Source organism: Pseudopodoces humilis, chromosome 8 (genome assembly GCF_049639895.1).
Source record: "Pseudopodoces humilis isolate 2021_Gansu_Grassland_sample_001 chromosome 8, ASM4963989v1, whole genome shotgun sequence".
NCBI classification, from domain to species: Eukaryota; Metazoa; Chordata; class Aves; order Passeriformes; family Paridae; genus Pseudopodoces; species Pseudopodoces humilis.
This window is the reverse complement of record NC_142207.1, coordinates 29,636,062-29,903,353: the sequence shown is the minus strand read 5'-3', so window position 1 is coordinate 29,903,353 and position 267,292 is coordinate 29,636,062. Positions and strand designations below refer to the sequence as shown.

The window sequence follows — 267,292 nt, the reverse complement described above, 5'->3', positions numbered from 1 at the left end:
TAAATAATTTTACATGTATTGTAATTATAGATGCTTGCACAGGAAATTTTAGAATCAATTTGTGATGCAAAATTATGGTACTTGAAAGAAATTATTCCATTGCCTTAAGAAGACAGCACATAACAATGACAGTGTGGCATTTAAAACTCCTAAATCTTGTATTAGAATTTCTGCTTGGGGAAGATTGGAGAGTTCATAAAACTGTTCACTCTCTTGGAAACCTTACAGTAAGAACCACACAGGGAAAATTTTGAAAATTAATAAAAAAATAAGGAAAGCAAACATTTGAAATCTGATATAATTCTGTAGTTGCTTGCAGGTAAGAAATTGGAGAGTTTGGATTAAGAACATCTGGATATTTGGCCCATGAAACTAGGGTATCACAGGCTAATATTAGGATATTTGTCCCATCCCAGCCAGTTCCAGGACACATCCCTCCTATTTTTTTGACCTTTGCAGCAAGTCATAAGAGTCATACCTGCAAAAGCCTGGAAGAGGGACAAACTCCTGACCTTGGTTTCTCTTGTTTCCTTTCTTTTTCTGTACTTCTACAATTTCTACCTTGCACATTAGCTGGTACTTTGTGACAGTTATCTTTTGACTCTTGAATACTTTCTCAGTGTACAGAGCAAGTTTTGCTGAACGTGAATTACTAGATATTACTAGGAGAGCCATGGTATGTTGATGTTAAGTATCTTGGATGTTGAAAATAAAAATGCAAGGCCACCTAGCCATCTAGATTTCTTTTTTCTTTTTCTCTGTTCTCGTTTATCACTATCAAATGGAGTTGTAAAGAGAAGAGTTACTTCTATGGTGCTAACCTTACTTTTGCGTCCTTTTACTTTGTAAATGCCATTCTTTCATCTCAAAGCTGGGTGCAAGGATCATTAAGAAAAAAAATTAATGCATGATGCTTTCTAGAATCAAATAAAATTCTGTTCCTAGACCTATAATTTCTCTATATCTGTATCTTTCTTACTGCAAAACGAGCCGGTGACTGGTTTTTAATTATACACAACACCGGTGTGTGACTTGAAGAAAGGAGAAATTTTTATTTTGTATGTGATTCTTTAAGAGGCATCCTCAGTGATCCATGGTAACATTTTTCAGTCCTTTCCTCATCATAATTTGTGCTGAAAACTCTACAACCTAAACTTTTCTAACATTAGGTTTTAGACCAATTACCTGAGAACAATGTTATAACCAGTTAAACCTGATTTTTGAAAAAGGCTTTGTGCCCCAAAGCTATCATATCCCACATGTTGTCCTCTGATCTGTTTCTCTCTTTCTGTGCTTAACAATTATATCCTGATTTTTTTTAATATATTTTTGTTCACCATACAAATTATGCAAGAAAAGAAACTAAAATGTAAAATCAGGAAAAGCATATTCAGTTTTAATTCATGTTTCTTTTCCTTGCCAAAATAAAAGCCTTTTTTTTTTTATACATTTCTGTGAGGAAAAAAATGAAGACTAAATTCAAAATTTTTGTTTGAAATGAGAAAATTTTTCCCAGTCTGTGCAAATGTCACTGTTAATTCTTAAGCTTTTAGATGCTTAATGTTGAAGAACAGCATATTTTCCTTATTCTATATGAAATGGTTGTGGTTATTTTTAAAAGATTGCTCTGTAGTGTGATGGTGATGGGAGATGCACACACCTCTGCTGCTTTGGACACTAGAACTTCCCAACAAACATGTTCCAAGGACAGAACTGGAGGGGGCTCTGGGGATGCTGACAACTTACACCAGTACAGAGCAGTGTGAATTTGAGGGAATCTCTACTATGACCAACAAACAAGTTCTGACTCTCCTCCTGTCTAACTTCCCTCCTTATTGTACAATTTTATAGCTTACACAAACATATGACTATTAGTGGGAGGGACAATTATTTGCCAATTTTTGCAAAACCCCTCAAAGTGATCAAAATTTTCTGGATATACTGCTTTTTATCAAGTGGTTTAAAGTATGTGCTTGGTGTGTCACTGTCCCACGACCTTCCAGTTGAAATGTAGCTAAAGGTTGTTGTCACATAGTGTGATTTTGCAGCCATTTCAGCACAAGTTCTGGGGATTTGCACTGCAGACCTGTCTGTCTGCAGTCCTGTGATCTGCTCAGGAGTTTCAGGAGATTTAACTGAGGCAGTGGCATCCTCCTGAAAGAGAACACCATTCATGTGCCAGTCCCACTTAAAGTGAGACTTTCCATGTTCTCACTCACTGGAGTGTTTCCTCCTGGATTTGGAGGTAAAGGGAGGTTTAGTGCACGGAAAAAAAAAGTTAATTGGCAGAGCAGAACTTGCTTCTGCTGAAATATTGAGCAGTAGGTGTGAGCAGGGGCTGCTTTAAGCACAGACTGTCCAGACCTGCCCAGAAGTGCCACGTTGTGTCTCACAGGGTGGCTCTGCCCACTGTACTCCCTCAGCAGTGCCAGATCTCTCCCTTTCCCTGTGCTTCTGAGGCAGAGTGCAGAGAGGATTGTGGTGAATTTGCAGTTGCTGCTAGGAATTGTGGAAATGTGTGTTCACGTAGGTTGGGGCAGATTTGCGTTGGGCAGTCTCGAAAAATTAGCTGGAATGCAAAGAGGAAAAAAGTACTCCTATGAGTCCTATGTTGGTTTTAAGTAAGTGCATCGCTGTTTTATGTCTGGCTGTGTTTGTCTACAGTAAACTAGTGCTATTTAAAGAATTGGGATTCTGATATCAACTTCTTGTCAGCTAGAATCCACTCTGTTTCTGTTCCCTTCCCTTGAGATGAGTATTCAGACTTCAACTCAAAATGAGAGTTAGGACACTGTGGCACCGTGGAGTTAACTTTGCTTATAAGCAATTGATGAAACTGAGTGCTAAAACTGTTAAGAAACAGATTGACTCTCTCCTTCATTCTAAACCTTTAAACCACTGACATCTGGCTGTGAAGTGATTAGGCAAAATTATGAAGGGTGAGGCACAAAACGCTTTGTATGTGAAAAAAGAAAACTCCAAAGGATCTGAATCTCTTAATAATTCAGTTGTTTTTCAAGGCTGCACCCTGCACTTAGCCCAATGAAATGATCTCTTTGCTGTGTCACGTTTTCCTGTTTGTTGTATCCAATTATTAAAACAAAACAAAAACCCAAAACCAAAAAACAAACAAAAAACCAACAAAACAAAAATGAAAAAAGTCAAACAAAACCAAAACCCCCAAACAACTCAGTATTCTTGTGGCCAGGGAATCTTCTTCCTTGGAAACATGGCAAAGTGCTGGGGATCTGCAGTGAGTCCTGTAGGAGCCTGGGACTTCACTGCCCACTTTCACATTTACCCTCTGAAACATCAAATGCCTTTAGGCTGCCCTTGCAAAGTGGGACATGGTGGGTTTTGCCACAATGAATGGGATTTTTACTGGCCTGGCAATGTCCCTTCTGAACATTATGAATTCTTTCTCCACCAGTATCTTGATATTGGGTGGTCTTAGAAATGCTGGATGACGTTTCCTGCTCTGGCTCACATCACATTCTGATTTCCTCCTGCCCCTGTTCCCTCCTGTCTTTGACGTTCCCTGCAGTGATAAAGGGAGGCAAGTATCTCCAGGATACAGCAACAATGTATTCTTTCAGATTGTTCCATTATCTACCGCTGCATCTTGGCACCTTGGTTGCAGTTGAACATACAGGAAATGTTTTATTTCCTTTCTAACCAAGAGCTGTTTTTAATGAAAGATGCTTTGTTCCCTTTCAAGTTACCTTGTTAGCTGTATGGTATCGCCAATGTTCCCCAAAGCTCTTGACAAAAAGCAAACCTGAAGCCTGAAACATGAAAAGCTGCTGTTGCTATGTGCTCTGTCTCTTCCTGTTAGAGGAGAGATCTCCTCGAAGTGAGGCTGTGATGAGTCTCTGCTGGTTTGATTCACTGCACGAAGCCTTCAAGGTTGCTGTGCGTGCTTCTCACAGCCAGGAAAAATTAATCCATCAGAATATCAAACAGGCAGTTTCAAACTGTGATGCCAAAAGGAGGGAACTCATTTTTAACTGATGCAAAGGAGCATTAAATAGCTGTGAATACACTCAGGTATATCTTCACTTGCCAATATGCTGTATAGCTGTGGGAAGGGATCTTGGCATAAGTTTAAACATGAAGACTCAGACTGGAGGTCTGATTCTGTCTGATTTAATTCCCCATAAGCTATTGATGGGTATTAAAAATTAAAAATAGAGTCCAAAAGTTGTGGCTGAGCTTTCAGCGGAAGAACCTAAATTTTCATTACATCACAAACTTCTTAATATCATATAGGGATTGTGGCCTTGTGATGGCAGGTTCCTGAATTTTCATGAACTATTCTGGGGATGATTTTAAAAAGACAAAACAGCTATTTTTGATAAAGAAAAAGGGCATTTGTTCTAAACAAACAGCACACCTATAGCAACATAAGTGTAGGAATGTTTCTAGCTCATAGCCAGCCCATTACTGGTACAGAGATGTTCTCCTTGACCCTTTATTTGGACACCATTTATTTGGACAGCTGTTGTGTTGATATGACCTGCTCTCCTGCATGTGATTGCCTCCAGGGATGTGGGGCTTGATCCTACCTGGGTGCTTTTCTTCCTGCTGGTGAGGAGGCAGGATTTCTCAGGGTAAAACAAACCAACCAACAAGAGAACAAACTGGAAAAGAAAAATGTGAGCCATTCTATGCTTCAAGTTTCAGTCCCACAGAGTCATGGAGCAGTCTGATTTGGATGGACCATTAAACATCTCTACTCCAATTCCCCTTTGATAAGCAGGACTTGAACTACATGAGATTGCTCAGAGCCCTGTCCAGTGTGACCATCTTCAGGTTTTTCTGCACAGAGAGGGCAAGGAAAACCTTTTCAAAGAGAGGAGAGCATCCTTTCCAGCTGTCAGACCCTGGGATGCCATGGCTGGGGTTTACATCCAGCCAGGGTGGAACAAAACCAGATTTGACCTATCTTTGGCTGCTGTGCTAGTCCTGATTCATGGTGCTATTTGAAGGCTTCCCTTGTCTTTGTGGCTTTCTCCTCACATTGTGCACTCTCAGATACTCCCTTCCCTCACGTTGCCCCAGTGTGCCCTACAGCTCCCTTTTGCTCGAGATGTCTGCCTGTCTCTCCAGGGTCCTGGTCATACTTACATGGAATTTTCCGGAATCTGATGTAAGGAGGGTCATGAAATTCTGTCAGAAAGAAAAGCAAATCCAAAGCAGGGTATGGGTAAGAGGCACTTGGAAAAGGTGCCTGAGCTGCCAGGCATCAGGAGCTTTCAGTGACTGCTGAACTGCAGCCACCAGGGTTTAGCTGCTTTGGCTTTGAAGACCTGGGCTCCAAAACCCATGTATCAGGACAGCAGCCATCCTAGTGGTGCCTCACAGGGAGTTCATGAGCTCTGACAGGCAGCTTTTGGAGTGTGTCACTGCTCAGCTCAATGCAAACAGCATCCTGAGTCAGTGGGAAAGGTGTTTGATGGCAGGGCAGCACTGAGGAAACACTGTCCCTGCTGTTCCTGGGAAACTGCTTTTTTGGTCCTCAGCTGGAGTGTGTGAACATACGTGCTTCAAAGAAATGAAAGTGTGCAGGGAATGAGGACATCTTCCACCTGGTACATCCACTGGATGCAACTTATCATCATCTAAGGGATATTGTCACCTTGTTCCTTGAAGATTGTGCCTTGTGGAATTCTTGTGGAAACCATATTTTGAGTTTCTTTGTTCTTTTTCTCTTGGTTTGTTGCACTTGCAATATAGAATAAAGGTCACTGTGGCTTTAAGGATGCATCTTTCTTGTGAAGAAAAGGTAATTTTACACATTTTTGTTTCTTTTTGAGCTAGCTACTAATGGAATTGAAAACCATTCTCAGTCTTGGGGAAAAAGAAGAAACAAAATGGATCCCAGCAACTAGAAATAAGACTTGTATTAACAGCTATTTCCTTCCTAGAAATGGCTGGAAAAGTAAGAGTGAGGCTGCGGTTTCACATTTCAGCACCAGCTGAACTGCCACGTTCCCTGTCACTGCAGCACCGTGGTCTGGTCCTTCCTGGACCCTTCAGTGAGCCAGGACCATGGGCTGCAAGGGCTGAGAAGTCACCCTGTGACAGGAGCTCCCTGGGGGACACAGGTCCTTGCGCAGCCCCGTAGGGTGGGACAGGACATGGGGATCTGTGACTCTGGCTTGGGCATGATGCACAGCCACGCACTGGGATAGCAGCTGTGCTTTCTGCAGCCATGGCAGGTGTCAGGGGCTTCATAAGCTCTCTTAGGAGACACTGCGTGTCAAAATCCCAGGTCTTCTAACTTAAGTCAGACACACGTCCCTGAATTTTTCCAGCCATTCTTTGGAAACACGGAAAGGAGAGGAAGCAGCAGATACAGATCCTGCTGCAGTGTCACCATCTTCAAAGTCTCTCTGTGCCCTGGTGCTGCCTGTGTTACAAACCAGAGCTGGGTTTGTAGAGCGCTGGGCTGGAGCAGCACAGCACATGTGCTAATGAGCCCAGCACTTGGCAGCCACGCAGGGAAACCAGACGTGCAGGGCAGCAGGCAGTGTGAACACAGCCTACTGTGTCACTGGTCACTCAGGGAAATTAGGGATGAATGCAAAATTATTGACTGCATGAAACCTTCCCCCTCCCAGATGATGACAAAATTCTCATCGGCTTTGTGGGGGCCAGAACCTCTCCCCGTTCTCATGTAGGTTTTCTGTGCAGACACCAAGCAGTTCATTACAGAGCTTCCAGCTGGGATCATAATGTCATTTCCTCTGCTATTTGCCTGGATTCGTTTTTCATATGTTCCCATTCCCTCTTCAGGCTTGCTGAAGAGCTGCTTTGCTAATTTACAATTTACCTGCCAGACAGCTCTGGTGGAAAGGTTGCTCTGGGTTTCCGAGGAAATTACTGTGCTAATCAGAGAGCTGGTGCGTACGGCTGGCACGGAGCAAAGCACGCACCTCCTTTTTGGCTCCCTGGATGCAATATCCAGTGTGCAAGCTTTGGCACAGGCTCAGGCTGGCCCGCCTCCAGGCCAAGGATCGCATCTCCTGTCCCCAGGGAATGCGAGTTTAAATCACTGCGGCTCAGCAATGCGGGGAATGTGCCACCAGCAGTCCCTGACCGTGCCCTTCTTCAAAGCAGGCGGTGCCCGCTCTCCCCAGGTGCTCATGGCAAACACAAGCAATGATGCACCGTCAGGGCTCCAAACTTGGCTTCTCCAGCCTGTCAGGCACAGCCTGACAATGGTGTGAAGATGGAAGGACGGAGAAGAAATGTGGAGAGTCAGCGCAGTGCTGGCATGCTTTGAAAGCTGACTCCTTCGTTCCAGATGTTCTAAATCACATGTGGAGAAGTGTTTGTGGTCAGATGCTGCTTGAAACTGATTGCTGATAGTCTCCTGAGACAGCCTGTGACAAATTGAATAATAAAAATGCTGAAAATAGCATAGTTATTCCCTGGAAAAGCAAAGTTCCCACAATCCAATGAGCTGGGAAAGTTGTTGAACTTTCTTTGGACACAATGTGCTCTTTTTCTGTGTGTGTATGTTCTTCAACCTTCCGTGGGTCTCTGGGCTTTTTCCTTATGACCCTTCCTCTTCTTACAAGCTTGAGGCAGCCACACTTCCAGCCTCCCCAGCAGCAGCTGAACTCATCACCAGCCTCCACCATGAAGAGCAGTCTCCTGCTCTCCACAAACCTTGTAGTTTGCTCCCTGGTGTTGTAGGTTGTTGTGGGTTTGTCTTTGTAGGACATCTTTCTTAAACTGCTGGGAAAGCTGGCTCATAGGACACCAGTTGCTGAAATCTTCACCACAACAGCCCATCCTGGCCAGCAGCAGTCCTCTCCTGGCCATGCCTGGCCTATGCCATCGTTGATTCCTTTCCTGTTGGTCCACTTGTGGCACCGCGAGGCGCAATCCTGACCGTCCATCCTCAGTGCAGCCAGGGATTTGGTGCACCATGCTGGGGTTTGGTGCTCTGTGTGTTCCCCCTGAAGCAGAAGGCTTGAGGTCAGCCCCAGGAGTGCTTGCTGAGGGCAGGTCCCTGCTGAGAACTTTGTAGTTTAATTAGTGGAAGCGGGGTTTTTGGTGGTGAGAGGAGATTGGCTACAGGCTGGTTATGCTGCAGTAGTGAATTCCATTTCTGGTGGCAGAGGTGGTAAAAGCCATGGGTAATGACAAGATGTGGAAAAGTTTGGAGTGCCCAGGTTGTGCTTTGCTAGCCAACAGCAGTCCTTATCATTTGATGGATGCTAAATACATACAAGTGACCCAAGTCTGTCTACTACTGGAAAAATGTCACTATCAAAAAAACCTACCCTTCTGTGTGCTGATTTCTCCATTTCTCTGATACTGGAGTTAGCTATAGATCCTGTCCTGTTCTGGCATGAATTGCAGATCTGCAGGCACGTACAGTTAAAATTTTTGTGCCAATAGATTTAGGGGAAGGTCTTGCAAATACGGGCTCACCAAAGTGATGCATTGTGATGATCCTTTGGGTGATGATTTTGACCACAGCTCAACATAATGATTTATCTGACCATTCATTCTGAAGACTGGCAATGTTTGGACTTCCAGCAGAGCTCGTAACTGAGGTCATCCACGTTTTAACACATGCACTCTAAGAAGTCCTGACCCTACGTGCCAAAGTCTTCTCTGACACTTTTTGCTCAAAGGAATATTCCACTCACCCACCAACCTGCTCACCCAGACCTCTGCTGCTCCCCTGCTGTCAGGCAGGTCACCAGCTGATGCCCATTTTTGTGTCCTCCCTGACTGCTGTGGGGCTGTGGAGCTTTGTAAGCGAAGCAGTGCAACTATTCCTCCCCCACATAAAAATATGAGCCGTGCAGAAAATTCAGGGGTAGGGTAAAACCAAAGGAATGGAGCAGGGTGCAATGAAAAACACAAATGTTTTAGGAATGTTATAGCCAAAATGTGAAAGGCTCCAGTTTTGTAATGAAATTAAGTTTGTGCTGAGCTGTTGGTCTGAAGTTTAGATCCTGCATGATGTGTTGAGAACAGCATTTGCAAAAGATTTAATCTGCTGACAGACTGGTGCTCTGTCCCAAAACCACCAGCACAGCTCTCTCCATGACTGTCTCCCACCAGGCACTGCCTGAAATAGTCTAACAAAAGACAGAAAACTGGCTGTGCTTTTCATGCTGTGAAGATGAAATGCAGAAGATGATGGCTGCAGGAAAGGCTACAGTCTCCACTGCAGTTTCCTCCTAGATAGTTACCTGCCCTAAGTTTTGTACTCACATCTTCATAGTTAACCGTGCTGCCAAGTCAGAAACTATGGTGTGATCAGCTCAAGAAGTGCCTAAGTGACTGTGCTGCTTACCCAGGCTGGCTGAGCCCTGCATGCCCACTGCTGTCCCACCATCATTCCCCACCCTCCCTTCTTGGGCCTGGGTCTGGGCCATCCCTGGGTGTTCCTTCACCAGCAGTAGTTTTCTTCCACATGGACATAGTGGTTTGTGGATCTGTTGTTCGTTGGGACTCACTTTTGACATTTCTCCCCCTATTTATCCAAACTCCTCTGTGCTTATTTGAAGACGGGTGTGGTTTTATGTGAAGCTTGCTAGTAGGTGCAACCCTCCTGTGGGTCCTTCTTCCAGCAATTCCCTGGCTCCACCACTAGTAAATAAATAGAGGTCTCGACATTGGAAAAGATAATTGCCTGTGTAATGCACAGAAAGCAAAATTGTTTTCCTCCAGATTTATTCATCAATTACAGCTTGCCCCAGATGGTGCAGCTTGGACCATTTTCTGGACAGGGAGAAATATGTCAAATAGAAGGGAAGCTATTATTGTTGTAATAAATGACTGGGTGCATATGTGCATGACTGCGTGGTTTAGCTCTTCCATAGCAGGTATCCTATTAACATGCTAATGAACATGCAAACAAGAAGCCAGGGATTATCATTATTTTTGAGACAATAACGTGTATTTTGGGGTTTTTTTGCTTGTAATTAATGAGAATGTTGTCCAGTCTATTGGTGTCCCCTGGGCTGTTGCTCTGCCAGGAGGAGGTAGCACAAATCCTGCCTCTCCTCCTGGCAAACTCCAGTTTGCCTCCACCCACCAAATCCTGCCATGTACTTGTGGAGGAACTCCAACATCTTACCAGCCTTCAGGCTGGGCATGCCGAGGTCCCAGGCAGCACTAAAGCCAAGCCAGCTGCAGTGAATGCTCCACGAGTATTGCTAATGAAGGTTTCAGTGGAAATGTTTCTCTAGAGAATGGAATGACATGACAGAGCTGTGCAGAGTTCTATTCTGACGAAATGATTCCAGCGGCTTGCTGCAGTACAGGGAGGGTAAGCAAAGTGACTGTATGAAGAAGGAATGGTCAGGGATTTCTGAAGGGCTTGTCTGGAGGTGCTCTGTTCCCTCAGCTACTATTTACTTTAAAATAGTTTAGTGGAACTTGAGAACTCTCAGCGTTTGGTGAGGTCTGGCTTCTCTGTAAATATATTCCTGTGAGGGTACAAGGTGGTCTGTGACCCTGCTGCTGGCCAGGTGACTGCTGACGCTGTGGCCACTGACCTTGTCACATTGTTGGTGTTAAATGGCTCTGCTAAGAGGCATTTAATTTGTTTCCTTTTATTTTTTTTCCTTTTTCCCCCCAAGAATCACTTGTATTGTAAAGCACACTGAGCTGTGCTGCTGAGAAATGCTTCTCTGATTCTTGGTAATGCATGAGGCAAACATTCCTGTGGTGCCTCACTCTGCTCTTTGTGAGGACACCAGACACCTACAGATTGCACAGTCCAAGAGAAGGTTCCCTCCTGTGACCAAGGTGCCTCTCATTTATGAAGTGAGATCTTCTGAGGAAGAGATGAGCAATAAAAAGCATGACACCTGTACTCAGGATCTGTCCCAATAGGGTACCTGTGACATTTAGGTGCCACCTGAATATAATGAACATCTGCCAGCTGAGAGGAAGAAGTAACACCACGAATGTCTTTCAGGGAATATGCTGATTGCTGCTGTGGCTGATAAAAATGTGAAAAGGAATGAAGGAGCACAGACACCCCACCCAGCCTTGCATGGCTGTTTAACTTCAAAGAGAAACACCTGACAGCCATGCTCAGGCCCCTATATCATGCTGCCTCCTGTAAGCAATAATATCCAAAATGTAATTGGCAGATGGAGGCACTGCTTGCTGTCACACTTTTTAATGGGTCTAGAAAATACAGGTATTTATCAGCCTTGCAGTCAAACTCATGGAGAAGTCTGTGTCTCTCTCTTTGTCACCTTCTAGCACAAAAAAATTGTGTTTGTGGGTAATTCATGCAGGAGGGCAGGCTGGAGATCCCCAGCCCAACGTGCTGCTCAAGGCAGGGCCAACCCTGAGATCAGACCAGGGACACATCCTGTGCTGTGAGTGCCACCTTGGCTCTTAAAAAGAGTTGTTAAATGCAGTTAGGAAATTTGGATCCCTTATTCAGAATGTGGAAAAGAAGCTCCACTCATCTGTGTTTGTAGTCTATTTCCTTTCATTCATTTACAAGGTAAAATGAAGTTGATCTGGAAGCAGTTTTGGAGAAGAAAATCATATGTCTTTCCAGAACATCAAATATCATTGAATTTATTATTGCTTGAAGACAGAGCCATGATCTGGCCAGAGGACGAGTGGCCAGGTGAGTTTTGGACTGTAATGTAAAATGAAATCCCTTTGGCCAGAGGTAAGCCCCTTAGCCTGTGCACTTTAACACAGGGAGAATAATATTTACCACTTGGTGCCAACAGCAAGGTGCTGTGAAAATGAAAATATTATTCATAGAAAGCTTGCAAGGAAAGTTAGGTGTGGATCCTGTTTTTTGGTGAGAACCTCTTGTTAGCTTTTTTTAATTATGCGCAATATAACCAAAAGGTTCAAGACAGGAAAATGTTTGTCCCCATTCTTCCTCCATATCTCTTCAGGCAGACAATTAAGTGTAGAGACCTGTAGAGACGATGAAGAGAGGATGAGGAGATTTTCAGCTGAAGAAGGGTTGACACAAAGTCAAGGAGACCCTTAATGTGGTGCAGTGGGGTCTAGAAAAGAGCCAGGAGGATTCCAGGTCACTGGAGAAAAGGCTGCTGGCACCGAAGGCAGCAATTATGGAAAGGTTGATGTACTCAGGCAGGGCTGAACTGGCTCAGTTGCCTGTTGGAAGCGTTGCCTCTGCAGCGAGGTCACGCAGGTACAGCTCCCGCCCGACCTGCGGCTGCTGCCTGGGCCCGGGGCAACTGGGGCAGGTCACCCCGAGCCTGGCTTGGCTGCAGGCAGAGATGGAGAGCCCTGGCAGAGCCAGCCCTGAGTCAGAGCAGGAATACACCAGTGTTTGATTACCTGGCAGTGCTTTCCCACAATTCATGCATGTACTTATCTCCGGAGTCTGGTAACGCGCGGACTTTTAAGTAGCTGAGTCCTGAAGCTTATCAGACACATCAGCCATAGCCTAAAATCTTGAAAGCAAATTTTGCATAGCTGAAAAGGGAGCTTTAATGTCAGTGTGCAGTGAATTACCTCCCTTCCTTTCATTTGACTGAAATAAAGGCTGTATTTCAGGAAAAGTGAGGCAGAATATGGACAAAAGAGCAGTGGGAGGAGAGCTATACTAAAGGTCTGGAAGATGTCTTTGACATTTATAATGCTCTTTTAAGATTAAATGGGGTAAAATTGCTTCAAGATGATCTTAAGAAAATGCTAAACACTATTCTGCTGGATGTCCTGTCAAGAGTCCCTCTAACTGATTCCAAGACACACATCTAAAAATCTGAGAGATCTTCCAGTGAGCCCGTCGGTGACACAGGGCACCGTGACAGCCAGCAGGAGGGCTGGGGATGGGGCTGTGCTCACACCATGCAATGAGCCAGCAGGAGCCAGGGGCTGGCACAGCACTCAGCTGCCTCATACAGGCCCTGAACACTTACCTTCTTGCCCCTGGAGAAGGATTAAATAGCACATAGTTGTTTGTGTAGATTGCTTGGTGGTCAGGTCCCCCATGGAAAGTGATTTATTTGGTGCTGGTATGACACAGGACCTTTCATTTCCAGATTGCACTGCACCAGTACGTTCCACACAGCCTGGGGAGGACAGAGTCACACTGCAGGATGAGTCTGGTGGGACTGATCAGGATATTGGTAACCCAGTGTGCCTCCAACACATACAGGGCACTGTGCTCCGTGGCCAGGACAGGGGGGCTCGTCTGCCAGCAGTCAGGGAAGGGGCACTTCCAGCCACGGTGCCCCTCCCAGGAAGGTTAAAGAAGTTAAATGTTAAAAATTTCTACCCTCCTGAGGAGGAAATAAGCTTAGGGAAGCAGCAGGCTTAGCACACCAGAGGCCTCTGGAGGGGAGGGGTGCTGGCAGAGCCGTGAGCCTCTGCCTCATCCTGCTCAAAGCCTCTGCTCCTGCCCTCCTTCAAAACTGATATCCCACTGGTGCAAATTAGATAAGAATTGGCTCAGGGTCTTTAATTGTGATTTTTATTTTTAATTTGCATAATTAGACGTGTAATGGACTATTTTTTGCAGCCTGGGGATTGCTCTGAGGTCGTTAGTGCTGGCCCTGGGAGATCACCATCTGTCTGCAGAGGGCGAGGGCCGCGGGCAGCCTGACGAGCCTCCTGTGGCTCGCTCAAACCTCTCCCCACTTGAACCCCAGCTGCTTTCCCAAGCCACCCAAGGGGGTACAGCCTCACAAAACATTAGTCATCCCTCCCAGCTCGCATCCTCAACAGATGCAACCGTTTAGGAGAATGTGGTGCTGAGGGGAGGTTAATAAGGGTCTGGTTTTAGAACGACCCCCACTGTGTTAGCTTTGTCTTTAAGGGAAGAAGATTAAGACAGAGCAAAAGGAGAGGCAATACAGCAGCACCAGGTTTGTGCTTCCCAGGTTGTGGGGAGGTACCTGGGGTCAAACAAGGGCTGGAGGGAGGCAATAGATGGAGATGGACAGGTACTTGGATGTCCTGGGGCATGGATTGGGATGAGACCGACAAGAAGGCTCAGGGAGGCTGGAGTAGAAAAAGAAGAATTGAGCTTTGCTGAAAATTTCGCTACCTGGAAGTCCACCTCCTTACATCCCACGTCCTTATGACTTCTCCCCTTCTTTCCCATCCCCTTCCTGACCCTTCCCAAGCCTGTTTCCACAGCTCTGGATGGCCACAAGACACCCTTTGTATACCATTACTCTGTCCACTTTGGACTTTGCTGCTGCAAGTTTTATTTTGCAGCTGCGAGAAGAACAAAATAAATCATTCTGGGGGTGGAAAAATTCCCTGTAGCCTGCATGCTGAAAAGCCTTGGGCTGGCTCTGCTGCCACATCCTGTTCTACTTAAACCACTGCTTTTAATAGACCCAAAATGTTTGCTTTGGGAAAGGTGTATCCAGCTCCTCCAGCAGAGCCACGTGCACTGGTTTGCAATGTCAGACACGGTCTGGCCATGGGCCGTGCTGCTGGGGCTGTGCTGCGTCAGCTCACGAGGCACCATCACCATCAAACCACACAACTGGACATTCCCTCTTAGACTTCAGTTCCAGTGGAAGCTGGAGGTTGTTTAGAGTGGGTTGAAATGTCTCATGAAAGTACATTTCAGATGCCAGCTCCTATCTTTAATTAAACCAATGGATTTGCCCATAAGGACCCACAGAAGATTTTGGGGGTTGCATTAAGAGTAATTGGTAATTTTCCACACTGAAGCTGGTCAGCAGGAGTTAGCAAAGCTATTATCTTTTATACCTTTATCACTTTTCCCTTTCAGGTTCTCCTTGGCCAGTGGCATTTCTCAAGTGTCTTTTGGCAGACATTTCATATATTGCTGAGAATAACTATCTGAAAGATGTTCCATGTAAGGTGTGGATCTCAAAGCCACACCAAAGCTTTTGGCTGGGTAATGCTGTCCAGCTGCCTGCAGAAAGCCTAGTGTGATTTTGGGCTGTATCACTGTGAGCCTGAAACACAAAAAAGTGTGATATTTTCTGTGCAGCAATGATTTGTAGGACCACTGATTCACCCCTGCCACCTGCTCAAATAGAGCTTGGTGAGGAACAAGGCTGAGGGGAAACCAAGACCCCTGTGAGAGCAGCTCTCCTCCCACAGTCCCTGTGCATGCAGCAGCAGCAGAGGGTGGGGAGGAGCAGATTGGGTGTCTGTGCCAGAGTTTTGGTGTTCTAGAGAGCAGGCACCGTGATGGGCTGTGCTGCTGCACCTCACCACCCTGCCCTGGCAGCTCTGCATGGCTGTTGTGTCTCCAAACGTGGCCTTTGGCAGGCTCCCGCTGCTGTTTTGGGATCTGACCACCTCCCGAGAGCACACGGCCTTGCTGGTGCCTCAAGTTCAACCAGCTCCACACACAGGCACCCCTGGGCCTCAAAATGATCAACAAACCACAGAAGCGCTTTTTCATGACAGTGTTTATTGCACCAAAGTGCTCTTCCAGAATCTTCAGGGAGGGCTGTCTCCTTCAGATGTCCCCATTCAGCCAGCGGTTCTTGGCTATCTGCCCTGCGCCGGGCCGGGAGGCTGGGGTGTACTGCAGCAGCTGGGTGATGAGGGCTTGGCAGGGCTCCGGCAGTGGGGGCAGCCCCTCTGGGTACATCACGCCCTTCTTCTGCAGCTGGGGCATGCTCTGGACGTTGGTATCATCGAAGGGAACGTTGCCGACCACCATCATGTAGAGCATCACCCCCAAGCTCCATATGTCGTACTTCTTGGCGTCATAGGGGATGCCCATGAGCACCTCTGGGGAAGCGAAGGCCGCGGTCCCGCAGTAGGTGGTGCTCAGGTCCGGGTACCCCTTGAGCTCCTTGCTGAAGCCGAAGTCGCTGATCTTGGCGCGGCGGCCGTCGGCAGAGAGCAGCACGTTCTCGCACTTGAGGTCCCGGTGCACCAGGTTGCGGTCGTGCAGGTAGCGCACGGCCCTCACCACCTGCACAAAGATGTCCCGGGCGTTGGGGGCACAGGGCAGCTTTCCCAGGTTCTCCAGCATCTGCAGCAGGGTAGTGTCCATGGCCTCCATCACGATGTAGAGCTTCCTGTTGCAGACCTCGATGAGCTCGAAGACGCGCACGATGTTGGGGTGCTGGATCCTGCGCACGATGGAGAGCTCCCGAGGCAGAAACTTGAACACCACGGCTCGGGACGCTCGCTGCCGGTCCACCACCTTGACGGCCAGGGGCCCCTTGTGCTTGCTGGAGGTGGCTGCTTTCACCTTGGAGAAGCTGCCCTCCCCCAGCGTCTGACCCAGCCTGTATCCCAGCTCATTAAGTAACTTCTCTCCTCCATCAGATTTTGGCATGATCTGTGATTCCGATGGGCTTGGTTGGAGCTGATGTTCCGCTCCAGAATTGGGAAGCTGTAATGTCTGGTGCATGGCTGCTGCTGCTCTCCTTCATCTATGGCAACCCTTCGCTTCTACGCCCCACCCGGGCATTGTGATGGGTGGAATGTTGTGTGTGACGGCTCCTTCGGGACGTGACATGGGCACCTGGGGGGCCCCCTCTGCTCAGGGGTGCCCCTGGCATGCCTGCACACACAGAGGGAACAACTCTGCTGGGGCTGGATAGCTTGGAGTTTTTTCACCCTTTCAGCCTCTTCACTTGAGTTCTCAACGTAGCGCTGTGTGGATGAAAGTTTAAATGTCGGCTTTCTGGGGCCAGGGAAATTTGGGGACCATTTGGGGATCTATACCAGTTTTCTGCAGGGTATTAGTTACATTAAAATCCAAACTACACAGGAGTGACTTCTACTGGCACTGTGAACCACCCTGGCTGGCCATAAATATTGACTCCTTTGGTGATGGTGCACAGAGCTATTATATTACTAGGGAGGCTTTCTGACCTTTTGTGGGGTGGATGGGGAACTTTAAATGCATCTTTCAGAAAAAAACCCCAGCTTTTTGGTTTCTGGAGCTTGGGATTGCTCTTTATCCATTTTTATCACAATGATATTTTTGAGACTTACAGAGAAGTGAGGTCTGAGATCCTTCAGAGACCTTCTGAAACTTGGCTTTTAAAAGGTTTTAGTCAGTTTTAGTTGCCATAATGTGGCAGTCAGACTGAGCAGAGGGCAGCTGGGCTGGGCCACAACACCCACTCTAGAGCAAGGCATCCTTTCTATGACACACTGTGTCCCAGGTCAGTGTTAGCTCCTTCTTCCAGGTGCTGCATCCTTGGCTTTCACAAACAGTTGTTTCTGATTTGTGCTGGGTTTTTTAAGCTGCTCGAGTATCCTGTCCTCCCTGTGGAGCCCACATTCCCTTTCCAGCTGTACAAAGAAGCCTAGGACCACAAAACCCCATCTTCCAAAACACCAACCCAAATGCTATTTTTAATTTTTGAGTACATGTTTAATTTTGCAAGTCAGTTATAAAGAAAAATGGTGATCAGCTGAAGATGAAAAAAAAAATGATTGTAAGTCCATCTTGTCAGTTTTCTGAAGTCCCTTTGAGGAAATTAAAATAGCTCAAAGCTGCAAACGTAGGTCTGTATGCGCTGCAGGGGAGATTTACTCTGAGCTAAGAGCAAGTAAAGCAGTCACCACGTTGAGTTTTATCTGCTTAGAGGTTGTGGGTCCAAACCAAACCACTTTCCCACTTCAGAAGTTATTTCTACAGGCCATTTGGAAGTGTGGGAATTCAGCATGCCACGGAAAAGTGGTTGCCAGGCATATACCACCTGGAGTACCATGGGGCATGTCTGGGCCTTCAAATAAATGCCCCCAGGTTTCTTATTTCTGAAGTGGATCAGCAAGAAGCCGTTTCCAGAAGTCCCTGTTCCGAAACTGGTGTTACTAAACACAAAAAATTCCCACCTAGCAGTCAGCAGGCCAGATGCAGACACCCATTTTGCTGGATATGCACGATTTCCTGACAAGTTTAGCCCTTGAGTCATAACCACAGTGACTTCAGCAGAGGTCTGAGCTGGCCTTTTCAGAGGAGCTGGGAACTTTGAGATGGCTAAACACAACTGAACCAACGTGGGCATTTTTTATGAGGGGAAAGTGCTTAGGCCAGGCTTCCCTTCCTCACTTAATACCAGAGCAGCTCTGGAAAACACCACTGCTGCTCCTGGGAATAGAAGGACATGTGCAGACATCTACAGGGGCTTGGCTGATGCTCAGAATGTATTTTAAAACAGGAATGGACAGTCACATCACAGGCACCTTCCCAAAGCCCACAGGTAAATCCTCACTAATGGGAAGCCCCTTTGAAGCCCCTACAACAGCATAACCAGAAGAGGGAGCGTCCACTCTGATGTGGAAAAGCCGAAGTGGCAGCTCCAAATCAGACTGCAGTGGTAAGGAGCAATGTGGAGGAGTCCTGTGCTGCTGATAATTCTTCATCTGCTTGAGGAAGCAGGCTGCTTTGGGAAAGTTTTCTGCAGATTTGGGTGAAATGGGCAGTTTCAGTCTCAGTAAGCCCTCCTGGGAGCCCAGAAAAAGCCTTGTGCAGTCAGATGGTGCTGGAGCATCCTGGGGGTGGGAGGGCTGGAAGGAGCTAGGGAAGCAAGCCCTGGTTTCCCAGGGAGGAAGCAGCTATCTATCAGCTGTCGAAGCAAACACTCCCCCTCCTGTACGCTCCAGGCTGCAGCTCTTGGAGCTGCCTTGGCTGCAGGCATCGCTGCTGTGCATCCCTGAGCTCCTGCCCCACAGCCAGCAGCATGGCCTGCGACTGCTGCTAACAGCTCCAAAGGCAGGCAGCAAGAGGCTGGGATGAGAGGGTGTGGTTTGGCAGGGCACTGCCAGGCAGAGGAGGAGGAATGACAGCTGAGCTCAGCTTTCTGTGCTGTCCTTAGATCTCAGAGAAACAGATTTTTGCTCGGCTGTACGCTGGCTCAACATTTATTGGTATAAAAATGCACCCAAAAATCTCCTTTGCTTTCAATCCCTGCACCTCAAGTACTGCTACTTGTGGTATAAATATTTAGGTCACACTGATATACTTTAGTAGTTTACTCACTACCAACATATACAAAAAAACCCTCACCTTCTGTGCTCTCTAGAGCGTTTTTTGCATCAAAGCTGTGTTTGTAGAACTGATGTGTTCCATTGCTCTTGTTAATGAGAGCAATGAGAAATCAGGCAGCAATTACTGTTTTGTTAAGTGTGGCATGTGAGCAGAAAGAGCTGGTCTGCAGAGGTATAAATTACTGGACCTCGCTGTCAGGGATTTTGTTATGGCATGTTTCTAACTCTGGTGGCACATTTGTGCATCAGTCTGGCATGTAGTTAGTCCCTCTGACAAGGGGCTGATCAGCTCCTGAAGGACCATCCCTCTTCCAAAGGGTTAATCAGCTCCTGAAGGACCATCCCTCTTCCAAAGCATTAATCAGCTCCTGAAGGACCACTGGGTCAGTCAGCCTTGCTGGGAAGCTAAAGCAGCTGAAGGTCTCTGGCCTCATGCACTGTGTACAGCCACTTTTGACTGCAGAAGAACACACAGGCCATGACATCTAACAGAGGAGGGACTTTTTTCTTTCTGCATCACCCATAGATTTTTTTTCACTGATAAGCACCTGTGTGGGGGGCTGCTCTCTTGCTGAATCTCACGGAGGCAGCACTGCCTCAGTGCAATTACTGAGATCCCAGCTGAGATGCAGAGGGCAAGCCAGGGAGCTAAGGAGGGCCATTCCATCATGCATGCTTTGGGAACTTCCCCCTCTCCCTGTAAACCCATTGCCCCCTGCGGGCAGGGGTGTGAGAGTCTCAGATGCCTGCCATTGATCTGATGACAGACTGACACCTCTGGGGCAGGGATTTCACACTGTTGAGCATAACATGAGTCCTGCTGGCACAAGTGTAGCAAAATACAACTCCTGTGAATGCAGATGTCCAAGAAGCCATAACACACCATATTTTTTATACCTTAAGTCGTGAGGCTGTAAGTTACAACGTGTAGCATGACCTCTGTGTTTGCACAAAACCCTTGAGATTTCTTTAAATACCTCTATTTCCATACAAGCAGAAATATTTTGCCCAAGGGCTGCAATATTCAAGACTGTTCAAGGAATTCCTAGGTGTCCAATTTGTGGCAAGTCCATGAGCAGGCATTGTTTCTTGGCACCCTGTGAATATGGGAACAGGCAAACTTCTGCACAAGACGTAAAAACGATGTTAACAGTTTTGCTTTTCTAAATCATTATAGATAGCACAAAGGGTAATCACAGTTCCTCCCAGCAGATGCTGAAGTTACCAAGATCTTCTTACTAGCAATGGTGTGAGAAACAACGCTCGCTTTTTAAAATTTCAAAGGTTTATTAGACCTTAACAAAATACAACAAAAGACTGAATAAAGAGGAAAAAGCAGGCCTGAGAGTCTCTGTGACCAGCAGCCACGTGCTGCATTTACAAAATGGATGTTCTGCCTTTTATTCCCCTAGCTCCTGCCTAAGTCTTGTCAGTCAACTCCTTCTTTGCCTTCCATCGGTGGAGATCACTTTCTTATAGCTTGACTGGAGGTCAGGTGTTGCCATGCTGCACCCCCTAGCAACAAGCCTGCCCTCCCCCAAAAGCCCTGGCTACCAAGGCTGCCCAGTGGCCACCACACAAGGGGGAGGGGAAAGAGGACCACGGGAGGACATCTCACAATAACATCACTGTACATCTACAAAACTTCTCTTAACATACACATAATATTCGTCCTTTAATTGTGAGAGCCAACCATCATCTATAGCAATGGACAAACAAAAGTTTTCTATGTTTTAGCCTTTATTTGATTTTATTACTTTTAAAAGTATGTTGGTTGTACTTTCACTGCTGGCCTGAAAAGAAGCATGCTGCTCACAGCACTATTTTCCATCTATCTGGGTGCTTGAGGTGCAGAAGGCTGGTGAAAATTCTGCACATGATCCCTCTGCAGTCCCACAGAGCCATGCTACAACCTCTAGGTATGAGTACCAAAGGGAACGAGCCAGGCTGAGGCCATCTTGTAAGAGGTGCAGCCACTCATCAGCTAAGGCACAGCCAGTGAAGAACATGACACTTGGCAAATACTCTCATTTCAATGGTGATGTTATTTGCCCCTTTACTGCCAAGAACCCTTCAGCGTGGTGACTGAGAACTGGTGTGTGTGATGTCTGAGCAGCTGAAAAGTGGGGCAGATCCCATGAAAAGCACACCGAATCCAAGCCGCCTCAGGAACTGAATTGCTGTTGTTGCCCTAGATCCTTTCCTGCGAAACCAAGATGTCTGGGTGGTTATTTTAGGCACTGGTGTCGAACAGACCTGGGAAGTCAAAGGTACATCCATGTCTCTGAACATTTGATGTTGTGTGCCTGCACAATGGCACCCTAAATTTGGCCATGGTGCTGTGGCTCCTCCCTGGCAGCAGCAGCACAGACAAGGGAGAAAACCAGAGTCACAGGTAGTCAGAAAGCTATTATGACTACTGCTGTTCTTCTGCCTCTTTCTTCCCTCTCACATCTCAAAGACTGGTGTCTGTTTCAGGTACTCAGGCTATGTTGGGGTTTTTGTCCCTTTGGCAGATAAGGAGTTTTGGGACCTCCCGTTCCTGGTGTTCAGACCCTCACAGCTGTTTGCCATCACATCTTGGCCGTACCCTCTTTTCAAAAAGAATAAACTAGTGAAGCTGGGTGTGGGACAAAGTCTCCCAGAAATTCAGCAGGATAAGAGGAATAACACCAAACAGAAAACTGTGGATATCCACTTGATTAATCAAGGTTGTTCAGACACCAAAGAGAAACCTGAGGCCGCACTCTTGTGCCAGAAACATCTCTTCATGGAAATTAGAATTTAAACTGTGTGAGGGACATTAAATAGGTTTGTAAGCCATCAGAGGGAATAGATTCATGGCAATAGGCCATACTACCACCACCTGGAGCAGCTTGTGAGTGCCTCAGTAGGTGCCAAAGGTGATGAAAGGTAGAAGGACTAATGGGCTGCTCTGCAAAGAGGATTTTGCAGCTGGCATGATCAGGCTGCACCTGCCAGGAGTCTCAAACCTAAAGGCAAAACACTTGAGTGGAGAGGGAGACACAATGGGTTAAGCAGGCAGTGACAAGTGAGTTGCTGGAGGAGCAGGAAGACTCTCTTGGCAAGTCTGTCTCTGGGAGGCTTTGAACCAAAATTCTTATGGAAAGAGGAAGCACAGTGAGATCATATGCCTCCATCCTTGCAGTAAGTGGAAAGTCATGCCTGGCTTGTCAGAGCAAAGGAAAACCAGCTGCACGGGGAAGCAAGCTTTCCTTGTTAGTGCTGGAATGCCTGCAGGAGGGGCGGGCATGGCTGCAGAGAGAGGGGAGCAGATGGGGTACTCAGCCTCGGAGCTCCCCACACCCTTTCCTGGCTGAGGTGTTGATCCCCCTGTGTCTCTGGTCCCAGTGCCTCCTTTCCAAAAGCTGGGAAGCTGCTGCTCTCTTGGCCCTTGCTGCAGACACTTGGCTCGGCCTTCAAGTGGCCGATTCCTGAGCGCTTACCAGGAGATCCTGCAAACACAGGCCAAGGGAAGGGCTGTGCAGCACCGACAGCCTGCTGGGTCAAGGGAAGCGCTAAGCCTGCTTTTCCTGCCCCTCCTCAAGGCCAGGGGGAGAGCCCAGTCAGCCTGCTGGGGTCCCCTTTGGTGCTGGCAGCTGGTGACAAAGCCATGGGCAGCAACCGGGGCTCCACACTGCACACACCTGAAGGCAAGGAACATGTCTCTGCTCTCCTTCTTGCTTCAGGATCCACAAAAAACCTCTTTCATAGCTGAAAGATTAAATATCTCCCACAGCTGGTGACTTGCTTATCTGTGTTTGTGTGCTGCTGTCTGTCCCCAGGCAGAGTCAGCCCGTGCTCCCTCATGGCTGGCTGTCCAACAGGAGGGAGAGGGCTTCAGGTGAGGATTTAAGCAAGGCACAGCTTTCAAAAGCCACAGCTTTCAAAAGCCACAGCAAGGGCCTCTTGGGTTAGTGGAAATGGAGTTGGAAGTGGGTGGCAATGAGGGTCAAGAGGAAAACTTCTCAGCTCCCAACTTTTCTCACCACATCAAGTTTATGTCTCTTAAATCCAAATATAATCTAGAAAAACAGATAATAATTTTGTGTTTAACTATCCCAAGAGAACAACACTTTCCTCCTTACACTGATTTACTTACCTGCCTGTGGAGAGCATGATGTGTTCAGAAAGAGATTTAGTTGTCTGGCACCTATTGTAAGTAATTTGTGGCCAATTAGGGATTGCAGAATTTGGCTACAGCAGCCATGGTGCACAGGGTTGGAAAGTCGATGGCAAAGTTTTAGAGCTCTGAAGCAGATGTTTAAATGTTTTTAAGTGGTATGAATGTTATCAGCGGCTGATTTAATGAGATACTGTGGAGTCCTGTGGTAAAACCTTTCCAGAAGGTGCTCCACAAATCCCTGAAGTGGCTTCTCCCACAGGTCTGGTTAGCCCTGGATGAGCCAGTCAGGGAGGAATGAAGGAGGGGACAGACTAGACATGCAAACCTTCACCATGAAGAGAGCTTCAGAGCTGTCAAGAGTGATGAGAGAGTTCAGACTGAGATCTGAAGATAGCAAGGCCAGATTCTAAAGGCCCACTTAAGTGGCAGAAGGAGGTGATCTTGGACCAGGTGGTTGGTGTGCGCATATCAAAGAGGGAGGGAGACAAGCAGGCACTTTGGGAACAAGGCTGGTGGCAGCTGACAGGGTCTGGAGGTCTGTTTGCTGAGCAGACACCATCTGTTTACTCCATCCAGCATCTCACTGCACAGGCCTTTCTGGTATTTGAAGCTGAAACTGCCTGAGAAATCAAGCAAGAAACTATCCATAACCCTGGGAGGAAAACTGCCAAGGAAACCGAGGCTTATCACACCCAGCTGCCAAGGGATGGGTGGTTTGGGTGGGGAGAGAGCACAGCCCTGCTCACACCAGCAGAGCTCGCATTACACTGGCTGCTTCGCTTTCCAGCACACTGGGACTTTTTGCTGCTTTCCTGCCTGTGGATTTCCCTCAAAGGGAAGCAAATCCATCGAAGGAAGAAGCCAGGTGTTCCCCCTGGCTGTGGGCAGTGGCTGTGGGGCTGGGCTGGAGGGATGGCATTCCTTCACCCCACTGTTTGCTCCCATGACATGACATATATATTTGTAATCTCCCAGTGCCCAAGCCAGGAGGAATACACAATATCACAGTGCCCTCTTGGGGGCAGGTGTTCCTTGGAAATAGACCTTTGTGATTACTATGCTGGAGATCTCACTGATTGCCACTGTTGTTGATTCTAGCAGCTCCTGCTGCTTGGCTATATCATGGAATTTCCCACTGAACTCCTGCATACTCCCACATACTCCTCCTGGAGAAGAGTTCAGAGTTTGGCCTTGGGTTTTTATTTTATTGCTATTTCTCTGTGGCTGATCAGCACTTTGAATCTAAAGTGACTGGGGTGAGGAGTTCCTGAGTGAAGATGGCAGTCTGCCCTCAGAAATGAAACCTGTCTTGTTTAAACACCGGCAGATCACTCGGCCCCAGCAAGAATCAAATTGTTTCAACAATAGATTTAATTAGCTGGTGTTTGTATTCTTTCACAGAGCACTCCAGTCCTGCTGCTAGACCCGTCTGCAAGCCCTTGCATCTCGTGGACAGGAGTGTGAAGAACGAGTGAAGCGTTAAATAAGGACGTGGGTAAGTGTGGCAATTCCCTGCTGGCTGCCGGAACAGCCTGGAGAGGGGAGACTGCAGCCAGTCTCTCTTCCTCTTCAGATTTTGCAGTGCCATCTCTTGTCAAACATGAAAAAGAAATAAAATGTGAATAAAAACACAACTTCCAGTATTTGGGATTATCCTAAGGAGCTGTAGCTATACCACAGCTGGCTCTCGATGCCCTACTGTTGTCCTTAATGCTCTCAATGTAAGATTCTTAAGTCCAAATACTTTGCCTGTATAGTGGCCACTCTTGACTTAGTTCAGTTCAGGCTGGATGTTAGCAAGAATTTCTTCACTGCGAGAGTGGTTAGGTATTGGAACAGGCTCCCTTGGGAAGTGGTGGAGCCACCATCCCTGGGAGTGTTCAAACACTGAGCAGACGTGGCACTTCACAATGCGGCTTAGTGGGCATGGTGGTATTTGGTCAAAGGTTGAGCCTGATGCTCTTGGAGGTCTTTTCCAACCTTAATGATTCTATGGAACAAAGTGACTTGTTTTTTGGAATATAGACCTATAATTTCTCTTATTCCTTATGTTTGTGGGGTTATGAAAGGACCTCTGTTTTAAGAAAGATATGAAATGACAAGTCTTTGCATTTGTGACAGGTTTTCCTGCATGAGTGGTTTTGGGGGTTGGTTTTGGTTTGTTTTGTTTGACTTTTTGCAAACAAATTTGGCTAAAAGCCTGTCTGTGGTGAGGATTCAGCTGAAAAAGATGTGCCACCTGGCAGATGAGTCCATGACCCTAAAAGCTGATTTTTCTGCAAAGCCAGACTCCAAGATTGATGCTGAGGGCTCCCTTAGCTTTTGTTTTTTTTTCTTTCTAGATCTAGGTTGCTTCACATCAGAAACAGTGTTTTCCTAAATGCCAGGCCTAAAATCTTGTTCTGGGCTCTGCCAGTCAGTCTTTCATGTTGCTGCTTTTCTCATGCCATTATGTCCCTAAAGACAAGGCTTCCCAGGGCAGCCCTTGGACATCATCCAGCTACACCAGACAGCACAGGCAGCTGGGAAGATGGAGCAGGGGGCAAAACCATCATGGTGCGAGCAATGTTTGCCCACTAGGTGCAGTTGGGAAATGCTGGGACAGATCTTCTGTTTTCCTGGGTCTACACTCTTTGTTATCTGGGATGGGGGAGAAAACCTTGTGTTTCTGAGCACACCTTGCTGTGTGTGCTGAAACCTTTTAGCTTGCAAAAACAACTGGTTTCCCCAAATCCCCACTTTTTTCCTAAGTTCTGACACAGCACCTCTCCTGTGCTGCCTTTGTTTCCTTGACTCTTGCTTGGCCTCAGCCTGTATAAAGGCTTTGCCTGCTTTCGTTTTGCTGCTCAGTGTCTGTTTTAAGGGGACAAATTGTTTGAATGCCAGTTACTGGCTCCTGCTCTCAGATTGTTGTAAATTCAGCAAGATTGAACTGTGTGGCCTGAGCTGCCTTGTGCCAGGCAGGACTACAGCTGAGTATTTTAGAAAAGCATCTGTATTTTAGAAAAGAAGCAACGCTTTTGTGGACAAGAGGAGAGAAAACCTATTTTTTGAGAGGCTGTGGTGGTCTGTCAGGGCAAGGTCTTGGCACCTGGAGGAAGGATAGCTGCTGCTAGGGACATGGCTTAAATCTGCTCGCTTCTGGCCAGCCTGTGAGCCTGGAGAGTGTGTGGGGAGCAAAGCTGAGCCATGCCCTGCAGGCAGTGGGTCTGGGCACGGGCACTGGGGTGAGCGTGGCAGGGTCTCCTCCTGCAGCTGCTGCCTGGGCACTTGGAGAGAAAAGCAGCATTGCCTCTGCCTCCAGCATGCAGGCTCTGCCTCAGGAGCAGGCTTTGAATTCTGAGCAGAGAAAAACCTCTCTTGTGGGTTTCTTAATATAGATTTCAGAGAAAACAACTGGTTTGTTTTTTTTTTTTCAATTTCTTTTTGAGAAGAAAATGTATTCAACACCTTCCCTCATTTGCCCCCTCCTCTGCTGTCCCACCAAGCCTGTATCACCAGGTTGTATTGGTAGCAAGCTAAGCAGAAGTGCAAAGATGACACCTCTGGGCTCTTAGGCACTGCTGGAATTCTGGCAGTGGTGGGAATCAGGCACAGCCTGTTTGTCAAGACAGAAAATATTTTGTTTCTCCCAGATATCTGTCTGGCAGGTAGGTGTGATAGAGGCAGCTGAGTGATCATTAAGCTGGCATTGTCTCCTGTGCTCTTCCTTCTCCCAGCCACTCCAGTGTCCGGAATGCACAGCAGGAGTGATGAGGCAGGGTTTCATCAGTAACTGTCAGAGGCAGAAATAAATAACTTCCAGTCACATAACTTCACTCAATTTCTATCTGCTTGTGTTGGCCATACCTTGTATTTACATGGTACCACCAGAAACTATTTTTAAATGTTAAAATTTAAATGAGCACACGGTCCTGCAGGCTAAATCTGTTACCAGTGATAACATTTCCACTGTAGTTTGTTTTGTAGCGCCTCAAGAAAAGCAACTGATTGGAGTGATTTCCAATCCTAAGGAAAAAAAAATATCCTTGGAGCTTTTGTCAGCACCAGAGGAAAAGCAACCACAGCCCTGGGCAGGCAGTGTCTGCAGCCACAGAAGCGACTGATAACAACTTTCTCATCTTATCACTTCACAGATTTTTTTTAATTTTTTTTTTGCTATAGGATGCAGACATGAAAGGGTCTCTAGGGTCCTCCTGCCCTACATGGGAACTGCAGCAACTGGCCTGGCACAGCTTGAGAAACTGCTTGTCTTACTCACTGTGTAAGATGTGGCTGATGGATGAGGCTGTATGGGGGAAGGAGGGGTGGAGTGAGAACTGTCTGGGGTCTGTCAGGGCTGGCATGTGGGGTAACTTCCCCCCACTGCAGGAGGGGTCCCCAGGTACCCCTGTTTCATTTCACCCAGGTAACTGAGGAATTACTATTACCCTACGCACATGTGGGCACAGCCTGTCACTTGTGGGGCACCTCTGGGTCTGACTGTGCTCCCACAGGCTGCCTGGTCCCAAGGGAGATATGGCTGCAGTCATCCAGAGATGCTTCAGGTCTTTGTCATTTACCAGTTCCTCGAGTGGCTTCCCATGCATGTTGCACAGCAGCAATGACAAAATTGGAGTGCTGTCACAGACAGATTACTTTCCTGTGTGAGATGTGTGAGAAATTGGTGTGGCACCGGCTGAGAAAGCCCCTGAGGGCCACTGAGCAAGGAAGCACCACCACTGACTAAAACCTCCCCAAAGGATGTGGCCAGGCTGGGATTATGTGCACCAGGCACCTGGTGGTGGCTCTCTTTCCTTCTAGCATCCCTTGTGGTTGGTTTTTTGCATTCCTCAGTGAAACACAGCATCCCTTTGCAGATTTTACAGGCTCAGTTTCTGATGAGGAATATTTGAAGGGTCTGAATTGCTGAAGGGAAAAAAAGTCTTTTTAGGAGACGAGGACTTTTTGTATCTCTTTTCCTGAGTTTTCCCACTAGGAAAACACTCTTAATACTTATAATGAGGGGAATTTCCCACCTAGCTGCCTTGTTTTCAGTTTGTATGTTCTTTTGTCCCTTACTGGCAGACACAGCCTCTGGCAAGGGAGAAACTGCTGTTTCTCCAGCCCCTCTGAAATTCCTTCTCACCTCTCAGAATACCAAACATATCTGATAACTCAGGCTTGGCTGCAAGGTGCTGATCAAGCAGTTTGTCCTCAGGCATGGGAAAAGGCCCTGGATTATGAAATCTTCAATTATTCTGCTGACAGAGTTTGTTGATTCTCCCTGTGCTGCTGTGACCCTCAGATGGGAGATGTTCTCCTGGCAGTGGTCAGGAGAGCGCAGCAAGCCGCTGCTGGTGCTTTCCAGGCAGGGCATTTGCTTTCTGTAGCCCCTTTCCCCACTCTCTTTGAGGAGCATCTGATTTTTAGGCACTGTTGCTGTATCTTCCTAACTCCAAAAAGAGGTGTCTCTGTTTAATTAATTATGCTTACTTCTTCTGGGTGCATAATTGCAGGAGCCAGGTGAGAGTGCAGCGTCTTGCTTCCTCATCTCTCAGGACTTCATTAGCGACAGCTGATTGTCCTGTCCCCATGTCCCTTGCATGCATGATTTACAGCCTCTTTCATCACAAACTGAGCAGCTTTTTCCTGCTTCTTTCGAGCCTTTTTGTGTTCACCGTGGGCAGATGATGGTGGCTGATGGATCCTGAGGCAGATGTGGGAACGGGAGCAGTGCGTCCTGCAGCTCCCGCTCCTGTGCCTGCCTGAGACACCCTCTCATCTGCATCTGCTGAGCCAGGAGATTTGCAGGGCAGGGCGCTGGGTGGGCAGATTACCCTTATCCTGGTGCCTGCCTCTCCTGCACACCTCCCAAAGGCACTTCTTGTCACAGGGCCATTTCACAAGGCTTCCTTGTAGCTGCAAACCCCAGATTTTCTTCTTGGAGCAGCCTCAAAGGGCATTTCACTTCCATGCTTCCTAGCACAGGACTTGCGTGGGCACATTGGCATTTCCAGCCCTCTGCCGTAAGTGCTGGAGGGAGGCTTCAGTTCCTCAAACCCTCAGATAAAATGTTCAGGGGAAACTTTGCTGCGTGCTCTCCCAGTCTGTGAGACGCATGATGTGATTTTTGGAGTTGTCTCTCTGTGGAGAACCAGGAGTTGGACTTAATGAATCCTGTGGGTCCCTTCCAGCTCAGGATATTCTGTGATTCCATGAAGCTACTGGGAAGGGCTACTTCCCATGAGGACAGGGAAGGGCACTGGAAAAATCTCTTTCCCAGCCTGTTTATTCTCGTGTTCATGTTGTGCTGAAAAAAATCAGCCGCTGGGTGTTGTCATGGTGTTGCCTCCTGCTTCGCATTTCACGTTGCTCTGCGTGGGCAGATGTCACCTGTTTAATTTCTGTTTAATTTCTAAGGTGACTGCTGCCAGTGCTATGATCTCAGCTAATGCCCGAGACCCCAACAAGTGACACTTACTGTAAAAGCAATCCCCTGTAGCGCTGCCCCTGCCTGGGAAACTGCACCTTAGGCAGCCTCTGCTCTGCTCTCTCTACCCATCACAAACCTGAGCATCAAAAGTTAGAGCCTTTGATTGAAACCTGCCAGAAATGATGTCTGCTCCCAGCCTGAGCCCTCCCTGGAGACCCGCATGCAGCGTGGGTGGGAGTGTGCAGAGGGGCTCTGCAGAGGTCAGGGCGCCCACCCGCCTCCTGTGCCGCATTTCTCCCTGCACAGGGTCACCTGTGGGCAAAACAGCTGCTGCTGCTGCTGCAGGTTTCCATTAGATTGCCTACCCAGGGACTCGGGAGCAGCTTTTCTCTAGTTAGCAAAGAGCAGCTTTCCAATGGAGGACATCCCAGCTGCTGCAGGATGGGCAAAGGGAGGACCCCTCCTCCTTGGCCACAGAGAGAAAAGCTGGCTGGGCTGGGGTGGCAGCGAGGGCAGGGGAAGGTCTGTTGAGAAAGGATGATTGTGGCCATGTTTCATGCTGGCAGCCTGTGTGGAGGGTTATCATTTATCATCTGTCTTTAAGAGCCTGCTCTACACCCTTCCTTTGGGGAATCAGAGCCACTTAGTAATTCACAGCGTTTGGCATTTATAAGCTTTATTTTTCTATCAAATTCTTGTAGGAAGGGGAAATCTGGGGCAGGTAGGTAGCTTTAGGGAGCATCAACCTCTTGAACTGAAAACCAGTTCTCTTTATCTCCTGTTCAAAATCTCTGTAACTTCTCCTGTGACTTCTCTGACATATGCCCAGGAAGCAAAATAAACACGGGTTTGGACTGGTTTATTCTGCAGAACAACTACTTGCAGAATCAATGCTGGGTTGTTTTAATTCTCCTTTGCTGAAGCCAGAAATAGGTCAAGCAGCAAACCAGCGTTTCTGAGGCAGCCAGGAGGACTGGTGTATGTAGGTGTTTCAGAGGTGGCCTCTCTCTGGGGTTACTGCTCTGCCTGAAATCCCCACATCTCCCCTGTGCTAGAAGGAGGAGGAAGTGAATTGTTTGCAGCAGAGAAATGAAACCACTTAAGATTTCCTCGAACAAAGAGGGCAGGTTTTTCAATAGAAAATGCATCCCCTACGTCCTCCTACAAGGCTCTGTGCCTGTGACACCCAGCTCTGCCCCTTCTCTCCTGATGTTTGTGCTCAGGAGCTGCTGCCCTTCACTCAAGCCCCCCTCTAGTTAACACTGTACCTTGCCTGAGGTCAGGCTGTGTGAGGCAGGAAATCTTCTTAATGGAAGGGAACAAAAGCGTCTTGCATTGTACGAAGCTATTCTGGATCACATATGGGGTTGTCAGGTCTGTTCTAAGTCACATTTAAGTTAATATGGTCACAGCAAGGCAGCAATATTCACAGTATTTTAGGTCCACTCTTCAGTACGGTTGTCCCACTTAATCTCCCTTGGAAAATCCTAGCCCTGGAGATTGCCTTTATTTTCTGCAGATCTTTCAGATGTTTGCTTGTCTCTTTTGGATGTCTGGCGGCATTGTCACTGACAGAGGCTGTAACAAACTGCTGCATAGGCTTTCACAGGCAGTCAGTCACTGCCTTGGAAAAAAATAGGGGTCTTTGTTTCTTCCTGTGCCATGTGCCCCCCTGAGTGTGAAATCAACCCTTTAGAACACACAGTCAGGGCATGAGGGTGACAGCCCAGGGATTGTTTAGCATTGCTCCTAATTGTTGGGGCAGCAGAGGAATGGTAATTAGACACATGCACTGTTCTATTTCCTATCTATACTGTGGGTTTTTTTATATCAAACTGGCTTGCTTGAAAGGCTGAGTTCCTGGACCTGAAATCCGGGAGCCATGGGGTATCTGCCACTGACTTGCAAGGGCTGAGAACTGCCAAAATGTCCTCTTAAGAGTGCTCACGTCATACGGCAGAAGTAGTTTGAGAGATCTCTCCAGCCAAGGTCATAGGAAAGAATTTTATAAAAGCAAACAAACCATCAGACTGTTTTGGAAAATGCAAATGAGAAACCTGCTTTATCACAGCATCTGAATGGGAGCTGCTTGCAGAGGAAAGGGAAGAAAGCCAGGGATGGGAAACGACCTTCCAGAGCTTTGCACGTGGCTCTGTCACCCAGGACTATTCAGTAGCACAGCCACTGTGACAGCCCCTCAGAGTCCCTTCCTTGCCAGCTTCCTCACCACATCTTCAGAAGAAATTAGAATAGCCCTGCTCAGATGACACCCAGTGTGTTTGTACTTCCTTCCACATGCAGGTCGCTTTTAACATCTTCTGTGTTGGCTGCCGCAGCCTCTTGCACCCGAGTATGCAAATAGCTCCCTCCAGCCCAGGAAATACACAGCAAGGCTGGGTTTTCTCCAGTGTGACCTTGTAATTTCTCCCCTCTTTTGAACTGATGCATGGCCCAGGTCATGATCAGATACAATGTGAGAGAGAAGCTCATTTCTTAGCTGCATTCATGTTTGGTAGGGTCAGTGTAACACCACTTCCTTTCTATGGAATACGTAGGCTGACTACATGCAAAGAAAAGGCTTTTACCCACTCTTGTTGTTAATGATGGTCATTATGGGAGGCAGAAGGAACAGGCAACAAGACTGAGATCCCATTGTGATGCGCAGTGCATGAACACCAAGTGTTGAACTGGCCCTGCTTTGTATTAGAGTCTAATTGCAGCCTGTCACAGTCAACAAACCATTTTTTCCATAATGGAAACCACACGCACTCTGTATTACACAGTATGCTAAAAGATACTGCAAGAGCTGGAGAAAAGAGCCCCTCACTTTTCAGTTATGATGAATTTTTGTTAGTAGGTATAATTTATCTGTTCAATAAAGGGTAGTTATTCCCCTATTGACCTGCAGGATTTTAATAAAGAGTAACTGTGTGGCCTGACAACCTTCTTTAAGCACCTACTTAAAAAGTAACAGATGTTAGGCTAATATGAATAATATTCTGTGAACAGGGTTGTTTTTCATTTTGTGTACCTCCTTAGCCCACCCCATCAGTGGAGGAGAGCCTCCACTTACATAATTATTAAAATTTGGATAATGGAAGTCCTTGCCCTGCCCAGCCTGTGTCTCGATGCTATGTGATCTGCTTTGCTGTTCTCTGCCCTCGATGTACAACTGAGAGTCAGAGTGCTCATGGCCTGGTTCTTCAGTCAGGGACTGGAAAAACAGGGACTGCTAACAAAGCCTGGGGAGCTGTGTGTGGTGAGAAACACACGGTGCTGTTTTGTCCCTGGGCCTTCCCATGGAAACTTCTATATGAAGGGTTTTGCTCCTGTTTGTTGTTGCTAATTTGATATTTGTATCGGCACTGCAGTTTGTCCTTTATGTCTTGGTATTCTGTAGGGGCAGCAAGAAAGGATGCTGCTTGTTTGTGAGCCTAAAGCCTAAGGAAAGAATGTGATGAGAAAGCTTTGATAGCAGTGAAATGGCTGGGGACAGAGGGAAAGAAATGGGCAAATATTAGCAAGGATACAGATGAGCATGGGAATGCTCTGAAATGCCAAGAGTTTGTGTGAGTTTGGAATTTGTTTTTTAACTGAATTAAGTGACTCTGAAGCACAAACACTTGGGCAAAAGCAGATCAGCAAAGAAGTCTCTGTGTAACATCAGCTTCCAGCAAAACCCAAACAACAGAAAACCCTGGGAGACCCAGACTTCACATGCACCTTTCCTGTAGCGTCTGCAGCATCAGGGGACTCACCTGTAACTTGATGCACCAAAGAGATTTATGCAACAGCTCCCTTTCTCAGCCTGTGCTGCACAGCAAGCAGGTCAGTGATCAACCTGCTCTTCCCTTGGGACTTCATCTCCCTGGAGTCAGGGAGAGTCTCTGCATTGCCATCAGCTTCACAGACTTTGGGTCAGGCACTGAGGCTTGTCCTCAGCCAGTTGAACCTTATTCAGGTTCTGAGGCATAGTATTTCATTTAGGTTTCTTGTTTCCTGAGGCTGTGGACAGTCTTATGTGAAAGAAAGCTCTCAGGGACTTGAGGCTGAGTCTGCTCCCTGGAGAGTGTGGAGGCTCAGAGCAGAGTGGGGCTGCAGGAATGGCAGTGCTGGCTCCAGACATTCCTGCCTGCCCCTCAGCCTGTGCTGGACCCCTGTGGGGAGCTGGTAAATGAGATCATGTGAAGCCAAGTGGCTTGGCAGCAGTAGTAGGAGCTGATCATCACTGTTTCCTCAGGTGTCAGCCCCTAGAACAGGAGTGGGTGAGGGGATGACGCTGTTGGGCTGGAGTGGGTAAAATGCGGAAGGCACAGTGAGGGTGTGTAAGTGGTGCTCTGCTCCAGCCCCACAACTGCCCCTGTCCTCCCCTAGTTCCGGGTGAGCATTCCCTCCTCCCCCTGCTGGGGAATTGGGGTTAGCCTTTTACCTGTGCCTGAACTGGCTTTTAATTCATGTCTTGCAGGAGGGAAGAGAGGATGATGGTGTATCGCTCCTAAGCGCTGGCTGCTGCTGCTTTTTGTACAATTATTTTTAAAGCAATAATCATTTTTATATAGTGCTAAATCCAGCTGAGCAACGTTAAAAGGAAGACATTTCTTCCTTTTTATTTGTGCAAAAGCACAGCCTCTGCAGAAAAGGGAGTAGGTTTAACTTAGATATAAGAAAGAAATTCTTCCCTGTGAGGGTGAGGCCCTGGCACAAGTTGCCCAGAGAAGCTGTGGTTGCCCCATCCCTGGAAGTGTTCAAGGTCAGGTTGGATGGGGCTTTGAGAAACCTGGTCTAGTGGAAGGTGTCCTGCCCATAACAGGGAGGTTGGAACCAGGTGATGTTTAGGGCCCTCTCAACCCAAGCCATGCCATCAAAACAAAGACTGTACAATGCAAAAGATAGACAAGGGTTGTTCTATATCAGCTTCTTTTTGCTCTGGCCTTAGTGTCAGAGTTAGGATGCACAGGCTGACAATAGCCATGTGAAGTCAAACTGATGAGGGTGATATGTGAATTCAAGCATGTAGTGAGAATGATTTCATCTCTTTGGATAGGCAGTGTGAAATGGAAGCTGAGGAGTACGTGGCTCTCAGAACCACTGCATTGCTCTCAGCCTACGCCTTGGTGGTTTGGGTGCTAATTAGTCTTCCACCTAGGCAAAGAAAAGGAGATGATTGTTCTGGGTGGCCTTTAAAAGGGATGGCAGGACTGTTAGGAAGCTAATAGTCATCTCTCTAAGTCACATCTGATTCAGCTTTGCTGTCACTTGGAAGGAATGCTAGAGAACAGCATTTCCTTTCCAAGGAAAGCTTGAAAGCTAGAGAGAGACACTTAGGGAGTCTGAAGTATGGAGCACCTCTCCAATGAGGACAGGGTAAGAGAGCTGGGATTGTTCAGCATGGAGAAGATAATACTCTGGGGAGACCTTGTTGCAGCTTTCCAGTATATAAAGAGGGCCTGCAACAAGAATGAGAACAAAAATTTTAGCAGAGCCTGTTGTGACAAGATAAGGGGTTATGGCTCAAAACTAAAAGAGGGCAGATTGAGGCCCCACACACCCCATGACCTTGCCCCAGGTTTTGATGGTGGTGAGATCTTTCTTCCATCTGCAGCTTCTTTTTTTCAGCTTGCTCTGGTGCCTGCTCCTCATGTCAGACAGGTGAAGACATGCTCAGTGTGTTTAGCCCTAGCTTAATGTTTTCTTTGTAGCTGCCTGGGGAGCACATTTACCTCTGGTGGCTGTATTTGACTTGGTGTATTTACATCAGTGGTACAGCTGTTCTGGAAATAGATGTGTTATTTGCTGTTGGATGTAAAGTACAAGAGCTACTGACCAGAAAAGCCCCTCTCCCTTTGCTCTGATTCCACCTTTCTGTGCTTTACAGCTGCTGTAATATTTATGTTATTTCAGGTACATTTGAAAGCGCAGTATTCTGGTACAGTTCACATCATGAGATTAATCCATCTCTGGAAAACTCCAGCACGCAGTCAGCCTGTGACAACCTTTGTGTGGATCTGCTTTGGGTCCCTGGCTCTGCAGGAAACCGGCTCCCAATGGGCAAGTCCCTTCTCTGCAGCCCCAGGCTGCCAGGAGAGGGCAGGCAGATGCCAGCAGCCCGCTGGAAGATGAGAAACCCTTCACACTGAGCTAAGAAACACACAGATAAAAGCAGAAAAGCAGAATATCAAGCGACATTTAACACCTGTTCATTGAAATTACAGGAGCAGAAAAGTGTTAGAAATTTGCTGCATTTCCAGGTGTGGACATGAACTAACAATCAATACTCAAATAGCTGCCATGCTTGAGGATTGTTTAAAAAATGAATGCAGCATCATAGCCTAAATCTCTCTTTAATTGTTTCTAAGTAATATTTCTTTTCTGGCTCCTGGAGATGACCTGCAGGCTCTCTAGGCTCACAGGCATCCAAAGACTAATCAGATAAATTTTTTCCTGACTTCCCAGATGAACACAGGCAGGTGAGCTGGTACTTCTTGCAGGTGGCTGAGCAGACACAGGGGTCAGGTTCTGCAGCCCTGGTACTGCTCCCTACAGTCAGTCATGTTTCCCTTGCCCAGGTGCAGCCTGCCAGGAAGTCTGCTACAGCAGAGATTTATAAAATGGCCAGGGAGCTCTTAATTTTCCTTCTTGAGTTAAGGCTGTGGGGAGCAGTAGGCTCAGTCAGCCCAGCATGAGTTTTAAGGGGTTTTCCAGATTTTCTGCATTCAGACTTGAGACATGTTCTTATCAGGCTGATTTTTAACCTGCCTGAAGGTGCTCTCAAAGTCTCGGATGAGCACACAGCTGTTTGTGTGTGGCACGTGGAGACTGGGAGCCCCAAACCCAGCCCAGAGGTGCTGCAGGTTCCTTTGCTGTGCCTCTGCAGTGAACCTCAGCAGATGTCTGCCTGCCCCCGTACGTCTGCGCTAGCAGGGGCCTGCTGACTGCAGCCTGACATTTATATTCAGGGGAAGACAGCTTTTGTCAAAACCTATCAGTGAATCTCTTTCTGAGGAACTAATACAGCAAATCCTACAAATCCCGTGTTTTCTGCCATTTCTGACATTCCGTAGTTCAGTGGCTTATAATTACAGACAATATGCTGCTACAGGGTCTTCTGCTTCACAGAGGAGCTGTGAAGCTGCTAATAGGGCTTCAGTGCTTCCCCTTGCATGCCTGGGTATTCAACTAGAAATAAAGCTATACACTATGTTAGGATAAGCTTGCTGTCTTGGTTTGAAAGACAGGTGCCTGCTAAGAAAGGCAGGAGCCTCCTTTGAAATGGAAAAATGTAAATCCCTCCCCCCCAAATTATTATAATTTTGAAATCAATGGGCTCTCAGGCAAAGATATGGGAATGGGAATAACAGTTCTTTACTAGGAAAATTAAAATAAAATTGCAGTAGTACAAAAAAAAAAACACTAAGAGAGTCAGAATACAATCTGACACCCTGTTGGTAGCAGTCTAATTAAATGGTGGCTGCAGTCCTCCTGGAGTGACAGATGTGGTTCTGTTGAAGCAATGATCCTGTAGCAGGGTGTAGTTTTCCTCTGAAGGTCCAGTGGTGATGTAGATGGATCCAGTCTTCCTCTGGGAATCCAGTGGAGAAAGGCCCCTGTGGTGTTCCAAACCTCAGATTCTATCCAGGTGGGAATGCTTGGCTCCTCCCCCTGCGTGGAGCATCTCACACTGGGATGACGGATTTTATCAGTCATGCAGTGAGACTCAATGGCCCATCCATCCCCTGGAGCTATGAGGGATGGGTCATGGAAGAGATAAATAACACTACCACACCTGGTTTTAACAGCTGGTAATAGAATACATACCTTTGGTTACATCTTGCATTGCAACCCAAGACGCTTGCCTAAGAAGGCAGCCCCCCTAGCTGCTGCAAGGCAATGACAGTCACCTGGGTGACTGATGTCTTGCTGTGCCTGTGGGCAGGATGAGAGTCAGAGCTCCCAGTGGGCTTGAAGTGACCTCACATTGGTCCTTCACATCCGAGCTGTGTGTGCTGTGCTGCAGTCTGCTGTCTCAGGACTGGTGTCACATCGTGGGACCGCAGGGTGTCCGGCTGGCAGAGCAGAGCGAGTTCCCCTGGGTCTGCCTGCCAAAGATAGTATGGAAGTAGTGCTAAAGGCAGACATGTCACATGGGATTGGGCTCCTTGCTCTTACATCTCCCTTCTTGTGGGAATTTGTGGACCTGAAAGGAAAGGGTGTAGCCTGCCACAAGCTGGGAAGGACAGCTGATGTAGGTTATTGGCCACAGGGCACGGAAAGGCCTTTGAGAGTTCCCTGAGCTGTGGTTGTACTGAACTGTTCTGCTGCCCTACAGGTGGGCATAGCAAGCTCAAACCTAAATGAGACAGCAAATACCCTGCTAATGGGCACAGGGCAGGAGGCAGAGGAAAATAGATGGGGTTTAGGATGTAGCAGGCCATTTTAGGATGTACCATTAGATGGTGGGTTTTTAGGAGCAGCGCTGGAAACAGAGGATCTAGTGGAATGAGTGAGCAGGAGTGTAGTGCAAATCAATAATAAAAAATAATAATACTAAGACATCGTTTCAGTGCTTTGTGATAGAAAAAAACAATTATCTTACTGCACAAACAAATGGAAGATCACGGATGATTAAAATTATAATTAAAGCAAGAGAATGACACTGGCACCACAGACATCTCTGCAGACTATTTGAACAGTGTGTTAAACAAAGTCAATCATTTCTTCATAATAATGGTATTTACAGTAACACAATGGGAATGCTAGGTATTTCACTGCAGGCAGCCTGGTGTTTAAAAATATACTTACAGCAATAATATCCAGAAAGAATAGGTATGGTCTGTGCTGAAAAAATAGTTAATGCTACTGTTCAGTTTTCAGATGCCAGGCTTTAGCATAATAAGCAGCAGCAAAGGAAATTAAAATGAGGGAGAACGTTGAACAAGGGCTTTAGAAAGAGGATTTGCTATAGAGAGTTTAGAGCAGGATGATTTTGATTATGTTACTGTACTAGATAAAATGAAGCTGGGGGGATTCATAATTATTAGCATCTCTAATCCACAAAAAAGAATTTAAAGATAAGATGATAGAATATTATTAGCAACTTCAGGCAAATCTTTCTTATTTGTGGTCATTATTAGTTGCATTCTTTGGATATAATTAAAAAAAAATCCAACAAGACATGGTTCTGGTTGATTTTTTTAAATTTTTTTTTTTTAAGGAGGCTTCAAAATTTGTCTGCAAATGTGTTAGTAGTCCTGGGAAACTTTAACAGATACTAGAAAAGAATAAGGAGTGCCATCATGTGCCATGCCATACACTGTGATATTGTGAGGAGATAATCAGGCGCTCCATGGCCCTTCTCTCTTTTGCAGATAAACAGAAGACAGTGAAAGATCGAACAACCTAGAAGGGTTAAACCAATCAAAGGAATGCCTAGAATTAATTTGTGTAAATCCTTGCCAATAAATTCTACTTTATGTAAGAGGCTGGTGTGGCGCAGGAGAGACCATAAAATGAAGTCCTTAGTCATTGCCCTTGAGTTGTACCAGCCCCAAGTGTGTCTGCCTCTAATACATTTAAGAATTGCCTTTTCTGTTTGGTATTTTTCTGGAAGAACCTGTTCCTCTTCTGTTTTGCTTTTTGCTACTGCTTACTTACACTCTTGGGTTGTTAGCGTGCTCTGTGATGCGAGATCCCATACTCCAGTTACCTGACTGAAAAAACAAACACCAGCCAACAGATTAAATTTGTACATCTTCTCATCTGCTTTTCATTCACAGGTACAGATCCAGCTGATAGCGGGGCTGAGCTAGTAAAACCTCATTGTTTTTCTGGAAAAACCTCATTTCTGCTGTCCCAGTCTGTGGGGGCTCCTCCTGCTTTCCAAGCTAGGCTCTGTGAGAGCTGAGACCCTGCAGGGCAGAGGTCTGGAATTCAAATTCTTCTGCCTTGAATGCCAAGTTATCAGAAAAATACTGGGCAAGAACAAGGCAAGGACAAGGCATCTTAAGGAGGTTCCTTACTGCCTATAAATGTTTGCTTGTCCCTTCAAAAGGCAGGCCTTCCTTGTGGAAAAGGAAAAATGCATCATAGAACCCAGCTGGTTTTGGTACCCTTGAAATCTTTTGCTTGGAGTTTTTTTACAAGGCTAAAGTGATGAGAAAAAAGTAGGAATGGTGGTGTACACAGAAGATGGGGAAGACAGCATAAACGTGCTGTTTGGAGAGTGTTGCCCTCTGTAGAATAGCAGTGAAAGGAAATATAGGCAGGAGGAATCTTCAATTAAGATAGTACAAGGAAGCAAATATTTGAGGAACCAGTAAATCAACTAGATAAGGGTAGAATAAATGTAATTCAAAGACCAATTTCTTGTTGTAGGATGTTGCAAACATCAGAGCGCAGCACTGCATTTGATGATGGACTATACAGCACAAAGTTGGAAAAGAGGCTGTAGCTCTCTCTAAAGCTCACTGAAAGATAAATAAATCACAAAGGTTATTGTATCATACTGTCAGTGAGGTTTTTAATAAGTAGGTACAATTATTTTAGACATGATGAAAATATAAGAACTATCTGCCCCCAAGGGCTGTTATTCTCACAACAAATGTGCTGGCAGAGAAAGTCAAGAAAAGACATAAATATAATAGGATGAGAAACTATGTGCTGGGGAAAAGGGGACTGTGTTCCTTTTAGATGTGCCCAGCACTAAGAAGCACATTCCTGTGGAAGACTTTCACAGAGGGGGCAAGGGGGAAAATCCCCAAGTTTTACATATAGCATTAAAAATGGGATATAAGGCATAAAACCAGGCATCAATAAATTCATAAAAAATTCAGATTTGGCAATAGAAATGTCCTTGGGATGATCTCTGCAGCTGATCAGCACTGGGATGGGAAGTGTGAAGTCCCGCTTGCATAGTAAGGGCCAGTTTACAAAGCCTTTGCTCTTACTGGTGAGCATTTAATGCTCATCTGGGGTGAATAAATCCTCCATCAGTTCAATTCATCAAGTCTGATGATTCAAAATTAATTTTTCCCAAGTAATGACTCCCCACATAAGGACTGGAGGATTAGGAGCATTAGAGACTATCCCAGTTGACAACATGAGTACCAATGGAGGGCTCATAGGTTACCAAAGGAAAAATTACATTTATTTCTCTGTTACAGAAAGTAAATGTAAAGCAAGGGAGAAATGTTTAAAGAAAATAAGGATAAATGTGTCAGATCAAGCTCTCACACTTAGATTCACAGTGGGAGGGTTAGTTACACGTGCAGCTTGAATTGCAAAGCAGCCCCAGTGACTTAGGAACGTGTCACCCACGCACAGCCCAACGCACACTGCAGAGGGCAGTCCACAAGTCTGATTTACAGAGTGCACAGCAAGTCCCAGTCTCACACCAAGTTTGTTCCCAGCCTGCCAAGGAAAACCCTTTATGCCCTTGGTTATTCTGATTGTCTCTGTACCTATTTCACTTAGGTGTTGATTTGCCATTTTTGAAACCTGGAGGCTTAAAATCTGGAGGGAGGAGATTTGTGGGGGCATTTTTTAAAAATATTTTCCCCCCAAAGCTCTTGTGAGAGCAGTGCTCAGCTCTGTACTGAGGATGCCACCAGTGCCCACACAAGGACCAAACTTTGCTGTTACTGTCTGGTTTAGGGCTAGTCTGCAGAGCCTGGCAGCAGCAGGCTTGCCAACATATGAGTTGAGCATACTTACAGTTTGGGGAAAAAAACCCTCCTCTGTCTCTCCCTTAGAAAAGAAAACCACTGTGGTTACTGCAGTAACTGTGATCTCATCTGCCAGCAGACGTGGACTGCTGGGCAGTCAGTACTGAAGTGGGGAAGTGCTGCACATGCATGACTGTAGCAAGCAGGGCTTGGATAACATTTTCTAAGTCATTCAGGCTACCCTTTTGCCCCAGGGCACAACTGGCTTTGCCTTCACCAGGCAGGTTCTTGTCTAACTCTGTGTTTTAAATCTCCAGTGAAGAGGAAGGGAATGTTTTTCCTTGTCACAGCTGTTGCCTGTTTCATAGCCCACGGTGTGAAAAGGATGGCATTTCCATAGTTTTTATATTCACTGCTGTAATTGTAGTTCTTGTCTCTGGTTGTTTGATAGATTGAACTAATGACCAGCTATTCATGTAGTGGTCTTTGCTGCCTCCCTTTTAATATTCTGGGAGTTGGAATGTGATCTGGGAATCCTTAGGAGGTGGTGAAGAGCAGAGGTGTCCTGTGACTTTTCATGGCCAGAGAGCAGCTGGGCAGACTCAGAATCAGCCTTTTCCTCTATATTCTTTTGCACTGTATTCCTGATTTATAGAATTGACTCTCTCCCAAGCCTGAAGGTAGTACCAAATTGCTCTTCTTTGTGACCCAGTTCCTTCTTTTTGGATTTTAAATATGCTGTTACCAGTAAATAGTAAATCTATGATAACACTGGGTTGTGAGAACTTCTAGGTCTTGAGGAAGAAAGAAATGGCCATATAAGTAATTGATGTCTAGAAGGTGTAATGTGTTGGTCAGATGAAACATGTCAGAGGCCATAATGTATGAAGGAGAAAAGAAAATGTTTTGTTTTTTTTTTAATGGAGTTGATACTAGCAGCATGAGCAGCAGAAACATAATTTCACTGTCCTGTGGGAAGTTTTTTTCTGTTGTATTTATCAGTTTGAGCTTCTGTGTCCTCCTTTGACAATCCCTCTGGACAGTGCCTCAGCCCATTCCTCCAAGGAGGCTGGATGCAGATTCCACCCTATTGCATCCTGCAGCAGTACAGAGACAAGGAGATTATTTAGCAGCCTCACAGTACATTTCTGTCTCATACTTTTCTCCTTCCAGGTGGTTACAAATGGCTTTGCAGACTTTGAACTTGTAATATATTAATAAAAAGTACAAAGAGTTTACTTTTAAATTTCTTTAGCACTTAAAGTGTTTTGGTTTTGCCAATTTCCAGTTGGGTAAGCTCTGTTATGTTTATTTTGCCTGGGCTCTGCTTTCATTTCTTGAAGCACAGCTTTAGAATTCAAAGTGATGAGTGAACTTTGATACTTGGTCATAAGGTTTGACTCTTCCCTGTCTCCTGCTCCTCTTCCTCTGCTCTAGGTTCTGGATAGAAGTGAGATCTGCTTCAAGGCTTGGTATACCTTCTTATGTAGTCCCCATGCAGAGTTTAAGGACTTTAATGGTTGCATGGGTTTTACTAAGAGCCCTCATCTCCAGAAATGCTGCTTCTTCTCCCACCCTGCCTATTTCTCCAGTCCTTATTGAAATTTTGTGTCAGAAACTAAGCTAATTCCGTCTTGAAGATATAGAAATTTAACAACTGCTCTGTGAGGGGTAACTGGGTTTCTCCACGGATCAACTTCCATCAGCCAAACCAGAACCAAGAGGTAAGGCCCAGGTCAGGTCCCAAAGTCCAAAACCAGAAGCCTGGCCAAGGAGATCCAGAAGCAGTAAAGACATTTATGAGTCCAAAGCCCTTCAGCCTCTAATGGAGCCACTGCTCCCACAAACAACCCAGCAGGGTAGCCCTGTTGTGCCTCTGCCCAGCTGGGAAGGTGGCCAGGGAAACAGAAGCCTTGGGCAGCTGCAGCCTCTGCTCATGCTGTGTGGGCCCTTTGCAAGGAGAGATCCCACCTGTGGATCTGACTGCCTCGGTTGTTTGGCTACAGAACACAATTGCCAAGCTTAATTTAATTTTTGACTGGTCAAGATTTGGCTGATTTGATCAGTACAATTCTCCAGAGACAAAAAAGAAAAAGCCATTATTCCCACTTCCTGCTATATTTGACTTTGATAAAAGAGCAGATTAGTTATCACTAAGGTAAAGGCATCAGCTGACCACAGTTTTCAGCTGGAGCATTGTGTATTTAAATGATAACCGGGCTATGTGAGCACAAACACCTTTTTGTTAAACGTGCCTTCTACTTAATGAAGTGTTACATAAAAACTAAATCGTCCCCAGGTAGTTTTAGTCTGGAGTATTTGGGTAATACACAGAGCAACAGCTTATTAAAATGGAAGAAGCAAACAAAAATAACAGTGATGAAAGGGATCCTTGATTCAAAATGATATTGTGTATCTTAGAGCATTGACATTTGTGTCAATATCATATTAGTGGTAATCAGATTTCTCATTGTCTGCTGCAATGTAACCAACTCCTTGAGTGTAAAAGTCCATTAATCATGGAGGTGTGCTCTCTGTGCCTGTGTCTGTGGGAAGATAAATTAGGTGGCACTTTGCAGATCTGCTGAAAGAGAGGAGGACATGCATTGAGTATAGATGGAGCAGGATAAGCAAAACCTACTCCTAGATCTTCTTCCTTGACATCTTCCCTGTGCCAAGCCAAATAATGGTTCAGGTTGTACTTTTACTAACTATTCTGCATACTTCTGTATCACAGTTTTCATTTTAGACCAAATGAAGGTTCATTTCTGTGCTTATGCCAAGGAGTTGTAGGGGGTGAGTTTCTGTGACTGCAGACTACACAGGCATTTTCACCCTCTTAAAATGGGGGAAACTACATTTCATAGTTATCTTGGTCCTGGAAGAAGGTGCAATGCTGTCAGCAGGCTCTGGAGACCCAGGTCTGCCATAGCTCTGCCACAGACCTCCTGCATGATGTTGACAGATCATTTTGCTCTACCTTGTTTCCCCTACTCTTACTGCAGGCAACAGCAGCCCTGCATCCAGAAGGCACAGCCTTAATAACACCAAGTTAATGTTCATGAGATAGATCCAAAGAAAAAACATCAGGGTGTGTTTTCTTCATTCCTGAAACCGTGTGAGGACGGGCTGCACATGGTGGATGCCAGCTGCATGGCTGGGGGGTCTTAGAGGCTCTGCATCCTGTCCCTGGCTTCCTTGTCACGGCTCTGTGAACAGCCCTTGCTGTGTGTGCTGTGTTATGACTCTGTTCAGCTGGGAAGGACGCTCCTCTTCCCAAGGGAACGGTGGCCAGGGAACACAAGCCTCGGGACATGCTGTGGCAGGCCCTCTGCAAAGGAGAGATCCCACCTGCAGGTCTGCTGTGCAGTGCTGTGTGTGCAGTCAGCTCAGACATGCAATTTCTGCAGCCAGGATTACATACTTGGGGAAACTTGAGTCCACGGACCTTTCCCCGCATTAACTCCCCTGTCATTCTCTAGAATATGCTCCTCTCCCAGTGACTTGCTTCCACACAGTTTGCCCCTGCCTGAAGGGGCATGTTTGAGGAGGTGGTTTCAGGTGTTAGAGCATTTAAATGGCTGGGGGCTACCTGAGGGATCACTCTCACCTCGTAGTGATCAGACCTTCCGCATCTTCAGTTGAAAAGTGATGAGAGTGTTCCTTCCTTTCCACCATGGAGCTCTTGGTAACAGAAATGCCAAGTGCTACTGCAGTGTACAGAGAGTCGGGGCTCTGCAGTTTAGAAATCTTTGGTTGTCCATAGCAACCTGCAGGCATTGAAATATCGGCTTGCACATACGTGGGGGTTAGAAACGCTGCTGCTGCTGCTGGAGGCTCCTAGGAAAAGGGTCTCAGTTTTGTCCCTGTGTGGACCTTCTCCCCAGTGCCTCTCCCCATCCCACACAGGTTGTGGCTCCTGCCAGCACAGCAGTTTTTAGCAGGCTGCAGGTCCTCCCTAGGAGCATTGTGCACGGCCAGAGAGAAACCAGGACTGAGGTAATGTGTGCAGGACAGTCCTACCCAGAGGTGGCCCCCATCCAGCACAGACATCAGGGCTCTGGTGTCCACCACTACACAGAAGACCAGAGTTCACTGGTGACTGATGCACTGTAAAAGACAGACTTGCTTGTAGTTGAAACTACGTAAGAAAGAAACAAAGAAAGAAGTCAGAACCACTCTATCTCACACTCCCAGGCTGTGATCTGGGCAAAACTCCCTGTGCCCCAGCTAGCAAGCAGGAGGCAGGGCAGCATCCCACACTGTAGCCAAGTCATTGGGTCAAAGCAGTTGCTGTGTGACATGACTCAACATTGCAGTGTTCCCCCTCTGCTGCAAATGTCTCAGATTAACATCCTGGGTCACCCTGCACCTGTAAGTGACCTTGTCCCCCGGGTGTTTTGGAGGACCCTTGTGTCAGCCAGCACACTCTATCCTGCTGCAGGTGTTGTGACAGCCCTGAAAGGGTCACTGCCATGTGTGCTTTGTCACCGCCTGTCACTGCCTCACTCCTTAATACTCCACTCTGCAGGGAGCCAGAGCCTGGACCAACTGCTCAGCTTCAGCGGGCCACTTTTGCAATATTACAGTATGAAGACATTTTGAGCAGCTTCTGTGCTTTTGGCAGCACCCAGTCCCTACTCTAATTAGGCTTGGGTGTCCTCCAAAATGACAAAAACTTTAAAAGCCCCAAGTGTAACCCTGGGTGAATGTAGATGGGGCTGTGATCATCCTGGGAGTCTTTCAGCTCCAGTGGCCAGTTTACATAATCAAGATCTGACACAGCAAAAGAGAGACTTACAGTCCGACGGCTTCAGTCTTTTAATCCCTATTTCTACCAGTAATCCTTTCTCTGCAAGTAGGCCCTACTTGTCCAAGTAGTGCTCTTGGCTTCAGCAGTGTCTTTGACCTGCCTGTACATAATGTAAACTAAGATTACTTTTGGCATCTGTGGAATCCTAAAAAACTAAAGCAGCAGAATACAGTTGAGGGCAACAGGCTTTACAGACCCAGGAGGTCACACTGGAGTTTACATTTGCTGCTGGAAATTCTGAGGGTTTGCTAGAACAGCCATAGCAGATGAATTTCCTTTCTAACTGCAGAATAAACACTGCATGTGGGGTAAATATTAAAGGAATTACAGGGAGAGGAGAGGAGAGGAGAGGAGAGGAGAGGAGAGGAGAGGAGAGGAGAGGAGAGGAGAGGAGAGGAGAGGAGAGGAGAGGAGAGGAGAGGAGAGGAGAGGAGAGGAGAGGAGAGGAGAGGAGAGGAGAGGAGAGGAGAGGAGAGGAGAGGAGAGGAGAGGAGAGGAGAGGAGAGGAGAGGAGAGGAGAGGAGAGGAGAGGAGAGGAGGGGAGAAGAGAGGAGAGGGGAGGGGGGGAGAGGAGGGGAGAGGAGAGGAGAGGAGAGGAGAGGAGAGGAGAGGAGAGGAGAGGAGAGGAGAGGAGAGGAGAGGGCTCCTTTGTCAAACATAAAGGATGTCTGTTTACCTGCAGCAGACACTGCTTATTGGAGTGTTTTGCAAGTCAAGATATAAAGCCTTAAATGAGGACAGCCAATGCACAAAGATGAGCGCTCTTCCAGCTTTTCAAGTTTTGTGTAATTGTGGCCGTGGCTAATTTTCATACCATGATGGCTTAACAGTTCTGTGCCTGTGATTGTGTAGCCCAACTCGCATGGGAAATGCTTCTTGGAGCCTAATAATCACTGAGGTGCACATCCTGTGTGCTGCCATGGCAACAGCAGGATGCAGGAGAGCTGGGAGGGCTGGCTGCCAGGAGCTGCTGCACTTTGGCAAGAGAACTGCCCTTTGGATGTCCAAATCAGTTTAATTACCAGCTGTGGAAACTACCTGGTGTCTAGTGACTGATTCTTCAAACAAGTGATACCCCTGTGAGCAGAATGAACCCTTTGGTTGCTGGGCCAGCAGAGCTGTAGTGGGGGACAGGCAGTCCTGGGGACACTGTCATGCAGTGCACAGGCTGGCAGCGCTTGTGCAAAACTGTCAGGCCTGATCAGGAAGGCCAGGAAAGCTCCACTGATGGTGTAATGGCATTCAATGTCAGACTGTGTTTAGGGGTCTTGTTTTTACCTTGCTTTCCTGGTCACTGCTGATGCCTGACCTGTTTGCTGCTGACAGGGCACGTGTAGGGCAGCCTTCATTCCCTGCTGACCTTCTCTGAGTGGGCTTTTGGCAGGAGAGCTGCTAACAACAAATTTTGTCCCACGGAGAACTATGGTAGTCTTATTTTCCCCCAGGTGAGGTGTTTTCCTTGCTGAAAAAGATCATGGCTCTGCAATGCTGAGACTGTGTTTGCCAGGTCAGCCAGGAAGAGAAGTCCCCTGCCTGAGCAGTGGCAGTGTCCATGGGAACTGGTGGCTTGGATACCTTGTGTTCTCAATTTTCCTCTGTGGCTGAGACTTCCAGCAGGGCAGCGACTCCTGTGCTGTGTCACAGCCCAGGAAACCACGTGAGGCCCTGTAGCTGGTGAGGGAGGACAGTGGGATGGAAAATTAAATGGGGGAACACAGTACATGTAGGAGAACAGGGACAGGAAATAATTTAAATGTAGTTCCTATGAAGTATTCTGGCAGCTTGGGTAGGTACCTGCTAATTCCAGGCTGAACCAAAATCAACTGTTTTGAGGAGTTTTTTTATTCCATTTGACAAACTGAAGGAATATGATTAAATTACCATGGACCTGAAACAGCTTTGTTTTGACATATCTCTGCCCAAGCTGTGGTAAAAGTTAGTATTTCCTAGTCTTGACATGAAAGAAAGCAAGTGTTTTGTATCAGCCACCACTGCTGATTTCAGCTGCAGGATGAACCCTTAGCAATGGGTTTCTTGCCAATGTTATGAGTGTTGCTACTGAGCTCAGGGGGGTGATGGTTGATAAAAAGCCTGAGTGTTCTGATATGGCCCTTCACCTGGTCTGTGATTTGCAGCCCAGGTACCTCTGTGCCAGATCCAGCCCATGAAATTAGAGGGTGGCTCTGAGTGTCTTACACCTCTCTGCTGAGGTGTTGGGTAACCTGGTGGGCTCTCCCAGGAAGAGCCTGCATGGTCGTAATACCAGCATGGAGTGGCTTGTGTGACATATGCTCCACGTGAATTCCCTGCACCCTCCACAGGTGCATCATTTGGCTGAAAACAGACAACACTCATGGCTAATTATGTGTTGCTCTGCTACCTGCTAATTAAGGGAAGCTGCAAAGCTGAGATGAGTTCTCTGGGGTAGTGACCACCAGAATCAGTGACTGCAGAGGTGAAGGATAAAAAATTGGGAGAGAAACCTGGAATAGGTAATACAGTAGTGGTTGGTTGGATTTTTTAACCTTCTTCAGGATTTACTGACATTCCTGTTCAGAAATACAGCAACATGGCTGGGATAAATAAATGTATGTAAAGATCACAATTCCTAACTCAAGAGAAGCGAACACATTGGAAAAGCCAGTGCTTACCTGGCTGGAAAAGAAACCCAGTTGTGTTGGCACAGACACATTTTGGAAAACTAAATAGCAGGAAGGGAAATGACGCTGTGGTTCCACAGGCGTGCAGGGAGGCCATCAGAAGGGAGCTCCCTTGCCCTGCAGGCTTCAGAGAAGGCTGAGGGGAACTGCAGGGGTGGCTCCCACTGCTGGGAATTCAGCTGGGTTTCCTGGGGCTGAGCATCCATGGCAAAGGCTGTGCTGAGAAGGTCTCTGACAGAATAAACAAACAAACTCCAGTCAGCAATGGGATCTTGGTACTGCTCCATGGTCCCTGTGCATTGCAGATGTACAGGGATGGTCAGATACACACCTCTGGCCATGACTTCACCTTGGTACCTGGGCAAGTGCCATGGGGAGGTTTCTTAATGTAACATATACACTGAAGAGTTTCATCTTAGTTCCAATATAGGGCTGGATTTCAAAACCAGAATGGTGCCATCAAACTTCTGAAATTAACATCTGGTTAAAAAGCCTGGCTTACAGAAACTTTTTAAAAACTCTTGATATAACATAAGATAAAAATGAACCTGAATATGGAAAATCTGTACAAAAATATTCATGATATGTGTCACTATGTATCTTTTACATGGCATCTGACATGAATCAGGATGTAACTTAGGGGGTTACTGAACTGTGTTATCAAAGTGTTGATGTCTCTCAATTCTGCATCACAGCAGCTGAAGCTTTGTCGTAAGAGATGGATGACTAAATGACAACACACAGATGATGTGCCTCCTGTGGAAGCATCTATGGAAGATGCTAAATGGGTATAAGATACTATTCATTTTACCAGTAATGAAATATCTGCAATACAGAATAACTTTCTTGTGTGCTAAGATTTCAGTATTTTAGTCTGGCTCGGCTGGAGAACATAATGAAACTATGGCACCAACAGTGCAAGTGAATTAACTGGAGTTTTTGGTCCTCTGGCTATAGAAGACTTCAATTGTGTTTGCTTATTAAGCTAAATTGCAATCATTAATCATTCTTTTTCAGAAAATATATTCTATATTCTAATACCACTCTGCAGCAAAGATGAGACCCTTAGAAAAGCTTTAAATTTAATCTCATCAAGAAGTATTCTAGGTAGCACCAGTATCTTAATGGTTAAAACCACAAAAAATTAGTCCATACAAGAACCAAATCTTTAGCTCTCCTTTGTACATGTCTAATAGTAACTGGAAGGGAATGGAGTGACTTGTTACATGAAGACATTACCTTATATTTTACTATTACTAAAGCCTTTTGTTGGTCAAGGAGACCCAGTGGAACAGAAACAATAATTATTTCCTGTAGTACAAGTTTTACAACAGTGGAAATGCACCCAGCTGGCAAACCCCTTTAAATGAAAGCAGTGAAGGCATCTGATGGCTTGGGATTAACTATATCCCCAGCAGTGCCAGTGAGGAACCACGCTGCTCTTTCCTAAAATGAAGCTGCATTCAACGAGACAATGGATACGGATTGATTACTGTGGGTAAAATCCCCTTTGAGTACGTGGTGCCTACTCCACCGTTTTCTTGCAGGATTTCCTGGAGACCTAAATGAGGCCTCTAAAGGTTAACCTGGGGGTAGGCGTAGGATGCCAGGAGGGAATGTTCACCCAGCTGGTCCGAGGCTGATGACGTGCACTGGTAACCCGAGAGCCTGTTGCACAGCTTTTGTGCCTGGGGTTGCTGTGGGATCATACAGAGCTGGCTGGCTGTATCCCTGCGAGTGCCATGCCCACAGCAGCTCTGGCCCTGGTGTGCCATGCCCACACCACCTGCTGCCCCTCCTGAGCACGTGCCTTGCAGTTGTGTTTGAATGCAATGTGCAACGCCTGTTTCCCAGTAACTCACTGGCTGCACTGTCCCATTCTGCAATGCCCTGTCTGGATTACTCAGGAATATCTGGGAACCTGTGTTCCTGAAATGTCTGCTATCAGCGAGCCCAAGAGCTGGTAAACCCTAGGAAGCTTTCATTGTACTCTATTTTTCCATTCCCTCCCACACCTCACACAACATGGGGCAACAACACAGGATGCAGTCAAATGGTTCTTACAAACATCACTGTAAGGCATTTTAATTCCTCTTTTAAAAGATCCCAAACTATAACTTGGTTGCAAACAGTACCTCCCCAGGGGTGCTTATTTCAGAGGACCGCTTGGAGTACCCATTTTACTTCACATAGATTCATGGCTTTCAGAAGGAACAATTTCTTTTGTTATCCCACCTGGGCAGGAATGCTGTTGTTATATATGGCCAGGAAATGGAAGTGAAAATACAAAAGCTGTGGTACAAAATCTCTTCTTGTTGCCAGTGGCACTTGAAATGTGCCGCATCATCAGGTTTGAGGCTCTGAAAGAAGATTTTTTTTACTTTTTGGCCCAGGTGGATGATTCTTAGGGCTTTTCCTAATGTCTTTAATAGCAGTGATGATATGCAGCCTATAGAATTCTGCAGCAATTGTTGCTCATTAGTCACTGACACAAAGCTTTGCACAGCAGAATCTATCTACAGGTGCCACAGGGAGAAGACAAGGAAGAAAAATGTGTCATACTCTGAGGTAAACAGCTTTATTCCCTATTAGTCTGCCAGAGGCTGAATTAGTAATTGATGAAGCACTTTGCCACGATGAGATTTGTTTAGTCCACTTAGGATTTGTTTTTTGCTGTTAACACAGAGCTAAACAAGCGAGGCTGTGTCTACATGCTCTTCTCTGCAGATAGGAGCTTGCTCCGTGCCTGGTGCCTGTCAGCAGTGAGGCACATCCCCGGCAGCACGGCTGCCTTGTTTGCACAGCACCGAGGGGAGGGCTAATATTCCCACAGTTACTCATCCCAGCACCGCACCCCCTTCCTCCACCAGGTGTTGGAGCTGCCTCTGCCTTGCTAGCACAGGGCAGGCACGCTATCTGCAGCACAGGAACCCAGCCCTCACACACAGAGCGCTGCTGGCAGGCCGGGGGGAGGGCTGGTGACAGCCTTGGGCAGGGTGGGGGTCATGGCACCTTCGTCCAGCTCTGTGGCAGTGTGAACAAAGTGGTTCCTCTGCCTAGGGAACACATCTGTGGGAAGGTTGGGGTTTTTTCCATCTTTAACACACCCTATTGCTTATTAAGATTTGAAAAAGGTAGAAGTCCATATTGTTAAGACCACCACCAAATTTTTGGAAAGAAGCTGACACTGCTACTGGGAAAAAAAAAAAAAGAAACAAGAATATAGAAAAGAAACACAAATCCCTATCTCAAATCCAAACCAAATTAAATTTTCAAAGCTTCTTTCCTGGATACAAATCCCCTATTTTTTTTTTGAAGGTCAGCACTAGATGATGCAAGAAGAAGGCTGAACTTCCAGCCCATTAGGCTCTGTGGAGCCAGGCGGCAGACAGGGTGATGTGCTGTGTCTGCATACCTCCCCCAGGCACTGGAGAAGAAGTGAGAGGCAAAACCCTTCCTGAAGTGGAAGGAGTTACAAGACCCTTTCTCATCTCCAAGGGAACGAGCTTCTGCCACAGGGGTGCCGTGGGACGAGCTCATGGACTGTGGGAATCACTCCTAGAAGACAGGGCTGGCAAAAGGAGAAGGCATTTGCAAAGCCTTCTGAAATGTTGCCTCCCCTGGCTAAAACTGATAGGCAAGGGCTCAGCTTACTGCTATCTGAAGGGTACTACCCAGTGCCAACTGTCCTGTGTGAGCCTCATGTGTGTGTGAAACAAGGAACTTGGCTCAGTCAGGAAGGCAGAGGTTTGTCAGAGCCTGGTGTCCCACTGGAACTGCCCTCATCCTCCAATGTGAAGTGCTAGTCTCTTCTATCAGCCTCGGCAGTGGGCTACTTTAAGGGATCACTCCTCATTTTTGTTGGCATAAAGCTGGTATCTATTTTCCCTATGTAAGCTGGAGTTACTGAACTGGTTTAGGTGACTGTGACTGGAGTCCCTGTGAACAGAGTGTGGGTTATTTCTGGCACAGCTACAGTGGGAAAGTGCTCATCCCCTCATCTGCACTTGTTAAATCTTTTAATTAAAGATCACTTTGATGAAGGTGCAAGGCTGAGAGGTCAGGGTTTTGCCAGAGTGCTCACCAGAGACCCAAGAAACAGCAGTTGTGAGTGGAAGTGGGCTTTGAGACTTGTCCTTTGGAGCTCTAGTGGAAAAGATGAAGAGGCAACAACTCCTATGCTCTCCGTCTGTATGGGGCAAAGTTAGACCCTAATTCCTCTGGTTCAAGCTGATTCACAGCTGAGCAGGAAAGCTGATCTAGAACTGCCCCACATAAGTGATTTCATGTAAGTCATCAGACTGATGTGTGAGGGATCCACCAAAAGAGGGAAATGAGTAACTTCCAAAAACACCTTGCAGGACTGGGTTCTCAGATGAAAATGTCCGCTAAAATGTGTGGAACCCAGGAAGGAAAGGCTACATTAGTGCAGCCACACAAGCACGTGGCTCCTCTGGAAAGAATAAGAATGCTGCAAATTCTGATTGTTTGCTTTGCTTGCTTGCCCATTTTTTTTTTTCCCCTGTGGTATTTACAGTGCCCTGGTACTCATTGAGCTTTCCTAGCTAACAGCTAGGGAGGTAGCTGGCATCCTCCAGCATCAGACTGGAATCTGGCATCAGACACGACAGGCACCTTCCTGCCTCAGGCATCCTGCAGGTACCTTGCAGGAGGGCAGCTTGGATGTGTTCCTGTGTTTGGAATAAGATCCCAACAGAGCAGGGATTCCCCAATGCACCTGCCCCACTGACTACTGGATGAAGTTCCTCACAAACCTGTGTGGCATTCCCAGGCATCACTCCTATTTCCCTGGGGAAATACTGACCCTGATGGCAGAATACGGTGTGTTCAAGATGCTGAAGACACTAAACTGCTGTTTGCTGGGGTCTCCAGACTGCCAGACTGGCTGCCAGCTTGTTAAACACACACTGATGTGCCATTAGGGAGCTGAAGTGTCATCAGTGTTATAAACCTGAACCTGTAGCTTAATTTAAGGGCTTGTCTGACATATGGTAATGGGCTGCTAAGGCGTGGTGAAAGGTGGCATTTGCAGGCATCTGTACATTTTTAATCTCTATACAATAAAATATTACACATTAGCTTTTGCTCTTGCTGGCAGATTTCTTGTGGGAAGATCTACTTTGGGACTCCAGTAGCACTGAATACTGAGCAACTGACAGAAATAGGGAGTTTGGAGCAGTGTCTCTGCTGGCATAACTCCATTGCAGCCAGAGGGTGAAATCCCAGCCCTGTTGGGATGCACGGGACTTGTGCCAGGCTTCAACTGCTGAGAACTCTTTCAGCAACTCAACCCTGATTTTGCTTTGGACTGAAACCTCCCAGTGGATCTCAGCCTAGAAACACTTGCATCTTTCACACAGAAGAAAAATGTTCTGCAGCAAGCAAATGAGCTTGGAAATGATTTAAACTTCATCAGTGGAACCCCTGCTGTAGACATTCACTGCAGACTAAATTTGGTTTGTGTGGTAAGACGCTGAGAGGCTCAGAGACACTCATCTCCCTCAGAGATGGAAGGGCTTCTGCTCTGGCTGCAGTCACACTTTATTGGATGTGCTCCCTGTTACTCCTGTGAATGGCAGGAGCAAAGCTTTGGTGCTCTCAGTGTGAATCATTCACACAGTCAGTGCTCACCAACTTTTAAGTCTAGGAACCCCAGATATTGATGATGTATCTCTTCTCTTTACAGTGTATATTGCTGTCATGGCACCCTGGCTCCTCTTCCAGGCCTATCCATTGTTCCAGAGTATTTGCTGGAAGCTCTTGAGGAGGAAGACACACCTGCATCAAAGTCCTTGCATTCCTGTTTATGCAAGGCCACAGCCCCAGCAAGGTCAGAGAGCTGGTGCTTCCATCACCCACAGCTGTGACTAGATAACATTGTGGTTCTGAGGTCAAAAATGAAACTGGAAAAAAAAGTGCTAGAAAAATAAAATAAATTAATAATAATTCTGGTCTCTTTACACATTACAAAGAAGCAGGATGGGGAAAACTGCTTTGCTTTGCAGGTCACCTTCACAACAAACAGGAATCATTCAGTCATTGCTGGATAATACCAAGGGCACTCTCAGAGGCTGGCAATTGGAATGATTAAAAAAATATGAGCAAGATTTTAAGTGTCTCTTTGAGAAACAAACAGAGCAAAATTGTTCATCAGTGGTGAAACAGACACTGTAAACAATGTATTTAATGAATCTGGAAGGATCTTGTATGGGAGCAGATGACCAGCTCTGTCTTTCCAGCACAGTCCCAGTCCCTTATAGAAGGAGTTTGACCTTGCCTTTCTAGCCCACGCATCAAGCTTTCTGCAGTCTCTTTTTGCATTTGAGAAAACAGGAAATATTTCACAGAATCACAAAATCAATGAAATTGGCTGGTAAGCTAGTGCAGGTTGCCCAGGACTGTGTCCAGTTGGGTTTTGGGTATCTCCATGGAGTGAGATTCCACCACCTTTCTGCACAACTGACTTATTTTTGAGCACTCTCACAGAAAAAAATAAAAAAATAATAAAAAAAATTGTGTTCAGGTGGAATCTGGTGTTTCAGCTTGTGTCTCTTAACCTGTCAATGAGCACTACAGAGAACAGTCTGCCTCCCTCTTGTTCTCTGTGCTTGGGATGGACCTTTGCAGCACTTGCAGGTGATGTTTGAAAGCCAGGCAGCTTTTCTGGATGCTGTGATCTCCAGGACCATCTCACAAGCAGATCCCTGAAGAGGCCAGTCTGCTCTTCAAAATCACAGTGGTCTTGCCTTTTGTGCTACTGTCCCCTCTCAGGATGATGAACTCCACTGTCTCACAGGCACTGCACTGAATATTGACCCACCTCCACGTTTCCAAGCAGTGCTTCCTTGATTCTGAGGTCCAGCAGAGCACCCTTGCTTATTAGTTCCTTTATCAGACACGCCAGGGAGTTGTCAGTGTGCTCTTGAACTTGCCTAGATTGCTTGGGCCTCTCCCTCTGCATTGTCATTTCTAGTTCAAACCTCTTCCTACCAGCTTCAAAAGAAACCTTGCTATAAAATAAATCCACCTCCCTCCATGCTCACTGCTGGTCTCTGTGCTCCCTGCTGCAGGCCTGGTGCAGCATTTCCAGGTGTACTGGCTGCAAGGTGGCTTGGAACCCACATCTGGTGTCCCCTGCACCTCTCCAGCTGCTCTGGAGCACCAGCACTTGCCTTCCTGGACAGATGTTCACCTGAAACCATCTCAGCAGTGACACACCACACAAGTGCTCTTGGTGAAGCATCTCAGTGTTTTCTGCTGTTCAGCTAACCGCACTTATGACTTCCTTTCTGCTCAACGCTTGTCATAATGTGAAGAAACTTTCTTAACTGGTTATTTTGTTGGGTTTTTTTTCCTTGAAAAATTGAAGGGTTCTCCTCAAATCTATTGTACTTGGGGCTGAAAACACAGGATACAAATTCATTCTTTGCAAGGTCTCTAAATAGATGTGGCAGACAAAAGGAAGAAATGAAGAAAAACCACCTATGTATGAAAAAAACTATTGCCAGTTCTAAATAAAAGTAGAAGTATTTTTGTCCAGCTTTTGCCAAAGAAACTGCCATTCCTGGAGTTTGGTTTGAAATCCTTCCCAAGTGACTAAATTAAAGCCATTCATGTACTGAAATACAATTGATGATTGAAAGTGTTAGTGCTACTGTATTATAGATTCCACCAAGAGACAGGCCCTTGAGGAGTCTATCAATTCCTTCATCTGCACTCACTGAAGGATTCAGGACAGAAGTGGATTAAGCTCTTGGGGGGCTTTAAGCAAACTCTCAGATTCCTGCAGGCAGTGTCTTTCATTCTGAGCCCCGAGTGGCACCCAGCAAGGCTGCTCTGCTGCCTACACACAAATATTGCTCAAAATTCCTTGGGCCAGAGATCCTGCGAGGCAGAATGTGCAGCCGGGCACTTCACAACTGCTGTCATCTATGGATTTCTGCTCACACAAACAGAAAGGGAAAGCCCAGCTAGCTGGGTTTAGCTCTGACAAGGAGCAGCATGCACGTACACCGCTCTGCTGCCCTTCCTAAGGGGGAGAGCTCAATTACAGGACCACCTGCAAGTCTTTGGGCTGTTCCATGGCATGCAGCTATTTCCTCGGGACCAGCCAGCCAAGGATGTCACAACGCTTGTGGGGATTTCTCCACCACCTCGGTGGCTTTCTGCTCGGTGAAAACTGCCCCTTCTCTTGTACTTTATACCCTGCCTGTAGCCAAGCTCAAGGAAGTAATGCATCTCAAGAAGCTGTTGGCAGAATTCAGATGCTTTGAGAACCTTTTTAGTGCTCATCAGGATTTAGGCTCACCTTTTAAGCACAGGAAGGCTCAAAGCAGGTTACTGCACAACCCCCGGCTTTCCCTACATGCCATGAGCATTCTGTCCCAGGAGCAGAATGTGGGGTAGCCCTGCCAAGCCCTGAGGCGTCCGTGGCCCCGAAAACAGCCTTTTCTCCTTGGTGGAGACCAACATCAAATCTCTCCCGAAAAAAAACCCCACCTAACTCACAAATCTTTATTTCTTTTTTCCCAGTGAAGGAGGGCGGAACTGCCGGGAAATCGCCCTCTGGGAAACCTGTGCCAACGCTCCTCTGAGCGTCAGAGCCGGAGCTTAAAATGGCGCGGAAGGGCGGCGAACCGCTCCCTTAGTCCGCTATGCCGCACCAGCCGCTCTCGGGGCGCCACGGGGCTGTTGCCCGGAGGGGAGTCAGTCGGTGGGCGAGGGGAGGCAGAAAGGGTGAAGGGAGGCAGAAAGGGCGAGGGGAGGCAGGCCGAGCTGACAGAGAACACCAGACACAGCAGCCCGTACTCAGCAGCGGCAGCGCCCCGAGAAGGAGAAGATGGCGGCGGCAGCGTTGACCAATCAGGGCGCGGCGCCGGCTCGCGCCCGCCCGTTACCCAGTCCCGGCGCTCCGCGTGCCCCGGACGGTTCCATTCGCCCCAAACGCCCCCTCCCGGGGCTCGGGTTGGTGGCGCCCGGCCGGTATAAAACGGAGCGCGGCGCACGTGTGCTCCTCAGTGCCGGCGGGAGAGGGAGGCGGGGTGGGCGGTGTGCTGGTGGTGTCGGTGTGGAGAGGGAGCGGTGGGGGTCGGGCGTGCCTCACAGTCACCGCACAGCCCCTCGGTGCTCGTGTCCCCGTCCACTGTGAGGGTCGCCGGTGCCCCCCTGCCCGGCCCCGCGCTGCTCCTGCTCCCCCGCGGGATGCGGGCTCGGCCCGCCCCGCTAGCCCTCACCCCCGCGCCGGCCGCAGCATGAGCGCGGCGAGCGACACGTATTTCCTTATAAAAGACATAAAACCCGGACTGAAAAACTTAAATGTCATCTTTATTGTGCTGGAGATCGGTAAGTGGCGCCCGGCACGCCCCACCCCCGGGCCGCCCACGCGTGTCACGGCGGGCGGGGGGGCCGGCGGCGCCGTGCCCCCCCTGAGCCGCGCTTCTCCCCGCAGGGCGAGTCACCAAGACGAAGGACGGGCACGAGGTGAGGTCCTGCAAGGTGGCGGACAAGACGGGCAGCATCACCATCTGCGTGTGGGACGAGATCGGCGGCCTCATCCAGCCGGGGGACATCATCCGCCTGACCAAAGGGTGCGTACGGGGCCGCCCCGCGCCCGCCGGGCCGCGCAGCCCTTTGTCACCCGCGGGGCCCCTCCAGGGCCACGGGGGACACGGCCGCCGCCTCCGACCCGCTCCGTGTTACCGAGCCAGTGCCCTAAGGTCACTTGCCAAATTAAACCCACCTTTCCCAGGCCAGAACATGCCTAGCGTGAGTGTACAGGCTAGGAGGGGCTTGGGTTTGTAATAAGGAGGTGGTAGTGAAGAGATTTGGGTTGGCTTTAAAAAGCTCCCTAGGGAAATACTTCTGGGGTAGGGGGGAAAGCAACAGTCAGTCCTGGTCTGTAAATCAAGCAGGGGAAGTCCAAAGCATGTTCTTATTTTCACAGCTAGTTCTTTACTCTGGCAGTCAGCCCCTTAATGAAAGAAGGGGATGGTTACATGTCACGCAGAAAAGTTGCTTTTCATGGGAATGATATAACAAAAATGACAGGCAGATGAAAACCTTCTAAGTTTCACTGTAAAAATTCATTCTAGGGCTACACTGTAGAATGTGTTAATTTGGTTAGGTGCGAATAATTCCTCAGAGGTAGTTTAATTAAAAAAAGAAACAAACCCAGCCCCCAAACTTACTGTGAGAAAGAATGTTAGAGTCAATCTGAAAATCCTTTTAAGTGTCACTTAAATTGTCACTAGCAAAGTCATAGTAAGCTTCATTTGAATTCTTCATGCCAGTTAGGTTACACTTTTAGAAATCCATTACGGTGATCCTTTGGCCTATGGCAGTCCAGAATTTGCAGTGTGTGTAAGGTCCTTTTAATTTGTTTTTATGAAAAAATAGGTGAAAGGTGACTCGGGCTGCTAACTGAGCTGTTCTTAAGTTCATTTGAGTGTAATTCTCAGTTCTGGACTGAAATTGCATGACCCTTGCCACCAGAACTACAGCTGCTTCCTCCTATGCAAATGTCCTTTTACACAAAATGGGCTGACTCCTCAGCAGAGGTGGTTCTGGGGAAGGCTGCTTGCGTGGAGAGCACGTGGAGCACAGGGATGGGCAGAACTAAACCAGAGCTCTGGGCCAGCACAAAGCCCTGTGTGTGTAGATGACATTGAAATAAATTGAGAGCGATACTGTTCAGCAGCATTACTGCACTCCTTTCTGTGACTGGCTTACTGTAACTGCTCTGGTATTTCTGTGCAACAAATGGGAGAGTCATGGCATCCTTGAATGTAAAAAACTGAGCTTGGCTTGTATGTATTAAATTTATGAGCTGACATCACTGTTTCTGGTGGGTGGCAAAGTCATGCCTTCATTTACTTGAATTGGATGCTCCCTTAGGACTGTGGAGGGAGTGAAATGGCAAAAGCTAAATCCATCCTGGTTTGTCTCTCATATTCAGAAAATTGGTCTCGTGCTGGCATATAGAGTTCTCCAAACACGATTTTATATTTAAATAGAGTTGAGTGTGTGATGTTGCCATTGCAAGGCAGGTAAATTTCAGCTCTGTAGGGTAAGCTGACTTCATAGTGCAGAATGCCCTCTGATACAAGCAGAAAAGCTTACCACAGGCACCATGGGTAAACATGCCTTTTTTTCCCCCTTGCTGAATTTCAACCTGCAGATTCATTCCTCTGCAAAAGCAGACACTGTTTTGCTTACTTTTGTCACTGGGTGGCGAACCCATTTACAGGAAGCTGTTGCACTTAATATTTCTAAATTTGAAATTAGTGCTGGAGTTTAGTGCTTTATGGCCAGCTCTTTTTGAGATAAAAACAAATGCTTATGTGGAATAACTTAGTACTGGAGGATGTTAATACCGTGATTTGCTGGGATTCTTTTCCCAGTAAATGTATGTTTGACTTATATTTATTGTTTGGTAGCTCTTCTCCTTTGTTTTCTGCCACAAGACTGCCTGATTAGCTGTTTATTAAAGGTTAAGCAGTGAGGCAATCTTTAAAGTGAATCTATGACATGAAGAACACTAATCCTTGTTCTGGATGGAAAGCTCCCAAGCTAGCACATGCAGTTACAGTGCCTGTGCTTTCCTGCTGGTGCTGATGTGTAGAGAAGGTTATTGCTGGCAGTGCTGTCCTCTCCTGACAACCTGACTCCTCCCTGGTGCCTCTTCAGGGCCCTGCATTTGGCCGGATGTCTCCCAGTCTCAGCAGATAAGGCAAAGGGCAAGAGGAAGGTTTGTTATCTCTGTTCCAGAGATACACCTGGAACGTCAGGACGTGGTGACTTGTCCCGAGTGGTGACTCTGAGTGCAGTTGCTGAGGCTCTCTGTTTCTGTGCTAGAAAATACACATATTCTTTTTAACTCCCTTGCACTGTGCTGTGTTTCTGGTCTGCATTTTCCTCATTCTCTACACATATGTGATGCCCTTCACTGAAGGGAACAGTTACACAAAATTTTGTATGGCTCAAATTTCAGTGCTTGAAGTCAAGTGCCACCATAAAGAATAGAGTGCACTCACACTGTATTTGTAAGGGAATGTTCCTGCAATCAAAAAAAAATATTTCAGTGTGCTTCTATACATCACTTAGAATTTGATGGCCAAACTTAGTCCTTTAAAAAATCCAATCTGGCGAGGACCTGTATTAATAATGTAAGCACTTTTGATCATGCATGTTCAGTAGCAGTAGCTGTTCTCCAGCATGCAAAGGTGATTCTTCCTGGCTCCTGCTGAAAGCAGAACTGAGAGTTGTCACCAAATAAAACACAGATACTGCTTTTGGCAAAATGCCTTTTCTCTGCAGGATAAGTCATAAGGGTTGTTCCAGTCAACAAAAGAGCATCCAATCTCAAAATAATTGGCTGCTTTCCTGGAATTGTCAAAGGAGTCTGCGGAGCTTCCGGTACCTTTTGCTAGAAGTGGTACATGGGGATCTATAAACCATTGGTGTTGGTGACACTGAAGTCCCTGGGAATTTTTTTAGTCCATGCTGGTGTGTAAGACTTGTTAACTTCCTGAAAGATAGCATGCTTCTGCTTTCTCTGTCAGCTCATTCACTAAGAAGCTGCTTCACTTCTCCTTCCTTTGGCCAGGTACGCGTCTCTGTGGAAAGGATGCCTGACACTTTACACGGGACGAGGAGGGGAGCTGCATAAAATTGGGGAGTAAGTATTGTGTCTTCATACTTCTCAGCAGAGTGTCATGGTAAGTATGAGACCTGGTAGCTCTTAGGAAATGGAATTTAGGGCAGCAAAAAGCGTGTTCTCAGTTGGTCATGGATGTAATGAGCTCTGACCCTTTCTGGGCTGTAGGTCATTTGAAGAAAATCGGCCTCCATCACTGGCACAGGTATAGGAGGAGAAAATGTATAAATGACAAGGGACCTTAATCTGCATTGCTTACCTAGGCCTTATCTTGATTAACCACTTCGTTTTGGTGGAAGCCTTTTGTATGTGTGTCATCCTTGAAGGACAGGCAATGCAGAGAAGGAAGAGCAAGGTAACTCCAGTGAATCATACCCAAGCAGAAGCAAACCTCATTAAACCTGCTTTAAACTGCCCGCAGACTGGGGCAACAGCTCCTGCCTGAGAACAAACATGAGTAACATAATTAGACCAATAGAAACAACAGCAACATTTTCTAACCAGAAGAGTATTTTTCCACTATTGCACAAAGCGGTGTGGGAAACCTTGCAGTCATCAGGGAAGTGGGGCTCTGGGGTTGCCACATATCTTCCTGTATGGTTCCTAAATACCCGGTGTTCGGATGGATTTACATGAAAAGAATGTACAGATTGTCTTGTACAAAATCCATTAGCTCAGAAGTGTCACCCAGCTGACTAAGTCTCCAGCAGGCTGGAGTGATGAGAGCCCTTCACTGGGTTGTGCCTCCCAGCAGCAGGTGAGAGCTCCACTTGTGTTTTACCATTCCAAGCAGTGTAATGATCCAAATCTTTCCTCTCTGCTGTAATTTCCATGTAGTGAGTTGATGGGCCTATTCTGCCATAGTCCCCTTAGTGGAAAAGGATGCTTTGAATTTCATTGCCTGTTTTGGGCTCCTCTGTGCTGTTAATGGGGCACTGCACAGTATGGGAGCATGTGGGTGGGAGTGAGTTTTCTCTAGAGGTGTAATGCAATCCCTGTCTGGGAGCAGGCTGGGTGACTCAGTGACCTTTTGGGTGGGTGCTGGATGAGATTGTCCCAGCTGGAAGAGAGACAGAGGGAGCCCTTTCATCACCTTTGGTTTTATTTAGGCTAGTTTACCTCCTTGAGTAAATGAATACTTGAGTCTGCTTAATTGAAATGCTCTCACCAGGAAGATGTGGCAGCCTCACCACAAGCCTATAAAGGGATCAAAGAGCCTTTTAGTACCTATGGATATTTTCTGTACACTGGGGTCTGGATTAATTACTTCTAGGTGATGGGATGTGTCTAGAACATGCTCTGTGAATTGTGGAGTTGAGAACTCTGTTAAAATGGCTTTAGAACTTTCTAATAATCCTAATTTCTTCCCAGGTTCTGCATGGTTTACTCTGAAGTGCCAAACTACAGCGAACCCAACTCGGAACACATCGGGCAGAACAAATTGGTATGTTAAACTTGTGTGAGGCTTCTGGCCTAAAGTGCTCTGTGTTCTGACTATTTCACACTAGGCTGTGATCAGATGTGACTCTTCTGGAAAAATGGACTTAGTGATATATAGCTAAAAATGAACCAATAATTGAAGTAGCAGATAAATTCCATGTGAACCCACTGTTAGAACATAGATGGGGGAAAAAAATCAGCCCCTTTCTGTAAAAGTGTGAATGTTCTTTCTCTGATCCATGTCTTTTTTTTCCTTTTTTTTTTTTAACCTTTCTCTAAATACACAGGGTGAACAGAATAATATTTCTGCACCAAGTGGTATGGGTACTTGTACTTTTGGGCCACTGGGTAAGTTTTTTTTCAGTTTGTAGAAGTGAAGAAATGAGAAACACTTAATGGGAATAGAAATTTATTTCAAGGGTTCTCCATTCTTGTGATAAAGTGCACTAGGCTCTAAAAAGTCATTCAGACTGGGGCCTGAACCTCATGAATGTAATCATGAACATTTCCTGAAACTGTTTTCAGGGTTTCTTCTGTAGAAGAGGAGGAGATTAGAATATTTGGGGTGCCTATATCACATAAGGAGTCTTGACTAATCTTAAATTGTGATGCTTTTGAAAAGTTTTTGCAGCACTTGAAATTCTTTTTTAAACTTCCTGAGACATTGGCTTTAAAAATTACATCAGTCTTGCTAGACACCATGACTTTCCTGCCTGATTTGCTCCTGAAAACAGAAGTAGTGGTAATCTGAATTCCAGTATTTTAATTATCCAGTTAATTTTGTGCTGTATTTAAACATAGAATCTTAAATACAAAAATGCTTCGAGGCCTTGAGCAGGTATAAGCTGAGAGGGAACCTTAATTCTGGCCTGCCTACACAATGCCCATACTCAGTAGTTGGTGTTATAAAGCTGTTATTGTGACCTTTCTTGCTTTAGCTGAGAAAGGGGAGGAGTTAGGGATGGAGGGAAGGGAGTTTGGGAGGGGAAAGATCAGCTGTGATTTGGGGTCTTGCAGTGCCAGAGAGGCTTTTCCTTCTGGTCTTCAGGGTTTGGTGGTTACTGCAAACTCCATGTATTCCTTGTTGGTTAATTTACGTAAAGAATTAATGATTTCAACCCATGGAACTTGTGATAACATTTTTTGTCTTCTTAGGAAATGGTTTACAAACTGGACCTGAAGCAAGTGGATTTCCATTCACGTATAACCACGGCCACATTTATGCAGGTAGTGGGAGAGGCAATGGACGAGGACCTGTAAATCCAGCACCAGCTAATAGTGTTCAGCCTCTTCCCCCTGCTGTCAGTAACGGGAGGGACCCACGCAGGGCCTTTAAAAGATGACTATGCCAAATGTGGTTGTACAGCTTGCTTAAACTCTACACTCTACTTGAACACTTACTGCACTTTTATTTATAGTTAACTGTGAACCAGTTTGTCCTTTGGTTTTGTTTTTTTTTTCACCTTTTGGTGTATGGAGCAAACTTGATGTGATCTATTTCTTGTTTTGCATCAGGGAAGCACAGTGAGTCTTCCCCATATGTAAAGGGGGTAGGGGGAGAAGGTGGATACAAGGAAGTAAGGGTCACAGGTGGAAGTGTCTCAATGAAAACTCTGTGCCCTTTGCTAACCAGAAGAAAATTTCAGTTACATACATGTATTTCTGTTGGTCAACCATGTAGCCTTAATAGGTCTACTCTGTCCTGTGCACGCATGCGTTGACTTCCGTTAGGGATAATGGGAGCTCTTCCAGTTGGAAGAGAAATGAAGGGGAAGAGCAAAAATGCTCTGGTGAGCTAGGTGTCCTGGGAATGAGCGTGGCTTGTGAAAGCAATAAGTGGAAGGAAATGGTGGTGCCAGACTTAGTGGTGTCTCTGGAATCAGAGAGTGGATAGCTCCGATCAAAGCTATGGTGAGTGTTCTGAAGCTTGATTCTGATTCCAGAAAGGTGTGCACTACTTGAAAAATTCTCTCTAAGCACCATTATCACTGTCAAGGAAAGTGACACTGATTTTTGCTTTGGATAGAAGCTTGGATATTTGTTCTTGCTTTGCATGAGATAGCAGAACCAGGAGGATCTAAATTCAGACAGTGTTGGGTAATATGCTTTTTGTAGCCTTCCTGTGCGTAAAAGCCCAAGGTTACTTTGCAGGAGCCTGAATTTCCAGGAGCGGACTGTTCTCAAATGCTGCATTACCCATCTCTTCAATGAGTCTGCCTACTCCCCCTTCCTTCATTCACTTTTCTGAATAAATTATGTATTAGATGAAGCTGTATATGTGGATTGCAGAGGTACTGGCCAAGCACACAGCAGCACTTCTGATGCTGTTAAGCTTTCCTTCCTCTGTTTTATATGAAATAGGAATTATCCCATGAAGAGCCCCCTCCATATCCTGGGGGGTAAATAGCTGGTTTTATTTCTGAGATCACAAATGCCTTGACTCTAGAACAGAGTCCAGTGCCATATTTCAGATCAGGTTCAAAAACAACTCGAAAACTGAGGTGTCATACTGGATTCATCTGTTTAACTCTTCTTAACTGACCTCTCAAATAAAAAAAAATTGCACTAACCACATCAAAAACAAATCTAACTTTCTTTCTGTCAAGCCATAAAGACTTCATGACAAAAGGTTGTTTCTGAATTCTGAGTTGTCTCTGTGGTCATTCATGTTCTTTGAATCTACTGATGTGTTACTAATGTTTACAAGTTGTTTACATTTGATACTTCTTGCTTTTGGTACTCTATCATGATATGCTGAAAATTGCTTCTAATTGGTGCAAGTTCCCTGCTTGGTGTGAAATACGGACCTTCGTTTGAAATGGAAGCATCAGCAACAACAAAGCGCTGAAGGGAGGTTGAGAGAGACCTGTGTGCCCTGACACCTGAGGGCTGTTTGTTTCTACTCTGGTGAAGTGCTTTCCTGGTACTTCCAGGTGGAACTAGTGAAACTTATTTTGGACACAAGAGGGTGGCATGCCTCAGGAGATCCCCTCTGGGTGCTGCTGTGGAAGAATACTGCTCACTGGTGAAGCAGAAAGCAGTAATTCCTGGGGAAATGGTGTAAAGGGGTGACGTAACTCAGGGACTTCAAATTGCTTGCTTGTTTAAATAGATGTGATGTATAGTCTAGATGAATGGACAGCGTCTTCTGCAGTGTTGCTTTAAGACATTTGATGTGCTTGTGAGAAGGAAGCCAAGAGGACTTCTAAAGGCAGGAAGTACCTGTGCTGTGTTCCAGAGGTACATAAGATGTAAGTATGGTGTGAGAGCCATGCTGCACAGTCAGTAGTAGCTGTAAAGTGAACAGTGCAGGTGATGGCATGGTACTCATTGGAGTTACCTCTAGTGTGGATCTCAAGTCCTGGGGATCTTCTATGTGGCACAAAGAAGTTAAAATCAAGGGCAACCCTGTGTTAATGTGTGCTGAGGTGCCTGATTGTAGCTCTGCATCTGAGCCTTTATTAAGCTAATAAACAGAGAATACTTGTTCACATATTCCAAGTAAAAAGTGATATGATTAATGCTAAGTGGCATAAGATTAAAACCCTGCAGTCAAGTGGATGGTTGATGTGCAGTTGGGAGAAAAAAAGGAAGAGACAGGTCTTCATGTTCTCAAGGTTAGTAGCATTCCTGCTTTCCTGTTTCTTACATGAAACTATTGCAGTTTACTAATAAGTTTTTACTTCTTTGCAGGGGAAATCTTGTGCCCTGAGATGGACTTGGACTTCAATATAATTTTTCAAGGTCCTCTGATCTTCCACTGAAAAGTTGTTTCCCTCAGAGCTATCAATATCAAGATAGTGAGCTCTCAGCTTGCAGAGGAATCTGGGAGCCTTCCTTAGAGCTGTTGGGATCATACCACCTCGGTTCATAGACACAGACACACATCTCTCTGTGCAAACAGGCAGTGAATTCCTGTGACATGCTAAGGCAGTTCATCAGTGCTCAGTGGTTGGATCAGGGAAGTCTCTTTACAGATGCCTTCCTCCTTAGTGGTTAGGCTGCACTTAGGGTAGTCTTATTCCTCATAATACAGATTTCCAAAGGAGAAAAGACACTGGAAGGTGTTCATGTACCCAGACACAAGCTGCATGGTGCTGAAGTGCTGCTGAGTAGTCCCCATACACTTAAATCACAAGATACCCTGTTCTCATCACCTGACAACAGCTTCCCCCTCTCCTACTGGCCCGGCACAAGGACTGATGGCAGAATGGCAGTGGAAAGAGTTCTGCTGTGTTAGTGCTGCCATCTGCTTTTTCTGTCCATCCTCTGCATGAGTCACCTTGATTTAAAAGTGGCAAAGCAGTCCTGTACTGTGAAATACTGTCCTAACTTGGATACAGGGGAAAGTCAGAACACCCCATGTCCTCAGTGAAAATGGGAAAGTACTGTAAGAACAAATATAAATTCTGGACCAAAATGCAGGACCTGAAATGTAATCTGCCTTCACAACTTGTTATATGAGCTTTGGCCAATAACTTGAAACTGGCAGGTTGCAGTCCTGTGCTCTCCAAATAATGCTGCTCTTTAGCATCACAAATCCCAGGAGGGCTGTCTGCAGTGAGTGTTACTTGCAAAGCTGGGAGGGCTGGTACAAAACACCTTTTCTACCTCAGTGCTGTGTCTGCACAGAAGACCCCCTTAGTGTTCCAGGGCTGTCCACCATGTTCTCTGGACAGGGGAGCGCTCAGGAGATGGGTGCTGTTCCCTGAAACCCCCTATGTGTTTCACAGGCATTGAACCTTGTGTTTTGTAATGACCTGGCTGCTATGGCCATCTTCTACAGCTCATGTATGTGCTCCTAAAACAAGGGATTTTTTCCCTGCTCTAAGGCGGCTTTCTTCAGAAGCTCCTGCAGTGCTTCTACAGGACTAGGAAGTAGTAAAAGCAATGGGGTTTGGAGTGTTTCTGAGGAAGTCTCCTGGGCTCCTTCATGGCCTGTATGTTTTCACCTGCCAGGTTATTCCCTTGTTTCTCAAATGCTTGTAGATTTGCCCAGTCAAACATGCTCTTTGTCCTTAACCCCTGAGCCAAGCAGTTATTTGCACTGCGTGTGTGGTGTGCAGCGGTGCTTTCCCACGGGATCTCCGGAGGTGCTTTGCTGTCTCTGCAGCCCTTGCTGGCAGCTGGCTCAGGAGCTGCAGTCAGTCAGTTTGGGGAATTGTCCTGCAGTGCAGCACCTGTGCATGCTCCTGAGGATGTGCAGGGCTGGGACTGCCCAGCCCGGACTTGATGAGCTCTGTTAATGAGTTGGCTGTGCCCCAGCCGAGGGCTCTGCTGACTGTGCAGTGCTGCAGGGTCAGCCTGGCCCTCCCTGCTGAGGAGCACAGGGGCCCCAGGCGTCCCAGGAATTCATTTAGAGGTGCTCTTTCTGTCTTCAGCTTTCATCATTCTTCTGAGTCCTTTATTCTTGCTTCCAGAGAATGTGAAATTGTTATGGCTCTTTATGGGCATTTTGCTTTTTAATTTATTTTGTGACGGACATTTGTGTGTGTGTGTATGGGGTAACTGGGATGAGAAAATTAATGCTAAACAAGCTGTTGATTAAACTACTGGGCTTCAAAGGGATTAGGAAAAAAGTTTGGAAGTGACTAAAGGGAACTCCTAAGGACTTCACTTAGGTTTTTAATTTCTCTAAGTTGCTTATACTTTTTTTCTCATAAAACAATGCAGTTGTAAGAGCTTCATCTAAAACTGCCCTCCCACACCTCCAGCTGATAAAGACTGTCTGGATTTGTACGTGTTCTAGGAAGTAAGATTAGGGAAGAAATAAAACATCAGGATGTAGCTCAGAGAAGAAAACTCTGGTGCTCTAAATGTACCTTCAAAGCTAAATGTTTCCTTATACAAGTTTAAATGGAATGGTTTCAGCTACGTAGGGTGGATTGTAGGGCTGACTGGCTGCTCCATGTTTAATAAATTTACATATAAAAGAGAAAATTGGCTTATACACCATCAACTGTGGCTTCATGGGATCATAGTTGTGTGTTGGTTGTAGTGTGTCAGCATAGCCCTCTACCAAGCTTTTTTTGGGTTCATGTCCAGAGGATAAAATGGCTTTGCAAAGTACTGGACAGCTATTTGGAAAATTTGGAACCATGCTTGTCCACCCTGTGTCCTATGGGGCTTACTGGGAGGTCCCACTGACTTCAAGGATAATTTGGATCATGTCCTGTGCAGGTAGTAATTTCTCATCTGAAAACTGGGATAAAGTGGTAGTGCAGATCTGTCAGATGCTAAATTCATAATTTATCACGTGGATGTTATGGACAAGCTGAAAGGCACAGCCAGTATGTAGAGTTCTTTCTTTCTAAATCGGGAAACTTTTACAAATATGTATTTCCAAGCCTGGATCCTTTCTAGTTAGATAATTGGGCTTTTTATAAAACACAATATATTGTGTTTGCTGTTTTTTCTGAAAGGGTTGGACAAATAACTCAGGACTGGCTTGGGGAGGGGGGGAGTGGGTTCTGGTGTAGGACAAACATGAAGATGCATTAAATGATCTCTAGCTGGCTCCACCATTCTTTTCTATGATTTATGCATTGGCTTAATTTTTGTAATTTCCTTCTTCCTAGCTTGATTAATACTAAATTTAATTTTCTATAATCAACTTGAGCATGTAACTTGAAGAGATGAGGTTTGGGCTGATTGCAGTAAAAATCTACCTATCCAGCCTAGCTTGAATAAAGCAAAACTATTTTTATCCTTAAATGATGCAATATTTTCATGGAGCTCTGCAGCCTACTTGTATTTAACCTTTGAAAGGAGTGCTCTATTTTTTCAGATCACCTAATGCAAACTTTGCAAATGGGTTTTTTAATTATGAGAGACCCACCTCCATGCCATCAACCAAATTATTAGTGAGGCAGAGAAGGAAGGATAACCGATAGTGCTGCCAGACTTAAGGTGAATATGGAAAATGTTTAAATGCCGAGAACAGAAGTTGCCAAGAAATAACTTTAAACACCAGGTGCTGGAGGAGCAAATTAATATTACTTACTTTATTTTTAGAAATAGTGAGTTGAGGTCTGATGCAGATAGACATTTCTGTGAGCAGCAGCAGCACTTGGCTATGCAATAGGACCAACAAAATCAACACAACCTTCTTTTAGAATAAAATATCTATTTTAGTTTAAAAAAGCCTTAGGTAGGGTGAGAAAGAGAACTTAATAAACTCTACTATTTATAAGTCTCTGGTGAGCTGTTGTGCTTATCAGAACTGTCTGTGATGTGGGTTGGGATGACCTTGAACAAGAAACTTCTGTGCAAAAGCTCTTCTTGCAAGTGTTTCCCTGGAATGCCCAGTATGGTTTAATTTTGTCTGTGCTTTACTGATGGCAGGGCCCACTGCTAGGGACAGTGAGTCTAAATATTCTTGCTAAGCTTATTTTCCCCAGTAGTATGGGGAGTCAGAGGTAATTTCTAGAGGAAGTGGGACCCAAAACATCAGTAAGTCAGTATTATGAAGCCAGTTAAAAGGATAGGTCAGCTCAGGAAAATTGCTGCAATAAGCTTCCTGTAGTTTTTTTTAGCCAGGTGGATTTGCAGAAGCTTTTTGTGCAACTTCATCAGTGGTGGACCTGAAGGCATGAGTTGCAAAAGTCTGGGTCTTTTTAGTAGATTTAAATGTCTGGAAGCCACACTGGAAAAAAGAGGCACATTGATCATGGTTCTGTTGGATGTCTGGTGACTGGGAAACAAGAACTGATAGTAGATCTGTAATTACCTTGTGGTTTTGGGGATTTGCTTCAGCAGCCTGTTGTCACCGGCCTAATTGTGATTGAGTTTGGTTGGTATGAGCAAATGGCTCCTTACATGGCTGTGGCTGCTTTGATGGCCAAAGCTGATGAGGCTTCTTCAGTGCAGGCACACAGGTGGTCCCTGAGGAACTAGCTTAAGGGGTTAGCTTCAGGTGCTGTGTGCAGCCTGTGGTCAGAAGGAACAGCCCGTCAGAGGGCCCCAGCTGTCAGCAGGGTCATGCACAGGAGGAGGTCTCCACAGGACATTATTTTTAGGTACCGCAGGTGTTGCCTCATCTTCCAAAAATACTTGGTTCACTTAGGATAGGAGGGCTTTGGGTTTGGTTTTGGTTGTTTTTTTTCCATTTGTTTCTTGTAAAGTTGAGAGCTGCCTGCTGTGCAGCTCTGTGGTTTCTTTGACTACCTTCTCTTTTACCTGTCCTGAGAAAATCTTCTCAGTGGAGGTGCTCACCTGGTGTCCTGCCGAGCCTTCCCCTGCCTCTTGCTTACCTTGCCTTGTGAGCACTTGCACTGCTGCTTGTGCCAGTGCTCGGCCTGTTCTCGTTTGTCTCTAACGTGTTATTACTCCTCAGGTGTTTGACAGGTCTGTCTCATTATTTCTTCTTCCAGCTCCTTTCTGTATTACCAAAGTAATTTACAGCCCTGCCCAATTAGAGCCCCTGTTTCCCTCCCCAGCCGGGTGTGACATTGTCTGCCCTCAAGAATAACCATGATCTTCCTGCAATCCCATTGATGGAATCTGCTGAGGCTGGAGAAGGCGTTTTGTGCATCACTGTAACAAGTTGTTCACAGCTCCCCATGTGCTGGGCTTCAAATTCAGCCTTTCAAAAGACTTTGATAAAGAAGAAAGGACCTTTTTTTTTTCCCTGACTGCTGCAAATGAAAAACCTTCTCGCTTGGGAGCTGTGGGTCATATTTATGGAAATGGGGAGAGCAGTTGCAATATTTATGGCAGTTACAGAAGCGCTTGAATCTATATTTTATTGATATGTATTTACGTGCCCACAAAAATCTTATTGCACACTAGTTGAGAGAACTTTATTTAGATTTAGTATTTTGAAGTCATTTTTTAGTGCTTCTTTATTATCCATGGAGTACGAGGTCCAATATTTCAAGTAGGACTGTCACCAAACAGCCGGAGGTTTTAAAAAGATTTTTATTTTACATAAAGATAAATGTTGAAGCCACATTTTTCAGAGGCACCATCTGTTTTGTGTTGACCTTAATTTTCTGGATGAGTGCTTTTCTTCAAACATTTTAAGTCTTGTCTACATTTCATTTGGTTGGGAGTGTTTAGGTTATTTGTTGAACAGGAAATCAGATATTCAGAATGCAAACACACCACTACGTTGCAAATTATTCCCTTTGTATAATTTAGAAGACTGCTTTGTAAATACTCTGCAGACTTGCTGGGGTAGCTCTGTGTCTCTGGCATCTGGTGGGTTGGCCCTGTGTGGAGCTGGATTTCTTTGGAATGTCACCGTCGTGCCTTGCACTGGGCAATGGGGTGCAGAACAGCCAGGGAGAACTGCTGAGTAGCTTTTTAATGGATAATTTCTGGGAGTGAGGGTTACGTAAGGATTTCTTGGTTGGCTTCATGGCCTTGGAAGGATTTGCTGTCCAACAAACAAGAAGATCTGCTCCTACTAAAAGGCAACGCTAAAGTAGCTGTATGACTGTATGCATCCTTCCCACAGGGCAGTACTCCCCTTTCTTCCTTCAAATTCTTGCTGCTGTGTCTTCAGCTTAAATAGGTTTATAGATTATTTTTGCCTTCCTTTGCCTCCAGCCTTGCTCTGCGGCTTGTTTGAACTCCTGTGGTTCCTGGAGTTCAGCTGTTTGTTTCTCTGCCACTTCCAAGAGTTTTCAGGGCCTTGCCTGTCTGTCTCTTCCTTCTCTCCCATATCAGCTCCCTGCCCTGCCCTCTCCAAGCTTGTCCCTTGTCATAAAGGGGACATAAGCTGTCCCTTGCAGGGGGCTGCAGCCTAGGCCTGTACAGCCAAATGTCAGATGTCTCTATTGATATGTGGTTGATCTAGGGTAATGCTGGCCTGCAGTAGCAGCTATTTTAGTGACAAAATGTACTCTTGGCAGAGACAGTCATTTCTTTGTGGCTTTGGATGGGAGGTGAGACCATAATCCTGCTCTTACATGGTTTTTTTGTTTTAATTTAGCATCTCCTTTTGCCCCTGCAAAAGGAGTGATAGAATGATAGTGCAACTTTTCTTTCCCTCAGAGTACAGATTTGGAAGTAAAACTCATGATGTGGTAGAAAAAGTGTTACAATATAAATTTTTTTGTGTGTGTGCTTCAAGAAATTCCCAGAGGGGAAAGCTGTAAGGACTGCACTCTTTTAAATTAACCATCTGGTTTCTTTACAGCTCTGCTATGTAAGTGCCTAGTAAAGCTCATTTCAATGAGGTGCCAAGATATGGGGGAAAAGAGCTGAACAAACAACAAAATACCTGCTTAAACCAAGGCTGAGCTGTTCTGAATACCAAAGGCTGGAGTCTGCCTCACCGGGCTGGCTGCCTTTGGAAATACCTATTCCTGCAGCCATTTTTGAGGGAAGTGATGGATAGGGAGGCTTGTGCTGGTGGCTCTTTGCAATCCCAAAAACCACGTAGTGCTCTGGTCCTGGATACTTAGAAGGTTTTTAGATGTTCATGTGGTATGTGAGGCCCCATGGAGAAAGTAGTGTGTGGCCAGGGAAGAGGAGGCAGCAGGTCAGGTCACCTGCTCTTCCTCCTCCTCACTGTGCCCAGGGCACCAGGCATCTCTGCTGGGAAGTGGCGATATCAGGCTTGTTTCAACTCCAGGATCTTTTTTTAATCCGTGCTATAAAATAATTAAATCTAGAGTGGGTAAGTTTCGCCTCTCGTGGTTGTGGCTAGCATCTAGATTTATATCTTTCTTTGCAAGGACAGAAGTCATTTATACTGGAGAAAACAAAGTCTGCTCTCCCTTGACTGTGGTAAGAAATATTTTTCTACTTCTGAAAAAGAACTGAGTCCTGAAAGTGGAAAAGAGAGTGATTTGGGTTGTTTCGAGGCTGTGATTTATGTGCAAATTGCACCTCTCTAAACAGGTGAAGAGTAACTTACGTTGAAGAGCTACACCATCATCCTGCACCTGTGAGATGGGCTGTTAGGAAGGCAAGGTGGCTTAACTGCCAGAAGGTCAGCTGTTAATTATTGCTGTAATTAATCTCAAGTGATCTTTTTTATCTACTCAGCAGAAGGAGCTATTGCAGAGACTCATTAAAAGCATGACTCCAGCAGACAGTGGAGCAGGGAATTGTTCCTGGGTTCTCCCAGGGGTGGGTAAGACCTCAGAAATAGCACATTGGGCTGACAGCAGCATTTAGGCCCTCAAATGCCACTTTAGGGTAGCTTGAATCATCTGAACTGTCAAAAAGTTGGGCTGTACATTTGATGTGGAAGTTTTGGGCAATATAGTGGCATCTCAGTGTGCTGCTAACTGCACTGGCAGCAGTACCCCCTTCAAGGGGGTTCCCAGTCAAGGGTCACAATCAAAATCTGAATGTTCCAAGACAGTCTGGATTTGCAGCTGTTGGAGACGACGGCAAAAGTGGGGTAAGTGAATGAGCAACAGCTGTGTTGTTTTCATAACAGATCTATGTTTTAAACATTATTTCTCTCTCTCTCCAAACAGAAAAATGTTAATTCTACAAGACAAAGACCTGTTTGGTTTTTTTACCTACACATTTGACTTTCTACAATTGCTTAAGAAAACACCTAACTTTGGTAGCATCGTGGCAGAATAAATTGTTTGGTGTAGTTCCATAGCATAAAGTTTGTGAGGGTTTGAACAGATATTTCCTTTGAGCTAAAAAAACCTAACTTCCATGTGACTTAAGGAAGGTATTCTGCAATTGCTGCCTTTGTTTTAATATTTTATGTGGTCGTATCTCCACCACATGAGTAGGTGTATTAGGGGTGACCAAAATCTCTCTGACCTGCTGGGCAGCAAGTTAAAGATGAAGTCACTGTAGAACTATTTGGAAGACTACAACTTTGTTTCTTGGGTTGAAACTTAACTAGTTCTCCATGAGACTGTCTGAATAATGTGATTTTAGATACAAAAAAGTGTTTTGAATCTAGGGGGCAATATGCTTTTCACTGCCACATAAGGATAGGTTATTACATAAAGTTATAAAGGCAGCTCCATTCACTTCAAATGTGGCTTCACCCTCCCCAAAATCTGTGCTTGCTTTTCACTGCTAGCACTTTTATGTTCTGTGATGAAATCCAATGCTCTCCTACCTGTTTAATTTTTGAGGAAGGCTGCTGTGCAGTACCAAAAAACTGGCAGGTGACTTGGGGAAGCAGTACTGATGTTGCTTTTGTTTGTCAGGATGGAACAGGGTGTTCAATAACGGGAGATTTTGTGTATTGCTTGAATTTTGCGTGTGTGACTGGGCTAACCCCAACATGCAGATCAGGAAGATGAATTGACAGGCAAGGGACAGCTAAAGGCTGCCAATGGGAGGTTATGAAGGGCTGCAGAGAAGGCAAACACTAGCTAATGGGTTTTGATTCATCTAGTCTGCAGCAAGAGAAGAAACCTTCACCCAGTCGTAGCCCTGCTGCTTGGCTGCAGCACCTTTGATGAGAAAAGAAACCCACAATTTGCCAGAGAGCACTGGCTGCCCGGGTCTCACCTGTGTGCTATTGAGGCTCTGCCTCAGCAGGTGCCCTGGTGTCTCTCCAGGGGCTGCAGCCTCTCTCCAGGCTGGGCTGGGGCAGCACAGATCTCCTGGGGCTCCCATTACTCAAAAAAATAATAATAATAATAATAAAAAAATAAAGCAAGCTTCAGAATGACTACTTGATGTTCGGAAGAAACAGCAAGATTGGTTTCCTGGGCTTCTGAGAACTGTTTTAGAATTCACTTCTCACAGTAAACAATTAAATCTGCTACTTTGTATCCATGGTTTTTAATAAAGAAGGCTCCTCTTTAAGGAAATTGACACAAACCCGCATGTTCATAAGCCAAGTGTTGTTTTTCCTTATTAGAGCATGCTATTATCCCATGTAATCTCTGAATTATAACTAATGACTATAGCTGCACCTAATTACTGAGCTAGCTACAGGTGAGAAGTTTATTTTTAATGAGATTTTTGTTTGATGGGAATGAGTGGATTCTCCAAATGTCATATACTTACATACAGAACTTTTTACCGAGAACTGATTTGTCTAGTGATGTAGGTTGTGGTTTGTTTCGTTGTTTCTTAGTATTTTTTTCCAAACATAATGCAAAATGTAATGTGTGGTAACTTGGCTGACTGTTCAGGAGTAAAGAATGCTGTTTAAGAAGATGCTTTCAGTCTTGTACCAGGATTCCCAAATGTAAGAAACTTGCAGTGCAGGCACTAGTGTAGAGACATTGATGCTTTGATAGCAGTGGCATGGCAATAAAGTCACTGCTTGGAAGCTGGGCAAGTGGGAGAGACACACTGTGTCTCTCTAGTGCGTCAGAGACCCCCCAGAATAGCGCACAGGTGCAGCTCATAGGCAGCCCCAAATGATGTTCATTCCCTGCACAAGTGATTCTGAGGCTGGTCCTGCAGTGCCATAAACCATTTCCTCCCTGGCCTAGCTAGCACTGGTGCTTGGAATACTCCAACCAAAATGTGAGAGAAAAGGATGTCCCTTTTGCTGGTCTCAGTGAGACTGAAGAGCAGTACATTCTCATTATAAAATTGCTGGCACAATTTGGAGCCAAATTTAGTCCTAGACATTGTTTATGGGTTGTTGTTTATGGGTTCATCCAAATGCAGGCAAATAGTTTTCCCGCTATTACGAAAATAATTTGTTTACTTGCCATCTGGTTATTATACATGATTTTTTTTTTCCCCCCAAGATAAAATGAAGATCTTTTGATTAGCGACTACAGTAAAATGTGTCTGATTTATTTGTGAGAGTTGCTGTTTGCCAAGTACATTGCTGCAGCACAAGTACTGTTTGTTATGACATTGTACTGAGTCACTTGTTGATGCTATTGGAGGGAGAAAATTTAGTTACAGAAACTGGAACAGGATGTCCATTTTATTTCAGTACTTGTAATCCTGAGTCATCTCAGATAGTTGATGAAATAAAGCACCTCACATTTTAGACAGGGCTTCTCTTAACATAATTTGGGGATGCTGTAATTTGATACAGGGTGGAAAAATACACAGAGATGATTTTATGCAGAAAGGTTTATTTTAGTTGTCACTCTCTGTTGAAGCACTCTTAAACTTTGAACACTTTCCCAGGTATTTAAATACTTTGTGCTTAGAATGAAACAGGAGCCAATGCATAGAAAGCACACGGCTGTGCAGGTACTGGGATTTTGAGGACTCTGTCTCAAGTGTGGATTCTGACTGTGGAGATCAATTAGGTTTATTCTTGATTGATCATGTTGGCTGCCTCCTGCTTTACTTCCACTGCAAAAATAGAACTCCAGAGGTGTCTGGTTGAGGGCATGGCAAGCAAGCAACCAATGGCATGGTTATTTCTCATGTATGAGGTTGAATTCAAATATTAAGTGAAATTTTGGATATGATTTTATACAATCCGGTATATCTGTGTGAGTGAGAATTAAGGTCATTGTGAAAGTAGTATGAACCATCAAGTGTGTATTACTGTTACTTCCTGTATGAATTTGTTAATGATTGTAGGTTTTGAAGTTGAGCATATTTCCCCTTAGGAGCTCAGAGGCTTTTCAAAATAATTTGTATGTATCCCATTAGCTTCACTTGGGGGTAGTAGGCAGCAAATCTTAAAAACACAGTATTTATGGGCAGAAAATAAAGAATATTGACTCTATTTAAAGCTGTGGGAAGAATTCACATCAGAATAATATAATTATTAGATTTGGATTTTGCCCTGTGAAACACAATATTGCTTTAGGTGAGGGATGCTGCCATTGGGTGAACACTGGTCAGAGGATATAAGGGCCTGGTTTCACTTTTAATTTGGATGCATGCATATTCAGTGGTTGCAGAAGCCCAGGAGATAAGGGGCCAATGTGTATGTCTCAAACACTGATAGCCAGATAGCTGTGAAATCAAAGATTCCACAATTCACTGAAATTCCACAAAATCAAAGATGGTTGGTAGTAACAGCCAAGGGGTGTTGGTAATAACACACTGTGAGAAAGAACAGCATGTGGCTGGAGAAGGAGCCTTACCGGGTAGGACAGCACTTTACTGGGACAAACACCCTTGTTCTGGCTCCTGGAGAGAAGTACAACACAGCACAAACACAGGAATGAGGCTGAGAAGTGGGCATGGGTGTCGAGGGATCAAGAACACCAAAACTCTCTGACCCGTTTCCAGAAAGGTCTGAAAGAATGGACTGTGCGTGATAACTAATTTGCATAAAAAATGAGAAACTTTGCTTGGCAGGGAAAGCTGACTTAGGAGAATTTACCCCCACCAATCCCAGCTGCATGGGTACCCCAAGGACCCTGGGCACTCCATCAGCTGCATCTATGCTGGAACTAGGGCTGGTGATCTCTTTTTCTCCTTTTCTTCCTTTCTTTCTCTCTCCTCTCTTTAATTAATCTTTCCCTCTTCATCCGAACCCCACTGCTGTGTACCTACAGAGCAGCTCAGGGACTGTTGTAGCGATTTCCATCTACAATGTCAAGTGAGTAATTTATTAATAAAACTGCGTAAGCTTTTGCTGACTTCTGATTTTTGTCCTTCTTCCCAACCATGAGCATCTGTGAATCTTGGGTGCTGCCTTCCCCTTAAGGGTGGCACATCACAGTAGTGCACATAATGTTATGGGGAACCAAGGTGACAATTTGGTTGGAAAAGCAAAGTGATACCACCCCTCATGCTGTGAAGCTGTTGTTTTCCTCCTGGGATCCTGAGGGATAGCCATGTTTGATCTGACACTGCTATGGCAGTGGGCCTGTCTACAGGCTTCTCCTTTCATCCTTTCACCTCTTGACATGCCCAGGAAGTCTATGTGACCAGGCAGCAAAGCAGCTAGGAAAGCTCCTTCATCCCTTAATAGGAAGGAACAATGAATAGAGGTAATGTAGGTAAAACTGTACATTTAAATTATTTGCAGTCAAGAAGTGAAATACATTCATCCCTTCTGGCACTCTTGCTAATTTATATTTAAAGCAATATGAATTTCATGAGCATTTTAAAAAATCATATTTTAAATTCAATCTGCTGTCAAGTCATTTGATGTTTTGTGTAAAGTCATTTCCCGTAAACAGGTTATTGAATATCAAAAGACTTGTCTCATATATAATTTCTGGAAAGAAACAATATTATAATAAAGATGAGAATCTGGCCCTCATGTGAGTTGGTGAGCACTTTCTGGATCACTGCAGCTTCTTGGTGCTTGCTTTATCCCAGTGAAGGGAGTGACCTGGGAAAGGAACATTTGAGAAGGAGTCCATAATAATAATATTAATAATAATGTTTTCTAGGTTACAGTAGGCTATTCTGCAATTAACTAGTGATATATGAGGAAAGACAACAGTGTAACTTTTTCCAAATATCAGAAAGAGTTGGAAAAATATGGATTGACATACCTCAAATCTGACAGACCTTTCAAGCTGTAGAGCTCATGCAGAGTAATGGATTGGGTAATACAAGCAGATATGTTGGAAAGCTAAGACATCTTTGTTCAGAACTGTTGATGAAATTTTCTGCTGTATTTTCTTGGCATGAGGTTTTTACCTCTGCTTGGAGACTGCTGTCATTTGGCAGATGCTGCACTATGTAAAATCGGGCATCAAAACTGGTATGTAGCTGAGTCTTTTGCAAAAAGAAATAAATTTGCCTCTGGAGGCCACCAGTTCCTCTTCCAAGACTGATATACTCTGGGTATAAGTGTATAAAACACACAAATCAGGTGCTTGGGGTCTCAAAGATTTGATGGATCAGGCCAGTAGGGTTGAAATAGCTTTTTATTTAATCATTTATTAATTCGAACAATCTCCTTTGAAAGGGGGTTTCTCCTTCTGTCTTTGAAGACTGCCAGAAAAAGCAGTTTCCAAATTTTGCATCTCTTGTATTGTAGTTTAATGTGATGAATTAGTCTAACATAAACGCTGAAATATTCTCAGTTATATTAAAGAGGCAAATGAACACTGTGTTGAGTAGAACTGGATTGTACTTCTGGCTTTCTCCAGTAAACTGCCTCCTACTTGATACAGGTTTGAAGCAGTTTTACACCTTAATAAACTTCAAACTTAAACTTTGAAATCTCAAGCTCCCAAACTTTCCCAAGTCAATGTTTTGGTTTTTTTTTTCCAGGTGTTGGTTGTCCTGGAATTTGTGTGTTATTTCAATCAGAAATGAATTTTCCACCTAATTAAGTGCCCAAATGCCCTAAAACATAGAATTTCTGAGCTCGAGGCCACTGAAGGATCTCTGAAATGGCACCAATCACATCTCAACTCTGAAGCCACCTGGAACCCCTCTCTGGCTATCTCTGAGGTTTGCTGTGCATGTTTTGTGGCTCTTGGAGAGGTGAATTCTCTGGTACAGCAGTCAGACAAAAGACTTGTCCTTTCATCTTCCTCATCACTTTTGGGCTGGCTCCAGATTTGGTACCTGTGGCCAGAGCTTTGTCCTCCTGGGCTGGGGGTTTGGAGCTGGATCCTGCCTGCTTTTCCCAGCAAGTACATGGCTTTGATAGAGTAAAAGTGTAATGTGCACTGATAATGCTGTAGCCTGCAAGTTAAAATTCTAATATGAAGCAAATCCACAATATCCACAGTAGGAAGCTCAGTGCATTACGGTGGAATTAATGTTCCATTTCTGTGGTTGAAATGTGGGGCATGCTGAATAGCAGCTAAATTGTCTGGGAAGAGCCTGGCCAGACTCCCTGTATTCCTGTGGAGCTCTTGTTCTGAGGGTGTTTGACTTTCTCCTTCTGGATCCAAGCAACAGCAAAAGAAAAGCTTCCCAGCTCCTGTGCCCTGGGCAGGACTGATGTCCCTCTTGGTCATGCCAGCTCTGTTGTTTGAGGGGCTGCTGTGTTCTCAGGTCACTGAGATTCCTCCTCTGCAGAGACCCTGACCTGAGGGCACCGAGTGCTGGTCAAAGGTGAGGAAGAAATAGCATCCTTTGGTTGCTGGCAGGTATTGTGTGGCTATTGTGTTCAGAGATCGTAGCTGTGACTGGTCTTAAAAGAAGTCACCACAGATGTCACCACCTGGGACAGCCTCCCAAAGTATCTGTAGCTTCCTGCTGCGCACAGAGGAGAGACGATGCTGGGAGAAACATTTATATAAGGCAGTATTTTGGATAATAGCAATGTGTCAGTGTCTGCTGTGCGGGAGAGGCTCAGTGGTGTGGAGGTGCCAGGGATGCCTGCAACCTGCACAAGGGATGGGCACCCCTTCCTTGCAGGGGGCAGTGCGGTAAACTGAGCTTGCTGTACAGTAGGAATAAATTAAATTGGAGAAGATGTTGCCTTCGAATTCATGGAATAGATGGGAAGGAGGAAAAAAGGTTAATTTCAAGTGGAGGGAGTCCAGGGCTATTTGTGAGCCAGAGGTGAGGAGGCACAGGACATCCTCTGCAAAGCAGGGCTGGTGACCAAGGGGCAGCAGCACACCTGGCCTCCAGAGCAGCCCCTGCCCTGGGATGGGTGGCAGGGATGCAGCCACATCTGGAGCTCCCTGTGTGTGGCAGGCAGCCGCTAGGGTGGAGCGCTGGGAGCGCGGTGATGAGTTCCCGTCCTGCGGAGCGCTCCTGCATTGCTGTGCTGCCTCCCTGGCCCCGAGCCAGCGGCTCTCCTGTGTCGATAGGTGGTGCAAGTTGGCTACGGCTTCTGGAAAGCTGGAGCAGCTGCTCGAAGGTTGCAGTTCGCGTTTAGGCTACAAGGACCGGAGAAGGAAAAGCTGACTCTTAAAGGTAGCCCCTCTCAATAGCTATCCGGGAGCACAACAGCAGAGGCAGTGTCGTGTCGTGTGTGCCACTCCCCGGTGCCAGGAGGTGGCACTTGGGCTGTGTAGCACAGGGACACCCCAGAGGAGAGCCCCGGGTTTGCTGCAGGAGGGGTGAGCTGTGCTCGCTCAAAATGAGCTCTGGAGATAACGAGAGGACAGCAAAGCAATCAGACTGTCGGTCTCCATGTTCTGCGTGCCATTAAATGGCTACGATGGAAAGTGAAAACCTTGCTGATGCTGAGCAGAAGTGACAAAGCCCCCGGTTGCAGCTAAAGCAGCTATGGCTGCTAAAAATAAAGGAAAAAGAGGATTTAAACCAAAGCTGGGTGTCTAAGAAGTCCTTTCACGCTGAATGTACAATTGCATAGTTTGTCAGTCAGACTGTAAAAGTGTCCTGTAAGGTTTGCAGATGGTTGTGTTGCCAGTTGGGAAAATCTGCTCTAAATCAGAGACAGAGTTAACTGCGTGCAGGAGCCATCAGGACTTCCGCTGCCAGAGGAACTCTGGAGTTGCCAGTGGTTAACTATGGGGTTATAGAGTCTAAACTTATTATAGGGAAATATTTGGCTTAGCTTTTTCTTCAGAAGAGATCCCCATGAACAGCTGTTAGCAGGTCCCCTCAACAGAAGAAATTAGTGTTCATGGACACCCCAGTGTAAGGAGACTATGAAGCTGAGGAGTGAGAAACTGAAGTGGTTCAGTCTGGCTGCAGGAATATTTTCTACAAGGTTTGTTTTCATGCCCTGTAGCTGGCACTCACCCTGTCCCAGCTGTCCAGGGAATGACGATTTCCCTTTGCTGCAGCTTTCAAGGCTTTTAGCTGTGTCTGTTTCACACTGAAACAGAAAAAAAAAAATTCTTTTGGACTGCTTTCATCAAAGTGGAAACATCTGGTTTGGGTGTAAAAATAGCTGGGTGTGTTCTCAAAGCAGAGCACATTTTGCTTCTGCTTGTCCTGTTCTGCAGGAGCATCAGGTGCAACTACTCTCTTCTCCCGTGGTCACTGTGGTGCTGATTTGCTGAAGCCACAATATGTATGTGTGTGTGTGCCTGTGTGTCCCCTGCCCAGCCTCCATGCCTGCTCTCCTGAGCAGATTTAATTGAAAGCACCATACCTGCAAGCAGAGAAATGCTGTCTGGAAAAGCAGTGTGCTTCAGGAATATGTTACTTGGTTAAACAGGTCAAACAGCAAGAGCGTTACTTGAGATAGAGGCAGTGGAGATAATGGGGTTTGGACAGCTTTTCTACTCTGTTGTCACTTTGCCACATTTGTGGATTAATCAAGGCCTTCCTGAGACAGGTTGGAAGAGAAAAGTTAAGGTAGATCTGTTATTTCTGCCATTTGTTCTCTCCCTTCCCAGCTGCCCTCCTCACAGAGCACAGTGCTGTAGCCAAGCCACAGGAGAAAGTGGTCTCCAGTCCCTGTAGCCAAGGAGCAGACCTTGCCTGGTCCCAGCTCCTCTGCTGGCCCTGGCCCAGCACTCAACCTGCTCTGCCAAACAGGAGGGGTCTCTTCACTTCATATTGTGTGATTCTCTTGTTGCTGATTGTGGGCATGATGGCACTTCCCAGTGAAACACAGAGTGCATCCGAGATGGATGGGGAAAACTGCATTAAGATCTCTTGTTAATAATCCTTGATTAATGCAGTTATGCTGTTCTTATTAAAGGCTGTCGCTGGACAGGATTAAGGAAGAAAGACCTATGAGAAGCAGGATTGGTTGTGAGTTATCTTCTTGTATCTTTTAATCTCTTATGTGCTACTGCCTGATGTTTTCAAGTCTTCCTTTTGAAATGGCAGATAGAAATATATTACTGCTGTCTAGAACCTTTAATCTTCAAATGAAAATAAGCTTTTCTTGCAGAAGTAGGCTGCTTTTTCAGATGATTTCAGAAATGCTGATGTTGTGCCTTGGTTGATCTGGCTAATTAAAAATGAACTTCTGTCAATCAGAACTATTACTATAATGGTAATGGCAAAAATGCAAAGTGCAGCTCTACTAAATCAGTGTTAGGAATGTGCCTTATTTCTTCAGTCTGATTCACTAAGGGAGAACTGAAATTTTTGTGAGTTTTGATATTCATAGACTTTCTGTTACATTTTTTTCCCTTTTAATTCCTGTTTTCTCCTCAGATGACCAACGAATGTTTACTCAAAATACTTAATTACTTGCCTAAAGATTGTGAAGGGTATGGCCTCGAGGTATCTGCTGGGCTGAGTCCAGCTGGGTTTGAGACTCCTGCTCCTTCTCCTCCTCCCCCTTGTACTGACTGCATCCTGTCCCCTTGGGAGCACCTCGTTTTAGCAGACACTACATTCTGCTCCATGTAAAACTGGGCTGAACTGAACCCACAGCCCCAGGATTTCTATCCTGCTCTCAGTCTCTGAGCTGTGCCATTTCCCAGAGTGTGTTTGCTGTCCTAGATGTTCAGGAAACTTACCCTGATGATGCTGAACCCCTCTCTGAAGAGGCCCATCTCACTGGCTATGAGTGACTGAGAAGGCTCCCTGAATAAGCGTATACAGACAGGAAAGTGTTTTTACTCCCTCACATCCTTTGTAGTGTATTTGGCTTTTTAAAATCTATTTCTGCACCAAATAGATGAGTGGTTGCAGTGAAAGACATTCTGTTTGGCTTAGAAGTGCCCACATGAACTGCTTATAAAGATATCTGATTGTCAAGGTTTGAAGGTTATGTGCATGCAGCGTTAGGATGGCGTTAGATCTGCCCCTGGTTTTGTTTTCAGCAAAGACACAAACCAAAGAGCCAAAGCAAACCTGCCTTTATATATTGAATCTCTCAAATGTCAGCACAAAGACTCCAGGTGCCTTAATGATTAATTAAACTCAAAATGGCAAATATGACCGCCTAGCAGCAAAAACTAATTATATGCAAACAGTGAATTAAACTCGACCTGAGGTAACTCAAAAGATCATAAAGCAGCTCAAGGATTTAAAAAGTATTTAACTACCCCCTGCCCACCAAATGCAAGGAGCTTGACCTTCCTCAAAGCAGCCTTGTATAGAAAGACTCTGACTTTCCCTTCTTTTCCTGTATTTGCTAACCCCCAGTATCTCTCTTTGTCACTTAAACTTTCCAGTGGTGAAGTCCTCCTGTGTCTGTCTGACCTGAGCTCCTTCCCCTGCTGACTCCTGTTATCTCTGGCTCAGACGTTCCTGTCCCTCCCATCATTTTGAAATAATACTCTTTTGTTCTGCCTGTGTGCATGTTCTTGCATCCCACAGTCCAGTAGCACTTCCTTGGTTCCTCAGCTGTTGCCTCATCCATCCTTTCCATTTTTGCCTTAGGCATTTCTCCTGCCTGTCTGCAACCCCATTGCACTGTGAGCTAAAAATCCTCACCCAGGAAGATGTAACTGGGGCAATTTAATAGCAGGCCTGAATGCAGCAGGACAGGCTACCTCAGGCTCAATACCTTTTCCCAGGTGTTGTAAAAGCCAGTCGTCCCTATTACTTTATCTGTTCTTCAGATTCAGTTTGACACAAGTGTGGAGGCACCAGTTTCCTTCACGAGGTCCTACCTCAGCCTGTCTCAGTGTGGGAGCCCTGGAAGATAGCCGGGATCTTTGACAAGAAGAGCTGACATAGATCCTGCACACATTTGCAGCAGAGCCTCTTGCCTTCCCAAGGTGGAAGCCTCAAAGAAAGTATCTGCTAGGGTATTCCAGTGCTCTTACACCCCTAATTACCTTCTCATGACTAAATCATAAGCTGCCTTTTGCTCAGGTCTGCTTGTAACAGCTTCCTCTTTTCTGCTTCTGGTGCGGGGGCTTTCCCTTTAATGTAGCAGCTGTTCAGTTCCTGTCTGAGTGATGGGACTGAAATACCTGCAGACAAGCAGAGGATCTTTCAAATTCCTTTTGAAATACACCTGGAAATTGCAAATTCAGTTCTCGGATGGAAAGCTGAACTCCCTGCCACCTGAGGGGAGAAGCCAGGCACGTGCTTCCTGCACAAGCAGGCAAGGATAGGAAACACTGTCTCTGTGTTTAAGGACCTCTCCCCTCCACAATTCACCCTTGTTCTATTGCAGGGCAGTCTCATGATGGCCAGTATTTTCCTAAGGCCTCAAGGTTCCAGTCTTGTGATCAGACAGCTTTCATCAAATAAAATTGGCCTGAAAGCATGGGGGTGTTCAGCAGGTGTGTGCATCTGGCTTGAAAACCACAAGGCAAAGATACACAACCCCTCATTAGAAAGCTTTTTGGCTTTAGAGGCCATGATTTCTTAGGAAGAAACCAGAGTGATAATATTGGAGTGCTATTGGCAGCTATTCCCAGCTGTCTTTTATTTTTAAGGTAGCACATGAAGGAATGTTTTCCCCTGGATCTGCTTCTTCGAGATACAGCTCAGGGCAAAAAGGATCATTCTGAAAAGTCTTTCTGTTCTGTATGACTTTTACATTTGAAATACCAGGCTTTTTTAGACTAGAAGACATGGATTTTTAGCCAAGTTGTTTTGGCCATGGCTGTTGAGATGTGCACATTGAGAAAAGTTCACCTTGGTTAAAGTGCAGTACCAGCGCAGGTGGAGGCAGCCTTTTGTTTTTCTGGTCATGTGTCTGTGCTGAAATAATTTTTCCTTTGGATGATGTAAGCACACAAGGAACAAATTAAACAAATTAAAGGAACAGCATCCTTTGTGCTTTGTAGGGTCCCCCCAAGACTTGATTTTTTGATAGTGAGAGAAGAGAATGTGTCCAAGAGGGGAAAAAATAAACCTGTATATAACAGCTCTAAGCTAGAATGAAAAATGCATAGAATAAGCACCCTTTATTTCCCTCAGGTCATGCAGCAAAGATGGGGATGATCTGCTTTATCTTGCTAAGGTAAAAATAAGATTGACTTCTAAAAACTTTCTTGAGTGTTTAAATTAAAAAAAACAAAATTAGAATTGACCAAGTTACAGAACAAATCATACACTAGTTACCTTTATCATCTACTTAATGAAAACTGATGGACATCTGTGGCCAAAGAACAAGGCTAAGGTCTAGGAGAACTCTGGCAATAAATTTGGGAGATCCAAAATCTTGAGAACTGTGTATTTGGATCATGCTTTCATCTAGCGACAAAATCTTCAGAGTCACCTCAACCCTTGGCTGTGTGTGATCCATTTGTCTTTCTAATGCATATTGTGACTTCACCTGGCTCACATCTATGCACATATAAACATTGTAATGAGGAGGAATTACTGCTGCCACCAGTGGATGTGCCTGGCTGGCTGCCAGGGAGTTCACTGATTGCTGGGGAGATGCCAGCCTTTATGAAAAACCAGTATTCTTTCAAATCACAAAATTGGTTTTGATTGGGGCTGAATTATGAATAGCCGCTGTGTGTGCCACAGCCCAGTAAGTTTACTCGGAAATCAGTGCTCGGGGCTCTGATTGCCAAATGGCTCTTCAGCTACTGAGGTTTCTGGGCCTGATTTTGTGGTGTGCCAATTGGGACTGGGCCGGCACAGAGGGAGTCTGGTCCCCAAACCCCTTTGCTGGTGACTGGCTGCTCCTCTCTGGGCTGTCTGATGGCCCTTCCTTGCTGCTAATGAGAAGTGGGAAAAAAAACTTCGGTCTGGAGGATGTGTAGGAATAACCTGTGTTTCCTTTAGTCAGTCCTGCCACCTTCTCCCCTTTTCCCCGTGTGATCCTGCCCCGGGCTGGCTGCTTTCCTGCGCTCTCTGTAGTTTGTTTGGGCTCGCTTTGCCCTCCTGTGGCTGACAGCAGATGTTGGAGAGGTGCCTGCTCCGGCCAGGCTGAGCCCTGACATCGAGCCCAGCCCTTCTGCTCAAAGCAGCTCCTTGGTGCTCAGTGTTCAGGATCTGCTTTTACGTGCAAGCTCAAATGTCTTATCATTGCCTATATTCTGAACATCTGACTGGAACAGCTAATAGATATGACTGATTCAGGATTTATTTATTCACCCTGAAATATAACCAAATTTTTAAGAGGAGAAGCCCACTGCTGGTTCTTCTTTCTCTGAAGAATTTCTCTCTCTTGACAAAATAACTCATGGTAACAAAGACTTTTTTTTGTTAAGAGATGAAGCATTTAACATCAGTCCTTAAAATCTATAATTAATAATAATTTAAAATAATGCTCATATTGCTAGCCTCCTGCAGAACTGTTGCACCTTCAGATCTGTGGCTGCTTCAGCCTGTTGATGTTGATTCCTCTGATTTCCAGCTGTCCATTTGTTTCCAGAAGGTGCTAAAATATGTATAGGGAGGGATAAGCCTGGGGAAATGTTTCCTGGCTCTGTACTGTTGCCTTCTCGGATGCTGCAGTGGCAAGCTGTGTCAGGGTGGCCTGGGCAGGTGTGTGGAACCTCACCTGGCCCCCTCACTGCTGGCATGTGACTGCCCCATCTGTCTCCAGAGGCATGGGGGGCCATCTCCTGCCTCTGGTGGGGCAGCTGGGGCTGCAGGGTGGTGTTTGACTTCATCCTCAGAAACTGGAGGTGTGCGGCCGCGGGAAACGGCTTCCAGATTTATGGCTGCTGCATGTCGGGGTGACTTACTGGAAGTGGTAAAGTGGTAGGGGATTTTCTTCATTGGCAGGTGCGTTTTTTAATGTGAAGATAAAAAAAAGAAAAAGTCACATTTTAATAGTTGTGAAGTGGAAATTACTGAAATAAGGGAAGCTGTTCATGTTTGCATCTGATCTAAGAGGGCTCAGCAGGTACTAGCTGGCTGTGTTTCCAGTTCCAGCATGGTTCATGGATATCTTGATTTCTAGGTGGAGAAATGAGGACAGCATAAATACACACAAAATAAAGCTTTCTTAAGAAATACGTCCTTAGTATACTATAAATGGATTTGTAATTGTCTTGTACTCCATTTAAAATAGCTGAAATCTGAGGAGTTTAGGTTAGGTAAGCGTTCTTATTCTCTGGTGTGTGTGTGGTTTCCTATAAATCTCTTAACTGTTTGTGAGGTTTATGAAGAGGAGTGGAGGAAAGGAGAGCAAACTTGATGCTGTATGAATTGCAACCCTCTAAAATAAACCACCTGACATAAATGCAGTAGACTAAGGAAAGCCAGCTGATAATCCAAGGAAAACCAGTCATTAAAGCAAGTAGGAGCTCTTCCTTTCCCTGCTGTGGACATGCTGCTACCCTGGGTAAGCTGGCCCAACATGTGCTCCACAGTAAGTGTAGCATTTTAAGTGGATCCCTTTCTCCTATTTTTGAGCCTTAATTAGTGTTCCAAGCATCTGTTATTGGCTGTGTGTCCTCCCGGCTAAATTCCTGAAATGTGTTCTTAGACTTTGTGGAGGACAAACTCTGTGAAAAATTGGGAATTCCAGTTTGAAGCATATGTTTGATGCATTTTGCATGAAAAAAAATCTAGAGTTTGGGAGTGAAATTGATTTTTCCTGTTTTGCTAGAAGAGTAGGTAACCAATTCTTATCCCTCTTAGAGCACAGTTGTTCCATCCCTAAGATCTGAAAAATCCAGCATTCTTTCAGAGGGACAGTAGCAAAATCTCTCCATTTGATGCTAGAACAGCGTTCCTTTTTGCATCTCCATTTATTAAAGAGGCTATTGAGGATTCTGCACCACAGGCTTTTGCAGCCAGAAGCCCAGGTGCAGGAACATTCAAGTGGTCAGTAATCCTTCCCTTGGCTGTGGCAATAATGATTCCACGTGCCTTACCTGGAGATGGGTGCTGTGCATTGGAGGATTCATCCCTGCCTGCAACTACGGAATTTCCAAAGCAGGACTGGGACCCAAACGTGATTACAATGTGAGTCAGAATGTAATTATGAATGCAGGAGGGGATGTGGGAGTGCAAACTCTGTTTGATATGGTAAAATCTTTGGCGTGCTGTAGTTCTCAGCCTGAAGTTTTGTACCTATTGAAGATTTCTAAAGTTAGAGCCTTGGAGTTGCTTTAATGTGAAATATTTATTTTTACAATAGAAAGAAAATAATGGCCTAGGAAGAAAAAAACCCAGGGAAAGTGTTCACAAAACAGCAAGATTAGGACTGTGAAAAATTGCATAGGAAATTGCTTTCAGGTAGACATTTCAGAGCCAAAGTGGCATGAGTTCTCAGATGTGACAAGCAATCACCATCTCCTCTCAGACACGCCAGGAGCTGCTGAGTGCTCACTGTGTATTTGAAAATGAGGCCACTGGTTTAGGCTTCTGTGTAGGGACTTAATGGGCTGATCTGAGGCGTCCACTTCAGAAGGTTCTGACTGGATTCACATAAACCCTTCAAGTCAGAGTATACAATTTTGTATTTCCTGTGGCCAGTTGGAGACTTAACTCGAGTTTTGCATTTCCTATGCTGAGATTGTTTACAGCACTCCCAGGAGGGAGGGAGGTATTTTGAGCAGTGCTATTCGAAGGACTGGTCAGTCTCACAAAACTGCCTGGTGTTTGCATTCCTGCAGGCAGAGGGTAGCAAAAAGCTGAGAGGATGCTTGATGTGACTTGGGGAGGGCTGACTCAGCAACGCCCTCACTTCCCGCCCTTGCCAGTGAACAGACCTGGAGCCTCAGTGCTGCAAGGGTCTGCTCCCACCACCTCCAAGTGTGTCATTCCTGGCAGAGGTTTGTCCAGCCTGCTTTATCCAGTGGCTGATGACTGCTCCTCAGCCGACCTGAGCAATCTCTCTGGTGGCTGCTGTTAAAGAGCATCCCCTCACCCCCTCTGAAGTTCACTCTAACCCTCACTACTGACATCTTAAGTCATTGCTTTTCCCCTTCCTTTAGGGAGGTAATACCTAGAGGATTCCTTCCTAGTTTTGGAAAGTCCTCCTTGTACCTGCCAGTTCTTTATGTTTTTATTCAACCTTTGCTTTTTGCAGGATGGTTGAAAGAATTACGACAAATGCATCATGTCCTAATTTCTGTTCCTTTGACACTCCTGGCTCTCCCACGCTGGCCTGTAGCTGTGAGGGCAATATTTCAGCCAAGACCTAAGGACTCTTGGCTCTTCTGTTAGTTTTGCTCCACAGGAATTTCTTACAGGTACTACATTTTATGATCTAAGTCTTTTTGCATCAATATGACTTTGACACATATTAATTTTAAGATTCCTCAGAAACATCCCAGAAGATTTCCTGTGCCACTGCCATGCCTGTGCCTGTTTCATACAGGTGCTTATCTTTACTAAATGTAGACCACTGTATTTTTATTTCACTGGGTTACGTTTTTAAAACTGTTTGTTCTTCTGCTTTATCAAAATCATGTTCATTCTAGCTCTGTTGTCAAACTTCCTTAAAGCTTTTGTCATCTGCAGGATTAGTAAGCATGTTCTTTTCCATCATCCAGATTATTTATGTAAGTGTTCAAGTCACCCAAGACAGATCATCATGGAAAATATCCTTTCAATTTGACAGTGAACCACTGATAATGCTTTCTGAAAACAGTTTCTTCTGTAGTCTAGGTCATGTATCCTTTTTTAATGATTATGTCTGCAAGAAAAGCCTTCCTGGAGGCAAGATATGTATCATGGCTCCTATTTTAAAAAGAAGGGAAGCACGAGATGATCATGGATACTCATGCAAGTTTTGTCCAGTCCTACCGTATGATCTTGTTAAAACAGGGACAAACTTGATGGACAGGCCAAGGAGAAAGAAATGGGCATGGGGGAATTTCCTTTCCATATTTATTTTCCTCTGAGCTCTGTGGGGTTTGGATGACCCAAGCTCAGACAGGAGAATACATGGCTCTGCGTCAGGGAGTCAATTCCCTTGGGTTCCTCCGGTGCAATCCTGCTCTGAGAGAGCTGGGGTTTGCCCTTTTAGTGCCTGCCATGGTAAGAGGGCAAACCCCAGCTCCTGCCCTGCCAGCCTGCAGCCTGAGGGACACAGGGAGGGCTGAGGAGGAGATCCTGAGTGGAAGGCAGCCAGGTGATCTGCACTGGCCCCTCTCTGGGGCTGTGCCAGCCTGTAGGGCAGCTGTTGTTGGAGAGGGCAATGGGAGCGAGCAGCCTGCTACTGTGGAGATGTTGTCCCACATTAGGTTCTTTCACCTGGTGAGCAAGAGGCCAATCTACACAGAGATTTGAGATATTTGATATTAATTTACAGTTCTGCACAGAAAGGAGAGCAGGGAGGCAAATCCCCAAAGCCACCACAAAGATTACCAAAACTTTTCACTATTTATATACTTCAGCAAACAAAGGTATCAATGTTCATTGGCTAGAGGTTACCTAGTTGTCTTATTAATTAGTATTGTATCTTCCATTGGTTAATGAATCTCTTGCTTCCCATGCTAATTAGTTCATTTGCTCAGTCACTCTCTTCTTTTGGGCTGGGACATTTTTTGGGTGGGTTGCCATGAGTTGGAGGTTGTGATTTGTCCCAACCAGAACTACCTTTTACACAGGTGGAGTTGATTCAGCACAGTTGCTGTGGTGGCTTTATTAGTTTCATCCTTACCTTGGGGGTTCTGCCAAATGTCCTTGTGGCCTGTAAATTCTGCTTTCTTTGTGTGCCCTATCAAGGGTACAGCCTTCTTCTCAGGCTTTGGAAACCCCCAGGCTGTCCCAGGTGTAGGAGCTGGGCTCTGCCCACCTGCAAAATGGCTGCACCACTTTGGCTGGACAATCAGTAAATATCCTTTAAAAAGACACGTGCACTGGACATACCGTAACTTTAAGCACAAGATCTTGCAGAAGGAAAATAAAGCCTTTTACATGAGCACACACTGACTCATGCAAAATTTCACAGGTCCAAAAAATTCCTGTCCTGAGGCATTTGTAGCCTGAGCTGTCCTGAGGAGATAGCGCTGACCTGCCCTCAGCTGGGGTGAACTGGGAGTTTTCCCAGAGCGTTTCCAACTCATGTTCCCTCTTGGATAAGCAACCTTGAAGATCTATAATGTCAGAGGAAGGGGAAATCCTGTGAACTGAGCCCCACCTATATGCAGAAAAGAAAATGCGTCTGTGTGTCCTTGGATTTTGCCTGTGCTACGCAGCATCCCACATAAATTAGTGATGAATCATAACTCGGTGACGAACTCCAGTCCCCGCCACTACCTCTCTTCCCTTCCTTATCTTCTGGCTGCTGCCTTGCTTCGTGCTAAGCAGGTCACCAGACCATAATAGTTCAGTGATTCTTGCATAGATGACTTGAAAGTATGGGCTGGCGAAGGAAAAAAAACCCACCAGTGCTAAATATTAAAAGCACGTCATAACTCTAGTGCTGTAATAAGGAGATATTTCATAGCATAAATGTTAGTCACTGCTAATGGGAAGCACCACAGATAAATAGCGTTCCCATCTGGTTAAATATTTTCCACTGGAAGGTAATTCCCAGCTACACACTTTTTCCTGAAGCAGGCACTGTCTCCTGCTTTGGCCTGATGCTTAGCCACGCAGGCATGCAGATATTAGGTAGTGAGGCATGTTAAGCCTTTAGTACCACAGTCATCTCTTAATTGATATTCATAGCACTGACACTTTCGTGGAGAGGGGAAGAGAAGGCAGAGCTGTGAATTAAAAGCACCTGTGTACATAAGGCATGCAGAGCAAGTTGATTTCTCATAGTTGCATCTTGTGAGGTAGGATATAAGCTAAGCTGGAGAAAATGCTGGTTGTTTCATCTCCTGAGGCACTGAGTTACCTTTGCGTTTTGGGAGGACAGATTTTCAGTTGAATTGAAGTGCAATAGTGGAGCTAGCAATAATAATAATTCTTCCTTTTGTATTGCTTCAGTAAGTGGTGCTAAGGACCTGCTCCTTGGTTCCCTCTCCTGTGCTTTCAGGGTGAGTTAGATGGATCTGACATTCACAGCTTGTTAATCACCAGAACCCCAGGTAAAAATAACTGGATACTTTAAGTGCTGTAAGATTTTCAATTGAAATTCAATAGCACCCTGGATGTTTGTCTTAGCTCTTGTACTGTCTGTGCATTGTAGGAGTTTCATCATCACAGCATAAACACATCTGCGGCCACATTGAGATGGAGCAGGAAATGGGGTGGAGGTTTGAAGCTGCCACAATGGGTCTTTTGTTAAGTTTGGCAATTTCATTTCAAACCATTTGATTTGGCTTATTGAGAGTGGGTAAATATAGCCTTTGAGAGTGGTTCAAGCCATACAAAAAGATGCTGTGCTGCAAGGAGCACTGTGGACTTCAGAGCATCATACCACTCTTTTCCAGGAAAGGACAAATGACATGTACGTCTTGTGTGTTTACTCTTGGCTTCTGTTCCTGTTTTGACATCAGGGGCACAGTTGCATTCATGTGATGTTTTCATTTTGAATTCATATTCTCATACCAAGAAAAAGGATGTGTTTTTGAAATGGTGAATTTCAGAATTCAGAGCGTGGGATTGTTGTAGATCAAAAACTATGATGTGGAAAAAGAGGAAGATGGTCTAAATTTTTTTTATTTTTTTTTGGTGGTTAAACATTCTTTTTGACACTAAAGTAAAAAAAAATGCATAGTCTGATTTCTTACATTTGTATTCAGGGTGCTCTTGTCCCTAAACAGAACAAAGCCAAGATAAAATAGCAAGGTTCTGTGCCCTGCCTTCTGGGGAGCAGCTAAGAAATCTCAATGGCTGTCATAAGTTTCTTCAGTGTTAGCTGGGGTTACAGAGCGTTGTTAGGTGATATTCTCATTGTCATAGATGTGATAAGCACCTCCCAGAATTTGGCTGGCATCCAGCTGCATGGACCCAACTAAAATAGAGAGGGATTTGTTTTTAAATGCTGGTTGGAGTTCCCACCTGGAAATTCAGGACAATTAAATTGAACTACCTGGTGCCTAATAAATTAATTTTCCACACTTGCAAACATTAAGTGGCTTAACTAGCAATACATTATTAAAGGGAATTAAGCTCCCCTAGCTGGTGCTGCTTTCTGCCCGTATTACCCCAGACAGCAGATGCTTGTCTTTGGTTTTCCCATAGATACAGTATTTTTGCTTGCCTGAAGTCCCCAGGCTACCCATAAATTCTGATCCTCATCTGGTGGGAGATGCTGCTGCCTCAGGTGCTCACCAACATGGGCAAAGGATGCCTGATCAGCCCCCCATTTGTCCAAATTAGGGAAATTCATGATCTCCGGGCCTTTCTTGGGTCTCTGCTAGGGACCCCTTCCATCCTGCATAGCTTCCTTTAGGCAGAGTGCTAGGACAGGATTCCTGATGAGAGCTTACTGGGAACTCTAAAGCACTGGGAAGGACTGCACCTTGTCCATGCACTGTTTATGGCATTCCCTGCATGGATACTCATGACATAAAGTTGCTCCTGGGTATGTAAACTCCGTACTTGTGTTAGTTCTGGGTAATGTGCATATTGCAGGGAGGGATTTACACATCAGGGATATCTTTCAGTCACAGAGCACCCCCACATTAATAGTTCCAGGTTTTACCATTGCTGTGACAATTTGCTGAAAACAGATGCATGTATCCTCACAAACACTGATACCTGAAAACTCCCCTCTAAGCTGAGGAAAGGGGCCAATTCCCTTTTGCTTTGTGTTCGTGCCTTTTGGCATCACAAGCAGCAGTGCTGGCCACAACTGATGTCACAGAGTGCACGGCTAACAAGCAGGAAAGAAAAACCAGTGTTTTCACAGCCTTGTAATGGCCTATTTATTTATGTAATAGATTGAATGTCATGTAAAGTTTGAATCTGCACTTAGCTCTTCTCAGCTCCCTTGATCTGTCTCACAGCTGTGGTAGATGGTTCTCTCAGCTGCTGGCGCTGCCTCTCTAATCTGCTCTTTGATTCTGTAGGCATTTCTTATCTGCTGGCTGTGGTCTGTTTGACACGTCCAGCTATGAAAGGAAAAACAGACTGCTGACAACTCGTGTGATAATGCTTCTGCCCCGGTACAAAGGAACTTTATGTTCCTTGAAAACTTGCCATATGTATGCAAAGCAGCGTGTCTTAAAATTCTCGGGAGCACCAAGCTACTAAATGCCAGTGTTACCCCAATTCATTTAGTGCTTGATTTTCAGTGGGTATCAGCTGATGTGTCCCTGTTGGTATCAATGGAGCTGTATGTGTTTTTAGAGAAAAATTCAGAGCTGCATAGTTCCTGGAGCTGTAACTCACAACTGTGTTGTGAGGCCCACTTCTGCACCAGCCCTCTCTCCACAGTCCAGAATCTGGCTTATCTAGGCTCACACTGTTTTTAGCACTTCAGTTTATTTTACTGTGGGTACAAATCACAATTTTACAAATTAAAGTTACATAAGCAGGCTTAAAATTTGGGTTCTTTGGTCTGCTTCGAGCTCCATTTGGGAAGCCAACTACCAACACCCACCCTGACTACTGTTTTGTCTTCTCACCTGAAAAAGCTGGTGTAAAAGAAAATAAGCTGTCTCTGCTTTGCCTCCTGCTTTCCTGTGGTCTCAATGACAGAAACCTGTTCCTTCAGTGGCATAAGGCCATGGGTAAGTGTGTTGCTGGAGCTGTGATATACGTAACCAGCTGTTCATCTTCTCTAAGTGGGGGAGAAAATCACCCAGAGGAGTAATGGCTGTCCCTGAGGCAGCAGCTGATGTGGATTTATGAGCCTGTAGCAGACATAATCAACCTATTTAGTTTTCCCAGAGCGGGAAGGGAGGCTCTCCTGTGGGAACAGACCTTCTGTACCCTTCAGCAAAATAGATCTTGCTTCCTGGGTGATTCTGCTCAATGGGAGCCGAAAGCTGGGTTGCTTCAGCTGCAGGAAGCTTATTTACCCGATTGTGGAACAAGATCTGCTGAGGATGCTCGGGGCTTTACATCACCTGGCAGGTATCACAGTCTGTCCTAAACCTTTGGAAATAGCTTTCTAAAGGAATCTTGCCCGCCTGGGGAAAAGCCTGTACTCATCCTTGCTTTCTCACTGCTTTAATGAAACTAAAAGAAACTCTAACTTCTCCAGTTAGAGCCAGTTTCTCTGGAACAGGGTTTTGCTTGCCCCTGAGAGGGGCGCCTCCTCAGCAAGGGCCTGTTTCAGCCCTTCTCCCTGAGCAGACAGCAGTGTCCAGGTACAGCCAACACTGCTGAACCTGGGCCTGGTTAGAGAGGAGAGCACATTAAATCTGTGGCAAACAGTGCACACAGAGTGAGCTGTGCTGTTTCCTATTCTGGCGTTTTCTCCTTTGAATTGATTGTGGGCAGGGCAGACTGAGCAACGAGGGCCAGGGGTGAGCCAGGGCCTGGGGAAGTGTGTGGGCCTAGAAGTGGTTCCTGAGAGGAAAATCTCCTTTCCTTCTCATGAGACTGGGGAACACAGGAACTGCTCTGAGAGCAGCACCATCTGCACCTCTGATTGTTTGGATGCTCACTTATCGCTGCGAGGCAAGTGCCTGGATGCAATCCTCCCGGGGGAAACCTGCTGGTGGTGTTTCCTCTGCTTACACTTCATTGTGGCTGTATCTGAGAGCCACAGGCACGGATCAGAGCCCCCTTGTGCAGGGAATTGATCACGAGCAGGATTGGGATGAAAGGCGACAGTTCCTCAGGGACTGGCTGAAGTTTGGTATTTTTCTCAAGTTTTATGGAAAAAAACAAATTTGTTCTTAAATGAGTGTTGGAGCTGGTGGTATTTATTTATGGCCAACCTGAGCAGTAAAGCCCCTTTCAGCATTTTCCTTCAGAATGTGAGCAGTGGAAGGCTGAGGCCTTGGCAAAAGGCCAAGTTTGTAAGCCAAATTCCAAAGGTGGTATTGAATTTGGGTGGCACATTTTGGTGGCAAATTCTGGCATTTTTAGGAAGTTTTCCTGTGTTTTCAGGAAAATCTGAGGTAAAAAAAACAAGCTTGAGAAGATGTGTAAGTCATCTTCAAGGGGGAAGCTGCTGTGTGTTGGAAGATGTAGTAAGAATGTGTTTAAACATTTGCATGGTGCAGGATAAAGTTGGTAAATACCTGTGGAAACTTTCATTGTTTTCTGTTAAGTGTGACCTTTTCTTACCTTCCTTTTTCTCTTTTATTTTGCTGGCTAAGCTTGGTTTTGCTTTTCTTTTTTACTTCTTTAACCAAAAGAAGTCCCTGGGAATTACTGTAGAACATCTTCAGGATTCGTTTGTAAGACATTGGGTGTTTTGCTTGTCTAATTCCTGCAGTGAGCCCACAGGAAGGACCATTAATTTCAAGGAACCAATCAGCTTTAGTATGGCTGTTAGTTGAGATTATTAGGTGAGAGTTTGTGCAATATTGAAAGTGCCAAGCTATTACCAAATTTTACATTGATTTTTCCAATTGTCATATTTTTTGACAAGAGTCTTAATTGTTTACTGGAAAAGGAAATGAGTATTCATGTTCCTTCTTTTGCTGCCTCTCTGTTTTAGAGAGAGGAGTAATTCATTATCTTGCGGATAGAAAACAATTAAAGTGTTGTTTCCTTCACGACTGCATGATAATGGAGCAACAAAACGGCGCCTCAGACCCGCAGGTCTTAGCAGAGTTCTTGGGAGGGAGATGAGTACTGTGTGCAGCTGAGCTGGCAGCAGAAATGTCTCATTTCTTGTGTGCTGGGGGTGATTGAAATCTCCCTGCAAGCTACTCTATTAGATATGCTTATGCACTACTGAAAAAAAAAATGAAGGCAGTGGAAGAAAATACCACTGCAGGCACACCCTGAATATAGTAATACTTAATTTGTAGGCAGAGCTTCACTTATCTGTCTGAGAGCCAGTTTTTTATGATCCAGGCAGCAGTGTTTGTTTATTGTGTCCCTTATCAAATCTCAAAGCTAATATTTGCATTAGTCCTCTATGAAGGTAAACAGGAGCTGTTTGAGTGAGAATTAAGATATTGTGTATCATACTCCTCAGAACTGTATCTGGGTACTTTGAATCCAAAGAAATGTCTTGCAGATGTGTGTTCACTCTGTTCAGAGCACACTCTCTTTAAAGCTAGTTTAGGTAGTTAAAGCATTTGGGGAGGTTATAGGAAAGAGGGAGATCTTGGTTTTCATCAAATGCAAAGTATTCTGGAGTTGCTTTGAATCCATCAACCACATTTCAGGTCAAGCTTTTGGTCCTGAAGGTAGTAAAGAGACAGTATTTTGAAGAAACTCATACAGGACTTCTGCATTCCTGCAAAGAGGAGATCTGCAATCCCAGCCTGGCTGTGGAGCGTGGTTCACATCCATCTCCTCTGCTACACAGCACAGGCAGAGCTTACACAGCCCCCTTGCTTCAGTGCACTCATCCCAAAACTGCATCCAAAAGCAGAATTATTCCCCCCATACAAACACAGATTGGAAGACAAGCAGCAACAGGAGGACTCTTGCTGACTGGTCAGGATAAAGGTAAATAAATGGATGGTAGAAGAAATGATTCCTGCATGCCATTGCTGATGCATGTCAGGACTCCACCTTCCCCATCACCACCCCCTCAAAAAAAAAAAACCAACAAACCAGTACGGTTGGGTGGCTGCAAAGTTTAACACAGCTTTGTAGAAGCCTGTGAAAAACAATCTGGTACTGCAAATCCTGGTGGTAATGGTAGTGTGAAATGTGCATGGGGGAAAAAAAAGGTGAGGAATGTAGAAGGTAGAGTCACAGCAATGCAGCTGGGGAAAAGAACAAAAACAGATGATCATTAAAATAATATGTAGTATGTCTTTCCTCACCAGGCAGTATTCATGTAGCATTCAGAGCTGAACAGGAGAACCTGAAAATATCATGAAGTTATAAAAAGAGGATTATTGTGCAAAGAGAAATCTGTAGTAATGAAGAAAAATAGCATTTCATGCTAAGGGCAAGCTTTAACTACTGAGATATGAACAACAGCAACTGTTAATGCTGATAATCATGAACATTTGAGGTTTTCAGATTCTTGCCAGGCTCACCACATGCTTTGTCAAGCTCTAAAGGCTGGGAGGAAGCAATGTAGCTGGAACTTGCTGGAGTGCATTAGGTGGAGAGGAGGAAACCTTGTTTACTGACAAATAAGTTTTTCAGCTTTTTTTGCCTTTTTTTTTTCTTAATTTTTTTTGTTTTTCAGTTTTTGGCCAGCTGCACTGTTGTGTGAAAATAATGTTTGGAGAAAGATGGCAGAACACACACTGAATAATATACAGCCTTCAAGAATAAATTGTCTCCAATCCCTGTGGTGACACAGGAGTTGGCTAAAGTCTTTTCATTACCTATATAAAGTAATTATTTTGTGGCTCTTGGGAATGTCAGAAAAGCATCTTTCCCATTCTTCCACCTCAGGCCCCTGTGTTCCTGTGGATGCACAGCCATGGCAGGTTATAAAAGTGACCTGAGCTTTGCCCAGGGCCCCAGAGGATGGAGCTGTGTGCCACGGAGGGGCAGGCACATGCCTTGCTGCTGAGTCCACAGGCAATATTTCATGTGACCTTCCCTGGAGGATTTAGCCTAGAAGAAAACCCCTCCAGAGTTTAATTGATCCCTCCTTAACTCTCATATTGAGCCTTGTACAAAGAAAATGAGAGCAGACACCAAGCTCTGTATTGCAGTGTGATGGTTAGGACCAACAGAACCAAAATAATCTTTCAGGTTGCTCTACTAGGATGGCATCAGAAAACAACAAGCTTTCAGCTACAACAAGCAAATCAGCTGAGTTCTGATTAGACATTTTACCTCTGGCTTCAGTACTTGCTACAGGTAAAACAATCACCAGACTTTTGTTCTGTTTTAAATTACAGTCTAGGCATTCATTTTAGTCCAATACTTGGGGTAGATTAGGCATTAATGGAGCACCAGTGGGTTAACATCCCCTGCAATTGTCCATGCAGGCAAACCTCCCTGTCTGCATTGCCTGAGAGCATTGTAGGGGCAGGGATGATCTCACCCTGTCTGCATTTTGAGCTGACCAGGCACCATATGGATGCAGTTACTGCTGTGCCCTAGTGAGAGACGTGGCATATTAGCTTGGGGCAACATCTGACATTTACCATGTCTTCCAGTTGGCTTGAAGCACGGGCAGAGTGAGCTTGGTGTCTGTCTCGGTGTGAACATTGCCTCCGCCTGAACGATATTGCGCAAAACTGTGCGTGAAAGACTTGCAAAGTGATTTTGTGAAATTGTTATAAAGTGAAACACTCTCAGTAATATCAAATTACCCCTATTAGAGCTGCAGCTTGAGTAGGTTATGTATGATCAAGAAGCACCAATTCAAGTTCTCTTGTCCCTGATTTTCTATAAACACTGATTTTTGTAGTCTCCCACTGCTGGCATAGATTTTGACTGCTGTCACATCTTGCAAAAGGGAACTGTCTGAAATTATTTAGTTTTCAGGCTGGATGCTGAATGCTGTGATAACATAGGCACTTTAAAAAATACCAGGAGGAAAACTTTGGAGGAACTTTGTTTTATTAGTATATAGAATGAGGTATAAGTGTGCAGATGCCTTCATAATCAAGGAGCCTTGGATGCCAAATATTTTTCTTTTCAGGGTTTAGCACGTTAGTCCTTATATTTAATAGCAAGGATGGATATGAAGGTGAGCAGCATATAGCTGTACACACATATGAGATACATTTCTACCTCTCAATGAACCTTCCTCTTCCTCCCTTCTGTAAAAGGAGACTTTCTTTTCAGGCCCTGACAAAGCAGCAAACAAATAGGTGAGGAGACATTTTCCATTTAAAGATTAGAACCTTAATCCAGGTTTTTCCTTCTTTTCCTTCCGTCATTTGTAAAGCTTGCCATCATTTTCTCCCCATGTCTTCTGCACAGGAAATGATCCAAGCATGGTAGTTCTGAAAACCCCTGTATATATTAACCTGCATCCTGTAAGTCATTAACAAGAATTCATAGTACAGCCCTCCACTTTATGAGAGTGTTATGTAGCTAACAGTGAGTTTCTGAAAAAGTAAATAAAATGACAGGCAACAACCTAGGAGATGTTAGGGGTGGAGCAGGAGAGAGCTGCTGCTTTATTTTTTGAAGAATGAACGGTGGGAAGGGGGCTTGGGCAGGTTTGTTCCGGAGTTACAGCAGAACCTGGCTTCCACTGTGTGAAGTGGCACCACTAAATAAAGAGACTGGGGAAAGCCAGAAAGAACAAGAATCTGTTTCTCAACAGATACTTGAGAATGGAGCAACTCCCACGGGAGGCCAAGCATGAAGGAGAGATGGCCCAGCCAGCATGGCTGCCTCATATCTTAATATAGCCCAGCTTCTTGGCAGAGCAAGGGAGTGAGGCCCGGTGGAGGAGGAGGGCTGGGTTTGCTTTCCCCAAAACCTGTTTGCAATAGGAAAGAAATCCTGCTGGCTCTGTTACAGCCAAGCACAGCATTCAGTGATCTGCCAGTGAAATCCAGCTGTTGGAGGTGCACTCCTCAGTGCTTCCAGCACATCCTGCCTGCCCCTTGTCTGCAGGAGGTCCGTACTCAGTGGGGAATAATTACCTAAATGTCTGGACAGGAGGAGACCCCATCCTGCTGTTCACAGCACCTCTCCTCTTCCCCCTGACCTCTCTGCCCCAAGCCTTGGAAGCAAGCAGACATGGCAAAGGTGATCTGTGAGCCTGCCCTGCACACCTGGCAAGGTGCTGTCACCATCATGGGTTTCTGCAGGCTCAGGCTGAGCTGCTTTGATGTAAGATGTTGCTTTTGCCTGTTCTGGACCAACTTTTCTCATACAAAACAAACAAACAAAAACTCTAAGCAAAATAAAAGTGATTGACTACACTGCACAGTAAAAATCACTTCTAGACCTAACCCTGGGCATTGCTTCAGCAATACATTTTGGCAGGTAGACAGATGATAAATATTGAGCTCTTTGCTCACTGTTGCAGTCTCTTACATGGCAGCTGTCCCACAGTAACTTCTGATTCCCTACTCCTGTTCCCATATTTTTGAACTGTAGACCTTATTTACCCTTGTTTTTCCGTTTTCCCATTTTTGTTGGTGCCTCTTGGTTCTGTCCCAGCCTTTGTTCTGGGCACTCTGCCGGTGTTTCCCAGTAGCCTTTCAGCTCCTTCCTCCAGTTCCCCACCCTTCCTAGTGACTGCTTCCCTCACCCATTCCCTTCCTTCTCTCATGCACACCCAACTGTTCCATTCCTTATCCACATTTTCCTACTTTTTTCTCCTCCTACACACTTCTTGTTTAATGCCTCCCTCCACCTCTGTCTGCATGTCAACTATTGTACATTAAGAAGTACTGAGAACTAATTTTTTTAAAAAAAATATGCATTGTTTTTTAGGACTAGATTTGTAGGATCCTAAAAGTCTATTTCCTTTTCGGCAAAAGAATTTACAGCCACTTCAAAATCCATTAAAACCTTTCCAGGTTCTCACCTTACTTGAAGCTGCATGTTATATACATTACATATCTATGACATACATAGTGTTTAATAGCTACAGCATGACACGATTTTGTTTCTCAGCTGAGATCTCTGTGCTGTTGAGCCTAACCCAGGGATGTGTATTTCCGTGTCCTGCAGCTTGCTTTTCCTTAGAAGGGCTGTGCAGTGGCACACAGAGGACACAGGTATTCTTCTGAAGAGCTTATGCCAGGAGAAACCTCCTTCTTTTCAGTTTTTCTCAGGACATAGTTACACAGGTCTTACACGACATGTCACCCTTCAGCTTTCAGTCACAACCTGCTCTCTCACCGCCGATCTCCAGCTATTGCCAACGGTGGAATGGTGAACTTTGCAGAAAAACAAAGTTTATTTAAGGGAATCAGCTTTCACTGTGGCCATGTGGAAGTGGCAATTGACTCTGCAAATGCAGGCAACTTCCGTGTGTGTTCATAATTTGTTTACCACTGGTCAGGTGTTCTCAGTGTCCCTTTTTCCATGTCTCTGGCAGGGCTGTGTTGAGCTGCAGTGATTCAGGGACCAGGCAGCTGGTTAATGCAGCTCATGTTGTCACCCTCACGGGGCTCGTTTGCCTACAGGCATGTCAGAAGGAACAAGTAAAATAAGGGCATATATAACTGTAGCTGGCAGCCTACTGAAAAGATGCTGAAACTCCCTTTAAATATGGATAGTGTAGGACATCAGGAGCTACGTAGCTGAGGAATAAGATAAATTTTCCTACACAATGCTGTGTTTCTGTAGTTAAGCTGTGTCTGGTACTTGATCTAAATGAATATGTGTATGTGGTGTGCAGTGTAGTCATCCCTGGTGTGCTATTTGTTCCTAACACAGTCTTGCACATTTCCAGTATCCGTCACAGTTCACATCACCTGCACTTCTACACAGCTTAAGCCTCGTGGGAGGGAGTAAAGAAGGCAAAGCCAGAGTCTCCTCACTACAGATAGTGGCACAGGGGTTACAGTGACTTTGTGCTCCCTACGTTCGGGATTTTGAAGGTTCAGGGTGTTTTTCCACAAGCCTTCAGGGAGGAGTAGAGAAGTCTGTAGTGTGACTGATGCTATGTTGGTGCATGTTCTGCTCTTTCACAGTGTGTCTGCACGAGCCTGAGCCTGTAGGGGCAGCTCCATACTGGAAAGGCCACGAGCAAACCACGTGTCCCTTGTGTTGGAGCAATCTGGGCTTGGTTTAGCTGCTGGGGATCACCCTGCAGAGCAGAGAGAGATGCAAGCTTGTTCTGTCTCTCCATTTTGGATTATGGCTGTTGGCTGAACGTGTGTGTCCTTGAATTTGCTAATTGCATTTTTCTAGTTATTCTCTGGCAAGAGGCACTACAGGTTTTCTGAGCACTTTGCAGCAGTACACAGCAGACTGTGTTGTGAGGGAAATGTAGGACAGGCACACACAAAAAGTCATGTAATCTCTTGTGATGATCCAATGTGATTATCTGCTGAGATATTCCAGGGAGCTGTATGGACAAGTTGTTCCAAGGCCAGATTTTCACTGAAAGGAGTAAAGAGCATCACCATTATTATGGAATTCGGACAGCGTTTTGCAGCTGTGCTCTGAGGGAGAGGAAATGTTGGAGAGTTTAAAGCCATTGACTGGCAGAGGAGCAATGCTAGTGTGCAACCTTGCTGCCACCCAGTACAACACAGTTCCCAGTTTGGATCAATTCCAGCTCAGACCCCAATTTACTAACCATGGTGGGAAGGACACCAGTTTTCTTTTAGAAGGTCAGCATTATTTAAGGTTATTGAATGTGAGTAAACCTGTTCCACCTTTATGAAGAAAACATTGCTGTGGAGTTTTTAGGAGCCACACAGTTACAATGAGTAATGAATATATGATACTTTGTGTAGTGTTTAGCTCAGACTCAGAGAGAGAAAATAATGCAAGTCTCTTCTTTCTGCCTGGGTGTTCAAATGAAGGAAAATCAAAGCTGTTATACCGGAGCTATATATCAGCTAACATATTTTAGGAACTGTGGAATGATCATAATTACAAAAAAGTCCTCCAGAGAGAAATTATGAGTCATAGTTTATGTTCTCTTTGGTGTTGCTATGGAAAAAGAGGTTAGTGCCAATGGTCATACAGCAATATTAATCTCTGATCTGAAAGAAAAATAAATAACAATCTCTAGCTTAACCCAAAGCAGATTTATTCTCAGTTACTGCAGCACACTCCATTAAAGGGGATAACCACGTAAGAAAAATTAAAGATGACATTGATTATCAGTTCTCAACATGCAATTAAGGAGAGCTCCTTATTTGAATTAGCGTGTGCTTCAGACTCCCACAAATGGCTTGGTGGAGTGAGAGAAAGGGAAAAAAGGCAGTTGGATCAGAAGGAAGGCAGGAAAGATCAGCCGCTGCTGACAGCTGCAAGTATGCTGATTAAAATTTCTTTATTCATGCAGTTAGACTCAGCCCGGGGTGGATGCTGGTTCAGTGCAAATCCTGAACCAAAACCCTGGCAACGGGCAGTCTGCAGCGGTGGAAAGTGGCTCTCAGCCTTTTTCCATTTATTTGGGAAAGGCAGGGCCGTGAGTCAGGGAGCGGTGGATTCCTGGGTGCTGAGTCAGCACCTCCGGGGCTCTGCCAGTTGTTTCCTGCCCTTCTTTCCTTGCCGAGGCAAAACTTGACCAAGACCGTGCCCAAACAGCTGCGTGCTGGCTTCGCTTTGCTAATTGTGAACCTTTTTCTTTGCCCGCAGGAAAGACTGCCTGACAGCTTCCCCTTGACACCCAGAGTGGGTGTGTGTCCTAGTGGGTCCCAGTAAAAGTTTGACCCCTGCCTAGCTGACATTGTTTTCAGGGGTTGCTCGCTCCATCACAGGCAGCTCCCGACCCCACAGACCTTGCAGTCAGGACATAGCTTGAAATTCTGCTCACGGTGCACCCTGCAAAGCAGGGCAGAGCCTTCCTTTCTGCCACACCGCTGCGTCTGCCCTGCTGATGGCAGGAAAACTTTTTGTTTGGCTGATGAGCTAAGCAGATTGGATTGGGGAGACACATGGATCTCGTGTCCTGTGTCTGTGCACACAGCTTACCGATGAGCACAGGAGCTGTATGTGTAGCCCAAAACCATTGTATGGCGTCTTTTGAGCCAGCTGAAGGCTTTGCACTGACTTTCAGGGCTGGACAGGCCCCTGGTGAAGAGTTTGACCTCGAACAAGTTGCCATAACTTCACTAATTCTTCTGAGCTTACCTCTTTTTAAAGTGTGTGACTATCAGTCATCAGTTGTGCAGCTGTTTGGCATTACAGCCTACAACAACAAAGGGTTTTCATTGCATCAGTGTAAAGGGCTATCCAGGTGTATTTTACCATCTGATCCTTTTCTTCTCCCCTTTCTTCTGTCTGTTGAAGAGACAGAACATGCTTCTGTCAGGCCTGTATGATGGCTTTCACTGCACTCTCTTATTTGACAGTGAAATGGTCCAGAAAACCCATATCTGTGCCTTTTCACAGAGGAGCTGGCTTGTGGATTAGCACGTGGGGGCCAACGGGATGCTCTTTGCTCTTTCCCCTAAAAGGGGACAGAAACGTCAGCTGGTTTTGTGTCATTGAAAATGGAAGTATCAGCAGCTGCTGAGTGCTGCTAGTTTAAATATTTATACCATAAGGGCTTTAACACACCCTTTTTTCTTTGTGCAAAGCCGCCGCTGATTCCGGTGGAGGTCAGGCTCTGAATCTGTGCAGCAGCTCACAGGTCAGGTCTTCCAAGGAATAATGAAACAAGTGGAGCTCACTGTTACGGTGTCAGGAAGCGTAAACAAGCAGTTTTTTAAAAGAAGTAATTATGTAGGCAAACCTGTCAGCACAATCATGGAATACTCATGCACGTGCCTGACATCTGCCAGCCTGACAAGATCCAGGCACATACTTGAGATACTCGAAAGAATACAGCGCTGCTGGCCCCACAGTCTGTCTCCTCCCTCAAACTGCGCATTCTGCAGGCTGATGTTTTCAGTCAGGCCTTGAGAATGGAAGGCAAGGGGAGGAAACAGCTTGGGGGACATCTTGAGAGTTTGAGCTTGCTTCCTCTGGTTTATATGACAGCATGAAAGCAGACATTCACGAGTTGAGTAAACATTTTTCTCTCTCGCAAAGCATGCTTTCTTTTGTTTGTTAAGATTACAGACCCACCTGTCCTTGTAAATGTGCAATTGTGATGGAGAAAACATTTAATTCTACTCCTGCAACTGATGGCTGTGTGTGTGCTGTATTCTGAAGTGGGTATTTGAGTTAATTCTCCCAGATGCTCAGTATCTGCATTTCCAATGGTTTTACTGGACAGCATTGTAATGCTCTTAGAACACTGCGCGTGGGATTCATTTCAGCATCTCTAAAACTGGATAAAGCATGGCCAGGGGTGTTGTTTGAATTAAAGCTTAGCAGCACAAACAAACCAGCATATCTGGAAGCAAAATGTAAACATGATGCTGGGACTCCTGGTTAGCACTTGGTGGTTGTGGGAGGTTGACAGCTGCTGCATAAAGGTTAAACGTGCTTTCTTTAGTCTGTCAGTAAAATTAAGCCCACTAAAGACTATGTGGCACTCTAGAAGACAAGAGTTTATCTGTGTGCATAAACAGAACATAGGCTTCAATATAAATATGCTTTCAGACTATTTAGTGTGTTAAGAGTATGCTGCAGTCCAATACAAAGATGCAGATTGAGCCAGGAGATTTTGGAAAGTGCCTGAGTACGTTTACATGGGCTAAAAGTCTGACAGGTGTCTAGAAAGAAAAGCACTGGTGTTTGCATTGCTAAACAACAGCATAGGATGAGAAAGAAAATGGTACAGATACAAGAGGAACATGAACTGAAGTAATAAATACTTGACCTTTAAATTTCATCTTTGCCACCTTCTCAGACTGCTTCTTCCAAAGACTGACATGGCTGTGTTTTATATTATGCTTTTATTTGTCATATTCATAGTTAGTTACAAGTAAAAATACTGAAATCCATTGTAGTTAATACAAAATAAAAATATAGCTGCACGAGTTATGCCATGATTTTTCTTAGAAACAGAACCTTCTATATGATACCATGCACTTAAGAGCTTAACTCTTAATAGTACTCGCCTACAGTAAGCTCCGACTAACTAACTTCCAGTGTGATTTACTGGTTACAGGTATTATCCCTGTGGGTAATACCTGTTAATTATTTCATAATGGTACTTCTGCTGTAGCTTTTATTTCCCCTGTAATTTGTGATTCTAAACACAAAAGGAAGCAACCTTTTAGTGCAATGTTAACTATCAGTAGAATTTTTTATATATATAAAAAAATAAAAATAACCCACTGCATAAACAACCAAGGATGTAAGGGAACAGTTGTGGGTATTGTGCTTCCCTTTCCTCCCTTGCCCCTTACCTTTAAGTGACAGGAATGAACATTCATAGTGAACAAACTACCTTGTAGCCTTTCATTTTCAATCAATTTTGAAAAATTAGACTAGTAATTTTGAGAGCAGGTGGGTGACTTTGATCAAAGTTACTAGCAGAGAACCAAATCCTGTGGCTGTGCAGGCTCGTACTTACATAAACTCATCCCTGCCATGAAGTTCAATCCATAACACATTGTTCCCTTTGGACAATGTCTGAAAGAGTACTTCACCTTTTTGAAGAAATTGTCCTTACATCCCTGTAATTACCTAACTCTCCTGTGTAGATATAGCTCTATATATGAAATAATCTGTAAAAAGATAAATTATGCTATTTTCAAAATACTCTGAGATACAAAGTGGTGCAGGTGCAAAGTTTGGTAGTATATTACTATAAAGACTATGAATTAATTAGTGTTATCTGAGTATATATACTTTAAGCTGGGAGTATAGATTGAATACTGTGGGGGGTTATTTTTTCTTTTTTTACATTTCATAGCACTTCATATTTTCTTCGGGCTACCTTCATATCAAACACCTATTTCTTTCTTTTCAATTTCTGAACCCTTAAAGGTACAGTAATGATCACACATTCATGCTTGTCATTAATGTATTTCCATAACTCTGTTATATTGAAAAATACTTTCCCCCCCCCCCCCCACCTAAACAGTGATTTCTTCTAAACGAATAGTGAGTGACTACTGGCAAAAATCTTTCCCCCAATGAAATGGATGGAACTGGTTTTCAGCTTTGCCCTCCAAATACTCTGCTCTTTTAGTCCCACGGTGCTGTGGAGCAAAGCCCCAAACAAACTATACGTGTGTGCACAGTTACTGAGGCTGTTAGTACTCGTGGAGCATGGCAAGGCAACTGAAATCAAATGTTCTCATTGGTATTCCTACATTTACATACAAAACTGCTCACAGTGCTGGGAAGTACTGGGGGAAGAAAAAAGAACAGAAATGCTTGGGTCTTGACTACTCCACGCGTTCCCTGGACCTAACTCTAAGAAAGCCAGCAGATCAGCTTGCTTCTACCAGACATCCTCTCTTCCTGCTGGTCTCCGACACCAGTTGTTGGCAGCATCTCTAAGTTCATGAACACCAGTGACTCGGCCTAAAACTGAGCACGTTGCGGCTTAAGTCATTGACCTTGTCCACTCTGCATTCCAACACGAAGCAATATATTATCACTGCAGAGAAAAGGATGGAAGAGTCGCTTCTCCTGCCTGAAACCAGTGCAGCTGAAACCAGTTCCTCACCTGGGAAAACCTGTGTGTGTCTGGCAGGCGACGGGGGGCTTGGGCTGCTTACGCTGTTTGGTCCACCTGCAGGACGGCTGCTTGGGTGGTTTCTTCATCAGATTGTTCCATTTCCCCACCAACTGGGTTGTTTCTCTCGTCGAACAGTTTCTGGCTAGAAACTTCTAGGGGCACCCCGTACTCTTCATCATCTTCCACAATGGACAGCTCGATGTTGTTGCTCATCACAGCCTTCCCCTCCACTCTGGCCTCCTTCTCCAGGGAGTCGACGGCTGCTTTGGCCTCCTCGGCCAGGGAGGTGGTGGGGGTCATATCCGAGTGCATGTCGGCGAAGGACATTTCATCCTCGTTCTCAGCCTGCTCGTTGCTTGCGGTTTCTGATGGTCTGTCCTCAGCTTCTGTGGGGCTCTCTCCTTCACGGCCTTTCTTGGTGCTGAATGTGAGGGGAGACACTTTGAAACCAGAGCCCTTTGAAGAGGAGGATTTCTGGTGATGCACAGTAAGTGATTTCTTGATCTTTTCTCTCCGTTCAGGTGACACAATCTTTGTGCTGATTTTGTTCATCTTCTTCTCAATGTTTTGGCGGGAGAACGCTTTCTTGAGGCTGTCCACCTTCTTGAGGCTGGATCTTTTAAGTTTCTCAGCTCTTGATTCTTCTGTTTTCTCCTCTGCACTGTCATCCAAATCATCTTCCTCATGAAACATTTCATCATCTGAACCCAGCTCCACTGTGTGCAACGTTTCTTCCAGTGTTTTGTTCTCATCAACAGGCTCCTCTTTTCCTTCTGTAATGCTAGGAATGGGCTCTTTTGCAAAAACACTGGCAGGGATCTCATTTTCCTCCTGAAAGAATTGACAATACTTGAGTTTCATAGTTCACAGGACACAAATTTAATAAACAAAGCGCAACCCTGAACAATTCTCCCCCCCACCGTGATGCTGAGATGAATGCTGAACATTTATTGGTTTTTTCAACACACTTAACCAGTAACAAACCACTCAAAGCTCCCTGAACCACTGTCTGGTAAAGTTTAAGACTTATGAGCTGTCAGCTGTACTCTTTCAAAGTGACTTGGAACATATGCAGAATGGAAATCCTGTTATTTTAATTTGTATTAGATACCCTTTAATGAGAGTTTAGCTGTCAAGTTGTACACCTGTCCCTGGGCAGATGGGAGGGTGTGGTGGGGAGGGAGGTTGTCCTGCAGACCCCTGTGCAGAACTCCAGAAGTCACATAACCCCACAGAGCTCTCAGTTTCTTGAGCCAAAGACTGAGAATATCCCTGCAGAGGTGCTGGTTGCATCTGGAAAATATCTCAAATGGCAAATGCAGTTAGAACTTCTGCCACATTTCTGGAAAATGTATGGTGCTGTTAAAAATGGATTGCTGAAACAGAGAAACCATGAAGTTCATGATGTTTAGAGTATATCCTATTTTATAGCTACTTACAGAAAAAAAGGAAAAAAAAACTAATACATTTTGTTGGTAAATATTATAATGTGAATAGGACAGCTCCTTGAAATGTAAGGATACAAATATGGTATACAAAAATAAAAAGACACTGTACCACATAGAAAACAGAAGTTTCTAGCTAACAAGAAAAGTATTGCTTTTTAGAAACAAAACCAAGAAAAGACACAGAATCTAAAAACAAAACAGGCTGAGCAAGGGCAGAAGCTGCAGGTCGTGACGAGGGATGTCTGTGCCCACCCAGTGCAGAAGCTCTAAACCCCGAGCAGCTCAGGCAGCACAATGAACACTCTGTTCTGTGGGGGTTTTGCAAGCATCTACCCATGCAAAGAAAATGAGGCTCCTTGCACACTCCCTTCTCCTCTCAGTGCTTTGAGCCTTGGATTTGCATAGTCTTTATTCATTACCTTTTTTATCATTTTCAGAGTGCATGCAATTTCACTTCCTCACATGCACTGGAGGGATTTTCTTTTCCCTCCTCCCTCCACATTTATCTTTAGATACAAAAAAGCAGTAAGTGCAGAGTGAAATGGTTGTAATAGTCTCAGATCTGTCCCTAGTTGGCCTGAGTGTACAGTTAAGGGGAAAAAAGGCCACATACACTTCCAAGTTCATGCTCATTATTTCAGGACTGAGCATACAGTTGTGATCACTGCAGACAACAGTGTCTTGGGTTAAATTTGCTGTCAAGGCTGTTGTATGTGGTTGTTGTTTAGTCTGGAGAAGAAGAGGCTCAGGGGTGACCTTATTGCTCTCTACAACTCCCTGAAAGGAGGCTGTGGCCAGGTGGGGGTCAGGCTCTTCTCCCAGGCAACCAGTGTTAGGAAAAGAGGACACTTAAACTGTGTGTCAGGGAGGGTTAGGCTGGACATTAGGAAGAATTTCTTCACAGAAAGAGTGATTAGACACTGGAATGTGCTGCCCAGGAAGGTGGTGGAGTCACTGTCCCTGGAGATGTGTAAGAGAAGACTGGACATGACAGCTGGTACAGCATGGTCTGTTTGACAAGGTGGTGTTAGGTGACAGGTTGGACTCAATGATCTCATTTCCAACCTGTTTCTGTTATTCTGTGATTCTGTTAAAAACTAGGACTACTTTGTAGCCCTTCTGGAACTCAAGAATATGCAATGTAGATGGGCAGAATAATTTTATACCGTATATATGTATATACACACACATATATGCACAGTGATTCAGGTACGCTGGTTAATATCTCTAGTGGATATAAAAATGGAAGGTATCAAAGAAATGGATGCTGGTTTGACAGTTTGCACATGCTCCTTTCCTGCAGCTCCTGCACACCTCTCTGGGCCACTGGCCTCGGTCACACACTGGCACACAGCTTTACAAACCCTCTGCCTGCAGTGGAACATCTAATGAAGGCCACACTCTTCTCCTGACACCTATTATGTTGATGAAACTATCAGCAACAGTGACCAAGATAACAAAACAAAGGAAACTTGCACCAGCTTTAAGTGAAACCAGCTGTTAACTGCTGTACAAATATTTATATTTTCTCTCCACTGCAGTTAATGAAATGTGGATTACATGAGTGGGTGCAGTGTTGAATTATTCCCCAGAGCACGAGAACTCAGTATAAAACATAATTTTCATGTCTAGTGCATTCTTTCCAAACCTAGGTAATCATGTGCAGTTTTAGACATCTGAACATTCAGGTGTAAGTGCCTGAATGGTATAGAAAACTCTGATTTTAATGAGTAGAGAGGTGGGTTGTACTTTTAAAGTATTTTATCTAGGAAAGCAGTGTCATGTGAGTGTAATCAGAGTGCAGCCTGAGCCAGAGATGGGTCTGTAAGGTCCTTCTCAAGGTCAGTTTAGCTCTATCTACAGTATTCATATTAAACTGAAGTACTGCATGCAGTCTCTAGAAGAATATGGACACAAATTGGGTTATCATTTTTGTCCAATTTCAGAGTAGAAGAGAGACTGTCAAACTACCCTTGTTTACAAAGTGGAAAAAAAAAAAGCAAACAAAAATATACCACATAATAATGAGCTAATGATTCAACTAAAAGCAGATCCTAGGTGGTCTCTGGCTATCAGGCAGTACTGGAATTCAAGTGATCACTCCTCTGTCTGAGCTTCCTGCATGGCTCTGGAAAACATCAGCCTCTGGGCATCTATTTGTGTGCTTATAAAACGGGAATGACACGCTTTCCTATGTCATGCTTCCGAAAGACCTTAGGATTACAGGAACTATTAAAATGCAAATGAAAATAAATTAAGTAAAATGCTTTGAAAACACGAGGGTGGTATAGCAGGAACTCTCTGAGGTGGAACAGACATTTCTATTTCAAATATGGTTACTGATAACAAGTTGTAAGCGGGCTATTGATAACTGTTTGGTCTTACAAGTTTATGTGACAGCTATATTTTGTTTTGATACATTTTTTAAGCAGTCTGCTATTTCATTTAGGAAGACTAGAACAATACACTGAAAAATGCCAGCTGTTACAAACTGCATAACTGTTTTCCATGCCAAAAGAAGTAGAACTTTGATCTCTTCTTCTTGATCTAATCTAAAATTCTAAGAAAGCAATACATCTTTGTATTTTCCACATCTGAGTTCAGAAACAGCCCTTGCATTTTTTTCCTCAGATGGGCTTGACTGTAGGTAGCTAGCTCCTCTGAATTTTGTTTTTCCATGCAGGAGATGAATAGAATAGTGGAAGTTCTCTGCATAAAACAAGTCTTGGTAACACTAGTAATACTTGCATAGTTAAAATCAGTGCCTTCCTTGTGGCTTTGATCAGCAATCCTTGGGAACTTCCTGCAAATCATAATTTCATCCCTACCTTTTATGAAAAGGAATAAGATCCATAACAGTGTACTGCAAAGCTGGGTGGCCCGAGTGAACAGATAGTTAATTTACTCAAGAAGTGTTGATTTTCTGATGCTGCATGAGGTAAATCAATCTGCTCTACTTTGGTTTGTTGTGTTTTGGGGTTTTTTTTGTTATATTTGCTGTATGAGGCCATGACCTACAAGAAGGAGAGATGGCATTTCCCCAGTCCGGGTTCCTCTGTATGCTGCTGCTATATGTCCAGATGATCACTAGCCTAAAACTTGTTTTGCAACACAAAATAGGTCAAAACATGACAAATCCTCCTGAAAACAGCTCCAGGCTCCACCTACTTTCCTTTGGACAAATAGAGCTCTTCAGAGTTGGATGGCAGGGTGGGGAGGGAGGGCAGGAGGAAAGTGCCACCTGCCCATTTGCACGTCCTGTCCCCCTGTCCTCCCACAGCACAGCCGGGCCAAGCCCCAAGAGCCATGGGAGGTATTTCTGCCATTAATCAATGTAAGAGTATTTGCCCTGCAAGGGAAATACAGCTTGTAAATCCTCTGGTTCCCTCACCTGCTCATTTTTGAGTTTGAAGTTGCTTCTGTGAGAGATTATTGCAGTGATCCGTACAAGAAGATTCAATAAAATGGCTAATTTGTTGTGCCCCCCTCTTGCTTCACTTTAGGCTGAAGGGTTTACCAACAGCAGGATCTGGAAAGGACTTGAATATTAGTGTGCTTGACCCCAAGCTGCAATTTTGACTTATCTGTCCTATTTCCATGACATTTAACCAGTAAACATGACATTTAATTGAAAAATTAAGCATGAGCCCTTTTTCATCTTGCATTTTGCTTTTGCAGCTAAAAAAGCGAACAAAACCCCCACCAAACCAGAACCAAAAAGCTGGTCATGTGGCGAGAACAAAATAGAGGGGAACAATGCCAAAGCTTAACAAGGATTTTTAAAACAGTCACTTCAGTGTTTTTCTGAATTGCTGTGTCATTTATAATAACATTTGCATCCTCAAATTCCTGGAATGGAGCTCCCTTAAAATATGCCACCAATTAAAGAAATATATGCAGACATTCTAGGGAGAGAAAACTAAGAGCATTTTAATGGAAAATATGTAAATAGGTGAACTTTTCTAAACACAGTTCATTCTCAGTGCATATGCAGAGGGAAAGCTGATGCTGGCACGTGGCAGCACAACTTCATAAAATGCAGAGCTGGAGCTCAGTCGTGTGTTTTGGCTCTGCTCAGTGCTCCCACCAAGTATTAGGGAGTTTAGGGTACATGGTGAATGCAGAGCTGAATCGCAAATGTGAATTATTATTTTCATATTGAGCTGTCTCCCCAGGCTGGAGAAGCTAGTTTTAATGAGAAGCATGCTCTGTGAAGTTTGGCATTGTGTTTTTGGTAGAAAAGAAGGATCCCCCAGCTGAAGAGGAGTCTCATACATCCAGATTCCCCTTTGTTTTCGCAGAAATCTGGCATCAATATGGCTTCATTACTGTGACTTCTTCTTCCTGCAATTGTTTTTCCATGGATTCCTGTGCAAGGCAGGACAGAAACCCAGCCAGCCTGCTGTTTTCTCCCCTGTACAATTATCCTAGCAAGGCAGTGGCCCCGCTGACTATCAGACTGTCCCTCCTCCAGCCTGAAAGGAGATCCTGCAGGGAGATTTCAGGGAGGTGGGCATGCAGGTACAGCCTGGGCACAGCCTGTATGGGCACGGCCTGGCCACCCCTGTGGCTGCAGCCAGTTCTCAGAGGAAAATCCCAGCTCCTCCCACACTCCACTGGAGAAAGCCCACCCCAGTCACCCTCTCCTGCCCCTGAGGAGCAATGCTGACCACCCCAGCTTCCCAGGCAGCCACGCTGCCATTTAACTGCAGACCACTGCCAGGAACAGTTCCCAGCTCACAGCTGATTTTTTTTTGTTTTAAAAACAGTAAATTTAACTGCAGTGTTTCTGTTTTTAAGTCTTGTGTTCCTGATCTGCATTGGCTTGGGACTGGGTAAATTCATCATCCTGCACTGTGGTGACATGTTTTCTGGTGAGAGATGAGTCCCCTAAATCCCTGTAAAAGCTGTGGAGAAGAGACCTGCTGTCCAAAGGCACCAGCCCAAAGACAGGCAGGGGATTTTCTTTATCTGTTGTACTGGTGGGACACGGGCCCGTGTTTTGTTTGCCTTAGGTTTGTGCAGTATTAAGGAAAGGTTCAGAGTTTTAAACAGGCCTTAGCTTTTCAACACTATTCAGTGTCAGGAATGAGCCAGCAGGACACTGCTTTACGCCTCAAACCCTTCTTGGTGCTTTGTGCTGTTCCCTTCACCCAGTCCCTGCAAATCGCTGCCAGTGGAAGATCCCCACCCGAGGAAATGTCAGCTGTCCTGCACACACAGAGCTCTGTTTGTCTTTCCTCTCTGCATTATGTCATCTTAAAACAGTAAATAACTGAGTTCTCTGGAGGAAGACACTCCTTGCAACAGCAAGGCCGTAATTCTCACGCTCACAGGTATGAGAAATGTTAGAAATGACCTTCCCCCAGGCCCTGCTGATGCACCCACCACACAGGACACGGTCTGAACCTGGAGGTGGGAGCCAGTCATAAGCTAACGGGGCCTGGGAGATGGCAGTGTTTTGACATACAGTAATGGATCCTAAATTACTTGCAGAACTGCAGAGAACATGTGTCATTTAATTTACCCAGTCTCTGGAATAATTTCCACATTCCTTCTGGGGTGGAAACATGCCGCAGCTCCTCCTCCTCTGGCCTGACAAGCCTGGACTGTAATTTGGGAGAACAATAAAGCAGGGAGGTGGGGGCTTCCTTTCTGGGGGAATTGCCTGTGCACTAACCAGGCCTGCCAGCTTTTTACAATCAAGCACCGCTCTCTTATTTTGGGATTGTTTAGAGAAACACCCCAACAACCCAAGGAGCAGAGTTAGTGGCCGACAGAGGTAACGCCCAGCTGGCAGGTTCAGTATGAAGCGCTGGTGAAGTGCCCAAGCTGTGACTACCCCAGCCCAGCATTTGCTCTCCTGCCCTCCCTCAGTGATTTGTGGAGGCCTGTCTTTATTTTTTTTTGAATATGTGAAAGTCACGTCCTGTGTTTAGTTAAAGCTCACGGCGTCTTCTACCCAGACCATTGCTTTAAAAGGGGAAAATATGCAAACTGCTGCTATCACTGGATGGACTCCCAGGAAGCTGAGTTTTTAAGCTGAATTTTTAGCTCATCCCTGAATGGGCCGGATCAGTCCTGCAGAGTGAAGCAGGGCACGAGGAGACAGGGAGATACAGCCCTGCCCCTCTCCTGCTTCCCAGGGCAGACACAGAGGCAGTTTTTAGGGGCATTTCTACCTCAAGTTTGCAAAATGAGCTCTTTCCTCAAGTTTGCCGAGAGTTTGGAAAAACGTAAGGACCCTTCAGGTTTACTTAAACCCCAAAACACACGATAAAACCAAACTTTTCCCCATATACGCTTGGAGTTAGTAAAATATGGCTCTTTCCCTTCATTTGCAGAGAATGAAGGTGGCAGATTTCTCACACATGCTGAGAGTTAGTGAAACAAGGTCTCTTTTCTCATGTTTGCTAGGAGCTAGTAAAGGACAACTTTCTCTCCAAGACTGCAAGAGTTAAAGAGGGCTCTTTCCCAAAGTTTGCTAAAAGTTAGAAAAAAAAAAAAAAAAAAAAAGAAAGAAATAAAGTGCTTTTCCCTCAAGTTTGCTAGAGTAAGAAAGACAGCTCTTTTCCCAGGTTTCCTAAGAGAGGAAAACATTCTTTCCCCAAGTCCACAAAGAGGAAAAGCAGGCGTTACTCCTGAATTTGCTAAGAATAAAAGAGCGAAAGTTTTGTTTTTCCCCAAGTCTAAGACTTAACAAAAGACTACTCTTTCCCCGAGTTTGCTAAGGCGAATAGGTTTCTGGTGCACATTTGCCGGGCTAGCACAAGGCCAGCTCTGGTTTCCGAGTTGGCCAAGAGTTAGTAGGCGGTGATGTGTGTGGCCGGGGGGGCGCTGGGCTGTTCCCCGCTCGGGAGCAGGGCTCTCACCTGGAAGATGAGCACCTTGAAGCGGTCCCTGCGGAGCAGCTGGGCGTGGTGCTGCTCCAGACGCCGCACCTGGTGGCACTGCCTGTCCAGGCGCTCCCGCACGGCGCGGGTGTGAGCGCACACCTTCCGCGACTTCTCCAGCAGCTTCTCCACCGCCTCGCCCGTGGCGCCGTGGCTGCGGCACAGCTTCACCAGGTCCACCTGGATACCCCGCACCGCCCCTTCCAAGCCCCGCTGCCTCTGCTCCATCTGCCGCTGGTGGCCTTCCACCGCCTCCAGCATGGAGACCAGCTTCTCCAGCAGGGCCAGCACGGTCAGCGCGTTCACCTGCCCGCCGCCCGCCTCGGCTGCCGGCAGCGGGGGCACGGCGCTGCCCGCCGCCGCCTCCCCCATGGCTGCCCCGGCCCGGCACCCCGCCGCCGCCGCCGCTATTAAGGGCAGCGCCTTCGCCCTCCCCCGGGGAGGTTTGGGGCCGAGCCCGGCCCCGGCCCGCCCCGGGCAGCGGGCTGTGACCGCCCCGGAGCGCGGGGCCTCCCCCGGGCCGGCCGAGCTGCGCTCCCGGGCCGCCGCTCCTCCGAGCATCAGTAGATGGCAGGAGATACCGCGGAATGCAGCCCTGCCACTCGCCGGCCCGAGGGGACACGGAAAACGTGCTGCTGGTGCTGGTGATGGTCCGGGAGAGAGATTGAGTGGAGTTCAAACCTGCCGTTTGTGTTTAAATTTTTGCTGTAGTCAATATCACAATTACTACAATAATCGTATATCGACATGCTTTTAAAGAAGTAAATCACTACTGTAATAAACGCATCAATCATTACATTAATCACATGTTAATGTGCTCTGGAAATATACAAAAAAATTTGTATCGTTATATTTATTCTTATATCAGCATCCTAATGATAATTTGTAATAATTGTCATAATAATTAACAAACTTATAAAGCATTCACTCATGGTGAGTCAAATCTACCATAATTCCTTCCACCCCGTACAACACCAGACTGGGTTTTGGGGTTTTTAAAAATAACAATGTAAATATTTTTATCTCCTCATAGTTATTATTGTTATTATTACAGGGCTTTGAAAAATAATTTAGGTGATGACCTATTCTATTCTATTCTATTCTATTCTATTCTATTCTATTCTATTCTATTCTATTCTATTCTATTCTATTCTACTCTACTCTACTCTACTCTACTCTACTCTACTCTACTCTACTCTATTCTTGTTAGTAAAAAATACAAAACAAAAAAGTGAGGTGTTGCATGGGGTGCTTACTGGTTGGAGGGAGTGCCAGGAGCTTGGAGTCCCTGCTTGGGATGTGGAGATTAGCTGGGCACACTGGTTGTCCTGCCTGGATTTTTCAGGGTTTCTTCAGTAAGAAAGAATCATAAGGTTCAGTGTGGCTGTTTTGGGGGAATGGAGATAAACTGGGTGTGGTGGCAGAGGCACTGAGTTTCCAAGCACCAAAAGGAGCTATTTGGCATGAAGAAATACCAAGCTGTTTATTTAGAATAATGCATAACTCTTCCCAGGATGGACCCAAAGCTGTTATCACCAAGGAAAATGTTGCAAAATTCCGTGGACTCGGGTGGCTCATCCTGTACTGATGTTCTCAAGCAGTCAGTATCTGTCTTCTCCCCTTTACATTTGCTTGGAAACAGGACTTCTTGCTGCAGCACAGATGTTTCCAATGCTTGGGTATATGGGATTCTAATATTTGGGTAGCTGACATATAAAATTTTCTGATATTTGGCCAAATATACTTCATGACTTCCCTACATCCTGCAGATGTAACATCTATTTTGAGTCCAAATGACCATGATCCCTGCCCTTTCCTTTGTACAGAGAAGAAAGAAAAGCATTTTACCATGAAAAGGAATAGAAATTAATGACTGAAGAACTATACAAATGAGTTACCCATTTCAAACACTGTGTGCTTGAGCCCCTGAATGTTCTGCAATGTTACCTTCTTTGGGCCTTTTTTTTTTTTTTTTTTTTTTTTCTCCTCAGGCTTCACCTTCTATTCTTCAAGTTGTGGGAGCTTGAAAAATGCATTTGTGAGTGAGTATGCTTTGGAAAAAAAAAAATCACTGAGCCTGCCAGAGCTGTCCACAGGGGAAACTATGCTGAGACTGTAAAATATACAGGCTGAGAGGGGAGTGGACATATTTTAAAGGCACAACCTAAACAAAACCCTTCTGTTTCCACGAGCTCTGCCTGGCAGCACTACCTGATACGCCCTTCCCTAGGAAGGACGTGTTTGTGTCTCTGGAGGGCTGCCAGTGTCAGCCCCTCTCAGCACAGGATCCTGCCCATCTCGCTTCCTCCTCCCTCCCTTCATTTTGGCTGGGACCTGGAGCCGAGGCAAAGAGGAGGAATTTTTGCAGAGAGCAGTAGCTTACCTTGCTCTGGCAGGGAGCAGCCTGTGTGTCTCTGCCCAGCCACGTATCTTTCCTGTGGCAAAATATCTTTTTAATTTTCCAAATTAATTTTTTTCTTCAGTTTTGTTGGGCTGTGGCAAAGCCCTGGCCTGGCTGTGGTCCCAGCTGCTGGCCAAGCTGGCTTCCCAGCCCGTCTCTGGAGCCTGTCTCCTCCAGCCTTTTTGCATCAACCTTCTGCTGTACCTGGCACAGATGGATGATGGAGGGGAGACCTGCCCTGTCTATAGAATCTAAAGAAATACTCTCCTGACTCCTGCTGTGAGCCTTCTGGAAAGGCTCTGCAAGTTTTTGAGTATTTAAAACTCCCAGCCCTGCGTGCATCCTATGAAAAAATTGTGACACCCCACGGGAACCAGCACAAAACACAAAGTTTGGTTTCCTGGTCAGTCTTCTGACCCAGCAAAGCTGAGCCAGGGACAGCAGCGCTGATGGAGCTACAAGGGCCATGGATGCCCGTGGCAGAGGATTCCTCAGGGTCCCCATGGCTTGGGAAGAGGTGCTGTGTTGTCCCTACGCTCCCTGCCCAGAACTGCTGCTTGGGCCACCAGACCTGAGGCAACGCTGTGGGGAAAGGAGCGGTGATGAGAACCGGAGAAAACATGGCCCCAAACTGGTACCTGTGATGAGAACAGGAGAAAAGATGGCCCCAAACTGGTACCTGTCCCATTCTGCTGCTAAATTCCAGCTGTGGGTTCTGACACCAGCTGTCAGCTCTGATTGCCTGTCACTTTTGTAACAACACTGTCAGGCTGCTGGGCTGCCAGTGCTTGGAGGAATTGGAGAATTTTTATGCAGGTTTGGGGTTTTTAATTGTATCGATTAATTTGGCAGAGTAGTGGAGGAGATTTTTTGCCAAGTTTCAATACAGATTTTACTGGTGAGAAACTTTCTAGAGGAAAACATTTTACATTTATTTAGAAAGAAGAAGCATTAAAGAGATTAAATTTATCAGGGTCATCCAATGTAAGTCAAGAGTTCTTTTCATGTAAAATCAATATGTGTGAATTATACGGACAAAAATTGGAGGTTAACTCACTCATTACTCACGTGGTTCTCGGGATAATAAATGTTTGATGCTGGAGCATTACTGATAATTTATTAGGCGTGGAGTAATAGGTAAAGCAAAATGACAGGAAAGGATGGAGAAGGGAATAAATAGGGGAGGGAAGAACGGCAGGGACCATACAGGTCGTCGTCATCATATTGAATTTCATATCCAAGCTACCAGTGACTATAAAGAGATGGTGTGAGGCCCATCTAACTGCTGAGGTGAAGGGCTGCCTGATGGCAAGAGCTGTGGAAGGTGTGGCAGGGCACCCCAGCATGGGAGGGCTGGTGCCTTGAGGGGCTGATGTCTGCTATGCTTGGACAAGGGAGAAAAGGGGGTATGGATGGGACATGGGCTGGGAAGAAGTGATGCTGCATCTCCTGCACCAGAGCCAGCACTGTCTGCACCCAGCAAGGGCTGAAGACATGAAATCTGGTTGCCTGCTGCTGAAGGGCTTCTCTGAGGGCTGGGTCACAGTGCCATTCCCCTCCTGTCAGCCTGCTCCATCTGTCACAGTGACGCTTGTCATGCTGCTGGCACCTCTGCCGCTCAGCCAGGGCTGTTTGACACTGGTCAGAAGCTTCTGGGGAAACGGAGGCTGGACTGGCTGCTTCGTTAAGCGTGTGATGATTGAGTGAGGTTTACGTTATTAGGCAGTGAGGCTAACGATGCTGATGGGACTTATTCCAGTGAAAGGCATTTCTCCTCTCAGCACAGGTTGCTTCTTCCAGGGACACAGCCCAGAGAAATTAATCCACGAACCCCTAACGCTGTCTTTTTGACATTTTTTTAAAAGAAAGCAGTATGTCTGTAAAGAGTCAGTCTCACTGGAAGCACCCTGTTTGTAGTGCTCTGAAAGCATTAGAGAAGAAATGTGATGGGTTAGAGAAGCAGAGACTGATTTCCTGCGCTGTCCTTGGCACTGAGCAGCCAGTCTGGACCAGTACAACTCACCCAAGCCTGCTGATGGATGCCAGTAACTGCAGTGGATTGTGGACTGGCTCTCCTCTAGCAGTAGTTACTAGCCCTCACATTTTGGGAAGGTGTCAGTATCTCAGATGTGATGTAGTGTTTTGTGTAGAGGAGCTTGAGCTGGGGGAGGGGAAACCTCTTACAGCTCCTCAGCTCCCGAGGTGAGGGATTCAGCCCAGGAGGCTGCACACAGCCTGGCAGGTCCACGGAATATTTAGGATGAGGGGAGCAAGGGGAAAACCCAGCACCTATGCACAAGGTGGATCGGGATCTGGGCAGCATGTGGGCTCTGGGGCTTCCCCTGGAAGAGAGGGAGGTTGGTGGAATGGGGGCTGTAGAAGGAGGATGCAGCAGCATCCTCAGCGCGCTGGCAGCGTGATCCTTTGAGAAGCAGAGAGAGACTGTGGGTGGGGCAGTGGCTGGAAGAGGCTCCAGGAAGACACCACTCCTCCTGCAGCAGCGTCCCTGGGGTGTGCAGGGGAGCAGGGCCCTCCCTGCCAGGGCTCTGTTTGTCCCAGGGCCACCCAGCCTGCTCCCCGCAGGAGGGAACCCCAGTGCCTGGCTCCCAGCTGGCACCTCTGTGCTCACAAGAGTAGCTGTATTTGGAGAGCCCATCCGTGAGAATGGGAAATGTGGAGAGGCTGCTAGGAGAAATTTTAATATTTGGGAAAAGAGAGAGATGTGGCTGTCTGACAGGAAATGTATCAGCATAGAAGAACATGAAGCTGCAGTTTTACTCTCTTGTGCAAATGGTATCCAGCAGAACTTAATATGCAATGAAGAAATCCACTTCCACTTTATCGGCCAGACTAAATCATGTCGTGCACAGGAGACTTCCTTTTGCTGTGTGCCAAATAGTAATGATTCTGTGCAGACTTGCAGACAAGGGAAAAAAAATAAGCCACATAAAAATACCATATGTGCCAGGCATTTTCTGTGTATTTCCTCAGACATTCGAGGAGCATAATAATAAACTATGTGCTTTTTTTTTTCCCTTTTTTTCCATTGAAAAGCAAATTAAGTTTTGTGAAGAGGGAAAAATAGTTTCCTTAGCTTCAGATAAAAGAGAATATTTCAGCTGCTCAGTTGGAGTTTTCTGCAGCTCGGACAAAAGCGAGGTCAGGACACCAGCAGTTACAAATTGAACAGCATATGGCCGGTCAGCCCGGACCTGCCAGTGCATTGTATTCCTCTAGCAGATATGTGGGGCACGGAGCAGGAGGAGCAGCTCCATTCAAAAATGATACAGAGGTGATATTAAAAGGACGTGAAAAATGGCAGGATCTGCAGGTTGGGCCATGATTACCTACAGGGAACAAGCTCTGCTTTTGGAGCAGAGGACCAGCTTCGTCCTCGACACCTGCTCCCGCAGCCAAGCCTTTGTGGTGGCCCTGAGGATCTGCAAGGTCACAGGGACCAGGCAGCTGGAGCATCAGGGAGGGGGTTTTGTTGTTTCTGGTAAAAGTCCTTTCCAAATGGAGGCTGGACTTTTAGGAAGTGTGATTGATATGCTCACCAATGTTTTAACTTCCTTCAAAAGTGCTGTGTTCTCAGGAAAAAAATGCTGTTTGTTTTTCCCAGTTTCAGATCAGAAGCTATATATGGAAACAGAGCTACTTTTCCCTTTCACTTTTGGGTATTTCTGGAAAAAGAGGATGTAGTTTTCAGTGAAAGGCAGGGTAACCTGTCTGCTTTTTCTTTCCCTCTTCAATAAAGGAGAGTAAAAATTAGAAAGCTTTTAGTAACTTGAAGCTGAATACGCATGGATACTTTCTTCTAGGATACTTTTTATTACAAAACGTTCTCAACGATTTATTGTCTTCTGAACTTTCTCGAGGAACATTTAATAAATCAAGCCTCTTGGAAAATCCAAGAATGGGCTGCTCCTGTGGAGACTGACAGAGTGTTCTTGTGTTGTTGTGGAGATTACTTGAGGTGAAGCCTCTTCATAACAGAGGGGAGATTTTTCTAGCAGTAAATAAGGGATTATGATGAGTATTGTACTTAAAAGGAATTGTGCCTTTGTCCAGAATTTTTATTGTTGCTACAAAGCTAAAAGAAGAGATTTTCCTACTTTGTAATCAGGTTGTTTGGAATAAGATGATAATGAAATAACATTTAATGGAAGCAAGTAGGGCATTAATTATGTGAAAAGCAGGTGAATTGAGATCTGTTTTCTGCAGATAATTGAGGAGACTTTTGGCCTGCAGACACACCATCATTCATATCCTTTGAATCTTTCATTTGAGATGAGCTGTAATGGACTTGGAATCTAGAGAGTGTCTTTCCTTCATTGCTGAGGCATCTGTCATGTTGTGCCATGCGACTTCATGTTGTTCTGATGACATGGCAGAAGATAACAGTGCAATGCAAAGCCAAGCGTGATAAATAGGACATGGCACGTCCAAAACAATACTTGCTTTTAGTAGATCAGTTATCCTTTAAAAGCTAGTATTTAGGTTTGTCCTTAGATAATTCAATAGCTCCCATCTCTGGTAGGAATGATGTCAACCTGAGTTACCATTTGTGATGAGCAGCGCTGATGGGACATGATGGCATGAAAAGGATGAAAGAGCAGCAGGCTCCGGGTGCACATCCCTGAGCTCATTGCTGAGTACCTGGTCAGGGCCAGGTTCATGGGGCTGGGCATGACAACAGTGTGAGAAATAGTCAAACAGGATCTGTCATAGGCCAGCTGCCCACCACAGCACTTCAGGGTTTAATTTATCCTTTCACAGAGGTCACCAATAGCGTGCCTGCGTTAAGGCAGTGAAAGAAGGAAAGAAAAAGTGACTCCCCAAAAATATGGAAAATTGTGTGAGCTGGTTAAATGAGGAACTGAAATCAAATTATTAAAACCTAAAGTTGGATGTAAATCTTGCCCAGCTAGTTTGGCATGCAAACTACATCTGTGTGACCTGACGGGGCTCCAGGGAGAAGCCAGCTCAGCCCCCAGGAGAGATAGGGTCAGAAAGCCTCCAAAAGTGGGGTACCTCCTGGACCTCCAGAGTTATTTCCTCTTCACAGAGGAATATTTTGAAAGAGGCTGGAAGAGCCTGGGGTATTTGACAGTATTTTCTCTCGTTTTCCCTGTCTCTCACCTGCAATCTCCCCTTGCTGGCTTTTATATGCCCTGTGCATACTGCTGTCTGTTCTTGAGAGTAATTATTTTCAGTGATTCAATACACTTATTAACTTAGTTATAAAAAAATTGCATATTTTTCAGAGCCCCTGTTGAGGTTAGAAGAAGAAAAAGAAGGTTAAATCAGGTACTGAGCATCCATGGTGCACAGTATTAATAGCTTATTTATTACTTCACAGGCATTAAGCATTTTTATTCAGAAGTATTGAATAAGCAGAAAGTAATCTACATAGGACACGGCTAAAATGTCAGGCTGCAAATTAGTCTGTTTATGCAGCAAGCACTGAGGGTTTCAGGCTTGCTCTCTTGTGTGCTGTCGTGCTCTGGGTTACAGGTGGTGAACCCATGTTCAAATCACAGCCATGAGCGGGCTGAACTTGGTTTTTAACCCCAGCACAGTTCACCAGGAGTTATTTACATGTGCTGGCTGCAGGACTGAACCCGTGCTGCCGCTCAGGGTTTCACATGAACGCTTGTTGGTGCCCTGCAGCAGCCTGTAACCCACCCCAGAGCCCTGAGCCTCCTCTGCCATCCCAGACAATCTGCCATTGCCTGCACCGAGGGGCTGCCCTCACATGGGTGCACCATGCATACCCGGGTTTTATTTTAGCTCGTGGATCTTTAACTGCTAAAACCCGACTCTGTCCGCAGGCTCCAGGCTGTCTTGCCATGCTTCCTGGAGATCTCTCAGACAATTCAGGGTAGCAGCCACATAAAGGTTACTCCTGCTGTGAGAAAGGATGGTGAAGGGCTTGCACTGGGTGTACTCTGCTACTCTTGATCCTTTGCCAAAGTCCATTTTGTTTGGCAGTGTCGAATGTGTTCGAGCAAGCTCGCGGAAGAGCGTTCTGTTCTCTGGGTGACAGGGAAGCTGGTAGGGTGGCCAATCTTCCAGGCTGGCTTCTTGCTGTACATCATATCAGCCCTGAGATCTCTGTTTAGGCTGCCAACGCAAAGATCAATTAGTCCCTGCCATGTGGGGTGCCCTGAGGAGCAGCCCAGTGCCTTACGAACCGTTCTGGACCTGCAGAGCATTTTCTGTCGGCCACCAAGGGGCTACCAAAGAGTAATGACCTTGTCGCTAGTATGCAGCTGAGATGGATGTGAAGCCATGACCCAGATGTGTAAGACTCTGTCCCACAATCAGTCCTCCAAACCAAGCAGCTGCTGGGCCGTTGCTTTTTCAACTGGCTCTCACCCTGATCTCATACTCACGTGGTGCTGCTTGAATCATTTCACTAAAAATTCTCACAAGTGACGCATAAATCCGTGGCAAGTGTACCTGTCCCTGTCTGCACGATGCCAGCTGCAGGCAGGTCCCCAGGTCCCACAGCTTCCCCTGAGAGCAGAGATTCATCTCTCTGCTCTTCATCGCTCAGGAGCTCGGGGATTTAGGGCACAGGAGGAGTACATGGGCATCTCACACACCTGAGAGATTTCCTCAGCATGGGATTTTGATTTTTGGTAGCACAGACCTATCGTAAAGGGACCACATCCCTCAAAAAACCACAACCCAACACAAACACCAAAGTGTTTTTCCCTCTGAATATTTTGACAGCATTGCAGATTGCTGAAAGGGGGGTTGGGAAAATCAATCTTCATTTGGGAAGGGCTTTTTCTCCTAGCATGTTTTCTCCACAGAATCACCCTTTCCAGATTTTTCATTGCTTACCAGGAGCAGCAGCCAAAAATCCAATATTGAATGGGAGCAAGGAAGGCCATTGCAAGGGAAAGTTGTAATTGAAGAAATAGAGCAGCATGTTTTTGCTTTTGGGTTTTTTCTTTTCCTTAGACAAACTCCCTTTCATAAAACCTATAGGCCCCAAAAAGAAACATTTTTGTTTTCCATTGGCATTTTGCTTTAGTAAAGTTTGTCCTAAAAAGTACAGAAGAACAAAACAAGCCTAACATATTTGCCCAACTTCAGAGCTTCACTAATAACTCTGTTTCTTAGCACTAGACATCATAGCAACTATTCTGCAGTGTACAGTGCTGCAGTGGGTTGGTTTGTTTGTTTGTTTCTGAGTGATTTCCAGGCATCTGAGGATACCACACTGGGTTAAGGCAAGCAAGGTGCTTTTAACCTTCATGCACAGATAGAAAAAAGCTGGCTGCTCTAAATGAGCTACATGTAAATCCAAGGACCAATATGAATGGAAATCCTGGTTTCTTTAGCTGACTTGAGTTGAAAAATACCATTTAAGGAATTCAGAAAAATATCTTGTCCTCTTGGACAACACCCAGCTGAATGGGAGGTGCAAGGGAAAAAAAAAGGCCAGCTAAATGCTGCATTAAAACAAGCATTCTTTCCATCCTCTCTCTTCCTCTTTCATTTTAATGCTGATAAATATTTTCCCCCTGTTTATCATCACATCAGTCAGCGGCTTTGTGTGGTGAGACAGCACATAATTCAAGGAAGCAAGCAGAATTCTTTAAAGCTGTGTATTTTCCCAGATTCAACATTATTGTGCCAGACAGCAGGTCTGCACCTTCTGCTGCTCTAATGAGCTTTGAGAGGACCAGGCACACAGAACAGAGTGTCGCCCTCCACCTGAATCCTCTCTATGTCATTTGCCAGATCTGCATTTGTGAGAGTCCAGTGTCCATGAGAGCTCTCCATCTTGAGATGTAAGAGTGTGGGTGTTAATAAAAATGAAGTGGTTTAAAAATAAAAAAAGAGGGGAAAAAAAAACCCTCTTCTGGCCAAGTTGCACTCAAGGTATGTGCCACAGGGATAATGCAGGAGGTTTGCAGTGAGTCGTTGGATGATTTGAGAACTGCAGATCCAGACTAAAAAAAAAAAAAAAATAATCAAATTTTCTCCACTTTATACCTTCGGCAAATAATTTCACATCTTCTCCTGTTACTAAATATGGTAATATTTAAAGAATTAAGAGTTGATGGTAGGAGCATATGAAATGGAAGGTTGTGGGAGGTTAAAGAAGTCTTTTGAAGTCCAACTTCCCGGATAATTTTTCCTCTCACAGACCTTTGGCTGCCTCTCGAAGGACCCCGTTCAGGATGCGTTTGCCCACCGCTGTCTCGGGGGCTCACATCCTGCGGTGGGCCCTTCCTGCTGCCCCGTGGTTCTCCTGGGCCTGGTGCGCTGTCCCTGCTCCATCTCACCCCCTCTCCTGACGGGAGCCACTTCCCCTCCTCTCCTGCTGCTTCCAAAGGACAGCCAAAGCACTTCCAGGGCTGAAATCCCCATCTCCCCCTCAACTGGCTGATTTGCTTTGCCTTGAGACTCGTAATTAATTAGGAAAAGGTTAATTCTGCGCCTTCCAGTGCTTACTCTCCAATATTATTCAGACCATGGTTCTGTTCCCTTCCCCCCTCTTTCCTCTGTCTCTCCTGTAAGACTGGCTTTTTAGGATTAGTCCATTTCTGATCTTGACATTTTTGTCTCTTGCCTCGCACATCTCTATTTAACAGCGCATTACCGGTGTCACTTCATGTGAAATCCATGTAATTATTTTTTAGGTTTGAAAGGTTTTTGCTTTTAAAGGGCAAACAACACTTTTCAGCAGTCTTTCCAGGTGCATTAAGACACGTGGGAATTTCCAAACACAGTGGGAGGAGAAGTTTCACCATCAGCAGTGTCTGGAAGTGCTAGCTGGTGTCCCTTGACACTTTCTTTGTGGAAGAAGATGGTTGTCTGCAGAGGCTTTTTAGCAGCTTATTTTAAGAGCATCTTAAATAAATCTCTCCTTTAGTTATAAAGGTAGGGTAGGGAGAGGTAGGGACAAAATGTCTACAATCTATTGTGTGTGCCCTTCTAGAAAAATTCAAAGTGAGAAAACAAAGTTTGAGAAAATGTCAAGGCCTTTTCAAAATATTAATTTCATATTCAGGGTTTTCTTTCCTCATTACAAGTATTAACCAAGTTCAGCATGATGTTGCCAGTTGACCAGATCTTAAGTGCCACCAAAGGCTATTTGGTATCCCCAAATTCTGCTGGCTATGATCCAGCAAAATCAGGGGTGGTGATGTGTTCTTCTGTTGCAAATCCTTGCCCTGCAGTGTCAGTATTATTCATTTTCTTTGTGCCAGGAGCAGAGGGGAGCGGTGCGGTGCAGTCAGTAGGTGCTCAGCTAGGGGCAGGACACCAAACCCTGGCTGATGGCCAGAGCATCGTTGCAGCCACAAAAGACCTTCTGATATGTTTGCTCTTCTGAGCTGCTGCCTTTGTGCCACTCCCTTCAGGGAAGGACTGCATGAAGGACGTGGGTGAATCTGGAGATGTGGGAGCTGTGTAACACAGAGTACCTGTGTAATATGTGATATACGAATGCATTCTGTATCCATTAGACCGACCTTTAATAATCTGCTGTGTGGAGCACACAGCTCTCCCCCAGCCCTCCAGTCCCTGGAGCTCACAAGGGTGAGATAAGGACACGGCCAAGAGGTTCCTTCATTCTCTGTCTATTTTTGATAGGAGAGGGTTGGAAGTACTTCAGCTGTGCTGCTGAACTCCTGGTTTTAAGCTTAATGTTTCTTCATATTCTGTTTTATTTCTTACCTTATTCAAGTACTAATTAGGGCAACATCAATACACACCAATTTTAATACCAAGCAAACATGTACCATTTGTGAAGACCTGGGAGAAAGAGAGAGGGAAGACGAGGTCCCCCTTGCTATTACTGCACAAAGCAGGGTGCAGTACAGGGTCCAGTGCAGTGTTTGTCCACCCCAAAGTCCCCAGGCTGCCCTTCCCCAGTGTTGATCCATTGGCATTGATGGAAGAGGGCCTGCAGGTGACTGCTAGAACGCAGCAGCAGTTTGTGTTCGTCAGGGCAGCCCTGCTGAGGGACACAGCGTGCTGAGGGACACAACCTTCCTCTGCTGCTGACTGAGGCCAAGGGTGAGGAGCTGGGCTGGCTGGACCTTCGGTATGCCCTGGTGTGAGGGGCCCTGTGTTCTCTGTGTAGCCTCTGGCACAACAGCTGTGACTGCCTCAGCAGGTGGCGTGTGTTGGGGTGAAGAAATTCGGCTCCCTGAGGGAGAAATGACATTGATCACTTGTAGCCAGTCTTTTAAGTGGCACTCAATAGAGCAAATACATTTAAAAAATAGTATTTTTGAAACAAAAGCACTGTAGATATTGTATTCTTGTCCTCCAAGGATCATTTTTCACCCAGCTTTGAGGAGAGCAGGGCCAACCACCAGGCTGTCCTGCAGGCATGACTCCAGCCCTCGTGCTCTCTGCGCAGCACATCCACAATGTCACTCACCCTCTTCTGAAATGACTTTTTCACTTTTAGGCATGGGATTGTTTTTTGACCTTCAGGCTTCCACCTCCAGTACAAGACTTGTCAGCTCCTGGGACATGGGCTGTAGACAACTCCAAGCTGAAAGGCTGCCCACTTGTCTTCTGATCTCGTGCCAGGCTGTCCTTCGGGCTAGGGCTGGGCTCCAGCAACTGCAGCACAGGAAAACCAAGTGATGGCTGGGGCTTGCAGAGACCACAGGTCTCTTCTTGGTGAGCAGGCTCGGTAGGAGTGGTCCTACAGAAGCCTGAAAGGCAAGGGAACAAAACTAACCTCCAGGGGAGTTAGTTTATTAATGCTATTTCCAACCAACTTCATTGTTTTCTCACCCTCTTCACGCTGCCTGTGACTGTAATGCTGCCGCTTGCAGGCTCAGGGAGAATTGCTCAGGAAGCATTAGCAGAGGGGGCATGAAAAAAAGGCAAAAAGAGGAGATGAGAGACCTCCAGCCTTTGGTGGTGGAGGGGACAGGGCTGGGTGTGTGAGAGGCAGAAGCTCTGCAGACAAGCGCAGGGCGCGCTGTCCATTCCCCTGTGAGGGTGTCCTCCGCAGCAGCCCTGAATGCCAGCGCTGTTTTTAACACCAGGGGTGTCTCTGCCATTGGGACAGCTCCTCATGGGCCCAGCTCCTCCAAACTGCTGGGCAGGCTGGCCCCTGCCAGCCCCACCAGCCAGACTGGGGCTGCCAGCAGGGCTCTGCTGCTCGCAGCAGCAGGCACAGACCGGGCGCCCTCCGCAGCAGCCGCTGCTCTTAATGAGTTTGTTGCTGTTCCATTAATGATTGAATGGCTGGGATTTCATTTTCCCCCTGCACTGGCTTTCCAGACCCCTTCTTGAGAAAGCAGACTGAATTCAGGCAAAAGCGACAGATTTCTAGATTAAATTACTTCCATCTTTTTCTTTTTGATTTCCTTCAAGCCAGAGCAGAGTCTCTGAAGGCATCAAAATGGATACTTTTTGCATACAGAGCTACTGCATTTGAAACTATTTGCCCCTATGAACTAACATAAACATATCTTTAAAATCACAGCCATTCCCTATTTAGTATTATCCCATGTTTCTAGTGAGAATTTGGATTTTGAGGAGAGGAGGGCGTTATGGACCCAGACCCTGAAACATACACACAAACCCCACCACCCGAACCACGAGTGTTTCTTTGAACACATTTTCCACAGACTTCTGCAAGGTCTGTTGAGAAGGGAGCAGTAGGCAGAGACTGGCTTCATGCACCACAAATGTCTGGAAATCAATTTAGGGCAGCAAAATATTTCCTGCCTTGGAAAGTGGGGATGCTTTGCTTCCCAGCCCTGGAGAGGCACACGGGGCACAGCCAGGAGAGGGGCGAGGAAACTGCTGAGCTGGGATGCAGAGCAAGGGCTCGACCTGCAGTCCCAGGGAGCCTGGGGTCTGATGGGATTAGCCTGCTTATCTGCTTTTCCGGCTTTCAGTTAGGATTTAGTTAAGAATTTCCTGCATCTGCATCAGCAAGAAGAAATGGCTGTTGCTGGGATTCGGAAAGGTCAGCAATAGGCCAAAGATATTTAAGCACAGAGTTTGAGACTTTTAAGGTGTTGGAAATGCAGTGGCTGGAGCCAAATCCTAAAAGCATAATGAAAGAAGAAGCTTCTAGCAAGGGTTGCCTTGCTGTATCTCTGTGCATTTGTAAGCAGCAGGAGACGTTCCCACCCCATTTTCTGCTGGCTGTTTGTCCCTCCACACCAAACCTGCAGCAAAGCTCCCATGGGCTCAGTTCTCACTGGGTGTGTGGCATGTGGGAGACCATCATCCCCATGCTGCAAAGCCCAGGGCCCTGACTTTTTCCACCCCATCTGTGCTTTGCCCACCAGCCAGCATCTGGTAGGTGCCTGCTTTGAAGAGTTACTCCTCTGCAGGCAGAAAAAGCCCCTCAGATTAATGGTCTGCCTAAAAGCTGAAGAGAAAAAAAATGAGAAATAATTTTAAGTATCACATTAAAATGCCACTCCACATCTGAAAGGATCCATTAAAACTTTTATAGAGCTTTTTACATTTGTTTCCCCTCTTTTACATTTTGTTCTGATTCAGCCACTTCTCTCTTATAGTTCTCCTATCTAATAAACATTTTTGCCTCAGTTGGCTCTGCTGAAAGAGGGACTATTTTTGGTGCAGAGGAAAACAGGGCAGTTTTGATAGAATAGTTTTTCTTTCCAAAATAACCATTTGCAGGGATCCAGCCTGGACAGGAGTCTTGGGCTAGCCCCTGGAGGTGTTCCTGCACAGTATTTCTTAAAAATGGTGTATTTTTTTAAGGGATTTGGAGAATGCACCTAGGCTTCACCCTTTGGTTTTTCTCTTTGCTAGAAGGAAAGGTTTCTAAGGTCCAGCAGAAATCCCTGAAAACATTCAAGGCCAGGCTGGACTGGCTTCTGAGGAGTCTGGTGTACTTGAGCATGTTCCTGCTCATTGGAGGGGGGTTCAGCTTTGACAGGTCCCTTCCAACTCAAACCATTCTATAGTTCTATGATTGGGCTAATTAGGCAAGTGGCTCCCTTCTCCTCAGGACTGTGGGCAAAGAAATAGAGCTTTCACCTGGTTAGCCTTGGTAATTACTTTTAAAAATATTTTGATTCCTAAGTGCCTGAAGGGTATCGACACAGGTCCTGCTGTCTGCAGGGGATGCCAGGAGCTGCAGGACATGTCCTGCATCCCACCCAGCCTATCCCTCCATATGGGCTGGGGGCACCATCCCACCTGCCTGCCCAGGCAGAGAGTGGCCTCTCCTAATGAAACCTGCTCCTCATGGCACATTGTGCACAGGGAACTGGTGATGTCAACGTGTTACTTGGAAAATCATTTTTAGACCTCAAATTTAGACTAGACTCAAGTGTCTCCACAGAGAAAAGGCAGCACCTTACCAGGTTAGTCATAAATAACCCAAGGGAGCATGTTGTGCCATGTCCCTTTCCTTGCCTTGCCTTTTCCTCCTCCTCCTGTGTCCATGGCATTGCAGATCCTGCCAGATGAAATCCCACTTGCTGCTTACCTGTACCTCCTGACTGAGGGATTTGACAGAGCATTATTTAATCATTCGTCTTGCCTCTAGGCCTCTTCCATAGATATGCATTTTTGAAAATTAAATGCTTGAAACAAAGCATCTCAGTGCACTGGGAAGGGTGTGGCCACCCCAACAGGCATTTCTCAGGAGGAGTAAGGGTTTAACCTCAGCATTGCCAAGCTCCTTGCAGGGCTCCCCTTCTCTCTGTAGTGCCTTGTTACTGTACCTGCTGCTGGGGCTTTCCTGCCCTTCCTCTGGCTGCTTGGCAGCAGCACACCTAAGCCTTGCAAACCGAGGGTGGACTTCAGGAATGCAAAGAATGTCCCCTGTGCATCCAAACCCTGTCTCTAAAAGCCTTTTCATCTTGTTCCTTGTTGCCCTGGAGGATAGTTACTTCAAAGAGCAGCCCTGTTGCCTGGTATTTCAGTTTATCTCATTACCATTGTGTTTGCCAAGCCAGCCAGCTTTGCCAAAAACAGAATCAAGGTTGTTGGCAGTGCTGGCTGGCTCACATCTTCACCCTCTCTGCTGGCGGAGATGCTAATTTCCCCTTGATTGCAAACCCTGCATTCATCTTTTGTGAATAAGCCGTGCCTACAGTCACGGCACAACGGCTTTAAAAACCTGGGCTTCAGCCTGTGGGCCCCTCTGCTTGGGCTGTCCAAGGCAGGGCTAATGGATGCTGTTAGATTATTTACTTGCCACTTTCTTGGCCCTGGGCAGCAGCTGGCTGGCACCCACAGCTGGCAGAGGGCAGGCAGGAGCAGCACAGGGGAGAGCTGCTTGGCAGGCTGAGCAGCCAGGGGAGGAGCTGGGGGAGGCACAGCAATGCAGATGGGGGGAGGGATGGGGGGAGGGAGGGAGGGAGGGAGGGAGAGAGGGAGGGAGGGAGGGAGGGAGGGAGGGATGGATGGATGATGGATGGATGGATGGAGGGATGGATGGATGGATGATGGATGGATGGATGATGGATGGATGGATGGATGGATGGATGGATGGATGGATGATGGATGGATGATGGATGGATGATGGATGGATGGATGGATGGATGGATGGATGGATGATGGATGGATGATGGATGGATGGATGATGGATGGATGGATGGATGGATGATGGATGGATGGATGATGGATGGATGGATGGATGGATGGATGGATGGATGATGGATGGATGGATGGATGATGGATGGATGGATGGATGGATGGATGGATGATGGATGGATGGATGGATGGATGGATGGATGATGGATGGATGGATGATGGATGGATGGATGGATGGATGATGGATGGATGGATGGATGATGGATGGATGATGGATGATGGATGGATGATGGATGGATGGATGGATGATGGATGGATGGATGATGGATGGATGGATGGATGATGGATGGATGGATGGATGATGGATGGATGGATGGATGGATGGACAGGCAGTGGATGGGTGCAGGGATGCGCGCGCCGCTCAAAGGTCATTTGTCATAGCAGGGCCTGGTCACAAGAACTGAGGTGAGAGCTGACAGCTTTCTGGCTCTGGGCTTCAGGAAGACTAGAACAGCCTCAGGATACCCTCAGGATGGTTTTAATACAATCTGATTTCCCTCTTGTCATCTTGAGTTGATGGCAACAAACTGTGTAAATTTTTTAAAAGTCTCCAGTGCAAAATGCTGAGCTGGCAATAGCACAGCATTTTGTGCTCCTGGTGACTTGGACTGGCATTGCCAACATGATCAGCAAGCTTTGGGTTGCTGCTTAAAGCCAGTTTAATGGCTGAGGATTATTTAATTGTTTTTAACATCCCTAACATGAAACAGACCTCAAAAAAAAAATAAATAAAAATTAGAAAATCCTGGATCTGTTAGCCAGGGGTGAGCAGCACCTGCAAGGATAGGTGAGTTGGGGTGGACAACCACATCCCTGGGCTTTACATTCCTGTTTAGGATAGACCTGGCCCAAGTCATGCTATGGTTGTTGCTAAGCAACAAGTGGTGCTTGCTATAGCCAATACTGCCCTCTTAAAGGTACGTTTGCTAGGAGCAATCTGCTGTATGCATGACATTAATTTGCAGATGTATGGATTTGTATTAGTTAGTGGCAATAAACTTTGGCAGTGCTTCAGTGTGGTGTTAAAATGGAATACAATGTGGCATGAAGATATTGTGCATCAAAAGCATTGAGCCCTCCCCTTTATTTAATTGGAACTTAAAAGCTGGGATATCTTACCAAAATAAATTAACAGTAAATCAGATTACAGAATAAATTAACAAATTAAATTGGCTTAGTTGGAAAGTTTAAAAAGGAGGAGCATCTGTGAGCTGCTTGCATTGCAAATACGAAGTCTTGAACTGGAAGGGAAGGCTCACATAGAAACATGTCATTGTCCCAGTGCTGCTTTGATTTCCAGTCTTTATCAGCAAAAGACTGGACCTGCTCTAAACATGAATGAAAACTCAGTTTTCATTCCAAAGTCAAAGCACCCACATCAAGAAAGGCTTTTGGCTGCTTGTCTTCTGGTTTTGTGGATAGTTGCCAGAGATTTGCAGAGGATAAGGCTCCTTTCACGGGCCATCACAAACTCCCTTCTTCATTTTCTTAAGCTTCTTTTCCTTCCCTTGCTTTGCTCCACCAGCCAGAACCTCACTTTACCTCCTGTGCCTGCAGAAGATGCTCCCACCCCTTGCTTGCTCCCCAGGGATGTACCTTGGTCCTGCCTGTGGATGCAGTGGCTCTCCTCACCCCATAACCTTGGTGGTGACTTTGGACATGCACAGAGCCATTTGCAAGGCCTGGCCTGAGGTGCTGCTGACTCTCACGATGTCCAGGAGGGACTGGCCTGATGGTCTTGCCATGCCACAGAACTTCCCTCCTTCATTCATCCTGGGCTCACTCTGCTGCCATGCAAGGCTGGTGACAGCAGTGAGAAGAGGAACAGGGGTGGCAAGGCATTTTAACTGTATTACTTTCAGGTGGTTGCCACATCTTTTCTAATTAAAATAAAATCATCTTAGGACTCCTGAAATGAATATTTGGTATAATAGATTCAGAAAGTGATGAAAATGTTTTCATTAAATAGTGAGAGAGGGAGAGAGACCCTGCAAGGCACAGCATTTTATCTCAACTCTCTAATAACATTAATAAACTCTTTAATCTTTGTCACATTTACGACTTAATGGCAATCCTTAAAGACATGACGGACAAGTTAGGGCTGCCAGGTTCCTTTAACCTATAAGCATTCATATTCTTCGCAGGATTTAGATTAAGTGGAAAATTCCTCTGCAACGGGCTTTATTCTCCTTGTGAATCTGTGTGAGTGGCAGAGGATGCTCAGCTGGGTGGGACACGCTGTGGGACAGGGGTGTCCCCAGCACTGGGGGTGCTCAGTGTCAGCCCTGGTGTGACCAGCCCAGTCTGTTCCCCTTCTCCCACCTGGGCACTGACCTGGCCCTGCTGACGGGCTTTGCTCCGCCGGTCACCCGCGGGATTTCGGCTCTCCTCTCGGTGAAAAGTGTGTTCAGAGTGCTCAGTGGGTGTGCTCCCCACTCCCTCTGGGCTACAGAGCACTGAGAATCCCTGCCCCTGTGCCTTTGCTCACGTGGCAGGCTGTGCTTTCAGACAAGCAATATTGGCTAAGAAACAGCGTTAAGGGAGTGTCATTTGGTTGCAAGGTCAACACTCCAGTTGTGGATGCTGAGAGCTGCCAAGCCCAGACTTCACTCTGCCCCAGTGTGCCATTATATGTGTGTGGTCCAAAGAAGCAGATATCCAGGGGGAAAACAGTATGGATCATATAATTATGGAGCCGCACAACAAGACAGGCACAGCTGGGGGCTGACTCCAGCCGTGGGATTTTCTTTTTTATTTTTCTCAGCAATCTGGCATTCTCTAACCATCAAGTTCCTGACTGTAAAAGCTAATTAATAGTCCTTTAATGTAAGGTTTTTGCATTTAATCTCCTTTATTTATTTTGTTTTGTTTTGTTAATGTTATGTGAAAGCGCAGCCTTTTTTCCTCTGCTGCTGGGGCTTGGACCCAGAACATCCATTTTGGCAGCTGCCACCCCACTGTTCCCAGCTGGAAGCAGAGGGATGCTCCCCTGGTGGGGTGAGTGCAGAAAAGGGTCATCAGTGGCAGCTCGGTCCCTCCTGGGGACCCTGCACCCTTGGGAGGGCCGTGGCAGCCACATCCCTTCCCCTGAGGCACCTGCACTGCCCAAACCCAAAGACATCTGCACGGGACTGGTGTTATTTCATCCACATTTGGTTCACTGTTATCTGCTGCACACACAAGTACCAGATTAGTAAATTCACTCTTGTAAATGATAAGCTGAAGCTTCTTTGGTTGTTTCTCAGTCACATACCAGCAGTAAAAGGAAGAATCACCATTAACCCTCTCTTTTATTTGCATAATTTTGATGCTGTCAAAGAAAAAAAAGACAATACTCATGTAGAATAAGGAGAATTTTTAAATAGAAGCGTTAAATTTTAAAACCCTAATAAAAATAAAAGCAAATAAACACTGGAATTTGAACTTAGAGAACGAGAGAAGAAAGATTAGGCTGTGCCAGTGAAGTACTGAAGGTAGAGGGGCTGGTAACAGTTTTTAATAGCACATTAATGCTGAATTACTTTGGAATTTCTGCAGGAGTTGAGATGACATCCACATAAACACCAAATGAATTCCAAATGATTGGTATTATCATAAAGAGCACCAAATGAATTAATAATGATGGAACACTTAAACTAAAACGTTATCTTCTCTAATCTGTTTTCTCTTTTACGCACTGCGCAATTCATTTTTAGCCAACTATGACCCTTTCTTTCATTTGTCTTTTAATTAAAATACATATATATTTATTTTTACATGGGTGTTCTGCTCCTGCACTGTTTGAAGTGGGACCAGTCCATCTTCACAGCAGTTTTGTGTTGGCCTCAGAAAATGTAAGCGGTAGATGGGAAGACATCTGGACACGAGACTTATCGCTGGGAAAACGACTATGACTAATAAGAACAATAATAATAACTATTCCCTCTTGATGGTCCCACATGTGCACAGACCTCAGGGCACCCTTAAAAGCGTTTAATAAGCTAAATGGCTCACTTTACAGCGAGGCAATATGTCTCCCCCTCCCATGGAGAAGCCCAACAGGAAAGGAAGCCTGAGCTCCCAGTCTGTGTAGATGAGCCAGAAGGGATCAGTAAACAGGAGCCTGGTTTTGGGTGTCCCAGGGAGGAGCTGAGCCCCAGCACTGCTGCTACACGTGTGTGGCTTTTTGGGGTCCCCCATCCTTGCCACATGGGGGCCCCTTGGCACAGCCTGGGCAGGGGACAGCAGCACAGCATCGCTGCCTGCGGGCAGTGCTGGCCCTGGTCACTGCAGGTGCCTCCCCACGGCCGGGCTTGGTGTGCACACTGACATATTAGCAGTCAAATGACATTTAGACAGCACAAGTCTCACTCTCTCCTGCAGGCCAAGTAAATATCATTAGTAATGATATTAAATCTCAAATTGTGCTGCTGCACTATGGCAACCACTCAGCAATTTGCTATTGCAGCTTGTTCCTAACAATTACTTTCACAGACTTTATTTCTTGGAAAACTATTACTGACCATAATCCTCTACATGGCGTGCCATGAAAAGAAATAATAATAATAATAAATTAATTAAAAGAAAAAGTCAACCCAGCTTTCAGAGTGAGGGTGTAATGCTGCCACGAGGCTGGCGTGGCAGGGTTTTGGTTTTGTTAGGAAGCTGGCAGTGCTGGGAGCTGCACAGGGAGCTCAGCAGGGCACAGCTCTTCTTCTGCCCTGTCATTCTTTGTGCCTTTGACACAGGGCGTGCTGCAGGGCAGTCAGCTGGCCCTCCTCTACAGTGTCCATCACACAAATGTAATTTCATTTTTCCAAATGAAATTACATTTTTGGATGTGCATGTGTGTTTATTGCATGTATGAGTAGGTAGGCATATCCACGTAAAATCACATATATTTATGAGTGTGTGTATAGGGTATGTGTGTGTTTATTTGCACACAGAGGTGCATATAAGTGTCCATACATGTGTTTATACACCCCAACCTGTCCCCATCCGTGTGTGCACACACACAGAGCCTCTCAGCTCTTGGCTGCTCCTCCCTGCAGCAGTGCTGGCTGGGCTGTGGCACTGGCAGGCCTCTGGCCCAACACACGTGCTGCACTTCTGTGACAGAAACAACATATAATTATATTACAAATTAACTTGCAAATGCTGGCGGTGATGTACTCCACGGGAAAAAAAAAATTTAAAAAAAATTAAAATCATCGGTTTCATCTTCTCTCGTGTCTTGTAGCCGGTCCCTCCAGCACGGTCTGCATCTGTCAGGATCCATGCCCTGGGAGCACTAATCATTTTTATTAACCATTAAACAAGAAGATCCTTTTTATTTGAAAATGTAAAACATGCAGGAAGCACTATCTATAGCCGCTAATTCAGGTCACATTACACGGCTGTCCCTCACCTCTGCTCATCCCTGCTCTGCTGAAAGCCCCGCCGTAAGAGCAGCGCTGCCGTCGGGGCTCATGGGCTCGCATTTGCATTTAGGGCCCGGATCTTACCCTGAATAATTACACTTCTTTGCCGAGTGACCCGACGTAAACCAAGCCCCTTTTAAAGCTTCTCTCACGGCGAGTTTATGAGGCGTTACTACATTTTCTTTCATTTTTCACCTGCCGGTGGTTTTCACCCCGGCGGGGGCGGCGGGAGGCGAGGGCAGCGCGGTGCAGCGGGGCGGGCTGGGGTCACCTCCGTGTCCCTGGGGCAGGGCTGGCACCCCCGCCGCTGGACCATGGAAAATCCCATGGGAGAGGGAATGAGCCCGGGGCTCCTCCCGGGGTGTCCGTGCTCCCCGAACGGGGCGAAATGGGTCTCCCGTTTTATTGACAAAGAGGTGGTGGCGGGTGCCACCTCGTTAGCATTATAGAGCGGATTCCTCACATGCTTTTTTTATTCTGCAGCTTGGCTGCTGCTGTGTGAGACTGCGGAATATTTTACTGCCTTGTGGCTCGCATTCAACACGGCAAATAAAAAAAAAAAAAAAAGGAAAAGTCGACAAAAATCCTGTCTTTTTTTTTTTTTTCCCTCCTCTTTTTACATGCATCTCTGTTTTTAACAGCCCTCCTGCTGTGACAAAACTGTTAATTAAACTGAAACTAAAATAAATTAAGCCCACCTAATATGACAAGCATTTGAAAGCAAAGCATCAGCCCAAGGGCTGGCAGGGTAGGAGCTGCTCTGCCTGTTCCCTCTGCCCCTCCTGCTTGCAGGTGCCAGCAGAGGCTGCATTGGTGGCACTGTCAGAGGGCAACATTCCAGATGCTCTGTGTGTGAGGGGCAAAAAAATGAGAATTTTGTCTTCCATGTCAGACAGAGCACAGGGTAAGAGGCTCCATCAACTAGGCTGTGGACTATTGAGGCCAGAAATAGATAAAATCATATTATTATTATTATTATTATTATTATTATTATTATTATTATTATTATTATTATTATTAATAGTTTTAAATTACTCTAAAAACGTAATGTGTAATGGCCCAGTGTTTCTCCATGTCCCTTCAAGTTCAGTTGAGATTGTTGATTATTCTGGAAAAGCCCCACTAACAGCGCTAGACACCCTCAGGTCGCCTTACAAACCTGTGGGGGCTGTAGAAGCCTTACAAGCAGAGATGCAGCCTGGCCATGCACCCATAAATTAAAGAAAGGGCCAGGCTGGCCGAGGCCAGCTTTGATGTGCAGTAATGAACCTCGCTTTTAATTCGGGGCTGTAACTTCCAAGCCGACGCAAAACTGGGAGCTGGGAGAAGCTGCATGCATAATCAGGGGTGAAAGCAAGGATGCGGCAGTGTGATGTGTCTGATGTTGGATGAGAGGGAAGATAGCCTTTAATCATTTTGTTTTCAAAGAAGCTTTAGAGAGCTCTTTGAAGATGAGGTTTTTTTGAGGGCTGCTTCTGGAAGATAGGAGGCAGCGATAGACGGCACCCGCGTCCACCTGCCCGCTCGGTTAACCTGTGCGTGGGACACACCCGGGCATCCCTGCCAGCAGCACTGGTCCCTCACAGAACCTCTGCAAAACCAGAGCTGCCCGTGCTGGTGACACCCTGGGGGAGGAGGAACTGCCCCAGGGGCTCTGCTGTTGAGGTGATCCCCGTTCCTCAGCATGCAGGGGAAGGCAAGCAGTCAGAATAGGCATCCTTTCGTTAACTATAATATTTCTGTAATGATAATGTTCTGTAAATCATGTCTTACTGCCTTTGGATGAAAGGCACTGATAATCAATGACTTTAAGGAGAAGCACCATGCTGGAGAGGCACGGGGCTGTGCCTGTCCTTAGTGCAGCATTTGGGGTGTGGAAAGGGAGGTGTGTGTCACACACAATGTGTGTGTGCCTCCACAATGCCCCAGCACTGCCATCAGTCAGGGTGGTAGCTGCAGGTCAGTCCCTCATGGGCTGGGATCCAGCCCAGCACCCGAGGGCAGGAGGAAGGTGTTGGACACCATCTGACCACGCCAGGCTGGGGAGGGTGAGGGGCTCTGCCAATGGCACGCCTGGCTTTATTTTGAGGACTGAGGTCAGGATGCTGCTGTGATAAACACATCGCATGCAAAATAAGGACACGGTTTCTTGCTCCAGGAATGTTACAGGCTGTTCCTTTAGGAATGGGTGTGCCAACGGTTTTATTTTTACCTCTTTTTACCTTTTATACCTTTTGGTGTGGCTTGTGGTAAAACAACCAGGCCAGCAAGTGACGGCAGGCTGCTGGGCCATGTGTCATGCCCCAGAGCCATCACACTGAGGGTGGAATACTGGTCTTCTCAGTGATTTTTGCACATTTGGTCATTTAATGTGGTTTTTAAAGTAGGTGAGTGCTGGTAGTTGAGGTTATTTACAGTTACCATGACAAAAAAGCCTATGAAACAACCAAAAGAGATGAATTAATGTCCTCCCCAAGTCTGTCTCTGTGGGCATCACAAGGGGCCTTGCTCGTGCTGCTGAAGCGTGCATTGAGAACAAACAGCAACACCTTTTCAGCCCTCTGTGTGACTCCAGGTGGAGGAGCTGGGCTCTGCCTTGGGGCATGGCACAATCCCTACGGCCATGGCTTTGCCTGGCCGGGCCTTTATGTGCCCAGCCCACCTCCCTGCACCTTCTGTTACACTGCACAGACATTGCCACATCTCGAGTTCTGGCCAGCAGAGGGATCTAACAAACACACATTTTCCAGACCCTTCAGAAAAGGAAAAAATCCACGTCTCCAAATTTGCTGTATTTTGTACAGTTTCTGCCAATGTCTTTGGTAGAAATCTCCGTTCCTGTACGTACAACCCCAAGACATTGTTACTGTCAGACTGTGAGCCCATGCCAGCACGTTGAAGGTTAAGTTTGAAAGAGCAAAAGAGGAGGGGCCTGCCCCCGTGTGTTAAAATGAAAATCCCTTTCCCCTGTCTGCCCTCCTCTCTGCAGCAGCTATTTGAACACTGGCCTTGCTGGGGAGGTGTGAGGCTTTGTGACAGGCCCTGCAGCTGGGGATGCAGCTAGCGACACCTGGCAAACGCAGGCTGTTTATTAGGGGATTAAATGTGCCACTGCTCAGTAAAAGCCAGCCTCATAATGTTGGGAAGTTTGGAGACAGTGTGTCGGGCTCCTGTTTTCACTCCTAAGTGATGCTGTGCTATTTTCGTCCGGGCCAAACCTTGCCTTTAAAATTCAGGTTTATTGCTATAGCTCTGTGGTGATGTGTACGTACTAACATTTGATTTTTGTTTCTAATGTAAGCCATCAAAATAAACAATCCAGACCTGATAGTCCCAGTGGGGGGACTGACATTTGGAATCTGCTCAAAATATGCAGTTTTGACACTTGTTAAGACTCCAGCTCTTCGCTCAGGAAGCACAAAGCACGGGAGGGCTGCATTTGCCTCCTTCAGCCTAATCCTCAGCCTGCTGCTGAAGTGCTGCTCAGAGGAGCTCGCTGCCATCGCTGTGTCAGGCAGTGGAGGGCTGTGATGCCACTTGGGCATGAGTTACCAGAGCTTGCAAGGTCTCCCTAGAGGGGATCTTGTGCCACCAAACCTGTACAGTGCAGCGCTGCTGTGCCTGGCCTGCACTCCTTGTCAGACCACCCTGCCTGAGCCCGAGCCTGGGACACAAAAACAGCAAGGACTGGGACAGAGAGTATTTTGCAGTGGGTTTGAGCGTGGAAACATCCCTGTGGTGCAGCCAGCCAGGATCACACCGGCTCACAGCCTCCTCTGTGCACTCCTGCCCCACTGTATCACTCTTCCAGTCTGAAAACAAGACTCCAAGATCAGAGAGCTGGGGCAAGGGCTGAGGAGCAGGGGGTGGCTGGACAGCCCCTCTCCTTCTGCCTTGGCCCAGCCTATGGCTCCAGGGAGCAGAAGGTCCCTGCAGGGCCAGCACCCCAGTGCCAGAGAGCTGCCCTGTGCCATCATCTGCCCCTCTGCCTGTGCAACACCACTCCCACTCCCATCAATCAGCACAGACCAGGTGCCTGGAAGCATCTCTTGCCAATCACCTTTTATTACCTTTAAAAAGCCAAGAAACCCAGAACAAGACAAAAACTGAGACCGTGTGAACATCATGCAATGGATTCACTTTAAAGCAGGCTGGGGTAGGGAGAGGAAAGACCAAAAGTCATGTTAGAGTAGAGGTATCGCTGCACCCGTGTCTGAAGGCCAGGCTGGGTGGGCTGTGACTGGTGGGGTTGGTGGTGACTGCTGTGAGTGACCAGATGGATGCTGAAGCAGGAAATGGAAACACACTCATGAGACATCATCCCAGGTAACCCCAGGTCTGACTCTGACATGGTGATGACAGTGAGAAATACTCCTAACTCTTGTCTTGGGTGCATTCTGCCTGGGCAAAGTCTCTTTGGAGAGGAGCAGCACAGTGGCTGCTGTTGCAAGGGCTCTTTAGTTCAGCTCTGCTACTCAGTGGGACTAGAGCTTGGGCACTCAATTAGTGGAGTGGATGTTATCCAGCAGCAGTGATGTTACCCCACTCTGCCCTTCAGTCTCACTCTGCCGTCTTCAAAATTCACAGCACAATTACCTTCTGGAAAGGATGTGTTTTGGAGAGTTTCAGCTATCACAGGAATAACTGCATCTTGTCCATCATGTGGATGTGACAAAACACATGCCCTTATTTTCCTGAGGTATAGCCAACATTTGGGTTCATTACATTTAATGGAGTGGGGTCACCCATAAAGTTATTCATAAGGTATTTTCTGAGTGGTTTTCACCTTCTCTTTGAAAAAATAAATTATATCAGCATGTTCATGAGGTGCAAATGGGACTGGCATTTCAGCTGTTATTATGTTATTAACTTTTTTAACCTAATAATTTTCAATCAAGAGTGAGAAGCAATTTTCACTCACTCCAGTGACCAGAGCTGGAGATTCTGCAAAGTGTTCTCGTAGGGTTCACCTTGACAGACACCTAATTCCATCCCAAATGGAAACGTTACCCCCGACACTCTCATTGCGGTTACTGAGAATTTCCATTTCCCTTTCAGTTAGGATTTAATTTAGAAGGCAAAGACTTCCTAAGCTATGGGAGAGTAAAGATAGATGGTATGGGAGAAGAAGGCTGATGAAATGTAGTTGACTCCGGATCTGAAATATTTTATCCCTCCTCAATGTAGGTTAAATTATTCTTCACCTTTCCCACATCCATAATTGTCGCTGATCTTGGACCAACTCAAAACCCTACTACTGAGTTCAGTAGACTCAAAATTGCCACTAGAACTGGAAAAAGAAAAAAAAAGAGATTTGTTAGTGTCCATATACAACATCCCAAGACTATACACAGCTATGAGATACAGCAAATTTAAGAAAGGCAATTTTTTTCTCATCACTGAGTATTTATTATATATAACAAATACATGAAAAAGAAAAAACTATATTGTGTGATATAAATAGTTTATTTACATTACAGAAAAACATCAAGACAATGTATACTATTTCAAATATATCCATACATAATCAAATATAGCTGTAGTACATGTTCTCATTGGTGTAGATTACCACAAATGCAAGGCAACATGTGTAGATCTTGTCTTAATCTTTTGTCTATAATACTGTATTTTGTAGTCCAAGCTCTCTGCAGTTAGTTTTGCCATTGTGGAAACATGCGCTCTTTAAATTAACCTTGTCGATGCTCTTGTTGTGTTGTCTGAACTGTAGTGCCCTGTGTTTTGCTTCTGTCTGTGGATTCTGTTGCTCCTGGGACATTTCCTGGAAAAGAGAGTTGTGAGAATACACGGCTCTTAGCAACACATCTGCTCCAGAGGTGGCGGGAGCAGCAGGGATGCAAGGGCGAGAGGGGCATCCTCCAGCCCTCAGTGTGCTTCCTCCTCAGTGAAATGAAATGTGCTGGCCAATGGCAATGGCACCACAACCCCCAAAAACATACTGTAAACAAAATTATGGCAAGGGAGATGATCAGATTCCTGAATGCTGGGCTCTTGCTGCACCGCAATGATCCCAACAGCACTGCAGGGTTCGGCTCTAAATAATGGGTTTATTTTGAGCGAGGTGCAGGTGGACGATCCAGGATGGTCCCACGCTCACCTGGCCAGTGTCCCAGGTCTGTGAAGTGTTTACAAAGTGGCTGCAGGTGCTGCCTTTCCAAGGCCTTAAGTGTCTGCAGTCCCCCTGAGTCTCCATGGAAATGCTCCGTGCTCAGCCCATGAGCAAATAGCTGCTTTAATTACAGGTGCCTGCACCGAGCCATGGCTGCTTGGCTTGGTGTGGAAAGCAATTGTGCTGGAAAGCCCCAAACCTGATATTCCTTTGGACAGCTGCAGGGGCACACCCCTTGTGTCTCAGGACCTCCAGTGACCCTCAGCAAGGGCACGTTTCAACCTTTCACCTGCAGCAGCACCAGTTGTGGGGATGCTATGTTTCCCCCTAATAAAAAGCTAATGGTGTGTTTCTGGTTCCCTCTCAGGGAAAGGCACCCTCAGGCTGAAATCATGGAGAAGTTTAATCCCAGGTGGAGGCCACAGGGTGTTCTAATCAGCTGAAAGCCAAGGATGGTTACGGTAAAAACTGAGGGCAGCTGCACAACAGAGACTGAAACACCCTGTTGGAGTGCTATGAGAAGAGGCCCCACAACGCTCCAGACCACACTGACATGGAAAAACATTCCCTTTGTATGGGGCTGACTCATTCTTCTGTTACAGGAGGGCTTTCAGCAGCACCTTGTGAAACCCTATGGGTTATGCACTGGGGAGGGCCCACCTCAGTGCAGTGACAGCTTAAAGCACACACCTGCAGCTCTGTGTCAAATAACTAAGAGCAGAACAGAGTGAAATAGATTTTTACTGACCCCTTAAAATAAAAAAGGTCATTCCCCCCCAGTGAATGGGGAGTGATGTTGTAGTTTTGTGACGTCAACTGAAAGGCTAAACAAGAGTGTAAGAACTTAGAAAGCATTTTAAAAAATGCTGGGGTACAATTATGTAAGTGTCTAGCAAAATATGGGTCAGACTGTCCTGACTTGCCTCACTTTTAAGCCACCAGGACCACCCCCTCATGAGAAGCTGTATGGCTGTGGACTATATTTTGCCTCGTTCCTTCCTGGGAAGCAGTGAAGTAGGCTGCTATCATTACTCCAGGAAAAGCCAGCTCGCGTCTCCTGCGCTCTCGGGGGTCACGGCGGAGCTTTCAGTACGGAACTGAGGCAGACTTCAGCTGGTCTGAGATCTCATGACAAACTCATTATTCACTGCCAGTTCCTTGAAAAGGCGATCCCACTCTGGGAGTGAGTCAGGGAGCTGCTGTTAGCAAACACAGGGCTGGTTCACTGCGTCTCATGTGCACACTGGGGCCTCCTGCTGCTCTGCAGGACACGGCCAGTGACACTTCCACCAGCTGAGACAGCCCCACCAACACCCAGGGCCAGTGCCCAGGCAGTGTGGCTGAGCTCCCAGAGCTCCTCCTGAGCCCCCAGCACTCAGCCATGTGAAGCAGGGCTAGGGAGCACAGTGGGCACAACCACAAGAAGCTCCTTGCTTCTATGAAACACGGAGGAGCCAGGTGGCTGGGGTACGATGGGGATGGTCAGCAACCCCAGGGGATGCAGCTGTGCATGGTGGGTTCCAACTGCTCCAGCTGGAAGCAAGGAGATGAACATCTCATGGGCACTTTCCCCAAACTAACACTGACAGTATCTAAACAGTCTGCTCAACTTCAAGGCTGAGACAAATCAATTCAAATGCAGAGATTACTCCAATTAAGATGATGAAAAAGCATATTTGAACCAAAAATGGCCATGTTTTAACTGTAAATTACCAGTGGATGGGAGCTTGGGAAGGCCTCAGTGCCCAGCACCAACACCAGGGCTGCTTACACACTATGGTATTGCATTTTCAGGTGGGCTGTGTCTGAAGTGCACCAAGGGTTCTTAATGGGGGCACTGGCATTTAACCAGCTTTTGAGACTTAATCATCTGCTAAAATTGAGTGATAGGTTTTCCTTGGTCCTTAACTCTTTAATCAAAAGTGCTTTGTAGTGCACTGTTTGGAGGGTGCATTCATTTATGAACACAGCAGTTACATCGATGTAAACCAAGGACTGGAGCACAGGCTGCCCTCCCTCCCTCCCTCCACTGAAGCTTTGCTCGGGAGCTCGAGTTACTCGCAATGTGATTCATAGCAGGTAAAACACGTTATGCATTCATTTTTAATCAAGTTATTTCTTCACATAAATAAGCTGCTGTGACTAAACATTAGGGAAGCACTAAAAATGCGAAGCTGTAAAGAAAACTGCTGAGAATCATTATGACACAAGGCCATACCTATATTATTTGCCATCCTCCTTCACTTTTATCACTGCTTCTTTTTTTTGCCTTATCTTTAAGCTAAAAGTCCTTAGGGCAGACTGTGCCTCGCTGTTAAAACAGCAAACTGTCTTGGCCTCTGGTTCCCTACTCCACCCAAAAAACTTATTCCCATTGCTGGCACTAGTGAGGAGTAGCCAAGCACTGAGCCACTTAAACCCCAATCATCACCACTTCTGTGGGCTGTGTTTTCAGCTGAGTCCATCCTCTGACTCTGTGTGGCTACAGAAATGGTAATGGTGGCAACTTGGAGGACCAAGTGACCAGGAGGCAGAGGAAGAGGCAAACCTCAGCTGTCAGCAGCCCGTTTATTCAGATTAAAGTATCTGTGCAACAACGGCCCTTGAAGTTCCCAGGACTTGCTCAGAGCCTTCCAGCAATGGAGGATTTGCACCCCTGCAGACTTGCACCACTGTACAAGAACAAATTTAAAAGCAACAACAGTAATGATAGCTGGGAAATTATAATGGCAGTTTTGTGACACTCAAATGGATGCAGTGCACCAAACTCGCTTGATAAATTAATTAGCTGAAGCTGCACTGAAATGAGCAGCAAAGATTTTGGCCGCAGTGCCCTCTGAGTGAAGTTTCCCTTCTTTCTCCCAGGAACCTGGCAAGATGGTTTCAGCACTTTCAAGAATTCAGTGTGGGGAGTTCAAACCAGTACAGTCAGGTTCTCCAAAGCAGACAACTTCAAAAACTCAATTGCTTATGCATATGCTGCCACAACGCTCTCTTGTCATGTGGATTTCTCTTAGGCCACTTAAGAGCACCCTTTTGCAAATGTATCTCAAATCATTATACTGGGATGGAGGATGCTCTGCAGTAATTACATGCATTACACAAAAAAGTCAAAAGATCATAAATTGACTTGGTTACAAAGTGTGGGGGAAAAGGTACTGTCTCTGTATGAAAACAGGGTGACAGGTAATTTGCATTACAGTACTGGATCACTCAGAGCTCCCTGTCTTCATTCTTCAGTATAAAGAACTTTGCTCACTGCATCAAGGTGACAAAACTAGAGTCACTTGACAAAACAATACACATTTACTCCATTATCAGTTACTACACCACCTTCTTTCTTTCACTACAGGCTGTATTTTTGGTTGTTTGAATTACCTCTGTGAATACCACCTTCTGTAATCTACTGTCTCAATCGGTAGTTGCCATTCCGGTGATGAACTCTGTTTGGCCAAAAAAGGTTTTGTTTTGTGCCTTTAGGCCAGAGAATTTATGATTTTTTTTTTTTTTTTTGTCTTTTCCAGGAACAAATACTCTACACTTGTCTTCCAGCCAGGTAGTGCAATATAAGGACTGAAATGGAGATTTTATTTTATGTGGAGGTATTTATACCTGGCTTTTTTTTTTTTTTAGTTTTAAAAAGAAAATAATTTTTAAAAGAGCGATTCATCAGTGCTGCTAGCTGAATTAATTTGATTAATCTTGTGATTTATAAGAGAAGCCTGTGGATGTTTGACCTTCAGAACTTACCCCAAGCCCTTCCAGGGACAGTAACACAGTCAAGTGGGAGAGCAGCACATGGAGGGGAAGGATTGCACTTACCCTTCTCATTCTGAACTACCCTTTTTCCATTCACACAACTCTCTGTTCCTCATTAAATTGAAAAACCCCAAGTACATCATATACAGAAGACCCTAAACCATGTGCAGTGCCTTTGAACATGCACTCAAGCCTAATGAAATCATTTAATCAGCAGGGTTGCAAACAGGCTTAAAAGTTTGTATGCTCTGCCTGATTAGGACTAAGGGAATGGGCCCTTAAGGAAACCAGATGGAGATATGATTAGTTTTATTAAGTGTTGATCCAGCTGCTGTATTTATATTCCCCTTATTTATATGAACAATATTTGTCAAAGCATCTGAATACAAAATAGAGAACTTCACTTGCTGTAGGCACTGTTGCTACCTAAGTTTGATTAAGATGGAAGTAAAAATTCAGTCATAATAATGAAGGAGCACTGGCTGGACCAGATGATACCTTCTGTTTGTGGGTGAATTAAACAGCATTTGTTATCAGCAGTGTCACTGCAGAAATCGGTATAATCAGCGCACATTGCAGGAAAAACAAAAGTCTTTTTCTACTGTAAAGTACCAGAGATACTGACCTTGTAATACAGAGGACTACAACACAGATGATAGCAATCTGTATGGTTCCAATCACAGCTGCTATTAAGACATACTGAAATCGTACTGGACCTGGAACCACATATAAAACGCTGTAGTCCTTTTTTTCACAGTGTTGTCCAGTATAGCCGGCATCGCATCTGAAACAAAAAATATTGTTTTTCTCCTTATACCTGCTGCTTTCAAAGAATGCTGGGAAAAACTGTATGTAGAAAAAAAAAAAAAATTAGTGGCTAAAGCATAAGCTTATGTGGGTTTTTTTTTTTTTGCGGAATGGAGTCCCACAGGGAGAGTATCGGTGAGTGCTCAACCTCTCAGGGGGAACACTTGTGGTCCTCAGGGTCACCAAGGTCTGTGAGAATGAACAACACTGTGGGAGTGCCAGGAGGTGCCCAGGGGACCAAGACATAACTGGCTTCAAGTGGAACTACTTGCACGTTGTGATGAGAACCCATTTAGTTCCTTGCACAACATACTTTAGATTTCTCCCTTTCTTTGGGGAGGTGGGGGAGGGTGAAAAGCCAGGGAGCTGTGGTTCCTTATGCAGATTACCCCTAAGGAGGTGATAAGCAATCATCCAGACTCCATATGAAATGTGATTAGATGTTCCTGAAAGTGGATACATCATTTACATTTCATCTGGTTGCTATAAAAAAACCCCTGTATTGATGCTGCAGCCATCCCCCCCGATGCTGCCTGCTGCACTGCTCACCAGTTCCCATCCTGCAGCCTGACATCTCCACTCTGCTCTGTGATTCTGGGGCCAAGCAGCACTTTTACAGTTTTAGCTCTTGCCCTGTTTCCCCTAAATTGCCCGAGCAAGATGTGAAAATCCAGGTCAATGGCAGCAGCAACTGTCAGGGACTGAGACAGATGGCTTGGGCTCCTCTCAGGTGTGTTAGTGGAGCGCTAACCCTGATGGGTTAAGCCTTGTGCTTCCTCCCTTTTCTTCTCCTGCATTCCCACAGCTGCCAGCACCTTGAGGAAAGGACATTTTCCAGCTGAATGGAGCACCTAAAATGCAGAAGCTGCAAAGAGCAAAGTGTGCCCTGGCTGTTTGTGTGAGCTGGGAGAAGCTGGATTGAGGTTCTGCCCTGGGGAGAGTCTGGTCTGTGTCTCTGTGCTCCCATCCCAGGAAAATGGTGCTTCATGTGTATTAGTTCTTTTTCAGCCACCTGGCCACTGTGTGGACTTCAGAAGTACATATCTGCACCTGTGCAGGGAGGCACTCACTGCAGGAGCACTACAATGCTTTCACTATATTCCTTCTCCCTGCCCAAACCTCCTCCAAAATCACCTCCTGCTGAAGCAGCCACCTCTGCCCCAGCCAGCTGCCCCTCCAGCACCACTCCTGCCACAGCAGGGACAGGCACTGCTGGCACTCCTCTCCCTCAGGCTGAGGAGGGCACCTAGCGTGCTCTGAGTGCTTTGTGAAGGGCTTTTAAAAACACATCTAAATATAACTGAAGGTTACTGGATGGCTTTACAGTCAATTAACATCGTTCATAACTCAATACACTTTTGGGACTTGGCTGAATAATTTAACTCTGATGGATTTCATCGCACAAAGGGCCGTGGCTGCCATCATTTTCCATAGCTGATCTAGAGTAAGTGTCTCTGTAAGTCAGTGTTTCCATGTGTGTGGCCTTCCCTTGCTGGTAGGAGAAGGGTTACCTGCAGGATGGTTCCAGCATGTTTGTGGAGTGCTCACACTTGCCATGCATGCAGAAGCCGTTGTAATGCTCTGGACAAGGGATGTAGATCCCTCTTGCACTTTCTTCCAGTTTATTTGCATTCTCTGTGAACACAGGGGAAGGGGAAAGTTAACCTGACCGTGTAGGATAAGGTTAAGTGATGGAAAGAACTCTACATATGAAAGAAACGAAAACCAGAGGAACAAGATGTGAAAGATGTTCATAGGAAGCAGGAGCAAGGGTTTGCCCCTTCAGACAGGTTGGCTGATGTGAGACTTGCAAGGCTTTATCTCAGTCTGTTATAATTCCTCTCAAGTGACAGCAAATGAGACACCCGAAAAAATACCGTGATATTAAAAATCTGATGACAGAATAGCACATGCAAAATACCTGATTATTTCTGTTTTACTTTAGAGACTGTCTCCTCAAACTGAGACAAGGCTGGGAGAGAGACTCTGGACATTTGCATGTAATATACATTACAATACATCTGGTAGTTCAATAGAACATATACAGAAAGACAATTTTATGGCAGAAGTAGAGCGTGAGTCCAGAGGTGACATTTATCATCAATGCTGCATGCCCATGCCCCAAAGCCCAGTGGCCTCCTCCACATCCCACAGCAACCAGCATTTTAAACTAGTTTGACTTTCTGAGCCTACTTCTGCAGCAGTTAAAGAATCACTGACACTGCAACTCCTAGAAAATCCCTTCATGCAGCCAGGAAAATGGAGGCTTCATTTAGTTTTGAAATAGGTATGTGCTCAACTTCACAGGCTGAAACACTGAGTGCTACCACCATGAACTCACATGGATTTTGTAGACCACCAAGGCATTAATTAATCTGGGTAATTTTGGCAAATTCTTCCATTTAAACAATATTTATGATATCTCAAATGCTAACACTCCTCTTTCTGGGATAGTATCTTCTATCCATGATTAATTAAAAGCAGAAGAAAGAAATCTCATGATGGATGTCTGAGGAAATGTAGTTTGCACGCGAGTAAGTTGAAGCATTTTTATCTTCCAAAGGAAGTCCCTGAGTGTTATAAAACAATTGCAATTTGTGTTCTGCCTCTGAGCCAGTCATGCCGGCAGCAGGCATGCTTAGGTATTATCCCACCTCTGGGAAAAGCGTGTGCAGCAGATCCAAGCTTCAGATTTCCATAATGAATTTCTTTTCTGTCGCTGCTGTCCAAGGAGAGTTGTAAGAGTCTCTAACCACTTGCACTAATAGAGTTGGTTATATTGTCCTTATGTGAAAACAGGCCAGGACCAGCTCCCAGCAAATGAGAGTGACAGGCAACCTCTACGTCCCTGCTGGCAGCATTAGCTTCTCTTTCATCCTTAGGGTTTTCAGGACCTCTGCAGTATGGACCATATTGCATCTTTTCAAATGCACATGTGCTGAACACAAGCCTGTGTGCCTCCCCCTGCTCCCTGATTGCGTTGGGGTACCTGTGTGAGGCTGGTGGAGGCTGCTAGGACCATGCAGGAGCATGGGGACAGTGAGGATTCCTGGGCTGGGGGCTGACAGCTGTCTCTGGGACAGCACAGACAGGATGTGCTGACAGGAGGCATGTTGTTAGAGGTATGCTATAACCTTCTCTGACAGCTTGCCCAGGAGTTTTTGCTACCGGAAAAAGGTGGGAAGACAAGGGGTCCATTTGGTCTGGCACGAAACATTTTTGGCTACCTATCACCCTCTAAAGGGAGACACTGGCTACCAACATGTGAAATATATACACAGAGTTACCACCCCTTCATGCATGTTCCTGTATGCCCCAGAAATCCCCCCTGACAGAATAAAGGTGTGTGATGTGTCAGCTCTCAGTGGACTCACCCAGGGCACACGGGTAGATCTCGACGTGCTCAGGACTTGTGGGACTCCACACCCATGTAGTGATCACCTATACACTGTGCCTGATGGGTTCTGGGCGTGCTATGGCCCACATTCAAATCTATTTCTGTCCAGGAAACTGCAGAAAGGAGTATGGGATCCTTACTAAGACACATTTTTTTTTTCTGTGATGGAAAACATAATGCCATTTCCTTCAAATCCTCCATTACCAGAGGAAGTTTGCTTCCTCTCTGAGGAACAGGAGACTTCTCTGTGTGCACATGCACATGTGTGTGTATCTCTGATTGTTCTTTCTCAGGAACATTGAGATATCTCTGCCATGTCTGTGCACCACCACAGTGTGGTTATTACAAAAGGGTATGAGATCCTTTGGTTTAATTTTTTTTTTCTTTTTTTTAAAGGCACACCAAGATGAGAGGAAATTATAACTTTCAGGACAGACTAATCTGGGACTTGAAAGGGGGACCAGGACCTATCTGGACATGCAGATTCTCTCAGTGTGTGTAGGCTGTAGGTATGGCAACCATGTGGGTAGAAACCATGTTTTCTTTAACAAGGTCTCTAGCACACTTTAGAGTACATCTAGGATCATGCAGAACTTGTAATTACACCTCTAAGCATAATAAGTTGTGATGGAAAATGCTTTACTGAATCTAAAATGAGATGGCCCAAGCTTTGCTAGCATCTGTAGGATAAACTCTACATAGGTAAACACTTCATATGGGAACACTTGTCACCTGTCTCAGAAGAGCCCACAAAACGTAGACACAAATTATCTGTATCTCACTTTGACTGATGACTCCTCCAAAAGAACCAGGGATTTATATTAAGGCAGAGCGGGGGAAAAATGCATTTTCAGTTTGATCTCCCATTTAGGTTACTTGAAATACAGGCCACAATAAAAACATCACTTTGTTCAGACTGAGAAGTTCCCCCTCCCTGCACATTTTGAAAGCACACAAAATATTTCCGTGCCTCCAAACAGGTTATTATTTTTCTCATTACAAAATCCATCTTTCAGACTCAACATAGAGACCCAAACACCCAGGCATACTTTTAAAGTCCCTTCATGTTAAAACTGACTGCTGCCATTTCTGGAAGGACCTGAGCTCTTTTCAGCAATCCAGCTGTTGATGAGATACTAACTCTTATGAATGCATTACAGGGCTCACATCACCATAAAGCAAGAACCATAAACTCATTCTAAAAAGAGAGGATATAAATAAAAACCATACTGAGGTTATGAAGCAAACAAGAACTGTACATATCTTAAAAAAATTAAACTTAAATAAGTTAAGACTTCCACCCTTATAAAAGCTTTGGATTATTTGTAAATTCAGTATTGGATGCAATTTGTACTAATCAAACCATAGTAAAACTACACTAAGAAGCTCCTCTACCACACCAGCCTCACACCTACAGAGTGCTAAGCTAAATACAAACCCACTTTTTTCCAAGCACAGCAGATCTGTATGCATAAAGCAATGGCACAGATCAAATTCAAAGTTACTCAGGTTTCAGTAATGTTAAATTCAGTAGCTGCTCTTCACATGCCAGATTTGCTGCATTGTTATTGGCAACTATGTGGGAAAGTTTTATTTGTGCTAGAAGGACAGACTTGTACCCTTTTGTGATGGACAGGATTTGAGGCAGAAGCCAGCTGTAAAGACTACAGGTAAAAATTGGACTGACTGGGTCAGTCTCTCCTATCTCTGGACAAAAGAAATTTCTGCCACGTTTCTCAAAATGCTTGTCCTTTCTATTTCAAAAAAAAAACCCCTCCAGATCAATTGTATTCGAGAATCTTTTTCTTGAAGCACTTTTCTGATCAGAAAAAGTCACTTTGACAAAGCCAACATCTTTTGCATTTCTGCAGCATTTTTTTTCATCTTTAGCCTAACATGACATTTCATATTGTTCACATCTCCTGTTAGTGCCAGCACATGACATGATAGCCTATCAAATAAGACACACTAGTCAAAACACATTATTTTTAAGTGTGTGGAGGCCAGATGCTGCTTTGTGTAGCCTGAAACAGCTTATCATCTCTCTCACTGAAAAAGTCTCCCCGCTGAACCCTCACTCTCCAGCCCCTCTGTGGATGGCAGGGAGATGCTGAGATGATGAGCTCTTTCTCTGGGATAAACTGGATCCTGAAAAGATATCCACTGTGTCTGACCACCCACTCAGTGATCTTGCTTTTCCTGATGGATTGTCTTCTGAAATGTTAAATAAATTATTTAAAGCTATCTTGTCTAAATTCCTTAATATCTGTGCCTGTTCCTGTCTTTCATCAAGAGAGTGCAGAGGAATGATTTCAAATATTTTGAAGCATTCTAATTTTAATTTCTGGTTTAGCTGTATGACTTTCCTCCAGTCTGTGGAAGTTGAATGTACACCCTTCAGATTCTCAGGTAACTATTTCAGAGAAAGCTGAAATTCAGAAGCTGGAACAGTCTGCCTGGTGGCAGGATGTGCCTGCAAGTGATGAAAACAAGGCAGCCAGACTCTTCTGTGGGCAGCCCTCACTGGTCCCCAGCTCCCATCTGAGCTAACGTGGAGCTTCTGTTCCACAACCAAACATGTGCAGTAGTGCCACTGACAGAGGAGTAAATCCATTAGTGCCCTTGACAAGGAACATATGAAGCACTGTCTGGAGTGCCCAGAAAATTCTCTCCAGACCTAAGGTCCTAGAATACACTTCAGAGAAATTAAAATAAAAATCTAGGCAAAAATAGGATTCTTGTATCCAGGAATTGACTGCCAGGAACTTAACAATTAGTTCTGCAGGGCTGATAATTCTGTCATTCTTTATTTGTGAATCAGTGAGACTTTCTAGGTGACTTCAAGCAAGCAAAGTAGAGGGCCACAGCCTGTAAATTCTAGTGTTAGCATTTTGGTTGAGGTACAGCAGGTAATGTTGGAGCTCTGGAAATAATAACTATTAGGCTATGCCCATATGATAAAATATTGGCTCACATACAATGTTAACACCTAGTGTACAGTCATCCCTGGACCAAGGGAAGGCCTGAAAATACATAAAAACACATATATTTCATCAAATAAGGGATAAGACAGTGAATGGTGTGCAGCAGAAGCTATTCTGACACCTATGTCTTTGGAAAAAGTGGTTAAGGAGAACTGACTTATATAATGATTTAATTTTTTAATACTGCTAAGGTCAGTCAAATTTGCAGATGGAAGCTGCTGCTGATATTGAAGTAGTGACTCCTTACACATCCCATTATCAGAGGACATATGAAGGGAAAAAGGGATTTTGGGGTCATATGTATGTCTTTTAACCTTCTCAACCCCTTTTGGAAGCACATCCCCCTCCCTGGCAGGTCTCCCAAAGAGACGGTGAAGAGCACAGCACTGGGAACTTTCTTAACAAAGCTCTTCTGCTCTGCATGAAAGAGACCTCGTGTGCAATTCTTGTTTGAAATCAAAACAAACATCCAGAGAGTATCCACCTGTGGAGCAAAGGCAGGGATGCCCTGAATTTTGGGAAAGAGTTTCAGTTGGTTGACCGTGGGTGGGAATCTGAACCCAGTGGATGAGCCTAGGGATAGTTTGTGTTACTCATCTTCAGCCTTCACAGAGTCAGAAACTGCTGCTCTTTGGATGTAACAGGGAGCTTTCTCAGGCCAGGAACATCTGCAGCAATGGTTCAAAGGTCCAGGAGAAGGATGGTTGTGGTGCTGCTCCCTCTGAAAGTGCAGAATTGCTTTAGCAGGTTTGCTGGTACTTCCTCCCCTCTTCCACAGCATCCAGCAGGAAGTGAGATGAAGTCCTTAGGCAGGATTCCTACTGCCTTGTAATGAAGAACTGCCACGATAAACCCCAGCTCAGACCCAGCTCTGATGAGACCTGAGGTCTCTCCTGGGTCTGTGCTGAGCAGCTCCAAGGCACAGTGTCCTTGGCAAAGCCTCCCTGCAGCACTGCCCTGCTGCCAGCTGCTCAGGGCCAGCCTGGGGAGCACCTTCCCCCCTCACGTTCCCTTCTCCCGAAACCTTGTTTTTACAGCTACAGAGCGCCTCTTCGCAATGAAGAAAATGTGTGCAAGCAACTCGCCTGAAAATCACTGTTTGGGTGGGCGTTGAGTGAGAATTCCGAAGGAAGTGCTTGCTGCTGCTCGAGAGGGAGCTCACCAGCCCACTCTCCCTGACAGCAAGAGGAAAATGAGACACCAAATGTCAGCTGAAAACGTCTGGCACCACTATGCTGCAGCCTGAGCCTAAATTCCTCCTGCAGCCACTCCAAGTACAAACTAGAAGCTAGTTTTTCTACACAAACTGCACAAAAAATACCCTTCCCATATTTGCTGCTTCACCAAGGGGAAAAAAAAAAGAAATGGAACATGGTGAAATAAATTACATTCGCTTCTTTTCTCAGGCACAAAATAGGCCTGCTGAACACAGTAATTTATTAATTTCAAATGTCCCTATGCAAATCAGTTCCCTGGAATAAGACAAAATCCACTTTCCTTTTTAAAAATATTCTAGGGCTTTTTATGTTTGAGATGATGGCAAGATGTCCTAGTGCACTTTGAAAAAAAATATTGTGCTCTGTCTTTGCAGCAATGCATCGTAATTATTCAGCCTGCTGCCATAATTAATAATAGAAACCAATGAATTAAGACACTAATAATCCCCAGATGTTCAAATGGAGAACAAAATACTTCCAGCTTGTCAGCATATATATGGAGGCTATGCTATATATGTTAAAGCTGTTGCTGAACTTTGGAAATCAAGAAGCACTTTTATTTACAACATCTGTGAATATATCTTCCTTCTTTGAGAAAACTGATTGAAATCAAGCAACTTGTTAATCATTTTCCTGCATACATAACAAGACCGTTTGTCTACTCAAAACTAAACCAGGACTGTTTTTCTATTTTTTTTCACCCTTGTTTTTCCCAGTGTCTGTTGTCCCCTTGAATTCACAGATGCCTTACCCTAGAGATTGTGCAGGCCCCTAGAAGCCAAGGCTCCTGAGTGTAGAAGAAGGTTCTACCCCAAGTAGTTACTGCTACACAAGGTGCAGTACAACCCACAGCTGCAGAGATGCGAGTGCATGGCAGCAGCCACTGCTCACACATCTGAACGGGAATGCCCAGCAATGTTAGCTAAACTGGAGGAGGAAAAACACCACATGGGCTAATGTGTTGCTCCAAAGCAGCATTTTCTCCATGTCCAGCTGCTCACATTAGGCTCAGCTCCTCCCTGGGGTGATGGCTTCATTCAGGGAGGTAAGGCAGGCTGCTGCCTCACCTTGCCCGACCTCCTCTGCTTCCCCACCGCATTTCAGCCTCTCACCCTGACAGAGGCCACCCCTAAAGCAGCAGTCACTGCTCTTTGATGCTGCACTCCACACTTGATTCCAGGACATCCAGAGGATACAGAGCTGTCCCTGCAGCATCTCCACAGAGCTGCTCATCCCCGCGGGTCAGCTGCTTATCCCTGCTTCCCAGGCCAGCAGACTGGTGAGGTCCCCGGCTCCCTGTGTCACCTGTCAGCTGTCCCCAGGCCATCTCCCCACACTCCTGTGGATGAAGTGACACAAGGAGAGCTCTTTAAGGCAGATGCTGCAGGGCCAGTCTTGAGGGCTGCAATCATTGCTGGGTTGTGATTTAATGATTCGGGGCTGTAGTGTGGATTTATCAAAGCCCTGCGTAAAGGGGCCCTTACAGTTTGTGCTGCCTTCTTTTGTGTCAGGATTGAATAAATCTGTGTTAACCCCATTCTCAGAATAGATTAAACCCCTCTTTGTGCTAACTCAGCTACTCTTTGTTTTTGGCAAGCTGCTGACGTTCCTTTCACTCAGATTCTCCTGCCTAAGAGAGATGCCACCAGCCCTGTGGGAGCAGCATCCTTCCCCTTCAGAAACCAGCAGTGTAAAGAAATAAAGTCATAGTTTATCTCCTTCCATATGATCTCCTTAGGCAGCTCATGACAGAGCCCTTAGAGGATGAGTTAACCTTATTATTATTGTAATTCTGTGTTGAAAAAGAGTTAGTGTCAGTTTGGAGATTTGTGAGGTTCCCTCCAATTAGGCTGCGTGCCTGAAGGCGGAAGGGTGAGTGCTGGATCCATCACACGCAGCACCGCAGGAGCAGAGCGGGTGTCACCCTCTGTGAGAAATTCCTCCCAACAGCTGAGCCCAAGGCTTGTTTTCTCTCCCATCCACCTCTCCTCCAGCTACTCATTAGTGCTGGTGCTGGAGGGGGGAAAAAATGGATAGGAACAACCAGAACAGGGCTCCTCTCTGTGTCCTCCGCTCTGAAAAAGTACGCCTGAGAGTTTCAATTTACTGTTTAATACCATATTAAGCAGAGATGGAAATACCTCCCCAGTATGTGGATGTTAGCAGCAGAAGATGCTTCCCTACGCACCCAGATTGCGTCTCCTTCAGAGAAAGCAGGTGTGGATCTGCAGAGGATGGCTAGGAGGGACACTGCTGAGGAATACCTCTACGTCCAGCGCTGTCTTTAGGGGCACAGGAGACAGACCAGCATCCCCAGTGCACAGCCCCAGCAGCACACACACACACACAACATTCTCACCAACCAGCAGCTCTTCCCAGCCTAGCCTGGCAGTGACACAGCACTATTAGTAAACTTGGTTATGTGATGATTAAGGAACAAAACTCCTGGAACTTGACTGAGTGGTGTCCTGCTGTTTCCGCTTTGTGCGCTACTATGCAATTTCTCTATCAAAGCAGCCTGGCTAGTGCAGCACTCCAGAGCAGCTTATTTATATGTAGATGTGGCTATATGACATTTCTAAATGCCATACATTTGCATATGAAGGTTCCACTTTTTTTCCCCCCACTTCAAGTAAACAGAGTCTGCTGTGATTCCAAAGCAGTGCTTTCCCTCACTTGGAGCTGACTGAGAACCATCCTCCTCAAGCAGCTGAAAAAAACCCTGAAACACCTAATTTCCACAATTCAGCAACCTTGGCTATCAATAGTGTCTCTGGGTGGGTCTTGTGATTTATAGCTGTACCTTTGATACCAAACCTAGCCCAGAGAGCAAAACTGCAAGACCTTAAGATTTCATATGAAATGGCTACAGATAATCTGCAATACCAATCAATATTTGCAAATAGGCCTCGGACATATGATGGAAGCTTGTGGTCATCCTAAAAAAGCCTGTGGGTCACATTCATTACAGCTATGAAGATGGTATTGATTTTTGTCACTGATTTTCCACTTGAAAACAAGAGCAGGAGCATGTTGCAGGAGCCGCTGAGGAGCTTTGAAACTGCAAACCTAACACAAAACCACAACCTTATGTAACACCAGGAAAGCCAAGTGGACATTATATATTCAGCTTTCTTGTCAAAGAAGATAAGGCTGAAGCAGATGGTATGTGGGCAAAGTTTCAACCTGAATACATTGCCTTCTAAAAACCAACAGTGCTATGAAAACAGCCCGATTCTGTGGCATGAGGCCGACGAACACGTTACCTGCACATTGAAGAGCTGCCTGATGCCAGGCCTTGAGGTATGTGCTATGGAGGAGCTGGAAGAGCTTCCCATTGGCAACGTGTGCCTGGAAAAACACGGCTCTCAGCACTTCTCCTGTACCACCTTGCATGAGCGGTGTGACTTGTGCATAATGCACAGACTGAGCCTCGTGCACGCTGGAGCTGGGATGCACAGCCAGGGTGTGTGCTGAGGGAAGCGGTCCTTTGGCACCACCAGGGGCTGTGGGAGGGCTGGTGGGCAGGAGAGAGGACGGTGGTCACCAGACATCAGCTGTCCTCCTCTCCCACAGCTCAGCCCTGCTCCCAGGCCGAGCTCCCTGGTCCCTCTACATCCCCTTGGCTGGGAAACACCGAGGTGGAGATCAGCTGCTCCCGTGAGCCTGGGGCTCTGCCTGCTCTCAGAAGACCTGACAGGCGCTTCCTGACTGTGACAACAGGCACAACAACTCCCAGGAGTCACCCTCGCTGCGGTCTGAGCTTACGGAGTTTCATCCACCCGCCACCGCCTTTCTAGAGCACCTCATCCTGCACTGCCAACTGGTAGATAGCATCAACTATGACAAATGGGATGAGGTGCCAGAAAGCTGATAAATACTTTTGATATGGCTCTAAAAATAGTGAAGGGATATTTGTATCCTTCTGACAGTTTTTGAAAAGTAGATGGATATGCATGACCTAAGTTTTAAGACGGGTGTCAGGAATATTGATGTGTGGAAGGAGCGGGATCGTTTGGCTGGCGCTGCCCTGGGGGACAGTCGCATGACTGATGATGTCCCCATCTCCCAGCTGAGGGTGTGCTTGGAGGGGGCTTGAGCAGAAAAATGGGAGCCCATCCAGAACAAAAACAGGATTCATCTTGCCCACCTAGGACGTATCTTTTCCTTGATGGGAATGCTGAAATTGGAGAAATGGGGTGCAAGTCCTCTCAGGGCAGCGCTGCTGTGCCCTAAGTTATGTCCTTGCAATTCCTGCCACATTAACTCCTGTACCAGGTATGATTGAGCCTGGTGTGTTCCCAGGATCACACCTGCAAATTTCATCTGGCATTTCCAAACCCTCTCTGGAAATGTGGAAGTCAAATATGATTTCTTCCTTTCCCTTCCAAGCTCTACAACAATGTAGGACTCCAAAGGTCTCCAGTTCACACATCCAACCGCAGATGTCCTGAAGTTTTCCCTTCTTTGGCACCTACACAGGTGGGCTGCAGGAATTTAAATACTGGTGCAACTAACCACTCTTGCAGACTGTAAGGACTACACTGACAGAAATTGCTTTGAAGCAATTAAACTGTAGATTAACAAAGCATGCTTCCAAGTTTGTGTGGAGATGTACTTACAACCTGTATCCACCTGACCATGCTCAGAGAACAGGCACATCTTACATAACACAGAGCTGCATTCTCCTTCCATCCCTGCCCGTGGCTTTTACTGGCAGAAAGATCAGGCAGGCAATCAATGAAACAAAGCAGGAACTTCCTCTGGAGAAACTGCTGCACAGAAAAGCACACCCTAATCCAATTACCAGGCTGCCCCCTAATTTCCAATAAGAACTCCAGGTCTGAACGGATTGTTTTCCACAGAGAAGTGGTGTTTGAAAAGGTCTCTGACTTATATTTAGGTCTGCCAGCATGGTGTTATGAGACTTTACTTTCTGGTTTCACACAACTGAAAGCAAGTATGAATGGCAAAATTGTCAGAGGTTTGATGGAAGGCACAGATAAGAAAAGGTTACCCACAGGTACGTGACAGTGTGGACAAGTAGGTCAGGGGTGTCATTTTGGCTACAAGGCGTTTCCTTCAGTCCTTTTGACAATCTGAAGGTTTTACAGTCCTAGTTTTGCACTGCTTTTATATTCGGTTTTGATTACTAAAATCAGTCCTTTTTTTCTTTTTTTCCCTTTTCCCGTTTTTTTTTTTCAGGGCACATGTTAAGAAGATGCTGCCAAGCTGAAGTGTGACACCCATTTGGCTCCCTTCCCTCCTTTCTTTTTTTCCAAGGTAGCATCTGTGCTTGTAAAAACATGCTGCCTGAGAGGATTCATCCAGGAAACCAAAGAAAGAGCTGCAGAATTTGGGGGAAGTGTGTGTGAGAAAATAGGAGACTGAAATAAAAATACTTGACTCCTATATGTGGTATTTTTGTACACTTCCTGCATCACATGCCTGGCAAATCCCTTGTGAATATCCTGGTTATTTTAGTTGCCAGAGCATGACCCTGAATGGCCTGTGACTACTCAGAGATATGTCTGTTGTTGGCTAAAAGCATGGTTTCAGACATACTTTTCACTGCTTTTGTTCAGGCTATTCAGAAAAGTTTTGTTATGCTCAGAAACGTTTTATTGGCATGTTGCAAACCCATGATCACTCCTCCATACACATCAAACACTACACTTGCTGAGGGATGATTCCTGCGTGGTTTGATGCTATTTTTACTCACCCCTTTGCCCTGAGTCCTGCATTGTAAAACTGTGATGGCAATGGGTCCACACAGCCTACAACCTTGCTTTTTTGGATCAGCCCAGTTGTATTGTTAAAATCTTTTGTGGCTGCTCAGAGGGCTGGCTTTCAGCAGACTGCATGTCTGAAATTCCTACTTGGTAAACAGGAGCACACCAAGCAGTGTGCATCCTTTCCCATACCTGGAGCTGGAGAGATACCCTTACTATTCCAAACTTTAAGTGCAGGAGAAAATGGAAACAACAATATAAAATGTCACCGAAGCAAAACCTGCTACATTCCTTTACCTATTTTACCAAAGTTCCTGAAAGCCTGCAAGGCAGGGACAGAGCCAGGCTCATTTTGAAGCACAGACAGAAAAAGCACAGACAGAAAAGTCTATTAAGAACACTTTTTTTTTTTTTTTAATAAATGAATACCTGCATCTAGTATTTTTATACCTGTTATTATTGTCTTTCAGCAGTGCCACAGAAGTGAGCTGCAAAAATGGCATTTGTGAAAATGAAGGGTTTGGTATTTTAACTCCGTGCTCACTCCTAGAGCTAATATTGAAAGCAGGAGAAGCTGAATGGAAAAGAAAGGGCAATTCTGGGAAATGGAAAATTTACTAAGAATAAAAATGGACAAAAAAGCCATACAGAGAAATCTCAAAGCCATTAAACCCAATGGCCACTCTCCCACTACTTTCAGAAAGGCTGGAATTTTACCTACTGCCTCTTTAAATCTTATTGACTCTTATAACAGTATTTTAAACCAAACAGCTGACATCCTTCTGCCCAGCCAAGACCTTTTAAATCACTGAAATGCAGGATGGAAAAAAATCTGCAGTGCCAGATGTGTCTAAAAACAGTCACAGCTCTTGTTGAGGCAAGAGGAAAATGTTTAGCATTTATCATGCCTGACAAAACACTAATCGTTTACCAGTTTTGATATTATAGACTAATAACAAGCTTTTCCATGGCTGCTTCATTTGCAGAGAATGGAGACAGGCTACACTGATGTTACTTCATTTTAGAACAGTTCTTTTTATTTAATCCTTTCCTGTCCTAGCTGGATGGAAGTACACTTCCATTATTAAATGAAATTGTGCACTAAATACTCCAGGGAAGGGGTGTTTTTGATATATACCTGACACAGCTTTAAACCACAGATAAAATAAGAGGGAGATTAAAGCCATAGGGAGAGTTTTAATTTTTTTTACCCCCTGAAAAATATTTTGCCATTATGTAATGCTGTCTAAAATGGCTAAGGCTTGTGATAACAGCACTAGACAAAGCAGTGCATTTTGATTCAGTGCTGATAATATCCTGACATGCACTGCCACTGGTACTCTAATAGCACATTTTGTTTACAGCTGTTGTATTTCCAAGCAGAGAGTTTCACAGTCACTTAACGCTCATGGGTACATGGTAAAATGACAGCCCAAGTGTGTAAGAAGTCACCTTTCTAGGCAGGTAAATATTACTTTTCAAACCTAAATTATTAAGAGCACTTCTGCTTGCTCAGTGATACAGAGGCGCTCCTCAAACTGCCTGGGTTTATCCTGAGTGCAGAGGAATGTTTGGATAGAAGTATGGGAGAAGGCATAGCTTGTATTCAAACTGCTGCTTCTCCCTCTGAAATTGATACTTTCTCTAAACCATTTCCATTTTCCTCCAGAAATAAGTTTCTGTCACGTGTGGTTTCATACACTAAATGTTAATATGGAAAGAATAGTTATGTTGCCAGAAAAAGAAGTGCAGGGTGTGGCTTTTACCAGATGTGTTCAATGGGAAAGGTAAATTCACCTTTTACCAGGTGTGTTCAATGGGAAAGGTAAATTCACCTTTTACCAGGTGTGTTCAATGGAAAGGAGTCAAGTAAAACTGTTGTGGCAAAATATTTGTCTTTATCTAGACTGTCTTGTCTTATATCAAATAATTTCTTTACCCAAGTTAATTAAACCAGGCAAAATTTGTCACTTGCCTCCATCTAGTCTAATTCTGAAGGTCTACTAAAAATAAATACACCAGGTTCTTCTTTTCTTCCCCAGCTGTATTTCCTCTAATTCCACCTCCTGAATCTAGGTAAAGCCTTTGTTATCTAAAGGCTCAGGTTACCACTGCACATGTCTAAATGATCAAATTATCTTGTGTTTGTATTGCAATTTGACATGATGATACTCCTTCTACAAAAAAGGATTTTTCAGTCAGTTCTAAGTAGCAACTTTCCTTATGGTTACAACTTATTTATTACAACTGTCATATGCTTTCATCTCGTGGTATTTTGATATCTAACATTTCATAAAGAATGCCAAAACATCCCATGAAACAAAATTCTGAGGAAATTCAGTTCTATGAATATTTCAAAATAAATTTTTTTTTAACATTTCAGACTAGATCAAACACAAATATTTAAATGTTGATGTTTTCTGAAAACGGATATTCTAGCATCTCATTATAACTTTAACTCTCAAATCCTTGGGAAGGCTCTGTGATTCCTAACAGCAAATTCACAGAAACTAGGCCTAAAATAGAGCTGCTGGGCATACAAATACACTGTGCTACTCCTCAATATCTATAAACTAACTCAAATTAGTGTAGTGGCTGGCAAACAGCTGCTGTGCACCATTTTGAACAGTATCCTTCAAGCATGACTCTTGAGATGATCAAAGTGCCTGGAGCCCAGAGGAAGGATGGAACCAATGGTGAGGGAAATTCCTCCCCAAACCCAGAAAGCAGGATTAATTTCCCACCTTGTTCCTTGAGGAAGATTGATAGTCTTGTCTCAGATCCCCCCTTTTTTTTTTTTTCCTTTACTTTCTTTTCTTGTAGGGGAAGCAGGGGAGTTGAGAAAGGAAGGAACATGCTGTCAAGAGGGAAATGCTTTCAGGGTGTGAAAATGCCAAAGATGGTATCTACCACACTCCTGGCACGAGGATGAAGTGCTGGGGGTCACAGACTGGTACCTCAAGAGCAGCAGAGCTGCCACTGTGTGAAAGCCAGGCACCACAGCAGAGTCCCCCAGGAGGCACCTGGGCCACCACCCTGTGTCACCCCGAGTGTCAGACTGTTGGTCCTACAGATGAACTGGGCTGCACAGTCCTTCCAGACCCCAAAGGGAGAAGAACCTAAGCTTCCCTGTGACTTGTGGTGTGCAGTGGGTCTGGGGCTGTCTGCAGTAAGTTTCAGATCTGCGAAGCCGCTTCATGGCCCGCATTGTTTGATGGAGCTCATACAGAACTCTGCTATTTAATGCTGGTCTGTCTCAAAGGAGGGGCCCGAAAAATGACAAAGACGCAGTATTAACTAGGTGCTACAAAGTGATTCAGTCAGATACAAAAGGACCTTTTTGGATAACTGTAAATCCCTTCACAGTGGCGGAGGCTGCAGCCAGGAATTATGGTGTATATTCCATATATCCATGGCAGCCAAACACTGGCTGTAGATCATGTTGTTTCATTCCCATAAACCTCTGAAAACAAAGGTTAGGAAAAACAAATTTTGGGAGTAGCTGTAACTACAGCGTAAAAACTAGCATGACTGCAAACCATAAATGTAATTTTTTGAGGGTCCCTACCATTGCCATCAGAGGTCCTATTTAGGAAGTAGGTATCTGGTTAAAGACAACTTGAGAAATCAGGCACAATTCAGCTTGCGTTGAGATTTGGGGATCACATTTTTATGTGTAAGCAGGAAGGTTTATTTTCTGCAAGCTTTACCTTCTTTTCAGCTTACCCATTCTTCTGATCAGAACACAGATACTGAGCAGAGGACCAAAAGATCAGCAAGTACTGAAGGGTTCAGGTTTGCTTGTGAAGATGGGTTCCTGTGCTCCAAATAACACCAAACATATGCAACTCGAACGTTATGTGTTTATGGACTGGGACACAAATGGAAGAATCTGTGGAAATGCCTACATGAACTCAGGTCTGCTCATCTCTATTGCACATTGAATTTCTGTTTTTATCCCTAACCTTTAAGAGAACAAAATGTTACAGAAGGCTGCTAACATGATAGCATAAGGGGAAAACCAACAAGTAAGGCACACAGTCTTGGGCAAGCAGAAGTGTTTGGAGCAAGCTTCATAAATTTCTCACAGTTCTGATGGAAACCCCACATGAAAAAATATACTTGGATTACAACCTTCATCCTCACCCCACATCTTAAGGAAGCTTTGCAGCTGAATTCCTTTCCAGGAGTTAAATGCTTTGGGGATGCTGACAAGAGTAAAACAGCCTGGTCTGGTTTTGTATATTTTTAGGCTGCCCATGCCTATAGTGGTGTTACAAGCTGGAACTTGTTTTTCCTGTTTGTTTCCTACAGATCAAATTCTTAGTCTGGATTTACTGAATTTTCAGGCTCCCAAGCTTTAATGCAAATCAGATAGCTTTCTTTATAATGTTCACTCACAACAGTACTGAATTTGTTTATTATGGGAAGAAAGCACAAACAAATTCTGCAACTTTTGATTCACACTCATTAGTGACTGAATTAAGGGCTAAGCTTTAGAGGCACACATGGAAATGTTCTTCCTCCTTGAGCTACATCAGTCTAGGTAAAGAGATGTCTAGCAGTTCACCTGAGACCTAATTTAAGTTTTAATGCTAACAATTACAGGTTCCATGAGCATGACTCTGGGAAATGGTAAGTAATGAAGATGCACAATTTATCTCATTATAAAGCAACTCCCCCCACCCCAGAATTAAAAAAATAAACAAGTCACATTTTACCAAGTTTAGCACATGCAATTCAAAGTTAGAGGAGAACTCCCATATAAAGTGAAGCATTCTCTTGAGGCTGGCAGATTAAATGAGCAATATTTCTCTCTCCCTCTTGCTTGTTTTTAAAATCTCCATGAGCCTGTTTTTATTTTGTATGCTCCTCAGGAAGGGACTGTTAGGAGTAAGTGCTTTTAAATCACATGGCACAATGCTCTGGAGTGCTGCAGCTTCCTTCCTGGCAGGGGGCTTGTTTGTGAAGCTATTATGTGACCCCTACGACAGTGTGTCTGTCTCCCATTCCAAAAAAATTATGTAGATTTCAGCAAGATAGAGCCAGGCAGAATCTGAAGGTAAATTTGAGAGGCTTCTACATAAGAAAAGCACTTGGGGTAGCCTGTGCTGCAGTGCCCATGGCAAGACAATTGCATTATTGCCCCAGCCTTTCCTGTTTAGAAATAAAACATTCAGTCTTCCTTACGACTCAGGAAAATGCTGGGGTGGGACTTTGCACACTCCACCTTTTACAGTCCTGGAGTTAAATCACACAAGAAGTAGCTGCAGGTTTTAATTTCAAAAACACCCAGGACAAGCAGAGGTCTGGGGGGCCAAGAGGGTCACTGGGACTGACTCTGTTGTCTACTCAGACTTGAGTCCAGAAGTAGCTGGCATTAGATTTATGGACCTAACAGCTGGTATCTATCAGTGCCTTTTAGATTTTCCTCTGGATATCAACAACTCTGGAGGAGCTGTACCACAACAGAAGGGCTGGAGACCACCAGGCTACCAGAACACAGAGATTCTCTTTCACAAGAATCCAGACTGGGGTTTTTTCCTGTGTTTTGCAGAGCTCATCAACCACCTTTTGAGGACTTCCACTGTGCATAAAACTTAATTTCTTATAATTTAATAAAAAAACTTATAATTTCATAAAACCTTGCAAACAAATGCAAATAGCAATTTGTAAATGCAAATAGCAATTCAAGCAACATTTAAAAGCTACCTGTTTTAAAAAAAAAGTATCAGTTGTACCATTCTTGTTATTCCACAGGTTGGAGTGTGTGTGCCTGTGTGTGTGTGTGTGAGCGCAGGTGGAGGCCGCAGCTAGACAGCATTCATGCTGCCACACGGCTGTCAAAATATTAAAATACATTTTTTTTTCAATTTTTAAGTGATTTGATGGAATAGCAGGAAGGCTTTCTATATAATCTATTTATTTAGTGTGACAACCTCTGACTCTGAGGAATCAAAAGCCAAGCAAATCTGCATATGCAAGGATGTAATTTCCCTCACATTTTTACAAAGCTGCAGATGAGAAATAGTTTCTCTCTAGCTGTGATGGTTGCACAGTGTTCAGCTTTGTGTCTCACTTGCTAATTCCATTAAGAAAGGAATGCCTGGTTCACAAAGGCAGAGCAAAAATGCACCATAGTTTATATCCCATAGCTAAGCTCTGGGGCTTTATTATTCTTCAGCAGTTCAGCAAATGGCTGACATAGTAGTAGACACAAAATTTAATTTAAACGAACAATGTCAAGTGGTTTAGACTCTGAACTTAACCTACTTTGAAAATGTTATGATCTGGAGATGGAATCTAGTCTGAAGTTCATATTTTAGTCCAGGGGCGGGGAAAAAAAAATAAAAAGTAGTCACTACAGAAATTCAGCACTGCTGTTCTGATTCCTGGCTACTCTCCAGGCCTGTTACAGACAACGGAGATGGCTGTGAGTGAATTGTATTTACTCTGGACTCCAAAACTCTTGGACTTTTGAAGGGACTCATTGAAGAGTCCGAGAGTCTTCTTTATCCTTGTAATGTGTGATGGCTCTCATGGCCTTCATCCCACAGCCGTGGCCCAGCCAAGGGAAGATGATGTGTTGACACAGATGGATTTTGCCCTTTTTGGTGGAGCTCTGAGTTTGCTTGGGCAACACAGCCATCTGCTGGAATACTCGCCCGAGCACCCCCGGGAGTGCCAGGACGGCCCCGGTGCCAGGAAGCGCTCGGAAAAAGATCCAAGACTGTCATGCAGGTTTGAAATCCCATGGGAAGCCAGGAGGGTGAGCAGGGAACAGAGCAGCCACGAGCAGACGTGCAGCATTTTGTGCTCGTTATCGGTTCTGGGCACAGCAACAGCGCTGGCACGATGGGCCAAGGCACTGCCTGCAGGAGAGCCACAGGACTCCCCAGGAAGGCACCACCTGAGGCTGCTGCCAAGGGAGAGTTTACTGTCCCCCAGGAACCCAAAAATACAGCTCAAACGGACCACATTTTTCACCAGAGGAGACTATTTGGGCTGAAAATGCCTCCTCCTCCCTTCCATCAGCTTCTCCGCGCTGCTGGCATTCAGCTGCTGAGACTTGATCTAATCAATGCTCATATGGGGAGGTTTGTCTGGCCTGGAAGATGATATTATTGAATAGGTCTATCAAATTTGTCAGTGTCTTCGCTGACAATTTTCATGAATATATAACATCGAAATACGGCACATCCATACTGACTTCTTCCTTATGGTGTTCAAAGTGGCTTGGAAAAAACCCTCTGTAATTTGATAATGAGAAAGGATAAAGTCATTAGGAGGATAATTGCTAATATCCAGATCTTAAGAAGAGAATATAAATATTGAAGAATACAAATAAATAGACAAATGGATTAACAAGATGAGAACTCCTTGATTGCCTGGACTCTGAATTCCAAAATGCCACCAAAATAGCCTTAGTTATGCATATAATGGAGAAATTCAAGAAAACATCCATCACAGGACCTTCAGCTCAGACACTACATTCTAAAACATACATTACACTTAAAATGCTTCAAAATGCTGTTTCATGGAAATTGCAAGATAAAGTGTATTTCTATTGGATTTGGGGGAAAAAATCACACCCATTCATTTATTCAGTAAAACCAAATTTCACTGCACAAACTTGATCAAGGTCAATGATCCGCCATTTGTTGAGGAGAGTGAAAATCTTCCCAAGTCTGATAAATACCTTGGGGTTTCAGAGAAAGGGAAGGCCAGAACTGCACAGAGGCCACACAAATGGACAGGAGTACAGACACAGAGTTGACACGTATGGCACAGGCAAGGGGGGAATGGTGACCCTGGAGGGGCAGGACAGGGTCAGAGAAGGGCGTACTGCAGCTCACTCCTAGGTTTGCAAAAGGGGGTACTGCTTTTTGGGTGCCTCTGATATTGGTCAGACATTTGGAGAGCTGGCACAGGTCTTGCCTGTGTAAAGCAAGAGCCCTTAAAAACTGAGGGGATGCAGAAGTTTACTCCCCAAAGGAACGAGCGCCCTCGGCTTTGCAAGCCAAAAGATTTGTGCATTATTGGTGAGCATCAGCGGGCTGGCGAGAACAGGAGGGAGCGAAGACACTGATTGAACAGAAGGTTTGAATAGTTTGATATGGAAAAACTCAGCTGGGTGTTGGGACTTGTGGCTGCTTGCAGAGTTGCTGCCTTCCCGGGCCCCCACGGTCGTGTGGGGGTGGTTATGGAAAATCCCACACTGCTCAGCCACCACAGACAGTCCCTGCAAACAGTGTTTGGCTGCTTTAGCATAATTGACAACATCAATTATGCCCACTGCCATACTCTCTCCTGGGAAAGTCTGTCCATACAAGCCAATGTTTTTAAAAACGTGTGGTGTTCACCGTCTCGGTGATTTCTAGTGCCACTAAATGGGAGAGAACAAAGGTATTCTGTGGAAAGCCACAGGCTAGGGGAAATTACTTCAGAGGCTGAGGAACTGTTGCTTTTTCACACAAAGCTTCCCAAGGTTAGGGCAGCATTTCCTGCCTGAGGAGGTATGAAGGTGGGAAAAAAGCAGCACATACCACATTCTTATCACAGCCATCACCATCAAATGTTTCTGCAGCTGAAAGAACAAGAGGACAGCACAGGGCTTCCTGTCTGGCAAACACTGATGCATGAATGTTCACTGAGCCTCAGTTTCATACTGCTGCCTTCCTTTTCCCTGATTATTTCTGGAAGGCTGGAGCTGTTGCAGCTTTTTGATACAGCAGTCCCATTCCCCTAAGGTCACCTGACAGGGTTATGCCCCAGACATTTGGGGACACTGGAGGCGTGTGGATTGCATAAACTAGCAATTTTCACCCTACATGCTGTTACTGTATGTAAAAATGAAGAATTTAAGCCAGAGTAATAGGTGCACACAAAAAAGATGTCAGCTGGCACAGGAGACTGTGGCTGAGGGTAAACCCATGGATAGAATCTGAGACCTGCCCAGGGAACCACCCTTGAGAAGCCCACTGGGGCCTGAGCCACAACAGGAGCCCCAAGAAGGGGCTTCCTAAGGTGCAACAATGGTGCCTGCCCGTGCCAGGGGTACCCTCTGGGCTTCACTGCTGATTCAGGATGCCTCCATCACCCCCATGGCTGTAGGGGAGGGAGGTGACCTGTGTCCTTTCCACAGATCTTTGTCATCTTCCACCCAAGCCATGCAGCTCGGGCAAACCCAGAGATGCACACCTACTCTCTCCAAACACTTCAAAACCACAGAAACATCACAGAACTGAAGCAATGAGTGCATCACCTGACTCATTTTCACTTCCCAGAGGCTTTCAGTGTGAGCCGTGAACATTTCCATGCATGTGCGCGTGCACACGCACGTTCGATTTCTAAATCAATCCTCCCAGGCAAAGGGTGTAAAAAATGTCTCCCAAACCTCACTAGTATTTACATGTTTTTAATTTCAAGTACCATATAGGGCTATTCAGCCTTTATATTTTACTGTAGCTTCTAAATAAATTAAACCCATTTATCACTTAAACCCCCCCACATTTTAAGAACCTTATTAACTTCATAGTTAAATGCCGACAGGTGATATCCATTATGGCAGCGTTTCATGGTATCCCAGCAGTGCTATAAGCTGGATTTTCACTTCCTTAAACCTGTATATCATGACAAAGATATGCATAATCTAGTGGACTGATTCTATAATTTTCAATAACGTCTGCTAATTCTGGCAAATAATTTACAGTACTTATTTCCTCTGTCAGAACAGGTGTTTTATGGCTAGAGTAGCTGTAGGTTGACAAAAATAGAAGCAGCCCATTTATTAAGAAGAGAGTTTGTAGCAAAGGACAGAGTAATGGGAAGACAGTGTTTTCTTAAAGCAAAACTAGGAAAACCGTACTAGAAGATGAGGACACTTCACCTCAGCAAATGAAGGAGAAAAAGAGACTTACACAGATCCTGTGAACTGCGATTCTCACAGAATAGGAACCGTACCTGCATAATCTGTCCTTGCATAATGCCCATCTTCTGATTTTGTAGTTGTTGTGGTATTGTCTGTGTGAAAAGAAACGTGTTGAGTTGCCTGGGGAGCCTGGACTCGATACAGCCCGTGCCCCAGCCACAGTGCCCAGGCAGAGCTAACTTCACTTGCACACACATCATCTCTGCTGGCTGCAAGGCCCTCCTCGGCCTGCCAGGTGAAAGCAGCAGGATCTTTTCTCTAACAATATGTGATAACAGATTGCAGCTGGGATAAATATATCAGTCTGGAGCAGGAGTTGTCATTTCTGCTCTACTTGAAGTAATTGGGGAGTTTTAATAGGTACCCTGAAATGAACTGCCACTTAGGGTGGTTAACTTCAAAGAGATAGGAGTAAACTGGAATATGTTTAATACACCTGTATACTGTGGCCTTGTAAGTAGATGTACTGAGGATTTATGGGTCAGATGCTAAGGAAAAAAGCCATTGAGAGTCTGAGCCTCTCTAGACACTTTATTTACAGGAGCTATTGAAAGGCAAATTCTCTTCATTTTTATTTTAGAGAAAAACAGGGTTTTTAAAGTCAGCTCAAGGGTTTCAGGTGATGTAGTAGCCCAGGAGGTAGGCACAGAGAAGCACTGTATTTATGGAGAAACAGAGAGAGCCTCGAGCCACGATTGGAAAACTTCCTTCCAGGCAACTTGGGCATAATGGGGCACAGCAAGGGTCACCTGAAGAACCAGCCCAAGCACCGTGCTTGGGAGTACCTTTTTGGAGAATCTCCCAAGACTGCCTCATGCTGCTCCAGCTAAGGAAGCACCAGAGGATCTATCCTGGCTGGCAAATGTACCTGAGGGGCATTCCCACTGTCCTGCTCCAAGTGCTGCCTGGCAGGCAGAGCTCTGGGCAGGAGACTGGTGACTGATGCAGACGCCAGTGCAGGGCTGGGCTGTCCCCTGCTGCTGCCACGGGCAGGGTTAGGAGTGCTGCCTCCCTCACACCTCGCTGTGTCTGCCTCTCACCACAGCCTGTGCAGTATAAACTGCAGCAGTCTAATGGAAATGGAACAATTCCCAAATAAGAAGCCAGCCCTGGTTCTTTTTCTTTTTTTTTTTTTTCTTTTTCTCCCAGAACAAAAATTGAAAACATTCTTTGAAATGAGTTTTGTTATGAGACTTACCTTGACATCGACCCAAAGACATGACTTCAATTTTCTCCTGTTTCTGGCATGATGCCTCTTTGATTTGACATGCATTATCATAAGATTTCCCATCGGAAGCACAAAGAGGATTGAAGTTGGTTTGAGAACAGTCAATGTTGCACACACACCTGAAAAGATACAGAAAGAGAAAAAAGAAGAGGCTAATATGAGAAACTTTTTTCAAGACATCATAAATACATCTCAGAAATACAAGTGTTTATATTATCCTGACTGTACAATGCAAATCAACATAATGGAAGTGGAAAGTTCTGTCAAGAGGTCATTTGTATTTCTCGATGGAAATGAGATGCAGGGAGAGAGAAGCAGCATATAAAAGCAAGCAAAAAGAAAGATAAAAGAAGTGTATTTTATGTGGAAAACTGTACCACAGCATTACCACTTGTAATCTCCTGTAAACCGAAGAGATATTCAGATAAATAAAGCAAGCTGCTGAGCCCTCCTGCAAACTAAAGGAGACACAAAATTCTCCTCTATTCAGGTACTGCCCATTGTATGTAATACCATATAAATGTGGGTTTATATAAATTTATGATTTAATTCTGAAAATAATTACAGCACCTAGAGGCACTCTGATTAACAAGAACAGTAAGAGAAGATGTGATACTGAAGCCTCACTTCACCCCACTGGGATAAAACCACCTGCCATGACTGAGAGCAGGGATGAGACCATACTCTGTGCCTTGGGCTGGTGGGATGTCCCCAGCTCTTGGACACAGAGAAGCTGCTCACTATTAAAAGCAGGAGAATGCTGTTTTAGGGAAGACTTTGTACACGCTTTCTGAAGCACTTGGATAAGTCACCAAGCAAAAAGCCTTACCCAGGTGTCACCCAGGAAGGTCCCCTGACCTGGTGTTGTGCTCTGTGCGGGGTGAAGGCTCCCATGTCCAAGAGCACAGTGTGGGCAAATGCTGGTAGGGCAGTGGTGGCCCCATCCTCAGATTGCTTAGGGCCATCTCCAGAGACTCCAGAACTCAGCTTGTGAGCTCCTGGGCTGCCCTGTGATGTGAACCAGAGCATGGGGAAGTATTCACTTCCAAAGTCTGCTCTGGATTTGAGCTAACGCACTAACGTGGACACATCCTGATCCCAGCAAGCCTTGCCATTGCTTCTAAGATGGAGAAACCTAATTATTTCCATCGACAGCAGGCTGCAGACTCTTTTCTTTAGGTTTCTCCTATTTCATTATCATTAGCAACATCAGACACCCTTGGGCATCGGCAGGGGAAAGGCACGCTAATCTTCTGTCCCCCAACTGTGCCGTGTAACAGACAGCTCAGCCTCAGCAAACCCAACGTGATCTTGCTTGGGGACAAAGCCAGAGGTCTAACCTGGCAGCTGCTCCAGCTCTTCTGAGCATGTAATTGTGCCCATGCTGCTATCTAAACTCTTCCTGGCTCCTTCTGACATTAAGGCAGAGTAATGCGATTGATGCTCCATCTCCAGCCCACTGGTAGTGCTGAGCCTCGCAGCGCCAGCTCCGCAGCTCTCCCTTCGGAAAGCTAAGTAATGGAAATGCCAGGCCTCCAGCCTCGCTGTTTGATTTAAGGAAGTGTTTAAAAGTCAGTCCACCTCCCATTTGCAGCAGACATCTGGACACCTTTGACTACTGGAGGTGTAGAGGGATATACACAAAACTTTGGTGGAAAGAGGAAGAAGGAAATTAGAGTGTGTGGGGCAGATCTCTCCATGACCCCATTTGGCTTCTGGCTTCCAGGAATGTGCCCAGGGTGATGGAAAACAGTGGAACCAGTAGTTGTCTTCTTTTAGAGTTTGTTTTTTTTTTACCCTGGGTAGGTCTATCTACCCCAAATGTTCACGAAATACAGAAAACTTCAGTTCAAAAAGAGGCCAGTGGTGAAAAGCTGTGGTTATAAATTAAATTACATGATTTCATAACTCGAAGAAAAGCATCTAGCTCTCTGTGTGTAGCAATTTCCCCACACTGATAAACATACAGAATATAAGAAAAAAATTCCAGTGCATTTCCCAAGAATCTCCTTATCAGCAGAATAAGAATGTTCTGCTCCACTGAAATATTAACCATCATCATTTCTTCCTGCAGCCATTTCCAGCTTCCCACCTTAGTCAAACTCACTTCATTAGGAAACATTTACTGCTCAAGTAATAGCAATTCTTTCCACGTAGCTCCACCATTTGCATTTCAGATGGGACACAATCAGCCATATGCTCCTTTTTTTTTGGTAATAAACCAGCTAAGAAACAGCTTCACTTCTCTACATTTTGCTACAGAAAAATGAGTGAAGGTTAATATATATTATGTTTCAAGTCAAGAGAAAATTAAGCCAACGGGAAAATTACAACAAAGGGGTGCTCTTTAGGGGAAACCTCTGCAACTTTGGATGCAATTTCAGAAATACCTAGGGGATGCAGGAACCTATGCTCAGACACTTTAGAGACATATTTTTAAAGGTGTTTAAATGCTTAAAGATGCATGCAACCGCTTTGTGTGGGATTTTTGGCATCTCAGAGACCTATCTCCCGCTGATTTCAAAGACCGCTTCAGAGCCCACTGGGCATTTATTTACATCTTCTGATACCTTCCAAAACAGAAAGACCCAAAATTACTTTCCTGACCTCTTCCAGCAAAACTGAGAAGAGAACCAAGGTTTTTCTGTACCCCATTCTAAAATTTCCACCATGACACCAGCCTTTCTTTCCAAGCAAACCTCAGCAGCAGCTGCAGGAAGAGGAAGCGCCACGGGAGCACCACGAATGACACGCTGCTTGTTCCGGGGGCAGATCACTCTTGTGCCAGGGAGAGCAGAAAGGGACACCCCCAGGATGACACCATGTGCTCCAAAGCCTTATAGGATCTCCTGTGTGAAGCCTGATTTTCAAGGCCAGCTAGAGGGATGCTGAAAAAAACACCAAACTTGTCACCCCGACCTCCCTGCTGCAAGGATCTGTGCATCATCCACCCCCTGCACAGTTTTCAGCAGACAACTTCTAGCTTGCATCCACAGTTTATTACTGCTTTTTTGCACTTTTATACTCAAATCCTACTTTAAGGCTGCACAATTAAGTCGACATCAAATATATGTCAGGAAGTGCGAAAGGTAGGATTGCATCAGGAAGATTAATGCTCCTGTGTTGCTGACTCTTTAATTTATAGTGCTCCTCTTATCAGGGAAAATGACGGTATTCCAACACATTTTTTTCAAACTGGAGGAAGCAACACTCTGCCATTTGGACCCTGCTGCCAACTTCCAGAAGGTTAAATTACAGGGAAAGAGGTGAGGCATGTACTCCAAACGTGTGTGTCCAGGCAATACCTCAGACTTAAGTGGGACCCACCAGTGAGGCAATAAATACACCATGAACAGCACTTAATGCATTTCATTGAATGAAAACCTGCAAAGGTGCCTTCACTTCTTGCAGCATTATCAAATGCAAGAGTGGGACTCTCTTGTGTTAAACAAGAACCAAACTGTGACATCCCTGCTTGGCTCAGGGGGTGTATGTTAGGTGAGCGTACCAATGGTGTTATTTTCTGGGCACACAGAGTACCTCCAGCTGTTGTGGGACACAGAAGCCCCATAACCTGAAGAGAGCCTCCCCCTAACACCTGTCATGCACAGGGCTGGCAGCACCCATCCCACTGCCAGGGATGTGCCCCATGGGCTGGCTGTCTGCCCGCAGCTTCCCACTCCCTGAGGCACCCCAGTATGCCTTCAGTTTTAAGTAATTTGATCATCTGAGCATGTTATCATCCTGCCTATGACTTCTGGTTATAGTTCTATCCATAAATCCATTTGCTTTCTGCGTTCCTAAGTGTAGCACTGAAGAAAGCCTGGCAATAGAAAGGCTGACTGAGCATTCCTGGGGCTCAAGACACCGTGGGAAGGTCAGTGAGGTCTCCTAAGGGGTCACAGAATGAAACTGTACCCAAGAGCATACACAGAATACCTGTGTAAGATTTCACCATGCCTTCTGCAGTCAGAAAGGCAGCTTTAAAAGCCTCTGTGAGGAAGGAGAGCCTCCAAGATGTCAGCAGATACCCTGCAGCTCCTCTGAGAAAGGAAGAAATGCTGTTCCACAGGACCTTTTCATCTTCAAGTAATGAAGGGCTCATATGTTAATTGATTAAAATTTGGGCTGCCACCATAAACAATCATTAAGCAAGGCTCATTTTCTTATGTCTTCCAGGTCATTGTGACAGTCTCCAATGAGTTCCCATTCTTTTATACGCTTTATTTTATTCCATTTCATTTTGCATGATGATAATCACAGAGGAGCTGAACATCCAGCAGTCTGTGTGGTTACTTTGGTGATCGTGGAAGCAGAAAACACCAAAGCAAACTGAAAAGACTGTTGAAGGGGCAAGCCTGGGCACCTCCTGAGGGGATTTTGGGCTAACTCCCCATGGTGGATCTTGCAACAAGGATGTTGCTGGACCCTGTCGTGAGAATGTCACACCCAGGATGAACCAGAAAGTGTCTGCAGGCAGAGGTAAGATGCAGGAGAGGCCCAGGAGGATGCCTGGGGGAGAGCTGGCAGAGCTGAGCTTAGCCTGAGGCAGGTGAGACGCTGACAGGCACCTCCCTGTGCCTCACTGCCGACTTGTGGGGCGTGTGTTGCTGCACTCTGCTCTGCGAGCTCTGGGAGCTTCTGTCAAGGCAGGAACTGCAAAGAGGGTGCTCAGCAGCACAAGGGAACCCATGGGCATTTTGGGATTTCACCTGTTTATCCTGCTTCTTCCCTCCCCAGGGGAATGAGAGAAGAGCACAAAGAACTCCTTTCCAGCCTGGATCCTGATCATGAAGAAATGCTGCCCAGCCCTCAGTCTGGTCTATGTGCCAGCAGTGATGGTGATGTGCTGCACCAGGCTGCTTGGCCAAGCTGGAAAAGCCAGCTTGGCTTTCTGCTGAATCAGTCTCCACAAAAAATTAATGGGGTCAGTAAACCAGGCATGTGTGAGTGCACAATCTCCAAACACCCCATGTTTCTGCAAATAACATATGGTATTATTTTCTGGGCACAGAGAGTACCTTTGCCTGCAGAGAGCAAGCTACTGAAGAGAGGATTCATGGCTATGAAGGACTGTCCTGGAAGGAGGAACTGCATTTTAAGGAGGAGTCTCAATGAAATGAGAGAATGGTTCATTGCCCATGAAGGGTAGGAGAATCCTATAATTCTATTTCCTTAGTTCATGAATAGAATGTAATCATTAGTGACACAGCAATGACAAAAAGAAAGGCACTCCATGCTTTATCTTTACTCCTAAGACAACTATTTAGTCTTTGTTTCCAGCAATGTATTACTGAAAAATGATTTTATAAAAATTACTATGCAATATCTGCATGTAGCATGAGGAAGGTTTCCTATGTAGCTCTGATGGGAAGCAAGGAGGATAAATGAGACAGTGCTTCCAGAAGAGTGGTTTCACTGGGAACAGATGCAGGCACATTTCTGTCAGAGTGAGATGGCAATGGCAGTTCTTCCTCATTCAGCATCTTTTAATTAGCCCTCTGCTGTTTGGAAACCTGAGAGCATTGTTGGTACTACCTCTGTTTATTAAAGATTCATATTCAGACTTTGCTGGCCGTGGGTCATTTGCTTTTTGGAACCAGAGCAACAGAAAATTGTGCCTGAGATATCTGAAAGAGAAGTACTTAATGAAATGACTAACGTCTTCAGCCAAGTGTCTAGTTGATTACAGGGTCCAAACAGCAGAACAGCAATAAATCTGCCACAAAGAGAATTGTCAGTCAAGAAAAAAGGCATAAAACCAAAGAGACAGGGAGGCAAGAGCTAAAAATGTGAAAATGCAAATCTAGTGTTATTTTTACTAGTCAGAGCTCTGATATTTGAGCGCATATGCTAATTTGGTCAAGTGTGAGATCCCACCATGTCTCAAAGAGCACTACTTTACAGGGAAGGTGAAGTTCCACTCTGCAATAATTTTAAATGTTGTATATTTTCTCCAAGGAAAAAAAAAAAAAAAAAAAAAGCAGTGAAAACCCCTGAAAACCACTACAACATTTTTCAGCATAAAGAAGCCCAAAGCCTTTCCTTTGCCATGAAACAGTATAAACAGTATATAAATAAAAACATAGTTGTTGTACATTTATGATGTTTCCACCAGAGATATTTCTTATCTTCCTCTGCTCTGAGTAGAAAATGGTGATCAGAAACTCAAATTTCTGGATGTCAGCACAGACTTCTCCAAGCCCCCTGCCCCTGTGAGCAGGACATTAAATGCCCATTTAAAGCAAATCTGGCAGTATATGCCTGCATAAAGAGCCTGGCAATCAGTCCCAAATGCCTTCTCTATCATTTGGATTCCTGCAAGGTTTTTCTTTCTGGTACACAGGGCATCTTTGTTGACATTACCAGCAGGCAAGCTGAAATGAAGCCAGGCTTAACATCACGCCTCGACACTGGAACAGGCATTGTAGCACGGTTCAGCCGCGTGTCGGGAGGCTGGTGGGAGCCCTCATTTACCCAGGCAGCTTTGGGGGCGTTCAGTGCCTCAACACAACATCAACAACATCATGCAGAGACATTTGAACGAGCTCTGGGCAGGGGCTGGGCAAGGTGAACCTCAGGTAGCTTGCTCAGAGCAGCCTTGTTCAGACACACAGCCGGTGACAGCCCTTCACTGGGGGGCAGTGACAGGTCACCTCTGTACCCACCTCGGCACAGCACCCACCCACAAAGCCAGCTGCACGCACAGGCAGCAAAACTGGAGTGCTGCAGGTGGCTTGGACACACCTCTGTTTTGATGTGAGCGTCAAAAGGACCACACAAATCCGAGCCTCTGCCCCTCAGCCCACCTCCAAGCACCACTGAGCTTCACAGTGATTTACAGCCCCACAGCAGCACTGCTGCTGCACCCCTTGAACAGAGAGGCAAGGTGCTGACACGCTCGGTGCAGAGCCTCCAGGGACTTCTGGCAGCCTGGCCAAACTCAGGTACCCACAGTGGTCTCTGCAGCACAGCCCATGAGGACGGCACCCAGAACTGCCTGGCATCATTGCCTGGTTTGGCATGCACTGAACATCATATATATGCTGACATACATATATAGAAAACATACTCAGAATGCACGCTGGCACACAGTGTTTTACACTTTCTATGAATCATACCCTACAACCTGTCTGTGCTTGCAGGAGACTGAAATCCTATCACTGCACTCTTAAGAACATCATTAAGAGGCTTAAAGAATAGAGATTCTGCGTGTCTCCTTCAAAACAAATTTTGCTGTAATTTTTGAGGTTGATGCAAAACTTTAGCTGCAGTGCCGAACAATAAACAATACATATTTTATAATGGCAGCATAAAAATAGCACGCAATATTTCTTTCCTGGGCCTGCTAGTGCTTCTCTTCTGTTTTAAGATCACAAGAGAAGAAAAGCATGGCTTATTTTGTGTGCCTTCCATTCAATGTTTGTTATTTATTTATCTAATTTATTTTTCCTTTTTGTTCTTTGCAGCCCTGCCTCTGCACTAAGGGCTTTAGCATGCCTACTTTGCATGGTGGCTTCCCTGGGATATTTTACCTATTTCAACTGTTCAAATGTTTATCTTCACCAGGACTAAAAGGAGAAAAGCTTGATTCCCTCAGGGTGATGCAATGTTTCTGCATGGCATTTCAATAGCATCCTGTTATTCAAACAATTAGAAATCACAGAGACCATGCACAGAATTATCAGCATACTGCATGGAGATTTTTATTATTATGTAGTGCCTAATGAAAATGATTTGAAGGACCCCAAAGCATCATAACAGAAGGAAGCGCTGAATAATCAGGTGATTTTTTTTTTTTTTTACTACAAGGGCCCAAAATATTGTTTACTGGACATATGTCAAGCTAAAATTCACTAAAGTGGTGAATATATTTACTGATGGCCTTCCTTGCATACCAAATGGAACACACTCTGGGAATGTAGCTGGAGACAGAGGCAGGAGCTCGGGCTACAGCTGCCACACTGCTGCTGCTGCACAGCAGGGATGGACTGGCAGTGCTTTAAAGTACACATGGGCTTTTCAGAGCATGCTTTGCATGGCAGCTCATGAAGGATGTTCCAAAACCATGGGCTGCTCCTGGAGACACCTTGCTGTGCAGCTGTGAGCAGAGCTCAGTGAGGAGCTGGTCTCATGCTCCTCCAGTTTTCAAGAAGTCATCCTGGAGGCTGCAGCTCATAAAAAAAATCTTTAATCTGCAGTGCAAGACACTGCAACTTGAGTCCTAATTCCCCTTTCATTTTTGACCTGTAACTTTTTGCACTAAATTTTTGACAAAAAACATTACAATCTTCACCTTTGCCTCCTTTTTACAATTCACAGGACCAATTATAGTATGACCTTCACCTGGCTTCCCAATGCCTCTGGTGCCCTCAACAGTACATTGAATTGTGTGCTAACAACTTTAGGGCAAAATAAATGTCTCTCTTTTATTTTTTTTTTAATTTTTTTTTTTGTCCTTCTAAATATCATTCTTATTTAAAAGATACTAAGTTGTGTAAAGCGGTTTTTGCTACCTAGGATGCTTTAAAGCCAAACAGGGAATCACAAGGCTGATGACTAGGTTTGAAGAGTCATGGAAAAGCCCTCATGCTAGCTGTGTGACCAGGGAGGAAAATTCCAGTTCTGTGCACAGGCCAATTCAAGTGTCTGGAGGTGCCTAATGGGTAAAGTTTGTTTAGAACTCATAGAATAAAATAAATGCCTTTCTATGGTTTGCCTACCCCTGGTGTCCTTCACGTCCCTGTGGTCTGTGCTAAAACAAAGCTTTGCAGACTGTTTCTGTCTCTGTAAACATTTGAGGCTGTCCTTCGTGAACGGTTTATTGCTGTGTGCCTCACACTGCTGATACTGTTCACTCAAGCCAGCAGAATAATGAAAATTGCTTCCACAAATCCCACAGTTTCACCCTGGACTGAACAACCAGTGGGAAAATTGCAACATCCAGTGGGAAGCATGGGATACTACAAACACGTGTGCCTCCCGCCTCCTCAGGGATTCAATATTCTGAGATGGAGGAGACCCACAAAAATCACCTTAAATAAATGGCCCATGCAGAGATTGGACCCAGAACCTTGGTGTTATTAGCACCACACCCTAACCAGGGGTTCCTGCCTGAGGCAGCACCACCTGAACTGGCCACATATCCCAGGATACCCAGCTTGGTCAGCTGTCTTCAACCACAAAACAAAATCCAGGCTGCTATTCAATGCAATTTTAGGAGGATACTTCCAGGCTTTCCTTCAGGCATTGTGTGCACCTCCTGCACAGGCAGAAATAAGGCAGTGAAATGAGATCTCAGCCCATAGGTATGAGCCTGGGACCCAACAAATCACTGCATTTGCAAGAAGGAAGGGTGCAGTAGTGACCCTCTTTTCCTCAGAGCAGTCAGGTCTGTAGGTAAAAGCTGCTGTACAAAACTAGGCACTCCTGCTGGCTCTGCCTCGTTTGCTGCCTCGTGATGACCACGGTGGCTGGCTGCTTTTGGGATCAGGCCCCAAGGGACAGTACTGATGCCAGGGAGAGGAAGACAGACAAATGACTGCAATGTGCCATCTCAAGGATATGTCCTTGCCAGCAAACTAAAGGGATGAGAGTAACCTTCTTCAGGGCTGGCACACAGATGAGTGGAATCCACCTGCAGCTCCCTGAAAGGAGCAAGTGCTGTGCACTGGTCAGGACATGTGTCCCTGGAGCACCCGGGATGCTCCACTGGGGACAGCTCCCTTACAAAATGGGCAGGCTGAGACACAGCAATTAAATCTGTTCGTCTGGGGACATCTCACACAGGCTTTTAGCTGCAGCCTACACGGGGGAAGGGACTGGGGCAGGACATGGGCTCTGTGGGGAAGGGACACCTGCCACTCTGCAGGGGCTGTGAGAGCTGAGGTCAGCCCTGTGCGTCAGCTCCTACTGAGTTTTCCTCAGGCTCATATTTAATGCATGGGATGTATTTTTAATGGTTTAGATGTGTGAACAAACCGTGGCCTTGATGTTCCTACATGGGTGTGTGAAGGAGCCTCTGACCTTCTGCAATGGATGCAGTTCTATTTTAATAGTTACATAAAGTGGGATGGAAGAGATGAAGCATTCTATTAAGACATTTGATAACAAATTGGTAAGTGCTTTCCCAGTGTTTTACATAGTTATTCTCTCTGCTGATCTATTTAGCCAACACATGTAATTCTGAGCTACAAAGTTGTATTCCTGCTTTCGTAAACATACTTACATAAAACTCAATAACAACACAGTCTATTTATTGCTAAAACGCTAGTAGGAAATTGGAAAAGGTATAAATACAATTCATTGCTGGTGATCTCCTGCCCCCTGAAGGCACTGTAAGGCTCCAAATCTTGCTCAGTTCACAGCATCATAAAACCGAAGCAATAAATGTCACTCCTTTCTTGATTGCGCATTAGGCCAATCGGCTTTTTATTGCGACTAAATAGGCCGTCAGGAAGGCAGCGCTCACTTTACTGCTGGGGGATGACTTTGCCTAAATGGGGGGCCAGGGAGGGAGGAAAGCTTACTTTTAAATAACAAGGCTAAGAGAAAACAGGGGGGAAAGAAAGGTGCAAAAGCACGTCGCTCTGCAAGGCCTTTGCACTCGCTCTTTCATGCTGTAATGCCTTGATGTACGCGGACGATTATGTGTCAATGCACATTAATATCTGATGTGCATTACCATATTATCATCCCTTATGTGCACTTTCACAGGCTGGTGAGCCCAGGCTCTCCCAGCCGGGGGGTTACACAGCCAGCATCACCGTGGGGGTACCAGCGGAGCCCGCACAGCTCCGGGGAGCGCCCATGCACAGTGCTGCCCTTGCAGGGCCCCAAGGGACCCTCCTGTGTCCCTCCCACTCAGCAGCAGGAGCTGGGTGATCTTCACAACCCCCTGTGTTACAGCAGGAGCACAGAACAGACTGCCAAAGCTGTTCCTCCGAGTGTAAATAGAGGAATGTGCTCAGAAGGCTGGGACACTTTCCTAGCCAGGACTGAAAACCACAGTCATAGCTGGCAGCAGAGGAGTTAAAAAAAAAAAAAAATCCCCAATCCTGGGTTCATTTGCTCCCCTGTTGATCTGGGCACATGAAATGGTGGCTCTCCACCAAGCTGTCACATGTACATGCTGTATGCAGACACTTCCTGGAAAGAGAGAGGGATGCTGCTGCCGCACACAATACTGAGCCACACACGTGCACCCTCCTTGTGACAGGTCCTGGTCGGTGTCAACGCAGTCCCACGGCCACACCACATCCTCCAGCTGCCCCTGCCAAACCTTTAATGCACCTGCTCATGCTGGGTGAGCCATTCCAGCCTCCCAAACAGGCAGAGGGAAGGCACGAGAGGACAACTTCCCTTCCACCCTTGGGTAGCGACCCCAAAATCCTCCCTGAGCCTTTGAACGTGGGCAGCCACGGCAGCTCCTCCCCACTCTTCAGCAAACAGCCAACTGGACTAATTGCAAGTCAGCTTTACATTTCCTCCCCTTGCACAGCCCTTTGTCCCTCCAGCCTTCTCTGCCATGACCAGCCATCCCTCCATGCCTCCCATCCACACACACACACACACATAGATAGGTGTCCTAGCCATGGAAACCTGACAGGAAAATTGGTCTGTGCTGAGCCACGCTTTTAAAATTATTGCAGCTTTTTCCCCCCAACTCTAATGTTGACAGACTGCTAATTGCAAAGACAAATGATGACTCTGACTCTTACAAGCCTTCCTCCCCTTGAATTTCAGAAAAATTTGTCTTGCTCCTACAAGAACATGGCATGATAAGACACGAAAACCCCCAAAATCTCAGAAATTACTTTTGGCTTTTCACAAATCAATATTTCCTCTGAAGCAACTGAAGCAGTCAGTAAGGCAAATTCTGCTTTTATCATGACAATTTCCAAGTTATTCCTTTGCACTGTAAGACTGACAGAGCATTTGCACTCCAGCTGAGTTTGTTCTCCCTTCTGCCAGCAAAAGGCTCCACAGGCTACCAAGAAGTTACTCCATAATTATCAAACTGGGAGAGAACTTTGTTTCACTGAAGTCAGTGGGATAACTTTCATTGACTTCCCTAAGTTGGAAGTTCACCTTCTGAACTGAAAATCAAATTTGGGTGAGCATCTGAAAAGAGGAGCACAAGGGAAAAAACAAAAAAAACTTTAAGCTTTATGACTGTGTAAAGTATTATTCCCTGGACACACAACAGATTTTGCTGTAGTTGCAAAAGGTAAAAAATGTCATTTTTATTACAAACCCAAATGTTAGGGATTCTAGTTTTTGGATAAGAGATGGATGTGTCGTATAGGGTCCTTAAAAACCTGCTTGGGTGAGTAGTACAGAGGGAATACAATGTGGGTTTGCATTTATCTGAGAACATTTAGAGCCGTGATATATAGTCTACATGACAGACTTCCTCGATGTATAGAGAAAATATAGCCAATTTCTTTGTGTAGGCAGAATTATTTACCAGAGTGTTCCAAAGTGTATTGGTAATAAAACACTATGAAGTATAAGTAACTCCAGACAATCTTGGCTTATGTTAAAACAAGTTTTTTGGTTTTTTTTAAGTATGTTATTAAGAAAATAAATCCCAAGAATCTGGAAAGGCAAGACTTACTCAAAAGAACACAAGCCTCTGAAGGATTGTGTTGACTCAATGGATAGAAAGGTCAAATTCTCCCAACCATCATCCTAAAGGAGTTGGGAATCAGTCTCATTTCAAAATTAAATAGGCTATTTTGGCACAGGATGAAGGATGCAGAGATGGTAAAGTGATTCTGTGAAACTCGCTTGACTGAGAGAAATGGCTGGTTTTAACTAAGCCCAAATAATACATATGCAGAGTAAAACAATTTCACCAGATGGCAAAACAAGCCATCATTTTTCCAAGCATTAACTTTCTAGCCAGGCCTGTAGCAGTGCAATCAGTTCAGAAACACAAGGTGCTCCTTCCCTCATCCTCCTCTGGAGAACTGGACCATAGGCTCTTCTTGGGGCTGCTGAAGATTAAGTCAATGGCTTTTTCCATACCCTTCCTGCCTCCTTCTGCAGACTCCTTCTGAGAAAGAGGAAAACCACCTATTTTTGGCTTGATTTAGGGTCTTTCTGAAGTCTGTGGGGATCTCTCCCTGTTTATGTTTGGGAACAAAGTCACTTTTACACCTAGGCCAGTTTAGGTTGAAACTGCCCTCTGAAAGAGTCCTAAAATATCTCAGCAGCTTGCCACAGGGAAACCTGACAGGAACCATGGCATTCATGCAATGCTTACCTTATTTCCTGACCCCAACATGATGTCTAGACACTGCTTTCTAATAAGCCAAATCTTTCACCTAAGCTGGAGCTGCTGCAATGTTGTTCTTGTTTGTGCTGTGGACAGCAATTCAAGCTAAAATTTTGTATTTTGCTGTTTTTCCCAATTTTGTGTCTGTTCATATGGCTTTTTTTCCCATTCCCAAATGAAAAAACATGGCTGGGCTCTCTCTTCAGCTCTCATACTCCAGGCAGCAGGATCTGGCTGACCAGCCTCCTATAAAAGCCTCCAGCCTGCTCACTCCTTAGAGCAGGCATCATAATGAAAATGTAACATACAGATGGGTAGGCATCATCTTGCTTTTTCTAACATTCCTCATGTTTTGTCTTCCATTGCAAATGCTTCATTGACTAATTTCCAGTTGCTTAGGCTACATTTTTTTCAGTATTGCTGACTCTTAACCCACTGAAGGGTGTCTCTACACTTATCTCAACAGTCTCCCTGGAAGTCAGCTGCTTTCCTTTTGTTTCAAAATATTTTACCCTTGAACATGCACCAAATGAAACTTTACCAGGTAACAAACAGTGTCAGAAGTGGGCTGGTTTCTGGGCAGGCACTGCAGGCAGCTCTGCTATCAGGTTGGGGCTAAGATAAGGGACATGTGTGTGAGAGGGTGCCTTGGTCATCTGCTGCTGTGCACTGCAGGGATTGTACTCCAGGGCCTTTACTTCCCTCTGCAAACCCTTGCCTGGACTCCTATTAGACATGACTACTAAGCTCCATGTGAGAATTTATGCAGCAGCAGCTTCACTTCATGCCTTAGGTATGATCTCAAGTTAAGCAGAGATTTAAGTTTTTGCAGAATTGTGTATTTTTAATGATTTGATTCCATTCCTGTGCTTATTTGAGCACAAGTCCAACATGTATGTGTAAGTGCTATGCCTAGCTATGAACAAAGATTACTTTTTCACTGGAAGATAACGGAAAGCAGCAGAAAACCCTGATATATCTACTGTATAATGCCTGGGACGTTGCAGATGTTAAAGCAGCTCGTTGTTTCTGCATCTGGAACAAGTAGGTCACACATAGTTATTATACACACTGCTGAACACGAAGCAGCCAATACCCGTGTAATGTATGTGAGACTTCAAACTACCTTTTAGTACTTTATAGCAGTACAGCATCTTGTTTGCAAATGCTCTGCTTGAGAGCAACTGATGGAAGGGGGAAGGGACCCAAAGCTGACTGACCTAATTGCTGCATGGATCGAGAAGCTGGCAAAATCATTAGTTTCTTTTATATGGTTTTTTTTTTCCTATACTATAATCAAGATAAATATTGATTGCTGGGGCAGTATTGATTGCAGGGGTGGCTGCAGATGGCAGCTGCATGATTTGCACAGATACCTCCCATATACAGAGCCACTTATTTGCATGAGAATGAGGTTTCACCCTCCTCACATGCTTCTGGCTGCTCACTTGCCTTATAGGAGCATTTACCCAAACGAAATGTACAGTGATTAGCAGTAAAATATGAAATGAGGGACTGAAAGAGTTAATCTTTGTAACACCTTTTTGTGCATGTGCCTGTGTGCTGTGGCTAAGTGGAGTTTGTTGTCCCAGCTGTGGGGACAGAGGCACAGGACACGGGGACCTGCTGTAATTGTGCTGCAGTGCCACAGCAAAACCAGCTCCTTCCTCCAGGCATCCTGGATGCCTCCCTGCAAGCTCCCAGCTTGGGGTCATCAGTGACCCTGAAGAATGGCTTCAGCATCTTCTCCTGAGCTGAACCTGCCCCCTGGGATCCTTGGAATGGGAATGGGAAAGGCTCCTCCAGTGTGGGCCAGGCTTGTGAGGAGGGAAGGAAGCCTCCACGAGCACAGTGCCTACTGCAGAGCGTGATACGCCACTCCCAGCCAAGGAGGAGTCCTTGGGTGAGAGGGAGCAAGCTGCAGGAAGCAGCAGGGGCGTTCAGGCACTTTTTACCACTGGTGCCAACCCTCGAATGGCTCGTTTCAGGGCTAGGCACCTCCTGCCAGGGACCTGCTGCCTCTCTCCTTCACCTGCAGCCTCCAGCAGGGAGCAAAGGGAAGGCAGAGGAGAACTCTGGAGGCTTCCTCATCTCCTTGGAGGCTGCCAGGGTGTAGGGGAAGCTCTCTCTGAGCACCCCACACACTGCTGTGTGTCTTTCCTTCCAGCTAGCAACCTGCATCTTATTTTGGGTGGTGCTGCTCACTTCCACTGCTGCTGGCTGACCTGCTGATAATGGAAATCAAAGGGAAATTTATGCATATTTAACCCCAATTCATAATTTTGATTTTGATTAACTCTGCAAGTCAGAGGTTTGCAGGCTTTAATCTTGTTTTAAGAAAATACTCCTGGTCCCCTCCACTGTCAGCATTTTCCAACTGGAAACTCAACCAAAGAATCTTTCTTATTTATCTCCTTCCACTTTGAACAAACAGCTGCCCAGTATTTATCCAAGCCATGGTTTGTCCAGTGTAGGGAGTGCTCTTATTTCCTCAGTGGCCCATAAGGAGGAGATAATGGTGGAACCCAGGTTTCTGACACTAAGCCACTCCAGCAGAGAGCAGGCACTCCATTTGGTGAGCACTATTTATGTACAGTGAGTGTTTCATAGATGCTTTTTGGAAGATCTGAGCAATACACCACGGTTCAAAACGTTACGCCTCATTCTTCAATTCCCTTTAAGTATATCTCTGGGGGTGTTATGTTGAGTAGCCCTGTCTTACAAAATCAATTATTCCTTAGCCAGCTCAGAAATAAAACCCAAAGCAAGCAACACCAAATGTCTGATTTACCAATAGATTGCAACCCCGTGCTAAAGAGCGTAGCCACTGCCCTGCTTTAAATATTCATGAAGCCCACTGGTGCAAAATGCATTAAAGGTGGGAATAATGCCAGTAATACATGATCCTCTTAGTGACAAGAAGCTTTCACATATTAAAGCAGCAAGATGTTAAAGACTTTCAAGTGAACAGTCTTTGTTTTTAACTTGGAGAAAGAGATTCACTAATGGAATGCCAAATTGCATTCACTCTCACGATACTTGACTGCAGAATAGGATAATAACACATGTGTGCTTCTGCATGCCATGGAAAACCTGTTATTACAGAGGTTTCTCTCCTGCCTTTTCTCTGTACTTTCCAGAAAATGCTCAGACAAATCTTACCCCTTCAAGTAATCTTCTGTGTGCCAACCCCCCATTAGAATCCCAGGAGTCTAGCCATTAACAGATTGGTTTTACGCAAATAAAAAGATTTAAAAATAATGGTGACACAGTACAATAGCACAATTTAGATGAGTGACAACTGGCAATGAATAACCAAGGGGAAAAAAAAAATAAAAAAAAGACAAAAGGAGTTAAACTGGAGATAACGGTCTGCAAAATATAGGCTGTGACAATGCTGAAGAATGTCAATTGTCACTTTAAATCATCAGCAGCCCAACCACATCTGCTACCACACCTGTGCTCTCTTTTCTGATCTACTCTGGCACCCTAGAAACAGTAGGTGAACAGCCAGCCTTGCATCTCCAGCTCTCTGAAGTCTGGCTCTGCTACCAGCCTGCATTCCTCTTACCTGGAATGGATCAGGCACTGACCCTGCACCCTCAAACCGCTCCTGACTGAAAGGGATTCGCTGCTGGTGCTGGGATCAAAATCCTGTCATAACGGGACCCAGGACCACCAGGAACTGCTGACCCCATTTGGACTTCACAAACCTCATCAGTCAGGTGAGAGAGCTAAAGGAGCCCTGCTCGCATCTGATACTTCATCCACATAAAAACAGTGAACAAATAATAAATTGGCATTTCTTGGCAAGCAGTATGGGGCAATATGTGCCCCTGGTGCCAAACATGAAAATTCAACTAACATATATTTGAAAGAGGGATTTACAACCTCCACATATAGTCCACTTTTATCCTAGAAATAAGAATAATGAAAAGCTGAGAGCCAGAAGGCTCATTGTTTAGGAAGATGCTTACCCAAGACAAATCAGGGGCCAAGGACAGGAAAACAGAGCTCTGTTACGGCATATGAAGTTGCTTACTTCAAAGCAGACCTTTCACAGGCTTTACATGGGGTTTGGGTTTTTGGATGGGAATCAGCTCTCCAGCCTCCTAACAGTTTGTCTGGGAGCATCTTCCCAGTGCCAGCCCTTCCCTGCCTCCTGCCCCTAGAAGCACCTTCCCCTGCAGAAAGAGCTCCTGTCAGTAAAGACCGAGCACCTCAGCTCCCACCATCATTATGCTGCTCTGTAAAAGCCAACTTGTTTCAACGGGGAGGAATTACATTGTGCAAAAGCTGCAGTGGGAACACTGGGCTAAGTTGGATCAGGCAGTTTTACCAAGCTATTTCTGGAAAAAAATAAACACTGCTACTCAGTGCTTATGATTAATAATGTTATCTTGTAGCTAATTTTATTCCTTGCCCCTCTCTTCTCCTGCCTTCCAATTTGGAAGCGCACTTAATTATGAAAACATGAGCACTAGACTGTGAATTTTGATATATTAATTTCACCATGGTTTTGTTTCTACACTGCACCACCAAAGCTCTCAAGGACAACCAGTCAAGGAGACAATGAAAATCATAACACCTGGGGTAATTTTCTTAAGCAAAGTCAACATTAGGCAATTTCTTACTCACAAATTTCATTACATTACTGAAACCTATAACCATGATGCACCTTGCTCCTGTTTTTCAACACCACAATTTCCTCTGATGACTGAAGCCAGAGTGAGGGCTCAGTGGTTGGTTTGCAGAGATTACCAATTACTAAGAGGCTGGCAAGACAAAACCAAAATGAGCACAAATGGATACCCATGACCATATTCTCGAGCTTCTTCACTCAACAGCAGAACTCCTAATTTCATGCCTGCCCATGGGTGCATGGATGCCTTGCCTGGGTAGGGTCAGCTGCCCAAGAGTGGGCAGAGCTATCGTTGTCACCATTCCCTTACTGACTCCTCCATTCTGATTCTCCACACTAGAGCTCTGGCCTCATGGTTTTACTGACACCTCACTGCCCAGTTTGCACATCCATTCTTTAGCTACCACTAGCCCACAGCTCCAGAAACACCAGCCAGGCAACAGCTCTGACATTTGCACGGTTATTTTGTTGTCCCCCTAAATCTGTTTTAGTTAGTTAGGGAGAAACATGAAGCGTGGCATTAGGGCAGAGTTAGAAATGTGAATAAGTGACCTTTCTGGTCTATTGGCTGCTCCAAAATCACAATGAAATGATTAGCTCAGAGTTGGCTTAATATAAGTTTGCATATATCCTAGACAAAATGAAAAATAAAAGTCTGAGTTGATAGAATTATTTCCCTTCAACTTAAGTAATTAAGGTTTAAAATAAAAAAAAACCTGAATGATTTTTGAAACCCTTTTTAAAAAATAAAAATTAAAAACATTTCCATTGAGAAAATGTCCAAATGTACACTCTCATCTTTTCAAGCAATTGAGGACAAGGTTTTCAACTCCAGCAAACTAGGAAAAAGCGAGACAGATTTCCCAGCCTTTCTAATGCCACACATGAATTAACATGATGATAATACTAATGATACTTTTTAACTGGGAAAGCTTTAGGTCAATTATTTTTCCCAATTCTATTTTTACTGAAGTATGAAGCTGTAAAACCCCAGATGGAATAACATAAGTTATAATGGCAACAAAATGGATAACTGTGTTTCTAAACTTGGTCTAAATTGTGCATGTTCCAAAATTATAAACCAGAGTGTTTTATATATTTTTTCAGAGTAATAACCACCTCAGTCACTTTGAGATGAATCTCTGGGTGCAGAAAATTGAGTACCTAACATTTGTAATGCTTTCCAAACCACAGTACCTTTAAATAATACAACATTCATTAAAATAGAAGAGTAGAGCAAATTACTGTACCAAACATCCTCTGCATCTTCATCGCACTCTGCCCCAAACTGGCAAATGTCACAGGTCGATGTCTCTTTTTGATTGGTTTCACCTGAGCCTTCATTGACTGTTTGATGGAAAGCAGAAGAATACACATTAGTAAAGACAGCACTGTAGCAAAGCACTCCTCTGTCTCTAGAGAAATCTATTCAGTGCATCAGCTTAACGCGCTGCTCACAAAGCCAACAGCCGGCCACCAGCGCTCCTGAGCGGGCCAGCACAGAGACCTCAGTGCTGGCCTGTGACAAATCCCCTCAATTACAGAGTTAAAAGGAAAACCAGAGAAAAAACCCTTCCTTTTCCCTCTCCCTTAAACAATGACCTCTTCAAGCTGCAGCCCAGGAAGGTCGTGTCCCCACTGAGCCTTACTGCTTTGTTCCCTGGGAAAATAACGGAGGGGCATTGATAGCATCACATGCTGCCTCGTGTCCTTTACCTGTGAAGGCCTTGAGATGGCCCCAAGGGGATGCTTTCCTCCAAAATGTTTTGAAATTACCTGCTGTGTGGTGCAATCTAGCCCACTCCAAAGGCAGAGCATTTTTCTCTGCGGAAGCACAGCTATGAGCCCCAAGGACTAGTTATCTCTGGCAGGGAAGATTTAGTGCTGTCCAGAGGAGAGGACAATCTCCAGCAGAGGTTAAACTTGAAACCAGGAGAAAGTCAATGCTCATGTCTGCAATTGTGTAAGGTTTGTACCTGGCCCGTAAGTCAAAAACAAGAAGGCACTAAAGGGAAAATAAAAATATGGGTGTAAGAGGACGGTGAAAAAACACTGACAGCTGAGACCACTAAGGTGGGCACCAAGAAGACGGTTTGTTAAAAGATCCAAAATAAACATTATCCATGTTTCTAGTGAAGTGTATAAACACCCTTTGATATCTTCTGAAAGACACCTCCCCCTAGCAAGACACCACACCTAGTGCTACCCCTCTGCCAGTTGCAGACTTACTAAACCAGCACAGACTTTGAGCACGCAGCAGCTCTGACTGATATTGTTATCTGCACCTACAGCCCCTGCAGTGCCATCTCTCTTGCATTTGGAGGCTTCTGCACACCTAGGGGCAGCCCCTCCAAGCTGGTGGACACGTTGGAGTGTGTTGATGGCCCCAGTGACACCCACTGGACAAATCATCTGCCTGATGTACATCCAGGTTGTTAGCAGAGGCTTTTGTGTCAGAGTGCTCTGACTTCGAATAAACTGCTTTTGTTATTTACTCAAAAAAGGACGAGAATCCCAGGCTTTCACAAAGCTGTTTAAGGAGAAAGGGCTCTTTGCCCCTAGAAGAGCAAGTGTGACCCCAATTCCTGTTTTTCAACAGACTTGCTTCCCTATCCTGGGCAAGTCAGGTAACCCCTGCCCTGCTTCCCACTATGTGATAGCAGGAATAATATAATTTCCTCCCAACAGTGAATGTTGAAACAAGTATATTAAAACATTGTGATATGCTTAGATAGTACGGTGATAGAAATCACAGAAATACCAAAGGTAGATGACTTATCTAAAATGCTTTTTTCCTGAGCCTGAATATAGTCAAAGGAAGTGTTGGTATTTTTAGGTATGGACTATGCTGCATCAATTTCTTATCAGTCATGCTTGAGAATTTAGGCTATATTAAAGAGAAAAAACTTCACCTATGAAAAGCACTTTATTATCTGATTATCCCAAAAGGAAAAGAAAAAAGGGAGTCTTGCTCTATTTGTATAAATTTGCTCACCTTTATATCCATAAAATTCATGTACAAAAAACCAAAGGAGAAACCAGGAAAAACACACACTGGATTTTTGTTCTACTGCATTGTCAGGCTTTACAGGGAGGGTCTTAGCTGTGGTTTTTCTGTTTCCTTAAATTTCTGTTTCCTGAGAAACTCTGTAGGCTCACATGTTATAAAAGCCAATGTAGGAGGGTGGACAAGGAGTGCAGGTGCCACATCCTCACACCATTAGCATCTCCACGTGCTGCCTGTGTGATTCTGGCCCCACGGCATCACCAGGCTCGTGATCCTCCCCACCTCCCTGCAGCTGCATCCAGGCCCGCAATGTTTCATTTACATTTTAAATATAGAAATCTCTTTTACTGAGGAGATAACTTTGACAGCCAATCGTGGCAGGGGATTTCCAGTGGTTAAGATATTAGGCAGGACATGTAATGAGTGGCTATGGGACCCACGGGCAGATGACTTCTTACGACAGCCAAGCATTCCTCACCTATCAGAAGCATGACAATTGCTCCAGTTCAGGAGGGTGAGAATATATACTTTATGGAATGGAGCTTTAATTTCTTTATTTTGTTATTCTGCAAATCACTTCCCTTGCATTTCCTTTTAATTTAAAACATATGCCCTGCTTTCTTCCTCCCTGTAATATTTCTATTCATAACTGCCCAGCACGTGTCGCTTAGCCGGGGACCTCACACGGTTCTACATCACAGAATAAGTGAAATAGCTACTTAAAACATTAAAAAAGGCATTTGAAACACTGAGCATGTTGAACAGAAGTAACTGATTTGAAGAAGATCATTCACTCTACAGCACACTGCAGCTCTGAATTTCTACTTGAAAATAATAGGTCACTCCTTCATATTTTTCTGAGGAAGCCCTGTGACCAGCTTTCCATAGTCAATGTGCACCTTGTCATCAAATGTGCAAATGTGCAGCAGTCCTTGCTAAAAAAGACAGCTGTTTATCTCCTGTTTATGCTCTTTCTCTTGTCAGTAACACAGATAACATTATTCTTTACATTTCTTTAAGGTGTGTTTTCTCTCCCTACACAAACATGCCCACTGGCATATGCACCCACACCCAGAACTGACACACACAGGGCTTGTTTTCTCCATGCTGTGCAGATAAGTGCTTTGATAAATCAGACATCTTACAACGAGTTATTTTCCCAATATTCCCTGCTGCTTTCTAGCTTGAGGACTAGTGGATGCTTATTTTCTAAGGTGACTCTTTCCTTTTTACCCCTCACTGCACTTGCTGATTTGCACTTCTTTTCTAACCCAACTGGAAAAAATTGTTAGCAAAAAATAATCTTGTTTCTGGATTCCTCTTCTAAAACAGAGAATGAATCTTCTTTTCTTGCATGTTAGGTACTTTCATATTAGCAACTATTGAGGTTTTAGCACCAAGGCCCTGCAGGAACATAGTAGGGCTCCAGGCAGGCTAATCACTGAAGCCCACCACTTATTCTCACACAACCGAGAAATGTTAAGCTGCAAATTCCTATTTGTATTAGCAAGATTATCAACTTTGAGAGTCCAAATAAATGTGCTAACAAGGGTTAGAAGGTCACTAACATTATCTGAAAGTCACTTCAGAGACTACATCAATCTCCTAAGCAATATAAATTCTCAGCTGTGAAGGCACAACACACAATTTACAGAGTCAATGGACTGTGATAACCACAACAGCTCCTGTTTTAATCATTTGGTCCTTCTCTGGCATTCTCACAGTGCTCAGATCAGATAGCTGTGGTTCCAAGAATGTCTGTATTGTTTGCAGGTCCCACAAGAAAGAAGCCATTTCTGAGGCATTTTACTCTGTCTCCCTAGGTGAAAAAAAACCAGATTGAAAGTACCGTCGGTAGATTGGTCTGACCCTGTGCTTATTTCCTGTAACATCAGGAGTGAACTAAAAACCCCAAAGCTGCCCATGCCCACTGTAGACATCTCCAGTTTCTCTTTACACTGAATCTCTTTGAATCAAGTCTTCTGTAGGTGCTACAACCCCCCAAAAAATCATGCTAGGACTTTACCCACACGGCTTCCCAGACTCACGCTCTATTAGGAGATGGATTGGTGGTTTAGAGGTTTTAAAACATAGACATCAAAATATCTGTGCTTGAGCTTCTGACTAACCCTTGCTCAGTGTCTTCCCAAGGTGCCTGACGAGTGGCAAAACCGGGATGGCAATAGATTCCTTGCAATTTCCAGAAAAGCAGCTGCAGTGGGATGGTGAGGAGTGTGCACAGCATCTTGATGTGGGACACCAAGTGGCACAGGGGACATGCACGTACCCTGCCCCACAGACCACACTGTGAGGAGTAAACAGGTGTGGGAAGAGTAGCTGGTGAGAGACAATCAGGTGGCAACTGGCTAGACATAGATCTCTGAATCTTTCTTTGCTAGCACTCCTCTGAAGTTAAAAGGGCAAACTCAAGAAAGCCTCAGCTCGGTGTTCACATGGCTTTTTAGACTATTTAACAATCCTTACTCAATATATTTCAACTACACTGGAGAACACAACAAAGAAACCATATAAAACATCACCACATGTTTGAATATACAAAATATGACTATAATGAATTATGAATTATGACTACTCTTATGTAGTCTTCCTTTGATCGATGTGATCAGACACGTGCTCATCACAACCCTTGATTCTGACTTGACTCCTCATGGTGGGATATCTTTGCTATTGTTGAAAGAGAAACTTCAAAAAAAGGCTTGCTCTAGCTCATCCTAACAGGATACATGCTTGTTTTCAGCTATAAAATCTAGGTAATAGCAAAAATCACACGGAGATGAGAGTTGATGGCCATTTTCGTATTGCAGAAAGAAATACAATGTGCAAATTAAAATGTAGTGGAGGAGGATGCTCTTCAGACCAGCTGAGGTGATTTTGCCACATGCTTCAGTTCTATCAGGAGTGCTCTGAGCAGGTGAGAAGGTGAATGGAGAAAGTGAGAAAGCTCTAAGCAAGCAGGACAGAGAAGCCAGCAGAATTTACTAAATGTGTGAGAACAAGCACTACCTGCACTACCAGACGTCTAACAACACCTCACAAACTGTACCAATAAAAGCCCAGATGCTGCAAGCGACTTCACTCCAATCAATAAGCCCTTTTTCCTTAAAGCATTAGCTCAGTCTAAACCTGCAAAGTGAGAAAAATGAAGGGTGCGAGGCAGGGGGTCAACTCGCCAATGACTCTGCCCTCAAAGTCTGGCAGAGGCTCAGAACGGCATTACTGTCAAAATGAAAGGAAAATGGCCTACAGTATTGGTAATAAATTCAAACTCTGACGTGCCTTGCTCTGCTTTACTCCTGCCAGCTGGCTCCATCTCAATAAATACAAATTTGCCCTCTCTCACACCCATAAACACCCTGGGGAAATTACTTATTGCAGGGGGAAAACAAGTGTCTGTGCCCAGCTCAGGACCCAACTTCTAAAGGAGACCTGGAGCATCCTCCCTCACACAAACGTGCCTTTGATGGTTTCTGCACAGCACCCCAGGTGAAACCCCACTTGAAACCCCCTCTCTGCTATATGGGCAGGTGATTTAAACAGCACTGGGGCCATGTCATACCTGAGCAGGCTGCCTGGGAAATCAGACCCCCTTTCTCAAGGTTTAGACTGCCTCAGGTCCCATCCTTGGATACACCTCTGTGTTGCCATTCTCAGCCAAGCGCTGGAAAAGGTTAATGGGATGACTCTGGCATGATGTAAATACCTAGCAAGGTTTTTGAGGAGGAACTGGATGCACCCAGCCAGCTCAGATTGCTGATAAAATGTGCTCTTATCTTATTGCTAAAAACCATGTAGATAGAGCCTGGCACTGCTTTGATGCCAGTCAGACTCAATTTTCAGTGTTTTTCAGCTCTCGTATTCATACTGTGATTCTCAGCTTATATTTATTTTCTTAAAAATCATAACCAGGGGATTATCTCAACGTGTAAGGATTTCAGCTTCCACGTATACATTTGTTTTGAAAGGTATGCTTAGGCTTTAGAGCAGTGGAGAAAATGCTTGTGAGTGTAACAAATACCAGGAACGCTCTCATAATTTTTAAAAACTGCTTTTGTAGGGTTGCTTCATGATTTTTCAGTCCAATGTTACATTGATGTCAGGCAGGAAAGCAGCACTTCTGGAGCTGCTGACCCTTGTGCACAGCCCCTGGCTGAGTTCACACACACCTTGTGGGTGACGGCTGTGCCTCTGCCCTGGATACAGTCACAGTGCAAGGAAACTGTCTGGGAATGCCCTTTTTGGGCAATAGCTGGTACAAAATTTGCTTCAAACTATTACTAAACACTGCTGCTTTGTCTTTACTTTTTACCTCCTGTCTTGCTCTCCATCAGTCACCAGGCCCGTGGGCTCGAGGGTCTCCCCTGGTGAGATGCGCAGCATTCCCGCCCTCAGAACATCACTTACTGGGGCTAAAAGTGGATGGGATGGGGAACAGCACTGCTCCTCTGCAGCTCTCTCCTTTCAGCAGCTGACTGTGACCCTCCACAGCCCTCTGCAGGGACTTGTCTGCATTTCTGCAAGCGTGGCCAGGAGAGAACGGATTCAATTCTTACTCAAAGTGTGTATTTATTCTAAACAAACACCACTTGCTTGTTGCTGTCTCATGCATATTCCTGCAGCTCCCACAGTGCATTTGATAAAAATTAAATGCGAGTCAAGGCCAGTTTCCCCTAGCAAATATCTCTAATGGTGTTACAAAAGGAATGGCTCATTGAATAAAACCCTATTGTAAGCCTTCTGAACGCTGACATGAAACAGCTGTGGTTATTGCACCTCTGTGTGGTCCCCCTACAAAATTTGACGTTTGCCTGGTGCTGTGGGCTGCCAGCACTGCAGATTTATGAAGGTGGACGATGACCAGCACTGACAATATTTGCCAGCGTGAGGAAGAGTAGGCTCATTTAATTTTGCCAAGAGCTTCCCCTCAAAAACAGCTTTGAGTAAAAAGCCAAAATAGCACATGGGGACTATTCATCTCTGCCTTGCATTACTTTAAAGAGAAACTTCACTTCCTCGGAGGAGAATTTTCAAGAAATAGATACATCTTTTTGTAAAAACATGCCTGCAATGCTGCCAAAGCTTTGGTGGCATCAGTCCCTGCTTTTATATATTTCAATATGCACAAGAGAATGAACAAAATAACCAAGTGGACACGGCCAGAGCTGGGAGGATGCAATGCACGGGTCACCAATCAAGGCCATTATTTAACAGCCTGGAAGGAAATTACTGTAGCCCTAATTGCAAGGACCGGAAGATTTTTCAGGATCAAGGAGAAATAAAAAAAAGATGATGTCTGATTCCTCCCTCAGGTTGACTTGCCTGGCCACACAGATCATTAAACCTCAGCACTGTGCCAGGGTAGGTAGGAAGCTGCAGTCCAGGGAAGTGCCCAATGTCTTAACGCTTCTCTTATTTGTCAGAAAATGGCCATCACAGGTTACCCCGAAGCAGAGTCGGGTGTGAGCTGCTGCTGCTGGCTGGTCCTGTGCGCCACAGAGAAGTCGAGTAGGCCAGGATGGAACTCCACAGCTGGAATGTGTGGACTCTGTACATGCTGGAGCATGGCACTTACAAATCCTGTCAAGAAATACCGCATGAGATGAAGGTTCAGTTAGAGGAATACGAGGCAGCGCTGCCTTCCTCTGTAGGAGAAGATGTTACAGTTGGACATAAACCACAGAAATTACCCATCTGTGCTTTCCCTGACCTCTGCCAAGAACTCACATCCTACCTGAGGTTCTGAGCACTTTCAGTCATTCTAGGCAGAGAGGAACCCGCATCACTAAATTTACAGACATTCCGTGAAAACATAAAAAAATAAAAAAAATCCAAAGCCATGGTTTCACAAAGCCTAAAATAAGCAAGCCCCAAATGGGTGATGTGACTTTTCCAGGGCTTTCCACACTGAAAGGGTGCTTTTGCCAGCTTCCTACCTGGTGGAAAGATTAACAGAAGTCTTAAATGTGAACCTTTACAGCTACTCATCTTTCAAGAAACAGAATGAAAGGAACAAAGATAAAACCTAAAAGAGCTGTCTGGCATCCACTTGGTGACTACTTCAGTTTTAAGATCTTTGTCACTTCGCTATTGATTTAAGTCTGTGTATCCTTTTGAATATTAGTATGGCTAGCAAGATAGCAACATCATACATAAAAATGTTCTTTATTCCAGAACAGATGAAACTCCCAGTGGTAAAAGAAGATTTAGGTATCTCTGAAGATTTCTTATCGCTGTGCAACATAACTCTCTAATGGTTCAGTGCCTTGGAGGGTCATCTGAGATCACTTATCACATAAATCAAATAGGTGGCAGGCTATAAGAATGGAAGCCTATAGCAATTTCATGTCTTTGCTTGCAGACATCAAATCTATCTTCTAGGCAGACTATAGAGGAGATAATATGCCACTCCATTTAAGCCAGTGAGGAAACCCAAATCTGGGTATTAACCAATTTTTGGGAAGCTGCTCCTGGTCTCGACTGCACCACAATTATCTTGGGAAATGACTGGTTTTAAATCCTAAAATGTGGATGGCAGACGCTGGTCCTGGTTTTAATTTATACTAAAGCTGTCGTAAAATCACTCTGGCAATGGAAGGGAGTGCCAGAGCAAGTGAAAGTCCAATTCAGTTTGTGTCCCATTTACATAATCAGTGGTGTGTAAAGAGGATCCACTGTAAAAATGACTTGGGTCTACCTATCACTGGATTCAACAAGAGGAACACAGTTTTCTTCTCCCTTTCTACTTTTCTTCCATGTCATACTCCTTTCTCTTGACTTCTGTGCTGTTAGTGCAGGTTACCCACACGTAGCAGAGCTGGAGCTGCCCCGGGGCTCAGAAGCATCACGCGGGTGCGTGCCAAGCTCATTTTTAGCAGTGGGGTCTCAGAAGGGGGCAGTTCAGTGGGGTGCCAAAACTGACAGTCACAGCCCATGTCCAGCCAGGCTGTAGCCTCATGACTGAGAGCTGTGAGAGAAGCCTTAGCTGCCTTTTCCTCCACCAGCTCAGTGGATCCCCAATCCCCCTTCACAGCTCCTACCCCAGAATTTAGTGTTTCTGCAGCAGCAGCACTCCCTCATCTGCAACAACCATCACTGATCTGATCCTCTGAACTGTACAACCAGGGCTCATCCCGAGCTCTGTTCCCTGTGAGAACTCCCTTTAAAAACAAAAAAAACAAAGCAAAAATGCATCTCAGAGCTAGCTGTCAAGACCTCCCTCCTGATACATGTGAAGGTATTTCTGCTTTCCCAAAGCTGTAGGTAGATATTCCTTGAGTCTCTGCTGCAGCTCGGGGTGCACAGGAGTGCTGGCACCTAAAGAACTTGCCAGAAGCTGAGACGAGGGCAGCTGCAAAGCCTCCAAGTCTTGCTGGAGGAGATACAATATTTATGCAACATAGATCCTATCTTTTACATAACCCTACTCTTCAACAAACATGAAAACATATGGCGTCAGTTAATTGCATGAAAATATTTGGTAGGAAGATGATCTTTCAGGACAAATGTGAAAAAAAAACCAATCAAGTCATGTTGTTCCCTTTTATTCCCATTATTAGTGGGCAGGTTGAGGCAGTGCATGAGTACTGGCTTAAAGCACTCCTTGGTTTATGGTTTATGGTTTATGCAGTGGAATAGCTGTGTCCATGAGAAACCCTGGCAGCACTGCTGATGACCTAGACAGACAGGCATGGCAGCTCACGAATGCAAGGGTGCATTCAATGCTCACCCTGCAAGGGTGGCCAGGATTTAGGAGCAGGAGCCTCCATGAACCAGGTCTGTGAATAAACAGGGGATCTAATTTTGTGCTGTCACCCAGAATTTACATGACTGGGAGAAAAAGCCTCCCAGACCTCCACTAACAGGACAAACAGGCCGAGTGTGACACTTCAGACTCAGCCTTGAGTTTGAAAGCGTGGATTTGAATCCATTTACACCAGCACAATGTTGCCCTTCTGAGTATAATTTTACAGACGTGTTTATGATATAGGGGGAGCCATATGGCACAAAAGGTTTAAACATTTAATCTCACTTAGCTTCAATACACTGCATATCCAGAAAATTGGAAGCCCAGCAGGAAAATGCCAGATTTCATTCTCACTTAGTCGTGATTAACCTTTATGAGCTCGCTCGGAGTTTTGTCACCTGTGAAGTCACTTGGGGCCGGCAGGCTCCAAAAGCCCCGGCTTGCTGCTTTGGCCAGGGGACCACAGCTGCTGAGCTGGAGCTCTCCAAGAGCTCTGCTGCCCAAAATGGGGTACTCCCCTGTCCCAAATGGCAGTGCAGCCTGCCCCTACATTCCCTGAGTAAGGGAAGTGTAAAAGGGACTATAGGGAATGAATGACCTGCAGGGACTCTTCCCTTTTCCCTCCTGCAGCTGGGCCCCCTTGGCTGAGCTGGGTCCAGTTGAGAGCAGCCTTACCCCAGCAGACAGACACAAGGCAAGCAGCTGATACATACCACACTTTGCAAATATGCTCTTTCTCATTAATACTGATTCCCACACACAAACACTTTAGCTATATTCACTGATTGCATTACCATTGCAGAAGTGTAATTAACAAATTAAAAGGGAGGATTGTGATTCAGTTTAATTTGGGGGAAATCTTTAAATAAATAAAATAAAAAAAAGGAGTCTGATGAGTCTGATGTTTGAGGATCGTTACCCTCTGCTATTTGCTTTAATTCTTTGGACATGCTCTAAGAGAAATGCTTTCCTTGAAACAAACACATCCTGAGCGTGCTGCAGTAGTGGTTACGTGGGCACTTAAGGAAGAAACAAAGCCAAAAAACCCAAATAAATGAAAGAAATTCTGACAGATGCTAGATCCAGATACTAGATTGCAAATGAAGGTGTATCATCGTGGAGAGAGGAAGGGGGGAAATGCCAGCTGGAAGGTGGTCAGACCGACCTGAGACTGACAGCTTATTCACCAAAACTTATGAAAAGCAACACAAAATGTGCAGACTGCCTGCCCAGAAATATTTGTGCAAGGAGGGAAAGCAGAAAACCCCCCATACTTGCTGCCCTTCCAGATACTTGCATGATAAAATAAGCCAGTTCCACTGAGTAAATCAATGTTTGTGAGAGCAGTCAAAACTCCCGAGCCAAAGTTAGACTGAATTTCTCTCCAAACACCAAGTGAGCACTCCTGGAAGAATGGCTGTGAAATGATACACACTGCCCCTCACATTTCCACCAAAAACACCTTTCAGGTGATCTAATATTATGAGAAACCATAATCATTAAGGATTGATCATGCTAATATAATTTTCCGGATGGCTTATTAACCTACTAAGACATGTTTTTCTCTACTTCCCTTCATTAGCGACAGCGATAATTAGGTAAGGACAGAGTAGCAAAATTGATCATGTGCTACTGCCAAAGGGGACAGAGAATGTATCGTGGACATTCAGCATCATGTTCTCCAAACTCCAGATGCATTAATTTTAGTTAGTACCACAGCTATTTTCTGCCTTTGATACAAGGAATCTGCTAATGTAGATGTTGTATAACTGGAGCTTATTTTTCTCGTATTCCAAAATGGAATTTTCTTTTTCCTTTAAAGTTCACGGCACAAAATGAGATGAGACAGGAAAACATCCCCCTCTCAAGTTGTCCTCTCCCCATGAAAGCAGCACTTTGAAAGCAGAGCAGCTGCAGAGCCCTGGCTGGGAAGCAGAGGAGGGAGTTTTAGTGTCACCTCCTGGGCAGTAACCCCAGAGCTGCAGCTGACCTGCAGCATCAACCTTCCCCCACCATCCCACCGATGTGGCAAGTGCCCGGAAACCCAGGAGTGACAGAGGCATCACAGCCGTGGTGAATTTTTACACATTTTTTTAAAAAATGTGAGCAACTGGCTTTCCCTGAGCTCTCCCCCGTGTGAGCAAGAGGAAGGTTTTTGTGGATAAATGCATTATAGGGAGCTGAAAAGAGTTGACATTACAAACTTGGCACTCTGATGGCATCCTGCACGAACAGGGGAGGGGAAGATCTGCCAAAGCGAGAGCCAGACATAATATAAAAAGCATCAGCCCAGCATATTGACCTTATTTAAGCCCAAACAGCATAACACTAGAATACTTAATGCAAAAATATCATAAATATTCTTTATTCTGCATGCACATTAATGTTTTCTTTAAATATGCAATTCACTTGATATCTGCAAACCCCCCTTCTTCAGATGCAAGATCCAAAATAATGATTATATCAGTCATTGCTTAATACATTCAACTGTGGCCCTGATTTTCATGCATGAATGGTCATTTACATATCATTACCCATCATGCCATCCACTCAGATTTTTCTTTCTAAACAGAGTAATAAATTTAAAGTTGTTATTTTAAAACAAAAAATGCTTAAAAAAGGGACTTTCATTTCTCGTTATCTGTGCTCTTAGCAGCTAATAGAGCGGATTATTAAAATGGAAAATTCTCAGTGTGTGTGACAACTGTCACAGTGAGAAGATCTTAGAGAACAGGCAATTATCAAGGGATTTTTCTCAAATTTGGAAACACCAATAAATATGAGCAGAAAAGTCGAAGCAAACCGACCAGAAGCAAAATAATAATTATAGTACATTCTTCTCCTTTCCTAACTCAAGTCCTTGTTAGGGGCAAAGCTAGTTCCACGTTAGCAAAATCACTGCAGACATGAGGTGCAGTTAGAAGCTTTGCATTAATAAATTACAATTCTTCAATTAATACTGCCCATACTCACAACAGAGGAAGGATTCTTCCCCCCCCTCCCCGCTACTTTTAAAGTAATTTTCTGCTATGTTTAATTAGGAAATTTCTCTACAGAAGGGAATGTGATAGAAGATTAATTCTCTATTTTCTCACCCACTGTGTCAGTAGACTCAAGTGGACACTATAAACCCCAGTTAAATACGACGAGGACGATCAAGCGTGGAGCTCCTTTGGAGAGGTCGCGTCCGCAGACTGTGGATCTCATTCCAAAACAACAGAAATGAGTGAGGGAATGGTGTCTCTGGGCGGTGCAGTGCCACAGAGGAGCCATCCCAAGGGCTGCATGGTGTGAGGGTTCACCATGCCGACAGAGAGGCTTTGCTGTCACAGCTAATGATGCCGAGCGCCGCCGGGTGAGAAACGGCATTGCCACAGCTGGCTTGGGTCTGCTTCTCCCCCTCACCACTAATAACTGCTCCTCCAGCAGCCCCACCCTATTTTACATCTTTATGCCAAGTATGAAACAGCAGTTAAGCAATAAATAATGAAATATTCGCTGGTGGGCAATAGAGGAAAGTTTGTTTTCTTTTTGTTTTCTTTTTTCAAGGGGAGAGACCAAGGGTGCAAACTATTTGTTTTTAATGAACAATGAAGGGAACGAGCTATTTACCCGCAGGACATAAAACCCTGTGAATGGTCTATTGCTGCCAATGCTGATTAAATATTGGGTTAAGGCTTTTTTAAATTGAAATCCAAGGCAGAGAAAGAACGATTACTTAGAGGAAACTCAGACCTACAAGATGCAGAAACATGCAAGATATTTGATAGCCTGTGATGGAAAGGGTAAGCAATTTTCTCAGAAGTTTTACTAGAGGAGTGGCTGAACACCAAAACAGAGAAAGCATGAATGATTCAGAGGAGGAAACACAGACATGATGCCGAGTAGAGACCGAGAGCTTTGCGCATTGATTAACCAGGACCAGATTTTTATAATACAATAGAAGTTGCCAGTGCAAACCTCCTGGGGATAGGAAAGGTCAAAACAGGACAACTGGCAGAGAAAACATGTAATGCAGAAGAAATTTAGAAGCTTCAATTCCAGTTTTATTCTGAGCTTAAAAAAAAATAAATCAGTATTTTGGCTGGTCGAATGCCTATTTATTCCCCCACATTTTGACACATTTATAAGACATTCTTATCCCGCTCTGCTTGATACTGCTCTGGTTTCATGTAGAGAAACGCTCCAGCAGCGCATTTAAGAAGGGACAGCCACCTTTGCAGAGTCCAAGGGAGAGATGCAAGGATGACAAGATTTAGAAAACATGGTTCCATGGTGAGCTTAGGGGGATGGAAATTTTTTTTTACTTTGGAAAAGAGAAGATGGAAAGGAGACTACTCGTCTGATACAAAAAGGAACATGAAAAAGGCTGCTATAAAAAGATGGGTAGTCAATTGCTCTCCACATCCATTATTCCTGAGACAAGGAATAATTGACATAATTTACAGCAGAGGAGATTTAAGTTAGATATTAGGAGATTTTGTCCCCCCAACTTCTAATAATTACTGTGGGCTGGAACAGGCTGCACTGAAATGAAGCTGGTGTGCTCAGAGGCTTCTGAGACTGCTCCATGCTAGGTCTGAGCAAGGAACAGTCTAACTATAGTTGTTCCCACCAGACTGAGAGGGATGAATGAGATGATCAGTTGAAGTGACTTCCAGAACTATGTGCCTGGGACTACACCTTTCCTCCACTCCAGGGAATGGCTGGGCTCCACACTGTGCACAACTCAAATCTTGTACAAATTCCCACTGAAATCATGGCACTTTTTTTTGGTAAAGTAATTAAAACATCTTCAAGACACACATCTGGGTGTGTGATGAATGCATGTGTATGGTGCCAGTATGTATTTTTGCGTATTCTCTGAAAGTTTCTGACTTCTGCAGATATGGAGGATTTGGTCACACCTAAGACCTTGTGGTCAAGATTTCAGCTCAACTGATCCTGAAGAAGTAGGAGAGCCAACCACATCTTCCTCCTCTCTTGGGAGGGAAGTTTATTCCCTCAGACACAGTGGTTTGAATATATCTGTTCCACTTGACCAAGATTTTGTTCCATTATAATAAAATACCTTTTAGAAAAAAGGCGTAGACCTCTTTAAAAGGAAGACACTTAAAAAAAATTGCTAAATGGACTGCAAAATCTATGTTAATACAGAAATACAGGTAATGCATTTCCCAGAGCGGTCAGCAATGAGTTTCCAGTGTTAGCACTCAACTCGTCACCCCCACGCCAAAATGACGCTACCTGTGGTGACTGCGCCCTGATGCGGAGGGCAGGAGGTGATGGAAGAAGTGAAGCTCCTCATGCCAGCTCCAAATATGGGGACAGGAAAGCTGGGAACCTCAGGGAGCCCTACTTTCAAGCAGAGCAGCCTGACTGAATGCGTGTCAGGAGCCCCGGCAGCCCGTGCGAGAGCCACGCAGTGCGGAGGGCTCGCAGCCACCTTTGTTCTGTGTCCCCTGGGGCTGCACCTTCTGCACAGCGCCAAGTCTGTCCCCTCTGCTCCTGTTTCCAAGCTCTGAGCAGCCCTTCTGCAGCCAAGGCAGCCTCTGGTGGTTCCTCACATGCCTGCCCCACGCTGGGGGCCACACGGGGGACACTTTTGTTCCCCTCCCTTTTCCTTTGAGAGCAGCCAGGCCCAGGGCAGGATTCCAGTTTATCTGCACAGTGATAACACAGCCTTCCAGAAAGGGAATACAAAGCAGTGGATTGGGCACAGGCACATCCATCTGTCATCTCCAGAAAGCACACGGGTGCCATGTGAATGCCTGGTCACTCCTGTAATTACCTGCTAAAGCTGAATGGGCAATTTTCAGCCCGAACTACATGAAATGCGTGAACGTTTTAATGATGCACAGAACAATTAAGAATATTACATGCACGGTTCCTGATCACCTTGAGATTTTCTCTCTACTTAGCACTGGGGAACCTCAACCTCTATAACCCTGCTAGAGCAAGAGGGCACAGCTAGAATCAGGGAACAGTGAACGGAATAAATTGCAGCAAGGCAGGCACTTTTTAAAATGCAACTTTTCCTTCCACATATTCCTAGATAATGATGGAAAAAAATGTCCACTGTGAATTCTGATGAAAGAAAAAAAAAAAAAAAAGAAAAAGGAAGGCCAGAATAATAAATGTGTCCCATGTGACAGCCAGGAAAAATGAAGGGTCTGATTCAGGTCCTGTTCTAATCAACGGGACTCTCTCTGTTACCTCTGCTAACAATCCCACTAAACCCTTTATGTCTGGCTGAGTAGATAGAGTGCAGAGGTAAGCAGCAAGGGAGCCTAGCCCCTGAAATGATAGCTAAGCATCAGTTAAGACACCTGAACTCACCCTGCAGTGAATGAATCCATGCAGAAGACATAAAGATTGTTGGATGCTATTTTAGCAGACAGCAAACCCCTTGTGTCTTCCCCCCCCAAAACATGGGATGAGGGGATCTGGACCAAAAAATACATCAGAGAGATGGCAGCCAGATTCTCCATGCCTGGCCAAACAATGTAAACATAGCTAAGCAGTGCAATCTGATGTGTACATACAGAGAGGCAGAAAAAAGGATCTGGCCCAGTGTGGTATGGAAAAGTCTTCAGTTATCGCTATTTGCTATAGAAGATGAAATGCTGCTCTTGCTCAAGATGCTGTGAGAATTTGGCTTCAGGAAAACCCCTGGGGACAAATTCTACTTGGTAAGTGCCAGCCTAAAATGCAGGAACTGCTGTGGCCCCACACACACAGCACGATGAGGAAGGAGGATGTGCCTCCTAACTCATGGATGGGAGGTCAGCTTTCAGCTCCCCTCAGCTGGGTGCCCATCAGACTTCATCAGGAGAGCAGAGATGCCTCCTAAATGTTGGGGTCAAACCCTGTGTGTCCACCATGAAGATGTTTTAGGAAAAGCTAATTAGCATTTGGGAGCTATGGGTACATTTCTTTTCAAATCCTGTTCAGAGCGAAAGAAGCGTAAACATCACCTAACCCAAGCACTGCTTTCAAGTACCTTATTTTCACACCGAGTTGCTATAAACTATCCCCGTAGAATTTTGTTGTAATTACATGCAGTAAAAGGAACAACCAGGTAATTACCTCAGACTCTGCAATAACATTTCTACATTAAAATGTAAGTGCAAGGTGCATAGCATGTATCCATGTCTCAACCAAAGGAAAAACAGAAAACTACTCATTTCAGGGGAAACCCACACATTAAAAAGCCCTCTGGCAGCTACCAGCGGTCCAGCGCTGCCCCAGTTCAGGCTGCTTATAACCCCACTGATGGCAGCGCGTGGTTTTGAGAACAGCCATGTGTATCTTCAGGGGGTGTTTCATCCTCCCCGGGAGCCTGGCACCCTGAAGCATACACAGACAAGCTTAAAAGAGTCCGTTTACAGGTGGAGGGAGGTAGTGGAGAAATTGGCTTTCTGACCCCGATCCCTGAGCACACACGGGCTGGATTAACGGGGGCTGCCAGCCTCTTGCACCGCTCTCAGGCAGCAGTTGAAATCACTGTGGGCAAGGTGGCGTTGGATTAGCCACATTTCACCTCCACAGGCTTGTCTTCCACGCTGAAGAATTTTCTGTCTTTCATGAGCTTTCGCGCTTCATTTAAGCCCTAAATAAAGCACAAATAGCCTACGGGAGTAAACTTTACTCTCTACCTGTCAGAATAATTTCCTACCTGAATTAACTTGTGAATACACCTTAAAAAAAACCAGACACATTCTTCTCTGTAGCCTGATTATTTGCCTGCTTTATTTTCCAAATGCCTTTTTTTAAGCTGCTTTCCCATTTTGGGCGCAAGTGGAATCACGTTAATGCACTGACACAGGGTGAAGAGCAAACGCAGGCTTGGACTTTATGTGGTGTGTGTGATCTGGTTTATACACTTCCCCCAGGCATGACTCTTCCCTTAACAGTACTCACATGGGCTTGGTGCCTGCCTAAAGTCCTAGCACCTGAATATTTTGAAGACATACTGCTATGAGCTCTCACCATGGGAGTTAAGAATTTTCTCATCCTTTTGCATCAGGAGCAAAAAGCTCCCCCAAGTCTGACCTGGCTGAGTGGGAGGAAGAACTTTAGGGATACCCCATCACAAATCTCAGGAAGACGCTTCAAAGAGCAAAAATGAAAGCAAAGAAGGAAAAGAAGAATCGTTGGTTAAATATCACTATGTGAAATGCCAGCAGCCCCAGTGAGCTGCAGCCCTCCAGACAGAGGCGATTCATGAAGGACCCGCTATCTGATAAGGCTTTCTTTGAGCTTAACAAAACTTGGTGTCTGCATCGCATCTCTTATTCTGGGATTTCAAACAGGCAGCTCTGGAGCAGGCTCCCCCTGCCCATTCCATGGCAGGTGCCATTGTGGCTCCTGCAGCCCTGCGGGAAGGCGGCGGCAAACCCCTGTCACCCGTCACCGGCTCCGGGCAGCACCGCCTTTCTGATCACACTGGTCAAACAAACCAGAAACAATTACCAGCTTTGATTTCTGCTTCCAGGTTTCTTTTGAATCTGAACACCCATGGAGGACAGCACAGGCTTTTGCATCACTGCCCGGAATCTGGACAGGCCAGAAAATCCCAGCTGTCCAAAACAGAGCTGGCGGCCCTTTCTTTCCTGAGATAACCGTGGCTGTAGGAAGTTCACTAAAGGTCTTGCTGGTTGGTAGAGCAGAACTCATCCTCTGCCCTCCAATGTTTGGTGGCAGCATCAGTATCACGCCATGGACAGCTGCAGAAGTCAGGGTGGGTAGCAGGAGTCCATCTGAGAGGATCCCAGCTGCACCACACAACCAGCATCCACCAGATGCTCTGCCTAGCTCCCAATTACCACTTTATTAACGAAAACACAGATCTACTTTTCCAGTCGTACCATCACAGGTAGTTTAATCAAAGTGCTAATGAAGCCAGTGGGAGAAACACAGCCATGCATTGTGCTGGCTGCAAGAAAGATGCTTTAGAGGAACACAAACCTCCAGTGACCTGACAGTTGGAGGATGAGCTGGCTGCAAAGCAGGCGACCCAGCTCTGCCAACACAGTGGACCATTTCCAGGAGCTAAGCCTGCAAAGAGCTCCAAGTGCCCGCCAGCTTATCCAAAGCTCTGCAGCAGAGTACAAAACATGGTTCTCTCTCATATCAAAGAACCTGGTATTTATCACTCTTAAATCAGGCACAGTGTTCTTCATCACATCCTTGTCTGGATCTGGGTTCACTTTCTTCACTGTTTCCCATCTCAGAGCCCTCACTGACAAAAGCACCACATCTGCTCCTGTATGGTTTTGGTCTGCACATAAGGAATGGTTCTTCTCAAAGACCCTGACTTCAACTTGCAAATCCTCACTTCTTTCTTAGTTCATATATCTAAAAATGGGTTTATTTTATGGGGATCATCTCCCTAATATCTGAGCAGCTTCATGGTCTTACACTGTGCCTCTCTGCTTCATTTAATGTTGCTGTTTTCCTAACAGTATTTCTGTGCTAAAATGAAATTCACACACTTTGCATCCCATGAACATTAAAGACTTTTCAGGGAATAAATATAATTGCTCAGCGCATCAAGTATGATTGATCCCTCTGCATTTCCTGGTAATTACCCTCAAGAACAGTGTGCATTAGACACTCTCTGCTATCAGAAGTAGTGCCTAGGGACTTGTGGTCAGGTTTACTAAAATACTCCCTGCAGTATGTGACCTATAAGACATATATGCATATCCTACTTAAGTGGATTCCATTTTGCTCTTGGACTTGCATCCGGCCAAAGGAAAAACATCCATTAAGCTATTCTACCAAACCACCATTATTTGAAACAAAGGAGAAAAACGCAATCACTGAATCACACAATGCTCTGAGTTGGAAGGAACCCACAAGGATCACTGAGTCCAACTCTTAAGTGAATGGCCCATACAGGGATCAAACCCACAACCCTGGTGTTATTAGCATCACGCTCTGACCATCTGGGCTAATCTCACCAGCATATACAGAATTATGTTTTTCTACCAGCTTCTACATTGTTTTTCTTACTTATTTTAATTCCTGCCCTTTACAAAACACATTTGCAAACAGAAGTCCATACTTAGACTGGACTCTGGACATTAACATTTACAGATCATCTATTTTCCCTCTGGAAGCATAAGATTTTGTGCTAGTTTTGGCTGAGGTACAGTTAATTTTCTTCACAGTGACGCATAGAGAGCTGTATTTTGGCTGGCTGGGGTTACACCAATACTGCCCTTTCAATGGCTACTTTCTATTTACAATATAAATAGATTAACAGAAGTTATGGAGTATCAGAAGCTTCATCTCAGCCTGTGGTCACACTTGCCTGTGGGACAGATACCTGTCTTTTTCCTCTTCTATCTGTAAGCATGGATTGTCACTGCCTCCCTGACAGCTCAGAATAGGCTTTTCTTGCTCTGACCCAATCCCTTTTCAAACACTGATGCTGAAATATGCTCCTACTTACCAAGCAGTACTAGTGCTTTAAATTTGGCTTTGAATCATGCTATTTTTCATCCTTCTAAAACAGTGGCAAACCTAAGCATCTGAGTAAATGCTATCCCAAATAATTTGTGGTCTTTCACCACTGCCAAGGTAAAACGGTGCACCTGCTTTATGCTTGCTTCTCCAGTATTTGGTTCAGAACCCTTTCAAAGTCAATGAGGACATTAAGCAGTTGAAAAACATTATAGTCAGCTTCAAAAATCCTTGCCAGGGCCATAAACACCTTGTCTCTGTGAGCTACTCTTCTCTCTTGCTACCAGCATCCAAATGGATGGATCTAAATACTCCAACAAGCTGAGCTCTAAATCACATTAAAGGTATCATTAACAAATGGAAAAAATGATATGGGTCATTCTTGGAGACATTCAATTTCCTGGAGCCAATCTGCATTCCTTCTTCACACTCTTTTGGCTTGAGATCCCTGAGACTTAATCAGAGCTCAATGATTTATGCCCAGGGAATCTTTGGTAACATTGTTCCCTTTTTTATTTATCTTCTGCAATTGGTCTAGTGCCAGTAGACATTCCCCAGCACCTCTATAATGTTTCGGTGCGTTCCCCAGGACGTATATAATGTTTCAGTGCATTCCCCAGCACATATATAAAGTTTCAGTGGATTCCCCAGCACCTACATAATGTTTCAGAACACTGTTCCCTAGTGTGCACTTTGCTGAAGGCCAAACCTCCTTGATACTCCTCCTTTCCATGCTGCTCTGGCTGAGCAGCCGCCAGCCACCCTGTTTTATCCACACTGTCCAGCTGGCCCATAAACCAGTCCTGAAATCTGGGACAGGCCTCATAACACCAGGGCTTTTTCCTTAATTGCTTCCACAAATTTTGAATGTCACTATTGCCTCCTACTTTGGAGTTATTTGGGAAGGAGTGAAACACAACCTCTGCTGTCTACTCAGATCATGATATTGCTGCAGATCTATTTTTTCAAACCTCTTAAGTACACTTGAATTCACAGCAATTTTGTACCCTGCTCCACAGAAAAGACTGAGGGGTGCAGATAATGCTTTCAGACTATTGCTAACACATTTTTCTTATATCTAGATACTCTAGCACCCATCCTCATGCTTTAATTTGGTTTGGGATTTCAGGTGTTGAAATTATCGTTCCTAGGACTATGCAGCCATCTGTAACCTTCAAATCTAGATCTCTCTGTTGCTACACGAAGAATCTGCTAGAAAAATTCAGAAGAGAAATAAAGATGTCACCTTTTGATCACATGACAGCAAATTCCACCATTAGCATACAAGAGGTAAGTGCCACACCAAAGATCTCGCCCTCTGATGAGGGGTCTGTCCCTTGAACCCGAGGACCTTTGGTGAGGTGACTACAGTAAGCAAATTACAGCTACCACATTGTCATTTACCTGTCACCTGCTCTCAAATGTACTGAATGCCCCAGAAAGACTAACCAATATCATCCTGGAAACACCTGCTTAACCTGCAGGAGCAGCCACGTGAGACCTGAGCTAGAGAAAAGAGGTGGCTTTGCACAGGAGAACAGTGGTTGCTGGATGCTGAAGGCGACAGAAACAGACAGGATGGTTTTGATGGCCATTTACAGCGTCTGATTTGTCTTAGCTGCCCTTTTGAGACCTTAGCTTTCTTTCGCAATGTGTCTATATCTGCATGGAATATTTCCTAGAGAGAAAACCATTGTTCACATTTCACATGAAGAGACCTAAGCATGGAGGCTGTGCTGAGGCTGCTCACTGCGTGGGCACTGCAGAGCTGTGTGCTCCCACTACCCATCCACAGCCTGGCAGACTTGGCCTCATTTTGGGGCCACAGAACTGTATTTTCTCACTTTGCACATGCTGAGGGTAGGAGCTGGGATTATGCACCATGTGCCGTCCTCGTACAGGACCAGAACGTGGCCTCTCTCAGCACAGACTTTGGGAATAGAGTCTGAACTCAACTTGGCAGAAGCCCAGGCTAATGTTCACACTGCCAGTCACTGTTCCTCTGGAAGCTTCCCAGTATGGAGCAGAAGGCTTTGAACACTGTGAGGAAGACAGGGCTTGTGGTGATGAAACAGGGCAGACATTGCACAGACAGGTAAGAAGAAATTACTATGGCAACACCACGTGTCTTCGTTAGAGGTGGAAGAGCTGTTTGCAGTAGAGCAGTGTGTTCCATAAGGCCCACTGTGAACTTGTCTTCACAGCTGGAGAATACCTGAGAAAAATAGCTGGGTGTGTAGGTAACTAGGAAATCAGCCTGTACTGCCAGAGCACATGGAAAGCACAGAATAAAATGACAAGGAATACCAGGGCCCCCAACGCCAGGCTTTGGAGGAGCAATGCTAACTACATCAACATTTGTGCCTTGCCCAACTAAGTAAGACCATTCATCTTCACCTGTTAAAACAGCTCACTAAGTTCAACTATAAAGTTCATATTTCTTTGAATTTTGCATTTCTAAGGGAATCCAGAACACCACCAGCAATTTAATAAATTTATAATAAGCACATCCAGCCCTACTGTAGCAACAATTCCTGGGTAGCAGTTCTGCATGCTCTGAATACAAGTGGATATTAAGAGAGCCAAGAGCAAGGGTTAATCATGGTATTTAAAAAACAAAACCACCTCTGCCTATGATTCATTTCACAGACTTTAGCATTTCATGAAGCAGGGCACGTAAATAATCCTTGTGGGCTCAATTTGAACCATTTGTAGAAATGAAGAAGGGTGGGTACAGTATTTCCTTGGGTAGGGAAGGAAAGTCATCACATTAAGGAAAGGGGTTGGCTCTGTGTGAATAAAACCCGGCTGCTGCTGAATATATTGAAACATGATCTGAAATCAGATTTGCAGTCGTGCTGCCAGGAGACTGAAGAGGTCAGCTGTTTGTTTTATAAACTGCCAATGTTTTCCCCGCTCCCCGCCTGCTCCAGTCTCACCGGAAAGCAGCATGACGGATGGGAGAAGGTCTCCCTGCTCCCAAAAACCCTGCAACAGAGGCTGTGGGCAGGCTGTCACCTCTGCCTGTCACTTCTGCCAGGACAAGGAACTACAAGATATGCTTGGTGCCAAGGGTCCCTGATTAGCCCCACATTCAGCACAAAGCCATCGTTATCCTTGCTCCTTGGGCCGTAATTGTTACACCCAAGGCTCTCTGATGACATTTATAAGCTGTGTCTCAGATAATATAACACAGCTTGTCGAGTGGCAGCGCTCCACAGGACAGGAGACAGCCCTGGCTGGAAAATGCCTGCCCCCTTCTGCATGCAGCAGCTCTGCTGGGCTCCACGTAAGCCCTACAGAAAGATGCTCTGCTCGGACAGATCAAGCACCAGGCAGGTTATCAGCCTATGAACTGGGGCCACAGGCTCTCAGCAGAAAAGGGGAAAAAAAACTTCCCCAGTCTGAGCACATGAAAGGCTGAAAACTTTCAGGCTTTTTGGATGAAAGGTGGCTTTAAGCATCTCCTCTCTGAAGAGACTGGCAGAATAAAGACCCTGTTGGAGCACTTGAGCTTTCTACTCTGAAACTCGCTGAAGTCCACAGGGAGCACTGTGTTGCCTTTGGTCAGCATTGGATCAAGCCACAGATGCCAGCAAAAGCCATCCCAAGAGCAGAATTGCCTGTGCTGGTGCAGTCTGCTTGCATCCCACAAGAAAAAAAAAATCAAGGAGAAGTACAGAGAATTATCTGAAGGGAAAACAATCCTGAATTTACACTTGGGCAAAGCACAAAGTTTTGTCTTTATTACCCCTCTCCTTAGGCAGATTTTTTCTTTCCTCTTTAATGTTCACCCTTGAATTCTCTGCTTGCTTTCTGGGGACACGAGCAGGTTTTGAGTCTCACAGTAGATACTACCAAGAGAACAATAAACAGGTGATTTTCACCTTCAGGTGCCTGAAACTTCTTTTAATGTTTCATTACATGCACATACAGCGGGCTGGCAGTGTACACAGTGCAACTTGAAAAGAACTGCGGGTCGAAGTATCTCACAGCAGAATATTACTGTGGATTTAGCACTAATTCCAGCTTTATTCCTTTCCTAATTCCTGTATCACATAGCCTTATCTACAGAGATAAAGTCCCTTGAAGTTCAATTGCTTTGATGCATGGATGGAAGACCTTTGTCAAAAAAAAATTGTAAGATTTGCTTAGAAAACAATCACCACTATATTTAGACCACAGTCCACTCCAAACTCCCCTGACAGGTTTCAGTGCAAACAGGCAAAACCTCCCCTTGGCTGCCCAGAAAAGTCACATTTCAGAGAAGCCTGTAGCATGCCAGGACATTGGCCTCTTGCAGTGTTTGGAGCGTGGCCGTGCTCTCTTGAAGCCAAGACCATCACTAGCAGCAGAGCACTTGCACACCACCCAGCTAATTCCCCGAGTGCCTCAGAGTATCAGTGTCCCTGAAGGGCACATTATTGATCCTCAGGTAGATGATGATGTTACTGCCTTGGCTTTGGCAGACACGTGCTCCCTGCCTGGCATCCTTGCAGCAAAGGGCTGTGGTTAATGCACGCTCTGCCCGTGCTTCCAGGAGCTCTTCAGCTCAAATCACAGTGCTGCGAGGCATAGATCTTTTGATGTCAAATCCTGTATGATTTTACAGCTGGCAACAAAGAAAATTTACATTTGCAGCTGACAGCAACTTTCAGCCAGAAGGATTTCAAAGCGCTTTAAGAACTATCATTCCAAACAAATAATGCTGAATTAAGATATTTCTGGGTTGAAATATAGAAAATATTGAACAGGACTGCTCAGCAGCTTGGGGTAAAAGGTGAAGAATACGCCATCCAATTGAATGAGTGCAATGCAATTTTAGTTAGGCAGGATGCAATTACAAAAGCTGGAGTCTGGCCAAGCCACCAAGGTTAACTACTCTGCTTTTTCTAAAAGTATCATGGGATTTTTCTAATGACCACAAGTTAATGATGTTGTGTCTGAAAGTCAGCACCTCTCCCCTTACAGTGGCCTTTACAATCATTTAATAGCAACAGCCCATACCAGCTCCAGTGAGAAAACACCAAATCACCATTCCTACCATCAGAAATTTGCTTATCTTAGAAAATTTGGTTTGGAAGGGACCCAGTGAGCTACTAGGTCCAGCTCTCTAGAATCCCAAGAAAGATCACACATACAATCACACTACCACTGATAGTGAGTCTAGGAAGTTTGATCCACCTTCAAGATTTACTTCAGTGTTAGGAACACCATAAACTGAGCACCAATCACAAAAGGAGTACACACGTAAGTCAAAGAGGACTATTATAAAATCATGCATGGTGAGCCAAACATGGCCACTAACACAACAGAAACTTTATGTTTGCACCCATTTTCCTATCTTCAGATAGTGATGTTGGTGTGCAGATCTTTGGCTGAAAAAGGTGGCAAATAAATAATCTACAATATTTAGTTTGCCATGCAATGGCTTTAGATTTATCTTGGTCAATCCATTTCTTTTAAATGAATTTTTAGACCATTCACTCAGTCAGGAGGTATTCTGTATTTTCAACTGCTCGCTAGACAAATCATTAAAAACAAAATGCAGAATTTAATTCTGGTAACAAATGGAATGGAAAGACTAGAAATAAAAAAGTCCTTTATAATGTTCCATTCAAATCTTTAATATTGTTCACACAAACCAAACCATCAGGTATCACTTGTTGGTGAGCGTATACAACATTCTCTTCTACCAGATATAAAACCTGCATGTGTCAGTAAGCCCTAGGGTATGATCTACCAAAATCAGCAGAGGTTTTTAGGCTGGTTTCTCTGTGTTCTGACCCTCACGTAGCAGATTACAGCAGCTCACCAGCTGCAGAACAGCATTTGCACAGCTTGTTGGCTCATGCCCCTTTGTTGAGCGTTGATCTGATTAGGTAAATGAGATATTATGACTGACCTTCTACAAAGTTTTGGGCTATGCTTTTCTTGTGCAGGATATTAGATAAAGAAATCGTAACAGCCTGTGATTGCCTGGTCAGAAATAATGGTATTCTAAATCAAACAAAAGCAAAACAAATCCAGCTCAGAGAAGTCGGGGGAATTTCTCAGAGAGCAACTCTGCCAGCCGTGAAGATCTCTACTGCCATCAGTGAACTGAGCACCTATCCTAGAGAATGTTAATTCATTACATTTAAGCAAACCACATAATAGCTTCGCTGTTATTTTTAACACTTAGCACATTGTATCATCATTTGTCAACAGTTACTTTTTCTTGGTGCCAAAAACTAACTTGCAGAGAACCTAATGGGACTGAGATTCACATCAAGTTTGCCAGAAATTTCAGGTCCTGACACATTTTAAGGTTGCTGGTAGACAGTTTTTTCAAGTTCTCACTTCTTTAATTGTTTACAGGTGAAACAGCAAATCTGATCTTTGCTCTTGCTAGCTGGAAGTGAGCATACATTTGTGAGTATCTCAAGAATTTTTCATCTGGGATTTCATTTCCCGTAGATGAAAAAAGCTATCTTCTGATCCTAATACTCTGATCTTTATTTGATTAAAAGGATTCATTCTGATTTCTTTCCCTATGATATTGCATAATATCACCGTGCCCTGTCTCTTTTGTGAGATGTCTTCAGAGGTCACTGCTTGGCCCTTCTCCGAGTCCCTCACCTCAAAAGTAACACTGAGGCACAGGGCTGATTTTGCTCAGTCTTGAAATAAGTGAAGATGTTTAAGCATGCAGGCAATGAAGCCAAGCTATATTCAAAGGTCTCTTCTGTCATCCGAACTGAGAATCTAAAACCTGGCGTTAATATTAATCAAAACCGGTTTATGAATGTAAGCTCCCGCTGAACACAGAGGGATGTGCATATTCTCTTAGCTTGGATCAAACCTTTGATGACTGAAATATTTTTCAGCTAGAGACACCAAACAGAAACAAAAAGACATGGAAGAAAACATAGCTGTTACACTGCCTTTTTCTCTCAGCAAGGAGGGTTTTATAGCAGTGAATTTGGAGAAGGAAAAAAAACCCAAACCCCACAACGTTTATGTACCTTGGTATGAGTGCAATAACTCAGTAATAACCCAGCACGTAAAAAAGGAGCACACAAAAGGCTCCAGGTGAAACTCTCCGCTGTGCAGATTGCTTGTCTGCCTTGCTGGGTCACCCTCCAGCTCTCTGCAAGCCTGGGAGAGGGAACGGATCACACTCAGGCTCTGCCCATTAAAAGCAGCAGTGACAGCTGTCCTCAGACATTCGGCTCTCTGTGCTCAAACCCAGCACCCAAGGGCAGCACAGACACGGCTGATGGGCTGGGTGGATGGGTGGATGGATGGATGGATGGATGGATGGGTGGATGGATGGATGGATGGATGAAAAATGAAACCGTAAGAAACTAAATTTCACTGAAAATTTAACGTTTCTCCAGTAGAAAAATGTCCTTAACCCAACTGAGGCATTCAGTGCAGAAGTTTCTGCTTTCAGTGAAAATGTTCAGATTTTTCTGTGCAAGAACTCAAGCTTATATTCTTATTTTGGTGACTCTAACTGTACATTACACAGTGGTGCAGGCTCACTGCAAACACCTGACTTTTGCAGGGGCTCTTCTTGGGGGCAGCAGACCCTGACATCCAACCCCAGCTGCTACAACGCATTTCTTCTGTGCTAAGAGCAGGTGAGCAGGCATAAACTACAATTCATTGGGCATTTTTCTTACAGTAAAGATACCAGGGATCCAATTCTGTACTACATATTATCCTAGCGTGGCAATGCCAGTGGGGCTTGCGCTTCTGTATCTCAACAGACTGTGAAGGTGAAGCAGTATTTACTACCTTACAAAGAAAATAATTACACAACCGTGAAGAAGAGCAAGGCAGAAAAATAAAAATCTTTGTATTTTAAAATTACAACTATCTGGGAATGGCTGAGAACTCATTTTCATTAAGAATATAAAATATTTTTTTGTGACCAAGGCACCGGAATATTTTTTTTTTAATATGAAAACAATACCAAAAGTCAAAGTGTAACTTTAGATCTGGAAAATATTTTTCCTTTCCCACCTTTTTTTCCTAAGCAATAGACTCTCACATTTGTGGAAGCCTTGCATAGCAGAGTTTTCTAGGAATCACAGATTGTTCTGCTTCTGATTGTATCATAAACATTTTTTTCCTGTTTTTTCTATTTTTTTTTTCTTTATTTTGGCATGAAAGCAGATGATCTGAACACTGAAGTGGTTTTGGCAGCACGAGTTTTAAACCTCCGAGCAAACAAACCGTTTTTGTCGCTGCGCCTCCTTTCAGACACGTGGCTGGGACTGATGTGGCCCATGTCCTCGCATCCTCAGCAGCTGCTCCAAGAGGCTGAAGTGTGTGCACCTTACATTGGTGTGTGTAAAGTGAGATTAACATGCCAAAATGTCCACTGAGCTTCCCCACACATGAAGGAAGAGCACGCAGAAAAGGAGCTGTCAGTTGGCTCAACAGTTCTTCAGACACCAAATTAAGGTAAAACTAAGATTACAAAGAATTTAATAAATCCCAGGGATGTCTCACTTCCCCAGAGGGAAGAAACCAAACTCAAGCCCACCACTGAACTCTTGTTGTCTTTCATCATACAGTGGGGATCTTCTTTCACCTGCCATTTCTTGCCTCTAGAAGTTGTCTGCCTTATTTGGGATTTGATTCCTTTCCATGCTGTCTTACAGCCTGTCTTACCTTGCAAGCACGCACAAAACTCTCTGCCAGTAAAAACATTCTCAGAACAGTGTTTTGACCAGCCTTCCTCTCTTCAGGAGTGCAGTATTGCTTTAGTATTACATCTCCTCCAGCAGTACAACGCTTTTCCCTCGCTCCCCCACTGTGTATTTAAATCCCTGGCACCCTTCTGGTGTCCATCCCATCTCTCTGGCTCTTACAAACACTACAAACCCATACATCCATTGCTTTCTTGCTTTTATAGAAGACACCTATAAAGGATACAAACCTTCATGACACCTTCCTGAATATATTTTTTTTGTATCATACTTGAAAAGGGAAACGAAATCAGCATAAAAGGTAGAGAGAAGTTACTGCATTAAGGTGTGACAAACAATTTTTAGAGCTTTGCTTGCATCCTGCAGCCTTTTTGCAGTAAGTCTCTACTTACCTTTCTGCTTGAAGAAATTCAACTCTCAGGGTCTTCTTTTTCAGCCAGAAGGATTTTAACACAGTATGGATTTTATCATAGCAAATAATAACACAGTCATATAATATAGCCATCTGTAGACAAAACCCAGATCTTTTCCAGGTACTCCTACAGAGCACTTCTTCTTTAACTCTGGATTTGGTTTACATAATAATGCAAGCTCTGATCCACAGACACCTCCATTTTAATGTGAGTTTAACAGTCTGGTGCATTATTTGATTTCCAAATGCAGTCAGAGCCAGCCCATCATTAGAATCAAGGCAATAATGTGGCCCCAGGGAACACTTCTCCCTAGGCCCTTGTAATCACCATTGGCCCTTAAATTCATGCCAAAGCGTTAGTTCATTCAACATTTTGCTCTTTTTTGTTACAGCTTAAAGAGAAGAACGGAGGGTAATTTCATACACAAATGTACAAGAGATTTGGTGCTCATTTGGTGTGAAGAAGGTAATTTAAAAGCTCTTCTATTTAGAAAATCTAAATATAAGAAACTTTGGCCTTCATTTATTGAGATTCTGAATCAGGTCTGGAGACCAATAATAGTTCAGCTCACAAACCATAAAGAGATGCAAGCCCCACTAATTTCATGGTCCTTTAATCTGCTTTCATCAACTGTGTGGATTTTGTAAAAGCACTCAAAAATTAGATGTTACCATTTAGTGAAAGTATTGACTGATTTCTAAAGGGTTAGCTTGCAGATACTGAAAACATTAGTGACACGGCAAATAATCCAGTGCTATGAGCTTCCCTGCACCACATCAGTTCTGCTCTAGCAACATACATGTGATTGTCTGGAAGCTACTGCATGCTCTTAATAAAGAGAGAGGAAAAAAAAGCTTGGCCTGGATGTTGATCTGATTCAGGTGAGGTTATAAATAAGCTGTTACTTGCAGTCCGCAAGACAAACTGTTTGGATGTGCTCAAACATCATATTCATTAGCATGGATTGTATTTACACAAATGGGGAAAAAAGTGAGTGAGGCCATTGATTTCACTGTAACGAGCAATGCAAAGCAACTGAAAGCTGTTAATCAACAGTGTGAGCAATATTGCTTTTACCAGTTTTTTAATAAGTTTTTTCAGCACGTATTTTGTGCATTTCTGTGATCATTGTTATAAATAATTGCATTAAGAGTGCTGTTTCATCAAATTGTCTTACAACTACAATGACCTTTCATGAAGATTTCTAGGACAACACTTACTGCGAGTATAGAGAGAGCTGAGCTCTGAGAAAAACACCCTAAAGAGCTTAGTGCAAATGAAAACACATTGTGTACAGCACAGTGTCCTGGCACTGTGCTGTGCAGTTACACAGAGCATTAATGGAGAACAAGCCTGATGCCACCCAGCTCATCAACTATCATCAGTTTCTTGACTACAAAAACCAACATCATCTCCATCCTTCGAGTCAGCAAAATGTTGAAAAAGCTCTGGTGAGCAACAGCCACAGTGATGTTCATGTTATCCATCAGGAAGTACCTGTGACAAAATCAGGACCTCCCCCATGTGTGACCCCGTGCCTGATCTGCATTCCTTGCCTCCTTGGAGAGGAGTGATGCAGAAGACAACTTGCCACGAGCTGAAGTGGTAGATGGGCACTAATAAACTTGCTACACACTGTCTGAGCATAAAAACCTTTCCAGGAAATCCACAGGAAAGTCACTTCCAGAATCAACTTCCAGTGATGTCCGAGCATCCAGACTTATGGAGCGAAGTTTAGATGACCAGAAGTTTCAGCAATAACCAGAACTGCTTCAGTCATGAGAAACACTGCACATATAGCAACACCACAGGGGTAATGAGGCAGTGATGGAAAGACCATAAGATCTGAGGCCACTTGTGAGAAAGGCGACAAAATGTTAGAATTTCTGAGCTGACATGTTTTCACCACCAAAGAAGTGCCATTCCTATTACTGCAGTGCTGTGCTAAGCCCTAGGTAGCCATGCTGAACAAATTCCAATTTCTCAACCTAATTTCTGTGGATAAGGGGAAATAGAACAGGTACACAAGACTTTGGCCTGTTTGACCCAAGGCAGAGGCTGAGAAGAAGCACAGTGGGTATCACAGGATACTGCTGGTTTGGAGAGAGAGGGCACGAGTCAGGAAATGGGAAGAACTGGGATCAATGGACCATTTGGTCTCTGCCACTTCTGTATGCAGCTACTCAGCTGGCTCTCATTGGAGGAGATCTGGACTGTAAACTTGGACAGCTTCTCTTTCCTGATGGAAGATCCGCACACAGGAATTACTGTGAGATCCAACTTTTCTGTTGGAATTTATATGTTGAACTTTTCACCTTCTGGAAAAAGTGACAGCGTTTTTGTAAGGTTTTAAAACCTGCAGTATCATCTTTCAAAATGGGGGAAAAATAAAGCACAAGAAAGAAAGAAATGTACATGGAAATATCATTCCTTACTGAAATCAATGGATACTGTTTTTGATAATGTTACACTGTATTTATCATGTCCCCTTCCCTCCTCCCAAATTCAGCCAGTGAAATTCTGACATGAACTCAGCTGAAACCCTGCTCTGATTACCGTATGATCTCTGTAAACTCAGGCTGTGTTAATGTTTTCAAAGGAAATGGAAGGTGTTTAATAATTTTAACTCAAAGGCTTCTGCGAAAATTTAGTAGTATGTTCATTTTGATTACTTTGGTGTTCAGTGCAGACAGGCTCCGGTGATTTTATCACAGTCCTGGTATGGCTGAAACTCACTGCAAAGAAAAATCACCCATTTCACTGCTCCTTCGAGAATCAATTGGTAAAGCCCTTTATCAACAGAAAGCAGGGAAGGTGAGCTAAAGCACTGCTTGTATTTGTTCAAAGTACAAAACGTTCAAGTCAGATCTAAGGAAAAATTATATGACAACTGGGTTAGAACTACACAAGGCCAACCTTTTCTGTACTGTCTAGAGATCCCTTGCTCATAACCTCAGGCTACTATCAGCACTGTGATGCTTGCAACAAAGTACTATGTGCACATCAGTACTTGATGAACTGAATGAATAAATGTTAAATCCCAAAGCATGATGTTCCTTGTGATCTCTGTTAAAAGCCTGCAACCCTTTAAAACAAGAGCCTTAACTTCATAATCTCTGTGGCATCTAAATCATCATGAGAAACTAGTTCATTTTCCATACACCGTGTTCTGCCAAGCGAAGTTATTTTCCCAAACACTTGTGTAACTGTTCAGGGGGAAAGGCGAGGCTGGAGCTAACCCTGAGTGTGCTCCGTGCTCAGCTCGGTCTGATGAGGTGCCCTCCGCTAACTGGAGCGAGTTCCTCTTCAGGTTCCACCCTCCTCTGGCTCTTCATCTCCCTTGTACTCTCTTGTCAAAGTGCTGGCAGAGACCCTGAGCAATAAGCATCTCATCCACTGCTCGGGCAGTGCTGGAACAACTGCCTTGTACTGGCAACCTGCTGTTCATTCCCAGAGATCCATTCATGTCAAAGTGCTTTATCAAGGTTCAGACTCAAAGCACGGGAACGGCACATCTGTGCTCAGGGTCTGATCTGCAATTAAAAGATTTCTGTTGAGCTGGATATTTGGACTGAATCCTGGACCTGCCTTTCCATCCTCTTCTCCATTTTAATCACAGGCTTTCTTTAGGCCTCTTTTGTGTTTTCACTCTTTGTAGTTACCTTGGATGACTGTAAACTGGGAGAACAGGATAAAACACCTTAATACCCAGCACTGTTAAGAGGAGTGAGAAAGCAAAGCAGCATGGCTGCAGAGCAAGGGTTCAGCAAACAAGGACGAGCATTCAAATTGATGAGAGAGGACCCAGGAACCATGAATCCAGCTTAAAAAATACCTTTCATCAAAAATAATCAATCTGAAGCACACCTTTTCCCCCTTTGGTTTCTAGACTGCATCGCCAGCTTGCTTTCTACCACAGAGTGACAAGAGAAACTCCTTAAAAGCAATCAGAGAAATATCAGATCTTCAATAAATCCCATGTAGAGGATCCTAAGCTTGTGTATAAATTCAAAAGACCACAGAGCCCATGATGAAACCACAAAACTTGGCAGCAAGTGCCACCCCTCACTATGCACAGCTGGGAAAGGAGCCATCTTCCCAAAGCATTTATTTACAGCTCTCTTGACAATATTTAGCTATACCTGGAGCCATTAAGCCAATATCATCATTCCCAATGCTTTTAAGGACCTCCAGAGCAGGCCCCTAGAGACAGCCAGTCTGTGAGCCACAGAAGGGGAAAACCAGCAGCGTGGAGATGGAGGTTTTCTTAGGCCCCAGGGACAAGGTGTGTGGCAGCCCCCAAGGGGTTTGGTTTCCCTGCTGCACACCCAGAAGGAAGCCTGTACTCAAACTGGAGCAGTCAGACTGAAAGCGAGCTCTGATCCTGGCATAAATCAAGAGGAGACAGCACGAGGCCTATGGGGAACAAAGCAAAGATGGAATCAGGAAACCACAATTCATCATTTATCTTCCCAGTATCCTGCTAACAACGGAAACTTCCAAACTAATGACTATTTGAATGCAGCCTTACATGCCATGTATCATCCCTGAACGGAGTATTGAAACACCAAATAGAGAATTCTAAGATTAACAGGATGTTTACAAATAATTATTAGGAGGTGATTGCCTAATTTTGGTCCATGGTTTGGTGTATTTACATTCTTATATTCAAACATATCTGTACTTTGTAATATTTACGTATCTCTAGTTTGAGGCTTCACATAGTACTGCTATAAAAATGCTGATTTACTACTTATGCAGACACAGTACACATTTTACTGTGCTGCAAATGCAATTTGCCAAGCTGTTTCATTCCTGCCTTTGTAGTTGTATGATTAAATATTTTGATTTTCCTCTATTTATTTTGCTTAATAAACTTTCATGCATTTTGTTCAACAAATGCTACAAGGTTTGGCTCTTGCTAAAAAAAAAATATAATTTCAAAAAGGAAAAAAAAAAAAAATTAGGTTTTCCCTATCAGTCTTTAGGTTTAAGGCTTGACTGAAATATTCCCCCCCATACAATGAGAATTACTGTGCTGAGCATTCAGTTTTGACCAAGGAAGAGTATTAATAAATGCTCTCTACCTCACTGCAGGGAATACTTAGAAACCAAGTTCCAGGTACAAAGAATGGCACTTCTGAAAGCACCAGTCTGGGGTGGTTATGGATGCTTTCTTACACACACCCAGTGATTTCTGTTTTCTCTGTTCTTGCATAAATCTTCCTCCATTAGCTGATTTGATCAGATTTATAAGAGATTAACTGGCTCTCTCAAAGCTCCTTCTATGGTCTCAGTAAAACTATTACGCTTATTTCTATCTCAATTGCTTATTTGTAGAATGAAAGTAACTGTACTCTTCTCAGAGAGGAACTTAGCTTCATCACAAGAAGACACACACTGACTGCAAACACCGTAATATTCTTCTTTAAGCTATAATAATGCTGACATTTCACCAGTGTTTTGTTCTTCCCCTCTTAGAACTGTTAGAGCTAAAACCCAATGCTTCGTACCTCATACTGAAGTGCCAAGGGAGAGTATGATATAAATATACAGATATGAAACAGCATCTAGGAATGATGAGTTTGATCTTTCAAAAGGCGAATCACTAATCTCTGGCTCTACTAAGACATGGGCTGATAAAGGTCATGCTGAGTAAAGGACTAAGCTGACAGATCAGTCCAAAAGTTTCAAAACTGATATTGCTACTCTTGTCCCGTTGGGGGAAAAAAGCAATCCTGTGTGTGACCTACAGCAGAGTGCTACAGACACATTGGAGAGACCCTTTCACTGTGCTTAATGCAAGGGCAATTTTAAACTCACCCAAGGATGTGCAGGCTGAAGCGTGGCACAGTGGTACTTTAAATGCCACAAATTTATCCCATTTATTCTTTCAAAAGACACTTTCAGTTTGAAACTGGTAAAAGCTCTTTCACCTCTGCACATCTTTATGAGGATGATTAATGTGATTCAGTAGAAGTTGCCAGGTGACTGTGAAAGGACCTTTGGTCAACAGTAACTTGAATTAGCTGCTGACATGAAAAAAGAACAGCAGAGTAACACAGCTTTATTCAATTTGGGGCTTGCTAGTTCACGACTTGATGTAAATCTGATCCACAATTGCCAGCAAATAAGAGCCTCAGCAGAACCCTACCAAAATCCCTGGTTTACACCTTTCATCCCCAACAGTGTGAGCATTTCACAGTCACTCCCATTAGGGTGATAACTGGTGTTTGGCACTCTGCAGAGCTCTGCAAAGAGCAGAGCTCCATTTCACTGGCTGACTTAGATTCGATTTCTTTTGCTAAGGTGGACTGGGTGTTTTCTTATAAACCCCAGCCCCTGGTGCTTGTCTCTACAACAAGAGCAGTAAAGATCTGTGGCCTCTCACAGCCACAGAAGCTGTTACAAAAGTGCTGGACTTGACCTGCTGCTTACACTTAGTCACCACTGAACAGGCTTGCCCATTGCTTTCAAGACCTTTGAGGAAAGGTAATGTCTTAAGACTAAATAAGCAGGAGTCTGAGAAAACAGACTTTTTCCATTGAAAAGTTTATTCCTCTACATCCCCAGATGAACAAATGCTGCAAGGCGTAGCTGAAAAAGTGGAAAGTTCTCTCCTTTCAGAAGCCACTTTGAGCTTATTCTGGGTTGAATTTGCAGCTGTGCTCTCAGATAAAGATCAGGTCGTACTTCACTGATCAGGTTCAGCAGACTGCACAGACAAGGAGCATGAAAAGGTAGAGGAGGAAGAGGAGAAAAGAAAACGAGGGTACATTTTGGGAAAGCTGTGAAATGAGGCAACTTCACTCTTGCGTTTTCTCTGCCACCCAAGTGAGCTCATTAATGCCTGCAGAATTTGAGGGAGATTGATTAATTGCATAAGGGCCCAGAATGGACATGGTTATTGTCATTAATTCTAAATAAATACAGTATCATGCAAATTGCATCTAAGGGGAACAAAAAAAGCTTTTGTCCCTCTCAGCAGTGAGGAAAATATTAAGTAAACAGTGTTAATTATGAAAACAAAGGGATGGAGTCAGGCACAAAGCTTTTAGGTCACTGACTCCATTCATAGAAGGGGGAAAAAAAAGAGGGTAAGGTACAATCTAACCTAATTATAGCTTTGCAAAAATTATTTTCGAGGCATTAACTGAGATTTGGCCTACTTAGATTGAAAACTTCTAGGGGCAAAGACTTGCTCTTCTTAATACTTTCCTGTCTTGCAAAATGCAGACTGTGTCCCTGACCAGAGCTCCTGCACCCCGGTATATTAATCCTCAAGCTGTGAAGGTGAGCCAGCCTTGGCTGGACACGTGCCAGGAGCTGTGCCTGCTGCTGAAAGACTTCTGGAGCTCTCACTTGAAACCAGCAGCTGGCAAAATGGGGTTTGAGATTTGTGAGCTAGAGTGGAAAGAAGAGAGAAAGGCTGCTCCATCTAACACTCAAGTCTTCCCATGAAAGCCCAGCTTCTCTGGTGTCAGAATAGCCAACCATCCTCTCCATGCAGAGATCAGCATGAGCCAGAAGCCAGGCCAGGAGAAGCTTTTCCTGAGAACTCAGGGATACACCTACAGTCCTCCCCAAAACCAGTCATTCAGAATCTGGGTCAGTGTAAGAAGGAATTGGAAGAGTTACAAAGTTCAGTGCTAGAGGACCTCTCGAGGACTGATCCCAAGTATCTTTCAGGCTGAAAGTGCTGTTCACTGAGAATGAGCACGTTCTTTTTGATTTTCTATTTCTTCCAGGTCAGTGCTGGCATACCCTGCTATCTGCAGAGAACCACTTATTGTCATGGTTCTGCTGTGATAGGGATGATATCTGCTGGTTTTGTTCAGGTCTTGTGTGCTGGAACCAAGAAAACACAGAAGGGATTCTGTGGAGTGGGTGGGGGAATGTTTGAGGAGATGTCTTGCCCAACTCTGTGACTGCAGAGAAAAAAAAACCTTGAAAATATAAGTGCACTATTAAAGATCCTGAAACTGGAAGGCAATAACATTATTTTAAAACAAGCTGATTTAGAGTCATTCCTGATTTTAAAATGTGCCCTGAGGGATGGCACAGTCTAGAAATCCCGTGTTCTTGAATGGCCCACACCTTGCAGCAGCCCGGCGATTACTTTCCAATTGCAGGTGAAGAAGTTCCACAGTGTAATTTTTAAGTCACCTCCAATCTGTGGAAAGCTCTGATATATTACAGGTAAAAGCGCTTTGCTTCTTACACGGCAATCAGCAGATGTCAGGAGTACAAGTGCTTCGTTCTGCTGGCATTCAGCCTCATGCATAGGTTTGAAAAACACAGGCAAAAGAGCTGGCCAGAAGCATTATTTTTTAATTAAGAGGGAAAGAAAAAAAAATCTTTACAAAGCACCTTAAACTGACAAGGTGAGGTGTGTGGAATGACCTAAGACAGACAGGCACTGATTGAAAGCCATTGAGGTAATTCCCAAAGTAATTAGATCTTTGGACAACAAAGTGATGAAACAGGACAAATGACCTTTTCTCATTCGCACACCTCCAGCTTATTTTTCTGATTTGTTCCACTCTCCAGGAACAGTATTTCTTTTAAACACTATCAGAAAAAAAAAAAATTAAAAAAATATGGCTACAGCACTGAGCTAGGATGCAGAGTATCTGGATTCAGTGCCTGGCTCTGCTGCAGATTTCCAATATGACCTTGGGCACATCCATTAATCTCTTGCATCTCAGTTCTTTAGCAGTAAAATGGAAGGAGAGCTACTACTTTTTCCTTGCCTGCTTGCTTGTCTTCTCTGCGGAGCCCGTAAGCGTTTTCAGAGCAGTTTCCTGGCATAACCACCTCTATAAATTTAGCAGCGGCAATGAAAGTCAAATGCTGTGCTAAAAGTCAGGCAGAGGGAGGCCAAAGGCAGGATTTGGAAGCGCTCCCTGGTCTCTGTAGTACCTGTACCTGTGTCTTGGCTGTATCTGGGACGTTCCCAGGCTGCTCCCTGCCCAGTGCAGCCGGCGTGGGCAGGAGACGAGCCCCTGCTGCCCACTGACCTGCCCACCACAGGTAACCCAGCAGCCATGCATTTGTGAGGCGGCTCCCATGACCTCAAAACCCCACTTGAAATACAGAACTTACTTTTAGAGCACAGGAGGAAGATAGATTTAAGCCTAAGCCACACGGAAACTTTAATGTAAGACACCGCATCAGAGAATTATGTGTTGGCCTTACAAAACTATTGTGAAAATCAACCTTTTTTTGGCACATAATCACCTCTTTGCTGCATGTGTGAGAGAGCAAAGACATAAATATGCACCCAGGCAATGCCATACAAGTTCTGTCTGCGTATCATATGCAGATACCTATGTGTGTATGAACACACATCATTACACACCCACACATGATCACATTTCATCCCAGAGAGGAATGTCAGAGTTGGTTTACCATTGCAATAAACATCCAGCTTGACACATTTTTCACAAGACCTCTGTGAATTCTGCCTAATTACATTTTTGAGGATGTATTTTGCCAATGTGCCAGAAAACGCCAGAAGCACAGCTTTGAGTTGACTGCATTCTTACTCCCACCAGTGTCCTTGCTATGACAGTTTTGATACAAACAGTGTGTATTAGATCATTAGTACAGAGACAACTCTCCCTGCCATGCTTTTGAAGCTCAGGCTGATGAATGGGAGCTTGCTACTCCTGTGTGGAGCTTGGCCACTATATCACAAAGCTGCACCCAGGGAACGACGCCTAGATTGCCTCTGACCACGCTGCTGGGGTGTTCCCTATCAGCAGGAACAAATAAAAACACACAAATACAGTCAATCAAGATATAATTTTCTATAAGCACACATTAGGCCACTTTTTGACTAATAAGGCAGCCAATTATCCAAGGCCCATTAAGAAGTACCAGCACTCCAACCTTTACCTGCTCAGGTGGGATTTCTCAGTGTCCTGTTTGTCATGTGTTTGCAGACCCTCTTAAAAAGGTGAAAAATGTCTAACTTACAGAAATGTGCAAAGAATAATGGGTCTAAGATTTCTTGAGCAAACCAGGAACGAGGGTGGGCTTGTTTTTTTTTTTTTTTTTTTTTTTGTGTGTGTGTGTGTTTGTTTATTTTTTAATTTTAAACACAGGCTACTTCAAAAGACAAAACTTGTAAAATCTCTCCCTAACCTGGAAGACCATAAAATGACCTGGAAGAGGTGACAGTAATTACAATCAGAAGTTGTCCAGTGATCCAGCTTTATGCTGTGCATCACCCTTTTGCTAATCAAGTGGCTGTATTGATCCCCTCTCCTTGGATGCTTTCCCTGTTACCCCAGGGCCCATGCAGTGCTCTACATCTGGGCTGCAGCTCGAGCTCTCACAGCTCCGGTACAGCCAGGAATCTGATTTGGAACAGAGTGGGGCAGCCCTGCACCACAAATACAAAAATGCTTTAGCTCTTCTATAGTTAAATCTGCCCTCCAGAGATCACATGCCACTTTCTATCACTGCTAGAGAAGCACAATAACTTTTTGATTTTCTCTTTCCGTCAGTCTCTGCGTGACTCCCACAACTTTTGGATCAGATTTTAAAAGAATACTAATTCCCTACAAGCCTCACGAGAATAAGCGGCTTCATTCAGATGAGATGCCCAGCCGGAGCTCCCACTGATGGAAAGGCTGTGCTAGAAATCATGCTGGATTAAGGACCTTTGGAGGAGAGAGCTGCTGTGAACCCAAACCACAGGAACTGGCTTTATACATTCTTCTGACCATGAAAGCATTCAGAAATCTGATTTTTGGCTATTTTTGCAAAAAAGCAAAAAAGGAAGGTCTCCTTACATTCCATATTTATGGACTCTGTTATTTTTCAGTTTTGCTCAAGATCAAATTCTGGCATAAACTGGCTTGTCTTTGTTGACTTTGCAATTACACACAATGCTTGCTCTGGGCTCTGCATTGACCCTGCTGATCTTCCTTGTCATTTCTTCCTGATGTGCTCCCCTGCAATCTCTCCTCTGAATACCACACTGATGATCAGCTACCTCTTAGAATCAGTGACTGGCCTAAAAAGTCTTATTCCAACTTTAATTAAAAAGACAGTTATTACAGTTACATTTGAAATTCAGCTCTTTAAAAAAAAAAACCAAATAAAATAAACCAATCAACCAAAAAAAATCCCCAACCACATCCAGTTTCTTTCCCTCTATTCTAATAAAATTGGAAACTTCTGCTGGAAAATTCTAAAGATAGTGTTGTATACTTAAATTTCAAGACACACTAAGTTTAGAACAAGATAATGTGGCATTTTAATTATGCTTTTTCTATTTATACGTTTCCTATGTGGCACAAGCCCCCTTAATGAAAGCATGTTTTAGAGCAGCTTCAACACCCAGCATTATTACAAGTTTTTGAATGCGCCAGAAGCTTATCAGCTAAAATATGTTAATTTCTCTAATAGGGTAATGAAGTCTAAATGCTTTCAGGAAGACATTGCTATGATAATGGGTCTACTTAAAACACAACATTAGGAGAACCTTGATTACAGGTTGCTCAGTAGTTTCTGACTTCCTTAGGAACCAGAGTTTGTTCCATTGCTAATTTGCTGCAAGCGCTGCTGGGAAGGAAGCTCATTTCCATTTACTTAGTCAATCACCTTTGACAACAAAACCAGAGCTAGATTTTTAGAAAAATTGTTAATAGTACTGCATTATCAAGGCCTTGACACTGACTTAGAGCTGAAAAGGCTTCGATGATGAAGCGAATCCAGGGGAGCAAGTGGATGGTGTGGTGGGGGCACACAGATCAGAAGCTGACAGACAGTGAAAATGAAGGGACAGGTTTGATGAGATGAGAAGAAGGCAGTGGAAGGTGGCAAGCCCACTAAGAAACTGCCTGGCCGAGGTCTGTGCACCTCTCTGGAACAAGCCTCTGCATTTCTACTTGTGCAATGCTTGGTTACTTGGGAAGTCCCCCATCAGAGCCCCAAGACATTCACGCTCTCTGATAAGGGAGCTCCTCTTGGCCTTATAGACCTGGTGACTTCCCAAGACATGAGCCTTATCAGCACATGTTTCCTCCACCTCCATCACACACAGGCAGCCCTCAGTGCTAGCTCTCACATGCCCCTGTGTTTCAGACCCGTGGGAAGCAGGATAACATCGCACAGCTTGTGACCAGGAAGGTGCAGAAGCAGAGCTGTGGTATCAACCAAAAGCACCATCCATCAAAGCCTTGGACATCTCAACCTTGCACTTGTCCTTGCCTCACTTCAGAGGAGCAGGATGCAACACTCCCACGTCCCTTCCCACACCCATGTATTTACTGTACCACTGAGGACTGCTCTCCTGGGTTTGCCAGGCTGCCAGTTGCCTGGCCTGACTACAAACACGCTCTTCTTTCCTTCTCCATGTATCCTCCCAGCTGCAGGATCAGGCCACTACAGGATCAGCAGAGCCAGCAATGATTCAGCCTCTTGCTGGATGGGAGAACAGGTACGTGAAAGCATCTTGTCAAGCAGCAATCCACATACAAGTCAGCATGCTTATACTGACAATAAGATTAAAAAACTACTAAAAAAAGAGAGATACTTTTGTACTTAACAATCACACAAAGTTCTGAACCCAGCCATCACATCTGATTTCCATTACAGGAAAATCATGAAAGTCCAACTGTGTTTTACAGATACACTCCTTGAAAGGAAAAGGGCTTGATATTTGTCTCCATTTGCTCAGCTGGGACTGTGCTCTCCCTCGTTGTGGAAACAAATGGTGCCTTAAATCTAGCAGTATTGAGCTCAGCGTGATCTAAGTGAACTAAATAGTCTAGCTTGATATTTGCATTTTCTCTTTTATCAAAACAAATAGTAATCCACTCATTAAATCCAGTATTTCTGTAATTAATTTGCAGTCATTACAAATCACCTTTAAATGGATTAGCTATAATTACTATAAAATAATTTCCTGAAATCATGTTATATTTGTGGGATTTTCTTTTTTTAAATTTTATTTTTAGAGATATGAACTTAGGTGAACGTAATGAGAGACGAGAAACACTTCAGAGGTGAATACCAGAACCTCCTCTACCCTTTTCTTGCCGAGCTCACCTGCCTGTTGCTCCTTCTGGCCCAGTGATCCCGTTTTGTACTTGAACTCGACACACCCCAATTAGCCGAAACAGGGGCTTGTTGCTGCTCCTCCATCACCCCACTGACCCCTGCTGCAGCTGGGGAGTTCCTCAGGAGCCTGGTGCCCACAACTCTCCTTTTCCAGTGCCAGTCTGTCCCTGGCATTAATCACCTTCTTCTGACGCAGAGGGATCAAAGCCATGCCCATGTTTTAAAAGCAGACAGGCATTTACACTTGGCACAGTGTGACATGACTTTAAGGAGCCAGTTCCTCTGAAACCTCACATTTTTATGGCAAAACAACATGTTTCAAGCCAGGCATCCACAAACTACTTACCATGCTCTGGGGTAATTTCTGCACTTATAACAGACCCCTGGGCTGTCTCTGCTGTACACAGTACCACGGCTTTGGTGTTCCATGCCACTTCTGGGAGGGACCCTTTTCCCAGCCAAGGGTGCTTCAACTCTTCACCTCTTGGGTTATGCTCTTCCTCTGCTGACCCATGCCACCACAGCTCCAGGGACTTCAGTCAACACTGGCTGAAGATGTGGAGCACCCCTCTTACAAAAGGGTCGTTCTCGTGCACTGTACATGATTTTACAGCTGCAGAAGCCACCTAGGCTTTCTCTGCTCGTGTCCTGAGATGAAATCAAATGTCGTGTAAGGAAGAAATCAAACATAAAAGGGGCAACGACCTATGGGCATAGCTGACCCTAGACAAATGGAATAAATTTGCTGGAAATACAGGGTTCTCATTCAAGGCCTTTCATTCTTAAAATAAAATTACATGGCACATTGGCAGGAGTTCTGGCACTGCTCTAACACCAGTCACAATTTCACATTTAATACATGCTGTAAAAATAGCACATTTGATTCACATGAGCATGCCACAGTCACATAACTGTAGCACTGCGCTGCAAGTCACATTTTCTACCCCTTATATGAGTGTGCTGCCTTCCTTTCCCACACTCCAGCTCTCACAGCTCCTTGTGAGCAGAAGTCCAGCAAGATTTAGTCAGGCTGAGCAATCTCAAAACCCATTTTTCAAATAGGTGGAGTCAAACCAGCTACTAATGCATGACACAAAATCCTCTTGAAAAAAAAGAGGGAGTACAACCAGGTGTTATATTAAAAAAAAACCACCACCAAAACTCACAAATGAGGCTCATGTTACAAAACTTGACTTTATCTAAGGCTCTAGTGTTTCTGTTTGACTAACCCCTTAAACAAAATGCAACTCTAGGGCTTTCAACAGCATCTCCTCTTCCACTGCTGCTGTTAATACACACACCTCTGGCCTGACCTGTCTCCTGCTCCCCATTCTCCACAACAGGCACTCACTCCTTTTAAAAAGCGAGTTCTGCCATAAGGAAGAGAGCAGTGGGACTGACACCCGTGATCCTTGCTGACCACTCCAACCACCCAGCATCACACACAGGCTTACCCTCCCCAGCTCCTCTACTGAGCCCCTGCACTGCAACAGCGGGCAGAGGACAGACTTAGGGACACTAGGGACACTAAGGACACCAGGGACACCAGGGACACCAGGGACACTGTTTCCTGCTGGGTGGTGTCCTGAAAGGGGCTGGGAAAAGCACCAGGCCAGCAAAAGGCAGGACAGGACCTCGGCAGCCCACGGCGAGCTGAGCCAAGATTGCTGCGCTTGACAAAACAGCCAGATCAATATGTAAAGGAGAAAGAGGGTAGAGACAGAGCAATTAGAATGAAATGTAACTTTCCTCAGTTTCTCTCCAAGTTCCGTGGCCAATCATGGCATAAATGATGCAGAGCTCGTACATTTAGCATCTTTGTTAAAGACAGTGTGTGGCCCAAGTCATTTTGCTCACAGTTTAAATACTTTTTGAAAATACGGTCTCTGACTTGATGCTCAGACATTAGGCAGACATTAAGTATGTTAATATTGCAGTTGTAATTATATGTTCTTTTCTTCTAATTTTGGAAGGAGAATTATTTGGAATAATTACATAGAGGGTGAGTTAAGTTCTGGGAAATGGTTGAGTCACCAAGAGTCACATCTGCACTCAGGCAGAAAGGCTTGTTGAAATCCTAAACATTTTTATCTGTTGTAATTATAAGAGCTGGAGAGAGCAAAAAGTTGGTTTATGCCTTTTAGGAGAAACACACGATGTCTATTTGAGCTGTGCTATAGGGATTTCCTCTAATGGAAACAGTGTAGCTGCTGTGGCCAGTTTCTGCCTTTACACTTGCTGAAGATTTTCCACTTCACAATTAGAACAGTATTTTATGTTTATCCAGTACCTTCATAATTAAAGAGCACACAAGCAAACTACAAACAGCAACATCTCTCAAATCTTATAAGCTTCCCACACAGAACTCCCACCTAGAGCCAGAGATGAAATGGAAGAGGACATGCAATCCACTGTACACAGACAACTCTGGTTTGTAGTACAGTCACTGCATAATAGGACACTAAAATACTCCCAAAAGGACTGAAGAAGGAAATTACATACAACTGAAACTGCCATTTAAATGTCAGCCTTGCAGAATTCCAACTCTGAAGCTGCTTATTTTGGAGCAACCAAGGACCCGTGAAAAAAAAATTAAAATAAAAAAAAAAAAAAAGAAAAGCAAATGGAACTTTTCAGTGTTCAAAAATGGGGTTTTAAAACCTGAAGGTCTAACATTTTAACAAATTCATCATCAGTCAAAGTAGGTTCAAGTGGACCTGCTGCACCTTATTATCCTCTTTCCTTGCCCAGCTGTAATGCAGATTTATTTCAGCAGTCCAGGGTCTCTCAGTAGTGTTTGTGTGCTACCCCGCAGGCCTGGAGTCCTCTATTCATTCACATTATTTAAATAATAATACATATGTATAATCCTCCTTCCTTCTGTAACTGTTCTACTTGAAGAACCAATTAATTCCATTTGTAACTTCCTGGTGTATTATTTCTTCTCTACAAGCTGGAATCCCTTTAGGAACCCTGTCTGCCCTTGACTACTGATTATTTCCTTGGCTTCTCAATCATCAGAGTCTCTTCCTGTGGATTTTAGAGCATTATTGTGATTGTCAATTTTAATAATGCAGGTTTCCATAGTCTGTGCCTGCTGCAGGCCTTCAAAAAAAGAGAAAGAAAAAAAGGACAATCCTGCCTTCCATGGTTTTAAAAATAAATGAACCAATTATTTATTTTTTTTTTTTTTAAATATAAGTAACTCGGTCTTGCTTATTATATGTCCATAAATTATGTGATGCATATGCAAACACTGACACTCACACAGCTCTTCTCTCCTCTTCTGGTCTAAGAAATAGCCACAAAATGCCTTCAAGATTTAGAGAAAGTGAGCTTCCAGAAGAACAAGGCAGGAAAAGGATCACCCATTTAAATGCCTTTAAGCAGAAGGCACTAAACTCAGACCCCTGAATCCTGATCCCTTGAGGAATGGCACAAACCATTGTATCTGCTGAGGTTACATCGGCTTTTTTTCAAGACATTATAAATGAAAAACGTTTAATGTATTTTCAGGAATTTGTTTTGTAAGCACCTGACTGAATGATCCTCAAGTGCTTGAATAAATACTTAGAGGAAGAAAATTCAGAAACATAGGCATTTCCTGAGGCATCAGACTTCAGGAAGCCAAGTTTCAGATCACCTGTAGCTCTGCACTGTTACCTGATATGGGGAAGCATTAAATGCCAACACACTGCCGTGGCTGGGTGGATGGTTTAATTTAGCTGTCAGGCTTTAGGCAGAGCTACACCACCACCAGATTCACTCCTCCAGCTGCAGCCTTGGAAATGATAAACCTCCAGCCAATGTCACTGGTCATCTCTATTTGCCTACACCCAGACTGCTCTGGCATGCAGCACAGAAAGGGTATTAAAACCCGTCTTCCAACTCATCTGCCAAAATGAACAGCACAGTGACATCTCCAGCTTCAGCAGGGCTTCTGCTGATGCCTTTAATAGCTGAAGTAACACCATAAACAGAAATGACACTTCATCTTAATAGTCTGCTCTGCACTGCTGCCACCACCTGAAGTGGTGCTGTGGAGCTGAGAGCAGGAGAGGAGGCGGCAGTGGGAAGTTTCTTGGATGTTACCTTGGCCAAGCTCCACAGGACTGGTCTCCTGTCCCAGTGCCTGAGTGATGGCAAGGCGCCCACACAGTGCTTTTAGAACTCTTCACTGTGGCAGTGCAAAATCAGGCGTGGATCTGAGCTTCCAGTTACATCTGTCTGTAAATAAACAGCGCATCTGCTCTGTGAGCTGCGCAGGCACTGAGAGGCTGATGTTTGCGAGGTTATTCGGGACCAGCTGAGATGCAGCTCTGCCCCAGTTTTGTCCAAATAATGATTTCCAAATTAAACTCGCCATAAGGCTGCTGATGAGAGCAAGCCAAAGCTCACAGCCGTACTGTATCTATGAGCTTTCAAATGCTGCCTTAGCATCTTCCTTTTAGTTACTGATCAACATAAGCACAAGCTCATCTGTTTTGAAAGAAGCGCTATGAAATAATACAACAAACCGGTTATGTCAGGCTGTGGGAACGCACCACAAGTCAATCACCTGACAGTTAGTAACAGCACTCATTAGCGATATAACTAGTAATGTCCTATTAGCACAGAATCCAGTCTACAAAAAGCACAGGGAGGAAATGGACAAGCTGAAATGCTGGGAGAGAAAATGTTCACAAGAGTAGCAGCACTCCCTATAAAAAAACAAAAAACACCTCTGTTTTACAGAGGAGCTAAAGCTAAGAGGAGCAGACTGAGGCAAACAAGGTAAGGGGCAGCACAGGGAAAGGTCCTCAACATCCTGAAGGGTCTTGCGTTCAAGCTTTCAGAGTCCAAGGAAAACAGAACATCCAGTGAAATCAGTTTTATTACAGCAAAGACATCACTATTAAGATCATTATCATATCGCCAGACCCCAGCATTTAGGCTTATTCACAGCTGGTTCTCGCATACTAACACATTTTTTATATGAGACCATTCATGTCCACATTTACACTCCCATCTCGTTGCACAAGGCAAGCGTTTGTTGGTGGTTTTCAGCGAGCCATTTCCCACTAGGGTAGTTCAAGGATGAAACTTCTTTCACCTTCTCTGGAAACAGCTGCTCCTGGCTATCTCCAGTGACATGATTTGGAAATACATTGACCCCAGCCTGATTCATGATGCATATGCACACAGAAACATAAAAATTGTGGGCATGCACTTATGCAGAATAATGCTCACAAAATATGCGTTAGGCTGCCTTGTAATGCTCATACCTACAAAAGGTTAAATAGCCCTCGGTGAGAGAGAGCTATTTAAATGGACCTTTTTATAATGGCAAACAATAATGCATTCTGGTTACCTTCTGACATGGCTTACTTCCAGTCAGCATTAAGGAAAATTACTACCTGATTTCAATACATCTTGGTTCAATTTCATGCAAGCTTATTGTCTTCTAATTACCAATACAGCAATTTGATCTGCATCCAGATTAAGGCACTGCCCTGACTTCTAACACCAGAGCAATGCCTGTGGTGGTGTGCTGATTTCTCAGGCAGTAAGCAGTTTGCTGTTGTCTCACATCCCCAAGGCACAAATAAGCAGATGCTGCATTAAAGCTTGTTCTACAAAACTGCTTCAGTTGTGGTATACATTTTTAATATAATATACTGAACGCTTTACAGCAAAAACTTCCAGGGCCAGCAAAATCCTACAAATTCATTAGCAAAACCAGCTTCTCTATTAAATCTAGCTAAAGAGTAGATCTAGTTGAAAATGACTGCCCAGGAGAAGCTGAAATGAGTGAAAAGCTTGATCATGCTTGCGCCATGTGAGCATGGCTCAGTTTGCCACCCCAGTTTTCTGAATGTCAGGTGGGATTGCTCCTCATCAGGGACAGGCTTCACTAACCTTTCTCCTTTTTTTCTCACAAGGATACTGTGGCTGGCTTAAAAACTTGCATATTTTTTTTACAAAATTACAATTCTGAGTATGAAAGCAGGGGCACAGCTTTTCATAGTCAGAATGGTTTCCACACAGCAGGCACTAGGAGGGAAATGTTTTGGACCATGCCCTGGCATGTTTTCATTCGTGGGTAGGTTTAAAGGATCAGAAATTATACTTTCTGTTTTTGAAAGACAAGCCAAAAGAAAAAGCAACATTTTCACTCTCTTTGGCTTATTTGCATTTCTTACCTACATTCTTCTCCCCCAGATGACATTGTCAGCTGCAGGATGACAAGAGAAGAGCACCTCTGAAGTACTCTCTAGCTAATCCTCTACAATGCCTATAAACTACACACTGAGTTGGTGGTTACAACAGGAGCTCTTGACAAGCACACATTTTGCCCTTCCTCCAAACAGAGGGGAATCTTTGTTGAGCCCTTTGAAGAAACACAAGCTAGGAGAAGATTATTATCCTGAAAGTATTTGTTTAACGGCAGTGTAATGTAAAATATTCCAAAAATTTATCTGGCCAGCAGCAGAATAAGGTTTAGATGAATCATCTGGTGGCTGTCCCTGATAAACATGACATTTGTCTCGATGGTGTTTATGGCATAACTGGCTGCTGTTGCTGAGAGCCAAGTTCCAGCAGCCTTGTGTGACCGCCTACCTTAAAGGAAGAGAAGTAACACAACCTGAATGATTGCTGTCTTTTATGAAACCCTCTGGCACTAAATCTTTCCAGACAATAACAGTGCATCCACAGCAAGGAGGATGAGATATCAGAAGAGCTTTCCCTTCCTCACCACTGCTTATTTCTTCTGTGCTTCACCGTGCTCCCTCACCACCTCTCCTGGATGTATTCAGCATGTGTCCCAAAGGGTCACAAGGCCAGGGTGCTCAGCAGTGTCCCCTCCCAGCCCTCTTCATGCACAAACAGGACTATGAGAGTGTGCTTAGTTTTGTCTCCACGAGATGATGGCACCCTCAGCACCATTGTTCCCCCTCACGGGAGGCAATGAACATGAGGGCTGCTAGAACTGCTTATAAGCTCAGCTGAGACACCAAGCTGAACCAGCCCAACCCCTTATGAATAACACTAAAAGTCATACTAAATCCTAAAAACCAAAAAGAATTTCACTGCCTGCCCCACTCTGAGACGCTGCCATCTGACAAGTGACACGACTAAACGAATGCTCCGTGCCATTAATTTGAGACTGGAATTTGCAGGGATTTATATGGTGACACTTGTATCATACATGCTAGCACCTACTACCACTGTACAAGTAATTGGGCACTAATTTAACCTGGCCTTAGCAACTTGTGCAGTCTGACAGCTCCCCGTGCAGTTGGATCAGTTTCCTGGGGGTTTTATGCTCCTTCTACATCCCTCCAAATTAATGGCATTTCATCAGCTAGTTCTACAATGCCATTGAACACAGAAAACACAGAGATGACAGAGATGGCCCTGATCCTGAAGGCACAACAATTTTATGGGAAAGGAGAAAATGCAGATTATGTGCCTAGCCATCACGTGTTGTTTAAAACAAATGGGGGTGCGTATTCCTAATTATATAGATTGCACTAGTAATCTCTTCAGGAAAGAGGATACATCTTGTATAATACGAAGAAAGATTGATTGCTTGTGCCACTATTTTTCCTGCCCCTAGCAGCTGTTTAATTCCCTAGTTAAGACAAAGCCAAATCTCTCCATCCTGTGAAGCTGAAACACAAGGTAGCAGAAAAATCCAGAGATGAAGATGGGAAAATATGGTAAAGTAGCCTGGTAAATTCCCAGGATACCATGTGTAGAAGTTTCTTCTGATTTCTTTATCAACTTTAAACCTTCTTGTGCTCTGCATTTATAATTGTTTGCAGATAACTGTAATGCTCTACAAAGTTACCTCAGATATTCTTTCCTTCCCAATGACAGATTTTCTCAGCATTACTTACAAATTCAGGGTTCTTGTTTGTCCACCCCAGTACTGACCTGAGATTGTATCAAACCACAGATTATTCTCAGTGCAGCTGATCTCTGTAAAACAGATTTACCTTACCATAACTGCCCATGGAAATCAAGAGGTTTTCTTATAACCAACAAATGTAACCCAGGAGTTGAGATGGAAAGGGAATACCTAAACCTCAGGTAGAGGTTAGATGGATAGGCACAAAGAACACAGAAAATCCTGTGAAAGACTGCCCAGTACCAGCTCATGCCTGTTAAAACTGCTCTTTTCAAGTAAGAATGAATGCCTTCAACCCAAAACTTTTCACTTCAAATGCATTATTGTCAATCCAAAAGTGGCTCATGGTAGTGTTTTCAAATAAAAAGGGAATCCAAGAAAATTCTCCTGACAAAAAAAAGGAAAATTTCAGACTAAAAGCAGCTGTTATACATCTAAGGGCATCCAGAAAAGAGTTCCTTATAGCAGAGGTGCTAGTGCATGCTGCACCTTTGTATCCTGAGCCCTTAGGTAGCACTAATGGGTTCAGATACAGATTTACTCCTCTGGTTTAAAAGAGTTCCTCTCTGTGCATAAAATGCTCCCTTTTCAACAAAAACCCAAAATTATTGCTGCTGCCTGTAGACACTGCTTAGTCATTTGTCACCCTTACCTTTAGGAGATTGATGAAGCATTGGGATTGAAGGCCTCAGATTTGATGAAGCACATTTTTCCAGGATCCCACAGCACTGCAAAGATGCAACCTTCCCCTGCTGACACAAGGGAGCCTGGCCTGGCCCGGCCCAGACAACACCCCTGGCATGGGGACAGTCACCACCATGGGGGCAGGAGGAGAAAAACCCCAGGAGGAAGCCAGAAAGAAATCCAGCAGCAAGGATGGAGCCAGGCTTGGCATGGGATCAATCCCTGAGACCTTGTGGTTTGACTGTGTCACTTGCTGAGTGCCCCCAGCTCCCCTCTCCTGGGAAATGTAAAGGGTCCGAAAGAGCTATGGGCAGTGTCCAAGAGAGCTGGGTCAGGAGGGGCTTGTGAAGACAAAGGTGCCAGGGCAGGTGTCAGCTTTTCCCTGCTGTTGTCTAGGTAGGATCCTGGCACACAGACAGCTCAGCCAGGCCATCTCATCCCTGAGCTGTGCTGTCACCAGGCATCTGCTGAGCCTCTCCGGCACTACCTGCAAAGGCTTCACAGGACACTCCTCCTGCCAGCTCTTACAGGTCCCCTGCTGCTGTTCCTGTGCCACCTGGGGGAATGGCAGGACCCTGCCCCTGAAGTTCTGAGCCACTCTGCTGAGCTTTCACTCCCAGCACAGTTACACAGGTACATCACCAGCAATCCTGGCACAGCAGGTCTTGGGAAGAGAGACAGGACACCAGGACACTCCTCACACAAATGGGGCAGGGGGGACACATCCATAGCCCATGATATCCTGTATCTGGGGCTGAGTGTCCAGCTGAGAGGGGACAGCACTGCTCTGCCATGCCAGGGAATGCTGGAGGCAGAGCCAGGTGACAGCACCAGTACTCACCATGGCAGAGCTCACAGTTCTTCAGACAACTCAAATGCTCTGTTTCTCAGGGATTGCTGTACAAGGGCAGGGGATTGCTCTGCACATTCCTAGCAAAAACTTCCGGAGAGCCAAGGAAGAAAGAGAAGACTAACAAAAACTTTCAAAAATATTTGAGAAAATCTGTGCCAAAATCTCCCTGTATGTGTATCCATGACTAAGCACGAGAAGTGAATTGCTGCTGCCATGCAGAGGGTGCTGCTTGCTGGTCATGGTCTAAAAGCACTGATGCAGCAATAAGCATAGCTTAATTGCCAAGAAGCTTCCATATTAATTAGCAGAATTTTTGGTCAGAAACATGTGAAAGCCTGTAGGCTTTGGAGCAGTAAAATAGAACTGGGGCCGTATGGTGGCAGAACAGAGTCTGCTGAAGAATGTTGTATTTTCTGCCTTTGATAGGGACTTTCCAGAGCTGTCAGCTGCGCTGCAGAATTAGAAACCTGACATTGCAGCAGTCAGTTTTTAGATTTCAAGCTGTTCAAATGACTTGTCTCCAGGGAGGAATATGTAGCATGCAGGAATTAATAGTGGAACAGGTAAAGATGCCAGTGTGTACAAGGGCAGCCACCCCAACATCATGCCCCAGCCAGCCAGGCACATCTGCCAGAAAGGAGTCCTGGGAGAGAAGGACAGGAAAACTTGCTCTCTCTCTCTGAACCAGCACCAGAGAGGTGCTACAGACAATTCACTACATTTATGAGATTGCAGCTTGATTATATTTGCTTCCACCTTACAGACAGATCTTCCACACGCCCTCAGTTCACACTACACCAGTGCTCCAAGCCACTTGCTGAAGAGATTATAAAAGAGCCTATTTTATCATATCCTCACCTCTGCATGCATTACAAGTGACACCACTTAATTTTAGCCAATCTGAAAAGCTAATTAGATGTAAACAGATTGAAAAATTGCACACACAGGACAACACATTTTTCAAAAGGCCACTAATCTAAACAAACCTGAGTCCATCAATTCACTTCAACATTTGTCTAAATGAATTACAGTGCAGACCTGTCCTGCACTGGCCTTGTCATTCATATAAGAGACTTCCTCCTCTTTTGATGAAAATTTCAGGCACTGTACAAAAGAAGCTATTTATTTATTTATCAAGGCCCAATTATAACAAATATGGAGCTGCCTCTCTGTCTGAGTCTAGTGGACAGTGTGCACGAGCCAAAGCAATTCCAGCCTACTCCGGTACTTTCACCTCCTAAACACATCACACACACCACACCAAACACAGGGAGGCTCTCTGTAGCAACAGATAAAAAATTATATTTAATCATGATCAATACTGGTTGGAACTTCAGAGCTCCTCAGGTGTGATCCTTCCCTGGAGAAATGAGAGGGAAAAAAATCCTGGACAGATTCTCCAGAGACATCTGGGGGTCCTTGTCCCATTCAGGATTCTCTCCCTGCACCAGCTGGAGCAGACCAGAAAATACTCTGGTAGCAGGGAAGCAGTGCAGGAGAGAGAGAAGCTCAAAGGGGCCTGTCACAGCTCAGATGAGATCAGGAACTACTGGAGTCATCCAGTGCCTGGCAACATAGAGAGGTGTCAGGATGCAATGCAATGTAATGTAGGGTGGGCTATTTTTTAATACAGAGCAATTAGTGGAGCATTATGGATGAAGTTTTCCACTTGCTACTAAAGCCCACATTCCTTCCACTCTGTGCAGATGTAAATGTGTGGATTCTGAAAAGAACACACATATCCACATAATCAATCCCTTTCTGGACTGCTTAGAACAGCAGTTTTACTGAACAAAAGAGGCTAAACTCTGCCTAATTCATGTGTAAACTAATTTATGGTACCCAGAACTAAGAACTGCTGAGTACCTGTTGTGATCTTCCATGTGACAGAGGCCCCGGACTTTGAAATTCATCCTCATTTGAGCAGAGCAGTCCAGACACCCAAGGGTCAAAACCTCAAGCGCTGCAGAATCCTACATAACTTTTAATCACTTCATTGTGCTATTGCCTTCATTTACAAACACACATATAAACTTCAGCCAGAGTTTGTCTAGCTTTAATTGCCAGCCCAGCATCTCATTAGACCTTTGTCTGTCAGCAAAAAGAGCCTGCTGCTCGTTTGTGTTCCCCACACTGGTACTTAGTGATGGTGACCTCAGCAACCCTTCCCTTTCTCCTGACAAAGCCTAAGGCATCAAAGCTTTCAGGGCTGCTTTGCTTGGCAGCCAGGCCCTTGGCTGCACACAGCCTGCTCCCCTGCTTCTCAGAGCCTTTGGGGCTGCAGTCACCTCCTCTGGTGAAGGTGGAGGTAAATCTGACATCCTTACTCCTGCTCAGGAGCCTGATTCTTAAACACACCAGCAGCCCTTTGCCCTGCTGTGTTTGCAGAGCTCTCTCTCTCAAGCCCACTCAGCTTGCTTTGGAGCATCACTGTTTCCAGTGGCATTTCCCCGCGCACTTTCTGCTTCCTTGTCCTTGCTCTGTGGTTTATGTTTGGCTACATTAAAGGACCTGCTCCTGCACCAGAGTACCAAGTAAATCAGAGGGGGCTGTGACAGTGAACCACTCAGTTCTTAGTTTCCCAGATACAACTTTTGAGAACCTGATCAGTGAGAAAAGCATGTGCCCACATAGGCCACTGGTAAAACAAACAAATAAATAAAGAGCACAAGGCAGATCCTTTTGCTGTCTATCTAACAATGATAAATCCACTTATAATTACATCCTGAAAGGCAGTTCTTACTCCACTAATTGCATACCATGTCAATTCTGCACAATTCTTGTTCCTTAATCATAGTGTCATGTAGCAGCATGCCAAATGCTTCACTGACATCCACATACACTATATCAACCAAACTTGTAGCTTCATAGAAAACATTTCAATTAATTGACATAATCTATTACAGCAGCCCATATTGCTGATGTACACATTGCTCAGCATTAATTCTCATTTATTCCTTTATTGAGCAGGTCTGGGACTGCATGTCCTGTTCTACCTCAATCAATGTCAGATTGCCAGGCCTAGAAATATCTGACTTTTTTTTGCCCCCTTTACCCTAATACCTACACATCTATGATCTCTCAGACCTTTAGAACTTTCCCATGTTCTCAGGTTTATAGAAAGCCAATGTTAAAATTCCTCAATGACCTCTCTTTACACTGCTACCAGCAAGATATTTGGGGCTGCAGGGGTAAAAAGAGCCCTGCTTTGATATCTGTTTTTTTAATGGGCTTAAAGAGCCCATCATTATCTAACTCCCATGCAGCCAGAAGAAATGGTATCAAGAAGTTCAAGGCATTAAAAAATTTCACGTAAAATAACACGGAATGGTATTGACCTCTTCTTCCCCAGGCTGTGATATTTTCTAACTGCAGTTTACAGATCTCTCTATTGTTGAACACTTCAGGCTTCTAGTCAAGTATTCTCCTGAGCAATGTGTTTGTTTCAAACTAGAAACTAAGCATTTTCCATAAAGGTATTCAAAAACCTGGGCTAAAAGACTCGTGGGGTTTTTATGAACTGGTAGTGCTCTCCCATAAAATTCTAAAATGTCTGGATTTGATTATGAATTGCTTTGGATTCCTGGGCTCGCACCACACTCATTAAACTTGTCCTGTGTGTGCACTTACATGAAGTAGGTGGCAATCTCCAGTTTGCTAAGTGTCTAGGAATCAGTTGTGCCCTTCCTTAAGATAAACTCCCACTGATTTCAAAATTAGCAGGCAAAATTTCTGGTTTCATTTCCCAGTCTCTGAAAGGAAAGAAACCTCTTAGACAAAATGGAATTTAAACACCCAGTGCAGAATATATTAAATTTTCCAGATGCAGCTGAGGTCTGAAATGCAGGAGTTAGAGAAAGTGAATTCATGAGCCTTTAGAGAGACTTGGCAATCTTCATCCCATTTGTTCTCTTTAAGGTCTCTTGAGAGCATCTCACAAAATCCTATGTCACACCAAAACCAGTTCAAAGCCAGTGCACAGTGAATCAGCTTCTTCAATCACTAAACCACAGAATATATAATGATGAGATGCACGAGGATCTAAAGCAGTTCTGGTCACTCCCAGGCTGCCTCAGATCCCACTTGTGCAAGACATCCCCATTCAGAAGAAAAATTTAAAAGTCAATGACATTTAAGCATGCGATAAAAATGAAGGATGTGTCTGAACACATGCTCTTGCCCCACAAAGGAAGGTGCTTGTAGCAAGCTTGGAAGAGCCATTTGAAAGCTTAAAAAACATTTTTTTTTCTCTCTGTGGAAGAACTCCCTGCACAAAAAAGCAAAACAGTGGGCTAGATTTGCCTCTCACTGTCATCATGGCTAATCTCTAGTGACTCCACAGTTGTCACAAGGAAAATTAATCCATGTTTAGAGAGATGTAGCATACAAATCTAGACCACTACATCTCTCTCTTGCTGTGTTTATAATAACAGACCAATAAATGAGTATTTGTGATCGGGTGCTGCTTTTTTAATCTGTTTGCTGGAGTACCATAGGATTTGTTTGATTTGATGAGTTAGTTATTAGTGGATTTACAGATTGCACATGATTAGCCAGCACATTCTGGGTTTTTTTTTTTCTCTCTGTTTCTATGCAGAGAAGCAATTTTGACTTCTAAAGCAAAACCAGGGCATCCTCAGTATTTTTTGATGTAGGTGAGCATCTTTCATTCACAGAATCCCTGCGTGGCTCTGAACTACTTACACAAAGTGCCAAAAACCTAAAGGATTGCATAATGCAGGAAAGAGGCTATGAATGAACGTCATTCATACTCCTCGCCTACAGCAGGCTGTGGATCTTCATGGCATCTCCTATTCATTTGCTTCAGTTTTGCATGAATGGCTGAAAACGGGCCACAAATCATTCACTACCCATCAACTCTTCCCCCTGGAACTGCTCAGTGCCTGCCTGATGGGACCAGGAGCACAGCAAGGACTGCTGCCCATCAAGCACAGGTAGAAAATGCAGCACTTCTCATTGGATGTTTGCATTCCACCCTCAGGAACAGCAAGGAAAACACGGGCAAAATCCAGGCAACTAAATCCAAACCTACCATCTTCCAGGGCTGGTACTTTTTCTATAACCCTGCAGAGCTTTTAGGAGCTATGGGGATTTGCTCAAGCATCTCAGCCTAGCAGGGTTGATGAGCTCAGTACTTAGCTTAAATGAGAGCCTAAGAGGAGCCCAAAAGCTGGTATTCCTGTCATCTCTACAACTCCCTAGGATTTTCCAGAATGGCCAATGCATCCTACCCAGCACAAAATGCCCCTAGCAGGGGTCTAGAAGTCTGGCACTTGTGAATGCCCAAGTGCTTCTCTTCTAGCCAACAAAAACATATGGGAACCTCATCCTTTCCTAATTTTTAAAGGTCACAAAGAGACATGAACTGCCTTTCTCTGACCTAACTCTTATATAGGTCAGATGAGCACCAGCCCTGAACTGGAAGTCATGTAATCATGTTAGGACAGCAAAGAGCCTGAGCTAATAAACCCAGCCTTTCAAAGAGCTTATTGGTTTGGGCTCAGTGCCATGCTGAGGTTAACAAGGTAAAAACCCGTTTAACAAAGGAGACATATTTGACCAACCACAGTCAGGTCAATCATTTAAGATTTAAGCATTCCCTCCAGAGGTATTTACCCAGTCGGTGCACGTTGCTTATAGTTGATTCTGTACCTTCTGATGCTGCTTTAAATTATATCTCCCAAATCAAATTAGAGTAGAAGAAGCTTTCCTATTTCCTTATTGCAGTTGACGATCGCACGTGGGGTCAGCATTTATTCTGAATTCACATGAGAGAATCTTGAATCACCTATTATACCCAGGAAGAGAATCTGTAGCTCAAAACATGAATTCCCTTTCTTTCCAAGGTTAAACTAGATCAGTCAGAGTATTCTCCCCTTTATTGAGAACATGTGTGTACGTGTGTGTTTATCAGCACTGCATTTTATACACTACTTCATTCAAACCAATATACACTCCAGGTTTTATGGTGTATTTTGGCTCAAGTGTGATTGCTGGGACAGTGTTTACAGCAATATTCAGCGTGTTCTGCATAGCCCTGCCCATCAATCAACACTGTAATAAAGCAGAAAGGGAAATCACTGGAAAAGCAGCAGAGCTGCTGAATTCAAGCCATTCAAAACCAGCATGGAGACAAATGCAAATGGGTCAAAGTAGCCATTTACCTGTTGTTTAAAAGGGGAAAAAAAAAAAAAAAAGCATATACATGCTGCATTATGGTTTGCCTTAAAAATATACCATGGGCTCCAAAGTGTTAATTTTTTCCTGCCTATTTTCTCTGGGTTAGTGTTTCAAGATGACTGCTGCTCCATATAGCTTTATATTATGTATGTGTTTATTCACACATCTCTAAGTCAACAGGAAAGGCAGACCAGAATACCAAATCTATCATTAAATCTACATGCTGGCACCTACAAAAAGCAGCAGGACTTCATTTTTTCTGGCTAAGATTGAAGGGATAAACTGAAAGAATGAACAAACAAACAAGCCATGCTCATCCTTAAAATACACACACAAAGCAAGAGAGGCAGAGAGAAGGGGAAAAGATGGCTTGTAAGGTTGTTGGCTTTCAGGCTTGTCTAACAGATCAGGGATAAGTTTAAGGGCAGTATAATCTCTGATTCTTTCTGGATGTCACATGGGTTTGCTGACAAACACTGGGGTTCAAAAGCCCCAGCACTGGCTTGGCTCTGAAGCAGCATGTGCTGTTCCCAATTCAGACACGAGTGTGATGCAGCTTCCAGCCCTCACCCAACTTGAATATCCAGGCTCAGCCTCACAGTTTGTATTCTCTCCCCCACTGTGAAGAAGTGCTTCACAGTGTCAGGGTATATCACCCTGCAATCCTAATCTTAGACAGAATTAGCACCTCTAGACACTACTGTAAAATAAATGGTGATGATGATATTGATGAATTGTCACTCATTTGGTTGGTTGCTTTTAATTTTGCTTATTCTAGATCATAAAGAATTAGCATAAAAATCAAACTAGGATAAAATCTGCGTAGCCAGGGCCTCACAGAACTCCCACTGAAGTCAGTAGGACTTGAATGGAAATTGAAGGAGGCTCTGAAATGAACTGAAGGAGGTGCCTAGGCAGTGCCCTGCCAGGGGTCACAGCAACACCCAGTGTGTGACAGTCACCCTCAGTGAACCCATCAGACTGTGAATGAAAGCAAATCAACAGAGCTGGGACTGCAGACAATGCAGGCAGGGCAAAGAAGTGCTCAGTGTGAAAATGAAACTGAGGAGAGATGTTCTTAGCCCATTAAGAGCTATAATGAAATACTGCATCTTGAGTTTGTTGCTGTTCGAAGGAAGCCAGGAAACGAGCAAGAATTCATTATAAAGCTGCTCAAGACCAAAACATGAATCATTGGGTTCTAAAAAAACCCAGTTGTCTAGAGAACAGCATAGATGAAAATGAATGGAATCTCTTTAAATTACTCTCTGTATAAAGTCTTTCACATTCATCCTTTCTGGCTTTCTGATTAGTATCTTTCTGGGATGTGGGTTTTTAAATAATTCCACACCACACTCCCAGCTTCTGCAATCAAAACACTGAAATGGCTCTTGATTCTGCATTTTTCATCTTCATTTACAGGGAAAAATGTCTTCTGCAGGAAGAAATTTGAACACCTACTGTCCTACCCATCTACTGGATATCCCCAAAAGTGTATGCTGGAGGCTCAGTAATCAAATGAGATTAAGATTCCCTCATCACTTTACAAATAAGGGGACTTTTGTATGTTATTGCTGCATAAAGGAGGATTAAATCTCCTCTGGAAAGCCCTCAAGATCACTGAAGTGCTGAAAAGCTGGGACCTTTCTGATCTCAGCATCCCTGACAGGAAAGCAAAAAACCCCAAATCCTACGTAACAAATTGAGAAGCCTTCCCTGCAAACCCGGACAGGAATACCTGGAAGGAAAACATGACAGCAAAACACAGCCTCTGGCTGTTTTGTTCATGCTCTGACCAGGTTCCTGAGAAAAGGGGGCTTGTATGACCACGTGGTGTGCTTATCTACACCCATCCCTCGCACCAACCCCTTCCCAGCTATTTCTGAGCCCTCTAGCTATTACAGTTTCCATGTGACAAGCTCCACTGAAGGAGCAGCAGTCCTGGGAACTGAACTGGTTTCAGTCATGGGGGAAACCAGCTCACAGCTGGAAACTTGCCATGTTCTAAGAACCAGAAAAACACAACTTGAGTTAATTTCTTACTAGATGTGAACCTCACCAGACCAAAGAAATCCAACCACGAGATACAAGTCTGGTGAAAAATTTGTTCCCTTATCTCACAGCTGGCTGGCTGGGACCATCCCTACGGCAGGAGTTTTGCTAAAAAAAGATGCTGCACTAGTTAATCTGTTAACCAAGACTGCTTGGAGAAGCATAAGAAAGAAAAAAAAAAAAATCAAGAAAAATCAGAAACCACACAAGATTGCCTAAGACCTTGGGCCTCTCATAGGAACATGTCCCACTCATGACTGCTGGAGTGGATTTTACAAGACTTACTGCGATGACATCCAAAATTTATTACAGCTTTTACAACAAGACCATGTCTAGTAAATAGTGATGTAGTGACAATATTTACTTGCCTGGATTTAGCTTCTTTAGCTTCTTAGGGCACATAAATATACTTTTGTACTTTAAGAACAGCCATAGCTGCCTACTAAATCTTGAATAATACAAGGCAGCTTTGTAGACCTTTAAACACATGTACCAACTTGGTTCTGTCTCCTTCACAAATCTGCTTCCATACTACCTGCACAGTCAGCCCCAAGGCCCTGCTCATCTTCCATCAACCTGAGCTTCTAAAATGAAACTGTTTGGAAACCATGCTTTTAAACTCCTATGCTTTCTGAGAATGGAATTCATGACTTTCAGAAAGTGGCCAAGTGTTTTTTGCCCACCTCCTCACAAAACAAACTGAAAACCTTATCTGTCTTCCTTGGTACATGCATGATGAATTTTGTACAACTTCATTTGAAAACCAATTTATTGACCACAGGTGCAAAAACCCAACTGAAAAAAATCAAATTGCAGATTTCTGATAAGCACTGAACAAGGCATTTTTCTAGTGTAACAGTTTAAAAAGACAATCTAAAAGAATGTTAGAGTAAAATAGGAATAGCTGGAAAAAACTAGCAATATTTTATGTTGCAGTTTTTAGGGAGCCAGATTTGAAGCATCTTGAAGTGTCCTGAGTTCCAGAAAGCAGCCTGAGTCTGATGTCAGAAAATCAGACCCCTTGAAGTGCCTCATGCTCATGTTGTTGACCACTTCACAAGTAAAAATAATTCCTTGCACACACACTGTGCTCGCTGATATCCTGGTTACCAATATTAAACAAGCACACGGGGATACCTTGCCAAGTAACGTGACTGCATTTGAAAAACCCCAATCCAACCAGGAGCAGCCATAAAACCAGGTCAGAGCCCAGCCCTGCTGTCTGTGTCACGCCAAAATCTGCCTCAGCTCCTGGGGGCTGCCCCAGCAGCCTCCCAGCCTGATGCTGGCATTGCCCTTCCCCTGCCATGGGGCTCCTGGAGCTTACTCAGGGAGCTGGGGGAGAAAGGAGGGAGACTGTCCAGGACAACCTTCCCCAGCTACCCAGACTAGCCCTGGCCCTCCCAGAGAAGCCTGACCTACCAGCCCCAAAAGTCACACTCCCTACTCCAAGGCAGGGCACTAGCCAGACCAAACTCTTAGAGTCCCAAGGAAGACTGATGTCAGACAAGCAAATCCATTATGACTGCACCAAGAAATAAAAAACAAAACAAAACCAAACAACAAAATAAATCCCCTACTTAAATGCTAGTTTGCCTACATTTTACAGTATCCCCTGTACGCCACAAAGGGCTCAGGCTATTTCCACATTCAGTTTTGTTGTTGCTCTCCTTATAAAAACACATTGTTCTTTCCCTGTGACATTTCTTCATATCTTTGAAAGAATACACTCTGCTACCACAAAATATTTGGCTTGAATCCTCCAGTGAGGAGGAGCCAAGGGTTTGGCTCATGTTTTAAAAACAAAAGAAATATTACCCTAAGCATAAAACAAATGAGTGCAACTGTAACAGTAGATGGAGATAGAGCTCCTAGCACAACCTATGAATAATTCCGAGTCCTATTAGAAGTAACACAGCTTTCTGAATTTCCCTAGAAAACAGCATGTCATGATTAGGTTCCAGCTTGACTGAAATGCAAAATACCACTTTTTTTCAAAGACAGAGCTGAACAAAAGACAATATGTAGTGCAACAACTAAATTGCAAAGCAGATCCACTTACAATCCCAAATTGTGGAAGACAATGTGTGTACACACAAGAACAGAGATATTAAAAGAGGGCTCTTACCTCCGTCCCCAGATCCTGAGCCGGCGTCTGAGAAAAGAACAGAAAGAAATTTACATTCATGTGCTCCAGGATGTGCTGTGAGCATGCAAAGCAAGGCTTCAGTGAAGTGTACTACAGTGTACCTCACGTTTGATGGCATCCCTGGGTAAATTATAGAGATCTAATCTGAATGTAATTCACTCAAGCCATCTTTCTTGTGTCTCCATTTTTTTTTTCTTTAAAGTCTCTCTATCAGATGAAAATCATGTAAGCCACAGAATGCTGCAATGTCCTTAGAAGCCTCTACCCTGTTTTGTTGTACTTAGACTGATAAATCTTTGTTCTCAACAGTACTACAAAGTTACTCCACTTGGTCACTACTAAATCCTCATCAAGGAGAAATTTTAAAACCCATTTGTTTGAGGAGAGAGCAACTGTAAATTTGTATCATTGTCTTTGGAAAACAGGACATCTCATGAAATTATAACTAGCTGGAATAAACCATTAAATTACTATTATTCAAAGTTTTCAGGTAAATTATTAAAATGCCATTTTTCTAAAGGTTGTTGCTGCGTTTCAAAACTGAGCGCTTGCTTTCTCCTCTGCTCGACATTTTGTTGGCTGGAATGATGAGAGTCACAAATTTAGAAAGTGCAACATCAAAAAATTGCCAAGAGCTTCAGGAAGAAACTTTCTAAGCAAGGCAAAGCAAGGAAATGCACACATGTAGGGTTATCAAAAATAATGCCTAAGAGGAGTTTCTTCTGCAGGGAAGGGAGGGAGGCTGCCATCCTATCCTCCCCCTTAGTGGAAGAGTTATGCATCTATCAGCACCAAGATTAATAGAAAGAGTTTGGAAAAGCTGCTTTGGGATCAAAGTACCCTGTGAACGGTTAGATCTCATTTACTGACAGTGAGGTCTGGTGGATCTGTACTTGCACATGCCATCACTGCTCAAAATTAAGAAAGAAAAGGAAAATCTTTGCTAAATAATCGGCTGCAAGAATTGCTTCAAATGGCAGATTTAGGCAGCAAGGCTGCTAAGGCCAGATGCAAAAGGTGGCTGAAGAGGGGAGCAGAAATAACAGTGTTTTCCCAGTAAACATGTCCTGAATTTTGTCCAAATCTCATCTTTTGTCCTGATGCTCTTTCCCACAGGAGCTACTGAGGACAGAGGCAAGAAGGGTGTCTGCACTGCAGTGCCCCCGTGGCTTTGGGAAGCGCTGCTTTTCCAGGCATGCCAGATCTCCCCAGCACAGAGGGAGAAAGGAATGCCTGCTCTCACCTGCCTGCCACAGGGAGCTGCCACCCTGCCTGCAGGAAAAGGACCTCATGTTTCTCCTCCTGCCCTACCCTCCAGGGCCCAGACCCCTGCCAGGCAGGGCTGCTCACTGACACCTCCCCCAGGAGCCCAGGTCTCTGCTGGGGGCTCTTGAGCACCCTCTGTCTCTGCCCCATCCCATAGGCAAAACCTAAGGAAAATGCCTGCTCCCTTCTCCATTGAGCTCCTCCTTGGGAGAAGGAAGATACAACAGACCTTGAGCGAGACTTGAGGAAAAAATATTTTTTTTTTCTCTTCTCTGTTTCTGAAATCCACAATGTATTTCAAGACAACACTGCCAACACAATCATTGCCAGCAGGCATGCAAGTTTCAGAGAAGTTGTAGCAATGAGTTGGAATTATCCCTTTAATCAAAAAGTTTGAACCAAAAAAGACCAGTTGCTGTGCTGGGAGAATTTACTAAGTTGAACAAATCCTACACCACAGTAGGTTTTGTCAGCCCAAACTCCATTTAATACCAATTTATGGACAAAAAAATTGCAGCATATGGTTTTTTCTGCTTGGAAATTGTCAGGTAACAGCTTCAGAGAAGAACAACATTTCCAGAGAAAGGAGTTTATTTTCTCTCAGGTGTATGAAACATGAAATTACAGCACTGAAAAAAAGTTTGTCTAATGTACTTTTTATTGACTCCTCCATCCTCAGCCAAGAAAAAATTCTGCTTTGAGTTTAAAGAACTCTCTCAAGAACAAAGGCTTACTCCCGCTCTTTTCAAGTTAACTTCACTGCCCACCTCTAACAGATACCGAGCACGAAAGAAAAACATCAAGAACTCCTGCACATAAGCAACTCTGTTTTCCTGACAGATTTTGCTCATTCACCTTTCTAGCTGTTTTCATACAAGCTGAGACATAAACAGCTCATGAGGCTCAGAGTTGAGCAAAGCTGTCTCACACGCCAGTCAGTTTTCACAAGTCCAGAACAAAACACCTGTGGCACAGACCTGTTCATTATGTGTGCTTTGGACTAAATCTTCAGCTGGTATGAATTGGCAGGAGTCATTACAAGCAGTGGTCTGTTGAATCATACCAGCTGGGGATGTGGCCCTACAAGGATAAGGAAAAACCTAAGAAACTGGATTGCAGGCAATAATGCTCCAGTTCTCTCTCTCCAGATTATGGAGAGGTTTGTGGTAATCCAGATGCCCATTTATCAGACATCTGCTCACTTAATCTGCTACCAGTTCACTTGTCATAACAGCTCAGAAGTGTAGGCAGGGCACAGGATGATCAGGGGCACAAGATACAAATTAAAAAATAAATTTACTTCTGAGCTGAACTCTTCCAAACAGTGCCAGGGGTACCGTGAGCCTATAGTAAATAAACTGGAAGGATGGCAACGACTTCTCATGCCCCAAACTGCAAAGAATGAACCAGTAATGAATTCAAAGCAAGAATTCCAATGGTTTTTGCCATCCATGGGCTGCTTTCCTGGGGGGCGTGGAGCGAGTTATACGTACCAGTGGCACACGATCCCTCAGACACCAGCAGGATTTCACTCTGCTGCTTGCAGGCAGCCTGTTTCAAGTAGCACTCGTTCTGGTAGGTGTCACCATTGGAGCCACACACGGGCACGTAGTCATTGTTGCACTGGTGGGAAGGGACAGAGCGGCAGCGTTAGTCACACGGGCAGCGGGCACAGCACCCATCTGGGTGCCCCCACACACACACCCTGCTCCCTGCCAGCACTCAAACCCTGGGGAAACAACAGACAGACACAATCCTCTCCCACCCCTACAGCTGCCAAGGGAGAGGGAGGGGTATTTTTAAAAAGAAAAATCAGATCGGAAGAGATTAGGGAAAGGTAATCTGAACGGGCAAAGGGTTCATTAAGTGCCCCCAAGAGGTCTCTCACTGCCAGCAGGAGCAAGCAGCATTCCCAGGGAAGGAATACGGGCAAGGCAAATGACTCCTCACATCTGCAAGAGCAGCTCCTGTGTTTCCATTGGATGGCTCCAGACAAACAGTAATGAACAGGCTGCTCTCTCTTCCCTCCTCCTGCACACCCGCAGTGCCACGGAGCTCTGCACACACACAGGTGTGCTCTGCTCAAGTACTGACTGGACAGAGGGAAATTATTTCTGAGACACCAACGATCAAAGCCCATCCCTCTTTCTGCACAGACAGTTCTGTTCCCTTTCCTGTTCCATTCTGCAGGCTGCAGCTGGGATACTCCACAAAGGTCCGAGCTCTCCCCACGGTGGCCAGTGGGCAGGAGTGGCAGCACTGCAGCGAACTCAGCCAGTGCGGAAGTTTCTCACACCATGCACCCCTGCTTTGGTTCAAACTCCTGCTGAGCTCCTCTACCACTGGAAGACAGTTTTGCCCCTTCTTGTTCATTTAAAAAAAGAATAACTTCATTTTATACTGAAAATTGGGCAACCTACCGGGTGCAGTTATCACAAGATAATCGTGCTTGGAGGCTTAGAAATACTTGGATGTGCCCTGTACATGGCAATTATACCAGGGATATGATTATCTCGTGATTACCCTACTCCTGGAATGCCTCATTGTTTAATTAGAACAAATGGAATGATCACAATTATTATTTACAAACGCTCACCTCTGCCTAAACCCAAGTAAAAATTTAGAAGAAATCATACATCCTATTTAGCTGTATTATTTCACAATGAATCTGAGGTGTGTTCGTTGGGCACAATGTAAAACGCAGAACTGAAATATCAGGGATATTAACATCAAAAATGCTTTAAACTGAATGACTACAGAAGTGATTAACACAAACAATTGCATAGATTGCATTAATTGCAGGCCTCCACACAGAGCAGCTGCCAAGAAATTATTCATAGTTGGTCAGAGTGACATTTTGATTGGGCCAAAACAAATGACATTTTCTTTTTGCATTGTATTCTCTTCAATCTTCCCAAGATGTTGCCCACCCCCAGCACCCTCTTCCCTCAGAACAAGGAAGAAAAACAGCAGCCACAACACTAGAAATCCTCTCCTTTTGCTCCTCACAGAGGGTTCCTCCATGCAGAGATTTTAAACTGTTGATTAAAAATGTTTCTAGGCTATTTTCACCATTATGTTCAAAATCTGAGCAATGTTTCAAGCATAAAATGCCAACTTCATCCAGAAGCTCAACAGCAATTGCTGGAGGCTGATCTGGAATACATAACCAGGACAATTAACACAATCGTGCGTGTTTTTTAAAGCATGAAGCATCAAATCATGCTTGCTTTAGGTGTAATATCTGCTTGTCACCCAAGGATTTGTGAGGAATTTGGCCTGGAGTATCTCAGCAGGCTTTGTTACATGTAGAAACAAGGTTGGATTCTTTGCCCAAGAACCACAGTGGCAACTTCTCTGCCTGAGAAACACAAAGGCGGCTCCTGTGCTGATTTCGCCCAGAGCAAGGGATGATCTTCGACACAGACTCAGCTGCAGATCTGAAAGGCCAGACAGCCCCACACAAATGGTGAAATCCCAAACCACAGGAAGGAGTGCTATAAGCAAGGCTGGAACTTCTTATAAAGCTTGCCAATTTTAAAATGCATTTGAGAGATACCAGGATCCCAGGAAGTCTTAGTCCACTCTTCCCACCGGCATCTTTGAAAAACCAGGACCCAGATGGAAAAGGCAGGAGCCACAAGGAGCAAAGGAAAGGATATCTTCCATATGGATCCTGCCTTGGCTTTGAGCTGGAAATGTAGTGGAAGTTACCCAGGAAAGAAGACCACCGATGAGAGGGTTGTGATATTAGTCACCAGGTGGTTCTTAACCCGCTAGAGCTAGACTCTTGTGTTTGCCCATGCTGAACCCCATGCTCACAGCTCATCACAAGCACAAAATACTTCCTGCTAGTGCTGGAGAACAACAGGTGTTGAATGTCAGTTCTGTCAGTCTAGTGACATGTTTTTGTCATTGGTTTAGGGCTCAACAGACCAGGCCCTAGATGTAAGAATGATTGTTCACTCCCAAGAAAGACACAGCACAGTGCCACAGTGTCCACTTCTCTCTTATACATGCCAGTTTTTAAAATACAGCTTTAGAGCAGGGAAAGGGACTCATGCAATTCCATCAAGTGTCTGTCAAAGGCTGCCTTCCTCAGTACCTTGAGTGCCCCCTCTCACAGCCAGGGGCAAACCAATTTTGCCTCTGGTGACAAACCACTGAGCCTTTGGATCAGTGCTGAGCACTGAAAACAGGCGCTTTGTTGCCTAAAGATAACGGCAACCTGTGTAACTCCTCCTCCTGGTAACACTGTTAAAAGCTTGACCTCCTCCTACTTTCATGGATTATCTACTCCCAAAATGCCACCCACATCTTGAACCAAGTAGCACAAGAATATATTCCAGAAATATAACAAAGCTGGGAGTTGGACAGGTGATGCTGCAGCTCCACAAACACTGAAGCATGTGGAAGACTCGACATGCATGAAAACAAGGTTCCTTCCTCCCATAAAAAACAGTGACTGTCCACAGGCTTGGTGACTCAAGAGGAAAGACACTGAAGGAAATGCCCGGTATATTATTTTGATATGTTCATGAAACGTAAGAGGGAAGAGCCCAGTTGCCAGACCTATGGCTTTGGGCAAACAGGTACAGACCCCAGCAAGCCATGTCTCCAACCACAAGCCTGCTCTCCACCTTCTGTTGGACCCACTGACTCTAATGGAAGGAAGGGCTGGTGGTTTTCCACATGCTCAGCCTTCCTGCTGGAGCCAGCACTGCCCCAGTGCCTCCCCTCCCTGCCAGCACCAAAGTCTGGGCTCGTCCTGTACAGGGGATGGGTCTGCATCTCCTGATCAGAGTGGGACATGGTGTTTTTCAATAAAATACATGTCTCACTGAGAAGTGTCACAGTAGACTGTGGCTAAAGAACCAGATAATGTGAGCCTTTTTCTTAGCCCATGCCCGCTGGCCCTCCAGGGTTTGGAACTTGGGTATTTCCAAAGCAGTTTGATCATATTCAACCTTTCAAATAAAGACAAATTAATTTTAACTCCACTTGGGCAGACATGAGCATCTGTAATTCTGGTTTGAACAAACCCAAACAAAGACTGCGGAAGTCCTGCTCTCCACTTTCATGTTCCCAGCCCCTCAAGACACAGGCTGGTCAGCCCAGAACTCTTCATCAGGACGGAGGCAAAATGAGCTCTCTGTCCTTGTCTAGTCTCTCAAATTTCTGAAGAAGACATAAAACACTGTTACAGTGATGAGGAGTCTGCTATTGATTTGCTCAGTATCACCACAAAGAGCTGTCACTGAAATGGGAGCCCTGAATTCTGATGGGGGTCCCTTTTACTCATGACATAAATTACACCTGGCCAGCTCTGCCTCACATAGCCAGCCTCAGACACCACACTAGAAATTAATTTTCTACTCCAGTGGCATATCTTTTTGGCTTGTCACACTGCCCACTGATGTTACAAGAGAAGCTAACATCCCCCCAAGCTCTGCCTGTATCAAAGCGCTCACGTCTGACTACAGAAGCCCCCGGCACCACAGCGCCCTTGGCAGCGCTGGCACGGCATCAGCCACAGGTAATTTGCCCTCCAAGGTCACAGTCAGCCCTGTGGCTCCACTGAGGGCTCACAGCAAGACAAAGAGCTCTGAGGGCCTGATCCAAAGGCCACTGAAACCAAAGACTGCTGTTGATTTTGACCCATTTCTTAGTGATTGGGCCCACAATCACCCAACTCGTTCTTTTAATCTTATTTACATACTCATATACCAATTACCTGATTTCCTTGAATCTATTTGAACTGCCCCCTACAGAACTGCTAAACTCAGTGTACTTACAGTGTTCACCTCTGGAAGAGGGGACCACACAGCCTGGAGAGGTTTACCTAGCTTCATTTACCCCAAATCACCAGGCATCAGCACCCCACCTTGGGAAAACAGTGCTCCCGCCTTCTGCCCTGCCAATAGCAACATCTGGATTTGCACCCTCCAGGCTACAAGTTCACTGCTTTATGCCAAATGGCAACACCAAACAGGGACCAAAGACAAGACCCAAACACTCTCAGTGGCTGCTCTCAGTTCCCAAGGCTCATGGCACGACATCTGCCCTGGCTTGCCACCAGGCAATGGGACAAGCCACAGGCATTTCACTGTCTTACAGATGTTTCTTAGAAAGAGAAACAGGACCATAACCCTCGTATCACTGCATATGCTGAGCCAAGGTAAATGCTCAAAACAGCATTCTCACTCTGAATTTTTGATTGCATGCAAACTCCAAATGGAACAGAAGACTCCCATGGTCAATACGAATTCCCCTCCAACATGGGAAACACAAGCGTTTAAGAACTATTGTCTTGCTCTCATTAGAGAAAATTCCTTCTTCGTTTAAAATGAAGAAACTTATCACTTGGGTTTTGACTCCGAAGGCACTTTTGGCTCTAGAAATATAAACAATACTTGCAATGCTTTAACGTGAATGGTCTATCAAAACTCAATATTAAGAGTCATTACAGATGTGCACAATCTTGAGCGGTGCACTGTCTGGCCTTCTCAACTGTAAACACTCAAATCAGCATTGTAAGTTTCACAACTTCACCAATCCACATGAAAATGCAGAAAAACATTGGGGCATAAACACGCATACAACCCTGTGCTGGTACATGCTTTAAACTCCTTTAATTTGTGTGGTTTCTATTCAGGTCATTATTTAAAGAACAGCTGTTTTGCGAGTTAGCTAAAACATTAAATGAAATCCTTCATAATGAAATCATCTGACTTTGAGAAGAGCTGAGGTTTAGACGTAGCTGAGAGAGGAAGAGAGAAGAAATAGAAGGAAAACCCCTTACTACTCAGTAATAGCTCTCCTAAAACTATATGAAACCTAAAGGAAGTTCATCATTTTGGAACAGAGGGATTGCTCCTTAATCTGATCAGCTGAGCAGATAAACAGGCAGAAGCATTGTCACTATGCAGCCCTTCCTGAAAATATTGCATAAGCACATTACAGATCCATTTCTTTAACTAGATCAGAACTCCGAATACAATAAGCCCTGATCTGTATCAGGAATGAATTTAGAAAGGACTCTAAATCCTCGTTAAAAGGGCAGGGATGAAAAATCAGAAATGAGTAACCTGGAGCTGCAGACCCGAAGGGACATTTAAAGCCACAGCATCTGCATTTTCCCAGAGAAACTTATGTCTTCTTGACACCAGTTGGTTCTCCTGCCAGCTTTTATACACACTGCCAGGTTTTCCCTCTAACTTCTCTGCACATAGAGAAATGAATTGCCAAGTGATAGGTTATAAAGGGAGATCCTTGATTTGTATTCTCATTAGTGAATTAGAGAACGAAATATCAATCTTCTTACCTTGAACTGACAGACACAAGTCACACTGTCTCCAATCCTTAAACACTCCCCATCAAATTTACAGGTATTGGTGTCGCAGAGAAACAGATCATTTTCTCTGTCATCGTAACCTCAAATGCAAAGAGAGGAAAAAAAAAAGTCAGCTTTGGTCTAGCAAGAGGAACTATACAGGATGATTGCATTTTAATGCACACAGCAAGATAACCTTGTTGATGAAATTGATAAAGTCCAGATTTCCTTTTGCCCTTCCCTGTCCTCAGCTTTTCACTTTTCCTCTTGTTTCTCCCTTGGTGTTTCTCTCAGTTCTTATTCCCCACTACCTCATGCACTTTTCGTTTTATTTCATGCACTCGTTTTCCTCAAAAGCCACCCGGTAATTATGCTATTTCATGGCTCTGGGTTGGAAATGCCATCGACTTATCCCCATCCGATCACAAATCTGTTGGACCAAAGTCCAAATTGGAATTTCTCCAGTCCATGACACAACAAAGCCCCCAATAATAAAGACAAACAGGCTGTGTATTTTCTGTGATGGTCTGCCTGATCCCAATGAAGATTGATGACCGCTAAGTTAACAGGAGAAGTGCCAGGTTCCCCACGAGCTGCTGAGTGAACCGAGCTCTTTGCCTTCATATTCTCCAGGAAAAACCAACAGATCTGACTGAAGATTCAGTTCACGAATACAAGCACGAATTTCAGATTTCGCTATCTGACTTCCCACTCCAACAGCGAGTGGCAAGACACTAAACAAAACAGCTATATCAGACTCCGAACCCATTAAGATCTGAATCCACTGTTTTTTTTAAAAAACGTCCGAGTGCTCTTAACCGTATCACTACATGTCCAAAACGAAGGGCTCACAGCGCAAATTCCCCCCGATCTAACACGTCATGTGCGATGCACGCAGTACCCCAAAAAACGCTCTTCCCTTTAGAAGGCTCCTACAGTCTAATTTCCGAATTATTTTACGTATCGGAGAAGGACCGGCTGCTGACCTACATAGGAAACGCGTTACAAAGGTCAGCCCGATTTTAAGGAGCAGGCAGCGGGTTGCCGGTGTCGCGACGCCGATACCCCGATCCGCTCTCCGTTGGGCGCGCACGGGAAGAGCCGCCCGCAAGGATGCGCACTCGCGGCCCCGTCTCCCCGCAGCCGCACGCCGAGTGCCCCATGGCAGAGCACGCAGAGCCGCGCTCCGGCGGGGCCGGGGCTCCCTCTCCGCCCGGGGAGCCGCCCGCACCGGCGGAGGGCGCGGCCGCCGCTCCCGGCGCCGCCGAGTGCGGAGCAGCCCCGGGGGCTGCGGTCGCACCGGGAACGGCGGCGAGCCCCGACGCCCGGGACTTTCAGCCTTCGCTCTTCCCGTGCATTCAGCGGGACGCGGCACCAGCCGCTGAAGTTGCACGCACCGGGCTCGTCCGCGTAACTCCGAGCGCCCGGCGAGGCACGGCGGGGCTGCCGGGCTGCTCGGCGGGATCGGGCGCGGGGTGCTCCGGTGCTTACCGGAGCAGTTCCAGCCGGTGGGCGTCTGGCAGTCGCTTAAGGAGGTAGGGAAGGCCGCCAGCTTGTCGGGGCGGGCGAGGACGAGCAGCACGGCGGGCAGCAGCAGCCAGCAGCAGCAGTCGCAGAGCGTCCAGCCGCCGCCGCCGCACTGCCGGGGCGGGGAGGGCTCCCAGGGCACCATGACTTCCTAACTCAACTCTCCGGCGGCGGCGTGCCCCCCGGGCGGCGCGGCGGGCGGCAGGGACGGGCGGCGGGGCCGCTGGGCATCCCGGGGCCCCGGCCGGCGGCGGCAGGGGGCCAGGGGGGGGCGGCGGGGCGCTACGCGGGGGCGAGCGGCGGAGCCCGGCGGGGCGGCGGGGGGGTGCGGGCGGCGGCGGGGCGGGGAGCGGCTGCCATAGGGGCCGGGCGGCGGGGAGCGGGGGGAGGGCGCGGAGGGGCCGCCGCCGCGCAGCCGCCGCCGCCGCCGCCTGCCCCGCTCTGCCGCCCGCATCCCTCTGCGCGGGGGAAGCAGCAGGTCCCGGCCCGCCGCGTCACGTGCGCCGCCGCGCCGCCCCCATTGGCCGAGCGGCATGCGGGGCCCGGCGGGCGGGGCCGGCGGAGCCGCTGCGCCCCGCGGCAGCGCCCGGGGCAGGGCCGGGCCGGGCCGGGCCGGGCGGCAGCGCTGCGGGGAGAGCGGGGCCGCGGGCTGCGCTCCGCACCCCTGCGCCCGGGGACGCCGTCCCGCCGGTGCGGGGATGCACCGGCCCCGACGGGGCGCGGGCCGG

At 45.0% G+C, this 267,292-nt stretch overlaps 4 protein-coding genes across 4 annotated transcripts; 1 reads left to right on the top strand and 3 right to left on the bottom strand.

The window, feature by feature from the left end:
- Nucleotides 1-15,240: 15,240 nt before the first annotated feature.
- Nucleotides 15,241-16,351, bottom strand: TSSK6 (testis specific serine kinase 6). The gene has a single exon (XM_005530351.2). It carries the CDS (start codon nucleotides 16,349-16,351, stop codon nucleotides 15,443-15,445), a length of 909 nt encoding a protein of 302 aa, XP_005530408.1. The 3' UTR covers nucleotides 15,241-15,442.
- Nucleotides 16,352-57,691: 41,340 nt separating this feature from the next.
- NABP1 (nucleic acid binding protein 1) lies at nucleotides 57,692-66,251 on the top strand. The gene is made up of 6 exons (XM_014259086.2): nucleotides 57,692-58,003; nucleotides 58,110-58,248; nucleotides 61,266-61,337; nucleotides 62,688-62,760; nucleotides 63,044-63,104; nucleotides 63,912-66,251. Exons 1-6 carry the CDS (start codon nucleotides 57,913-57,915, stop codon nucleotides 64,097-64,099), a joined length of 624 nt encoding a protein of 207 aa, XP_014114561.1. The 5' UTR covers nucleotides 57,692-57,912; the 3' UTR covers nucleotides 64,100-66,251.
- A 41,326-nt stretch (nucleotides 66,252-107,577) lies between these two features.
- Nucleotides 107,578-118,065, bottom strand: CAVIN2 (caveolae associated protein 2). The gene is made up of 2 exons (XM_005530353.3): nucleotides 117,656-118,065; nucleotides 107,578-110,166 (listed from the first exon to the last, which is right to left on the bottom strand). Exons 1-2 carry the CDS (start codon nucleotides 118,046-118,048, stop codon nucleotides 109,372-109,374), a joined length of 1,188 nt encoding a protein of 395 aa, XP_005530410.1. The 5' UTR covers nucleotides 118,049-118,065; the 3' UTR covers nucleotides 107,578-109,371.
- Nucleotides 118,066-144,163: 26,098 nt separating this feature from the next.
- On the bottom strand, nucleotides 144,164-266,786 carry TMEFF2 (transmembrane protein with EGF like and two follistatin like domains 2). The gene is made up of 11 exons (XM_014259058.2): nucleotides 266,529-266,786; nucleotides 265,029-265,138; nucleotides 259,198-259,327; nucleotides 256,418-256,444; nucleotides 194,419-194,515; nucleotides 175,215-175,363; nucleotides 174,049-174,108; nucleotides 152,267-152,390; nucleotides 150,574-150,732; nucleotides 145,755-145,841; nucleotides 144,164-145,352 (listed from the first exon to the last, which is right to left on the bottom strand). Exons 1-11 carry the CDS (start codon nucleotides 266,707-266,709, stop codon nucleotides 145,256-145,258), a joined length of 1,221 nt encoding a protein of 406 aa, XP_014114533.1. The 5' UTR covers nucleotides 266,710-266,786; the 3' UTR covers nucleotides 144,164-145,255.
- Between the last annotated feature and the right edge of the window lie 506 nt (nucleotides 266,787-267,292).

Excerpts from the sequence above, each read along its gene's own strand:
- CAVIN2 (XM_005530353.3), bottom strand. The coding sequence starts at position 118,048 with ATGGGGGAGGCGGCGGCGGGCAGCGCCGTGCCCCCGCTGCCGGCAGCC. Across the intron at positions 110,167-117,655 it reads TCAAGGTGCTCATCTTCCAG|GAGGAAAATGAGATCCCTGC; the intron begins GTGAGAGCCCTG and ends CAATTCTTTCAG.
- TMEFF2 (XM_014259058.2), bottom strand. The coding sequence starts at position 266,709 with ATGGTGCCCTGGGAGCCCTCCCCGCCCCGGCAGTGCGGCGGCGGCGGC. Across the intron at positions 152,391-174,048 it reads TGCAAGGACAGATTATGCAG|AGAATGCAAATAAACTGGAA; the intron begins GTACGGTTCCTA and ends CTGTGTTCACAG. Across the intron at positions 150,733-152,266 it reads ATGCTGGAACCATCCTGCAG|ATGCGATGCCGGCTATACTG; the intron begins GTAACCCTTCTC and ends TTTTTGTTTCAG.
- TSSK6 (XM_005530351.2), bottom strand. The coding sequence starts at position 16,351 with ATGCACCAGACATTACAGCTTCCCAATTCTGGAGCGGAACATCAGCTC.
- NABP1 (XM_014259086.2), top strand. The coding sequence starts at position 57,913 with ATGAGCGCGGCGAGCGACACGTATTTCCTTATAAAAGACATAAAACCC. Across the intron at positions 58,249-61,265 it reads ATCATCCGCCTGACCAAAGG|GTACGCGTCTCTGTGGAAAG; the intron begins GTGCGTACGGGG and ends TCCTTTGGCCAG. Across the intron at positions 63,105-63,911 it reads TTGTACTTTTGGGCCACTGG|GAAATGGTTTACAAACTGGA; the intron begins GTAAGTTTTTTT and ends TTGTCTTCTTAG.